Here is a 288358-nt window from a genome sequence, read left to right as displayed (position 1 = left end):
AAGTTTTGCAAGGGCTGCACCAAAAAAGGAGCTAGAGCCCTGATTGGTTTGCATTGTATTTGAACTGCATTTGGGGTCCTCATTGGATCTCCAGCCCTTTTCAGCAGAATTTCAACTTTCAGAGCTGCTGGGAAGTGCTCCATGCTGTAAGTTTTGCAAGGGCTGCACCAAAAAAGGAGCTAGAGCCCTGATTGGTTTGCATTGTATTTGAACTGCATTTGGGGTCCTCATTGGATCTCCATCCCTTTTCAGCAGAATTTAAAACTTTCAGAGCTGCTGGGAAGCGCTCCATGCTGTAAGTTTTGCAAGGGCTGCACCAAAAAAGGAGCTAGAGCCCTGATTGGTTTGCATTGTATTTGAACTGCATTTGGGATCCTCATTGGATCTCCATCGCTTTTCAGCAGAATTTCAACTTTCAGAGCTGCTGGGAAGTGCTCCATGCTGTAAGTTTTGCAAGGGCTGCACCAAAAAAGGAGCTACAGCCCTGATTGGTTTGCATTGTATTTGAACTGCATTTGAGGTCCTCATTGGATCACCATCCCTTTTCAGCAGAATTTCAACTTTCAGAGATGCTGGAAAGTCTTCCATGCTGTAAGTTTTGCAAGGGCTGCACCAAAAAGGAGCTAGAGCCCTGATTGGTTTGCATTGTATTTGAACTGCGTTTGGGGTCCTCATTGGATCTCGATCCCTTTTCAGCAGAATTTCAACTTTCAGAGCTGCTGGGAGGTGCTCCATGCTGTAAGTTTTGCAAGGGCTGCACCAAAAAAGGAGCTAGAGCCCTGATTGGTTTGCATTGTATTTGAACTGCATTTGGGGTCCTCATTGGATCTCCATTGCTTTTCAGCAGAATTTCAATTTTCAGAGCTGCTGGGAAGCGCTCCATGCTGTAAGTTTTGCAAGGGCTGCACAAAAAAAGGAGCTAGAGCCCTGATTGGTTTGCATTGTATTTGAACTGCATTTGGGGTCCTCATTGGATCTCCATCCCTTTTCAGCAGAATTTCAACTTTCAGAGCTGCTGGGAAGTGCTCCATGCTGTAAGTTTTGCAAGGGCTGCACCAAAAAAGGAGCTAGAGCCCTGATTGGTTTGCATTGTATTTGAACTGCATTTGGGGTCCTCATTGGATCTCCATCGCTTTTCAGCAGAATTTCAACTTTCAGAGCTGCTGGGAGGTGCTCCATGCTGTAAGTTTTGCAAGGGCTGCACCAAAAATGGAGCTAGAGCCCTGATTGGTTTGCATTGTATTTGAACTGCATTTGGGGTCCTCATTGGATCTCCATCCCTTTCCAGCAGAATTTAAAACTTTCAGAGCTGCTGGGAAGCGCTCCATGCTGTAAGTTTTGCAAGGGATGCAACAAAAAAGGAGCTAGAGCCCTGATTGGTTTGCATTGTATTTGAACTGCATTTGGGGTCCTCATTGGATCTCCATTTCTTTTCAGCAGAATTTCAACTTTCAGAGCTGCTGGGAAGCGCTCCATGCTGTACGTTTTGCAAGGGCTGCACCAAAAAAGGAGCTAGAGCCCTGATTGGTTTGCATTGTATTTGAACTGTATTTGGGGTCCTCATTGGATCTCCATCCCTTTTCAGCAGAATTTCAACTTTCAGAGCTGCTGGGAAGTGTTCCATGCTGTAAGTTTTGCAAGGGCTGCACCAAAAAGGAGCTAGAGCTCTGATTGGTTTGCATTGTATTTGAACTGCATTTGGGGTCCTCATTGGATCTCCATCCCTTTTCAGCAGAATTTCAACTTTCAGAGCTGCTGGGAAGTGCTCCGTGGTGTAGGTTTTGCAAGGGCTGCACCAAAAAAGGAGATAGAACCCTGATTGATTTGCATTGTACTTGAACTGCATTTGGGGTCCTCATTGGATCTCGATCCCTTTTCAGCAGAATTTCAACTTTCAGATCTGCTGGGAAGCGCTCCATGCTGTAAGTTTTGCAAGGGCTCCACCAAAAAAGGAGCTAGAGCCCTGATTGGTTTGCATTGTATTTGAACTGCATTTGGGGTCCTCATTGGATCTCCATCCCTTTTCAGCAGAATTTCAACTTTCAGAGCTTCTGGGAAGCGCTCCATGCTGTAAGTTTTGCAAGGGCTGCACCAAAAAGGAACTAGAGCCCTGATTGGTTTGCATTGTATTTGAATTGCATTTGGGGTCCTCATTGGATCTCCATCGCTTTTCAGCAGAATTTCAACTTTCTGAGCTGCTGGGAGGCGCTCCATGATGTAAGTTTTGCAAGGGCTGCACCAAAAAAGGAGCTAGAGCCCTGATTGGTTTGCATTGTATTTGAACTGCATTTGGGGTCCTCATTGGATCTCCATCCCTTTTCAGCAGAATTTCAACTTTCAGAGCTGCTGGGAAGCACTCCATGCTGTAAGTTTTGCAAGGGCTGCACCAAAAAAGGAGCTAGAGCCCTGATTGGTTTGCATTGTATTTGAACTGCATTTGGGGTCCTCATTGGATCTCCATTGCTTTTCAGCAGAATTTCAACTTTCAGAGCTGCTGTGAAGTGCTCCGTGGTGTAGGTTTTGAAAGGGCTGCACCAAAAAAGGAGCTAGAGCCCTGATTGGTTTGCATTGTATTTGAACTGTATTTGGGGTCCTCATTGGATCTCCATCCCTTTTCAGCAGAATTTCAAGTTTCAGAGCTGCTGGGAAGCGCTCCATGCTGTACGTTTTGCAAGAGCTGCACCAAAAAAGGAGCTACAGCCCTGATTGGTTTGCATTGTATTTGAACTGCATTTGAGGTCCTCATTGGATCACCATCCCTTTTCAGCAGAATTTCAACTTTCAGAGCTGCTGGGAAGTGCTCCGTGCTGTAAGTTTTGCAAGGGCTGCACCAAAAAGGAGCTAGAGCCCTGATTGGTTTGCATTGTATTTGAACTGCATTTGGGGTCCTCATTGGATCTCGATCCCTTTTCAGCAGAATTTCAACTTTCAGAGCTGCTGGGAGGTGCTCCATGCTGTAAGTTTTGCAAGGGCTGCACCAAAAAAGGAGCTAGAGCCCTGATTGGTTTGCATTGTATTTGAACTGCATTTGGGGTCCTCATTGGATCTCCATCCCTTTTCAGCAGAATTTCAACTTTCAGAGCTTCTGGGAAGCGCTCCATGCTGTAAGTTTTGCAAGGGCTGCACCAAAAAAGGAGCTAGAGCCCTGATTGGTTTGCATTGTATTTGAACTGCATTTGGGGTCCTCATTGGATCTCCATCCCTTTTCAGCAGAATTTCAACTTTCAGAGCTGCTGGGAGGTGCTCCATGCTGTAAGTTTTGCAAGGGCTGCACCAAAAAAGGAGCTAGAGCCCTGATTGGTTTGCATTGTATTTGAACTGCATTTGGGGTCCTCATTGGATCTCCATCCCTTTTCAGCAGAATTTAAAACTTTCAGAGCTGCTGGGAAGCGCTCCATGCTGTAAGTTTTGCAAGGGCTGCACCAAAAAAGGAGCTAGAGCCCTGATTGGTTTGCATTGTATTTGAACTGCATTTGGGGTCCTCATTGGATCTCCATCCCTTTTCAGCAGAATTTCAACTTTCAGAGCTGCTGGGAAGTGCTCCATGCTGTAAGTTTTGCAAGGGCTGCACCAAAAAAGGAGCTAGAGCCCTGATTGGTTTGTATTGTATTTGAACTGCATTTGGGGTCCTCATTGGATCTCCATTTCTTTTCAGCAGAATTTCAACTTTCAGAGCTGCTGGGAAGCGCTCCATGCTGTAAGTTTTGCAAAGGCTGCACCAAAAAAGGAGCTAGAGCCCTGATTGGTTTGCATTGTATTTGAACTGTATTTGGGGTCCTCATTGGATCTCCATCCCTTTTCAGCAGAATTTCAACTTTCAGAGCTGCTGGGAAGTGTTCCATGCTGTAAGTTTTGCAAGGGCTGCACCAAAAAGGAGCTAGAGCTCTGATTGGTTTGCATTGTATTTGAACTGCATTTGGGGTCCTCATTGGATCTCCATCCCTTTTCAGCAGAATTTCAACTTTCAGAGCTGCTGGGAAGTGCTCCGTGGTGTAGGTTTTGCAAGGGCTGCACCAAAAAAGGAGATAGAACCCTGATTGATTTGCATTGTACTTGAACTGCATTTGGGGTCCTCATTGGATCTCGATCCCTTTTCAGCAGAATTTCAACTTTCAGATCTGCTGGGAAGCGCTCCATGCTGTAAGTTTTGCAAGGGCTCCACCAAAAAAGGAGCTAGAGCCCTGATTGGTTTGCATTGTATTTGAACTGCATTTGGGGTCCTCATTGGATCTCCATCCCTTTTCAGCAGAATTTCAACTTTCAGAGCTTCTGGGAAGCGCTCCATGCTGTAAGTTTTGCAAGGGCTGCACCAAAAAGGAGCTAGAGCCCTGATTGGTTTGCATTGTATTTGAATTGCATTTGGGGTCCTCATTGGATCTCCATCGCTTTTCAGCAGAATTTCAACTTTCTGAGCTGCTGGGAGGCGCTCCATGATGTAAGTTTTGCAAGGGCTGCACCAAAAAAGGAGCTAGAGCCCTGATTGGTTTGCATTGTATTTGAACTGCATTTGGGGTCCTCATTGGATCTCCATCCCTTTTCAGCAGAATTTCAACTTTCAGAGCTGCTGGGAAGCACTCCATGCTGTAAGTTTTGCAAGGGCTGCACCAAAAAAGGAGCTAGAGCCCTGATTGGTTTGCATTGTATTTGAACTGCATTTGGGGTCCTCATTGGATCTCCATTGCTTTTCAGCAGAATTTCAACTTTCAGAGCTGCTGTGAAGTGCTCCGTGGTGTAGGTTTTGCAAGGGCTGCACCAAAAAAGGAGCTAGAGCCCTGATTGGTTTGCATTGTATTTGAACTGCATTTGGGGTCCTCATTGGATCTCCATCCCTTTTCAGCAGAATTTCAACTTTCAGAGCTGCTGGAAAGCGCTCCATGCTGTACGTTTTGCAAGAGCTGCACCAAAAAAGGAGCTACAGCCCTGATTGGTTTGCATTGTATTTGAACTGCATTTGAGGTCCTCATTGGATCACCATCCCTTTTCAGCAGAATTTCAACTTTCAGAGATGCTGGAAAGTCTTCCATGCTGTAAGTTTTGCAAGGGCTGCACCAAAAAGGAGCTAGAGCCCTGATTGGTTTGCATTGTATTTGAACTGCATTTGGGGTCCTCATTGGATCTCGATCCCTTTTCAGCAGAATTTCAACTTTCAGAGCTGCTGGGAGGTGCTCCATGCTGTAAGTTTTGCAAGGGCTGCACCAAAAAAGGAGCTAGAGCCCTGATTGGTTTGCATTGTATTTGAACTGCATTTGGGGTCCTCATTGGATCTCCATCCCTTTTCAGCAGAATTTCAACTTTCAGAGCTGCTGGGAGGTGCTCCATGCTGTAAGTTTTGCAAGGGCTGCACCAAAAAAGGAGCTAGAGCCCTGATTGGTTTGCATTGTATTTGAACTGCATTTGGGGTCCTCATTGGATCTCCATCCCTTTTCAGCATCATTTAAAACTTTCAGAGCTGCTGGGAAGCGCTCCATGCTGTAAGTTTTGCAAGGGCTGCACCAAAAAAGGAGCTAGAGCCCTGATTGGTTTGCATTGTATTTGAACTGCATTTGGGGTCCTCATTGGATCTCCATCCCTTTTCAGCAGAATTTCAACTTTCAGAGCTGCTGGGAAGCGCTCCATGCTGTAAGTTTTGCAAGGGCTGCACCAAAAAAGGAGCTAGAGCCCTGATTGGTTTGCATTGTATTTGAACTGCATTTGGGGTCCTCATTGGATCTCCATTGCTTTTCAGCAGAATTTCAACTTTCAGAGCTGCTGGGAAGCGCTCCATGCTGTAAGTTTTGCAAGGGCTGCACCAAAAAGGAGCTAGAGCCCTGATTGGTTTGCATTGTATTTGAACTGCATTTGGGGTCCTCATTGGATCTCCATCCCTTTTCAGCAGAATTTCAACTTTCAGAGCTGCTGGGAAGTGCTCCATGCTGTAAGTTTTGCAAGGGCTCCAACAAAAAAGGAGCTAGAGCCCTGATTGGTTTGCATTGTATTTGAACTGCATTTGGGGTCCTCATTGGATCTCCATCCCTTTTCAGCAGAATTTCAACTTTCAGAGCTTCTGGGAAGCGCTCCATGCTGTAAGTTTTGCAAGGGCTGCACCAAAAAGGAGCTAGAGCCCTGATTGGTTTGCATTGTATTTGAATTGCATTTGGGGTCCTCATTGGATCTCCATTGCTTTTCAGCAGAATTTCAACTTTCAGAGCTGCTGTGAAGTGCTCCGTGGTGTAGGTTTTGCAAGGGCTGCACCAAAAAAGGAGCTAGAGTCCTGATTGGTTTGCATTGTATTTGAACTGCATTTGGGGTCCTCATTGGATCTCCATCCCTTTTCAGCAGAATTTCAACTTTCAGAGCTGCTGGGAAGCGCTCCATGCTGTACGTTTTGCAAGAGCTGCACCAAAAAAGGAGCTACAGCCCTGATTGGTTTGCATTGTATTTGAACTGCATTTGAGGTCCTCATTGGATCACCATCCCTTTTCAGCAGAATTTCAACTTTCAGAGATGCTGGAAAGTCTTCCATGCTGTAAGTTTTGCAAGGGCTGCACCAAAAAGGAGCTAGAGCCCTGATTGGTTTGCATTGTATTTGAACTGCATTTGGGGTCCTCATTGGATCTCGATCCCTTTTCAGCAGAATTTCAACTTTCAGAGCTGCTGGGAGGTGCTCCATGCTGTAAGTTTTGCAAGGGCTGCACCAAAAAAGGAGCTAGAGCCCTGATTGGTTTGCATTGTATTTGAACTGCATTTGGGGTCCTCATTGGATCTCCATCGCTTTTCAGCAGAATTTCAACTTTCAGAGCTGCTGGGAGGTGCTCCATGCTGTAAGTTTTGCAAGGGCTGCACCAAAAAAGGAGCTAGAGCCCTGATTGGTTTGCATTGTATTTGAACTGCATTTGGGGTCCTCATTGGATCTCCATCCCTTTTCAGCAGAATTTAAAACTTTCAGAGCTGCTGGGAAGCGCTCCATGCTGTAAGTTTTGCAAGGGCTGCACCAAAAAAGGAGCTAGAGCCCTGATTGGTTTGTATTGTATTTGAACTGCATTTGGGGTCCTCATTGGATCTCCATCCCTTTTCAGCAGAATTTAAAACTTTCAGAGCTGCTGGGAAGCGCTCCATGCTGTAAGTTTTGCAAGGGCTGCACCAAAAAAGGAGCTAGAGCCCTGATTGGTTTGTATTGTATTTGAACTGTATTTGGGGTCCTCATTGGATCTCCATCCCTTTTCAGCAGAATTTCAACTTTCAGAGCTGCTGGGAAGTGTTCCATGCTGTAAGTTTTGCAAGGGCTGCACCAAAAAGGAGCTAGAGCTCTGATTGGTTTGCATTGTATTTGAACTGCATTTGGGGTCCTCATTGGATCTCCATCCCTTTTCAGCAGAATTTCAACTTTCAGAGCTGCTGGGAAGTGCTCCGTGGTGTAGGTTTTGCAAGGGCTGCACCAAAAAAGGAGATAGAACCCTGATTGATTTGCATTGTACTTGAACTGCATTTGGGGTCCTCATTGGATCTCGATCCCTTTTCAGCAGAATTTCAACTTTCAGATCTGCTGGGAAGCGCTCCATGCTGTAAGTTTTGCAAGGGCTCCAACAAAAAAGGAGCTAGAGCCCTGATTGGTTTGCATTGTATTTGAACTGCATTTGGGGTCCTCATTGGATCTCCATCCCTTTTCAGCAGAATTTCAACTTTCAGAGCTTCTGGGAAGCGCTCCATGCTGTAAGTTTTGCAAGGGCTGCACCAAAAAGGAGCTAGAGCCCTGATTGGTTTGCATTGTATTTGAATTGCATTTGGGGTCCTCATTGGATCTCCATCGCTTTTCAGCAGAATTTCAACTTTCTGAGCTGCTGGGAGGCGCTCCATGATGTAAGTTTTGCAAGGGCTGCACCAAAAAAGGAGCTAGAGCCCTGATTGGTTTGCATTGTATTTGAACTGCATTTGGGGTCCTCATTGGATCTCCATCCCTTTTCAGCAGAATTTCAACTTTCAGAGCTGCTGGGAAGCACTCCATGCTGTAAGTTTTGCAAGGGCTGCACCAAAAAAGGAGCTAGAGCCCTGATTGGTTTGCATTGTATTTGAACTGCATTTGGGGTCCTCATTGGATCTCCATTGCTTTTCAGCAGAATTTCAACTTTCAGAGCTGCTGTGAAGTGCTCCGTGGTGTAGGTTTTGCAAGGGCTGCACCAAAAAAGGAGCTAGAGCCCTGATTGGTTTGCATTGTATTTGAACTGCATTTGGGGTCCTCATTGGATCTCCATCCCTTTTCAGCAGAATTTCAACTTTCAGAGCTGCTGGGAAGCGCTCCATGCTGTACGTTTTGCAAGAGCTGCACCAAAAAAGGAGCTACAGCCCTGATTGGTTTGCATTGTATTTGAACTGCATTTGAGGTCCTCATTGGATCACCATCCCTTTTCAGCAGAATTTCAACTTTCAGAGATGCTGGAAAGTCTTCCATGCTGTAAGTTTTGCAAGGGCTGCACCAAAAAGGAGCTAGAGCCCTGATTGGTTTGCATTGTATTTGAACTGCATTTGGGGTCCTCATTGGATCTCGATCCCTTTTCAGCAGAATTTCAACTTTCAGAGCTGCTGGGAGGTGCTCCATGCTGTAAGTTTTGCAAGGGCTGCACCAAAAAAGGAGCTAGAGCCCTGATTGGTTTGCATTGTATTTGAACTGCATTTGGGGTCCTCATTGGATCTCCATTGCTTTTCAGCAGAATTTCAATTTTCAGAGGTGCTGGGAAGCGCTCCATGCTGTAAGTTTTGCAAGGGCTGCACCAAAAAAGGAGCTAGAGCCCTGATTGGTTTGCATTGTATTTGAACTGCATTTGGGGTCCTCATTGGATCTCCATCGCTTTTCAGCAGAATTTCAACTTTCAGAGCTGCTGGGAGGTGCTCCATGCTGTAAGTTTTGCAAGGGCTGCACCAAAAAAGGAGCTAGAGCCCTGATTGGTTTGCATTGTATTTGAACTGCATTTGGGGTCCTCATTGGATCTCCATCCCTTTTCAGCAGAATTTCAACTTTCAGATCTGCTGGGAAGTGTTCCATGCTGTAAGTTTTGCAAGGGCTGCACCAAAAAGGAGCTAGAGCCCTGATTGGTTTGCATTGTATTTGAACTGCATTTGGGGTCCTCATTGGATCTCCAGCCCTTTTCAGCAGAATTTCAACTTTCAGAGCTGCTGGGAAGCACTCCATGCTGTAAGTTTTGCAAGGGCTGCACCAAAAAAGGAGCTAGAGCCCTGATTGGTTTGCATTGTATTTGAACTGCATTTGGGGTCCTCATTGGATCTCCATCCCTTTTCAGCAGAATTTCAACTTTCAGAGCTGCTGGGAAGCGCTCCATGCTGTACGTTTTGCAAGGGCTGCACCAAAAAAGGAGCTAGAGCCCTGATTGGTTTGCATTGTATTTGAACTGCATTTGGGGTCCTCATTGGATCTCCAGCCCTTTTCAGCAGAATTTCAACTTTCAGAGCTGCTGGGAAGCGCTCCATGCTGTAAGTTTTGCAAAGGCTGCACCAAAAAGGAGCTAGAGCTCTGATTGGTTTGCATTGTATTTGAACTGCATTTGGGGTCCTCATTGGATCTCCATCCCTTTTCAGCAGAATTTCAACTTTCAGAGCTGCTGTGAAGTGCTCCGTGGTGTAGGTTTTGCAAGGGCTGCACCAAAAAAGGAGCTAGAGCCCTGATTGGTTTGCATTGTATTTGAACTGCATTTGGGGTCCTCATTGGATCTCCATCCCTTTTCAGCAGAATTTCAACTTTCAGAGCTGCTGGGAAGCGCTCCATGCTGTACGTTTTGCAAGGGCTGCACCAAAAAAGGAGCTAGAGCCCTGATTGGTTTGCATTGTATTTGAACTGCATTTGGGGTCCTCATTGGATCTCCATTGCTTTTCAGCAGAATTTCAACTTTCAGAGCTGCTGGGAAGCGCTCCATGCTGTAAGTTTTGCAAGGGCTGCACAAAAAAAGGAGCTAGAGCCCTGATTGGTTTGCATTGTATTTGAACTGCATTTGGGGTCCTCATTGGATCTCCATCCCTTTTCAGCAGAATTTCAACTTTCAGAGCTGCTGGGAAGTGCTCCATGCTGTAAGTTTTGCAAGGGCTGCACCAAAAAAGGAGCTAGAGCCCTGATTGGTTTGCATTGTATTTGAACTGCATTTGGGGTCCTCATTGGATCTCCATTTCTTTTCAGCAGAATTTCAACTTTCAGAGCTGCTGGGAAGCGCTCCATGCTGTAAGTTTTGCAAAGGCTGCACCAAAAAAGGAGCTAGAGCCCTGATTGGTTTGTATTGTATTTGAACTGCATTTGGGGTCCTCATTGGATCTCCATTTCTTTTCAGCAGAATTTCAACTTTCAGAGCTGCTGGGAAGCGCTCCATGCTGTAAGTTTTGCTAAGGTTGCACCAAAAAAGGAGCTAGAGCCCTGATTGGTTTGCATTGTATTTGAACTGTATTTGGGGTCCTCATTGGATCTCCATCCCTTTTCAGCAGAATTTCAACTTTCAGAGCTGCTGGGAAGTGTTCCATGCTGTAAGTTTTGCAAGGGCTGCACCAAAAAGGAGCTAGAGCTCTGATTGGTTTGCATTGTATTTGAACTGCATTTGGGGTCCTCATTGGATCTCCATCCCTTTTCAGCAGAATTTCAACTTTCAGATCTGCTGGGAAGTGTTCCATGCTGTAAGTTTTGCAAGGGCTGCACCAAAAAGGAGCTAGAGCCCTGATTGGTTTGCATTGTATTTGAACTGCATTTGGGGTCCTCATTGGATCTCCATCCCTTTTCAGCAGAATTTCAACTTTCAGAGCTGCTGGGAAGTGCTCCATGCTGTACGTTTTGCAAGGGCTGCACCAAAAAAGGAGCTAGAGCCCTGATTGGTTTGCATTGTATTTGAACTGCATTTGGGGTCCTCATTGGATCTCCATCCCTTTTCAGCAGAATTTCAACTTTCAGAGCTGCTGGGAAGTGCTCCATGCTGTAAGTTTTGCAAGGGCTGCACCAAAAAGGAGCTAGAGCCCTGATTGGTTTGCATTGTATTTGAACTGCATTTGGGGTCCTCATTGGATCTCGATCCCTTTTCAGCAGAATTTCAAATTTCAGAGCTGCTGGGAGGTGCTCCATGCTGTACGTTTTGCAAGGGCTGCACCAAAAAAGGAGCTAGAGCCCTGATTGGTTTGCATTGTACTTGAACTGCATTTGGGGTCCTCATTGGATCTCCATCCCTTTTCAGCAGAATTTCAACTTTCAGAGCTGCTGGGAAGCGCTCCATGCTGTAAGTTTTGCAAGGGCTGCACCAAAAAAGGAGCTAGAGCTCTGATTGGTTTGCATTGTATTTGAACTGCATTTGGGGTCCTCATTGGATCTCCATCCCTTTTCAGCAGAATTTCAACTTTCAGAGCTGCTGGGAAGTGCTCCATGCTGTACGTTTTGTAAGGGCTGCACCAAAAAAGGAGCTAGAGCCCTGATTGGTTTGCATTGTATTTGAACTGCATTTGGGGTCCTCACTGGATCTCCATCCCTTTTCAGTAGAATTTCAACTTTCAGAGCTGCTTGGAAGCGCTCCATGCTGTAGGTTTTGCAAGGGCTGCACCAAAAAAGGAGCTAGAGCCCTGATTGGTTTGCATTGTATTTGAACTGCATTTGGGGTCCTCATTGGATCTCCATCCCTTTTCAGCAGAATTTCAACTTTCAGAGCTGCTGGGAAGCGCTCCATGCTGTAAGTTTTGCAAGGGCTGCACCAAAAAAGGAGCTAGAGCCCTGATTGGTTTGCATTGTATTTGAACTGCATTTGGGGTCCTCATTGGATCTCCATCCCTTTTCAGCAGAATTTCAACTTTCAGAGCTGCTGGGAAGTGCTCCATGCTGTAAGTTTTGCAAGGGCTGCACCAAAAAGGAGCTAGAGCCCTGATTGGTTTGCATTGTATTTGAACTGCATTTGGGGTCCTCATTGGATCTCCATCGCTTTTCAGCAGAATTTCAACTTTCAGAGCTGCTGGGAAGCGCTCCATGCTGTAAGTTTTGCAAGGGCTGCACCAAAAAGGAGCTAGAGCCCTGATTGGTTTGCATTGTATTTGAACTGCATTTGGGGTCCTCATTGGATCTCCATTGCTTTTCAGCAGAATTTCAACTTTCAGAGCTGCTGGGAAGTGCTCCACGCTGTAAGTTTTGCATGGGCTGCACCAAAAAGGAGCTAGAGCCCTGATTGGTTTGCATTGTATTTGAACTGCATTTGGGGTCCTCATTGGATCTCCATCCCTTTTCAGCAGAATTTCAACTTTCAGAGCTGCTGGGAAGTGCTCCATGCTGTAAGTTTTGCAAGGGCTGCACCAAAAAGGAGCTAGAGCCCTGATTGGTTTGCATTGTATTTGAACTGCATTTGGGGTCCTCATTGGATCTCCATCGCTTTTCAGCAGAATTTCAAATTTCAGAGCTGCTGGGAGGTGCTCCATGCTGTACGTTTTGCAAGGGCTGCACCAAAAAAGGAGCTAGAGCCCTGATTGGTTTGCATTGTACTTGAACTGCATTTGGGGTCCTCATTGGATCTCCATCCCTTTTCAGCAGAATTTCAACTTTCAGAGCTGCTGGGAAGCGCTCCATGCTGTAAGTTTTGCAAGGGCTGCACCAAAAAAGGAGCTAGAGCTCTGATTGGTTTGCATTGTATTTGAACTGCATTTGGGGTCCTCATTGGATCTCCATCCCTTTTCAGCAGAATTTCAACTTTCAGAGCTGCTGGGAAGTGCTCCATGCTGTACGTTTTGCAAGGGCTGCACCAAAAAAGGAGCTAGAGCCCTGATTGGTTTGCATTGTATTTGAACTGCATTTGGGGTCCTCACTGGATCTCCATCCCTTTTCAGTAGAATTTCAACTTTCAGAGCTGCTTGGAAGCGCTCCATGCTGTAGGTTTTGCAAGGGCTGCACCAAAAAAGGAGCTAGAGCCCTGATTGGTTTGTATTGTATTTGAACTGCATTTGGGGTCCTCATTGGATCTCCATCCCTTTTCAGCAGAATTTCAACTTTCAGAGCTGCTGGGAAGCGCTCCATGCTGTAAGTTTTGCAAGGGCTGCACCAAAAAAGGAGCTAGAGCCCTGATTGGTTTGCATTGTATTTGAACTGCATTTGGGGTCCTCATTGGATCTCCATTGCTTTTCAGCAGAATTTCAACTTTCAGAGCTGCTGGGAAGTGCTCCGTGGTGTAGGTTTTGCAAGGGCTGCACCAAAAAGGAGCTAGAGCCCTGATTGGTTTGCATTGTATTTGAACTGCATTTGGGGTCCTCATTGGATCTCCAGCCCTTTTCAGCAGAATTTCAACTTTCAGAGCTGCTGGGAAGTGCTCCATGCTGTAAGTTTTGCAAGGGCTGCACCAAAAAAGGAGCTAGAGCCCTGATTGGTTTGCATTGTATTTGAACTGCATTTGGGGTCCTCATTGGATCTCCATTGCTTTTCAGCAGAATTTCAATTTTCAGAGCTGCTGGGAAACGCTCCATGCTGTAAGTTTTGCAAGGGCTGCACCAAAAAAGGAGCTAGAGCCCTGATTGGTTTGCATTGTATTTGAACTGCATTTGGGGTCCTCATTGGATCTCCATCGCTTTTCAGCAGAATTTCAACTTTCAGAGCTGCTGGGAGGTGCTCCATGCTGTAAGTTTTGCAAGGGCTGCACCAAAAATGGAGCTAGAGCCCTGATTGGTTTGCATTGTATTTGAACTGCATTTGGGGTCCTCATTGGATCTCCATCCCTTTCCAGCAGAATTTAAAACTTTCAGAGCTGCTGGGAAGCGCTCCATGCTGTAAGTTTTGCAAGGGCTGCACCAAAAAAGGAGCTAGAGCCCTGATTGGTTTGCATTGTATTTGAACTGCATTTGGGGTCCTCATTGGATCTCCATTGCTTTTCAGCAGAATTTCAATTTTCAGAGCTGCTGGGAAGCGCTCCATGCTGTAAGTTTTGCAAGGGCTGCACCAAAAAAGGAGCTAGAGCCCTGATTGGTTTGCATTGTATTTGAACTGCATTTGGGGTCCTCATTGGATGTCCATCGCTTTTCAGCAGAATTTCAACTTTCAGAGCTGCTGGGAGGTGCTCCATGCTGTAAGTTTTGCAAGGGCTGCACCAAAAAAGGAGCTAGAGCCCTGATTGGTTTGCATTGTATTTGAACTGCATTTGGGGTCCTCATTGGATCTCCATCCCTTTTCAGCAGAATTTAAAACTTTCAGAGCTGCTGGGAAGCGCTCCATGCTGTAAGTTTTGCAAGGGCTGCACCAAAAAAGGAGCTAGAGCCCTGATTGGTTTGCATTGTATTTGAACTGCATTTGGGATCCTCATTGGATCTCCATCGCTTTTCAGCAGAATTTCAACTTTCAGAGCTGCTGGGAAGTGCTCCATGCTGTACGTTTTGCAAGGGCTGCACCAAAAAAGGAGCTACAGCCCTGATTGGTTTGCATTGTATTTGAACTGCATTTGAGGTCCTCATTGGATCACCATCCCTTTTCAGCAGAATTTCAACTTTCAGAGATGCTGGAAAGTCTTCCATGCTGTAAGTTTTGCAAGGGCTGCACCAAAAAGGAGCTAGAGCCCTGATTGGTTTGCATTGTATTTGAACTGCGTTTGGGGTCCTCATTGGATCTCGATCCCTTTTCAGCAGAATTTCAACTTTCAGAGCTGCTGGGAGGTGCTCCATGCTGTAAGTTTTGCAAGGGCTGCACCAAAAAAGGAGCTAGAGCCCTGATTGGTTTGCATTGTATTTGAACTGCATTTGGGGTCCTCATTGGATCTCCATTGCTTTTCAGCAGAATTTCAATTTTCAGAGCTGCTGGGAAGCGCTCCATGCTGTAAGTTTTGCAAGGGCTGCACCAAAAAAGGAGCTAGAGCCCTGATTGGTTTGCATTGTATTTGAACTGCATTTGGGGTCCTCATTGGATCTCCAGCCCTTTTCAGCAGAATTTCAACTTTCAGAGCTGCTGGGAAGTGCTCCATGCTGTAAGTTTTGCAAGGGCTGCACCAAAAAAGGAGCTAGAGCCCTGATTGGTTTGCATTGTATTTGAACTGCATTTGGGGTCCTCATTGGATCTCCATCCCTTTTCAGCAGAATTTAAAACTTTCAGAGCTGCTGGGAAGCGCTCCATGCTGTAAGTTTTGCAAGGGCTGCACCAAAAAAGGAGCTAGAGCCCTGATTGGTTTGCATTGTATTTGAACTGCATTTGGGATCCTCATTGGATCTCCATCGCTTTTCAGCAGAATTTCAACTTTCAGAGCTGCTGGGAAGTGCTCCATGCTGTAAGTTTTGCAAGGGCTGCACCAAAAAAGGAGCTACAGCCCTGATTGGTTTGCATTGTATTTGAACTGCATTTGAGGTCCTCATTGGATCACCATCCCTTTTCAGCAGAATTTCAACTTTCAGAGATGCTGGAAAGTCTTCCATGCTGTAAGTTTTGCAAGGGCTGCACCAAAAAGGAGCTAGAGCCCTGATTGGTTTGCATTGTATTTGAACTGCGTTTGGGGTCCTCATTGGATCTCGATCCCTTTTCAGCAGAATTTCAACTTTCAGAGCTGCTGGGAGGTGCTCCATGCTGTAAGTTTTGCAAGGGCTGCACCAAAAAAGGAGCTAGAGCCCTGATTGGTTTGCATTGTATTTGAACTGCATTTGGGGTCCTCATTGGATCTCCATTGCTTTTCAGCAGAATTTCAATTTTCAGAGCTGCTGGGAAGCGCTCCATGCTGTAAGTTTTGCAAGGGCTGCACAAAAAAAGGAGCTAGAGCCCTGATTGGTTTGCATTGTATTTGAACTGCATTTGGGGTCCTCATTGGATCTCCATCCCTTTTCAGCAGAATTTCAACTTTCAGAGCTGCTGGGAAGTGCTCCATGCTGTAAGTTTTGCAAGGGCTGCACCAAAAAAGGAGCTAGAGCCCTGATTGGTTTGCATTGTATTTGAACTGCATTTGGGGTCCTCATTGGATCTCCATCGCTTTTCAGCAGAATTTCAACTTTCAGAGCTGCTGGGAGGTGCTCCATGCTGTAAGTTTTGCAAGGGCTGCACCAAAAATGGAGCTAGAGCCCTGATTGGTTTGCATTGTATTTGAACTGCATTTGGGGTCCTCATTGGATCTCCATCCCTTTCCAGCAGAATTTAAAACTTTCAGAGCTGCTGGGAAGCGCTCCATGCTGTAAGTTTTGCAAGGGCTGCACCAAAAAAGCAGCTAGAGCCCTGATTGGTTTGCATTGTATTTGAACTGCATTTGGGGTCCTCATTGGATCTCCAGCCCTTTTCAGCAGAATTTCAACTTTCAGAGCTGCTGGGAAGTGCTCCATGCTGTAAGTTTTGCAAGGGCTGCACCAAAAAAGGAGCTAGAGCCCTGATTGGTTTGTATTGTATTTGAACTGCATTTGGGGTCCTCATTGGATCTCCATTTCTTTTCAGCAGAATTTCAACTTTCAGAGCTGCTGGGAAGCGCTCCATGCTGTAAGTTTTGCAAGGGCTGCACCAAAAAAGGAGCTAGAGCCCTGATTGGTTTGCATTGTATTTGAACTGTATTTGGGGTCCTCATTGGATCTCCATCCCTTTTCAGCAGAATTTCAACTTTCAGAGCTGCTGGGAAGTGTTCCATGCTGTAAGTTTTGCAAGGGCTGCACCAAAAAGGAGCTAGAGCTCTGATTGGTTTGCATTGTATTTGAACTGCATTTGGGGTCCTCATTGGATCTCCATCCCTTTTCAGCAGAATTTCAACTTTCAGAGCTGCTGGGAAGTGCTCCGTGGTGTAGGTTTTGCAAGGGCTGCACCAAAAAAGGAGATAGAACCCTGATTGATTTGCATTGTACTTGAACTGCATTTGGGGTCCTCATTGGATCTCGATCCCTTTTCAGCAGAATTTCAACTTTCAGATCTGCTGGGAAGCGCTCCATGCTGTAAGTTTTGCAAGGGCTCCACCAAAAAAGGAGCTAGAGCCCTGATTGGTTTGCATTGTATTTGAACTGCATTTGGGGTCCTCATTGGATCTCCATCCCTTTTCAGCAGAATTTCAACTTTCAGAGCTTCTGGGAAGCGCTCCATGCTGTAAGTTTTGCAAGGGCTGCACCAAAAAGGAGCTAGAGCCCTGATTGGTTTGCATTGTATTTGAATTGCATTTGGGGTCCTCATTGGATCTCCATCGCTTTTCAGCAGAATTTCAACTTTCTGAGCTGCTGGGAGGCGCTCCATGATGTAAGTTTTGCAAGGGCTGCACCAAAAAAGGAGCTAGAGCCCTGATTGGTTTGCATTGTATTTGAACTGCATTTGGGGTCCTCATTGGATCTCCATCCCTTTTCAGCAGAATTTCAACTTTCAGAGCTGCTGGGAAGCACTCCATGCTGTAAGTTTTGCAAGGGCTGCACCAAAAAAGGAGCTAGAGCCCTGATTGGTTTGCATTGTATTTGAACTGCATTTGGGGTCCTCATTGGATCTCCATTGCTTTTCAGCAGAATTTCAACTTTCAGAGCTGCTGTGAAGTGCTCCGTGGTGTAGGTTTTGCAAGGGCTGCACCAAAAAAGGAGCTAGAGCCCTGATTGGTTTGCATTGTATTTGAACTGTATTTGGGGTCCTCATTGGATCTCCATCCCTTTTCAGCAGAATTTCAAGTTTCAGAGCTGCTGGGAAGCGCTCCATGCTGTACGTTTTGCAAGAGCTGCACCAAAAAAGGAGCTACAGCCCTGATTGGTTTGCATTGTATTTGAACTGCATTTGAGGTCCTCATTGGATCACCATCCCTTTTCAGCAGAATTTCAACTTTCAGAGCTGCTGGGAAGTGCTCCGTGCTGTAAGTTTTGCAAGGGCTGCACCAAAAAGGAGCTAGAGCCCTGATTGGTTTGCATTGTATTTGAACTGCATTTGGGGTCCTCATTGGATCTCGATCCCTTTTCAGCAGAATTTCAACTTTCAGAGCTGCTGGGAGGTGCTCCATGCTGTAAGTTTTGCAAGGGCTGCACCAAAAAAGGAGCTAGAGCCCTGATTGGTTTGCATTGTATTTGAACTGCATTTGGGGTCCTCATTGGATCTCCATCCCTTTTCAGCAGAATTTCAACTTTCAGAGCTTCTGGGAAGCGCTCCATGCTGTAAGTTTTGCAAGGGCTGCACCAAAAAAGGAGCTAGAGCCCTGATTGGTTTGCATTGTATTTGAACTGCATTTGGGGTCCTCATTGGATCTCCATCCCTTTTCAGCAGAATTTCAACTTTCAGAGCTGCTGGGAGGTGCTCCATGCTGTAAGTTTTGCAAGGGCTGCACCAAAAAAGGAGCTAGAGCCCTGATTGGTTTGCATTGTATTTGAACTGCATTTGGGGTCCTCATTGGATCTCCATCCCTTTTCAGCAGAATTTAAAACTTTCAGAGCTGCTGGGAAGCGCTCCATGCTGTAAGTTTTGCAAGGGCTGCACCAAAAAAGGAGCTAGAGCCCTGATTGGTTTGCATTGTATTTGAACTGCATTTGGGGTCCTCATTGGATCTCCATCCCTTTTCAGCAGAATTTCAACTTTCAGAGCTGCTGGGAAGTGCTCCATGCTGTAAGTTTTGCAAGGGCTGCACCAAAAAAGGAGCTAGAGCCCTGATTGGTTTGTATTGTATTTGAACTGCATTTGGGGTCCTCATTGGATCTCCATTTCTTTTCAGCAGAATTTCAACTTTCAGAGCTGCTGGGAAGCGCTCCATGCTGTAAGTTTTGCAAAGGCTGCACCAAAAAAGGAGCTAGAGCCCTGATTGGTTTGCATTGTATTTGAACTGTATTTGGGGTCCTCATTGGATCTCCATCCCTTTTCAGCAGAATTTCAACTTTCAGAGCTGCTGGGAAGTGTTCCATGCTGTAAGTTTTGCAAGGGCTGCACCAAAAAGGAGCTAGAGCTCTGATTGGTTTGCATTGTATTTGAACTGCATTTGGGGTCCTCATTGGATCTCCATCCCTTTTCAGCAGAATTTCAACTTTCAGAGCTGCTGGGAAGTGCTCCGTGGTGTAGGTTTTGCAAGGGCTGCACCAAAAAAGGAGATAGAACCCTGATTGATTTGCATTGTACTTGAACTGCATTTGGGGTCCTCATTGGATCTCGATCCCTTTTCAGCAGAATTTCAACTTTCAGATCTGCTGGGAAGCGCTCCATGCTGTAAGTTTTGCAAGGGCTCCACCAAAAAAGGAGCTAGAGCCCTGATTGGTTTGCATTGTATTTGAACTGCATTTGGGGTCCTCATTGGATCTCCATCCCTTTTCAGCAGAATTTCAACTTTCAGAGCTTCTGGGAAGCGCTCCATGCTGTAAGTTTTGCAAGGGCTGCACCAAAAAGGAGCTAGAGCCCTGATTGGTTTGCATTGTATTTGAATTGCATTTGGGGTCCTCATTGGATCTCCATCGCTTTTCAGCAGAATTTCAACTTTCTGAGCTGCTGGGAGGCGCTCCATGATGTAAGTTTTGCAAGGGCTGCACCAAAAAAGGAGCTAGAGCCCTGATTGGTTTGCATTGTATTTGAACTGCATTTGGGGTCCTCATTGGATCTCCATCCCTTTTCAGCAGAATTTCAACTTTCAGAGCTGCTGGGAAGCACTCCATGCTGTAAGTTTTGCAAGGGCTGCACCAAAAAAGGAGCTAGAGCCCTGATTGGTTTGCATTGTATTTGAACTGCATTTGGGGTCCTCATTGGATCTCCATTGCTTTTCAGCAGAATTTCAACTTTCAGAGCTGCTGTGAAGTGCTCCGTGGTGTAGGTTTTGCAAGGGCTGCACCAAAAAAGGAGCTAGAGCCCTGATTGGTTTGCATTGTATTTGAACTGCATTTGGGGTCCTCATTGGATCTCCATCCCTTTTCAGCAGAATTTCAACTTTCAGAGCTGCTGGAAAGCGCTCCATGCTGTACGTTTTGCAAGAGCTGCACCAAAAAAGGAGCTACAGCCCTGATTGGTTTGCATTGTATTTGAACTGCATTTGAGGTCCTCATTGGATCACCATCCCTTTTCAGCAGAATTTCAACTTTCAGAGATGCTGGAAAGTCTTCCATGCTGTAAGTTTTGCAAGGGCTGCACCAAAAAGGAGCTAGAGCCCTGATTGGTTTGCATTGTATTTGAACTGCATTTGGGGTCCTCATTGGATCTCGATCCCTTTTCAGCAGAATTTCAACTTTCAGAGCTGCTGGGAGGTGCTCCATGCTGTAAGTTTTGCAAGGGCTGCACCAAAAAAGGAGCTAGAGCCCTGATTGGTTTGCATTGTATTTGAACTGCATTTGGGGTCCTCATTGGATCTCCATCCCTTTTCAGCAGAATTTCAACTTTCAGAGCTGCTGGGAGGTGCTCCATGCTGTAAGTTTTGCAAGGGCTGCACCAAAAAAGGAGCTAGAGCCCTGATTGGTTTGCATTGTATTTGAACTGCATTTGGGGTCCTCATTGGATCTCCATCCCTTTTCAGCATCATTTAAAACTTTCAGAGCTGCTGGGAAGCGCTCCATGCTGTAAGTTTTGCAAGGGCTGCACCAAAAAAGGAGCTAGAGCCCTGATTGGTTTGCATTGTATTTGAACTGCATTTGGGGTCCTCATTGGATCTCCATCCCTTTTCAGCAGAATTTCAACTTTCAGAGCTGCTGGGAAGCGCTCCATGCTGTAAGTTTTGCAAGGGCTGCACCAAAAAAGGAGCTAGAGCCCTGATTGGTTTGCATTGTATTTGAACTGCATTTGGGGTCCTCATTGGATCTCCATTGCTTTTCAGCAGAATTTCAACTTTCAGAGCTGCTGGGAAGCGCTCCATGCTGTAAGTTTTGCAAGGGCTGCACCAAAAAGGAGCTAGAGCCCTGATTGGTTTGCATTGTATTTGAACTGCATTTGGGGTCCTCATTGGATCTCCATCCCTTTTCAGCAGAATTTCAACTTTCAGAGCTGCTGGGAAGTGCTCCATGCTGTAAGTTTTGCAAGGGCTGCACCAAAAAAGGAGATAGAACCCTGATTGATTTGCATTGTACTTGAACTGCATTTGGGGTCCTCATTGGATCTCGATCCCTTTTCAGCAGAATTTCAACTTTCAGATCTGCTGGGAAGCGCTCCATGCTGTAAGTTTTGCAAGGGCTCCAACAAAAAAGGAGCTAGAGCCCTGATTGGTTTGCATTGTATTTGAACTGCATTTGGGGTCCTCATTGGATCTCCATCCCTTTTCAGCAGAATTTCAACTTTCAGAGCTTCTGGGAAGCGCTCCATGCTGTAAGTTTTGCAAGGGCTGCACCAAAAAGGAGCTAGAGCCCTGATTGGTTTGCATTGTATTTGAATTGCATTTGGGGTCCTCATTGGATCTCCATTGCTTTTCAGCAGAATTTCAACTTTCAGAGCTGCTGTGAAGTGCTCCGTGGTGTAGGTTTTGCAAGGGCTGCACCAAAAAAGGAGCTAGAGTCCTGATTGGTTTGCATTGTATTTGAACTGCATTTGGGGTCCTCATTGGATCTCCATCCCTTTTCAGCAGAATTTCAACTTTCAGAGCTGCTGGGAAGCGCTCCATGCTGTACGTTTTGCAAGAGCTGCACCAAAAAAGGAGCTACAGCCCTGATTGGTTTGCATTGTATTTGAACTGCATTTGAGGTCCTCATTGGATCACCATCCCTTTTCAGCAGAATTTCAACTTTCAGAGATGCTGGAAAGTCTTCCATGCTGTAAGTTTTGCAAGGGCTGCACCAAAAAGGAGCTAGAGCCCTGATTGGTTTGCATTGTATTTGAACTGCATTTGGGGTCCTCATTGGATCTCGATCCCTTTTCAGCAGAATTTCAACTTTCAGAGCTGCTGGGAGGTGCTCCATGCTGTAAGTTTTGCAAGGGCTGCACCAAAAAAGGAGCTAGAGCCCTGATTGGTTTGCATTGTATTTGAACTGCATTTGGGGTCCTCATTGGATCTCCATCGCTTTTCAGCAGAATTTCAACTTTCAGAGCTGCTGGGAGGTGCTCCATGCTGTAAGTTTTGCAAGGGCTGCACCAAAAAAGGAGCTAGAGCCCTGATTGGTTTGCATTGTATTTGAACTGCATTTGGGGTCCTCATTGGATCTCCATCCCTTTTCAGCAGAATTTAAAACTTTCAGAGCTGCTGGGAAGCGCTCCATGCTGTAAGTTTTGCAAGGGCTGCACCAAAAAAGGAGCTAGAGCCCTGATTGGTTTGTATTGTATTTGAACTGCATTTGGGGTCCTCATTGGATCTCCATCCCTTTTCAGCAGAATTTAAAACTTTCAGAGCTGCTGGGAAGCGCTCCATGCTGTAAGTTTTGCAAGGGCTGCACCAAAAAAGGAGCTAGAGCCCTGATTGGTTTGTATTGTATTTGAACTGTATTTGGGGTCCTCATTGGATCTCCATCCCTTTTCAGCAGAATTTCAACTTTCAGAGCTGCTGGGAAGTGTTCCATGCTGTAAGTTTTGCAAGGGCTGCACCAAAAAGGAGCTAGAGCTCTGATTGGTTTGCATTGTATTTGAACTGCATTTGGGGTCCTCATTGGATCTCCATCCCTTTTCAGCAGAATTTCAACTTTCAGAGCTGCTGGGAAGTGCTCCGTGGTGTAGGTTTTGCAAGGGCTGCACCAAAAAAGGAGATAGAACCCTGATTGATTTGCATTGTACTTGAACTGCATTTGGGGTCCTCATTGGATCTCGATCCCTTTTCAGCAGAATTTCAACTTTCAGATCTGCTGGGAAGCGCTCCATGCTGTAAGTTTTGCAAGGGCTCCAACAAAAAAGGAGCTAGAGCCCTGATTGGTTTGCATTGTATTTGAACTGCATTTGGGGTCCTCATTGGATCTCCATCCCTTTTCAGCAGAATTTCAACTTTCAGAGCTTCTGGGAAGCGCTCCATGCTGTAAGTTTTGCAAGGGCTGCACCAAAAAGGAGCTAGAGCCCTGATTGGTTTGCATTGTATTTGAATTGCATTTGGGGTCCTCATTGGATCTCCATCGCTTTTCAGCAGAATTTCAACTTTCTGAGCTGCTGGGAGGCGCTCCATGATGTAAGTTTTGCAAGGGCTGCACCAAAAAAGGAGCTAGAGCCCTGATTGGTTTGCATTGTATTTGAACTGCATTTGGGGTCCTCATTGGATCTCCATCCCTTTTCAGCAGAATTTCAACTTTCAGAGCTGCTGGGAAGCACTCCATGCTGTAAGTTTTGCAAGGGCTGCACCAAAAAAGGAGCTAGAGCCCTGATTGGTTTGCATTGTATTTGAACTGCATTTGGGGTCCTCATTGGATCTCCATTGCTTTTCAGCAGAATTTCAACTTTCAGAGCTGCTGTGAAGTGCTCCGTGGTGTAGGTTTTGCAAGGGCTGCACCAAAAAAGGAGCTAGAGCCCTGATTGGTTTGCATTGTATTTGAACTGCATTTGGGGTCCTCATTGGATCTCCATCCCTTTTCAGCAGAATTTCAACTTTCAGAGCTGCTGGGAAGCGCTCCATGCTGTACGTTTTGCAAGAGCTGCACCAAAAAAGGAGCTACAGCCCTGATTGGTTTGCATTGTATTTGAACTGCATTTGAGGTCCTCATTGGATCACCATCCCTTTTCAGCAGAATTTCAACTTTCAGAGATGCTGGAAAGTCTTCCATGCTGTAAGTTTTGCAAGGGCTGCACCAAAAAGGAGCTAGAGCCCTGATTGGTTTGCATTGTATTTGAACTGCATTTGGGGTCCTCATTGGATCTCGATCCCTTTTCAGCAGAATTTCAACTTTCAGAGCTGCTGGGAGGTGCTCCATGCTGTAAGTTTTGCAAGGGCTGCACCAAAAAAGGAGCTAGAGCCCTGATTGGTTTGCATTGTATTTGAACTGCATTTGGGGTCCTCATTGGATCTCCATTGCTTTTCAGCAGAATTTCAATTTTCAGAGGTGCTGGGAAGCGCTCCATGCTGTAAGTTTTGCAAGGGCTGCACCAAAAAAGGAGCTAGAGCCCTGATTGGTTTGCATTGTATTTGAACTGCATTTGGGGTCCTCATTGGATCTCCATCGCTTTTCAGCAGAATTTCAACTTTCAGAGCTGCTGGGAGGTGCTCCATGCTGTAAGTTTTGCAAGGGCTGCACCAAAAAAGGAGCTAGAGCCCTGATTGGTTTGCATTGTATTTGAACTGCATTTGGGGTCCTCATTGGATCTCCATCCCTTTTCAGCAGAATTTCAACTTTCAGATCTGCTGGGAAGTGTTCCATGCTGTAAGTTTTGCAAGGGCTGCACCAAAAAGGAGCTAGAGCCCTGATTGGTTTGCATTGTATTTGAACTGCATTTGGGGTCCTCATTGGATCTCCAGCCCTTTTCAGCAGAATTTCAACTTTCAGAGCTGCTGGGAAGCACTCCATGCTGTAAGTTTTGCAAGGGCTGCACCAAAAAAGGAGCTAGAGCCCTGATTGGTTTGCATTGTATTTGAACTGCATTTGGGGTCCTCATTGGATCTCCATCCCTTTTCAGCAGAATTTCAACTTTCAGAGCTGCTGGGAAGCGCTCCATGCTGTACGTTTTGCAAGGGCTGCACCAAAAAAGGAGCTAGAGCCCTGATTGGTTTGCATTGTATTTGAACTGCATTTGGGGTCCTCATTGGATCTCCAGCCCTTTTCAGCAGAATTTCAACTTTCAGAGCTGCTGGGAAGCGCTCCATGCTGTAAGTTTTGCAAAGGCTGCACCAAAAAGGAGCTAGAGCTCTGATTGGTTTGCATTGTATTTGAACTGCATTTGGGGTCCTCATTGGATCTCCATCCCTTTTCAGCAGAATTTCAACTTTCAGAGCTGCTGTGAAGTGCTCCGTGGTGTAGGTTTTGCAAGGGCTGCACCAAAAAAGGAGCTAGAGCCCTGATTGGTTTGCATTGTATTTGAACTGCATTTGGGGTCCTCATTGGATCTCCATCCCTTTTCAGCAGAATTTCAACTTTCAGAGCTGCTGGGAAGCGCTCCATGCTGTAAGTTTTGCAAAGGCTGCACCAAAAAAGGAGCTAGAGCCCTGATTGGTTTGTATTGTATTTGAACTGCATTTGGGGTCCTCATTGGATCTCCATTTCTTTTCAGCAGAATTTCAACTTTCAGAGCTGCTGGGAAGCGCTCCATGCTGTAAGTTTTGCTAAGGTTGCACCAAAAAAGGAGCTAGAGCCCTGATTGGTTTGCATTGTATTTGAACTGTATTTGGGGTCCTCATTGGATCTCCATCCCTTTTCAGCAGAATTTCAACTTTCAGAGCTGCTGGGAAGTGTTCCATGCTGTAAGTTTTGCAAGGGCTGCACCAAAAAGGAGCTAGAGCTCTGATTGGTTTGCATTGTATTTGAACTGCATTTGGGGTCCTCATTGGATCTCCATCCCTTTTCAGCAGAATTTCAACTTTCAGATCTGCTGGGAAGTGTTCCATGCTGTAAGTTTTGCAAGGGCTGCACCAAAAAGGAGCTAGAGCCCTGATTGGTTTGCATTGTATTTGAACTGCATTTGGGGTCCTCATTGGATCTCCATCCCTTTTCAGCAGAATTTCAACTTTCAGAGCTGCTGGGAAGTGCTCCATGCTGTACGTTTTGCAAGGGCTGCACCAAAAAAGGAGCTAGAGCCCTGATTGGTTTGCATTGTATTTGAACTGCATTTGGGGTCCTCATTGGATCTCCATCCCTTTTCAGCAGAATTTCAACTTTCAGAGCTGCTGGGAAGTGCTCCATGCTGTAAGTTTTGCAAGGGCTGCACCAAAAAGGAGCTAGAGCCCTGATTGGTTTGCATTGTATTTGAACTGCATTTGGGGTCCTCATTGGATCTCCATCGCTTTTCAGCAGAATTTCAAATTTCAGAGCTGCTGGGAGGTGCTCCATGCTGTACGTTTTGCAAGGGCTGCACCAAAAAAGGAGCTAGAGCCCTGATTGGTTTGCATTGTACTTGAACTGCATTTGGGGTCCTCATTGGATCTCCATCCCTTTTCAGCAGAATTTCAACTTTCAGAGCTGCTGGGAAGCGCTCCATGCTGTAAGTTTTGCAAGGGCTGCACCAAAAAAGGAGCTAGAGCTCTGATTGGTTTGCATTGTATTTGAACTGCATTTGGGGTCCTCATTGGATCTCCATCCCTTTTCAGCAGAATTTCAACTTTCAGAGCTGCTGGGAAGTGCTCCATGCTGTACGTTTTGTAAGGGCTGCACCAAAAAAGGAGCTAGAGCCCTGATTGGTTTGCATTGTATTTGAACTGCATTTGGGGTCCTCACTGGATCTCCATCCCTTTTCAGTAGAATTTCAACTTTCAGAGCTGCTTGGAAGCGCTCCATGCTGTAGGTTTTGCAAGGGCTGCACCAAAAAAGGAGCTAGAGCCCTGATTGGTTTGCATTGTATTTGAACTGCATTTGGGGTCCTCATTGGATCTCCATCCCTTTTCAGCAGAATTTCAACTTTCAGAGCTGCTGGGAAGCGCTCCATGCTGTAAGTTTTGCAAGGGCTGCACCAAAAAAGGAGCTAGAGCCCTGATTGGTTTGCATTGTATTTGAACTGCATTTGGGGTCCTCATTGGATCTCCATCCCTTTTCAGCAGAATTTCAACTTTCAGAGCTGCTGGGAAGTGCTCCATGCTGTAAGTTTTGCAAGGGCTGCACCAAAAAGGAGCTAGAGCCCTGATTGGTTTGCATTGTATTTGAACTGCATTTGGGGTCCTCATTGGATCTCCATCGCTTTTCAGCAGAATTTCAACTTTCAGAGCTGCTGGGAAGCGCTCCATGCTGTAAGTTTTGCAAGGGCTGCACCAAAAAGGAGCTAGAGCCCTGATTGGTTTGCATTGTATTTGAACTGCATTTGGGGTCCTCATTGGATCTCCATTGCTTTTCAGCAGAATTTCAACTTTCAGAGCTGCTGGGAAGTGCTCCACGCTGTAAGTTTTGCATGGGCTGCACCAAAAAGGAGCTAGAGCCCTGATTGGTTTGCATTGTATTTGAACTGCATTTGGGGTCCTCATTGGATCTCCATCCCTTTTCAGCAGAATTTCAACTTTCAGAGCTGCTGGGAAGTGCTCCATGCTGTAAGTTTTGCAAGGGCTGCACCAAAAAGGAGCTAGAGCCCTGATTGGTTTGCATTGTATTTGAACTGCATTTGGGGTCCTCATTGGATCTCCATCGCTTTTCAGCAGAATTTCAAATTTCAGAGCTGCTGGGAGGTGCTCCATGCTGTACGTTTTGCAAGGGCTGCACCAAAAAAGGAGCTAGAGCCCTGATTGGTTTGCATTGTACTTGAACTGCATTTGGGGTCCTCATTGGATCTCCATCCCTTTTCAGCAGAATTTCAACTTTCAGAGCTGCTGGGAAGCGCTCCATGCTGTAAGTTTTGCAAGGGCTGCACCAAAAAAGGAGCTAGAGCTCTGATTGGTTTGCATTGTATTTGAACTGCATTTGGGGTCCTCATTGGATCTCCATCCCTTTTCAGCAGAATTTCAACTTTCAGAGCTGCTGGGAAGTGCTCCATGCTGTACGTTTTGCAAGGGCTGCACCAAAAAAGGAGCTAGAGCCCTGATTGGTTTGCATTGTATTTGAACTGCATTTGGGGTCCTCACTGGATCTCCATCCCTTTTCAGTAGAATTTCAACTTTCAGAGCTGCTTGGAAGCGCTCCATGCTGTAGGTTTTGCAAGGGCTGCACCAAAAAAGGAGCTAGAGCCCTGATTGGTTTGCATTGTATTTGAACTGCATTTGGGGTCCTCATTGGATCTCCATCCCTTTTCAGCAGAATTTCAACTTTCAGAGCTGCTGGGAAGCGCTCCATGCTGTAAGTTTTGCAAGGGCTGCACCAAAAAAGGAGCTAGAGCCCTGATTGGTTTGCATTGTATTTGAACTGCATTTGGGGTCCTCATTGGATCTCCATCCCTTTTCAGCAGAATTTCAACTTTCAGAGCTGCTGGGAAGTGCTCCATGCTGTAAGTTTTGCAAGGGCTGCACCAAAAAGGAGCTAGAGCCCTGATTGGTTTGCATTGTATTTGAACTGCATTTGGGGTCCTCATTGGATCTCCATCGCTTTTCAGCAGAATTTCAACTTTCAGAGCTGCTGGGAAGCGCTCCATGCTGTAAGTTTTGCAAGGGCTGCACCAAAAAGGAGCTAGAGCCCTGATTGGTTTGCATTGTATTTGAACTGCATTTGGGGTCCTCATTGGATCTCCATTGCTTTTCAGCAGAATTTCAACTTTCAGAGCTGCTGGGAAGTGCTCCACGCTGTAAGTTTTGCATGGGCTGCACCAAAAAGGAGCTAGAGCCCTGATTGGTTTGCATTGTATTTGAACTGCATTTGGGGTCCTCATTGGATCTCCATCCCTTTTCAGCAGAATTTCAACTTTCAGAGCTGCTGGGAAGTGCTCCATGCTGTAAGTTTTGCAAGGGCTGCACCAAAAAAGGAGCTAGAGCCCTGATTGGTTTGCATTGTATTTCAACTGCATTTGGGGTCCTCATTGGATCTCCATCGCTTTTCAGCAGAATTTCAGCTTTCAGAGCTGCTGGGAAGTGTTCCATGCTGTAAGTTTTGGAAAGGCTGCAGCAAAAAAAGTAGCGGCCCACACTAATTATATAACTAAATATCGAAAACGGCAGCGGTACATTCAGGGCAAGTGCATCTGAGATTCCTTGTGTGTAAGAATGTCTGGCTTAGTTTAGTGCAACACTTATTTTGCAGCTGTCTTTCGCAGTACACTTTTGAAACTTGGAAACTGTCCTATCTGTAAACAAATCACTAGTCTACAAGGAGAGATTATTTATCTAGGGTCTGTAATCTGTGCTCTTCAGGCAGAAATTAGGTGTCCAGTTCAGCCCTTCCACCCTATTGAGCCTCCGTGCTATCAGCCCCCTCTACCACAAAGATCCTGCAGGAGAAGGGCAGTGTGGACAACCGTGGGATCTGGCAGGGTGAGATCTGTGAACCATAAACACAAAGCTTTCGCTGTGTCCCTGCACAACAGATACAGTGCCCTTTCTGACCTTAATAGGGACATTAAGGAGACAGGTAAAGGTATCTGTGATAATAACTCAAATAAGCAGGGGATCATGGTCCAAGATCAAAAACTTGTTTTCGACAGGGAGAAGTGCGAATCTGGTATTACACATCAGTCATGCAAGAACAGAAAGGCATCCAAAAAGAGAAGCCACCTTCTAGTTGGTGATTCAATTATAAGGGATGTAAATTTAGGAAAGGACATAGAGGTTTCGAAAGAGGTCAGGTGTCTTCCAGGTGCTACTGCCAGTAGGAAGAAGAAGCATATTTCTAAAATAATCAAGAATGCCAGCAAGAACTGTGATGTGGAGGCTATTGTACATCTTGGCACTAACGATCTGTCCCAAAAAGATGTACTCTCTGTGCAGAATGATTTCCAGAGCTTGGGGCAGGAACTCAGCAGAATAGACTGTAGGCTTACTTTTTCAGAGGTTTTACCAGTCTATAAAGAGCAAAATGGAAAAGGCCAGCATATAGCAGAATTTAACATGTGGCTAAAGGAGTGGTGTAAAGGAGAAGGCTTTGGTTATATTAGTCACGATGTCTGTAGCTGGTCCAATGAAAAAATGTACAAAAGAGATGGTCTGCATCCATCCAAGAAAGGGACTGAGTTACTTGGCAATAAATTCACACCTTTTCTGGAGGAACATTTAAACTAAACAATGGGGACAGTGAGTTAATTGATACAGACCATCACTGTCCCCGGCAATCTAAGAAAATAGGGGAAGTCAGGCATCACACAAGTTATGTAGCAAGTAAACACAGGGTCAGTCATAAAGGACTCAAATGTCTATACACCAATGCACAGAGTATGAACAGTAAGCAGGGTGAACTAGAAATTCAGGTAAATGAGGGTATTGTTGCTATTATGGAAACATGGTGGGACGAAACCCACAAATGGAACACACAGCTAGAGGGATTTAAAATATTTAAAAGAAACAGACTAAACAAAAGAGGAGGTGGAGTTCCTTTCTATATAAGAAATAACTTTATCTCTACAGAAATAGAGCAATGACGAAAACTGTAAACCTGAATGCATTTGGGTCAATATAAAAGGGGAAAAAATGACATTGCCATAGGTGTATACTATAGGCCGCCCAACCAAGCAGAGGAAATAGATGAACTTTTTGCTAGTCAGCTAACTAAGATATGTAAGAAGCACATCACAATAGTAATGGGGGACTTTAATTACCCTGATATCAACTGGGAGACAAACTCTGCACCAAGTGGAAGATCAAACAGATTCCTGACAAACCTAGCAGACAACTTTCTCTCCCAAAAAGTAGAGAAGGCAACTAGGGGATTAGCCATATTGGATTTAATTCTCACAAACAGAGATGAAATGATAGAAAGTGTCGAAGCCACAGGAACCTTGGGGGGAAGTGATCATGCAATATTGGAATTCAACATTCTGGAAGCACAAGCAATAGAACACAGTCAAACTAGAGTCTTGGACTTTAAAAGAGCTAATTTCAATAAACTGAGAGAGACCTTGGGAAGAATTCCATGGATGAGAATCCTAAAGGGGAAAACAACTCAAGAAGCTTGGGAAATTTTGAAAAGTGAGATAATAAAGGCCCAGTCTAGTACAATACCAACAAAGAAGAAAAATAACAGCTCTCAAAAGAAACCAGCATGGCTGCATAAAGAACTCTCTGATAAAGTGAAAGATAAAAAGGACAAGTATAAGAATTGGAAAGAGGGGCACATAACTAAGTCAGAATATCAGCAAATAGCCCGTGCCTGCAAAGATGAAGTGAGGAAAGCTAAGGCTCAAAATGAACTAAAGCTTGCGACCAAAGTCAAAAATAACAAAAAATGCTTCTTTCAACATATAAAAAACAAGAAAAAAGTTAAGGAAATGATTGGTCCATTAGTGGGGGAAAGTGGCAAGAAGGTGACAAGCAATAGGGAGAAAGCAGAACTATTTAACTTGTTTTTTGCATCTGTCTTTACACAAAGGGAAAAAACAGTCCAACCTACCCAAACCAGTGCCATAAAAAACAGAATAGAAACGCAAGTTAAGATAGGCAAGAAAATGGTAAGTGAGCACCTGTCCAGCCTAGACGAGTTCAAATCACCAGAACCAGATAGATTACACCCCAAGGTTCTCAAGGAACTGGCAGACGTGATCTCAGAACCACTGAACTATATTTTTCAAAGATCCTGGAGCACTGGGGGACTGGAAGAGAGCTGATGTAGTTCCCATCTTCAAACAAGGGAAAAAAATAGATGCAGGAAACTACAGACCTATCAGCCTGACCTCAATACTTGGGAAGATTCTGGAAAAGATAATCAAACAACAAATCAGTGAACACCTTGATGCAAACAACGTCATCACTAAAAGTCAACATGGGTTTGTCAAAAACAGATCATGCCAGACAAACCTTATTGCATTCCTTGACCAAGTGACAAAACTAGTGGACCAGAGGAATGCTATAGATATAATTTACTTGGACTTCAGTAAGGCATTTGATAAAGTAGATCACAACCTACTACTTGATAAGATAGAGAAATGTGGGTTAGATAGCATTACCACCAGATGGATTTGTAGCTGGCTGACAGGCCGTACTCAGCGTGTGGTCCTCAATGGAACCGCATCTACATGGAAGGAAGTGTGTAGTGGGGTGCCCCAGGGCTCTGTTCTGGGCCCAGTGCTCTTCAATATCTTAATTAACAGTTTGGATGAGGGGATAGATGGGGAACTCATCAAATTTGCAGACGACACCAAGCTGGCAGGAATAGCCAATACTCCAGAAGATAGGCTTAAGATACAGAAGGAACTGGACAGACTCGAACACTGGGCACTATCTAACGAAATGAAATTCAATGGTGAAAAAAGCAAGGTTCTACATTTACGCAGGAAAAATCAAATGCATAGGTATAGGTGGTACCTTGCTCAATAGTAGTAACTGTGAGAGGGATCTCGGAGTCTTAGTAGACAATCACTTAAATATGAGCCAGCAGTGTGCTGCAGCTGCCAAAAAAGCCAACACAGTGCTAGGCTGCATTAACAGAGGGATAGAATCAAGATCAAGTGAAGTACTAATACCACTTTACAATGCTTTGGTAAGGCCACACCTGGAATACTGCATCCAGTTTTGGTCACCACGATGTAAAAAAGATGTCGAGACTCTAGAAAGAGTACAGAGAAGAGCAACAAAGATGATTAGGGGGCTGGAGGCTAAAACATATAGGGAACGGTTGCTGGAATTGGGTATGTGTAGTTTAATAAAGAGAAGGGTGAGGGGTGACATGATAGCAGTGTTCCAATATCTCAGGGGCTACCACAAAGAAGAGGGAGTCAAGCTATTCTCCAAAGCACCTGAAAGCAGGACAAGAAGCAATGGATGGAAACTAGTCAAGGAGAGAAGCAACCTAGAACTAAGGAGAAACTTCCTGACAGTTAGAACAATTAACCAGTGGAACAACCTGCCTCCAGAGGTGGTGAATGCTCCAACACTGGAGGTTTTTAAGAAGAGACTGGACAGTCATTTGCCTGAAATGGTATAGGGTTTCCTGCCTAAGCAGGGGGTTGGACTAGATGACCTCCAAGGTCCCTTCCAACTTTTATTATTATTATTATTATTATTATTATTATTATTGTTATTATTATTATTATTATTATTATTATTATTATTATTATTATTATTCTATAGTAGGCAGTTCCTCCTTCTTCCAATATTGCGCTACTAAAAGTCTTGCTGCCGTAATTAAATTCAACATCAATTTAGTATGTATAACAGTACAATCTGTAATAATACCCAACAGAAATATCTGTGGAGAAAACCTTATCTTTTTCTTAAATATCTTGTGCATGTTCCACCAAATTTTATTCCAAAAAGCTTTGACTTTTTTACAAGTCCACCATATATGATAATACGTTGCATCATCACAACCACACCTCTAACATTTAGACTGACAATTCAGATACATACTTGCTAATATTTTAGGATCTAAATGCCATCTATAAAACATTTTATAAAAATTCTCTCTTAAATTTTGAGCCTGTGTAAATTTTACATTTCTAACCCATATCTTTTCCCAGACATCCATTGTTATGACCTCCTGAATATTCTGGGCCCATTTTATCATACAGTCTTTAACAAGTTCCGTTTCTGAGTCTATTTCTATCAATGCATTGTATATCCTTCTTATATGTGCTTGACCTTGATCTCTAATTTGTTTTACCAAATTTTCATCAGTTATCGAAATACAAACTTTCTGATCTTCCTTCCATCTAGCTTGTAACTGCCCATACTGGAACCAAGTTTGTACTATTTTCCCTTCTTTTAAAATATTATATGGCTTCAATTGCCATACATTCCTTTCCATCCTAAGAATTTCTTTATATGTAGTCACATCGTGTTTAAATCCCACATTTATATTTTCTATTGCATGTTTAGGTATTGCCCAAATTGATATTTTATAATTTAACTTATATCGATATTTTTTCCAAACTCGCAACAGAGCATACCTTAATATATGTGTCTTAAAAACAATATCCACCTTCTTGTCATACAATAAATATGCATGCCAACCAAATAACAAATCACAACCCTCAATATTCAATAATCTCCCTTGTGTTAAATTAAACCAGTCACTAATTGATGATAAAGCAGCAGCCTCATATAATTTAAAATTGGGCATTTTAAGACCACCTCTTTCACGTACATCTTGCATTATCTTAAATTTTACGCTTGGTCTTTTCCCTGCCCAAACAAATTTATTAATACCTTTCTGCCATTCCTCCAAGTTTGAATCCTTTTTAAGTATAGGTATCATTTGAAACAAAAATAAAAACTTCGGCAAAACATTCATTTTCACTGCTGCAATTCTTCCCAATAAAGACAGTTGTAATTTTTTCCAACTATCTAACTCTTTTTGTATTTTTAACCATAACAATTCATAATTATTTTTATATAATTTCACATTTGAAACTGAAAGATATACCCCCAAGTATTTAGTCTTTTTAACTATTTCAAATCCAGTTAGTTCTTCTAAAACAACCTTTTGTTCTGTAGTCATATTTTTAGACAATATTGTAGTTTTTTGTGTATTTATCTTAAATCCAGAAACTTTGCCATATAACAATATTATCTCCATCAAATCTACAACTGAGTAGGTTGGTTGACTTAATGTAATAACCAAGTCATCCGCAAACGCTCTCAATCTATAATCTTGACCTCTTATTTTAACTCCCTTAATTTTATTTGAGTCTCTTATCTTAATAATATTTCCAATGTTAAAACAAACAACAAAGGTGACAACGGACACCCCTGTCTTATCCCCTTTTCAGTGTTACATGCTTCTCTCAAACTACCATTAATTATTATTTGAGCTGTTTGCTTCTGATATATTGCCCTAATAGTTTGCAAAAAGTTATCCCCAAACTCCATTTTCTACAGTACCTTAAATAAAAATTGCCAGTCCAATTGATCAAAAGCTTTTTCAGCATCCAAAAAAATCAGCGCTGCAGAGACCTGGTTATTTCTTTCCAAAAATTCCAATAAATCTACAATATGTCTCATATTATTCTTCATTTGTCTACCACTTATAAATCCTGTTTGGTCACTATGAATCATTTGCTGCATTACCTTCATTAATCTATTTGCTAAAATTTTTGCAAATATCTTGTAATCAGTATTTAAAAGCGATATTGGCCTATAATTTTTGGTTTGGGTAAGATCTTGATCTTCCTTCGGAATCAGCGATATAAAAGCTGTTTTCCACGATGGAGGCACTTCTCCGGATTGGATTGTTCTAAATAATTCTTTTAAAGCTTCCACCATTTCTAACTGTAAATCTTTATAATAAACGGCAGTCAAGCCATCTGTTCCTGGTGCTTTCCCCACCTTTGTTTAATTGCTAAAATAATTTCTTCAGCATTTATCAGTTGGTTCATTTCTTCCCTTTGCTCTTGTGTAAGAACAGGGATATTCACTTCTTGTAAATATCTATCTATATCTATACCTTGAATCTTGTCCCTAACATATAACTTAGAAGAGAATTCAACAAAAGCCTTTTAAATAAAATTTTGCTGAAACACTTCCTTCCCTTATGTACTATTCTATCTATGTTATGTGACCTTTGTTTCTTCATTAACAAATAAGCTAACCACCTACCTGGCTTATTAGCATTACAAAAAGTATTATGTTTAACATACCGTAGGTTGGTTGCCACTTGATCTGCCATCAACATATTAAACTGACCTCTTAACAAAGTAATTGCTTCTCTAACCCTCTTATCTGATGGATTCAAAATTAGAGCCTTCTCTTTCCTCTTAATTTCCTCTTCTAACTCTTTTAGCTTATATTCCAATTTACGCCTATATTTATTATTCAGATATATTAACACTCCTCTCATATAAGCTTTACTTGCATCCCAAACCATTTCAATAGAAGTAGCCTTATACATATTTGTATTAAAAAATTCTTCCATCTGTTTTTTACATTCATCCACATTTTCTTGTAATCTAAACAGATTTTCATTCAATCTCCAAGACCTCCTCTCTCCAATCTCTTTTTCCAATTCCAACCATACTGGACTATGATCTGATAAAGTTCTTGGACATATCTTAATCTTCTTGATCCTAGAAAAAAAATCATTAGTAGTTAATACAAAGTCAATCCTGGAAAAGGATTGATGTCTATCAGAAAAAAAGGTAAAATCTTTTTCTTCTAAATTTCTTTCTCTTCAAACATCTCTCAATTCCAAGTCATCTTTCATCTCAAAAAAAGATTTAGGCAATCTAGCATGATTTGGTATGCTTTTGAAAAGACCTTTTTTGTCTTTCTGTGTGTCCAGGACTCCATTCCAATCTCCCATCAAAATACACGATTTATAATCCCATTGAATTATCTTATTATGTAAAAGTTTATAAAATTCTCCTTGCTGTTGATTAGGAGCATATAATCCAACCAAAAGTATTTTCTTGCCTTCTATTAAAAGTTCAATTATAATATATCTTCCTTGTTTATCTATTTCAATTAAATTAGCTGTTAAATTCTTCTTCACATAAATAACTACTCCATTTTTCTTATCTGGAGCAGACGCACTAAACTGTATATCCAATCTAGAATTTATCAAATATTTTTGATCAGCTGCACGAATATGCATTTCTTGTAAAGAAATAGCATCATTTTTAAATTGTTTCAAATACTGAAAAACTTTCTTTCTCTTTTGCAGGGAATTTAATCCATTAACATTCCAGGTTAGAAACTTTGTCGCCATCTTTTGCGACCTGAAGCTTTCGGAGTGCCTCTTGCAGAACCACCTGGACCTGCCTCTTCGGTCTCGCTCCTCCCACAGCTTCACTATAAGTAAATTCTTGAGATATGATTGCAGCTTTCTGTTGTTCTTGTTCTTGTCTAATTGCAGCCCTTGTCATTCTTTGTTCTTTAACCTCTTCTGTCAACGTCTGGGGCTGCTCAACTTCTACAATTAGCTGAGATTCTTTAACCATCTGCAAAGTAACTCCTTCTTCTCCTTGTTTACTCTCCATTTGAGTCTGACGCTCTCCTTCTTCCTTCCTTCCTTTGAATTCTAGAGATGGCGGAGGACCTGCCTTCAATATGTTAGAATAAAAATCTTGTGCCTTCAAAACTGTATTAAGACGATATCTCGTGCCAGCATAATTCACCACCAAGCCTACTGGTATCTCCCATCTAAACTGAAGCTGCCGTTTCTTTAATTCATCTGCCAAAAAAGCAAATTCTTTTCTTTTCCTTAAAATTCTTGGAGGAATCTCTTTCAGAAGTAAAACTTCTTGCTCAGCAACTTTAAATCTATTATTATAAAAGGCTTGGATAATCACATTTCTGATCGATCTCTTTGTAAAATAGATCACCAAGGTAGTTTTCTTTGTCTGGCAATCCAAGAATTAACATGAAATATTTTGTCTATATCCCCCATAATATCTTCCGCTTGATGCTCCAAGATCGGTTCGAGGGCTTGTGCCAATAACTCTTTCAAATTTTCCTTTGGGTCCTCTTTCAATCCTCTAATCCTCAAAGCAAACTCCATATCTCTATATTGTATCATAACTACATCATCATCAATCTTTTCCATCTTATTTTCAGCTTCCAACATTTTAGCATCCAATCTCAAATTATTTTGATTCAGCTCTTCTACATGATCATCCAGGCGCTCAATACAGACTGCAAGCCCCTGAAATGCAGCCAAAATGTCTGCTCTTATTTCAGTATTCTTCTCCTCAATAAGTTCAGCTATTTGCTGGGATTGTATTTTTAAATCATCTTGTAAATCTTTTAATGTTAATGCGGGTGCAGGTGCCACAGGAGGAGGCATCAAAGCCTGTAATGAAGAATGCTGAACTGGTGAAGCACCAACACTTCTAGGAACAGAAGCTTTGGTTGATTTAGAAGCCATCTTAACACCCAGTTAATTTCCGTTGCGCACTTTCACTTTCCACACCGCTTGCAACTTTTTCTTTCAAAGTAAACCAGAGTTAAAGTTCAAATACTTGCTGTTTCAATATTCTCCTGCACAGCTCTGCCTGCATCCAAGTAATCCAAAGTTAATTGTTGATTGCAGGGATGTTTGCAGCGTCCTGCTCCGCTCCAAAGCCTTGGAGCAGAGGAGTCCCTGAGTCCGGAGCAAATTCAGGCTTCGGGAGGGCTCTCACCCTTCAACCCCCAGAATTTAAACTCTGAGGGTCTAGGGGAGCTCTACCCCTACCTGAATGCTCACCCTCCCCTCTTCTCCCAAGGAGAGGGTTTCTGAACCGCAAAACAGCTGATTGTTGCTGTTTTAGCGGTTCCAACGGAAAACAACGGGGCTGACGGCCGAAACGGCCGCCATCGACGGAGCCTTGCCACCCGGAAGTCCTGAGCACTGGGGGTTCTTTAATGATTCACCTTCCCAGGCACCAACCGACTGGAAAGCCGGACGGAGTGGAAGGAGAGGCTCTTTCCAGTAAGGGAAAGTGGCCCCAACTCTCCAGGAGATGCCCAGGGTTTCTGCTTTTTCGTTTCTGCTTCCTTTCTGCAAGCGAGCAGGATCAGCGTGGGGGGAGGGAGTCAGGTGGCCACATTTTTTCCCTCCACGCCGGCATTCTGATTGCTTCAGCTGGTGCACATCAGCAAAACAAACGTGGGCCTCGATTCCCACCTCTGGGAGGGTGCGCACCATCTGGCCGCTTTGCTTTCCCCTCTGTAAAGCCTGGCACCTCTGGAAGAGGACAGGGGGAAAAGTCTCGAGCCCCGGGAGGCAATGTGAGGGCCGTGAGGGGTATTGCAAGCTTGCAGGGGGGGGGAGAGCAAAAGAAGATGGAAGAGAGTGAGGCCACAACAGAGAAAGAGACAGAGAAGGGGGAAAAGAAGGAGGGGGCGGTTGTGAGGTTGGTTCACGGCCACGATGTGAGCACTCTCAAACTGAGGGAGTGGATGGTTCTGTCCCCTTCAGGCTCATGCTTACTTGCGAAGTAAGAAGAGGGGGGGAAGCAACACAGATTCTGCTGGCCCGCACGCAGGAGAAGAAGTCGATCCAGTTGCCGCACAATGAGTCCCTGGGGAGGGCAGGGCCTCACTCTCCGCCTGCGCTCTTCGTGCGACCTCGGTAGGGTTCCTGCAGGCCGCCACCAAGCAGCATGTTTTCTGCAAGCAAGTGAGCTGGGAAGGAGCGGAGCGGTGTGCGGGGGGAGGAAGGCGACCAAGACACTTGCCGCGTACCACCAGCCAGGTGCTCATGTACCACCAGTGGTACGCGTACCACCAGTTGAAAAGTCCTGCTAAACAGGACCAGGGCGGCCACTTTGGGTTTGGCAGGTTCAATAAATTTCCTAAGTTTTTATTTATGATTCTTTCCATCTCCTCCGTCTCTTTAGGGCTCATGGAGTACAGCCTGGGCTTCAGGAGTTTTGCCCCAAGTTTGATTTCTATAGCACAGTCCATGCATCAGTGAGGAGGGAGCTCCTCCACCCGTTCCTCACTGAAAACTTCAGCAAGGTCCCGGTATTCTTCCAGTATTTCTGGTAACCCCTCCTCTTCTCCCACTGATGCTTTCTCTGCTCCTAGGGTTTGTGGGGGGATTTGGAGTTTTAGGTTCGCACAATCCCCCTCTGGGAATTTGAGTTCTGCTGTCCTCCAATTCACCCAGGGGTTCCATCTTTTTAACCATTCCAGCCCTAGGATCATTGGGCATTCCATGCCTGGGGTCACTACAAACGTTATATCTTCCTCATGGTTCCCCAGGGACAGGTGGACTGGTAAGATGGCTAGGGTAGCTGGCATCCCCCGTGCTATGGACCCATCTAAATGGCCAAATGAGATTGGTTGCTTTAGTCTCCTCACCAGAATGTCCAAATTCCCCATTAGCGTTGGGGTAATAAGGCAGCAGGTGCAGCTAGAGTCTATTAATGCTTTCACTTTGACAGCTTCGGGCATGGAGGGAGCTAATATAGTCACTGTCTTGAGGATGTGTGGAATGGATCCACTTATTTATTTATTATTTGGATTTATATACCGCCCATTTCCCAAAGGACTTAGGGCGGTTTACAGGGCAATTAAAACAATACAATATACAAAGTTAAAATAGAATTAAATTAAATAGCCCCGAAAATTAAAAACTAAAAACCCAAACCCTCAGTCCAGGCTGGCAAGCTCGAATAGCCAGGTTTTTAGGTCCCGGCAAAACGGGAGAAGGTCGGGGGCCATCTGGAGTTCCACAGGCAGCTGATTCCAAAGGGCAGGCACACCCACCGAGAATGCCCTCCCCCTGGGGACTGCCAGCCGGCACTCCCTGACCGGCGGCACCCTGAGGAGGCCCTCCCTGTGGGAACGCACAGGACGATGGGAAGTTGATGCTGGCAGCAGGTACTCCCGAAGATGATCCGGACCCATGCCATTAAGGGCTCTATAGGTCATCACCAACATCTTGAATCTCACCTGGAGGGCAACCGGAAGCCAGTGCAGCTCGCGGAGAAGAGGTGTTACATGGGACTATTGGGAAACCGCCATCAAAACTCGCGCGGCCGCATTCTGCACCAGTTGAAGCCTCCGAGTGGTCTTCAAGGGCAGCCCCATGTAGAGAGCATTGCAGTAGTCTATCCGGGAGGTCACGAGCGCATGAGTGACTGTACGTAGGGCGTCTCGGTCCAGGTAGGGCCGCAACTGGTGCACCAGGCGAACCTGGGCAAAAGCCCCCCTGCCCACGGCTCCTATATGAACTTCCAAACTGAGCCGTGAGTCCAGGAGGACGCCCAAATTACAGGCCCTATCTACGGGGGGGGTAACACCTCCCCTCCCATAATTAACGATGGAATAGGCTGGTTAGTCCGAGATGCCGGTATGCACAGCCACTCAGTCTTGGCGGGATTAAGTCAAAGCCTGTTTCTCCCCATCCAGACCTGGACCGCCTCCAGGCAACAGGACATCACGTCGAGGGCATCACTGGGTTGGTTGGGGGTGGAGAGAAAAAGCTGGGTATCATCAGCATACTGATGATACCCCACCCCAAAACCACGAATGATCTCACCCAGCAGCTCAATATAGATGTTGAAGAAGAGGGGAGAGAGGACCGACCCCTGAGGAACTCCACAAATGAGAGACCTTGGGGCCAACCTCTGCCCTCCTGCCAACACCGACTGCAAACGGCCTAGGAGGTAGGAGAACCACTGTAAAACAGTGCCCCCCACTCACAACCCCCTGAGACGCCGCAGCAAGATACCATGGTCGATGGTATCGAAAGCCGCTGAGAGGTCTAATAGGACTAGGACAGAGGAACAACCCCTGTCCCGAGCCCGCCAGAGATCATTCACCAGCGTGACCAATGCCGTCTCTGTGTTGTATCCGGTCCTGAAACCCGATTGGTATGGGTCCAGGTAATCAGTTTCCTCAATGAACAAAGGGAGCTGACGTGCCACCACGCTCTCAACAACCTTCGCTACAAAGCGAAGGTTGGAGACAGGACGGTAGTTGTTCAAAACAGCTGGATCCAGGAGAGGCTTCTTGAGGAGGGGCCTCACCACCGCCTCTTTCAAGGCTGCAGGGAAGCTACCCTACCACAAAGAAGCAGTTATTACTGCATGGATCTAGCCTCGTGTCCCCTCCCGAGCTGCATACACCAGCCAGGAGGGGCACGGGTCCAACACATGGTGGAACTCAGCCTCCCCATGATCCTGTCCACCTCCTCCGGAGTCACAGGATCGAATTCATCCCAGATAATATTTCCAAGATCGCTCGTCTCCCCCCCATCCGACTCTGCCCAGTCAGAGTCCAAACCGGTCCGGATCTGAGAGATTTTATCCGTCAAATGCTGGCTAAACTCCTCGGCCCGCCCTTGCAAGGGCTCCTCCCTCACCTCCTGATTAAGGAGGGAGCGAGTGACCCTAAACAGGGCGGCCGGGCGATTATCTGTGGAAGCGATGAGGACAGCGAAGTAGTTAGACTTCGCCGCCTCCATTGCGGCAAGATAAGACCTCGTTGAGGTTCTTAACCACAATCGGTCAGATTCAGACCGGTTGGATCTCCAACAGCTCTCCAGATGCCGTCTCCGGTGGTTCATCTCCCGGAGCTCCACAGAAAACCATGGAGCCCAACAGGATCTGCACCGGGTCAGGGGTCGCAGGGGTAGAACATGGTTGAGCGCCTCGGTGGCAGCCCTTTCCCAGGCATCCACCAAGGTATCGGCCGGGCTGTGAGGGAGATAGGTATAGGCCCAAGCGCCGTCTGGAACCGTTCCGGATCCATTAGGCGCCTGGGGTGGAACCACCTGGTCAGTTTCGCAGCCCAGCGGCGAGGGGTGGCAAAGCGGAAGACCAACAGCAGGAGATAATGATTGGACCATGACGGGGACAAAAGTTGGCGAACCCCCTCCCAGATCATCAAGCCTCTGTCCAGATAAAAAAACAAGGTCGAGTGTGTGGCCCCCCCATGAGTCGGACCCTGAATTACTTGGGTCAGGTTCATGGCCGTCATGGAGGCCATGAACTCCCGAGCCAACTCTGACGACCCTCCCAGGGAAGGCAAGTTAAAGTCCCCCAGAACTATAAGTCTGGAGAACTCAACCGCCAACCCTGAGAGGGCGTCGAGAAGCTCGGGCAGGGCCGTTGCCACACAGCTGGGTGCCTGGTACGTTAGCAACAGGCCCAACTGAGCCCCAGGGCCGCATCTCAGGAGTAGAGACTCATACCCGACTATCTGTACGACAGTGGCCTCTCGCGGACATAAGGTCTCCCGTAAAACCACCGCCACCCCCCCGCCCCTGCACTGAGCCCAAGGCTGGTGAAGCACACGGAAACCTGGAAGGCAAAGTTCAGTCAGAAGGACACCTCCCTCTGGGCCCAACCAGGTTTCCATAATGCATGCCAGGTCCGCGCATTCCTCCTCGATCAGATCCCGAACGAGGGGAGCCTTATTCACAACGGACCTGGCATTAAAATACACTAGCCTGAGCTCAGGGGCCTGATCCCCCTCACTCCCGGATAAATGGGTCCTAACCGGAGGGTCAGACTGTGCCACCGCTTGGAGACAGCGGGGGCATACTCCCAAATGATGATATGGCCCTCCATATAATCGCCTGCTCCCGTTCCCAATCATCGTGGGGATTTGAAACCCCACCCTGCTGCCAGGAAAACCAAAGGTCCCCAACCCCACCCCCATCCCCCCAGGACCCATCTCAGGCCCGGACTGACAAACGGTTGGTGGAACACCCCCTGATTCCAACCCAACCCTACCATCCACCCCCTCCCTAACCCCTTAAAACAACCAGCTAAAAACATACCAGGGCCTCTTAAAATATTTCCACCAGAGGCCCCTGTCTATGCCCAACCACCTCTCAGGGTCCCAACAATTGGGCCCGTCCTTAAGGGAAACATTGGAAAGGATGGCAGGACGCACCCAGGAGGGGGGGGGCCTCCTGAGGGCGTACAAGTCTGCACTGGAATACCGCAAAAAAGTCATAAAATAATATCCACATGGGGCAGCTATGGGCAGATAGATGGTCAAGAGATTGTCGGAGGGGTTTGCCCTCCAAACTGTCCTCCGAGGTGTCCACTGCCCCTGCAGTTTAGGCCGGAGTCCCCTCCCAGTCCTTGGCAGGGGTTGGGGACTCTACAGCCTCTATCTCCCTCATGGCGGGCTCTTTTGGTTTGGCTGGGGACTTCCCTGATCTCCTGGCTGGTGATGGGTCTGATTTGCGCTGAGGGGCTTTTGAGTGGCATTCTACGGTGTGGTGGCCCTCTCTCCCACATTTGAAACAGCCTATTGACTTCTTAGCTGTAGCCGGTGGTTTTGCTGGCTCACATGTCTACTTGGGAGGTGGGTGGGCCCATGGTTATCCTCGACAGTGCCTCTTCAGTAGGTCTATCTCTGCCTCCTCTGCCAGGACGTACCAGTCATTGAGGTGATGTGGGTCTCCTCGAGGCAGGCAAGCATCATACAGGTCATATTTTAGCCCGTCTTTGAAATGGCTAAGGAGGATGTCTTCCAGCCAGTTCAGCTTGTTGGCAATGGCCCAGAATTCTTGTGTATATTCAGCTACCAGGCATCTGTCCTGCCTCACCATTTTGATTCTCTCACGGGCCTTGCGATCAGCCAGGGGGTACTCGAATCACCTTCTCAAAGAGGACATGAATCGGTTGAAGTCATTGAGCTGTGGGGCATTGGAGTTGTCAAGGAATTTGTTGTGCAGAGGTCTCCTTGTGCTACCAAAGAGTTGCACAGACAAGGAAGGGTACTGAGAGCAACAAGAGTCACACAGTAAGAGTAAAAGCAAAAAGTATTTTACTTTAAGGTGGTGTAAAAACAAAAATGCACAGTCAAAAAATAAACAGTCCAGGTCATAAACAATAGCAACAGTCCAAGGAGTAATCCAAACTACAAAGTCTTCTTACCGGTCCAGAGGTCAATACACAGTTCAGGTTTACAACAGTAGTAAACCAACAGCAGAGCAAAAACAGTAATAGTAGAGATCAGTGAATTCAGAGAGAGAGAGAGAAGCTACGTTACTAGCTTCCTCTTATGGCCATGAGAACACTTACACACCCATTGGCCAATTAACTTCTTAAAGTCATAGCATTATGGTTAATATATTTTCAACCCAACATTGTAGGCTAGCACCATATGCCTAACATTCTCCCCTTTGGGTAGAATAATATATAACTTACAATTTTATGCACATTTTTTCACAATTAGCATTGTGTTTCATAGCAGTTTGTACCTTTGTAAAATGGTGTGCAATATTTACATCAGATGAACAATACTCTAGCTGTATTAATTTATCTTTGATACATTGTCTGACATTTAAATAACGAAGATCAGTATGTTTAGATCTTGTTCTTACTGCAGCATTGTTAGCCATCTTTATTGCAGCTTGATTGTCCTCATACACAATGAATGGATCATTTACATTTAAACCCATATCTAACAATAATTGTTTGTACACTAGCAGTTCTGTACATAACACTGATAGACATGAAAATTCAGCCTCCATTGTAGATAAGCTTATGTGCTTTTGTCTAATAGACTTCCATCCAATTAAAGAATCACCCAACATTACAGCCAACCCTGAGGTAGATTTACGAGTGCTTGTATCAGAGGCAAAACTCGCATCTGCATATGCTGTAAGGATTAACTCACGATTTGGCTCTAAATATAACGAGTAGTGAATAGTTTGTTTCAAATACCTTAATACTCGTTTAGCTGATTGCCAGTGTCTAACAGTTGGATTATTGTTGTACCTAGCCAATTGGTTTACACAGTAAGAAATATCAGGTCTAGTCCAATTACTCAGATACATAAGGCTTCCTATCAAAGATTGGTACATAGTCTTATCAAATACAGGACTCTCAACATTAGTGTCCTTAAAATCCATAGCCATCGGAGTTTTTGCTGGTTTACACATTTCCATATTGTATCTCTTTAATAACTGGGATATTTTACTGGCTTGCGACACCTTAAAACCCCTATTCGTTTTCACAATATCTAACCCCAAATAGTGGCTAATTTCTCCAAGATTTCTAATTGTGAATTTATTTTCCAATCTTGAAATGATGGTTTGTGCTTCTAACTCAGTTTTTGTTATTGTTGCAATATCATCTGTGAATAATAAGAGAAAAGATAATGCTCCGTTGTGTTCTCTTCTAAACAAACAAGGATCAGCATTACTGGCTACAAAACCTAATGCACTTAACTCATTAACTATACATTTATTCCACTCATAGCCTGATTGTTTCAATCCATAGAGGCTTTTCTTTAATTCCCAACAATCATGGTTTCTATCATTGGTCAATCCTGGTGGTATTCTTAAATAAATAGTATGTTGCAATGGAGCATGTAAATATGCAGTTTCAACATCTACATGGGTAACCATATATTGGTTTTTAGCTGCCCATACTAAAGCTGCTCTTAAAGTAGTTGCCCTCAGACTGGGTGCAAACACCTCGTCATAATCCTCAGTAGTTTGGGCAAACCCTTGTGCAACCAAACGTGCCCTAAGGGGTACGGTCCCATCTACACCCTTCTTTATCTTATATATCCATTTGCAACCTATAGCTTGCTCACCAGGTGGCAGTTTTGCTTTCTCATAGACCTTAAGATCCTGCAAAGACTTCAACTCCCTGTTCATTGCAGCTTTCCATGATGCCTGTTCCTTTTCAGGATACATCCTGATCTCATCATAGTTAGAAGGTACTGAACTAACTTGACATATTATACCAGCTTCATAGCGATCACGTGGACGTCTAATGCACGTTGAATGCCAAGGAATTACAGGGTTTTTATTTAGTTATATTTATATACCGCCCTATTCCCTGAGGACTCAGGGCGGTTTACAGGGAATTAAAAATCCAAAATACAAAAATTAAGAACAAATTAAAAAATATTAAATTAACCCTGTAGTCAGTTAAAAAGAACCCCAAATTAAAAATTCCTCCTCAGTCTGGGCCCGAGAGCTGAAAGAGCCAGGTCTTCAGGCCCCGGCGGAATGATCGGAGGTCGGGGGCAGTCCTCAACTCCACCGGCAGCTGGTTCCAGAGGGCAGGCGCTCCCACTGAGAAGGCCCTATCCCTGGGTGTCACCCGCCGGCAATCTCTCACCGGCGGAACCCTGAGCAGAGCCTCCCTGTGGGAGCGCACTGGGCGAAGGGCGTTTGATGCCGGCAGCAGGTGTTCCCTCAAATATCCCGGACCCAGGCCATGTAGGGCTTTATAGGTGATAACCAGCACCTTGAATTTCACCCGGAGGGCAACCGGAAGCCAATGCAGCTCGCGGAGTAGAGGTGTTACATGGGAGTATCGGGAAACCCCCATTACAACTCGCGCGGCCGCATTCTGCACCAGTTGAAGCCTCCGAGTGGTCTTCAAGGGCAGCCCCATGTAGAGAGCGTTACAGTAGTCCAAACGGGAGGTCACAAGCGCATGAGTGACTGTGCGTAGGGCGTCTCGGTCCAGATAGGGACACAACTGGCGCACCAGGCGAACCTGTGCAAAAGCCCCCCTGGTCACGGCTCCTATGTGATCTTCAAAATTGAGCCGTGAATCCAGGAGGACGCCCAAGTTGCGAGCCCTATCAACGGGGGGTAACACCTCACCCCCCATCATTAGAGGTGGAATAACATGGTTAACCCGAGACGCCGATATGCACAGCCACTCGGTCTTGGCGGGATTGAGACGAAGCCTGTTTCTCCCCATCCAGACCTGAACTGCCTCCAGGCACCGGGACATCACGGAGAGGGCATCACTGGGTTGGTTCGGGGTGGAAAGAAAAAGTTGGGTATCATCAGCATACTGGTGATACCCCACCCCAAAACCACGAATGATCTCGCCCAGCGGCTTCATGTAGATGTTGAACAGGAGAGGTGAGAGAACCGACCCCTGAGGAACTCCACAAATGAGAGACCTCGGGGCGGATCTCTGCCCTCCTGTCAACACCGACTGCAAGCGGCCCCGGAGGTAGGAGGAGAACCACCGTAAAACGGTGCCTCCCACTCCCAACCCCCTGAGACGCCGCAGCAGGATACCATGGTCGATGGTATCAAAAGCCGCTGAGAGATCTAATAGGACCAGGACAGAGGAGCAACCCCTGTCCCTAGCCCTCCAGAGATCATTCACCAGTGCGACCAATGCCGTCTCCGTGCTGTGTCCGGGCCTGAAGCCCGATTGGTACGGGTCCAGATAATCAGTTTCCTCCAGGAACAGAGGGAGCTGATGCGCCACCACACTCTCAACAACCTTCGCCAGAAAGCGAAGGTTGGAGACTGGACGATAGTTGTTTAAAACAGCCGGGTCCAAAGCAGGCTTCTTGAGGAGGGGTCTCACCACCGCCTCCTTCAGGGCGGCAGGGAAGACACCCTCCTTCAAAGAAGCAGTTATTACTGCATGGAACCAGCCTCGTGTTCCCTCCCGAGCTGCATAAGCTAGCCAGGAGGGGCACGGATCCAACAAACAGGTGGTGGAGCTCAGTCTCCCCATGATCCTGTCCACATCATCAGGGGAAACAGGGTCGAACTCAGTCCAGATAACATGCTCAAGACCGCCTGATTCCTCCACATCAGACTCTGCCCAGTCAGAGTCCAGGCCGGTCCGGATCCGAGCGATTTTGTCCGCCAGATGATGACTAAACTCCTCGTCTCGTCCCTGCAAGGGATCCTCTCTCACCTCCTGGTTAAGGAGGGAGCGAGTCACCCTAAACAGGGCGGCCGGGCGATTATCTGCGGATGCGACAAGGGCGGCAAAGTAGTTAGACTTCGCCGTCCTTATCGCCGCAAGATAAGACCTTATAAAGGTTCTTAACTGCAATCGGTCGGATTCGGATCGGCTGGATCTCCAACCGCTCTCTAGACCTCGTCTCCGACGCTTCATCTCCCGGAGCTCCACAGAGAACCATGGGGCCCAACGGGATCTGCGCCGAGTCAGAGGTCGCATGGGTACAACGCAGTCGAGTGCCCTGGTGGCAGCCGTTTCCCAGGCCTCCACCAGAGCATCGACTGGGCTGTGGGTAAGGGTGATAGGTATCGGCCCAAGCGCCCTCTGGAACCGGTCCGGGTCCATTAGGCGCCTGGGGCGGAACCACCTGGACGGTTCCGCCGCCCAGCGGCGGGGGATGGCATGACAGAAAACCAGCCTCAGGAGGTAATGATCTGACCATGACAGAGGGGAGATGGATGGAGAACCCCCTCCCAGATCATCCAACCACTGTCCAGACAGGAACACCAGGTCGAGAGTATGATCCCCCTCGTGAGTAGGGCCCTCAATAACCTGGGTCAGGCCCATGGCTGTCATGGAAGCCATGAACTCCCGAGCTAACTCCGACGACCCCCCCAGTGATGGCAGGTTGAAGTCACCCAGGACTATAAGCCTGGGGAACTCCACCGCCAACCCTGAGAGGGTGTCGAGCAGCTCAGGCAGGGCTGTTGCCACACAGCTGGGCGCCAGGTATGTGAGCAACAAGCCCAATTGAACCCGAGGACCACATCTCAAGAGGAGGGATTCACTCCCGGCCATCTGGACAATGGTGGCCTCCCGAGGACACAAGGTCTCCCGAATAACCACTGCCACCCCACCACCCCTGCCCTGAGCCCGTGGCTGGTGCAGCACCCGGAAACCTGGCGGGCATAACTCGGTGAGAGGCACCCCTCCCTCCGAACCCAACCAAGTTTCCGTGATGCACGCTAGATCCGCACATTCCTCCTCGATCAGATCCCGGATGAGGGGAGCTTTGTTAACTACGGATCTAGCGTTAAAATAGACCAACCTGAGCTCAGGGGCCTGATCACCCTCATCCCCGGATAAGAGGGTGCTAACCGGAGGGTCGGAGCGCGCCACCGCTCGGAGATAGCGGGGGCGCGATCCCAGATGTTGATATGGCCCTCCGCGCAAACACCTGCTGCCATTCCCTATCGCCGTGGGGATTTGAAGCCCCACCCCCACATTCCCAGAACCAGCAGCCACCTCCCCAGACCCCGTCCCGTCAGGACCTCTAACAGGACCAGACTGAGTGCCGGTTAAAGATTCCCTCCCTACCCCCCCCTCCCTCCCCCTCCCTAACTTCTTAAAATAACCGGCTAAAAATTTTATCAGGGGCCTCTTAGCATGTCTTAACTCGAGGCCCCTATCTAAGCCCAGCCACCTCTCGGAATCCCAAAGCTTGGGATCGTCATTAAGGGGAGTATGGAAACAGGCGACAGGTCGCGCCCATGAGGCAGGAACTGCCCTAAGGGCATACAAGTCCGCTCCGGAATAATGATAAATCATACTGCGCTGGGATAGTCTTTTAGGGCAGATGTTATGAATATGTCCAAGGATCGCTCAGTGATGGTGTATAGATGGTAAAAAGTCCAGTAGGCATATCTCCTAATCTGCAAAGCCATCTCAGCTCTCACCTGAGATGGAAATCCAAGGGACAGCCTCAGTCGTCCTCTCACTCCGGCTGAGGAGTCCAATCAGGAGCAGAGAGAGAAAGGGAATCCTGAGCCAGGGCCACCCCAACTGGTCTCTCACACCAGTGAGGTGGCCGCTGACCAGTCCAAAACCGTCCTCCCACCACGGTCCGGTCCCAGCCACACTGGACTATCAATAGGAGGGATCTTAACTCCCATCAGGCATGGAGCTAGCCAAATGCCTGCCTGTCAACAGGGAAAGTAAGAACAGGCAGGCCAGGCCTCTGTCGATCCTCGCATCTCCAGCCAGCACCACCAGTCCGGGAGGGGGAAGAACAAAAGCATTCTTTCCCAACGCCCGTCCGCCAGTCCAGGCAATCTTCCAACGGCGGAGAGAGGCAATCCCAGCCGATGTATTAAGTCCGGGAATTCGCCAACATGTCCGCCGAGGCCGATGACCAGGCCCACCGTCTGCAGCCACCATCCGGGAGGAGAAAAAGGCTCCGCGCCGCCAAAAACGGCGCCAGCCAGCTGATGATCGTAAAAAGATCTCTGACCGGTGGGATCGTCGCCGCTGCCCCTCCGACAAGCGGAGGGTATTCACGGCAAGCAAGCAGAAGAGGGAAGGCAGGGCAAGGCATCCCGGACTACTCAGCGTCATAGCGGAGAACAGCAGGTCGGCAGGCAGGCAAATTCTCAAACGCCGCTAGTGCAAATCAGCAAGCCGCTAGTTCGGAGGGGGGGGGGCTCAGCACCACAAAAGCAGCGCCCAGCAGCTGTTTTAAAATCCCCCCAATCCCCAGAGACGCTTCGGCAAGCCGGCAGAAGAAAGAAGCAAGGCAAGGTATCCCGGACTTCACATCGCTGTCGCAGTGCTCAGCGCCATAGCGAAGCTCGGCAGATCGGCAGGCAGGCAGTTCTCTGACTCCTTACCTTCCTCTGATTCATCTATTATTTCCCCTATCTCCTCTTCATCTTTTATATTTACAGGAGATATATTATCATTACTAGTTACGTTATCAGAAGAGTCCTCAAACACTAGAGGATCAGTATTAACAGTTACTTGCTCTAACCTATCCCAACCAACGTGCTCAAGGAATTTTGCACTAGTACTGTAATATACATTAGTTGTGCCCTGTTCCCAGAAACGATAGGATCTGTGGTTAGCTTCGTAACCTACGAAGTATAATTGCCTAGCCCTATGTTGGCCTTTACTCCTGAGTTGTGCAGGAATGTGGACCCAAGCTGGGGTGCCAAACGTGTGCAGGTAATCAAGGTTTGGTCTTCTACCATGCCATATTGTATATGGTATTTTACCAGTAGAAGTATTAACAACTATATTCAGAACATGGTTTGCACATTTTGCTGCCTCCCCCCACAGTCTATCTGTTAAGCCAGAATCTTTTAACATGGTTCTCATCATGGCTTGTAACGTTTGCCCACGTCTCTCAACAAATGCATTATGTTGAGGCCTATAAGGGGCTGAACGTTTATGCTCAATGCCAGCTGATTCAAGCATATCTACAAAGCGCTTGTTTCAGGCCCCGTCCGACGAGTCACCAAAAGAATGAATCCGGAATGGGAGCTGGTTCTCCTAAGCCACGTTTATTAGCCTCATAAACAATTGCTCGAAGACAGACTAAGTCAGCGTTGATTTCACAGCACAATCAACGCTGTTAAGTAACCGGCAAAGCCGACACCCACCACCACACCCTTAATTGCTCCACCACGCCCTCACCCTACTTAACCACCGCCTCCCAAGGTTCCCTCCTTTTGGCTCCCGTCCCACCACCATTGCAGCCGGTAAGCTACCCCCCAGCCCAAACCACCCTCCCTTCACCCAGAGCTCCGCCTATGCTCATCTTTCCCCTCGCCTCCCCAGACCACCGCGAGTTGTGCCCTGAACCCCTCCCCGGCCCACCGGTAGTCTCTGCCACCCCCTGGGCCACCCTGGCGCCCGTTCCTGTTCTGCCGCTCGGGCGCTGGGCAGCCACCGGCCGCTCCGTCGTACGGCCTCTTCCCGGCCTCCTGGTTGGTCCCAGAGGCTGCTGGGCCGTGTCGGCGTCCCCGCCCTTCTCTCCGGTCCCTGGAGACCAGCAGATCGCTCCGTGGCTGCGCTCGGCAGCCGCACTCCTTCCCGGCTTGTCGGCAGCTTCCGGGGGCCGGCAGGCTGGTCCGCGGCCTCCCCAGATGACAGGCGGGCCGCCGCTGCGCTGTTCCCTCAGCTGCTCCTCCCCCCGGACTGTCGGGATGGCGTGGGCGCGGGCGGCCGTTTCCGGAGCCCGGCAGCTCATCGGAGAGGCGAGGAGGCCGGCGAACGTCCCTGGAGGCCGGTAGGTCGCTCCGTAGCGGGCGGGCGGTTGCTGGGGTGCTGGGGGGGCCGTGCACTGTCCCGGCCCTCCGGGAGACCACGGGCGCCGGCGGCAGGTTTCGGGGCCTGGCGGGTTGCTCCGCGGCCCCACTGAATGTCGGGCGTGCCGGGCCCGACAGCTTGTTTGTAAATTCAGTACCATTATCAGTAATTATGCACTGAACCTTTCTCTTTGTTTTTCTCTCCACAAACTTCAGCCAGTTTGCAAATTGTTGGAAAGTATCTGCCTTTGACTTAAGCAGATAACAAAATCCATATCGAGAGTAATGGTCCAATATACTTAAAATATAACATGACCCTCCTAAACTTGGTTTCATGGGTCCAATTAAATCAGCAAACACAACTTCCAAAGGAACAGTTGTTTTGAAGCCGTTTAACCTGTTTGCAGGAGTTGCCTTACTCTTTTCCTGATTACAGGCATTGCAATTCAAATACTTACTACATGGCTTCAGTTTAATTCCTTCTACTAACTCAACTGTTTTACGTAGTGAGTTAAAGTTTACATGCTCTAACCGCCTATGCAATAAATGTATACATTCGTCATGTGGCTTCTTATTCTCACATATTGAGTTAGCTTTAACTGTACTAACCTGGTTACTTGTGAGAACGAATAAACCATTTTTCAAATTAGCAGTTACACAGGTTCCATTCCTCTCAATAGTGCATTGCTCCCCTCTGAATGTTACCACAAACCCAACCTTAACCAATTCCCTTACAGATAACAGGTTGAATCTTAGCTTAGGTATATATAACATAGGTAACTGTTCATCAATGCATGGACAATAGGAATTACCTTCACCAGAGGCCTTCATCCTCCAACCGTTTGCCAGTGAAACATATTGGTTGCTGTTTTTCATATTAATAAACCTCTTTTTCACTTTAGTAATGCATTGTGAAGCCCCACTATCAACAACCCACAATTCATTATTTCTGGATGTTGGTTCACCAGAAACAGCCAAACCAATGCCCTTCTTGGCCTTCCCACTGCTATTCACATTCTGTTTTTTACCCTTTCTACAGAATTTGGCTATATGCCCTCTAGCCCCACAAGAATAACATTTCTTGACGTTGTAAGCAGTGGTAAATTGCTGCTCCTCTCGTGGCTGTGTCTCTCTCAGCTGGTCTCTGTCATGCCTTCTTCTGGACTCTTCAAGCAGTCTCCCAGTAATGTTAGTCAATGTCAGTTCCTCTCTGGTCAGGACTTCCAAAGAAGAAACATACCCATCATAACTCTCATCCAAAGATGACAGAATAATGTAGACCTGATGCAACTCTGAAAAAATCAGCTCCTTTTCATGAAGCTCTTGAAAAGTTGCCTTCATGTAATTTAAATGGGTCAGCATATCTCCATTCTTCTGCAGACAAGCCCTAAACAGCTTACGTGTAAGGTGTATATGTGCACCCACACTGTCTCGAACATAAAGCCTTCGCAAAACGCCCCAACACCTAGCAGCAGACTCCTCACCACGAATATGGACAAGCTGCTGGTCATTCAGTGTTAGCCCAATAATGCAAAGAGCCTTCTCATTGCTACGTTTAAAGTCGTCTAACTTCTTCGCATCCTCTTCGTCATTTGCATCCCAAGCAGTAGTATCTGGTGGGTTATTTACAACAGTCCATAGTCCTTCCTTGCGCAAAAGCAAGCAGCATTTCATGGACCAGGAAACATAGTTTGTCCCATCCAACCGGGTTATCCAGGAGATGCCTGACAACAGTTCTTGTGCCATTTTACACCAAATATAGCTAACACAAACTCAGCTAGGAACACTGTGTGAACTTACTCTCAGTACAGGCCTGGGCCCATAACCAGTGTTAAGGAATTTGTTGTGCAGAGGTCTCCTTGTGCTACCAAAGAGTTGCACAGACAAGGAAGGGTACTGAGAGCAACAAGAGTCACACAGTAAGAGTAAAAGCAAAAAGTATTTTACTTTAAGGTGGTGTAAAAACAAAAATGCACAGTCAAAAAATAAACAGTCCAGGTCATAAACAATAGCAACAGTCCAAGGAGTAATCCAAACTACAAAGTCTTCTTACCGGTCCAGAGGTCAATACACAGTTCAGGTTTACAACAGTAGTAGTTTACAACAGTAGTTTACAACAGCAGAGCAAAAACAGTAATAGTAGAGATCAGTGAATTCAGAGAGAGAGAGAGAAGCTACGTTACTAGCTTCCTCTTATGGCCATGAGAACACTTACACACCCATTGGCCAATTAACTTCTTAAAGTCATAGCATTATGGTTAATATATTTTCAACCCAACATTGTAGGCTAACACCATATGCCTAACAGGAGTCATGCAGGTCACCACCCAGTCTGCAGCAGGTCTGTCCAGGGTGGATTGCACGATATGGATGAGGGCTTTGTTGCTGGGGATGTCCTGTCCATATTCTTCTATGTAACTGAGGACTTGAGTTAGGAAAAACCCCAAACATGGCGGCTCCCCCCTGAATTTCGCTTCCAGCAGCGGGAGTCTTTGAATGGATTGGTGCCGTCGCTGCTGGCGGTATTACCTCCCATCCTGATCCCCATCTGCAGGTCAGCGGGGGGGCTGCTGAGGTGGTAGCTACAGGTTCAGCGGACGTCCCCGGGGCTACAAGTTCTGGATCCCCCCCCACTGTCTCTCCACCTGCAGCTCCAGGCGCTGGTGGAGCTGCGGGGCTCAGGTTTCTCCTCCCTTAGAGAGCTGAGGGGTGTTTTTCATCAGGTCAATAGCTTTCTCTAGGATCCAGTCTGAGTGTGGTGCATAACTCCCGTCCTCTTCGCTAACGTGCAGGGATTTCTCCATCTCTTGCTTCCATTCGGGTTGGTGGCTGCCCCGGCTCAAGGTCACTTTTCTTGATGCCTTTTCCCACTCGCTTTTCCTTCCAACACCCATTGACCACCGAGGTTTGTGGTCGCACATCTCCATCACCTCTTCCCCTGAGGAATATGACGCTTCAGATCGCGATAGCTGGTGGGATCTCGGTCGGGGGAAGGCTCCCTTCCCATAGGGTTTTCTTCCTTCCCTGCCTCTTCGTTCGACATTGTATTTTTTGCAAAGTCCCCTGGTAAAGATCTTCCTTCCAGGTTGACTATTAATGTAGATCCCGTCTAATGTCAAGGCCCACCTCAAACCCTCATCTTAAGAAAGCAGAACTCTTGGAGACAGTTTTTCCAAGCAGGAACTTTTAGTAAGAAATAGGTGATAGCTGGCATAATAGACAGGATCTGTGGGATTCCCTTACAGATTGATATTTTTAAAGTGTCCCCAAGAAAAACCCCACCCCACAGTTCATTCGGTCAGTTCCAGATCAGCCAATCTCCAGGTGGTAAGTCCATCATGGGAAAGGAAAGATAACATCAATCTGGTTCCGTCTGCAGCACAATCATTTCCACAGCTCCTCACACCTCCTTTGGAGAAATAAACCAGATCCCGGAGGGTTGTATCTCTTCCCCCTCCCCTTTTTCTAGTTGCCCGGTAAGGGAGGGAAGTTCAGAGAGAATGCATAGCATAGAAAGCAGTTTGTTACAGTGTAATGGATAGCAGACAGGCGGATAAACAAAAGGGTACATTTATGGAGGAAGTGAAAACAATAAAGTGTCAACGCTGCTAACATAAAATGTTCTTGCTTTTTTATTTTTTTATTAAAGAGTTTTACAAAAAAAATTTTTTACAATACATATCCCCAAAACCCACCCACCCCAAACCAACCCCCTTCCCCCCCACTTCCCAAAGGTGAATACAGGGTTATAGATATAATAATCATAGTCTAAGTAAGATTATCCATTATAAAATTAACCAAATTCATAATGTGCTTTAACTCCCCTTTAACATAGATACATTCAAATTATTAAAAACATAATAATAATAACTTAAACAAAAATATAATCAATACTAATACTAGAATTAATAACAATCTAAAATCTACTCATAAGCTAAATGGAACTTTTTAGTCCCATATTTATTCTGAATATAATCTATCCATCTCCTCCAAACTGAAATATATCTTTCTTGCGAGTGATCCTTCAAATATTTATTTATTTATTTATTTATTAAACTTATATACCGCCCTTCTCCCGTAGGACCCAGGGCGGTTCACAAGGCAATTAAAACATTACAATAGAAAAATTAATAACAATTAAAATAGATTAAATTTTCCTTAATTAAAATCTAAACCCCCTATAACTCTAATTAAAAACCCAATTACAATAAGTTAAAAAATTAAAAAATCCTCAGTCCTGGCCGGAAAGCTCAAAGAGCCAGGTCTTCAGGTCCAGGCAGAACGAACGAAAATCAGGGGCAGTCCTAAGCTCTATGGGTAACTGGTAATAAGCAGAAATCTTAGACATTTCTGCAAGATTCGATACCTTAAGTACCCATTCTTCTATAGTAGGCAAACTATCCTTCTTCCAATATTGTCCCACCAGTAACTGTGCTGCTATCAAATTCAACATCAAATTGATTTCTTTAGTATCACAATCTACAACAATACCCAATAAAAACAATTGTGGAGAAAACTTTATCTTTCTCTTAAAAATCTTTTGAATGTTCCACCAAATTTTAATCCAAAAAGCTTTTATATTTCTACAAGTCCACCACATATGAAAATAAGTAGCATCTAAACTACCACATCTCCAGCATTTAGACTGTAGGTTAGGATACATATTAGACAACTTTTTGGGATCCAAATGCCATCTATAAAACATTTTATAGAAATTTTCTCTTAAATTTTGAGCCTGAGTAAATTTAACATTTCTGACCCAGATTACCTCCCAAGTATCCAATGGAATTGGTTCCTGTATGTTTTGTGCCCACTTTATCATACAATGTTTAACTAATTCCGTCTCCGAGTCCAATTCAATTAAAACATTATATCTCCTCTTTATATGCGCATGATTTAAATCTCTAATTTGTTTTACTAAGTTTTCATCTATAATTGTGATGCCAACCTTCTGATCTAGCTTCCACCTAGCTTTCAGTTGGGTATATTGGAACCAAGAGTAACTTATATTTTCTTGTTTTAACTCATCAAATGATTTGAGTTGCCAATTATTCCCTTCCAATCTAAGTAATTCCTTATAGGAAAACATATCCAAACTCACTCCTAAAGGAAAATAAATAAAGGTTATTCTTTTATAAATTGTATAAAATGTAACACCAATGAATTGTATAAAATGTAACACTAAGATGTGGGGCTATCTACAGTATTTCCTGCTTAGAGAATTCACACATGGTAATCAACAAAGTTCTTTTGAAATGTTAAAAAGGATAGGAACATCTCAAGGTGGTGAGTAAAACAAGATAGTGTAGCGAGGGATGTAAGGAAGTTGCTACAATAAGTCTTTTGGATGTAAAAGTTCAAAGAAGATCTTTTAGAAATGTAAATGACTTCAAAGACTAACTTAAGTTTCTTAGGGGGGCATGTATCGAGAAAAGAAAGTATAAATGCCTAGTTTGAAATTTGCTCAGTGCGCTCTTTGAACCCAATCCAACTTGGGAAGGGTCTAAGAGGCCGCGTTTGCAAACGCTTTCTTTCTTCTTTATTTTCTTTATTATTTTCAATTTTCTTTTCAATAAGTCTTTGCCTTTGTTAACCAGACTTGTCTTCGAGTTGTGAGTATAAGATTTTGGGCTTTTAAATCTCACAATCTTGGCGACCCAATGTGGGGCTTGAAAGAGCCTCTAGGGAGGAGCTGTTCTCAGTAAAGCCCAGGGGTGCGCCTGTTGATTTCAACTGCCTGGAGCTGTCTGAGATCTAGCTTCCCATTGCAGGCTCCGAGCCAAACTAAATTAACAATTCTGGTCTACAAAATCAAAGAATAGGAAAAAGGAAGAGAGTCAACAACTGAGGCCCAGGACCAGGTAACCCAGTGCACTGGCCCAGGTAAGAAACTTTTGCCCCGAAGGAGGGAAGCACGCAATTGTACCTGGGTGGTCAGGAGAGCGATTGTAGGAGGTTTCTGCGATAATGGCTGTGTGAGTGTGATGGGCTGTGTTCTGGGAACACTGGTAAGTCCAAAGTGAGTGCGGACCTGAAAGGTTGCATTTCCTTAACCTGCGAGGGTAAAGGACAGCCTGAAGGGAAGCGAACTGGTGTTGAAAATTTTGAGTGGCCATAAGATCGAGAACCTCAGGGAACCATAATCAGGGAAACTGTCAAAGAAGATGGGCAATTGTTGTAGTTGTTGTTGTAAACCTAAAGAAAAGAAAATTCAGAGAAATAAAAGTAAGTTTTTCTTCTCTCTTTTTCTTTTAATCTAGCTCTTTGGACTATTCAATTCCCTTTGTCAAAGGTGAGGTGAGGAGGGTGCTACTTTTCCTCTCCCCCTTTACACCTGCAAAAGACCCCAGGTTCAAAATTCCTTTTAGTCTTTCCCCACTGTCTTTTGAAGTTGGTTGGGTAAATTGGAGGTAACCATAAATGTTTCCCCCCTTTTTTTAATTAAAAGGGGAGACCTGTTTTGGCCTAAAACCCCAAATTGATATGTGTGTTTTGTTTTGTTATATATATATATTTGGACATTTGGAACATTAAGCTTGGACTTGGAATGGTGAGAAAAATAGGAGATGGTTAAAGGGCCCAATAGAAACCATGTTCGGTTGGAATCACCTCATGATTTTTCTCACCTCTTGTAAGACAAGCCATATGTCTAAATAAATGTTGTTTTAATAGTATCTGTGTATATATGTCTGTCTGTGTTGTTCTGTGTTATTTCCAAGACTTGGAAGAGGGTCAAAATCCTCTCTGATAACACCAAACAAAAAGGCCTTATTTAACAATGTATGGTTTGTCTGGAGAAAGTATGAAATGAAATTTTTGTATGTGAAATTGTTTATGCAAGCAGTCAGAATGGAAGTGAATGAGTTAATTTGCTGATATGTAAATGTGTGTGTTAGCCTTCAAACATCACTCAACCCCACCAGTCCCAGGCTGTGAAAGGAATAGTAAATTGCAGATTTTATTGTTGTAAAAGTAAATGAAAAAACAACAATGAGACAAGTTTCATGGACAATGTGTGAGAGAATTTATGGAAAATGCATGTGAAGGACAGCCAAAAATTTTTAGTGGTGAGATTTTTGTAAAGTTTCTTTTACTCCTGTCTCTTTCTCTTCCCCCCTCCCCTGGAGAGAGAGAGAGAGAGAGAGGGAGAGAGAGAGAGAGAGAGAGAGAGAGAGAGAGAGAAGGGGGGGCTGGTCATTTTAACCATTTTTTTCTGCTTAGAATTCTGGTTTGAGGAAGGGGGGTGGGTGTGAAATGTAATGCCCACTCTTGCAGTTTCAGCTTGTAATTTTTTTTTGGAAAGAGGATACAGTAATTGTTGGACAATTTTTTGGAAATCTTTGAGTTTTAGAAATTACTCTAATTTTTTGTGGAGTTGTTTTTTTTGTTTGTTTTTTGATGTTTTTGTGTCTGTGTGCAGGACACATTGAAGGAAGGTGATATCTGGGAGAATTGGGGGAATTGCAATTCTGTCCTTGTTTGGAACAGGGAAGGAGTTGGGAAGATTTTTTTTTAGGATTGTGAATGGCTATGTTGTTTTGACTAATGATTTGCATGCAAAACTATTAGGGAAAGAGGCAGCCAGTGGCATTTTTGTCTAAAATTGACATTTGGGGAAGTCTTGGTGGTTAGCATTTCTTGTTAAGTGTGGGTAATTTTAAATCAGAAAGCCGAAAGGAGGTATCCACTTGCTCATAGCAAAGTAGTTGGGGAAAAAAACAGAAAAAAAAAACCACAATGAAGGTGGGATAGTAAATGGAAAGAAAATGGAAGTGGAAGCTGGGAGAATTTCCCTCCCTTAATCAGCACTAACCTGTGGATTTGATGCCTTACAACAGGCTCTGAGATTGTTAATAAAGGAAAAGGGGAACATATACACTGACTCCAAATAGGATTATGGAATCTTCAATACTTTTGGAGAAGAGAAATGTAGAGGATTGATTAATAGCTAAGGGAAACAGTTGGCTCATGCAAAAGTTGATAGAAGCTGTGGAAGCAGAAAAGACAGAAATTAGGCCAGATTGGCAGAAGGGCAGTGAATGAATGGATAATAGAAGGGAGAAACAGAAAAGTTGTTTTTAAGTTGGTTTGCACAGATTTGTGAATTGCATGCATTAAAATTGTTGGAAACAAGGGGATTGCCACTAACGGGGTCATCCTAAACGTGTGAATTGTATGCCATAACGCAAGCCTTAAAATGCTGAAGGAACAAGAATGTACTATAGAAATATGGAAAGAGAGAAACATGGGAAGTAGAAGAAAGTGAGAGGTGGATTTTGCATGATGGGAGTCGGATGTTGAAAAGACAGAAAGAAAAAAAATAGCTAGAACACAGAAGCAGAAAAAAAAGAGATAAATGCTGGTGATACTACACAATGAACACTCCTCATAGGATGTGTAATAAATGAAAGACTGGTTTGCTTTATCAGAAACTTCTGAGATTTTTGCCATAAAGAATGTTAATTTCAAATTGTGTTGAAAAAGTGGAGATATCTGTATGATGTTTGTCATTCCATTCTTCGTTCACAAGTTCTCTCATTCCTATAATAGAAACTGTGAAGCAACTATTAAATCGTTTTTGTTAAAAAATATTACAGATTTAAAAAAAGGTGTACGGTTGTATTTATATTTTAGTTAAACAAATGTGATAAATACAAATAAATAAAAAGCTTTACAAAGTTTGGTGTTGAGGCCATTTCAAAATTAGTGCAGGTTCGCATCCCACCAGGCTCAAGGTTGACTCAGCCTTTCATCCTTCCGAGGTAGGTAAAATGAGGACCCAGATTGTTGGGGGCAATTAAGCTGACTTTGTAATAATGCCGCTGGGGTGTGTGTGAAAGCACTAATAAGCAGGCATATACATAGAATGAAGGCTACTGCTAAGCTTGTAAGCCGCCCTGAGTCTTCGGAGAAGGGCGGGATATAAATGGAATATATATATATATATATATATATACATATATATATATATATATATATATATATATATATATATATATATATATATATATATATATATATATATATATATATATACATACATACATACATAGGCCTCAATCAGAAAACTGTCTTTGTCCCTTTCAAATGATGTATGGGACACTTTTGTTACTTTCAAGAATGTCAATGAGAAAGAGTAGAAAATTACTCAATATTTAATCTGGCGTAGGTTTTCTCTTCTATCTCAGTACAGGCCCAGGCTGCCCTACCACCTGTCTCTGGCCATTGTTGTTCCTGGAGAGTGGGTTCAGGTGAAAAGAACTGTCACCTAAAAATACCAGTCCTGAGTGGTCTCAACCATGACAAGTCCTCCTGATTTAAGGAATCAAGGCGTGAGTCCATGGAAAGTACCATCATTCCCTCTCCAGTGACAAACTCTGCAGCTGGACGGCCTGCAAATGAAATTTCAACCTGCCTCGCCTGTTGAACTGTTTCCATCCAAGTACGAGAAAAACCTCAATGGATTGGACTACCCTGAAAATCATGTTCCTGGAACCTGGACTGTGTATTGCAATATTTTTCTTCTGCTACTGTTGTTTCCCTCGTACCTTCTTTGGTAGAAGGAAGGACCATGGGCAAAAGGGAGTTGTGTTTACAACAAGGCTACGTATTCCACTTGCAAAGGGGCAACAGGGTCACTTGTTATGCTCCTGTCAATACAGTGCAGCTTTACCAACAACTTTAAATATGGACATATGGAGGAACATACAAACATTACCTTTTGGGGAAGAATAACACCAGACTTATGGACAGGTGCCAGAAACTTTTTTTTTGATGCATGTAAAGCTATTGACTGTAATCAAGCTAAATGGACTAAGTGTGGAGACAGGCGTACTCATTAAATGCCAAATATGTTTGCACATCCTACCCAACCTGGCATAATCAAAGGTTTCCTGCAACCCGGTGTGCTTCAAGATAACCAGACCAATGGATTTTTCAGTATCATTTGAACTTGCTTTCAATTGAACCAGATACAAATATGGGTTCAAGTTGATCTTCCTGAACTGGAAACCACATTTGAGATTCCTTCAGTATCAAATACATTTTTTATTGATCTGGCCCAAACAATTGTTTCATTTTCAAATGTGAAGTTTGAGAATTTGACTTAAAAAGAAAAGGACTGTCCAACCAAATTGCTTCTCTATTTTGTCATTGTGGCCCTAAACTGTATTATTAGACCCCAGTCCAATATTACATATACGGAATATGTCAAAGAAGTCACTGACAGAAATGTGAAAGCTTGTAATCATGTATATGTATCTTTGTTTATGTGCAAGCAACTTTGTAGGTTCTTTATATTGGGAAATTAGTTATATAAAAGCAAATGTTTCATGCTTTAGGTACAGGTGATTGCTTATATGAAAAGAACATGACTTTAATAACAACAAAAGAGTGGGAAGAAAGAAACAATGTGTCAAAGCTCGTCCTGCAGCAAGCAGGGCAGAATGCCGAACACAGGAACGAGAGACTTCCGATGCGATCTGCAAGCACTTTATTCTTCAAGGCAACAGCCGCAACAAGAAACAAAGCCAGCGTTGGCCGCTATCTGCAGCCAACGCTATTATATACACACTCAAAACCCCCACCCATACTCCACCCAAACACGCCCACGCCCTCCCATTCCCTATAACTGCCCCACCCCACCCCTACAAATCCCTTTGCTCGCCGCCCAACCAGGTAAGCCTCCTCTCGTGCGTTGCCGTCACCGTGCTCCACCCCCTCACCAACTCCCTGCCGTGCCCAACTCCGAAACCCCCTGTGGTCATTTACACCCGAAGCTCCTAGCCACCCAGGCACCGCGGCGGGAAGGAGCTTGTCTCCTAACGAATCCCCCGTAGGTCCCGAACCCCCCCCGGCCGCCGTGAGTGGACCCGAGCCTCCGCCGGTCAGCCGTGCGGAGGCGGACGACCGGGGCGGCGGCGTGGCCTCCCGGGCCCTCCGAGCCGCCGACGCGCCGCCAGTCAAAGTCAGCTGTTGCGCGGTGGAGAAGGAGGACAGCTGAAGCGACGGCGCAGCCTCCCGAACCTTCCGAGCCGCCGCCGCGCCGCCAAGCACAGTCAGCTGTTGTGCGGCGGGGGAGGAGGACGGCTGAAGCGGCGGCGCGACCTCCCGAGCCTCCCAGGCCGCCGACGCGCCGCCAGGCGTTGTCAGCTGGTGTGCGGCGTCGGGCGAGGGCGGCGGAAACGGCGACGCGGCCCCTGGAGTCTCCCAGGCCGCTACAGAGCCGCAGTTCCCCGAGGAGGCAGGCTGGTCCGGCGGGCGGTAGGCGGGGGTCGCCGGGGAGGCGGAGGGACCCCCCCTCGAGTGTCGGGCTCCCGAGGCCCGACATGCTGCCCCCTCTACCAGGGGCCCACCTGGAATGCAAGAAGAGAGAGGTGAGTGCTCCGTTATGTGGCCTGCTGTCCCCCCCTGGATCCCTCTCGGCTTCCCTGGATGTTTTTGGTGGAACGCGCGGAGAAGGCGTGGTGCGCACACATCCCCATCCCGCACCCAGGTGGCCTCCTCCATGGGGTATCCCTTCCAGAGCACTAAGTACTGCACTCGTCCCCTCCGTTTCCGGGAGTCCAGGATCTCCTGTACCTCGTAGTGGTTGCCGTATACAGGCCCAGGGCCGCCCTCCCCCACTGCCACAGAGGCAGTTGTAGCAGGTTTCAGCAGGCTACTGTGGAAGACGGGGTGTATCTTCCCAAGGAGGGGGGGGTAGCCGCAACCTGACGGTGACAGGGTTTACCACTTGTATAACTCGGAATGGGCCGAGATATTTGGGGCCTAACTTTTTGCAGGGCACCTGTAGCCGCAGGTACTTCGTGGAGAGGTACACAAGATCACCTACTTTAGGGAGTGCAAATGGCCGTCCCTTTTTGTCTGCCTGCTCTTTATACGTTTCTGTAACCCGCTCTAACGCCTTCTTTGCCACCCCCACACTTCTTCCAACTGGTGCATCCACTCCCCAGGTGTGCAGGATGCCGGGGCACCCTGTTCACAACCGGCAATGGGGACGAATTCATAACCTGAGACTACTTTAAAGGGGGAGAAGCCAGTGCTGCTATGCACTGCGTTGTTGTAGGCTACTTCCGCAAAGGTCAGCAGATTCGCCCATTCAGACTGCTGATATGAGACGTAGCAACGCAGGTATCGCTCCACCGCCGCGTTTGCACGTTCTGCAGCTCCATTTGTGCTTGGGTGATACGCCGAGCTCAGGCCCTGTGTTGCTCCAATATAACGCACGAAGTCCCTCCAGAACCGGGCCGTGAACTGTACCCCACGGTCGGAGATGATACGTCGTGGCACCCCGTGGAGACGATATATATGTTGGACAAACAGCCAGGCCAGTCGATGGGCTGAAGGCAACCCCTTGCAGGGGATAAAGTGGGCTTGTTTCAAGAACAAGTCTATTACTGTCCACAAAACGTTATATCCCCTGCTTTCCGGTAGCTCGACCACAAAGTCCATGGCAATGTCCTGCCAGGGTCGTATGGGGTCTGCCACCTGTTGCAGAAGACCCGCTGGTTTGTTAGTAGAGGACTTCGTGGTTGCGCAAATGTGGCACCTCCGCACGTAACTTTCAATATCTCGTCTCATGGTCGGCCACCAAAACTGGTGGCGGGCCAGATGCAGGGTCTTCACGAACCCGTAATGACCTGCCTGCCTGGCGTCATGGCATTGATAGAGCGCTTGATCCCGTGCCGCTGCAGGCACATACAGCCTGGCCCCGTGCCAAGCTAAGCCATCCCGCAACGAGAGGGTGTCGGGGTGCGCCTGTGCCCATTCATCAGTCGCCAAAGCCCCCTTACAGGTCCGCAGGAAACCGTCTGTCACAACATTGGCCTTGTGCTCCGTCTCCTCTACCGGGCGGGGCGGTGGTACCAGTGCCTGTACTACCTCCTCTTTCCGACAATCGTACTGTGGTAGCCGAGATAAGGCATCCGCCAGGAAATTTCTACCCCCGGGCACATACTTGAGGCGAAACCGGAAGCGTTGAAAATATTGGGCCCACCGTACGTGTTTCGGAGACAGACGGCGGGGTGTCTGCAGGGCTTCCAAGTTTTTATGGTCCGTCCAAACCTCGAACTCCTGGCTAGCCCCCTCCAGAAGATGTCTCCAAGTCCCCAAGGCCCAGCGGACCGCGAAGGCCTCTTTCTCCCAGATAGCCCAAGCCCTCTCCGCGGTTGTTAGCTTCTTGGAGGCGTAAGCGCAGGGCCGTAATCCTCCCATTGCATGCCGTTGCAGAAGGACAGCTCCAACAGCCACATCGCTTGCGTCAGCCTGTACTACGTAGGGCAGGTCAGGGTTCGGGTGTTGTAGGACGGGCTCCTTAGCAAATTGCGCCTTGAGCGCCTCAAAAGCCCGCTGGCATGTAGTGGTCCACGCAAGCTTCTGCCCTGGCCGCGGCAATGTTGCCAACTGTTTAGTCCGTAGTAGATCCGTGAGCGGCAGGGCAATGGAAGCGAAGTGTGGAATAAATTGTCGATAAAAGTTAGCAAAGCCTAGAAAGCTCTGCAATTGTTTCCGGGTCCGTGGGGCCTGCCACTGTTGGATAGCCTCCACCTTCCCCGGGTCCATCTCCACCCCGTTGGAGGACACCCGATATCCCAAATAGTCCAGCCGGGGCTTGTGAAACTCACATTTAGAGAGCTTCACATATAACTGGGCGTCCCTCAGCTTGGTCAGCACACTCCGGACTAAGGCGACATGCTCCTCCAGCGTTGACGAATATATGAGGATGTCATCAAGATAGACTAGGACCCCCCGGTACAAATGGTCATGCAGGACTTGGTTGATCAACTGCATGAAGACCGCGGGGGCTCCTTGCAGTCCAAACGGCATTACCCTAAACTGAAAGCTCCCCAACGGGCAGTTAAAAGCCGTCTTCCATTCATCACCAGCTTTAATCCGGACACGGTAGTACGCCTCCCTGAGATCTAACTTGGTGAACACCCGGCCCGTAGCCAAATGAGCTAAAAGGTCCTTCACCAAAGGGAGGGGGTACAAGTGCTCTACACATACCGCGTTAATCCCCCGATAATCAACGCACAGTCTTAGGGTCCCGTCTTTCTTCTCCCTGAACAAGACAGGGGCCGCCATCTTAGACCGAGCGGGCTGGATGAACCCCCTCCGCAGGTTCTTGTCTATGTATTGACGAAGCTCCTGCATCTCCCGGGGTGCCATTGCGTACATGCGGGGTTTCGGCAGTTTTGCCCCCGGCTCCAGTTCAATAGCGCAGTCCGTCGGGCGGTGGGGTGGCAAGACATCACACTCCTTCTCATCGAAGACATCTGCGAGATCGCTGTACTCCCGTGGCACCTGTGTCTCAAACTCAGTTCCCACCCCAGTGGCCCCCTCTGGCCCACCAATCCCCTCCGGACCCATGAAGGAATGCTTTGCAGGAGGCTGGGGCCCTGTCCCGAGACGGAGGTGTCGGCATCCCCCCTCCCACCAAACCGTGGGGCCCCACCTGTCCAACCACGTAAGCCCCAGGATAACCGCCTCCGTCATAGACGGCACCACGACAAACCGGAGAGTCTCCCAGTGTGTACCCAATTCCATTCTCACCGGTGCCGTTACATGCGTAATAGGTGCTCCACCCAAAAGGGACCCGTCTACCTGCTGAAATCGGATAGGTTTGGGGAGCCGTTGAAGGGGGATACCGGCCTCCCTTGCCATCACCAGGCTAATGAGGCAGCGCGTGCTGCCTGTATCAACCAAAGCCTTACACTCCCTCCTCTCACCTGTTCGTGGGCTTATCAACACCACAGGCAGCACAAAAGGGCACACCGGAGCGCTTACCATCGGGTCCTCTTCGTACTCGTGATCCTCAGACCCATCGGATGTGTCAGTCCGTCCATCCGCCGGGCCCACTGGACGCACCGGTGTTGATGTTCGGGGTGTCTTGTTGGCCACCTGGTACGCTGTTCTGGAGCGTTCCGCAGCTCTCCTGGGGGTCGGGACCCGCGCCACCGGAGGGTTGGACCCCGGTCGTAGCGGAGGTAACAGGCAGTCCACTGCCCGATGGCCCGGTTGGTCGCAGCGGAAACAGCGGATCGTTGGACGGGGTGCTGGTAGGGGGCCGGGTTGTGTCGCCGCCAGCTCGGGCTTCCGGCTCTCGGTCTTCGGCCCCTCCGGGGCCCTCCAGGCTCCAGGACCCACTACTGGCCTGCCCCGGGTGTCCTGCAACCCAATATCTAGCTCCACCGCCACCCGGAACCAATCCTGAAGCCGTGCAGGAACCCCCCGCACCACACATGCCCGTCGGAGAGCCCCATCCAGACCGGCCCGGAAGTGGTGCACCAACAAGCGCTCGGGCCACGAGCGTAACCTGCCCGCAACACTTCGGAACTCGAGCACATACTCCTCTGCCGGTCGTCCTCGCTGCCTGATGGCTAACACTTCAGCCTCCGCGCGATGTAAGCGGGACACATCTTCGAAGCGGACACGCAGGGCTTCCAAGAACAGCCCCACGTCCCCGAGTTCGCAGGCGTGGTCACTGTAAAGGTCCGCTGCCCAGGTTGCAGCCTCTCCCTGAAGGCACGCGGTGACCGCCACCACCATCGCCCACTGTGATGGATAGGCATGGGCATACCCGTCCAGATGGTTAATCACCTGCCCTAGGAACATGGCCAGGCGGTCGGGATGCCCATCATCGGTCGTGGTGAGCGGTGGGGGTCCCCACACCACACCCGGACCCCAATGTCCAACAGGTGGACGGGTCTGAGCCTGGGACACCCCCACCGATCTGGGTGCCGGACGTCCAGGGCCTCGATCAGGCGTTGGCCAGGCATCACGCCCTCCTTGTGCTCGTGTGGATGGGGCCCGAACGCCACCCTCCCCAGGCACCTTGAACTTTGGGCTGGCCAGTCGGAAACGGGACGTTGCTGGCTGACTGGGAGCCCCCCCAAGAGACCACTGTCCCGTGTCTTCGTCAGGGCCCATGGCCACCCAGGAACCGCCGTCACGTGCCCCGACTTCTCCGAACCTATCGCGCAGCACGTCCATAGTCTGGCTCCCGGGTGCGGTTGAATAACTGTATTCCTCGCCGTCGTCATCAGTCAGCCGTCGCTCCCTCCAACCCAGTGGAGCCCCACTGGGCCGGCCCGTTCGTCCTTGCTCGACCCCTGTGCGCCCCAGGATCGAGCTCAGCCACCACTCCCCCCCCTGGGTCTGGCTACTAGCACCCTGGGACTCCACCGCAGGGTCTGCTGGTGGTACTTCCCGCACTTTAGGCCTCACAGCAGGCTGGACGTCCTCCACGTCCCTCTCCGCAGGGGTTGTCGCCTCCGCCCCGGCCACGCCAGCCTCCTCCGATGCAGTCTCCAAAGCAGCCCCTTGCGAGCCCTCTGCCATGGCGCACAAACCGAACACAGCAGAAAGGCAGTCAGGCCACAATCCTAAGGGGAAAACGCTGGCTTTCTGTCAAAGCTCGTCCTGCAGCAAGCAGGGCAGAATGCCGAACACAGGAACGAGAGACTTCCGATGCGATCTGCAAGCACTTTATTCTTCAAGGCAACAGCCGCAACAAGAAACAAAGCCAGCGTTGGCCGCTATCTGCAGCCAACGCTATTATATACACACTCAAAACCCCCACCCATACTCCACCCAAACACGCCCACGCCCTCCCATTCCCTATAACTGCCCCACCCCACCCCTACAAATCCCTTTGCTCGCCGCCCAACCAGGTAAGCCTCCTCTCGTGCGTTGCCGTCACCGTGCTCCACCCCCTCACCAACTCCCTGCCGTGCCCAACTCCGAAACCCCCTGTGGTCATTTACACCCGAAGCTCCTAGCCACCCAGGCACCGCGGCGGGAAGGAGCTTGTCTCCTAACGAATCCCCCGTAGGTCCTGAACCCCCCCCGGCCGCCGTGAGTGGACCCGAGCCTCCGCCGGTCAGCCGTGCGGAGGCGGACGACCGGGGCGGCGGCGCGGCCTCCCGGGCCCTCCGAACCGCCGACGCGCCGCCAGTCAAAGTCAGCTGTTGCACGGCGGAGAAGGACAGCTGAAGCGACTGCGCAGCCTCCCGAACCTTCCGAGCTGCCGCCGCGCCGCCAAGCACAGTCAGCTGTTGTGCGGCGGGGGAGGAGGACGGCTGAAGCGGCGGCGCGACCTCCCGAGCCGCCGACGCGCCGCCAGGCGTTGTCAGCTGGTGTGCGGCGTCGGGCGAGGGCGGCGGAAACGGCGACGCGGCCCCTGGAGTCTCCCAGGCCGCTACAGAGCCGCAGTTCCCCGAGGAGGCAGGCTGGTCCGGCGGGCGGTAGGCGGGGGTCGCCGGGGAGGCGGAGGGACCCCCCCTCGAGTGTCGGGCTCCCGAGGCCCGACACAATGTTAATAATGAAGGTAGGAAAACAAGGGTTGGAGAAAGAAGATTCAGAATATAATAACTTGCTTCCACAGGAATTTGAAGAAAAATTAGCGAATGATGAATTCCTAAAAGTATAAAAGAATAATTCAGGTAGAAGAGAAAAAGGGTGGAATTAAAGGAAAATAAATAAAGGTTATTCTTTTATAAATTGTATAAAATATAACACCAATGAATTGTATAAAATGTAACACTAAGATGTGGGGCTATCTACAGTATTTCCTGCTTAGAGAATTCACACATGGTAATCAACAAAGTTCTTTTGAAATGTTAAAAAGGATAGGAACATCTCAAGGTGGTGAGTAAAACAAGATAGTGTAGCGAGGGATGTAAGGAAGTTGCTACAATAAATCTTTTGGATGTAAAAGTTCAAAGAAGATCTTTTAGAAATGTAAATGTTAGATGTTTTTGTGCCAGCCATGGCAGTTCCCCAAAAAGGTCATCAGATGGGAGCAAAGAGGCATCTTTGCTCCCACTGGTGGGTCAGGGGTCCCCGGCCCCTGCAACCCCATTGGAGAGAGTTAATTGGTAAGGGAGGGGCTGAAGACCCCCATAAAAACCTCTGCTCAGGGGCTGCTCTCTCCCTGCTGTCTTTGTTCTCTCTTCTGCTTGCTTGCTTGCTGATCCATGAGCTCAATCCAGGCATGGATGCCTCCATGCCAGGGAACTCTATTTACTTTATCGTTAAATAAAGCTTTGAATGATTGCATCCCTGTGTGCTGCCTTTTACTTGGAAGCACATTAATGAACCATCGACCTCGTGAGGCCATCTCACAGTAAATGACTTCAAAGACTAACTTAAGTTTCTTAGGGGGGCATGTATCGAGAAAAGAAAGTATAAATGCCTAGTTTGAAATTTGCTCAGTGCGCTCTTTGAACCCAATCCAACTTGGGAAGGGTCTAAGAGGCCGCGTTTGCAAATGCTTTCTTTCTTCTTTATTTTCTTTATTATTTTCAATTTTCTTTTCAATCAATCTTTGCCTTTGTTAACCAGACTTGTCTTCGAGTTGTGAGTATAAGATTTTGGGCTTTTAAATCTCACACTCCCATAGATATTGTGTGTCCGGGAATTCCCCAAATCGGTATTTTATAATTTAACTTATAATACTTTTATAATTTAACTTATAATAATACTTTTTCCAGACATGCAGCAAGGCATGAGATTTAAAAGCCCTATCCACCTTTTTATCACAAAGCAAATATGCATGCCATCCATATACCAAATCCCAACCCTCAAGGTGAAGTATTCTTTTATTAGTTAAATTAAGCCAATCGCTAACCCATGTCAAGACCATCGCATCATAATACAATTTCAAGTTAGGCGCCTTGAGTCCCCCTCTTTCCCTAGCATCTTGCAGAATCTTAAATTTAACTCTTGGTTTTTTCCCCGCCCAGATAAATTTATTAATACCCTTCTGCCAATCATCAAGGTTGGCATCCTTTTTCAATATAGGTATCATTTGAAACAAAAAAAGAAACTTCGGCAGAACATTCATTTTAACAGCTGCGATTCTTCCCAATAGAGATAATTGTAATTTTTTCCAATTATTTAAATCCTTTTGTATCTTCAACCATAGTGTTTCATAATTATTCTTATATAATTTTGCATTTGAAGCTGCAATATACACTCCCAAATACTTAACCTTTTTTACTATTTCAAAACCTGTTAGTTTAATTAAGATTTCCCTTTCACTCATAGACATATTCTTAGACAATATCTTAGTCTTATTACTATTTACCTTAAACCCTGAAACCTTAACATACTGAGTTTTAATTTCCATCAAATCTATAACCGATTGTATCGGTTGAGATAATGTCACAACCAAGTCTTGTCAAGCAAGAATGTTCTTGCTTGACAAGAGATGAAGAAGCAGCTATTTCATATGTTAAACTTGTGTATTACTTTAAGAGCTAGGATTATTGCTGGGAGGAAGGAGGAAGAAGATTGTACATCAAGGCTGTCTGAAATAAGAGAAGATAAGAACTTGGCGGGTTGTCTAACAGAAGAGAAACTGATTCTTCAAATTAATTGGAGAATGTGATTCATGACAGAAATAGAAAGGTGGAGAATTGTCTTTAATATATTGTGCGAAAGGGAAGGGGATTCAGATTCCAGCTTCCTCTAGCAAGCTTTTGCCGATAGGGCTAATAAAGGACTTTTAAGGCAAACAATGCCTCAGAGTCACTTGAAAAGCTCATCCGTCACAAACTTGACATCAAGCTGGAATCTCTTTGTTGTTGTCCCACCTCCTCTGCCTTTGAAGCCCTTGGGAATGGCAAGGCTGCTTCGAGGCGCCTGGAGTCTTCACTGGGCTTAATCCACTCTGACGACCAGACCAATTCTCCTGGTTGTTTGGGTCTAGCTCCCAGCTGGGAGGATTGCTGAAACTCTTTTCCTGCCAGCTTCTTCACTGGCCCTTCCCCCCTTGGGGTGGCTGCTGGTGCTGAGGAGCTTGCTTCAGGCAATTTTTCTTCTTCCATGATGGGATCTTCCCCAACTCTTTGCCAGACTGTCTCCCAAACTTGGAGACAGCTACGGGAGGTTGGGACCCCCTAGTTAGTTTGTAAAGTTGGAGGATTCCAGCTTGATGTCAAGTTTCTGACGGATGCGACAGAAATACTGATATGTGCACACACACACACACACACACACACACACAGAGAGAGAGAGAGAGAGAGACAGACAGACAGACAGACAGACAGACAGACATGTACATAACAGTTTGGTGTCGTCTGCAAATTTGATGAGTTCCCCATCTATCCCCTTGTCCAAATCGTTGATGAAGATGTTGAAGAGCCCTGGGCCCAGAACAGAGCCCTGGAGCACCCCACTACAAGGAAAGAAGGAAGGAAGGGACAATGGGAGACAGGGAGGGAGGGAAGGAAGGCACCCACCCCTGTCCCACCCCCCCTCCACCAGACACCCACGGATCCCCCCCACGGGCACCCCACAACCTGAGTGATGAGCTGGCCACGCCCCCCCGGCCATTGACTTCACTTGTCAAAAAGTTGCAAAAGGTGATCACATGACCCTGGGGATGCTGCAACAGTCATAAGTGTGAAAAATGGTCATAAGTCACTTTTTTCAGTGCCGTTGTAACTTCGAACAGTCACTAAGTGAATTGTTGTAAGTCGAGGACTACCTGTACTTTTATCATTTTTTTCCTTTTTTGGGGGGGTCAAGTTTTTGACACCTTGCTGGGTGACTGGTGGTACTCAGATATTGCCTTATCCTAAAAGTGGTACAATGGGTGAAAAGGTTGAAAAGCCCTGTCCTACAGTATGGACCAGCAACCAACCTCCTGCCACGTTCTATTTTTTAAAAAAAGGTCTGGCACGCCAAATCCAGGGCTTTTTTTGTCATAGAACGCTCAGAACGGAGTTCCGGCACCTTTTTTGGATGGAACCTTGTAGGGTAGGCAAGGCGGGTTGTATGACGTGTGAGTTCCGGCACCTTTTTCTATTACAAAAAAAGCACTGGCCAAATCTAATTAATTAATCCATAATAAACTGCCACTGTTGAGTGTATTGTCTCACGAATGAAAACTGGAATTTAACATTTCACCGATAATTACAGTTTGGTCTCCGGTCTCTTTTTAACTTCCCCAGTACACAAACCTGAGCGGTCCCTGTGCTTAAACTTCATTTATGATCTCGAGACTACCCCTTCAGCTTCGTTGGTGAATTACAGGGGCATTATAAAGCTAACAATTCAGAACTCGACGAGGGAAAAAACAACCCTTTTCGCCATTAACCTACTAAGCTACGCTAGATGTTATTTTATGAAGCATTTTCCAACAGTCAGGAGTCACTTATTGGTTCGCACCAACCATACCACCCTCTCCGCTTACGATTAGCAAACTAACTCACGCGGCGGCCGTGTGGAAAGACAAGCAGCAGAAATCGAACGCCCCCATTAGACACTCTCCTCCCTGGGACGCACGCGTATTTCCTTTTCTCTGCCGAGGCCCCTCCTTATCCTGCGTTTCCTTTTCCGTTGCAGTCCTAGGAGTATGAGCGAGCTGTTGTTAATATGTTTAATCGCCCGGTGTGGGAGACAGGAGGCACGAGCGTAGACCATTGAGCGCGCGGTCCTTGGAACTCGAAGGAAAGGGGCGCGAGCCACGAAACGCGGAGCCGTCGGCTGGTCGTCTTCAGTGGCTGGGTAGGTGCTTGCTAACTTGCTAAGGAAGGGTTGCGAGACTGAGGTCCAGTTTGGTTTTCTCTGAGGCCGCTAAGCTATCTGAGGCCTATGGGGACAGGTGCGGTTAGGAAGGGAGCAGCTATTGGGGGCGAAGAAAGTGAGTTATCCAGGCCTTCGCCGTCATTCCCGAAGGCCGAACTCCGCGGCGCCGCGAAGGAGGTGTGTCGCTGCGGTTCATATGTGTTCTCTTTCTCACATACACACCCGTCTCGCGTTCCTTCTTTGCTCTTTGCGTTAGATGGGCGAGGCGCTGAAATGCGTATGTGTACCAGACATGGAGAGAGAAGGAATGGGGGTGGTTTTTTTGCATGTAATTGTACATGTACAGGTGAAACTCGAAAAATTAGAATATCGTGCAAAAGTTCATTTATTTCAGTAATGCAACTTAAAAGGGGAAACTAATATATGAGATAGACTCATTACTTGCAAAGCAAGATAGTTCAAGCCGTGATTTGTCATAATTGTGATGATTATGGCTTACAGCTCATGAAAACCCCAAATCCACAATCTCAGAAAATTAGAATATTGTGAAAAGGTGCAATATTCTAGGCTCAAAGTGTCCCACTCTAATCAGCTAATTAAGCCATAACACCTGCAAAGGGTTCCTGAGCCTTTAAATGGTCTCTCAGTCTGGTTCAGTAGGAATCACAATCATGGGGAAGACTGCTGACCTGACAGTTGTGCAGAAAACCATCATTGACACCCTCCATAAGGAGGGAAAGCCTCAAAAGGTAATTGCAAAAGAAGTTGGATGTTCCCCAAGTGCTATATCAAAGCACATTAATAGAAAGTTATGTGGAAGGGAAAAGTGTGGCAGAAAAAGGTGCACAAGCATCAGGGATGACCGCAGCCTGGAGAGGATTGTCAGGAAAAGGCCATTCAAAAGTGTTGGGGACTTTCACAAGGAGTGGACTGAGTCTATCTCATATATTAGTTTCCCCTTTTAAGTTACATTACTGAAATAAATGAACTTTTGCACGATATTCTAATTTTTTAAGTTTCACCTGTATGAGATAGACTCAGCTCATGAAAACCCCAAATCCACAATCTCAGAAAATTAGAATATTACATGCAATCAATAAAACAAGGAGTGTACATACAACAATATCGGACCTCTGAAAAGTATAAGCATGCATATGTACTCAGTACTTGGTTTGGGCCCCTTTTGCAGCAATTACTGCCTCAATGCGGTGTGGCATGGAAGCTATCATCCTGTGTCACTGCTGAGGTGTTATGGAAGACCAGGATGCTTCAATAGCTGCCTTCAGCTCTTCTGCATTGTTCGGTCTCATGTCTCTCATCTTTCTCTTGGCAATGCCCCATAGATTCTCTATGGGCTTCAGGTCAGGCGAGTTTGCTGGCCAATCAAGCACAGTAATCCCACGGTCATTGAACCAGGTTTTGGTGCTTTTGGCAGTGTGGGCAGGTGCCAAGTCCTGCTGGAAAATGAAGTCAGCATCCCCATAAAGCTCGTCTGTGGAAGGAAGCATGAAGTGCTCCAAAATCTCCTGGTAGACGGCTGCGTTGACCCTGGACTTAATGAAGCACAGTGGACCAACACCAGCAGATGACATGGCTCCCCAAATCAACACAGACTGTGGAAACTTCACACTGGACTTCAAGCATCTTGCAGTGTGTGCCTCTCCATTCTTCCTCCAGGCTCTGGGTCCTTGGTTTCCAAATGAGATGCAAAAGTTGCTTTCATCAGAAAAGAGGACTTTGGACCACTGAGCAACAGACCAGGTCTGTTTTTCTTTAACCCAGGTAAGACGCTTCTGACGTTGTTTGTTGTTCAGGAGCGGCTTGACAAGAGGAATACGACATTTGAAGCCCATGTCCAGGATCCGTCTGTGTGTGGTGGCTCTTGATGCACTGACTCCAGCCTCAGTCCACTCCTTGTGAAAGTCCCCAACACTTTTGAATGGCCTTTTCCTGACAATCCTCTCCAGGCTGCAGTCATCCCTGCTGCTTGTGCACCTTTTTCTTCCACACTCTTCCCTTCCACATAACTTTCTATTAACGTGCTTTGATACAGCACTTTGGGAACATCCAACTTCTTTTGCAATTACCTTTTGAGGCTTTCCCTCCTTATGGAGGGTGTCAATGATGGTTTTCTGCACAACTGTCAGGTCAGCAGTCTTCCCCATGATTGTGATTCCTACTGAACCAGACTGAGAGACCATTTAAAGGCTCAGGAACCCTTTGCAGGTGTTATGGCTTAATTAGCTGATTAGAGTGGGACACTTTGAGCCTAGAATATTGCACCTTTTCACAATATTCTAATTTTCTGAGATTCTGGATTTGGGGTTTTCATGAGCTGTAAGCCATAATCATCACAATTATGACAAATCACGGCTTGAACTATCTTGCTTTGCATGTAATGAGTCTTTCTCATATATTAGTTTCCCCTTTTAAGTTGCATTACTGAAATAAATGAACTTTTGCACAATATTCTAATTTTTTGAGTTTCACCTGTATTTCAAGTAGACTCTTACAAAATTCTTTTTTTGTCAATTTCTGTGATTGTGGAATCTTGTCAAATACAGGTAGTCCTTGACTTATTACCACAATTGAGCTCAAAACTTCTGTTGATAAGTGAAACAGTTAAATGAATTTTGCCCAATTTGACGACCTTTCTTTTCAAAGTTGTTAAGTGAATCACTGGAGATAAGTTAGTAACATGGTTGTTAAGTGAATCTGGTTTCCTCATTGACTTTGCTTGTCAGAAGGTCAGAAAATGGCATCACATGACCCCAGGACACTGCAACTGTCATATAAATATGAGTCAGTTGCCAAGTATCTGAATTTTTATTATGTGACCATCAGGATGCTGCAAGAGTCAAAAGTGAAAAATGGTCATAAGTCACTTTTTTCAGTGCCATTGTAACTTCAAATGGTCACCAAATGAACTGTTGTAAGTCAAGGACTACCTGTAACTGTTAGATGTTTTGTGCCAGCCATGGCAGTTCCCCAAAAAGGTCATCAGATGGGAGCAAAGAGGCTTCTTTGCTTCCACTGATGAGCCAAGGGTCTCCGACCCCATTGGCAGAGAGTTTTATGGTCAGGGAGGGACCAAGACCCCCCATAAATACCTCTGCACGAGGGGCTGCTCTTTGTTCTAGTCCTAGCCTCTTAAGATTCTACTCCTAGCTTCTAGTTCTTCGGTTTTAGTTATGTAATGCTAGCTTGCTTTCTTTTATTTTGTTTCTCTCTCACATGCAGGCATGAATGCTTTCATGCCAAGTATTTCTTTCTCTTTGATCTATCATTGAATAAAGCTAATATGATTGCATCTGTTGTGATTCAGGGTCAGCCTGTGGGTCCGGCAGCCGGGTCGGATGACTCGGATGACTCAGACGAGGGGGAGGAGGAGGGTGAACTTGCTGATGATGGCTTGGAGGCTTCGCAGAGCCCCCAGCCAGGCCCCTCTGGCTTGGTGGAGACTCAGCTGCGAGAGGCCGACAGTGCAGATGAAGAGGACCCACAGCTGGCCCTGTTCAAGGACGCCCGACGCAGGAGGCAGACCAGTAGAAGCAAGCAGAGAAAGGCTGTGGGACTCCTCGGAAGGAGGCACAGGGAGGCCACGCCCTGAACTCTAATAAAGGGAGTGTTTGGGGAAGGGCTGGTTGCTGAAAGCAACCGCTCCGTTTGAGGATCAAAGTTCCGGTATCTTGTTTCATGTTTTGATGTTTGTGTAATAAATCTTGGCAGACGCTTTCCAGCCTCAGACGCTCTCCAGCCTCTGCCGTTTGTACAGGGGTTGCCTTTCTGCAAGGCCGGTAGCAGGCTGGTACAGAACAGCATCTCTGCGTGATGCCTTTTACATGGAAGCACCTTAACGATCCATCGTCCTCGTGAGATCATCTCACAAGTTGGTAGCAAGAGCATGGTTTAAGGGAACGCTTCCAAGCCAGCCAACAATATGTCTGGAAGAACTAGCACAAATCCATTTATAACAGATGGCAGGACCTCTCCCATCGTGACCAGGAGTCATCGATCAAAGATGGCGTCCCTGCCTACTTCCAAGCCTTCAGCCCCTGAAGCAATCTCCGCTGCAGGTGAGAGCACAGATGACCTCCATCCCGTCAGAGGATCCAGCAGAGCATCTAGGACCCCTTCGCATGCCTCTCTACCCCTGAACGCCACAGAGGAAAGCATAGAAGGTTTGCAGACTGCCCAAGACTGCTCAGATGCTGCAGAGACGGACCTGGCTGAAGCCAAACATCATGTGAGTAAGATGACTGAACAAGAACGTGAAGAGCTGCTTGTAAAGCTATTTGCAACGAAAAAGAGGAGGACACCAGTGCAGAAAGCCTCTGAACCCCTGGTGAGTCTTTCCCTAGCGACCACGAGGCCTCCAAATATGGCGCCCGCCACCCTTAGTGACCCCGGGACCCCAGGGCTTTTGGCGCGAACCCCCCCGCCCAGCTGTGAGCTACAGCTTCCTGGGGCAAGCGGAAACAAGATGGCTCCGCCCACAGCGCCCACATGGTCTGGCACAGGAAACAAGATGGCGGCCCCCAGTAACCCCACACGGTCTAACAAAGACAAGCCTCAATTAAGCCTGGAAAGCCAGCAATCCCTGGCATCCAGCCGAAATAGCATGCAATCCCTGGCATCCAGCCAAAATAGCATGCAAATTCCTGGGTCCTCCCCACCACAAAGCCTAAAGTCCTATGATGGCAATGAGGTCTGTCCAGCCGAAACTGTTACAACAGCACTTGAGACAGCCATACAAGCCCTGACTGCAGCCCTAGAGGCCAGCAGGACAGCGGCCCTAGCATCGGGAGTGACCAGCCTCCCTCCAAGGGCTCCTACCCTCTCCCCAATGCCCAACTGCCAGGGGGAGTCCAGCCTGGAGCCTCCCAACAATCAACCCCCGCGGCCTCCCACCTTCTCTTCAGGTCTTCAGGACCAGCGATGGGCTTCTCAAGGGAAATCAGGCAATCCTGGAAATCCAGTGCCCAGGGGATCTCAGGAGGAATCATTGCAGCATACAACAAAGAACCAAATGCAAACCGGCAAATCTGGGCTCCGCCCCCCCAATGCCTCACAGGAAGAAGGGAAAATCCTGAACAACGCCCTCCCCCGGATCACATGGTTTCCGGGCACGCCCAGAAGGATTTAATAAATAATCAAGGAAAAATTCCCTCCTCGACCACTAGAGGGATCCCTTTCCCTTTACCTTTTATGTCGATGGACACTTCTGAGATGTATGCTAATGGAGCTGAGAGGGATTTTTTCCCAACAACCAATCTTCCGAGTGACTTTAAAAAGCTGCAACTTGGGGGGGAGAATTACAACAGTTGGAGTAGAGATATACAGGTATATCTCTTAAAGAATGGGACTCTAGAAATGGTTCAGAAACCTCCTTCTCTCCCATGGGGGCCCCGAGAAGAGTGGCGACACCTGCAGGCTTACTCGACTCTGCTCAGTTCGCTGGATAATAACTTGTTCTCTAGCATTCCAGCAGGACTCAAAGCTGGTGAAGTTTGGCAGTTATTATACAATTTATTCAACAGCGATACCATTGGTTCCATCACCAGACATACAACTGAGTTTTATGCAACCAGACTGAGGTTTGGTGCCAGCATGCCTGAACATCTTGCAAAATTAAAGGCACTCAGGGCAGAATTGATGTCCAGAAATTACCCAGTAACTGATGTGAACATGGTCTCGGTCATTATTGCTTCCCTGGACAGGAGTTGGAGTAATTTCATTGTTTCACTCGAAGCGGCCAGGAGGGACGACATAAATCTGTCCTACCTCACAGGGAGACTCATCGAGGAAGATAGAAGGAGACGAGATGCAGGAGAATACGCTAGAGTCACCACTCAGCAAGCCAGAAGGGGGCGCCACAACTCAGAGCAAATTAATGCTCTACTTAAGTGTTTCATCTGTGGCTCTGAGGAGCACCTCAAGAAAGACTGCCCCCATCAACAACAAGCCCCTAAACGTGATCCCAATCAAGTAAGGGGCAAGGGGCAAGGAAGGGGGCGTGGCAGGGGCAAAGGAAATACCAAGGGAAATTTTCTGCATACTTGTTCCCTCACCCCCACAACAAAGGCTGATAGCTCCACTGACTTATGGTTACTGGACTCTGGAGCTTCTTCTCACATTACTAATATGAGTCAAGGTTTTAAAAGGTTAAAGAAAATTAACTCATCTGTCAAAGTGGCAAATGGCGATACTGCCTCAGTTGTTGGGGAGGGGATTGTTTCTGTACCTGGACTTGGAAAAGTTGAAGGTGTTTTACATGCCCCCTCCATTGCCAACAACCTATTAAGCATTATCAAATTATGTGACAATGACAAAGGGGGGAGGTCATGTCACCCGGAACCAGAGGGTCATTGGAAATATTGCTATCATAAATGGCTTACCATATTTTTCTCCTAAGAGCCCACCCACCTCAGAAGGAGCCTCACAGCAAGCAGTTGCACCCAAGCCCCCACAGCCTGCCCCAAGGCTTTCCAAAGGCAGTGTGGGCAAGGAACCTGAATCTCAGCAGGCACCTACAGCACCACTCAAAGCAACTAGAGCCAAGAGGGTGTCAGTGGGGAAGCCGCTCCACGATAAGTGTGCCCACATATTACACAGAAGATTAGGTCATGCGAGCTTCCCTGTAGTTAAAAAGATGGGAGAATTTGCTGAGGGAGTCCAGCTCAAGGATTGCGACATGTTTCTGGACTGTGCCATTTGTAAGAAGACAAAGAGGAAGGCTGCCCCTATCCCAAAGGTGTCATTGCGTAAGGCTCAGTACCCGTACCAACTAGTACATGTTGATCTGGTTGGGCCTTTCACACCATCCCTAGGAAAGAAAAAGTATTTTCTCACTGCCGTTGATTTTTCACGATACGGCCACGTGTATACCCTCACAGAAACATCTGAAGCCTTTGACGCCATAAAGTCACTGTACAACTTTATAGAGACCCAGTATAAGACCAAGATCGCACAATTGCAGAGCGATCGCGGGGCTGAGTTCATGTCCCGAAAGTTCCAGGACTGGGTAAGGCGTAAGGGCATCCGCCATTTTCTTACTGCACCATTCACCCCCGCTCAGAATGGCGTAGCTGAGAAAAGAAATGGAATCCTGCAAACCATGATGCGTAGTCTGATTGCAGACGCTGCAGTCGCAGAATCATACTGGGGGGAGGCAGTCCACTACGCCAATTACACCTTAAATCGCACCTGGAGCAGTGTTGTGAACCAGACCCCATATTTCCTGGTTCACGGTAGGAAACCAAATCTGGGACATTTGCGTGTGTTTGGTTCCTACGCATGGGTGCACATCCCCAAGCAGCTGCGGAAGAAGGGGAGATCTGTTTCCCAGAGACTAAGGTTCTTGGGCTATGCTCCTGGCTCCAAGGCCTATCGTTTCCTGGGAGAAGGGGGCAGGCCTGTGACCTCCCAATCTGCCTCTTTCGAAGAGGACTCCAATTGGACCCAGATCCACTCGAATGATCTGAGCCCATATGCCAACCGACCCAGCAAGGATACACCGACCACAACATCATTTGAGACGACCACATACCCTGCCACCGACGAAAGTGAGGAACAAGACGAAGATGCGTCCAGTCCCATGGAGGAAGACACGCCGTCTTCACCCCCAGCGACGCCTCAGAGACCCACGGAAGAAAAGAGCGGTGATTGGCAGAAGGTAAGGAGGTCAAAGCGGTCCAACAAAGGGATCCCGCCAAAGAGAATTGACATTGGCCACATCGCGTCTGTCAACAGCGTTGTGGTCACCCCAAAATCCTTTTCTGACATCCAGGAGCTGCCCATCGAAGATCAGGAGAAATGGCAGCTCGCGATGGAGAAGGAGATGCAGAGCTTAAAGAAACTCAAAGTCTTCACCCCCCAGCAACCACCAAAGGAGAGGAAAGTCATCGGCACAAGGTGGGTTTACAAAGCCAAACCACTTGCCAATGGCCTCTACCTAAATAAGGCCCATTTGGTAGCCCAGGGTTTCGCTCAGCGCTATATGGAGGACTACGCCGAGACGTACTCTCCAACCGTCCGGGCAGAGAGCGTCAAGGCCGCCCTCGTGAGCAGCCGCTCTGGGAGAAGAAGTCTTCCAATTCGACATCCAGACGGCTTACCTCCACGCCAACTTGGACCGGCAGATCTACGTGAGGGCTCCTCCTGGCTACCAGCAAGAAGGGGGAAATACATGGTTGCTCCACAAAGGGTTATATGGACTCAAGCAGTCAGGGAAATTATGGTATGACTGTCTTAGAGTTTAGAACGAGTTGGTTTCACTGCGTCCCATGCAGATGAATGTGTCTTCACACGCAACTCCAAGGGTACCACAGAACGGGTGTTAGTTTATGTGGACGACCTATTATATGTAGGGCCTGAAAAGGAAGGGTGTGATAAATTTGCCAAGGCCCTGGAAGAAAAGTTTACTCTGAAGTCTTTGGGGCGGGTTGACAAGTACTTGGGTGTGCATATTTTGGCCACTAAGGGGGGGTTCGCTCTATCTCAAAAAGAAAAGATAGAGGAATTACTGGCCAAATGCAAAATGACAGAATCTAATCCTACGCATAGCCCAATGCAAAGCGACTTTTACAACCACACTCATAAGGACGGTCCTGAGTTCACAGATAACACGCTTTACAGATCTGTGATTGGCTCCTTGCTATACATCAGCAATTGGAGCAGACCTGACATAGCTTTAGCTGTGAATCTATTGTCCAGGCACGTGGAACACCCAAAGGAATTCCACTGGACTGCTGTTAAAAGGGTGCTTAGATACCTTAAGGGCACAGCTGATGCTCTCCTTATGCTAGAACCAGAGAAGGGGAAGACGGCCCAGCTCTCCGCTTACTCAGACGCAGACTGGGCTGGCGACACCAAAAGTAGATGGAGCACCTCTGGTTTCCTCATATTGCTAAATGGCTGTCCAATACATTGGCATGTTAGGCAGCAAAAATTTATTTCTTGCTCCACGGCCGAGGCTGAATATGCCAGCCTGTCAGACACGGCCAATGATTTGACTTGGTTCAGTGAGCTGATAACAAGCATCTGGGCATCTCCTCCTCTGCCCATCCAAATTCTAGAGGACAACACGGCCGCAATTGCAATCTCGGGCGCTTATGCAGTAGGATCTAGGTCTCGCCACATAGACATACGCTATAAAAATGTTAGGCAGCTTACCAAAAAGGGTTTCATTCATGTTGAGCACTGTCACACAACTGACCAGATAGCTGATCTGTTCACCAAACCTGTTCCCATTGACCGGCACAACCTTCTGTGTAAGCGTTTGTGTTTGGCCTTCTGAATGTTTTTATGCATGTCCATGACACCTGCTCGCCCCTCACACACATTCACTGGTTCCTGTCATTGGCTGGCAAGAAGGGGAATTGTTAGATGTTTTGTGCCAGCCATGGCAGTTCCCCAAAAAGGTCATCAGATGGGAGCAAAGAGGCTTCTTTGCTTCCACTGATGAGCCAAGGGTCTCAGACCCCATTGGCAGAGTGTTTTATGGTCAGGGAGGGACCAAGACCCCCCATAAATACCTCTGCACGAGGAGCTGCTCTTTGTTCTAGTCCTAGCCTCTTGAGATTCTACTCCTAGCTTCTAGTTCTTCTTCTGTTTTAATTATGTAATGCTAGCTTGCTTTCTTTTATTTTGTTTCTCTCTCACATGCAGGCATGAATGCTTTCATGCCAAGTATTTCTTTTTCTTTGATCTATCATTGAATAAAGCTAATATGATTGCATCTCTGCGTGATGCCTTTTACTTGGAAGCACCTTAACGATCCATCGTCCTCGTGAGATCATCTCACAGTAACTAACACTGAATCAAGTAATTGACCATACCCCAAGAAATTCCAAAAGTTTACCATTTAGAATTGTTCCTGAAAGATATCACTACAAAGGTTTTCTGAAGGTCTTAATCTCCAAAATTTGTACAGGCTGATTGTTACTACTAGAATACATATCTGAATTTCTCTTTGACAGAGAGGATCTCTATTTATGTTATTTTTTCTCTTGATTCTGATAAAGTATATAAAAGACAAAATCAGCAATAGTAAAAAATTGGGGATAAGAAAGAAATCAATCCCATTCAAGGCTGTTTTCAAAAATATCTGCATCCCTTGCCTTCTGGGAAAGGTTTTCCTAAAAAAGGACATTTGAACAGATACCAAAGGTAAAGCCAGGTGTCACAGTTATCCCAACTTGGTCCTTAGGAAAGAAAGACCCTCAACTCCACGGTTGAAGTGAAAGGTTCACTTTTACTAAGTTGAAGTCGTTACAGCATAAGCAAAGCTGGATCTGAATATTCCCGCACAAAGCGTGTGTTTTTCCCACTTCCTTGGCCCCCTCCCCTTGACCAGTCCATCAATGTCCAATCGCATTCATTTTAGGTGTTTGGGGAATGGCTTTGAGGTTTGGCACCTCTTCAGTGTAGTTTCACATTCCACTCTCATGGCCTATCCTCCTTCCCCCTCCCTCCTTCCCCCTCCCCTGCATTTTATGGCAGGATGCCAGTGAAGCAAAGTATGCTGAAGATGGCAGGCCTGACACCAGGTATACTTCCTCAGGAGTACATTCCCATAGTGTTTATGTCCTGTGTATTTTCCATTGTGGAAGATTGTATGCTGAAGGCAAATGTACAGGATAATGCAATTATTAAGCTGTTCAGTTCCCGAATCTTTTAGAAAAATAAGGAACAGTTTGTTGTAGAATTAGAACATAACCATTAGAATTAAAATAAACCCCTTGAAATAAAGCTGAAAGTCTTCACTTTGCTCATATCTTGAGTGTTTCATTTCATATTCAATGTGGTGGTGTACAGAGGCCAAATGCCAAAACACTTATTGTTCCAATATACAGTATATGAACCTGACTGTATATAACACCTTTGAGTATTTGGTACTTATGGTCACAAAGTAAATATCTTTTACTTAGGAAATAATAGTGGATGAATGTGAAACTGCTGTTGGATCTGGATATGGAAATATCAGCACATGGATCTTCTAAAAACATGAAGAAAAGTTGGAACTTGATGATCAAAACATAACTAAGATGTTACCTTTGAAAAGGGCATTGCCAAGGTTAGTAGACCTCAACTTATTCAATATAGATTATATTTCACTGTGAAATTTGTCTTAGTTGTCACAGTGATATGATTTTGTACACAGTTCTAAGAGTGGATCTTCAACTAATGGTGTATCTTCAAATCTATTTTTCTTTTCCTTAAAAATGTACATATAATGACAAAAGATTATGACCTATTACAGGATTAAAGAGAGAAAAGAAGAAAGAGATGGACCAGGTCAAGCTGTTGAGATGAATTTTCCTTACCTGGGATGCTTAATTTGATATACAAGATTAGAAGATGCTGCAGTATTGTTTTAGTTTTTGTTAAGTCTTTGTTTTACTTTAATGATGGTTACTAATATATTTTGGGCATCTTCCTTGCAAAGGCCTTGCCGGTACAGTTTAACTGCATTGCTACTTATAGTCCATCTTGCATTTATTTTTTAAAAACTAATTTGACATAATTGACTAAGCATGATGAGCACTGAAAAAATTGGTGTTAAAATCTGTAGGGAGTTCTGCAGCTGAACCCAAAACATGTCCTCATCAAGCACAGTGTTCCTTATATTTCTGGGAATTTTAAGATCCTCAATTATTGCTGTTGCTTGAAGAGCTTCTTTGTTTTTTAGTAAACTTTCAAAGGAGATCACCACTCCAACCCAACGTGTTTTACTACCGAGCTTCAGTGTCACTATTTTATTCTGTGCATTTTTTCTTCTTGCTTCTTCTTGAAGAGTGCGGTGACAACATGAGTAGCTTTTACATATTTGATAACTTCTTTAGCTCTTCTATAAATCCTTTGAAGTGTGTCCAGTTTCATGAAGTCACTAAGAAGTAAGTTTAGTCCATGAGATGCACATCCTATTGCAGTAATATGTGGATACTTGTCCATTATGATTTCCCATGCAACTTTCATATTACTTGCATTGTCAGTCAGCAAAGCAAATACTTTACCACTCTCAATTTTATCTAAAACTGCACATATTTCACTGCTGATATACTCTGCAGTATGTCTGTTCTCTCCAGTTTCAATGCTTCTATAAAAGACTGGTTGAGGTGTTGTTATCACAAAGTTGATGATTCCTTCTCCCCGAACATTTGTCCGTCCATCTGTAAGTACTGCAAGACATAGTGCTTCACTGATTTTTCCTTGTACAGATTCCATCACGTGTGCTCATAATCGGACTCCAAAAGAGGCTTGTGTTGTGACTCAGGGCCAGCCTGTGGGTCCGACAGCCGGGTCCGATGTATCGGAGGACTCAGATGTGGGGGAGGAGGGAAACGAACCGGCTGATGATGATTTGGAGACTTTGCAGAGTCCTCAGCCGGGAACCTCTTCTCAGCTGTGTGAGCCCGAGAGTGCGGAGGATGATGACCCACAGCTGGCCCTGTTCAAGGACGCCCGACGCAGGAGGCAGACGAGCAGGGACAAACAAAGAAAGGCTATGGGACTCCTCGGGAGGAGGCACAGGGAGACCACGCCCTGAGCTCTCTATAAAAGAAGTGTTTGGGGAGGGGCTGGTTGCTGAAAGCAACTTTTCCGTTTGAGAAGTCAAGCTCTTGTATTCTTGTAACAGTGTAATTAAAACTTGGCAGAAGCCTTTTGGTCTTGGACGCTTTCCAGACTCTTCTTTTGATTAGGGGTGCGAGAAGAGGGCTGGTTCAGAACAGTTTGCTTTCAGCCACCCACCCCTTAATACTACGATGGAGCAGCTTCTTGCCGAGAATGCCCAGCTCAACCAGCAACTCACCTTGCTGGCCACTCAGGTGGCACAACTGCAGGCTCAGGTACATGCTGCCCCCCCACCCAGGAGGAAATGTCAGATAGCTATGCCGGATAAATTTGCTGGTAAACCAGAACTGTTTCCTGCCTTCCTGGGACAATGCCAGCTTTATATCAGCGTGAGAGCAGCTGATTTCCCCACTGACCGAGATAAGGTGGGATTCGTATTGAGCCTTCTGTCGGGAGATGCAGCTCGTTGGGGCACGCCTCTGTTGGCACAGCCTAGCCCTTTGTTGGATAACTTTGGGGGGTTTTGTGACCATATGCGCCTCATGTACGAGGACCCGATTAAGGCGCAGACGGCCACCCGACGCCTGAAAGCTTTGAGACAGGGTCAGCGCCCTCTACAGGCCTATATCAGCGATTTCCGGCTGCTTAGCCAGGATTCCGCCTGGAATGAGGCTGCGCTCGTGGATGCCTTTCAGGATGGCTTGTCAGAGGAGATGTTGGATGAGCTGGCCCGCGTGGACATTCCCTCAGACCTGAATGGGCTGATCCATCTTTGTCTGCGGATCGATGCCCGGCTGCAGCAGCGTAAGAGTCGCCGTGCCACCCCACAGACCCCTGCCGCCCCTGTTGTGCGTGAGCCCCCGGTCCAGAGGGAGGAGCCAATGGAGCTGGGTGCCGCCAGGTCCCGTCTATCGGTGACGGAAATGGACAGACGACGATCGGAGGGGTTGTGTTTTTACTGTGGGGACCCTGGACATTTGGCTGCTTCTTGCCCGAAGAAGCGTCAGCGGGCGTCAGTGACCAAGCCTGCCCCGAGAAAGTCCCCTGCTTTGCTATCGGGAAACGGCCCGAGCCCGATCTAGACGGTGTGAAAGATCGGGCGACCCACAACATCCACACCGAGCGACGTTGTTCCGACGGTGCCTGTGAACCTCCACGGCATTTGATTTTGGAGGCACGACTGATCCTTCCTGGCAAGCCAGAGGGGATTCCGGTCCATGCCTTAATTGACTCTGGGGCTACCACTAACTTTATGGATTCGGCCTTTGTGGCCAAATGGGCTGTTCCCCAGTGTCCAGTGGATCCGCCCATGCTTGTGGAGACCATCGATGGTCGAGTGCTCCTGTCCGGGCCTATCACGGCCGCCACGCAACCCGTGTGTATGGCCATCAGTACCCATGTGGAGGCCATTCAGTTCTACGTCACTTCGGATCTGCACTTCCCCGTGGTCTTGGGACTGGCGTGGCTCCGGGCGCATGATCCACAGATCTATTGGTCTCAGAACTTGGTCACCTTCCCAAGTTTGCAGTGCGTGGACCACACCCGCCATATCTGTGCCGGCCAGGTGGAGGGTTCCCCAGGGGTTTCCTTGCCTCCCGAACTGTCCGACTTTGCTGACGTGTTCAGCGAGTCAGAGGCGGACCAATTACCCCCGCACAGGCCCTACGACTGCTCCATTGACCTAGTCCCTGATGCGCCTCTCCCAGTGGGGCGTTTGTACTCCATGTCGGAGCCCGAGTTGGCTGCATTGCGGGACTTCCTGACGAAGAACTTGGCTCGTGGTTTCATCCGGCCCTCGTCCTCGCCAGTGTCTGCGCCCGTGCTCTTCGTCAAAAAGAAGTCGGGCGAGTTACGGCTTTGCTGTGACTACCGGAAACTCAACGCCATCACGGTGCGTAACCGCTACCTGCTGCCCCTCATCCCCGAGCTCTTGGACCGACTCCGGGAGGCTAAGATCTTCACGAAACTGGACCTGCGTGGAGCTTACAACCTCGTCAGGGTTCGGCCGGGTGATGAGTGGAAGACGGCGTTTGGTACTCGCTATGGACATTTCGAGTACACGGTGATGCCGTTTGGCCTGACCAACGCCCCCGCTGTGTTTCAGCATTTTATGAATGACATCTTTCGGGATCTGTTGGACCAGTTTGTTGTGATTTACCTGGACGACATCCTGATTTACTCCCCGTCGCGTGAAGCGCATCATCAGCATCTCCGTCAGGTCCTGCAGCGCCTCCGGAAACATCGGCTGTTTGCCAAGTTGGAGAAGTGCCAGTTCTACCAGGTGACCATTGATTTCTTGGGTCACCGCATTTCTCCTGAGGGCATCGCCATGGAACCGAGTAAAGTTGAGTCGTTGCAGAGTTGGCAACCCCCGCGTCGCGTGAAGGATATTCAGCGACTTCTTGGATTTGCCAACTACTATCGGACATTCATCCCTGGCTTTGCTGCCTTGACAGCCCCCCTCACCCGGCTCCTGCAGAAGAAGACTCGGTTCCAGTGGAACGCCCCCGAACAACAGGCGTTCCAAGCTTTGAAGGACGCCTTCATGAAGGAGCCCATCTTGAAGCATCCTGACCCGCAACGGCCGTTTGTCGTGGAGGCGGACGCCTCCGACATTGCCATTGGGGCCGTGTTACTCCAGGCAGCGACGCCCAACGGTACCCTTTTCCCTTGCGCGTATCACTCACGGAAATTGAATCCCTCGGAGCGCAACTATACCATCTGGGAGAAGGAGCTGCTGGCCATCAAGGCGGCGTTCGAGGCTTGGAGGCATCATCTGGAGGGGGCGCGGCATCAAATCGAGGTCCGGACGGACCACAAGAATCTGGAAAGCCTGCAGACCGCTCGGAATTTGAACCAACGCCAGATCCGGTGGTCCCTCTTCTTTGCGAGGTTTGACTTCCGGGTGCGGTACATACCAAGCGGGCACAACCAGAGAGCGGATGCTCTGTCCAGGAAGCCCGAGTACACCCGAGTGGAAGACAAGCTTCCGCCCAGGACCGTGATCCCCGTCGAGTCTTTTGCTGCGGTGCGGGAGCCGGTGGATATACGGGCTCGGATCCGGGAGGCGCAGCAGCAGGAGGCGTGGGTGGCTCAGCGGAAGGAAGAGGTGGGGCCAGATTCGCCTTGGTCGGTCACGGATGGACTCCTGTATTATCGTGACCGGCTCTATGTTCCAGGAGGGCCACTCAGGGGACTCGTCCTCAGCCAATGTCATGATAACCCGGCTGCGGGGCATTTTGGCCTGTTCAAGACTCTGAACCTGGTCTCCCGTACATTCTGGTGGCCCCGAGTCCGACACGATGTCCAGTCTTATGTCACCTCCTGCGTCCCATGCAGGCAGGCCAAGTCAGCGACAGGGGCCCCGCCTGGTTTACTGCAGCCTTTGCCAACGCCCAAGAGACCCTGGGGGGCTGTGTCCATGGACTTTCTGACGGATCTACCCCCATCCTCCGGCTTCACGACAGTGTTTGTGGTGGTGGACATGTTGACCAAGATGGCGCACTTCATCCCCTGTCGCGGCTTACCGTCAGCTCGCGCCACTAGTCGCATGTTCATCCAACAGGTGTTCCGGCTGCACGGCCTTCCCGATAGAGTCGTCTCCGATAGGGGGGCCCAGTTTACAGCCCGCTTCTGGCAGGAGTTGATGCGGGCGTTGGACATTAAGGTTTGCCTCTCGTCCGCGCATCATCCTCAGACCGACGGGGGTACCGAGAAGGTCATCGGCATTTTGGAGCAGTATCTGCGCTGCTACGTTAACCTGCAGCAGGACAATTGGGTGGACTATTTGGCCATAGCCGAGTTTGCCTTTAACAACTCGCAGCACACCTCCACGCAGATGACACCGTTCTTGGCCAATGTGGGTTATCACCCTCGGTTTTTCCCCCTTTCTCCCGTGGACTCACCGGAGCCGGCAGCGAACGAATTCATGGCGGAGTTACAGGCGATCCATCGGTTGGTGCGACGGCAGCTGGAGAAGGCCAAGGCCGACTACAAGAGGTTCGCCGATCGGTCGAGAAGGGATACGCCTCCATTATCAGTGGGGGATCGGGTCTGGCTGTCCACCAGAAACCTACCATCCACTCGGCCGGCGAGGAAGCTGGACCACCGTTACCTTGGACCGTTCCCAGTCGAGGCCGTCATCAACCCGGTCGCCTATCGTTTAACTCTGCCACGTTCCCTGCGCGTGCACCCCGTCTTCCATCGGTCCTTGTTGGTCCCCGAACAACCGGCTTGTCCACTTCGCCAAGCGGAACCTCCCCCATCAGGACCTCGTGATGACGACAGCACCCCCGAGTACGAGGTCGCCAGCATCAGGGATTCCCGCTGGCTGAAAGGTCGCTTCCAGTACCTGATCGAGTGGAAAGGGTACGGGCCGGAGGACTTCACATGGGAAGACGCGACCGCCGTTCATGCCCCTGCGTTGGTGACTGCGTTTCACGAACAGTTCCCATCCCGACCGCATCCGGATCGGCAGACCCGGGGGAAGGGCCCTGCGGTGCGGGATAGTGTTGTGACTCAGGGCCAGCCTGTGGGTCCGACAGCCGGGTCCGATGTATCGGAGGACTCAGATGTGGGGGAGGAGGGAAACGAACCGGCTGATGATGATTTGGAGACTTTGCAGAGTCCTCAGCCGGGAACCTCTTCTCAGCTGTGTGAGCCCGAGAGTGCGGAGGATGATGACCCACAGCTGGCCCTGTTCAAGGACGCCCGACGCAGGAGGCAGACGAGCAGGGACAAACAAAGAAAGGCTATGGGACTCCTCGGGAGGAGGCACAGGGAGACCACGCCCTGAGCTCTCTATAAAAGAAGTGTTTGGGGAGGGGCTGGTTGCTGAAAGCAACTTTTCCGTTTGAGAAGTCAAGCTCTTGTATTCTTGTAACAGTGTAATTAAAACTTGGCAGAAGCCTTTTGGTCTTGGACGCTTTCCAGACTCTTCTTTTGATTAGGGGTGCGAGAAGAGGGCTGGTTCAGAACAGCTTGCTCATGGAATGTCTGCTTGGCAAATGGTATGATGGTCGTAATTTAAAAGCTTCCTGCCAATATGCATTTTCAGTTATTAACAATGCTGATCCAGAAGCATATATTGCTCTTCAAAGAGCGTGATCAATTTTCTTCTGATTTTCAGGTGTCATTTTATCTATAAACGAAGGTATTGTGTATTTTTGTGAGGCAGTGGTTTGCAACACTTCCTTACTTGAAGATGCTGCTGGTGAAGAAACACTTTGTGATGATCCAGAAGCAGCAGAAAGAGTGTTTCTGGAATTAGAACTCTGGAAGGAAAAGCTACTTGCACTTTCATTCTGGTCCTCATCATTTAGGGCACCTCTGGCATACAAGGATGTGTTTTGTCATCCTTGTAGCATTTGGAAAAGAATATTTCTTCTCACAATATTTGCAAATTGCAGCTTTGCTGTCAGCAGAAATTGCACTGTGGAAATGCTTCCAAACTCTAGATGTTGGTCTCACCATTTTACTGAGAGGAGGAAAAGAAAAACCAATTTACTGACCAGACTATAGGTAAACATTATGCTTTGATGGTGGAGAACATTAATAGGAATCATTTAAGGATTATAAAAGAGAAACTGATCTGTCAAATTTACCCTCTTACCTGTCAGTTAAGGTTAAGCCCTGATAGGAGGACATTTACTGTGTATGAACAATTACTCAACTGTAGGTGGTCCGAGGTACACAAGCAAACTAAACTGGAGCCTTTTCCCTGCAGTGCCCCCTAGTGGCACAAATGCATATTTCTCTTGTTTTGAGAACTGCATTGAGAAGTACAGTGTTACTTGAATTGTTATTCCAGGATTTGCTTGTCTTCACCTGAGAGAACTTGCAATAATTTAAGACTTTACAAAAAGTCTCAGAAAACTTTCATTAAGGTCTTCATGTTATATAGTTTGAATACCATGTCATAGATAATAATAATAATAATAATAATAATAATAATAATAATAATAATAATAATAATAATAATAATGGGAAGGAAAATGTGATAACTTGACATGGGCATGGCTTAAGATGGGAACCATCAAGAAAGAAACAGAAGGCTTAATACTGGCTGCTCAAGAACAACCACTACAAACTAATGCCATGAAAGCAAAGATACAAAAATCTATTGACAATCCAAATTGCCGACTTTGCAACGACAAAGTTGAAACTGTTTCACATTTAATATGTGAGTGCAGCAAAATCACGCAAACTGATTACAAAGCTATACATGACCGAATTGCTAAACTAATCCACTGGTCATTGTGTAAAAAATACGACTTGCCTGTGTCCGAAAAGTCATGGGAACATAGGGTGGAAAAAGTTGTTGAGAATGAGAGGGTGAAGATCTTGTGGGAATTCCGAATACAGACAGATCGCCATTTGGAACACAACACGCCAGATATCGCAGGCATAGAGAACTGAAGCATACAGTTGATTGATATCGCTGTACCAGGAGGTGCCAGAGTCGAAGAAAAAGAACTGGAAAAAATTACGAAATGACGCGACCTGGCCATCGAAACTGCGCGATTATGGATGAAACGTAACAGTGATAACCATTGTCATTGGGGCACTGGGAACTATGCCCCAAAACTTTACAAAATACAGTACATCAAGAAATTGCAGCTTCCTGCAATAACTCCAGCAAAGCTACAAAAAACTGCGCTACTCGGAACATCTTACATTTTAAGGAGATACCTGGTTGATACCTAGGATGCTGGCAGCAACCCGTGTCAACCATTAGTGCCAGTCAGTTTGAGTGTTCGGTTGACTGAGTTTCATGTTTTATGAATAAAAGCATAATAATAACAATAATAATAATAAGAAGAAGAAAGCACTAGCAAAGGATGACAGTTACAAATACTTAGGCATATTGGAAGCAGATAACATCTTTTTTTTTTATTCCATTTATATCCTGCCCTTCTCCGAAGACTCAGGGCGGCTTACAAGCTCCATCTTGAATGGAGAAGTCAAAGAGTCAACACAAAAGGAATACATCAGGACAGTCTGCAAAATACTAAAATCAAAGCTGGATGCTGGAAATATAATTAAAGCCATTAATACATGGGCAGTCCCAGTGATACGCTACCCAGCTGGAATTATCAACTGGACTTTGGCTGAATTGGAACACCTAGACCGGAAAACGCATAAACTTTTGAATATGCACCACACTGTACATCCATGAAGTGACATCGACAGGTTGTACCTGCCAAGAAGAATAGGGGGCAGAGGGCTACTGCAAATCCACCAAACTGTAGAAGAAGAAAAACGAAGTTTGAATGACTATGTAAATCAAAGTACAGAAAAATTGCTGCAGGCTGTAAAAACAGAGCACTATAAAAATATCAGAAACAAAGGCAGAATATAAGGAAAAATGGCTGGATGACAGATTAAATAGATGGAAAACCAAAGCTTTGCATGGACAGCATTTGAAAAAATATTGAAGGAAAATGTGATAATGGCTTGACATGGGCATGGCTTAAGATGGGAACCATCAAGAAAGAAACAGCTTAATACTGCCTGCTCAAGAACAAGCACTACAGGCTTCCGTTTCCGGATTTTTGGTGCAGCCAGACGCATGAGGGAATCGCTCCTTGTGTCACCTGGATTTCTTCATCGGGGGGGGGGCCTGTAAAGGGGTCAAAAGTCACCCTGGAGGGGCGATGAGCGGGGGAGAGGTCTCTAGTCGGCGGTAGGATGGCGTTGGCCCTCACATCGGCTTGGAGCTACTCTCCGAACTGAAGAAAGGATCGGCCACTCCCATGGCCCATCATTTAGCCGTTTCCTGCCAAAGCCAAAAGCACAACAAAGCACTTGAAAGCACTTGAAAACTGGGTGAGAATTGCCTTCTTGTTTTCCTAACTCTCTACTTTCCCTGTCAAAAGCTTCTTGAATTTGCTTCCCCCTGCGAGGAGAGAGGGAAGGGATTTTTCCCCCCCACCGTCTTTAAGAGCGGCCTTTGTCTACATTGGGAGAGAAAAGAAAAAGCCTTCTACTAAATTATACTGATTTATTGGACTTACTGCCTTTCTACTTTTGGCCCAAACTTCCTATATTTACAGAAATGGACTATTCTACCTATTAGTCTAAAAAAGGGGACAAAAAAGAGAAATAAAAAGATACTGTCTGAAAAGGATTTGAAGTACTCTGGGGATACCTAGTGAATACTATTGGCACACAAGCTTGCTTACATTTTGGACTGACCTTGGCATTAAGATAAAAACCTGAAACAGCTGGAGATGAATTTGGCTTAGACTTGTGCAGGTGGACTCTTACTGATTTTTGTTTGAAAAATAGTCTCCACCAAGGACTATTTATAGTTATTACAAAATGGAGAAGGATCAGCCACAAACCTTGCTTGATTATAACCTCATACTTAAAACAATCTACAGAGTCCCTGAGATTTCTAACTCCAGATTTAATAATTTACATGCCAACCTTAAGTCACAAATTGAAACCCAGACTGCAACTAAAGAATTTATACTTCAGAATATAACAAAATTGGAAAATATTACTATTGAGACAGAGGAATATAAGCAACAACTATCCAAAGAACTGACAACTCTAAAAGTACAAGGAACTATCACTATGGCAAATAACAAGGGCCAACAACAAACTATGGGAAAACGTAATACTCAACTTTTGACTCCATCAAAAGAGCCTATAACTTTAGAAGTATACATAGTGATGCTAACATAGAGGACGTGGAAGATCAACAAAGACAGTTTTCTGAAAGCCTGGATAGCCAAGCATTAATTACAAACTTGGATAAGACTCTTTACGTAAAGCAGATGAACCCAGATGGAAGAGGAATCCAGACCAAACTGAAGATAAAGTTAGATTTAAAAAGTGAGTACTTAGAGAACCATTAAAGGTTATCCTTTTAGTAATCAGTGATCTATCAGGATCTAAAACAGAAAATGTTTATGAGATAGAACTAGAATGTGTTTATGTGTCCAAAAACTTTGCAAAATACATCAAGAAATTGCAGCTTCCTGCAATAACTCCAGCAAAGCTACAAAAAACTGCGCGACTCGGAACATCTTACATTTTAAGGAGATACCTGGTTGATACCTAGGCAGCAACCCGTGTCAACCATTAGTGCCAGTCAATTTGCGTGACTGAGTTTCATGTTTAATGAATAAAAGTTTATTATTATTATTATTATTATTATTATTATTATTATTATTATTATTATTATTATTATTATTTATTAAGTTGGAAGGGACCTTGGAGGTCATTTAGTCCAACCCCCTGCTCAGGCAGGAAACCCTATACCATTTCAGACAAATGGCTGTCCAGTCTCTTCTTAAAAACTTCCAGTGTTGGAGCATTCACCACTTAACTGTCAGGAAGTTTCTCCTTAGTTCTAGGTTGCTTCTCTCCTTGACTAGTTTCCATCTGTTGCTTCTTGTCCTGCCTTCAGTTGCTTTGGAGAATAGCTTGACTCCCTCTTCTTTGTGGCAGCCCAAGATATTGGAACACTGCTATCATGTCACCCCTCGCCCTTCTCTTCATTAAACTACACATACCCAATTCCAGCAACTGTTCCTCATATGTTTTAGCCTCCAGTCCCCCAATCATCTTTGTTGCTCTTCTCTGTACTCTTTCTAGAGTCTCAACATCTTTTTTACATCACGGTGACCAAAACTGGATGCAGTATTACATGTGTGGCCTTACCAAGGCATTGTAAAGTGGTATTAATACTTCATGTGATCTTGATTCTATCATATTGAAGTGATTGTCCACTAGGACTCCAAGATCCCTCTCACAGTAACTACTATTGAGCAAAGTACCACCTATACTATACCTGTGCATTTGGTTTTTCCTGCCTAAATGTAGAACCTTACTTTTTTCACCATTGAATTTCATTTTGTTAGATAGTGCCCAGTGTTCAAGTCCGTGCAGATCCTCCTGTATCTTAAGCCTATCTTCTGGAGTATTGGCTATTCCTGCCAGCTTGGTGTCGTCTACAAATTTGATGAGTTCCCCATCTATCCACTCATCCAAATCGTTGATGAAGATGTTGAACAGCACTGGGCCCAGAACAGTCCTGGGGCACCCCACTACACACTTCCTTCCATGTAGATGCAGTTCCATTGAAGACCACACACTGAGTACGGCCTGTCAGCCAGCTACGAATCCATCTGGTGAAGATGCTGTCTAACCCACATTTTTCTATCTTATCAAGTAGTAGGTTGTGATCTACTTTATCAAATGCCTTACTGAAGTCCAAGTAAATTATATCCACAGCATTCCTCTGGTCCACTAATTTTGTCACTTGGTCAAAGAATGCAATAAGATTTGTTTGGCATGATCTGTTTTTGACAAACCCATGTTGGCTTTTAATAATGACTTTGTTTGCCTCTAGGTGTTCGCTGATTTGTTGTTTGATTATCTTTTCCAGAATCTTCCCAGGTATTGAGGTCAGGCTGATAGGTCTGTAGTTTTCTGGATCTATTTTTTCCCTTTTTTGAAGTTGGGAACTACATCAGCTCTTTTCCAGTCCTCTGGTAGTTCCCAGGTGCTCCAGGATCTTTGAAAAATATAGTTCAGTGGTTCTGAGATCACGTCTGCCAGTTCCTTGAGAACCTTGGGGTGTAATCTATCTGGTTCTGGTGATTTGAACTTGTATAGGCTGGACAGGTGCTCACTTACATTTTTCTTGCCTATCTTAACTTGCGTTTCTATTCTGTTTTTTATGGCACTGGTTTGGGTAGGTTGGACTGTTTTTTCCCTTTGTGTAAAGACAGATGCAAAAAACAAGTTAAATAGTTCTGCTTTCTCCCTGTTGCTTGTCACCTTCTTGCCACTTTCCCCCACTAATGAACCAATCATTTCCTTAACTTTTTTCTTGTTTTTTACCTGTTGAAAGAAAGTTTTTTTTGTTATTTTTGACTTTGGTCACAAGCCTTAGTTCATTTTGAGCCTTAGCTTTTCCTCACTTCATCTTTGCAGGCTCGGGCTATTTGCTGATATTCTGCCTTAGTTATGTGCCCCTCTTTCCACTTTTTACACTTGTCCTTTTTATCTTTCAATTTATCAGAGAGTTCTTTATGTAGCCATGCTGGTTTCTTTTGAGAGCTGTTATTTTTCTTCTTTGTTGGTATTGTGCTAGACTGGGCTTTTATTATCTCAGTTTTCAAAATTTCCCAAGTTTCTTGAGTTGTTTTCCCCTTGAGGATTCTCATCCATGGAATCCTTCCCAAGCTCTCTCTAAGTTTATTGAAATCACTTCTCTTAAAGTCCAAGACTCTAGTTTGACTGTGTTCTATTGCTTGTGCTTCCATAATGTTGAATTCCAGTATTGCATGATCACTTCCCCCAAATGTTCCTGTGGCTTCAACACCTCCTATCATTTCATCTTTGTTAGTGAGAATTAAGTCCAATATGGCTGATCCCCTAGTTCCCTTCTCTACTTTTTGGGAGAGAAAGTTGTCTGCTAGGTTTGTCAGGAATCTGTTTGATCTTCCACTTGGTGCAAAGTTTGTCTCCCAGTTGATATCAGGGGAGTTACAGTTTCCCATTACTTCTGTGATGTGCTTCCTACATACCTTAGTTAGCTGACTAGCAAAAAGTTCATCTATTTCCACTTTTTGGTTGGGCGGCCTATAGTATACACCTATGGCAATGTCATTTCTCCCCCCCCTTTATATGGACTCAAATGCATTCAAGACAGTTTTCATCATTGCTGTGCTCTATTTCTGTAGAGATATAGTTATTTCTTATATAGAGAGCAACTCCACCTCCTCTTTTCTTTGGTCTGTTTCTTTTAAATAATTTAAATCCCTCTAGCTGTGTGTTCCATTTGTGGGTTTCATGCCACCATGTTTCCGTAATGACAACAATATCATATCTGCCCTCATTTACCTGAATTTCTTGTTCACCCTGCTTACTGTTCATACTCTGTGCATTGGTGTATAGACATTTGAGTCCTTTATGACTGACCCTGTGTTTACTTGCTGCATAACTTGTGTGGTGCCTGAGTTCCCCTATTTTCTTAGATTGCCGGGGACAGTGATGTTCTGTATCAATCAACTCACTGTCCCCATTGTTTAGTTTAAATATTCCTCCAGAAAATCTGTGAATTTGTTGCCAAGTAACTCAGTCCCTTTCTTGGATGGATGCAAACCATCTCTTTTGTACATTTTTTCATTGGACCAGCTACAGACATGGTGACTAATATAGCCAAAGCCTTCTCCTTTACACCACTCCTTTAGCCACATATTGAGTTCTGCTATACGCTGGCCTTTTCCATTTTGCTCCTTAGACACTGGTAAAACCTCTGAAAAAGTGAGCCTACAGCCTATTCTGCTGTGTTCCTGCCCCAAGCTCTGGAAATCATTCTGCACAGAGAGTAAGTACATCCTTTTGGGACAGATCATTAGTGCCAAGATGTACAATAGCATCCACATCACAGTCCTTGCTGGCATTGTTGACTATTTTGAAAATACGCTTCTTGTCCCTACTGGCAGTAGCACCTAGAAGACACCTGACCTCTTTTGAAACCTCTGTATCCTTTCCTAAATTTACATCAAAGGCTTTGGGGAAAAATACTTCTTTTTCCCAATTTTTCTTGTTTTTTTCCAGGCCTTCCCACCTCTAGGTGGAAAGAGTGGAGAGGTGGGAACCCAGCTAGTGCTAAGAGCTGAAGCTATAGCACTGTGCAGGATCCTTCTGTCACCTATCCCCTCAGGGTGTCTGGGGGAGTGTATGGGAGTGGCTGGACAGGGATGGCAGAGCTCTTGGCTCTTGGAAGAGGGAGGTTGGTGAGGGAGGGGGATGATCACCTTGGGGTCTGTGGGGCACAACAACGCATTAGAGTGGTGATGGACCTAGGTTGCTACAGAAGCCACAGGGCAGGCCTTCACAGGGGAAGATACCCCTAAAGTGCAGTACTAGTGTTCTGGCCCCCAAGCAGTGGTCATCTCAGAATCTATTCTGGCGTTCGGTGGCCATATTCCCCAAGTCTTTGTCTGTGAGACCCTGTTCCTGAACCTGGGCTTGCAGGATCAGTTGGGAGTGTTGCCACTGTATCAGCCTCCCTGCTGCATAGCAGCTTCCCTGCCTGATCTGCTGGAGGCCATCTCAGGGCTGGTGGTGGAGTTCCCCAGATGTATGGTTCTGGGGGACTTCAACCTGCATTCCCTGGGTTTCAGCTCAGAAGCAGCCCAGGAGTTTGTGGCCACCATGGTGGCCCTGGGCTTATCCCACATCTCGGACCGAATCAGGACAGTGGTCATACACCAGATACGGTTTTCTTGTTGGAGCAATGGCTATATGATCTGGTGGAGGATTTAACATTATCCCCCCTGTCATGGTCACATCACGTCCTGGTGTCCTTGAGATTCTCTTGTGCTGTCCCCCTTTGCAGGGAGGCTGGACCCATTTGTGTGGTCCACCCCAGTAACTGATGGTGCCAAATAGATTCTAGAGGGAACTGGAGAAAATTGCATATGGTGAAAATATTACCGTATATGGAAATAAGCAGAAAGTACAGACTATTGTTATTTTCTTGGATGTTCAGGAGTTCATTTCTATTATGCTTCTTTGTTACTCTCTCCCTATACTCTCCCCATATAAGACTATTCTAATATAAAATAAATAGACAAGTATAGAATTATCTACATCCATTAGAAAGTATGTCAGATATACAGATAATCATTTTGAAATTTCTCTTATCATTTACGAATATTTGGCAATATTTTCAGCAGTTTCATCAGATTTCTTAGTATATGTTTTTAAGTTCAGGAGACAGCAATCATTTTTTGTGGAATTAGCTTTCTTTTCCCCCTTTTTTTCTTTTATTTAAACTGCATAATTTGATTGATGAATTCACTACTTGGAGTGTTAGACAAAGCTTGTCTATGTATCTGGAATATCTAGAGGTGACAGATCTAAATGAATTATTCAACTTTCTTTCAAGAAAATCCTTTTATATTGGGTTCTTTCCTAACCAAAGTTCAATGTTTAAAAAAGCAGAAATGTTTTTCTAAATATATGTTCTATAATAATTTCATTTCTGATCTTTTAGATGCATTTGGCGGTGAAGAAGAGTTGTGCATCTATTTCAGAAAACCTTATATGAAACGACAAGTTTCAGAGTGTCAGCATTACTACTTGGAGAATATGGCAGGTTTTAAACGAGGTTATGATGGAAAAATTGCTGGATTGTATGATTTAGATAAAACCTTAGGCAGAGGGCATTTTGCTGTGGTGAAGCTTGCCCGACATGTATTTACAGGTGAAAAAGTGGCAGTTAAAGTAATTGACAAGACCAAGCTAGATACTCTTGCCACAGGACATCTTTTTCAAGAAGTCAGATGCATGAAACTAGTGCAACATCCTAATGTAGTTCGCCTGTATGAAGTTATTGACACCCAGACCAAACTTTATCTGATCTTAGAACTTGGTGATGGAGGAGATATGTTTGATTACATCATGAAACATGAAGAAGGTCTTAATGAAGATCTGGCAAAGAAGTATTTTGCTCAGATTGTTCATGCTATATCCTATTGCCATAAACTGCATGTCGTTCATAGAGACTTAAAACCCGAAAACGTTGTCTTTTTTGAAAAACCAGGACTTGTGAAATTAACTGATTTTGGATTTAGCAACAAATTTCAGCCTGGAAAAAACCTCACAACAAGTTGTGGCTCTCTTGCATATTCTGCCCCTGAAATTCTACTTGGAGATGAATACGATGCACCTGCAGTAGGTAAGTTAATGGACTATTAAATAACCATAATTGCTATATTTTTGTATTCAAATGAGCTATTCTTGAAAAATCATTCAATAGTCACAATCTTATGCCATCCAAGAACTGCAGTTTCCAGAATTTATACCTAATAGGCAAGACAGAATTCTGAAAGTTGCAATTCTAAGATATCTTGAGGATACCATGTTATGAAAGGGTGGAATTAAATTTTTGAAGCATACATTTTTAAAGGTCTTTGTATACTTTCATTGTACTAATCTAGTGTTAGAGGTAAACAACCAGGTATCCCCCAGAATGTCTACGACAATTGGGCACAGCCATGTCCTGCCCCCCTCCCCCCTGCCCCACCACCTTCACCCTGCCCCCCTCCCCCCTCCCCCCCACCACCTATGACCCACCACAGGCATTTGTCCACTGCTGCCTCTCCACCGGTGCTCCTCTGCTGCCACTATTCCCCTGCCGGTCTTCCAACACTGCCTACTGAGCAATGCACCATGGAACAAATCTCCATGGTCAATTCCCTGCATGGGACGAATAGCAATGCCTGTAGCGTGCTGGAGCAAACTGGGAGAGGAGGAGGTGCAGAGGCGGCAGCCGGTGGGGAGGGGGTGGCATCAGGACCCTCTGCCCCGGGGCACTTGTGGGGAAGTGATGCTGGGATTGGGGCCTCTTGTGATGACTCCCCCGGATGCTTCCCCAGATACCTCTTCAGATGTCAGCTCTGGGGAGGATGAACCAGTTCCTGGCACTTCAGGAGGGAAGTTGGTCAATGGCTCCAGCAGCCATCTGAGAGGGATTTGGCTGAAGCACAGCTGCAGCAGGACAGCCCTGAGGTATCAGATGGGGAAAGCATGCAGCTGCACTCGGTCAGGAATGAGGAAGAGGAACTGCCTTCTGCACCTGATCCCAGAACACAAAGGGCAGAGAAAAGGCAGGAGCAGTGGAGGTCAACCTGATTACTCATGATGAGGCAGCCTCACCCTTCTTGATGGGCTGCACCAGAAGCTGGCTGTTTAGCACAGCAGACAGATGGAGGTGATGTTGGGAGCAATGTGTTCATTTCCTAGCTGTGTGTTTTCTGGTCATTGTGATTCCTGCCTATCTTTGGATTGACACTGTGCCTTGACTTAGATCATCCCTTGTTAACTCTCGACTTTTCTTGCCTCATGAACCCTCTTGTATTGTGGATTTAATTTTGTCTGGTGGGTTTATTTTGTTTGGGAAACTTTCAAGTGCCTTGTGGCCTCATTGGCAATTGCTCTGTGGACTAGCATTGGTCTGCTTGTGGCTGGCCTTAATTGGGACAGTTCTGGGGTTTTGGTGAAGGGAATTGCTGGGGAATATTAATAAACTGACTAAACCATGGTTAACGTGTGTGTGTGTGTGTGAGTGAGCGGGACAGCATACCTCTGTGGATGCTCGGGGTGGCGGCAGGTGGGGAGGGGGCAGTAGCGCGGTGGCGGCATCAGGACCCTTGGCCCAGGTGCCCTTGCAAGGAAGTGGAACTGGGATCAAGGCCTCTGTGGAAGTGTAAGGGGTGGCAGAGTGGGGGCAGCATTGGGACCCTTGGCCCTGGGGCACTTGGAGATGCCCCGCCCAAAGGAACAGGGCAGGGGGTTGAACCTTCTGGCTAGCAAGAGCCAATTTCTTACTTGTAGAGGTGTGACATGGGCAGGTACAGGAAGTACACCACATCCCATGTGGGCAATAGTTACTCTGGGGTCAGAGGGGAGGCGTTTTTCAATGTTGACCTGCTCTTCCTCCCTGGTGGAGATGCTGTAGTAGAGTTGCTGGCTGTGCCGACATGTGCATTACATGTGCCAAAAGAGGAAAAGAATACAGTAAAAAGGCCCAGGGGTTTGCTTGCATTAGTGTGTGAAAGAGTTATTCACAGGGGGAGGAGCCTGTCTGCCCGGGGGCTGCTTGCCTTTGCACCCAGGGCAGCTGTTACCTTGTGCAGAAAGGGTGGGTGGGACAGTGGGGCCCAATCCATGAATCCAGCATCAGCCTCCCAAAGGATTGGTATTCTCAACACAGTGTGCATTCCAAAGGTCATGGAGAGTGCAATCCTTTCCCTCTTCCTTCTCCAACGCCACCAACAGCCCATGGGTTCAGGAATCAGAGACCCAGGGGGCAGCAGCAGCAGGCGGGGAGGGGATGGCAGCGCGGGGGCAGCCCCCTGCGCCTCCATGTAGGCCCCAATCCCGGCATTGCTTCCCCAGAAGTGCGTCTGGGCCAATGCTACCCCCACGCTGCTGCCCACTCCCTGCCTGCAGCCACCACCTCCTGCACCTACACGGAGTCCCTGATCCTGGTGCCAGTTCCCTGCAAGCGCCCCTGGGCTGAGGGTCCCAGTGCTACTCCTGCTCTGTTTCCCCCTCCCCACTTGCTACTGCTGCCACCCACTGGGCCTACATGGAGGCACTGATCCTGGCACCACTTTCCCACAATCACCCCGGGGCCAAGGGTCCTGATGCTGCAAAGTGCTGCCGCCCCCACCCCACCTGTTGCCACCCCTTGCACTTCCACAGAGGCTCTGATCCTGGCACTGCTTCCCCACAAACACCCTGGGGCCGAGGGTCCCACTGCCACCCCTGTGCTGCTGCCCCCTCGCTGCTTGCCACCAGTGCTGCCTCCTGCCCCTCCACGGAGTCCCTGATTATGGTGCCAGTTTCCCACAAGCACCCCTGGGCTAAGTAGAAAGCCAACTTGAGTCTAAAGGGTAACATAAAAAAACTCAAGTTGTCCTTAAAATACCCTGACATTTAGCTAGAGAGAAATATAGTCAAAAATTAAGATACTGAGTAAAACAAAAATTTGTTTGATAACCAACCATAATTAAAATATGTTAGAATACATGAAAGTTCAAGTAAAATATGTAGAACATTTACTTGATAAAAAAGGTTAAGAACATTTAATAAAATCATTTTATCTTTTTAGCAGTTACTTCAGTGAAGCTTGCCAGCCTCCATAATCAAATCGTGTCCAAATCTGTTTAATATTCAGGTGTTTTGCCATTCTTTTGTTTTTTAATTGCTTCTGTTAATTCCATCATTGTTATTTTCTCTTCTAGTAGCTTTTTAAATTTCTCTGATACTTTAGGTATCTCTGTTTTTCCCAAGAATTGTTTTATCCTATCATCTGAAACTATTTGTTGCTTATATAAATTCTCATAATATTCCCAAGCTATTTTTTTCTTTTCTTCATTCTGGTGTTGTAAAGTCCCCTCTGCATCTTCCAGTTGTTTAATCCATCTCTTTTCTTTCTCCTTTTTAATTTTATATATCAACCATCTCCCTGGTTTGTTTGCATGTTGAAAAAAGGTTTGTTTAGCTGCCTTTATTTTCCTTGCCACCTCTTCATTTTCTATTAAGTTCATTTTATGCTTGTTCAACTCCATTAAATTTTTTATCTTTTTGTTTTCTGTATCTTTCTGTAATTCTTTCTCAAGAGTCTTATATTCTTCCTCCAGTTTTTCCCTAATTTGTCTTTTCTGTTTGTTCTTTTTCCCCATATAAGATATAGCAAGTCCTCTCATGTACGCTTTCGCCGTATCCCAGACATTTTGAAGTGAGGTTTTCCTTAAAGAAGAAAGTCATTTCTTTTTCCATATATTGCTGGAAGTCTTTTTCATTCAATACAGTTTGATTTGATGCCCACCTTGTTCTTTAGTTTTGTTCTTTCCGTGTAATTGTGACGGTTGTGGTCCGCCCATGTGCTTGTTTCTATGTTTATATTTTGTGTACTTGTAAATAAGTCTATTGATGTCCATATCATATCTATTCTCGACCAGGACAGGTTGTTAGAATAGAATGTATATTGCTTCTTTTCCGGATATTTTTCTCTCCAAACATCTAGTATATTTAATTTGTCGACCATATTATGAAAAGATTTTGGAAGTGTTCTCCTTAGGGTCTTATTTTTTTTTTGTAGTATTATAATCCAGCCTGGCCTTTACAATAGCATTGAAATCTCCAATCATACATATGCTTTCGAATTCCAATTCCATTATTTTCTGGTGTAATTTTGAATAGAAATTTGCTTGGTTTTCATTTGGGGCGTAAATCGCTACCAATAAAGTTTTTTTTACAATTCATAATTACTTCCACCATTAAAATTCGCCCTTCTTCATCTGAATATAACAATGTAGTTTGTATTGCTTTTTGAATATATAATACCACACCTCTTTTACTCTGATCTGCAAGTGAGGTATATAATTCTCCCAATTTTGGATATTCTAGTAGATTTTTATGTTTCTTAATATGAAGGAATAGGGATGCGGTGGCTCAGTGGGTTAGGACGCTGACCTTGTCGATCAGAAGGTCGGCAGTTTGGCGGGTCGAATCCTGAGTGCCGTGTAGCAGAGTGAGCGCCTGTTACTCGTCCCAACTTCTGCCAACCTACCAGTTCGAAAGCACGTAAAATGCAAGTAGAAAAATAGGGACCACTACGGTGAGAAGGTAACAGCGTTCCGTGCGCCTTTGGCGTCTAGTCATGCCAGCCACATGACCACGGAGACGTCCTCGGACAGGCGCTGGCTCTTCGGCTTTGAAATGGAGATGAGCACTGGCCCCTAGAGCTGGAAACGACTAGCACGCATATGCGGGGGAACCTTTACCTTTAATATGAAGGAAGTGAAGATCTGATGGTAAATCATTTGGACAACTTTGGCCTGCATTAGTTGTTTCAAGCCACATGCTACAGAATATTACTAGTATCTTATATAATTAATTTTATTCTGCAGATAACTTTTCCATGGCATTTTAAAGAAAATTGATGTGAATGTACAAGACAGTCCCATGAAGGTGTTGTTCACAGATCTTTCCTGCAAATACCACTCCCTGCCACCTGGCATCCACATTATATCATAGTAACGCAAGGCCCTTTATGCTGACAAAAATACCTTTGTAGTTAGTCCAATAGATACCTAATAAAAGGATCACATACAGGTGAAACTCGAAAAATTAGAATATCGTGCAAAAGTTCATTTATTTCAGTAATGCAACTTAAAAGGGGAAACTAATATATGAGATAGACTCATTACATGCAAAGCAAGATAGTTCAAGCCGTGATTTGTCATAATTGTGATGATTATGGCTTACAGCTCATGAAAACCCCAAATCCACAATCTCAGAAAATTAGAATATTACATGCAATCAATAAAACAAGGAGTGTACATAGAACAATATCAGACCTCTGAAAAGTATAAGCATGCATATGTACTCAGTACTTGGTTTGGGCCCCTTTTGCAGCAATTACTGCCTCAATGCGGCGTGGCATGGAAGCTATCATCCTGTGTCACTGCTGAGGTGTTATGGAAGACCAGGATGCTTCAATAGCGGCCTTCAGCTCTTCTGCATTGTTCGGTCTCATGTCTCTCATCTTTCTCTTGGCAATGCCCCATAGATTCTCTATGGGCTTCAGGTCAGGCGAGTTTGCTGGCCAATCAAGCACAGTAATCCCACGGTCATTGAACCAGGTTTTGGTGCTTTTGGCAGTGTGGGCAGGTGCCAAGTCCTGCTGGAAAATGAAGTCAGCATCCCCATAAAGCTCATCTGTGGAAGGAAGCATGAAGTGCTCCAAAATCTCCTGGTAGACGGCTGCGTTGACCCTGGACTTAATGAAGCACAGTGGACCAACACCAGCAGATGACATGGCTCCCCAAATCAACACAGACTGTGGAAACTTCACACTGGACTTCAAGCATCTTGCAGTGTGTGCCTCTCCATTCTTCCTCCAGGCTCTGGGTCCTTGGTTTCCAAATGAGATGCAAAAGTTGCTTTCATCAGAAAAGAGGACTTTGGACCACTGAGCAACAGACCAGGTCTGTTTTTCTTTAACCCAGGTAAGACGCTTCTGACGTTGTTTGTTGTTCAGGAGCGGCTTGACAAGAGGAATACGACATTTGAAGCCCATGTCCAGGATCCGTCTGTGTGTGGTGGCTCTTGATGCACTGACTCCAGCCTCAGTCCACTCCTTGTGAAAGTCCCCAACACTTTTGAATGGCCTTTTCCTGACAATCCTCTCCAGGCTGCGGTCATCCCTGCTGCTTGTGCACCTTTTTCTTCCACACTCTTCTCTTCCACATAACTTTCTATTAATGTGCTTTGATACAGCACTTTGGGAACATCCAACTTCTTTTTTTTATTGAAAAGTTTTACAATACATTTTATCTTTAGCAAAACAAAACCCCTCCCAACCCCCTCCCCTCCGCACTACTACAAATCTTCCCAATTAAATTTTCATAATTATCTTAAAATTAAAGCAACATAAAATATTACAACACATAGTTATTTTATAAGGGTGAAAAGTATATCCCCAAATATTTAGCCCTTCTAACAATTTCAATTCCCATAATCCTTATTACATTATTATCTCCTTCAGTTATACAACTAAATCTTCAGGCTTGGCTCATTCGTCTAGAAGCAGCACGCCTCTTCCAATTTCTGGCCTCCTCCAGTGATACTGAAATTTGATCCACTCCTGTAACTTTCTCATCTGTCTGCATTATTCCTTCAGCACCTTGTAGATTCTCTCTGTATCGTTGAGACTCTCTCTCACCTTTCTTCTTTGTAGATTCCAAAAGTGGTATGGGGGCTGCTTTTAAAACATTACTGTAGAAATCACGTGCCTGAATCACCGTAGTAAGACGATGCCTCGTACCTTCATAGGTCACCACCATACCCACTGGTATTTGCCATCTAAACTTGATATCACGTCGTCTCAATTCTTGTGTCAAAAAAGCAAATTCCTTCCTTTTTCTTAAAATTCTTGGAGGGATCTCTTTTAAAATCAAAACTTTTTGCTCAGCAATTACAAATTCAATGTTGTAGGAGGCTTGAATAACTTCATTTCTAATCACTCTCTTTGTAAAATAAACCACCACATCTCTGGGTAATTTCCTTTGTCTTGCAATCCAAGAATTAACACGAAAATTTTTATCTATATTTTCCATTATTTCATCTGCTGGTCGTCCCAGCACCCCTTCTAGAGCCTCAGAAACCATTTTCTTCAAAAAAAATTTAGGATTTTCTTTTAAGCCTCTAATCCTTAAAGCAAACTCCATCTGATAATACTGTGTCGAGGTCAAATCACAATCAATTTTCTCTACCACATTTTCAGTTTCTGTCATTTTTGCTTCCAATCTAATATCATTTTGACTGAGATCTTCCACTCTTTCATCCAAATTCTCAATACATATAGCCATACCTTGCAATGCAGATAAAATGTCTGCTCTCATTTCTGTTAATTTCTCTGTAATCTTTTCGTCCATAACCTTAGCTAGTTTTTCTGTTAACTTCTCCTCCAACTTTTTATCCATTATCTCAGCAAATTGTTGCAATTGCTTTTCCATAGTCTCTTGCAGCACATTCTGCAAATCTTTTACTGTAAGGGCTAATGCAAATACGGGTGCAGGGGACAATAAAGCTTGCAATGAAGACTGCTGCACCAGAGCAGGAACTTTAGAAGATATAGCCGCCATTTTCACCCACTATTGTTTGCTACGCACTTCCACTTACGAGCTCAGCAAAATCCATTGAGTTAAAGATCAAAAGACCATCTTCACCAAAATCTCCTGTATCGCTCTGCCTGCGTCCTCGTTCTCCAAAGTTCTTTCTTGCTAGCAGGGATGGTTGCGAACGCCCTGTTCTGCTCCAAAGATCTCGGAGCAGAGGCGCCTCACAGTCCGGAGCATGCCCAGGCTTCGTGGGGGCTCAATCCTTCAGCTGCCAAAACTTTAAGTTCTGGCGGCCCCGGAGAGCTCTACCCCTACCTGGGCGCTCACCCCCTCCTCTTCTCCCGAGGAGGGGGCTTCCGAGCCGCCGAAACAGCTGATCGGCGCTGTTTTCAGCGGCTCTATGGAGCCGCGGGGCTGACAGCCGAAGAATGGCTGCCTCCGGCGACGCCTTGCCATCCGGAAGTCGGAACATCCAACTTCTTTTGCAATTACCTTTTGAGGCTTTCCCTCCTTATGGAGGGTGTCAATGATGGTTTTCTGCACAACTGTCAGGTCAGCAGTCTTCCCCATGATTGTGATTCCTACTGAACCAGACTGACAGACCATTTGAAGGCTCAGGAACCCTTTGCAGGTGTTTGATTGTTACTACTAGAATACATATCTGAATTTCTCTTTGACAGAGAGGATCTCTATTTATGTTATTTTTTCTCTTGATTCTGATAAAGTATATAAAAGACAAAATCAGCAATAGTAAAAAATTGGGGATAAGAAAGAAATCAATCCCATTCAAGGCTGTTTTCAAAAATATCTGCATCCCTTGCCTTCTGGGAAAGGTTTTCCTAAAAAAGGACATTTGAACAGATACCAAAGGTAAAGCCAGGTGTCACGGTTATCCCAACTTGGTCCTTAGGAAAGAAAGACCCTCAACTCCACGGTTGAAGTGAAAGGTTCACTTTTACTAAGTTGAAGTCGTTACAGCATAAGCAAAGCTGGATCTGAATATTCCCGCACAAAGCGTGTGTTTTTCCCACTTCTTTGGCCCCCTCCCCTTGACCAGTCCATCAATGTCCAATCACATTCATTTTAGGTGTTTGGGGAATGGCTTTGAGGTTTGGCACCTCTTCAGTGTAGTTTCACATTCCACTCTCATGGCCTATCCTCCTTCCCCCTCCCCTGCGTTTTATGGCAGGATGCCAGTGAAGCAAAGTATGCTGAAGATGGCAGGCCTGACACCAGGTATACTTCCTCAGGAGTACATTCCCATAGTGTTTATGTCCTGTGTATTTTCCATTGTGGAAGATTGTATGCTGAAGGCAAATGTACAGGATAATGCAATTATTAAGCTGTTCAGTTCCCGAATCTTTTAGAAAAATAAGGAACAGTTTGTTGTAGAATTAGAACATAACCATTAGAATTAAAATATAAAATGTATAATAATTAGTAGGACTGTCTGTGCAACCTACAGTATGTAGTGATTACTAGAACTGTGCAGTCTTCAGCATCTTTCTGTCAATCTAAGAGAAAGTTCCTGGTGGGGTATGGAAAAGAAGTTAAAGGCTTCCATTTTGTCCCTGATGTATTCAGTTCAGATTTCATATATGTTCTAAAGCTATAGTAATATTTATAATCTAAGTATTTTTAATAGAAAAAACAGTACTCTTCATGCCTCATGTGTTGTTCCAAATGAATTTTAGGATGACACTCTATGCACATATTCATATGGTTATTTTCTATGAGATTTACAGTCAGGTTCTCATATATTGGTACAATGATAAGTGTTTTGGCATTTAGCCTCTGTACACCACCACACGGCTTGAACTATCTTGCTTTGCATGTAATGAGTCTTTCTCATATATTAGTTTCCCCTTTTAAGTTGCATTACTGAAATAAATGAACTTTTGCACGATATTCTAATTTTTCGAGTTTCACCTGTATAATCAATTAGACTATTAAAAAGATTCTGCTCATGGCCACTGACATGAATAAAGATGTATAATTTTTATCACATTTATTTCTGTGGTTTTAGAGATTAGTGACTGAGAAAGTACAATATGCCTCTTTTGTCACGATGCAACTATATTAAAAATACATTGCAGATTTTTTTGCTGATTAACAGTCTTACTAAACCATAACATTTGTTTCAATAAAGAGCAGTTTATTAATTCCTTAAAGATTCAGTGTGAAATGCATTGGTTGGAGTTCTTTTGAAAATGAAACAATTATATTTTTTTAATAATCTGCACAAAATCCACAATGAACTTTGGGGCTCACTGCTTACTAGATTTGTGACAAGCATCAAAAAGGGCAGTCAGTGACAAAGCTTGGTTTCCATAGTAGTGAATTGATGTTATGTAAGGAAGTTACATGTATTCTGCTTGGTTGTCATGGCTCTGACAATCCTGCTGGAACAAACTGCACAATTGGGGTGTTTCAGAAACATTTGAAAATTGCAAATGCTAACCAGCAGCTATGAATCTCCATTGCAATTCCAAGTTATGTACTGTGTTTTCCTTAAGAATTATGTCCTTCCTTAGAATGAAGAATTATGTTTTAAAACCACTGATGTTCCTAATATTTCTGTACTCTCAGATCTGTTGTTTAAAGGTATTTAACAGAATTCTGAATCTGTTTTAGTAAATTTTGATTCCCAATGAATGAATGAACCTTTATTGTCAAAGTACAACCATGTATACATTGAGATTGGCTGAGCCTCCCTTTGTGCCCCCACCCCCAACTCACAGTGACAACAAACCCTCCATCTTATTACACCATGTGATCTAATTGCACAACACACCGGCCTCGCAAGTCAATCATGCATAAAGTTTATAAAATTATTTCCCGTTCAAGAGCCTAACAGCCCATGGATAAAAGCTGTTCTTCAGCCTGTTGGTACGGCTGGCTATACTCCTGTATCTCCTACCCGATGGTAGGAGAGTAAAGAGATACTGACCAGGGTGTGAGTCGTCCCTGAGAATTTTCCTCACTCTTCCAAGGCAGCAAGTCCTGGCGATGACATCCAGTAGTGTCAGGGGACAGCCCACAATGTCTTGTACTGTGCTCACCACCCTCTGTAATACTTTTCTATCCGCGGCTGTCAGACCAGCATACCAAACCACAATACAGTACGAGAGGATGCTCTCTATAGTAGACTGGTAAAAGAGGGTCATTAGCCGTTGTTCTACCCTGTTCTTCCGCACAACCCTGAGGAAGTGAAGTCTCTGTTGGGCCTTTCTGGCCACCTGGGTTGTATTAACTTTCCAGGTAAGATCTTCACAGAGGTAGACTCCCAGAAATTTAAAGGAGGAAACTCTCTCCACACAGCCCCCCCTCGATGTAAAGTGGGGCAGGTTCCTCCTTTTTCCTCTGGAAGTCTAGCACCATCTCTTTCGTCTTGCCGATGTTCAGGTGCAAGTTGTTGTTGCAACACCATATTGATAGTTTTTGTACCTCCCCCCTGTATGCTGTCTCATCCTCACCTGTAATAAGACCCACTACGGTAGTATCATCTGCGAACTTATCGCAGTAGATGGGTCGGATGATACACAATCGTATGTGTACAATGAGTACAGGTAGGGGCTAAGCACGCAGCCCTGTGGCGAGCCGGTGCAAAGCTTCAGGGGGGGGGGAATAAAGCAGACCCGACCCTCACCGTAAGCGGTCCCTGAGAAAGTCTTCAATCGCAGATGGAGGGGGAAAATTTCAAGTCAGTCAGCTTTTCAGTGAGAGTGCTCGGCAAAATGGTGTTGAAAGCCGAGCTGTAATCAACAAAAAGCATCCTGACAGCTTCCAGGTTTCTCAAGATGGCTTGCTATAGAGTGTAGAGCAGTAGCTATGGCATCATTTGTCGACCTGTTCCCCCTGTAGGCAAATTGATGTTTGTCGAAATCCAGTGGGAGGCATGTCCTAAGATGTTGGAGAACCAGTCTTTTGAAGCATTTCATGACTACAGACGTTAATGGAACAGGTCTGTAGTCATTCAGGCACTCAACTGCAGTTTTCTTTGGGACTGGGACAATGGTTGCTGCTTTCAAGCATGATGGTACACATGCCGTTTGCAAGGAGATGTTAAAGTTCCTTGTCAGGACCCCTGCTAATTGGTCGGCACAGTTCTTAACCACTATCCCCAGCACCCCATCTTGGGGAGAACTGTCTTCAGACAAGCTTGATTGAAGTCCCCAGCCATGACAAGAGTGCCCTCTGGGTGAGTTTGCTGCTGCCTGGTGATGATGTCATACATCTGGGAAAGTGCCGTGCTGACATTGGCATCAGGTGGAATGTAAACAGCTGTAATAATTACCACAGTAATTTCTCTAGGCAGATAAAAAGGCCTACATATGACAGTCATCAGTTCCACATCTGGGGAGCTGATGACTGTCATGTGTAGGCTTTTTTATCTGCCTAGAGAAATTACTGTGGTAATTATTACTGTGGTAATTATTCCCGATACTGCTGCAGAGTTTTCATGAAGATATGTTGCCAGATTATTTGCTAATGGGGGCAACCAATATAAAAATGTGAAAAATAGCTAAAATCATGTAATAGTGAAAATTCTTAAAATGAACATTAAACTCTGAGGTGGAGGGATCTTGAGAACATTTTGGGGTTAAAAAAGCTGAATTTCTGGTTTCCTCCCTCACAAAAAATCAGAATAGAGTTGGAAGGGGCATTGGAGGTCTTCTAGTCCAACCTCCTGCTCTAGCAGGAGACCCTATAAAATTTGAGACAAGTGGCTGTCCAGTCTCTTCTTAAAAACATTCAGTGATGAAGCACCCACAACTTCTGAAGGCAAGCTGTTCAACTGGTTAATTGTTTTCACTGTTAGAAACTTTATCCTTGATTAGTTTCCATCCATTGTTTCTTGTCCTGCCCTCTGGTGCTTTTTTGTCTGCTGCCACTCACTGCTGGCTCATACTTAAGTAATTGTTCACTAGGACTCCAAGGTCTTACATCTCTCACAGTTTTCTCACAGACCCAGATTTCGCCTAATATGTACTTGTACCTTTGGTTTTTCCTGCCTGAGTGTAAAACCTTGCTTTTCTCCACATTAAATTTCATTTTGTTGGATAGGGCCCATTGTTCAACTCTGTCAAGATCTTTCTGGATCCTGAGCTTGTATTCTGGGGTGTTGGCTATTCCTGCAAGGTTAGTGTCATATGCAAATTTGATGAGTTCCCCTTCTATTCCCTTATCTAAGTCATTTATGAAGATATTGAAGACTACTGCGCCTAAGACAGAACCTTGTGGTACCTCACTGCTTACTTCCCTCCATGTGGATGTAGTACCGTTAAGAATTACTCATTGAGAACCGTTTGTCAGCCAGTTACAAATCCATCTGGTGGTGAAGCTGTCTATCCCACATTTTTCTAGTTTACTAAGAAGTAGGTTGTGGTCTACTTTGTCAAATGCCTTACTGAAATCTAAGTATACTATGTCCACAGCATTTTGCCGGTCTACTAATTTAGTCACTTTGTCAAAGAATTAATAAGATTGGTTTGGCATGATCTGTTTTTAACAAACCCATGTTGGCTTTTAGTTATAACTTTGTTTCTAGATGTTCGCAGATCTCGTTTTTGATTATCTTTCCCAGTATATCCCAGGTATTGATGTTAGGCTGATTGGTCTGTAGTTTCCTGGGTCTTCTCCCCCCCGCCTTTTTTTTGAATATGGGAACCACAACAGCTCTTTTCTAATCCTCAGGTAGTTCCCCAGTGTTCCAGGATTTTTGAAAGATATGGTACAATGGTTCTGAAATAACATCTGCCAGCTCCTTCAGAAGTCTGGAATGTAATCCATCAGGTCCCAGTGATTTATATTTGTCAAGATCAGATAGGTGTTTTCTAACCATTTTCTTGCTTATTTTAATTTTTATTTCTAATCTGTCTTTTATGAATATGTTTTTGGATAGGTTGGGCTATAGTTTATTTTTGCGTGAAGACTGATGCAAAGAATGAGTTAAGCACCTCTGCTTTCTCTCTACTGCCTGTTACTTTCTTGCCATCTTCTCTCTTTAGTGAACCATCTGTTTCCTTGATTTTTTTCTTGTTATTTTTATGCTGAAAGAAACTTTTTAAAAAATATCTTTGACTTTTGTTGCAAGTCTTTGTTCATTCTGAGCCTTTGTTTTCCTGACTTCATCTTTGCAGATTTGGGTTATATGCTGATATTCTGCCTTACTTATGTGTCCCTCTTTCCATTTTTTGTACTTAGAATAGAATAAAAGAGTTGGAAGGGACCTTGTAGGTCAGTGGTGGCGAACCTTTTAGAGACCGAGTGCCCAAACTGCAACCCAAAACCCACTTATGCATCGCTGGGTGCCGGGAGGGCATGGCCACTGAGTGGGCGTGGCCCCCCAATTGGGCATGGCCACCAAGTGGGCGTGGCTATGGAAGTCATGGCAGCGTGGATGGGCGTGGCCAGGGTAGGCGTGGCTACCTCAATTTTCCTCCTGAGGAAGGATGCCTGTGGGGGCCGGGTAGGGTTGGGGGAGATCCAGGGAGTCTCTGGCAGGTGGGGCAGTGGGCAGGAGGCTCGTCATCTTGTTTTGGGAATGAGCCAATCAGATCATAGTAGGATTCAGTTATTGTTGTCGTATTGAAGCTGAGATGAGGACATTTGTCAGTGTGTTATGTGATCACTATCAAGTTGGCTGTGTTTTTTGTGTTCTTTCATTTAGTGAGCTTGTAAAACGTAATAAAATTAAAGTAATGGTGCAAAGAGTTGACTGGTTGCCCAGAAAGCAATGTAAAATAGTATTATTAAGTGAACAAGGCTACAGTTATAAAGAAATTAAAGGAAAAATTGGTGGAAACTTAACCAAAGGTGGCATTTCTACTGTACACTTTTCCCAAAAGGTTTCCACAATTTTGGCCACTACTGTATGAGGGGGGAATTAAACAAAGAAAGCACAGTGTCTTGGATTTTACAGGTTGTTGGAAAAGTACTCATTCATTTTACCAGATGCTGAAAATAACAAATCTGAAGCAGAACGCCTGTATTAGCAGATGCAACTGATATAAAATCTGTACGAAGAATGGTCAATAAAGCATTCTTGGTTGTCTATTTTATCTTTCCTAATAAGCTGTAACCAACTTCTTCACTTAATTTTGCAAAACCTGTGGGTCCCACGCCATTCCACATACCTGCAAGAAAGCAGCTGCAATCCGAGTACTCTAGCTCAGGGCTTTTCCAGTCGCCTAGCAAGGTGTCAAAAACTTGATGACACCCCCCCTCCCAAAAAAGGAAAAAAAAGTGATAAACTACAGTAGTCCTCAACTTACAACAGTTGACTTAATGACTGTTTGAAGTTACAAAGGCACTGAATAAAGTGGCTTATGACCATTTTTCACTTAAGACTGTTGCAGCATCCCCAGGGTCATGTGCCTCCCTCCTTCTCATTCCCGTCTCCCTCCCTCCCTCCCTCCCTCCCTCCCTCCCTCCCTCCCTTCCTTCCCTCTCCAAAGTGCAAACGCACGTGTCCTCCTCCCCCCGCCCCCATGAGCTTCTGCAAAGCGCAAATGGAGTCCACATCCCACCTGCCTCCTCTGAAGTACAAATGCGCTCGTCCTCCCCCCGCCCCCCACAAGCTTCTGCAGAGCACAAATGGAGGCCACATCCCACCTGCATCCTCTGGTGCAAACATGCGCAGCGTCCCCCCCGCCCCCCGTGAGCTTCTGCAAAGTGCAAATGGAGTCCACATCCCACCTGCCTCCTCCAAAGTACAAACGCGCTCGTCCTCCCCCCGCCCCCCACAAGCTTCTGCAAAGCACAAATGGAGTCCACATCCCACCTGCCTCCTCCGAAGTGCAAATGTGCACGTCCTCCTCCCCCTGCCCCCGCAAGCTTCTGCAAAGTGCAAATGGAGGCCACATCCCACCTGCCTCCTTTGAAGTGCAAACGCGCATGCCCTCCCCCCGCCCCCGTGAGCTTCTGCAAAGTGCAAATGGAGGCCACGTCCCACCTGCCTCCGAAGTGCAAATGCACATGTCCTCCTCTCTCCCGCCCCCTCGCAAGCTTCTGCAAAGCGCAAATGGAGGCCACGTCCTACCTGCCTCCTCCGAAGTGCAAACGGGCATGCCCTCCCCCCACCCCCGTGAGCTTCTGCAAAGTGCAAGTGGAGGCCACGTCCCACCTGCCTCCGAAGTGCAAATGCACATGTCCTCCTCTCTCCCGCCCCCCTCGCAAGCTTCTGCAAAGCGCAAATGGAGGCCACGTCCTACCTGCCTCCTCCGAAGTGCAAACGGGCATGTCCTCCTCACCCCACCCCCCACGAGCTTCTGCAAAGTGCAAATGGAGGCCACGTCCCACCTGCCTGCTCCAAAGTGCAAACACACGCGTCCTCCTCCCCCCGCCCCGCCGCTGCTGCCCACAAGGCCAATTGCACACACGAGCAGGACAGCCACGCAAGGCAGAGGTGCTGCCTGGGGCCAGAGGGGAGGCCGGGCTGATTGCGGGCACCGGCGGTGGCGGCCAAGTAGAGCGGCGTCTTCATCTCAGCCATGCTGTGCAGGGCGGCCAGTGGCGGGCTGCTGTGCAGGAAGGCGCTCGGCCGGGAGGTGCCATCCCTCGGCCCCACCGCCAGCATCCCCAGGTCGGACATCTGAAGCCACGGAGCCTTCTTTGGATGGGGAGAAGCCATCTCCCATGGACCGGTGTCTAGGGACAAAGGGAAGAGCCCCCAAACGGCAGAGATGGCCGGGGACTGGGGGGAGAGATATAGGAATGTGGGGTGGAGGTCAATTGCGGGGAGCCTGTTCTGCTATTGGGGAGGGGAGGCTGAGATGCTGGAGCAGAGAGAGGGCAACTAACCGGAATCAGGAGGCCAGCATTGAAAGGGAAAGTGATATTCCCTGTCCAAGTTTGGGGAAAAAAGAGCGTGCACCCAGCTTCTCCCTTTCTAGGCTGAAGCAGAGGTGTCGAAAGATAAAAGGCCTGCCTGGAGTGAGGAGTTCAAGGAATGTGGGAAGAGCGACACTGGGAGAACTTCGGGAAGGCTCCGTTCAGGAGGAGTGGAGTGTTGAAGCGGAGGGCAAGAGAAGTGAGGTCGGCCTTTTCTGGAGCAGGGACGCCCTGAAAGCGTCTGTTGATTCAGAAGAAGTGAGGATCGGGGCTGGGAGGGGCTTGCTTGGATTGGACGGGGAGCTCTCTGGACAGCCGAACTCAGGGGCTCCCTTTGAAGAAGGGGATCCCTTCTGGTGATCCTGGGGAGAGGCACCGTTCCTGGTAAATCCCCCCCCCAAAAAAAAAGCGGGGGAAAAAAACTTCTCGAAACTTTAACCAGCACCCTCATAGAAGGCGGACAGTGGAGGGGTGGGAAACTTCTGTGGAGGGATCGTAACTTCCAGCCGTCTCTGGGAGGTGCTGCCGGCAGCAACGGGTAGAGGGCAAAGACCTGCCGGCGGGATTAAGGGATGGTGGAAAGAGTGAAGTCCGTCCTGTGGCTTCCTTCTCCAGGACTTGTCTCTGGCTCCTTTCCGGGTGAAGGGCAACTCGGCCAGCCCATTCCCTGGCCGGGTGCTTGGTGAGGGGAGCAAACCGACACCAGGGCCAGGCTCCCGGAGAAGGAAAAGGCATTCACTCGGCACAGGAAGAGTGAGGCGCGCTGCTGGGTGCAGCACGGAAATCAGCCCCGTCAAAGGCTCTGAGCCACAGCCAGCTGAAGGAGGCTCTGCTCTGTTCTGGTTCCCTTTTCTGCGGCTGGAGAGACCCTGGTTGGGCTCTGGGAGACCCTCCTGTGCTTCCTCCGGATGTGATTGCGTGATCCCAAGGGAGAAAGCGTCGCCACCTCTTCCTTCAGCCCGGCCTCAGGCTTTGTGGGTTGCCTGCAGAGAAAATCCTCCCGATCTTCTGCCCTTTTTTCCTTCTTCTTTTCCCCCTCCTTGTTAAACATAGGCCAGGCGGGCTGGACGCTCCCTCTGCGGCTGGTCGGGAAGATCCCAGTTTTCCTTTCCTGGCTTGGCTCGTCGCTTTTCCCGCTCTCTCTCCTTTTTTTTGCTTTTGTTTTGAGTTGCATTGCTCAGCTTTTCCGCCCATTTCCTTTGCAGCTGGCCAGGCTTGTCTTTGCCTCTGCCCTGTATGGCTGTCCCGCTCGTACATGCAATCGGCCTCCACGCCACCGCTGCCGGCGCACACAATCTGCCCAGCCTCCCCTACGCCTGCTTTACGCAACTCCTCCTGGGCCCCTCGCACCCACCATTAACCCGCCACCATGCAGGGTAAGGTTGTCGCCCCTGCCCAGATTCCCTCGCCTCCCCCAAGCGTTTTTTACTAACCTGCTTTCAGCTGCATTCCGTTTCTCTGCTTCTCAGCCTTCGCCACGTGTTTGTGGGATGATCGGTAAAAAAGAAAAAAAAATCCATGAGACTTTTTAAATTCTCGCGAAATCTTGCGAGAAGTTAGAAAGTCTCATGGAACTTTTTTTTTGTCCCACAAACACCTGGCAAAGGCTGAGAAGCGAATGGAGAAACAGAATGCAGCTGAAAGCAGGTTCGTAAAAATATGCTTGGGGGAGGCGAGGGCATCTGGGTGGGAGCGGAGGTGGCAACCTTACCCTGTGCAGCTTCGGCAGGTGTCTGGCAGGGGGAGGGAAGCAACAGGCCCCGCCCCACCCCTCGCATGGAGTGCCCTGCTCCTGCCGCTTCCCCCACCCCCACACGGCACCTTTTTTCCAGCTCCGACACGTCACTTCATCAGCCTCTGTGTAGGACTGAAAATAAAGTTCAATCAAGCATTCCAACTTTGCGAGATCTTTTTTTCCCCCCGCAAGAAGTTGAAATTGATTGAAATGGGGTTTTTTGCACACGGTCGTGGAGGCCAAGGAGTGGGGCGATGGCACGTGTGCCCACAGAGAGGGCTCCGTGTGCCACCTGTGGCATGCATACCATAGGTTCGCCACCACAGTTGTAGATCATCTAGTCCAATCCCCCCCACCCAAGCAGGAGATCATACACCATTTCTGACAGATGGCAGTCCAGTCTCTTCTTGAACGCCTCCAGCAATGAAGCTCCCACAACTTCTGAAGGCAATCTGTTCCATTGGTTGATTGTTCTCACTGTCAGAAAATTTCTCCTTATTTCTAGGTTGAATCTCTCCTTGATCTGTTTCCATCTGTTATTCCTTGTCTGGCCCTCAGGTGCTTTGGAAAATAGGTTGATTCCCCCCCTCTCTGTGACAGCCCCTCAAATATTGGAACACAGCTATCATGTCTCCCCTGATCCTTCTCTTCACTAGACTACCCATGCCCAGTTCCTGTAACCGTTCTTCATATGGTTTAGCCTCCAGTCCCCTAATCATCTTTTTTGCTCTTCTCTGCACGTTTTCCAGAGTCTCAACATATTTTTATAGTGTGACCAAAACTGGTTGCAGTATTCTACATGTGGTCTTACTAAGGCTTTATAGAGTGGTATTAGTACTGCACAGTTGGCTCATATTTAATTGATTGTCCACTAAGACTCCAAGATCCCTCTCACAGTTACTGCTATTAAGCCTCGTTTCACCCAATATATGTGTGTACTTTTGGTTTTCTAGCCTAACTGAAAAACTTTACTTTTCTTTTTTTTTAATTTTTATTAAATTTATTATTTAAAAACATTGGACACAGTACCAGCGGGCTGACAAACCTTTTTGTCTACAATGTTCAAATATATATATATACATGTATATATGTACATCAAAGAAACACTTAGATACACTTAAGTTACAAATCAGTGAAATAACAGAATATTTAAGACAATGAGCTAGTCTGTAAAACCTATTAAAGACCTTTCTTTTTATCCCTCCAAAGATACAATTTGTTCCAAATTCTATAATAGTCTGATTGATCTTTATTCTTTAGTTCCAAAGTTAGTTTGTCCATTTCTGCGCAATCCCAAATTTTCCTAATAACCTCTTTTTCTCCTGGGATCTCATTCTTTTTCCATTTTTGCGCAAATGACATTCTAGCTGCTGTGATAATATGGATCGTTAAATATAGCACATCTTTAGGATATTTCTCTTTCGTAATTCCCAACAAGAAAAGTTCTGGACTAAACTCAATATCTTGTTTCAATATTTCTTTCAGCCAAATCCAAATCATTCTCCAAAATTTTTGTGTTTTGCTGCAAGACCACCACGTATGGAAGTATGTGCCTATCTCTTCAGAGCACTTCCAACATTTGGGAGATGCTGTTGTATACATTTTTGCTAGACGGGCTGGGGGAAGATGCCATCGATAAAACATTTTAAATAAATTTTCTTTATACGATGAGGCCAGTGTTATCCTTTTATTTCTGTCCCAAATTGTTTGCCAAGTACCTAAGTCAATGTTATGTCCTAAATTGTTAGCCCAGATCAACATGGGATCCTTCACTTGCTCTTCAAACAGCTTATATCCCAAAAGCAATTTATATAAATTCCTTATTTGTTTAGAGTCTGGTCCCAATAATATTTTGTCCAATGCTGTTTCAGAGGTATATATCCCCCATTCATTTTTATCCTTCCTAAATCTTGATTGGATTTGTAAGTAGGCGCACCAATCGAGTTTTATACCTTGTAATTCTAGTTCATTCCTAAGTTTCAATTCCCCCTCTTCATTCAGAATATCCTTGTATGAAATTATGTTACCCAAATCAAATAGATTTGGGTAAACAATCGCTTCAAGGGTGGATAGCCAGACCGGTACTTTAGTGTAATTGTGAGATCTAATTTTTTTCCAGATATTAAGTAACGCTTGCCTGATCCAATGTTTTTGAAAATGTGAGAAGAGACCTTGTTTCTCCGTCCATAGGAAAGCATGCCAGCCATATTGCAAATCATGACCCTCTAAAGTTAATAGTCTTCTATTTCTCAAGATTACCCATTCTCTGATCCAACTCAGAGCCGCGGCATGGTAATATAATTCCCAGTCTGGCAATCCAAAACCCCCATTTTCCTTCGTGTCCTGTAAATATTTCAATTTAATTCTTGGTTTTTTCCCCTGCCGAACAAAATTTAATGATAATTTATTCAAATTTCGAAAAAATTTAGAGTCGAGTTGTATTGGGATATTCTGAAACAGAAACAGGATTTTAGGCAGAATATTCATCTTAATGACAGCGATTCTTCCCAATAATGAGAGTTTTAGATTTCCCCATCTTTCCAGATCACCTTTTATTTGATTCACTACATTATCATAATTATCTTTTTTGAGTGAGGTGCATCTAGCCGTAATATTAATCCCTAGATATTTTATTTTCTTGACTATTTCTATATCCATGATTCCAGCCAGATTTTCTTTTTGTTTATTGGTCATATTTTTAACAATCATCTTGGTCTTATTTCTATTTATTCGCAGTCCGGCAACCTCACCATATTTAGATAGTTCTTCCAATAGATTTGGTCCCGTCTGACATGGATCCTCCATAATAAAAAGCAGATCGTCCGCGAAAGCTTGAAGTTTAAAGGTTTCCTTTTTAATGGTTAATCCTTTTATCTTTGGGTCGTTTCTTATAATTCTCGTTAATACTTCAAGTGTCAATATAAACAGCAATGGTGATAAGGGGCAGCCTTGCCGTGTTCCCTTTTGAATTTGAAACTTCCTAGATGCTTCCCCATTAATAATTATTTTTGCTTCCTGGTTGTCATAAATTGCCCTAATTATATTTATAAATTTTTCACCCATATTCATGAAGCTAAGTTGTTGGTGCAAAAAAGACCATTTAACATTATCAAATGCCTTTTGGGCGTCTAAAAAAAGTAATGCCATCTGTTGTCCACTATGTAATTCATAGTACTCCAACGTATCTAATATTATTCTAATGTTGTGCTTAGTGTGTCTCTTAGCGAGAAAACCATTCTGGTCTGCGTGTATGAAATCGTTCAGAAATCGTTTCAATCGTTCCGCTATAATTGATGTAAATATCTTATAGTCCGAATTAAGAAGTGATATGGGTCTATAATTTTGGATTAATGTATGGTCCGTATTATCTTTCGGGATAAGGGTTATGTTTGCCTCCGACCAAGATTTAGGCGTTCTTGCGCCTTCTAATACTGCGTTAAATACCTCCACTAGGGGTTGTGCTAAGATATTTTGTAGTTCTTTATAGATTTCTGACGGGAGACCGTCAGGGCCCGATGCTTTATTGTTCTTTTGTGCATTGATAGCTTTTATCACCTCAGATAGCCGAATTTCCTCGTTTAGCATATTTCTGGTATCTTCTGTGACCTTGGGTAGTTTGGCTTTTTGAAAATATTCCTCCATTTTCTCCACACTTGCCTGGCTATCTTCTTTGTATAAACGCTCATAAAATTCCTGGGCTATGATTTTTTTTTTTCTTCCTGGTGGAATATTCTCCCTTCCTCATCTCGTAGTTCGCGAATCCAGTTTTTCCCCTTTTGTTTTCCCAATTTATATGCGAGCCAACGGCCCGGTTTATTTGCATTTTCAAAAAAAAATTGTTTCGTGTTTCTCAGTTGTTGTGCTAATTTCTCTTTGTCTAAAATATTAAGCTTGTGTTTAATCAGATCCATAGATTGCTTGATATTCTCTTTTTGTGGATCTTGTTGGAGTATAACTTCTAAACTCTTATATTCCCCTTCTAATCTTTCCCGTTGTTGTCTTTTCCCCTTGTTTTTGTATACCATGTATGCCCTCGCTACCCCTCTCATCATTGCCTTGGCTGTATCCCAATTGTTTTGTACTGAGGTGTCTATAGCTTTATTTTCCTTAAAGAAAAAACTTAGGTCTCTCTCCATCTTAGATTTGAATTCGTCTTCTTTTAAAATTGCTCTTTGTAGCGTCCATCTGGGTATTTTTTTGGAACCTTTCCAGTTAAGTTTAATAGGATTGTGATCTGCCCAAGTACCTGTCGCTATATGCACCTCGTCTATTTCAGAACTAATTTCTTTCGTCATCCATACCATGTCTATTCTAGACCATGAGTTATGTCGATTGGAGTAATATGTATATTGTCTAGCCTTACGATTTCTTTCCCTCCAGACATCTTGGATATTTAGGTCATTAGCCAAGTTGAGGAAAGATCTCGGTAGAGTTCTTCTCTTCTTTTTCCTAAGCGTCTTACCCATATAATCCAAATTTATATCTAGGATAGCATTAAAGTCTCCTATTAAACAGATCTCCTCATAATCAATGCTACATATCTTATTGTGAAGTGTTTTAAAAAATTGTTCTTGGTTATGATTTGGGGCATATATCTCTACCATCATGACCTTCCTGTGATTTATTACAACCTCGACTATCAGTATTCTACCCTCTTTATCGTTATAGATTTGTTTTGCTATCAAGTTTGGGTTTATATATAATGCCACTCCTCTCTTTTTCTTGTGTCGGTCTAAGGAAACGAATAGGTTCCCTATTTTTGGTTGTCCTAACAAATATTTTTGTTGTTCCTTTATATGGACTTCTTGTATTGCCACGATATCCAATTGTTGGTGAATAAGCCTATTAAAAATTTTTCGCCTTTTCACTGGCAAATTCAGTCCATTAATATTCACAGACATAATACTACACTCACCTCCCTTCATCTTACTTATTTCTGGTTTTTGTGGATCTCGTGATTCGGGGCTCTCTCTCTTCCTTGTCTCTGGCTCCATGTTTCTCTGTTAACTCTCCAGATTTGTTCCTTCTATCCTCTGTTGCTAAGACCTTCCCATCCATTGCCACTCGTATTGTATCTCTTTCTCTTACCTCCCTTCCATCTTGATCTTCTAAATCTACTTCCTCTTGGCTATGGAAGTGGAGTTTGTAAAAATCTTCTGCCTTCTCTATCGTGTCCAGTCTATGCCTTCTGTCCTGCCACGTAACTAGGATACCCTCTGGGGTTAGCCATCTAAAGTTTACATTTTCCCTAATTAATTTAGATGTTAAGAATTGATAGCCACGTCTCAGATCCCTCATCCTTTTAGGTATCTGTTTAAGGATGGTAATTGGTTGGCCCCGAAATTCTAATGGTTCCTCTCTAGATCTATGCAGAAGCTCATCCCGAATTGATTTTTTAACTAGCCTTACATGTACTTCTTTTGGGAGGTTGTGCCTTCTCGCATAATTAGTTTGAACCCTGTATGTTTCATCAATTTCCGCCAGCATTTCCTCCTTCCCTACACCGAGTGCCTTTGCCATCAGTTCTGCCATCATGACCAACAAATCTTCCCCTCTTTTTTCTTGAACATTTTGAAAGCGTAGATAATAAGCAGCCTTTTCTGCTTCCAGAAAAATGACTGTTGTCTCTAACTCCTTATTAGCCTGAAGAAGTGTTTCATTTAAATCATCTACTCTCTTTTCCTCTTTTTCCATTCTAGCTTCCATATCTTGAAGTCTTTGTTCATTTTTGACTAATTGTTGTTGAATCCCTTCAAATTTATCATCTATCGCTTGGATTTTCCCCTTTAATTCACCAGTGTCGTTTCTTATTTGGCCTATTTCTCTCTTCATCTCCTCATGGTTTTTGGCCATTACCTCGTGTAAGTTTTGCAAAAGGGCATGTAGATCTTTAAAAGAGTTTGAGTTAGATCTTTCCCTTTGCAGCATATCCTCTATAGATTTCTGATTGGAGGGACTTGAGGCCATCCCTTGTCCCTGTGTTGCCGCCTTTTTGCCAGCGCTAGGCTTAGTTGCTCCCGAAATACTTGTCATGTTTTCCCGGTTATAACACGCGTTTTATCAATATGTAATACCCTGAGTCTTATATAAACCTTTTAACTCTATGACAAAAAGTATATAAAACAGTTACCACCAGATACTTATTACCAACTAAGCAATTTATATAATAGAATTCTATAATATATATGTCTGGATATATTCAAAGTCACGTTCTTTTTTTTTTTTTTGCCCCGTTTCCGGCGCAGAAGTTGACACTTTTTCCGTCTTCCTCTACTGTCAAAGACCAGTAGGTGTCCCACTAAACAAACCTCCAATTACTAAATTGCTATGTCAAATGGCCGCCCGTGACAAGTAGAGTAAAATTTCAAAAGTTTCAAAAGTTCAAAAGTTCAAAATTTACCAGGATAGACCAGGATAAACCAAGCTGATCGCTTTCCACGCCCGACAATCCAGAGTTCAGTCTCTAAGGCTCCAAGATCAGACTTTGACCTGTTGTAGTTTATCTCCAGCTAGTATGCAGTCATATAGTCTTCGAATTTCTTTTTCTTGCTGTTTTTGACCAAACGCCTCCCTCGAGACTTCTATCGCCGCTTATTCCCTCTCCGTGAGGCACCCACTTCAAACCAGTACCTCTTTCTCAAGCGCTTCCTATTAGATATTCAGATATACTCTCCGTCAGCTCCGCTCTACCGTTGTCCCGCTGCTTACGTGCTAGCTCCGTCCCTCTGTCAGATCTTCATGTCGGCCATTACTGGCCTCCTTCTCCCCGGTTCGCTCGCATCAGACTTTCTCCGGATCTCCAACACGAACCGCCGCTCATGAAGGTTCTCCGGGCTGCCTGCAACTTCGGATGTCCCTACAGGACCTCCTGAAGCTCCGAAAAGCCCCCGCGAACACTGGGTGAGAGGTTGTGCGTGGAGAGAACTCCGTTCACACAGCCGCCCGCTCTGACAGCTGGCTCCGCCCCAAACTTTACTTTTCTCTACATTGAATTTAATGATAATAATAATGAAGTTGGAAGGGAACTTAGAGGTCATTTAGTCCAACCCCCTGCTCGGGCAGGAAACCCTATACCATTTCAGACAAATGGCTGTCCAGTCTCTTCCAGTGTTGGAGCATTCACCACTTCTGGAGGCAGGTTGTTCCACTGATTAATTGTTCTAACTGTCAGGATGTTTCTCCTTAGTTCTAGTTGCTTCTCTCCTTGATTAGTTTCCATCCATTGCTTCTTGTCCTGCCTTCAGGTGGTTTGGAGAATAGCTTGACTCCCTCTTCCTTGTGGCAGCCCCTGAGATATTGGAACATTGCTATCATGTCCCCCCTCATCCTTCTCTTCATTAAACTAGACATACCCAATTCCAGCAACCGTTCCTCATGTGCTTTAGCCTCCAGACCTCTAATCTTTGTTGCTCTTCTCTGCACTCTTTCTAGTCTCAACATCTTTTTTACATCATGGTGACCCAAACTGGATGCAGTATTACATGTGTGGCCTTACCAAGGCATTGTAAAGTGGTATTAATACTTCACGTGATCTTGATTCTATCCCTCTTTTAATGCAGCCTAACACTGTTGGCTTTTTTGGCAGCTGCAGCACACTGCTGGTGTCAATGCTGCAAACATTGGATGTTTTTGCTTTGACAATATAAGAGGCAGCCTTTTCCTTTAAATTGTTTTGCTCTTAGAATTAGATGATGCTGGGGGGAGGAGGGAAAATGTTTCCCCCGGTTGTTTTTAATAAGATAAGAAATGGTGCGTTACAGAACGGAAGGGAAGCTTTGACCTTCAAACTGATTGGAGAATATGATTTATGACTGCTAATTGGAGGAGGGAATTGTGCCAGATATTAGGTGCTGAAGGGAGGGGAATTCAGATCTTGGCACTTCACCATGTTGTGCCAAAACTTTGTTGTCACAATAAAAGACTTTTTGGGATAAACCATGCCTGAAAGTTCTTTAAAGTGTTTTGTTAGTCAGAACCATGACAGCTGGCTCATATCTAAGTGATTGTCCACTAGGACTCCGAGATCCCTCTCACAGTTACTACTATTGAGCAAGGTACCACCTATACCAGTGGTGGCGAACCTTTTTGAGACCGAGTGCCCAAACTGCAAACCAAACCCCATCAATTTATCTTCGAGTGCTGGATGGACGTGGCCCACTGGGTGAGGGTGGCTGGCATGGGCGTGGCCCACTGGGTGGGCGTGGCCAGCTCAACGTCACTTGTGTCAGGGGCACTTGTTTGGAGCTGGGCAGGACTGGGCTTGAACTGAGGTTCTTGGACAGAGGGGGGATGGGACTGCGGCGAGTGCCGGGTCATGGTCCACTGGAGGAGCCTCACTGATATTAAAGGGTGGGGAAAGACATATTAAAGGGGGTGGGGGAAGACATGATATTAAAGGGTGGGGGAAGACGTGATATTAAAGGGGGTGGGGGAAGATATATTAAAGGGTGGGAGAAGAGATATTAAATGGAGTGGGGAAAGAAATGATATTAAAGGGAGTGGGGGAAGACATTAAAGGGGTGGGTGAAGACATTAAACAGGGTGTGGGGAAGACATGATATTAAAGGTGGGAGAATACATGTTAAAGGGGGTCGGGGAAGACATGATAAAGGGGGTGGGAGAAGAGATTAAATGGGGTGGCAGAAGACATTAAAGCGGGTGGAGGAAGATATATTAAAGTGGGTGGGGGAAGACATGACATTAAAGGGTAGAAGAGATTAAAGGGGGTGTGGGGAAGACATTAAATGGCGTGGGAGAAGAGATTAAAGCAGGTGGGGGAAGACATTAAAGGGGGTGGGTGAAGAGATATTAAAGGGGGTGTGGGGAAGACATTAAATGGGGTGGGAGAAGAGATATTAAAGAGGGTGGGGGAAGACATGATATTAAAGGGGGTGGGGGAAGACATTAAAGGAGGTGGGTGAAGACATATTAAAGGGTGGGAAAAGATATTAAAGGGGGTGGGAGAGAGACATATTAAAGGGGGTGGGAGAAGAGATATTAAAGGGGGTGGGGAAAGACATATTAAAGGGTGGGCAAGACATATTAAAGGGGGTGCGGGAAGACATGATATTAAAGGGGGTGGGAAAAGAGATTAAAGCAGATGAGGAAAGACATTAAAGGGGCTGCATGAAGAGATGATATTAAAGGGGGTGGGAGAAGAGATACTGAAGGGTGTGGGGAACACGTTAAAGAGGGTGGAGGAAGACATGATATTAAAGGGGGTGGGTGAAGACATTAAAGCATGGGAGAAGAGATATTAAGGGGGGGTGAGAGAAAGACATGATACAGTTGCAAGAAAAAGTATGTGAACCCTTTGGGATTATGTGGAGTTTTGCATGAATTGGCCATAAAATGCGCTCTAAACGTCATGTAAGTCACAACAATAGAAAAACAGTCTGCTTAAAATAATACTACACAAACATTGGCTGTTGTCATGTTTTAATTGAACATAAGATGGAAACATTCACAGGGCAGGGTGGAAAAAGTATGTGAACCTTTGGACTTAATAACTGGTTGACCCTCCTTTGGTAGAAATAACCTCAACCAAACGTTTCCTGTAGTTGCAGATCAGACCTGCACAACAATCTGGAGTAATTTTGGACCACTCCTCTGCACAAAACTGTTTCAGTGTAGCAATATTCTTGGGATGTCTGGTGTGAATCACTCTCTTAAGGTCATGCCACAGCATTTCAATCAGGTTGAGGTCAGGACTCTGACTGGGCCACTCCAGCAGGCGTATTCTGTTCTGTTGAAGCCATTGTTTTGTTGAATTACTTGTATGCTTTGGGTCACTGTCCTGTTACATCACCCATCCTCTGCAGAGCTTCAGTTGGCAGACAGATGGTCTTACGTTTTCCTGCAAAATGTCCTGATAAACTCTGGAATTCATTTTCCCATTAATGACAACAATCCGTCCAGCCCCTGAGGCAGCAAAGCAGCCCCAAACCATGATGCTCCCTCCGCCATGTTTTACAGTGGGGATGAGGTTTTGATGTTGGTGTGCTGTGCCTTTTTTTCTCCACACATAGTGTTGTGTGTTTTTCCCAAACAACTCAATTTTGGTTTCATCTGTCCACAGTATATTTTGCCAGTAGTGCTGTGGAACATCCAGGTGCTCTTTTGCAAACTTCAAACGTGCTGCAATATTTTTTTTGGACAGCAATGGCTTCCTCCGTGGTGTCTTCCCATGTACTCCATTCTTGTTTAATGTTTTCCTTATTGTAGATGTGTCAACAAAAATGTTAGCATGTGCCAGAGGTTTCTGTAGGTCTTTAGCTGACACTCTAGGATTCTTCTTTACCTCATTAAGCATTATGCACTGTGCTCTTGCAGTCATTTTTACAGGACGACCACGCCTAGGGAGAGTAGCAACGGTGCTAAACTTTCTCCATTTGTAGACTGTCTTACTGTGGACACATGAACATCAAGGCTTTTGGAGATACTTTTGTAACCCTTTCCAGCTTCATGCAAGTCAACAATTCTTGATCGTAGGTCTTCTGAGAGCCCTTTTCTGCGAGGCATGGTTCACATCAGACAGTGCTTCTTGAGACCAGTAAACCCAAAACAGGTGTGTGTTTTTAAAGGGCAGGACAGCTGTCAGCAACACATCCAATATCATCACACTGGTTGGAGTCAAGGGTGGCTCACTCCTAGCTCCAATTAGCTCTTGGAGAAGTCATTAGGCTAGGGGTTCACATACTTTTTCCACCCTGCACTGTGAATGTTTCAATCTTATGTTCAATTAAAACATGACAACAGCTAATGTTTGTGTAGTATTATCTTAAGCAGACTGTGTTTTTCTATTGTTGTGACTTACATGACGTTTAGAGTGCATTTTATGGCCAATTCATGCAAAACTCCAGTAATCCCAAAGGGTTCACATACTTTTTCTTGCAACTGTATTAAAGGGGGAGGGAGAAGAGATATTAAAGGGGATGGGGGAAGACACAATATTAAAGGGAGTGAGAAAAGTTATTAATGGGGGTGGGGGAAAGACATAATAAATGGGGTAGGAGAAGAGATTAAAGCAGGTGGGGGAAGACATTAAAGGGGGTGGGGGAAGAGAAGATATTAAAGGGGTGTGGGAAAGACATTAAAGGGGGTGGGTGAAGACAAAGGGTGGGAAAAGAGATATTAGAGGAGTTGGGGGAAAGACATGATATTAAAGGGGGTGGGTGAAGACATTAAAGGGGGTGGGTGAAGATATTAAAGGGGGGTTGGGAAAGATATTAAAGGGGTGGGAGAAGAGATATTAAGGGGGGTGGGGGAAAGATGATATTAAAGGGGGTGGGAGAAGAGATATTAAAGGGGGTGGGGGAAAGATGATATTAAAGGGGGTGGGTGAAGACATTAAAGGGTGGGAAAAGAGATATTAAAGGGGGTGGGTGAAGACAAAGGGTGGGAAAAGAGATTAAAGGAGGTGGGGGAAAGATGATATTAAAGGGGGTGGGAGAAGAGATATTAAAGGGGGTGGGGGAAAGATGATATTAAAGGGGGAGGGCGAAGACATTAAAGGGTGGGAAAAGAGATATTAAAGGGGGTGGGAGAAAGACATTAAAGGGTGGGAGAAGACATATTAAGGGGGCTGTGGAAAAGATGATATTAAAGGGGGAGGGCGAAGAGATTAAAGGGGATGGGGAAGACACAATATTAAAGGGGGTGAGGAGATATTAATGGGGCTGGGGGAAAGACAATAAATGGGGTGGGAGAAGAGATTAAAGCGGGTGGGGGAAGACATTAAAGGGGGTGGGGGAAGAGATATTAAGGGGTGGAGGAAAACATGATATTAAAGGGGGTGGTTGAAGACATATTAAAGGGTGGGAGAACAGATATTAAAGGGGGTGGGAGAAGAGCCTTGGTGGAGCAGTGGGCTAATGCCTCCTTAAGTAACACCAGCTGCCTGCAATTAGTGCAGGTTCAAGTCCCACCAGGCTCAAGGTTGACTCAGCCTTCCATCCTTCTGAGGTAGGAAAAATGAGGACCCAGATTTCTGGGGGCAATAAGCTGACTTTTTAATAATGCCTCTTGGGGGGGGGGCGAAAGCCCTAATAAGCAGGCATATACATAGAATGAAGGCTATTGCTAAGCACATTGATTTGTGCTTTAGATTGTAAGCCGCCCTGAGTCTTCGGAGAAGGGCGGGATATAAATAGGATTTAAAAAAAGAGATTCAAGGGAGTGGGGGAAGACATGATATTAAAGGTTGGTGGAATGACAAGATATTAAAGGGTGTGGGGAAAGATATTAAAGTGGGTGGGGGAAGACATGATATTAAAGGGGTTGTGGGAAGACATTAAAGTGGGTGGTAGAAGAGATACTAAAGTTGTGGGGAAGACATGATATTAAAGGGGATGGGAGAAGAGATATTAAATGGAGGAAAACATGATATTAAAGGGTGTGGGTGAAGATATATTAAAGGCGTTGGGTGAAGACATGATATTTAAGCTGATGGAGGAAGACATGATATTAAAGTTGGTGGGGGAAGACATATTAAAGGGTGTGGGGAAGAGATGATATTAAGGGGTGGTAGAAGACATTAAAGGGGTGGGTGAAGACATGATATTAAAGGGGGTGGGGGAAGATATGATATTAAAGGGGGTGGGGGAAGCTATATTAAAAGGGTTGGGTGAAGACATGATATTAAAGGGGGTGGTGGAAAGACATATTAAAGGCGGTGGGTGAAGATATATTAAAGGGGGTTGGGGAAGAGATATTAAAAGAATGGGAGAAGAGATATTAAGGGGGTGGGGGAACACATTAAAGCGGGTGGGAGAAGAGATATTGAAGGGGGTCGGTGAAGACAGCGTGGGAGAAGAGATTAAAGGGGGTGGGGAAAAGACATGATATTAAAGTGGGTGGTGAAGACATATTAAAGGGGGTGTGAGAAGACATGATATTAAAGGGGGTGGGGAAAAACATTAAAGGGTGTGGTGAAGACATTAAACCGGGTGGGGGAAGACATTAAAGGGTTGGAGAAGAGATATTAAAAGGGGTGGGGGAAAGACATTAAAGGGAGTGGGAGAAGATATATTAAAGGGGGTGGGGGAAGACTTGATATTAAAGGGGGTGGGGGAAGATATGATATTAAAGGGGGTGTGGGAAAACATATTAAAGGGGGTGGGTGAATACATGATATTAAAGGGGGGTGGGAGAAGAGATATTAAAGGGGGTGGAGGAAAGACGATATTAAAGGGGTGGGGGAAGATATGATATTAAATAGGGTGGGTGAAGACATATTAAAGGGGTTTTTGGGAAGACATGATATTAGCAGGGCTAGAAGAAGACATATTAAATGGTTTGGGGGAAGAGGTAATATTAAAGGGAGTGGGGGAAGACATGATATTAAAAGGGGTGTGGGGAAGACGTATTAAAGGTGAGAGGAGATATTAAAGCAAGTGGGGGAAAGATGATATTAAGCGGTGGGGGAAGACAAAGGGTTGGGGAAGCTGTTAAAGGGGGTGGGTGAAGAGATGATGTTAAAGGGGCTGGGTGAAAACATGAAATTAAAGGGGGTTGGGGAAGACATTTTAAAGGGGTTGGGTGAAGCCATGGTATTAGGGTGTGGGGAGGAAATGATATTAAAGGGGTGGGAGAAGACATATTAAAGGGAGTGGTGAAAGACATGATATTAAAGTGGGTGGGAGAAGAGATGTTAAAGGGGGTGGGGGAAGGCATGATATTAAAGGGAGTGGGAGAAGAGATATTGGGTTGGGGGAATCCACGATATTAAAGGTGGTGTGTGGAAGACATATTAAAGGGAGTCGGAGAAGTGATATTAAAGCAGGTGGTGGAAAGACATGATATTAAAGGGGGTGGGGGAAGACATGATATTCAAGGGGGTTGGGGAAGACATTAAACGGGTGGGAGAAGAGATGTTAAAGGTGGGGAAGACATGATATTAAAACGGGTGGGAGAAGAGATATTAAAGGTGTGGGGAAAGACATTAAAGGGTGGGAGAAGAGATATTAAAGGGGATGAGGAAAGACATATTAAAGGCGGTGGGTGAAGACATGATATTAAAGGTGGTGGAAAGACATGACTTTAAAGGGGGTGTGGGGAAGACATCTTATTAAAGGGGGTGGGAGAACAGATAATAAAGGTGGGGAAGACAAGATATTAAAGGGTTTGGGGAAAGACATTAAAAGGGGTGGGGGAAGAGATATTAAACGGGGTGGGGGAAGACATATTAAAGGGGGTGTGGGAAGAGATGATATTAAATGGGGTAGGAGAAGAGATGATATTAAAGGGTGGGAGAAGAGATATTAAAGGGGGTGTGGGCAAGACATTAAAGGAGGTGGAGGAAGACCATATTAAAGGGGTTAGTGGAAAGACATTGAAGGGGATGTGGGAAGACATATTAAAAGGCGTTGGCATTAAAGACATTAAAGGGGGTGGGGGAAGACATTAAAGGGGGTGGGGGAAGATATATGAAGGGGTGGGGGAAGACATTAAAGGGAATGGGTGAAGAGATGATATTAAAGGGTGTGGAGAGGACATGATATTAAAGGGAGTGGGAGAACAGATATTAAAGGGGGTGGAAGACGATATTAAAGGGGGTGGGGAAAGACATTAAAGGGGGTGGAGGAAGACATTAAAGGGTGGGTGAATACATATTAAAGGGGGGAGAAGAGATATTAAAGGGGGTGGAGGAATTCACATTAAAGGGTGTGGAAGAAGAGATATTAAAAGGTGGGAGAAGAGATATTAAAGGGGGTGGGGGAAGAGATATTAAAGGGGGTTGGGGAAGACATTTTTTATTTTTTTTTCAAATTTTATTGTTTAAAACATTGGACACGATGTGAACGGACTGACATACCTTCTTGTCTTACATTATTTTTGAGGTTTACATATATATATCCATGCGGCCCCTGACCCGGCGCAGATCCCAGTGGGCTCCATGGTTTTTGTTTTTTGTTTTTATTGAAAAGTTTTACATTTTTAAATACAAAAAACTCCCTCCTCCCCCTCCCCTCTCCCCAACCCTCCCATCCCCCCTCCCCCCTCCCCGACTTCCCAGAGCTGAATACAGGGTATAATAATACAAACATAAACTAAAATATGCTAACAACAAAAATAACACATTAAGTTCTATCGGACTTTAACTCTCCATAGTCATAATATTAATAAAATAACAAATGACTAATCATACATCATAAAAATCCACTACTTATTCAAATGCTAAATGAAACTTTTTAGTCCCATATTTATTCTGAATATATTCAATCCATCTTCTCCATTCCACAATATATCTCTGTTGCGATTGATCTTTCAAATATGCCGAAATCTTTGCCATTTCTGTCAAATTGGAAACTTTCAAAGTCCACTCTTCTATAGTCGGCAATTCCTCCTTCTTCCAGTATTGCGCAACTAAAAGTCTTGCCGCCGTAATTAGATTCAACATCAACTTAGTGTCTATTACAGTAGTATCTGTAATAATACCCAATAAAAACAATTGCGGGGAAAACTTTATCCTTTTCTTAAATATCTTTTGCATATTCCACCAAATTTTAATCCAAAAAGCTTTAACCTTTTTACAAGTCCACCATATATGAAAATATGTTGCATCCTCACAACCACACCTCCAACATTTGGGCTGGCAGTTCGGATACATACTTGCTAATTTTTAAGGTCTAAGTGCCACCTATGAAGCATTTTATAAAAATTCTCTCTTAAGTTTTGGGCCTGTGTAAATTTTACATTTCTAACCCAGATCTTTTCCCAAGTGTCCATTGTTATAACTTCTTGAAAATTCTGGGCCCACTTTATCATGCAATCTTTAACAAGTTCCGTTTCTGAGTCAGTTTCTATCAATGCATTATATATCCTTTTAATATGTGCTTGACCTTGATCTCTAATTTGTTTTACCAAATTTTCATCAGTCATCTAAAAGCCAGCTTTCTGGTCCTCTTTCCATCTTGCCTGTAATTGCCCATACTGAAACCAAGTTTGTACAATCTTTTCTTCTTTTAAAATATTATATGGCTTTAATTGCCATACATTCCTTTCTAGACTTAAAATTTCCTTATATGTAGTCTCATCCTGTTTGAATCCCACATTTATATTTTCTATTGCATGTTTAGGTATTGCCCAAGTTGGTATCTTATAATTTAACTTATGTCTATACTTTTTCCAAACTCGCAACAGAGCATACCTTAAAATATGTATCTTAAACACATTATCCACCTTCTCCATGGTTTTCTGTTGAGCTCCAGGAGATGAAGCGTCAGAGATGGGGCCTAGAGAGCTGTTGGAGATCCAGCCGGTCTGAATCCGACCGATTGCGACTAAGGTCCTCTACGAGGTCTTACCTCGCTGCGATGAGGGTGGCAAAGTCTAATTACTTTGCTGACCTCATCGCGTCCGCAGATAATTGCCCGGCCACCCTGTTCAGGGTGACCCGCTTCCTCCTTAATCAGGAGGTGAGGGAGGAGCCCTTGCAGGGTCGTGCCGAGGAGTTTAGCCAATATCTGTCGGACAAAATCGCTCGGATTTGGGCCGGTCTGGACTCCGACTGGGCAGAGTCTGACGGAGATGACATGAGTGGTCTTGGCTATGTTATCTGGGAAGAGTTTGACCCTGTGACTCCGGAAGATGTGGACAGGATCATGGGGAAGCTGAGCTCCACCACGTGTTTATTGGACCCGTGCCCCTCCTGGCTGGTCTATGCGGCTCGGGAGGGGACACGAGGCTGGCTCCAGGCAGTGATAACTGTTTCTTTGAGTGAGGGTAGCTTTCCTGCTGCCTTGAAGGACGCGGTCGTGAGGCCCCTCCTCAAGAAGCCTGCCCTGGAGCCGGCTATTTTGAATAACTATCATCCGGTCTCCAACCTTCGCTTTCTTGCGAAGGTTGTTGAGAGCGTGGTGGCGCATCAGCTCCCTCTGTTCCTGTTGGAAGCGGATTATCTGGACCCATACCAATCGGGCTTTAGGCCCGGGTACAGAACGGAGACGGCATTGGTTGCGCTGGTGAATGATCTCTGGCGGGCTCGGGACAGGGGTTGTTCCTCTGTCCTAGTCCTATTAGATCTCTCAGCGGCTTTCGATACCATCGACCATGGTATCTTACTGCGGCGCCTCAGGGGGTTGGGAGTGGGGGGCACTGTTCTCCAGTGGTTCTCCTCCTACCTCCTGGGATGTTCGCAGTCGGTGTTGACAGGAGGGCAGAGGTCGGCCACGAGGCCTCTTTTTTGTGGAGTTCCTCAGGGGTTGGTCCTCTCACCTCTCCTGTTCAACATCTATATGAAGCCGCTGGGTGAGATCATTCGTGGTTTTGGAGTGGGGTATCATCAGTACGCCGATGATACCCAGCTTTTCATCTCCACCCCAAACCACCCCATTGATGCCCTCGATGTGATGTCCCGTTGCCTAGAGGCGGTTCGGGTCTGGATGGGGAGGAACAGGCTTCGGCTCAATCCCGACAAGACCGAGTGGTTGTACGTTTCGGCATCTCGGGAAATTCAGTTTATTCCATCTTTAACCATAGGGGGTAAGGTGTTACCCCCCCGTAGATAGGGCTCGCAACTTGGGTGTCCTCCTGGATTCACAGCTCAGTTTGGAAGACCATGTAGGAGCTGTGACCAGGGGGGCTTTTGCCCAGATTCGCCTGGTGCGCCAGTTGCGACCCTATCTGGACTGGGATGCCTTGCGTACAGTCACTCATGCACTCGTGACCTCCCGTTTGGACTACTGCAATGCTCTGTACATGGGGCTGCCCTTGAGGACCACTCAGAGGCTTCAGGTGGTGCAGAATGCGGCCGCGCGAGTTGTGATGGGGGTCTCCTGGTACTCCCATGTAACACCTCTTCTCTGCGAGCTGCATTGGCTTCCAGTTGCCCTCCGGGTGAGATTCAAGGTGCTGGTGATTACCTATAAAGCCCTAAATGGCATGGGTCTGGACTACTTACGGGATCACCTGCTGCCGGCATCATCTTCGCTTCGTCCTGTGCGCTCCCACAGAGAGGGCCTCCTCAGGCCAGAGAGTGTCGGCTTGCGGCCCCCAGGGGGAGAGCATTCTCTGTGGGCGCGCCAGCCCTTTGGAATCAATTACTGGTTGACCTCCGGATGGCTCCCGACCTTCGCTCTTTCCGCCGGGATCTGAAAACCTATTTATTTGAACAGGCCGGCCTGGTTTAAGGGTTTGGGGTATTTTTAATTATTTATTGTTAGGGCTTAATTAATTTAATTTAATTTTAACTTTTGTATGTAAAGCTTTTACTGCCCTGTACACCGCCCTAAGTCCTTCGGGAGAAGAGCGGTATAGAAATTTAATTATAAATAATAAATAAATAAATAAATAAATAAATAAATATACACATAATATACACATCAGTTATATACAATTATACCATATTTAAAGCAATCAACCAATCCATGAACTCAAATGGAGACCTTCCTCTTGTTCCCGCCAAAAGTAGAACTTATTCCAGATTTTATAATAACCTGATTGATCTTTATTCTTGATTTCCAGGGTTAATTTGTCCATTTCTGCGCACGGCCAAATTTTATTTATCACCTCGCTTTCCTCCGGTATTTCACTCCTTTTCCAATTCTGGGCGAACGACGTTCTTGCTTCTGTAATGATATGGATCACCAAATATAACTCTTCTTTGGAGTATTTCTCATCTGTTATGCCCAATAAATAAATTGTGGTCTAAACTCGACTTTGCGTCCTAGTATTTCTTTTAACCAAGTCCAAATCCTTTGCCAATATCTTTGTGTCTTACTACAAGACCACCATACATGAAAATATGTGCCTATTTCTTCAGAGCATTTCCAACAACTAAGAGGTATTGTCTTGTACATTTTAGCTAAACTTGCTGGGGGAGATGCCATTGATAAAACATTTTAAATAAATTTTCTTTATAGGGTGATGCCAGTGTTATCCTTTTATTTCTATCCCAGAGCGTTTGCCATATGTCAAGATCGATGCCATGTCCCAAATTTTTGGCACAGGTCAACATAGGTTCCTTCAAATGTTCCTCAAACATTTTATATCCCAAAAGCAAACTATACAATTTCCTTATTTGTTTGTCATCTGGCCCCAATAATATTTTATCCAAAGCAGTTTCTTGGGTATTTATCCCCCATTCTTTCTTATCTTTCCCGAATCAAGATTGTATCTGTAGATAGGCCCACCAATCTAATTTTATCCCTTGTAGTTCTAATTCGCTTCTAGATTTCAATTCCCCCTCATTATCCATAATATCTTTGTATGTAATGTTATTACCCAAATTAAACAGATTTGGATAAACAATCGCTTCAAGGGTGGACAGCCAGACTAGTACTTTGGTATAGTTTTGGTTTCTAATTTTGATCCAAATATTGAATAATGCTTGTCTAATCCGATGTTTTTGAAAATGTAAAAATAATCCTTGTTTCTCAGTCCATAGAAAAGCTTGCCAACCAAATTGTAAATCATGGCCTTCTAAAGTTAGTAATCTTATGTTCTTCAGAATTATCCATTCTCTAATCCAATTTAACGCTGCGGCATAATAATATATTTCCCAGACTGGCAATCCAAATCCCCTGTTTTCCTTTGCATCCTACAAATATTTCATTTTAATTCTTGGTTTTTTCCCTTGCCAAATAAAATTTATTCAGTTTATTCAGATTTCAAATTTTTTTTTGAATCAAGTTGTATTGGAATATTTTGAAACAGGAACAAGATTTTAGGCAAGACATTCATTTTAATCACCGCAATTCTCCCCAGTAGTGAAAGACTCAAGTTTCCCCATCTTTCCAAATCACCTTTTATTTGTTTCACTATTTTATCGTAATTATCTTCTTTAAGTGAAGTTCATCTAGCCGTGATACCGTAGTTCCCGGCGTATAAGACTACTTTTTAACCCATGAAAATCTTCTCAAACGTCAGGAGTCGTCTTATACGCCGGGTGCTGAAAATTTAGGGACAGGGCTGGCTGGAATACCTGGAGCGGATCTCAAATTTAGTCTGCGCAGGGAAAGCGGGACCAATTGGAGAAGAAGCTGCAGTCTGTGATTTTTTACAGGCTGGGGTCTGGGCGTCTTTTCTTCTAAAGTTGAAGACCAGCTGTAGTATATCCCAACTTGAAAGGCAGGTGGGGAAGCCAGCAGCCAGAGCAGCGGCTTAGCTCTAAGGACACATTTGACTCAGGAACTGGGCGGGCTGGCTGGAAAACCTGGAGCGGATCTCCCATTTGGTCTTTTTTTTAAAAAAAAATCCCATTTGGACTTCCGGTGGCGGCGCGGCGCCGGAGACAGCCTTCCCGGGCTGCCCGCGGCTCAGCTGAGTTGTTTTCACCCGAAACAGCGCCGATTTGCTGTTCGGGTGGATTTGAAGCCCCCTCCTCGGGAGAAGAGGAGGGGGTGAGGCCCCAGGTAGGGGTTGAGTTCTCCGGGGCCGCCTGAGCTTAAAGCTTGGGCGGCTGAAGGATTGAACTCCCCCATAGCCTGGGTTGCTCCCAGCTGTTCAGCGTCTCTGCTCCGGGATTTTTGGAGCAGAGCCAGGCGTTTGCGACCACCCCTACCAGAAGGAAAGACCTTGGAATAAAAAGGAGCAGGCAGAGCAGTACAGGAGGTCAAGGTGAAGAGGACTTTTATTTTTACTCTCTAGCTTAATGGACTTTATAAACTTAAAGTGAAAGTGCGCAACAAGTGAAAGTGAAAAGATGGCGGCTAAACCTCCCTCAAAAACTCTTCGGAGTGCGGGAACTTCCCCGGTGCAACAGACATCGTTGCAAGCTTTGCTTCCTCCTGCTGCATTGACATCGAAGGATTTAGAAGATGCTTTGGAAAAACAATCCCAGGTAATATCAGAAATGCTGGGTGACAAGTTGGCAAAGGTGGAGGAGAAACTGGAGAAATTGGAGGAGAGGATAGAAGAGAAGTTTAGTGCGATGAGGGTAGACATTTTGTCTACAGTGCAACGCGTGGCTGAATGTGTGCAAAGTTTGGACGAAAAAGTGGAGGATCTGAGTCAAAAGAATGCTATATTAGAAGTAAAGGTACTGGAGAATGAAGATTTAAGGGATAGAATGGACGGAGAATTGAGTCTTGTCCAGTATCACCAGATGCAGTATGCTATTAGAATCAGGGGCTTAAAAGAGAATCCTAAAGAAGACCTAAAGCAGCTGATTTCTGAGGCTTTGGAAGAAGTATTGGGTCAGCCAGCATCTGAAATAAAGGGATGCATGGATAAAGTTTTTCGTGTAAACTCATGGATTGCTAGACAGAGAAAGCTACCTAGAGATGTGGTGGTTTATTTTACAAAGAGAGAAACCAATGATGTTATTCAAGCCGCTTATGACACTAAAGTTGTGATTGCTGACCAAGAAGTTTTGGTTTTAAAAGAAATTCCTCCAAAGATTTTAAGAAGGAAAGATTTTGCATTTCTTGTGCAAGAACTTAAGCAACGTGAAATAAAGTTTAGATGGGAGATTCCTGTCGGATTGGTGGTGATGTATGAAGGTAAAAGATACCGTCTGGTTACTGTGACACAGGCGCGTTACTTCTACAATAATGTTTTAAAAGCGACCCCACTATCACTTCTGGAAGCTGCAAAGGGATTTGGAGAAGGGAAATCCCAAGAGGCTGAAGGTGTACAGAAAGAGGAGAATGGTGCTGGAGGGGATCAAATTATAGCCTCGTCGGCTGTTGCTGGAGAGCAGAGGGTGACACGTGCCGCTTTAAAACGAGCAAAACAAATAAAAGAGCAAGACCAACAGAGTTTGTTGAGAGTTTGGAAGAAGTATAGACATAAGTTAGATTGTAAGATACCATTGTGGGCAATCCCAAAACACGCAATAGAAAATATAAATGTTGGTTTTAAACATGATGTGACTACGTATAAGGAGATTTTAAGTCTGGAAAGAAATGTCTGGTGTCTGAAACCGTACAGCCTCTTGCGAGATGAGAAGATTATTCAAACTTGGTTTCAATATATCCAGCTACGGGCCAGGTGGAAAGAAGATCAGAAAACTGGTTTTACAATGACTGATGAAAATCTGATAAAGCAAATTAGAAATCAGGGTCCAGCACATATCAAACGGATATATCTTGCATTGATAGAAATTGACTCAGAAACAGAACTTGTTATAGATTGTATGATAAAATGGGCCCAAAATATCCAAGAAATTATTACAATGGACACGTGGGAAAAGATTTGGGTGAGGAACGTAAAATTTACACAAGCTCAAAATTTAAGAGAGAACTTTTATAAAATGTTTTATAGATGGCATTTAGATCCTAAAAAGCTTGCAAGTATGTATCCGAATTATCAGCCCAAATGCTGGAGGTGCGGTGACGAAGATGCAACATATTTTCACATATGGTGGACTTGTAAAAAGGTTAAGGCTTTTTGGATAAAAATTTCGTGGAATATGCAGAAGATCTTCAAGCAAAAGATAAAGTTTTGTCCGCAATTCTTTTTGCTGGGTATAATTACAGAAGCTACTGTTGTGGACACTAAGTTGATGTTGAATTTAATTACAGCAGCAAGACTTTTAATAGGTCAGTATTGGAAGAAGGAGGAATTGCCGACTATAGAGGAATGGACTTTAAAGGTTTCTGACCTGGCAGAAATGGCAAAGATCTCGGCTTATTTGAAAGATCATTCGCAAGAACGCTATATTATGGAGTGGAAAAAATGGATTGAATATATCCAGAAGAGATATGGGACTAAAAAGTTTCATTTAGCATTTGAATAAGTCTTCCTTTCTATTTTCTTTTTTTTTTCTATATGAAATATTAGTATTGTTTGTAGTTATCTTATATGAGCTAGACAGTGATAGATTTAAGAACTTATTGTTGGTAGCATATGGATGTTTATGATTGTTTTTTGTTTTTATACCCTGTACTTAGCTCTGGGAAGTCGGGGGGGGGAGAGGGGGGAGGGGTAGGGAGGGATAGGTAGGGGAGGGGGAGGGGGGGATTGTTAAAGATAAAATGTATTTTAAAACTTTTCAATAAAAAAAATCCCATTTATATCCTGCCCTTCTCCGAAGACTCAGGGTGGCTTACAATTTAAAGCACAAATTAATGTGCTTAGCAATAGCCTTCATTCTGTGTATATGCCTGTTTATTAGGGCTTTCACCCCCCCCCCCCCCCAAGCAGCATTATTACAAAGTCAGCTTATTGCCCCCAACAATCTGGGTCCTCATTTTACCTACCTTGGAAGGATGGAAAGCTGAGTCAACCTTGAGCCTGGTGGGATGCGAACCTGCACTAATTGCAGGCAGCTTGTGTTACTTAAGGCTCTGCGCAGGGAAAGCTTTAGAGTGAATTAGGAAAAGTGAAAAAGTGAATTAGGAAAATAGGGAATGGTTGCTGGAATCAGGGGCTGCCACAAAGAAGAGGGAGTCAAGCTATTCTCCAAAGCACCTGAAAGCAGGACAAGAAGTAATGGATGGAAACTAATCAAGGAGAGAAGCAACCTAGAACTAAGGAGAAACTTCCTGACAGTTAGAACAATTAACCAGTGGAACAACCTGCCTCCAGAAGTGGTGAATGCTTCAACACTGGAAGTTTTTAAGAAGAGACTGGCCAGCCATTTGTCTGAAATGGTATAGGGTTTCCTGCCTAAGCAGGGGGTTGGACTAGATGACCTCCAAGGTCCCCTCCAACTACTACTACTTCTTCTTCTTCTTCTTCTTCTTCTTCTTCTTCTTCTTCTTCTTCTTCTTCTTCTTCTTCTTCTTCTTCTTCTTCTTCTTCTTCTTCTTATTCTTATTATAGTTTAATCTATTTGCACTGTTTTATGTTTACATGTTTGATGACAAACAGCCTTATGTTTATAAGTGACAGTTTTCCTACTAAGCACCTGCATGTCATAAGCATTTGAATTAAAATTACCATATTAAAATCAAATCTGATGTTTTTTAATTTTTATTTGGTGTGCGTTGGAAGAGGGGTAGTCTTATACGGCGAGTATAGCCAAAACCCTATAATTTAACAGGAAATGTAGGGGGTCGTCTTATACGCCGGAAAATACGGTAGTGATTCCTAAATATTTTATTTTCTTAACTATTTCTATGTCCATAGTTCTAGCCAAATTATCTTTCTGTTTATTAGACATATTTTTAACAATCATCTTGGTTTTGCACCTATTTATTTTCAGCCCAGCGACTTCACCATATTTAACTAATTCTTCCAACAATTTTGGTCCCGAATGTTGTGGGTCCTCCATGATAAAGACCAAATCATCTGCAAATGCTTGAAGTTTGAAAGTTTCCTTTTTAATATCTAATCCTTTTATCTGCGGTTCATTTCTAATTATCCTCGTTAGGACTTCTAATGTCAATATAAACAATAATGGAGATAAGGGACAGCCTTGCCGTGTTCCCTTTTGTATTTGAAATTTCCTAGATGCTTCCCCGTTTATAATTACTTTTGCTTACTGATTAGTATAAATTGCCCTTATTATATTGATAAATTTTTCACCCATAGCCATATATCTAAGTTGTTCATATAAAAACGATCATTTAACATTAGTTTGCCTTTTAGCAAGGAAACCGTTCTGATCCACATGTATAAAGTCATTTAGGAACCTTTTTAGTTGCTCTGCTATGATTGTTGTGAATATCTTGTAGTCAGAATTAAGTAGAGATATAGGTCTGTAATTTTGAATTAATGTATGATCGGCATTATCTTTCGGGATAAGTTGCATTACTGAAATAAATGAACTTTTGCACGATATTCTAATTTTTCGAGTTTCACCTGTATAAGGAACGGTTGCTGGAATTGGGTATGTCTAGTTTAATGAACAGAAGGACTAACGGTGACATGATAGCAGTGTTCCAATATCTCAGGGGTTGCCACAAAGAAGAGGGAGTCACGCTATTCTCCAAAGCACCTGAAGGCAGGACAAGAAGCAATGGATGGAAACTAACGAAGGAGAGAAGCAACCTAGAACTAAGGAGAAATTTCCTGACAGAACAATTAATCAGTGGAATATTCTAATTTTTCGAGTTTCACCTGTAAGATGGTCTGGTACTCCCATCTTTTTAAGAACTTGCCACAGTTTGTTGTGATCCACACAATCAAATGCTTTAGCATAGTCAATGAAGCAGAAGTATATGTTTTTCTGGAACTCCCTTGCTTTCTCCATGATCCAGCATATGTTGGCAATTTGATCTCTAGTTCCTCTGCCTCTTCGAAATCCTGCCTGTACTTCTGGTAGTTCTCGATCCACATACTGCTGGAGTCTAGCTTGTAGGATTTTAAGCATAACTTTACTAGCATGTGAAATGAGTGCAATGGTGCGATAGTTTGAAGATTCTTTGGCACTGCCTTTCTTTGGAATTGGAATGTAAACTGATCTTTTCCAATCCTGTGGCCACTGTTGAGTTTTCCAAATTTGCTGGCAAATTGAGTGTAGCACTTTTACTGCATCGTCTTTTAAGATTTTGAATAGCTCAGCTGGAATACTGTCTCCTCCACTAGCTTTTTTTTTTTTTTTTTTTTTAAAAATTTTATTAAATTTATTATTTAAAAACATTGGACACAGTACCAGCGAGCTGACAAACCTTTTTGTCTACAATGTTTAAATATATATATATATACATGTATATATGTACATCAAAAATACACTTAAATACACTTAGATTACAAATCGGTGAAATACCACAATATTTAAAACAGTGAGCTAGTCTGTAAAACCTAATAGAGACCTTTCTTTTTATCCATCCAAAGATACAATTTGTTCCAAATTCTATAATAGTCTGATTGATCTTTATTCTTTAATTCCAAAGTTAATCTGTCCATTTCAGCGCAATCCCAAATTTTCCTAATAACCTCTTTTTGTCCTGGGATCTCATTCTTTTTCCATTTTTGCGCAAATGATATTCTAGCTGCTGTGATAATATGGATCGTTAAGTATAGCACATCTTTAGGATATTTCTCTTTCGTGATTCCCAACAAGAAAAGTTCTGGACTAAACTCCAGATCTTGTTTCAATATTTCTTTCAGCCAAATCCAAATCATTCTCCAAAATTTTTGTGTTTTACTGCAAGACCACCACGTGTGGAAGTATGTGCCTATCTCTTCAGAACACTTCCAACATTTGGGAGATACTGTTGTGTACATTTTTGCTAAGCGGGCTGGGGGGAGATGCCATCGGTAAAACATTTTAAATAAATTTTCTTTATACGATGAGGCCAGTGTTATCCTTTTATTCCTATCCCAAATTGTTTGCCAAGTATCTAGGTCGATGTTATGTCCTAAATTGTTAGCCCAGATCAACATGGGGTCTTTCACTTGCTCTTCAAACAGCTTATATCCCAAAAGTAATTTATAAAAATTCCTTATTTGTTTAGAGTCCGGTCCCAATAATATTTTGTCCAATGCTGTTTCAGAGGTATATATCCCCCATTCATTTTTATCCTTCCTAAATCTCGATTGGATTTGTAAGTAGGCCCACCAATCGAGTTTTATACCTTGTAATTCTAGTTCATTCCTAAGTTTCAATTCCCCCTCCTCATTCAGAATATCCTTGTATGAGATTATGTTACCCAAATCAAACAGATTTGGGTAAACTATCGCTTCAAGGGTGGATAGCCAGACCGGTATTTTGGTGTAATTGTGAGATCTAATTTTTTTCCAAGTATTGAGTAGCGCTTGCCTGATCCGGTGTCTTTGAAAATGCGAGAAAAGACCTTGTTTCTCCGTCCATAGGAAAGCATGCCAGCCATATTGCAAATCGTGACCCTCTAAAGTTAATAGTCTTCTATTTCTCAAGATTACCCATTCTCTAATCCAGCTCCGGGCCGCGGCGTGGTAATATAATTCCCAGTCTGGCAATCCAAAACCCCCATTTTCCTTCGTGTCTTGTAAATATTTCAATTTAATTCTTGGTTTTTTCCCCTGCCAAATAAAATTTAGTGATAATTTATCCAAATTTCGAAAAAATTTAGAGTCGAGTTGAATTGGGATATTCTGAAACAGAAACAGGATTTTAGGCAGAATATTCATCTTAATGACAGCGATTCTTCCCAATAATGAGAGTTTTAGGTTTCCCCATCTTTCCAGGTCACCTTTTATTTGATTCACTACACTATCATAATTATCCTTTTTGAGTGAAGTGCATCTAGCCGTAATGTTAATCCCTAAATATTTTATTTTCTTGACTATTTCTATATCCGTGATTTCGGCCAGATTACCTTTTTGTTTATTGGTCATATTTTTAACAATCATCTTGGTCTTATTTCTATTTATTCGCAGTCCGGCAACCTCACCATATTTAGATAATTCTTCCAATAGCTTTGGTCCCGTCTGACATGGATCCTCCATAATAAAAACTAGATCGTCCGCGAAAGCTTGCAATTTAAAGGTTTCCTTTTTAATGGTTAATCCTTTTATCTTTGGGTCGTTTCTTATAGTTCTCGTTAATACTTCAAGAGTCAATATAAACAGCAACGGTGATAAGGGGCAGCCTTGCCGTGTTCCCTTTTGAATTTGAAACTTGCTAGATGCTTCCCCATTAATAATTATTTTTGCTTCCTGATTGTCATAAATTGCCCTAATTATATTTATAAATTTTTCACCCATATTCATAAAGCTAAGCTGTTGGCACAAAAAAGACCATTTAACATTGTCAAATGCCTTTTGGGCGTCTAAGAAAAGTAATGCCATCTGTTGTTCGCTATGTAATTCATAGTACTCCAATGTATCTAATATTATTCTAATGTTGTGCTTAGTGTGTCTCTTAGCGAGAAAACCATTTTGATCTGCGTGTATGAAATCATTCAGAAATCGTTTCAATCGTTCCGCTATAATTGATGTAAATATCTTGTAGTCCGAGTTAAGAAGTGATATGGGTCTGTAATTTTGGATTAATGTATGGTCTGTGTTATCTTTCGGAAAAAGGGTTATGTTTGCCTCTAGCCAAGATTTAGGCGTCCTTGCGCCTTCTAATACTGCGTTAAATACCTCCACTAGGGGTTGAGCTAGGATATTTTGTAATTCTTTATAAATCTCTGATGGAAGACCGTCGGGTCCCGATGCTTTATTATTCTTTTGTGCATTAATAGCTTTTATCACCTCAGATAGTCGAATTTCCTCGTTTAACATATTTCTGGTATCTTCTGTGACCTTAGGTAGTTTGGCTCTTTGAAAATATTCCTCCATTTTCTCCACACTTGCCTGGCTATCTTCTTTATATAAACGTTCATAAAATTCCTGGGCTATAATTTTTTTTTTTTCCTCCTGGTGGAATATTCTCCCTTCCTCATCTCGTAGTTCGTGAATCCAGTTTTTCCCCTTTTGTTTTCCCAATTTGTATGCGAGCCACCGGCCCGGTTTATTTGCATTTTCAAAAAAGTTTTGTTTCGTGTTTCTCAATTGTTGTGCCAATTTCTCTTTGTCTAGAATGTTAAGTTTGTGTTTAATCAGATCCATAGATTGCTTGATATTCTCTTTTTGTGGATCTTGTTGGAGTGTAACTTCTAAGCTCTTATATTCCTCTTCTAATCTTTCCCGTTGTTGTCTTTTCCCCTTATTTTTATATACCATATATGCCCTCGCTACCCCTCTCATCACAGCCTTAGCTGTATCCCAATTGTTTTGTACTGAGGTGTCTATAGCTTTATTTTCCTTAAAGAAAAAACTTAGTTCTCTCTCCATCTTAGATTTGAATTCGTCTTCTTTTAAAATTGCTCTTTGAAGCGTCCATCTGGATATTTTTTTGGAACCTTTCCAGATAAGTTTAATAGGATTGTGATCTGCCCAAGTACCTGTCGCTATATGTACCTCATCTATTTCTGAACTAATTTCTTTCGTCATCCACACCATGTCTATTCTAGACCATGAGTTATGTCGGTTGGAGTAATATGTATATTGTCTAGCCTTACGATTTCTTTCCCTCCAGACATCTTGGATATTTAGTTCCTCAGCCAAGTTAAGAAAAGATCTCGGTAGAGTTCTTCTCTTCTTTTTCCTAAGCGTCTTTCCCATATAATCCAAATTTATATCTAGGATAGCATTAAAATCTCCTATTAAACAAATCTCCTCATAATCAATGCTACATATCTTATTGTGAAGTGTTTTGAAAAATTGTTCTTGGTTATGGTTTGGGGCATATATCTCTACCATCATGACCTTCCTGTGATTTATTATAACCTCGACTATCAGTATTCTACCCTCTTTATCGTTATAAATTAGTTTTGCAGTCAATTTTGGGTTTACATATAGTGCCACTCCTCTCTTTTTCTTGTGTCGGTCTAAGGAAACGAATAGGTTCCCTATTCTTGGTTGTACTAACAAATATTTTTGTTGTTCCTTTATATGGACTTCTTGTATTGCCACGATATCCAATTGTTGGTGAATAAGCCTATTAAAAAATTTCCGCCTTTTCACTGGCGAATTCAATCCATTAATATTCACAGACATAATACTACACTCACCTCCCTTCATCTTACTTATTTCTGGTTTTTGTGGATCTCGTGATTCGGGGCTCTCTCTCTTCCTTGTCTCTAGTTCCATGTTTCTCTGTTAACTCACCGGATTTGTTCCTTCTATCCTCTGTAGCTAAGATCTTCCCATCCATTGCCACACGTATTGTATCTCTTTCTCTTACCTCCCTTCCATCTTGATCTTCTAAATCTACTTCCTCTTGGCTATGGAAGTGGCGTTTGTAAAAATCTTCTGCCTTCTCTATCGTGTCCAGTCTATGCCTTCTATCCTGCCACGTAACAAGAATACCCTCTGGAGTTAGCCATCTAAAGTTTACATTTTCTCTTATTAGTTTGGATGTTAAGAATTGATAGCCGCGTCTCAGATCCCTCATCCTTTTAGGTATCTGTTTAAGGATGGTGATTGGTTGGCCCCGAAATTCTAATGGTTCCTCTCTAGATCTATGCAGAAGCTCATCCCGAATTGATTTTTTAACTAACCTTACATGTACTTCTTTTGGGAGGTTGTGCCTTCTCGCATAATTAGTTTGGACCCTGTATGTTTCATCAATTTCCGCCAGCATTTCCTCCTTCCCTACACCGAGTGCCTTTGCCATCAGTTCTGCCATCATGACCAACAGATCTTCCCCTCTTTTTTCTTGAACGTTCTGGAAGCGTAGATAATGAGCAGCCTTTTCTGCTTCCAGAAAAATGACTGTTGTTTCTAATTCCTTATTAGCCTGAAGGAGTGTTTCATTTAAATCATCTACTCTCTTTTCCTCTTTTTCCATTCTAGCTTCCATATCTTGAAGTCTTTGTTCATTTTTGACTAATTGCTGTTGAATCCCTTCAAATTTATCATCTATCGCTTGGATTTTCCCCTTTAATTCACCAGTGTCGTTTCTTATTTGGCCTATTTCTCTCTTCATCTCCTCGTGGTTTTTGGCCATTGCCTCGTGTAGGTTTTGCAAAAGGGCATGTAAATCTTTAAAGGAATTCGAGTTAGATCTTTCCCTTTGCAGCATATCCTCTATAGATTTCTGATTGGAGGGACTTGAGGCCATCCCCTGTCCCTGTGCTGCTGCCTTTTTGCCAGCGCTAGGCTTAGTTGCTCCCGAGATACTTGTCATGTTTCCCCAATTTTAACAGCGTTTTATCAATGTATAATACCCTGAGTCTTATATAAACCTTTTAACTCTATGACAAAAGATATATAAAACAGTTACCACCAGATACTTATTACCAACTAAGCAATTTATATAATAAAATTCTATAGTATGAATATAATCAAAGTCACGTTCTTCTTCTTTCCCCCCCCCCCCCCGTTTCCGGCACAGAAATTGGCACCTTTTCCGTCTTCCTCTGCTGTCAAAGACCAGTAGGTGTCCCACTAAACAAACCTCCAGTTACTAAATTGCTATATCAAATGGCCGCCCGTGACAAGTAGAGTAGAATTTCAAAAGTTTCAAAAGTTCACAAATTCAAAATTTACCAGGATAGACCAGACTAGACCAAGCTGATCGCTTTCCACGCCCGACAATCCAGAGTTCAGTCTCTAAGGCTCCAAAGCTCAGACTTTGACTTGTTGTAGCTTTTTTCCAGCTAGAATACAGTCATATAGTCTTCGGCTTTCTTTCCCTTGCTGTTTTTGCCAAACGCCTCCCTCAAGACTTCTATCGCCGCTTATTCCCTCTCCGTGAGGCTCCCACTTCGAACCAGTACCTCTTTCACAAGCGCTTCCTATTTAATATTCGGATACACTCTCCGTCAGCTCCGCTCTACCGTTGTCCCGCTGCTTACGTGCTAGCTCCGTCCCTCTGTCAGATCTTCATGTCGGCCATTACTGGCCTCCTTCTCCCCGGTTCGCTCGCATCAGACTTTCTCCGGATCTTCAACACGAACTGCCGCTCATGAAGGTTCTCCGGGCTGCCTGCAACTTCGGATGTCCCTACAGGACCTCCTGAAGCTCCGAAAAGCCCCCGCGAACACTGGGTGAGAGGTTGTGCGAGGAGAGAGCTCCGTTCACACAGCCGCCCGCTCTGACAGTTGGCTCCGCCCCCCTCCTCCACTAGCTTTTTTGTTGCTCAGCTTTCCTAAGGCCTATTTCACTTCACATTCTAGGATGTCTGGCTCGGGGTCAGTGACGACCTCATCATGGTTATCAGGGACGTTAAGGTCATTCTTGTATAGTTCTTCTGTGTAATTTTGCCACCTCCTCTTAATCTCTTCTGCCTCTCTTAGGTCCCTGCCATTTTGGTCCTTTATCATGCCCATCTTTGCATTAAACGTGGTCTTGTTTTTACTGACTGTATAGAGCTTCTCCATCTTTGGCTGCAGAGCACATAGTCAATCTGATTTCTGTGCTGACCGTCTGGTGATGTCCATGTGTAGAGCCATCTCTTGGGTTGTTGGAAAAGAGTGTTTGCTATGACCATCGTATTCTCTTGACAAAATTCTATCAGTCTGTGCCCTGCTTCATTTTGTACTCCAAGGCCAAACTTGCCTGTTATTCCGGTTATCTTTTGGCTTCCTACTTTAGCATTCCAATCCCCCATGATGATAAGGACATCATTTTTTGGTGTTAGTTCTATAAGGTGCTGTAGGGCTTCATGGAACCGGTCAATTTCATCCTCTTCAGCACCGGTGGTTGGGGCATAGACTTGGAGTACTGTGATATTGAATGGTTTGCCTTGGATTCGAACTGAGATCATTCTGTCATTTTTGGGATTGTATCCCAGTATTGCTTTTCCTACTCTTTTATTGACTATGAAGGCTACTCCATTTCTTCTGAGGGATTCTTGCCTGCAGTAGTATACCTGATGTTTGTCTGAATTAAATTCACCCATTCCTGTCCATTTTAGTTCGCTGATTCCTAAGATGTCGATGTTCAGTCTTGTCATCTCTTGTTTGACCATGTCCAGCTTTCCTTGATTCATGGATCTTACATTTCAGGTTCCTATGGAGAAAAAATCTTTACAGCATCGGACTTTCCTTTCACCACCAGATACATCCACAGCTGAGCTTCCTTTCGGCTTTGGCCCAGTCGCTTCATTCTTTCTGGCACTACTAGTACTAGCCCTCTGCTCTTCCCCAGTAGCATATTGGACGCCTTCCGACCTGAGGGGATCATCTTCCAGCGTCATATCTTTTTTTCCTTTTGGTACTGTCCATGGGGTTTTCATGGCAAAGATACTGGAGTGGGTTGCCATTTCCTTCTCCAGTGGATCACGTTTTGTCAGAACTCTCTGCTATGACCTGTCCACCTTGGGTGGCCCTGCACGGCATAGCTCATAGCTTCATTGAATTATGCAAGCCCCTTCGCTACGACAAGGCAGTAATCCATGAAGGGGGTCATCTTAATAGTTCACCAATTATTAGAAAAATATCTCTTGTTATATCCTTCCAAATTCTAATACAAATCAATTCTAATAGACATCTTTCCTTTCCCTTAGACACCTAAAAGTTAAATATAAAATCAATTTATATCTGTATCATTACGACAAATATATTCTATATGTCATCTTAATAGTTCATCAATTATTAAAATAATGTCTTATTGCAGATTCTATAATATGGTTCAGAGTTATGTTCTAGTAGCTTAATTTTGTTTTCCCTTAAAAAACTAAAACCTAACTATAAAATCAGTTTATATTTTTTAAAGATTTCCCTTAACCCATTAAAAGAAATTTTTTAAGCTCTATCCTTACAAATCCCAAGAAAGAGACAAGTCTAATTTTTTTAAATCTAACTCTCGCCTTCTTTTTGTGCCAATCAGGCTTCCATATTGGTGCCTTTGGATTCTCAGATGTGTCTCCCTTTCTTCCTACACACATTGTTTGAATCCAGGGAGACCATCCAAATATCAGTTTTGCAAAGAAAGTGTCCCCTTTGTAATAATTGAAGTGTTGCTTTAATAGCTCAATTTTCGATGTTTGGTGTAATATAATTGTCATTAGTTCAGTTTGGTCTTTTTCTTCTTCCGATTCCATCTGGCTTAGGTAAGAAGTAGTAACTGTTTCAAGGTTCTCTGTAAATTGTATTTGTTGTACTTTAGAGTCTCCTATTTTAATGTTAGTTTCCACTTCTCCTGTTTGTTTTTGTATTGTCAATTCATCATTTAAGGTCAAAGTTGTGATTTGGTAGCTTTAAGCTGTCAGATTTATCTTGCAGTTTGGCTTTGATTTACTCAGTCATTGCCAAGATTGTGTCTAGTATCAGTTTGTAGTTAAGTGGTGGAATATATTCCTGCATTTCGTTGATGTTTACAGATAGGTCTTTCATGGAGGCTGTTTTAATAAGAGTCAATGATTGTCCACCTACAGTATTCCAAAAAATTGTTTTCAGTGCCAGGTGTTCCCAATTCTTATCTTTGAGGATAATGTCAAGGACAGCTCTGTTATTCAGTCAGCTCTCACAATAAAAAAAAGTTTACTTGCTATACCAGGTTTCGCCACATGATGTCATCAATAGCATATAGAATAAGATGTAAAGTCTTTTTCCAAATTAATATAAAGCTTTTGTTCAATTAGTCCATTTTTCCCCTTAATTCACAGCTTAAGCAGAAAATAGGGTGGTATAAAAGCTTATTAATAAGTACAAATAAGGTTGCTTAATTTCTTTGCTTAGCCATGTGATTTATTTTAAGGCTTTAAAGTTTATTCGCCAAGTATGCAGTCGCCGGTCTTTCCAAAGAGGGGGAGGAAATTTTCGGAAAAGTCCCACAGGAAAATAGGGGAATAAAAATGGTAAGGTCTCACCCAGATCCTCCAGATTGCTTCGTTGTGCTAGATGGTGCTTTCGGCTTTCGGCAGGGAACGGCTTAATGATCAGCCATCTTAATGGCTGATCTCTTCTTTGGGCCAAAGGAGCTGCTCCAGATTCAAGCGGAGGGCTGCCACCCTTCCGCAATCACAAGGAGGGCCTCCTCACAGTGTTCGCCCCTCCAGGGCAACTTTCCACCCTTTTCAGGGTCCTCCAAGGAAGAAAGATTGGACAGCAGGGAGACAGCTTTTCCTGCACGCCTGCAAGCGCCGCACACGTAAACCGGAAAGTTTCCCAACATTTTCTATGCCCCACACCCCTAGAACACTTTTATTTTTATATATAATTTTATTTATATATATAATTTTTATAGGATTAGGAATAGGTTGGGGTTGGGATTAGGATTTTTTAAAATAACAACAGCATGTTGTCTGGGTTCATGTATTTTTTTAAGAAAAAGATAATTATCATAAACAATATGTTAATTAACTGCTCAGTAGTCTTCTTCTTACTAGTATATATTCAATGTTACATATCACATTCTTTTCTCTCTAACTCGTTTTTCTAGCCATTGATAAAAATTATCCCATGTTCTAAAATACACTGATGTCGTGGTTCCGATAGATGAAACCCATCAAAAGAACTTCGAGGCAAAATTCTTCCTTAAAGAACTTTTATTCAGGAAACAAAGTATCGGCACTACATAGTTGAACACAAAAACTAAATTCCCTTCCCCCTGACACAAAGTAACAAAGTATAATTCCCACCTCCAATAAACTGTCATAAAACACATTCCCCAATTAGCTTCAAGCACGGGCTTTCTCCTCAGCTCTTCAGCCTGCCAAAATGTTATCAGCTCGTCCTTGAGTTCCCACAGCAGCATTATCATTATGGCTTAATGAGCTTACATCCCAACCTGCCCCCCCCCACTGCACCTGAATTCTAAAAGTAAAGAAAAGCATGTTAAAGGAGAAGAGAAAATGGCTGCATTTTCATCAGTTGTCACAGCAGGAACTTCCAATGTTTGCAGCGTTGACAACTGACTCTTCTTTCTCTTTTATCTTTAAAGTCAGTCTATCCATTTTTGCACACTAAAATTTTCTTGATTAATACTTCTTCAGTTGGTAAGTTTTCATTTTTCCAATATTGGGCAAATACAATTCTTGCTTCAGTTACTACATGTAAAATTAAATATATACAGTCTTTCTCATAATTTGATACTATTATTCCTGACAAAAATAATTCTGGGTTAAAATCTATTTGTTTTTTAGTCATTTTCTCCAACCATAAGTGTATTTTTGACCAAAATCTTTTAGCTTTAGGGCATGTCCACCAGATACAGTAATAGGTGCCTGGCTACTTTCAAAACCACTTTATAAGAATGCACTTCTTTTAGAATGGGAAAAAATAAAAGCGAAAATTTATATCAAGATACCTGGATGGCTTTCAACAATGGAAGCATTTGCTTAGCCAAATTTAATTAATTACAACAAAGTTGTGACCTATAAAGTTATTTTGGACAATGAAGGGAAATCGAAAGGCAGACAAGATTTACAAGAACAAGGTATTGATCTAGCATGGTGGCCATATTTGCAAATCCAAACAAGATATGAAAAAGATGTTAAAACAATGGGATTCTATAAAGAACAGACAATTCGATCAGATACTGCTAAAAATGGACAAAAAACTAAAACTATAAATATTTGTTAAGCTTAAAGATGGAAGAGGAACAAGTAAAAGAAACAATGATAACATGGGCAAAGAACTTTGGACATAATATAGAATTAGAAAACTGGCAAAGTTTATGGGAAAGAAATGCTAAATTAACAAAAACGTTGGAATATAAAGAAAACTTATATAAATTGTTTTACAGATGGCATTTAACACCAGTGAGATTAGCGAAAATGTTTAAAAATACTTCAAACAAGTGTTGGAAATGCAGAACACTTCTGATATATTCTCACACCCCTTACAAAAGTTTGAAATAACGGCAATGAATTATGCATATACACTATAATTTTGAAAACCCAAGTTTTCGTACCCCCTGGAATATCATCTCGTACACCCAGGGGGTGCGAGCACTCCTGGTTGGGAACCTCTGTTCTAGACCCTTTACTTTTTCTTCTAGTAGTTCATAAAAATAGATTTGATACATACACTTTGGGTCTTCTGTGGGCATAAGCTCAAACATATGACATATTTTGTAAATCACTATAATGTTACTGTTTCCATGACTTTTTTTCTAAAAATTAAATATTTCCCCTGTTGTGAAGTATCAGTTTACAATAGTTTACAAAAGTCCTTGGCCCTTTATTCTCTGTCTTAAAAACTTCATTACTATCTTCCCTCTTTTGAAGTGTCTGTCTCTCTGTGATTTTTTTTTATTTTTTTCCTCTTAGATCATTAAGAATTTAAAAATTTTGAAAGAATTAAAATAAGTAAACTTTTTTCAATGTTTTAGTTGAAAAAAGAAATTTAAAATTTTAAAAAATCTTAAAAATTGAAAAAGATTTTTTTAAAAAAGTGAAAAAATAAAATTTAAATTGAAAAAGATTTAAAAATTGAAAAAGAATTTAAAATTAAAAAATAGCTTTTTTTAAAAAAATAGATTTTAAAATTTACAAAAGTTCTTGGCCTTTTATTAAGTGATATACACTTCTTTTTACTGGAAATCTCAGGCTGTTTTCTAGGAGATGCTTTGCTCTTAACACTCTACTCCCTGTCTTGAAAGTTTATCCCTTTCCTTCCTGTCCACAAGTGATTTGTACTTTCCTTTTCCTCCCTGTCTTCTTGCTCTTTGGTTGCCTGGCCACTGCCGGGATTTTTAGTTATTATGTTATGTGCTGATCTGGGCATTCTGCTCCACCAAGCTGCTGTGCAGCTGGTCCACCGTGCTGCTCTCAGCCGCTACTGTGGGCATTCCAGTTTGCTGTCATACATAGCTGTGTACTGCCGCTGCTCAGCTGGTCCACCGTGCTGCTCTCAGTCACTGCTCTGGGCACTCAGTTCCTCTACTACTTAACTCTGTACCACTGCTGCTCAGCTGGTCCACAGTGATGCTCACAGCTGCTGGTCTGCTGCCGCCTAGCTCTGTTTCACTACTGCTCAGTGACCTCCATTTGCACCACACCACCTCGGCTCAGCTGACGTGCTAGCTGCCTGTGACAAAATTAGTGGACCAGAGGAATGCTGTGGATATAATTTACTTGGACTTCAGTAAGGCATTTGATAAAGTAGACCACAACCTACTACTTGATAAAATAGAAATATGTGGGTTAGACAGCATCACCACCAGATGGATTTGTAGCTGGCTGACCAACTGCACTCAACATGTAGTCCTCAATGGAACTGCATCTACATAGAGGGAAGTATGCAGTGGGGTACCCCAAGGCTCTGTTCTTAGGCCCAGTACTCTTCAATATCTACCTCAATGATTTGGATGATGGGATAGATGGCAAACTCATCAAATCTGCAGACAACACCAAGCTAGCAGGTATAGACAACACTCCAGAAGATAGGCTTAAGATACAGAAGGATCTTGACAGACTTTAACATTGGGTGCTATCTAACAAAATGAAATTCAATGGTGAAAAAAGTAAGGTTCTACATTTAGTCAAGAAAAACCAAATGCACAGGTATAGTATAGATGGTACCTGGCTCAATAGTAGCAACTGTGAGAGGGATCTTGGAGTCCTAGTGGACAATCACTTAACTATGAGTGAGCAGTGTGCTGCAGCTGCCAAAAAAGCCAGCAGAGTTCTAGGCTGCATTAAAAGAGGGATAGAATCAAGATCATGTGAAGTGTTAATACCACTTTATAATGCCTTGGTAAGGCCACTCTTGGAATACTGCATCCAGTTTTGGTCACCGTGATGTAAAAAACATGTTGAATCTAGAAAGATTGCAGAGAAGAGCAACAAAGATGATTAGGGAACTGGAGGGTAAAACACTGTATAAGGAACGGTTGCTGGAATTGGGTATGTCTAGTTTAATGAAAAGAAGGAGTAACGGTGACATGATAGCAGTGTTCCAATATCTCAGGGGTTGCCACAAAGAAGAGGGAGTCACGCTATTCTCCAAAGCACCTGAAGGCAGGACAAGAAGCAATGGATGGAAACTAACGAAGGAGAGAAGCAACCTAGAACTAAGGAGAAATTTCCTGACAGAACAATTAATCAGTGGAACAACTTGCCTCCAGAATTTGTGAATGTTCTAACACTGGAAGTTTTTAAGAAGAGACTGGACAATCATTTGACTGATATATTATAGGGCAGTGATGGCGAACCTTTTAGACACCGAGTGCCCTCTCTCTCTCTCTCATAGTTTGCTTAAGGACCATGTTGCTTGAACCCATTGCAGTTTGTAAGTGAGTACTACATGTAGTCAATCCGGCATCCTTGTTCCTTGCTGTTTAGAGCCTTGGACATCATAAGAAAAACTTGAACTTGGCTTGGTAGCTGCGTGGCAGTCAGAGCAGTTGCTTTATTATTTGTTTTACTGATAGGGTCACCAAATGAGAAAGACTTAAGGTGGCTTATGTTGAAAACTATAACAAAGTGGAAGACATAAAAATTAAAACAACACTTTCAAGGAAGTACATAAAAATCATTCCAGCCATTATCTGGTTATTTGTGATCCTGTAAATTCTGACTAATTAAAATGTCAGTTCAAATTAATTGTTATAGTAAATGAATATTTACTGTCTTGAAGTTTAAAATTCATTATTTTTACCCAGATATATGGAGCCTGGGAGTTATTCTTTACATGTTAGTATGTGGACAACTACCTTTTCAAGAAGCAAACGATAGTGAAACCTTGACCATGATAATGGATTGTAAATACACAGTACCATCTCGGGTATCCAAAGAATGTAAAAAGTAAGTAAATTATTCTATAGAATGCCTTGAAATTAAAAGCATTATGCCAGCAATAGGCAGTAAGGTGTACTGGTGAAGACTGAGGGAACCCAGTTGATATTTTCATTTCACTACAATGAAAAACACACACAACCCCCCTTTCTTTCAACCTAATCTATTTCCTCAGAATTTCTGAGAGGATAAAATGGGAGAATTGTGTATACTATGTTGAATTCCTTGGAGGAGAGGTAGGATATATATAAAATACATGTTAAAGAATGATATGATTTACTGCAGGGGTGTCAAACTGCCAGCCCACGGGCTGGACACGTCATCCAGAAGCCGTGCCCACCCCATTGCCGGCAATGGCAAAACCATCCCAATACATTGTGCGACGTCATATGATGTCGTGAGTTTGACATGTCTGATTTACTGTATCCACATTCTACAAAATATTCACATTTGTTTTTTGAACATCATTTTGCCTATTTAATAATTATGCATGAATTCTTTACTGGTTTTATTTTCCCTTTGTTTGCATTCACTATTGTATTAATGTCATGACGTCCTCGGTGAAGAAACATGAACACAGCGAAGGTACGGGTGACAAGGTTTATTTCTCCAACACAAGTGAACCGCAAAAAAGTCAGCGTTGACGGCATCCAGCCTCAAGGCTCTTTTATCATGCAGTTACACCCTAACCCCACCCCTTCAGAGCAAACTGGCATCCGCCCACTTCCCCATAAAGACCCCACCCATCACCCACTGCGTGTGTTGCTGTGGCCCCCCCGGCCATCCTTCAGGTAAGTCCCATCCTTCCCCCTCCCCATGCCCCCCTGGCCGTCCTGTTTCTGTAACCGCGTTCCTCCCCCTTGGTCCGTCTGAACGCCCGGCCGAAGAGACAGGCAGCGCAGGCATGGCCACCAACCAGTCTGTGGCTGCCTGCGGTGGGTCAGTCCTTCTGGCTGCTTCTCTATTGTTCTCCACTCGCCCCGGCTCCGGCTGCATCCGAGCACCCACGGGGTGCTCCGTCGTTGGTCTGTCCGCCGACCGGTAGGCGGGCGGCTGGTGCTGTTCCCAGAGGCCAGGCGCAGGCGCAGCCCACGGCTCCGGGTCCGGCTGCCCGGGTACTGAGATTGCATTCTGCGCAGGCGCGCCCACCAGCTGGCTGGTGGGCGCCTGGCGCCGCTCTTGCCGGTTGGATGTGGGCGCGCCCATCAGCTGATCGGCAGGGACCCGGCGCCGCTCCCGTTGGTTGGGTGTGGGTGCGGCCGGCAGCCCCAACGCTGGCTGCTCCGGCACCGCATGGTCGACGGGTCCCGGCGTAGGCATCAGCTGCTGCAGCCTTGGTAAGTCGGCGGGCACCAGCGACGGCTGGGGGCGAGTTGGGGAAAAGGAGCCGTTCGCCGTGCGCACGGCCCTGGAGACGTGGTGTCATCTCTTGGAGGGGGCCGCCCACCCCTTCGAGGTCTGGACGGATCATAAAAACCTGGAGGTCCTCCAGTCGCCAAGAAAGCTGGCGCCCAAACATGTCAGGTGGGCTCTCTACATCCGGCGGTTCAACTTTGTTTTGAAATATGTGCCGGGGGGACGGAATTTTCTTGCCGACGCACTATCACGGCTTCCACAATACAACACCAAATGGGAAGCGGTGGTGCAAGAACATATCCCGCCAGGCGGCTCTACAGTCGTGAACCAGGTGATCTTCAGGGTGGGGGACGATTTGTCCCGTGCCATGGGCGGCTACGGATGCCTGGCTGAAGGAGCACCCCGGCCTTCTCACCATGCGGGATGGCTTGGCCTGGCATGGGGATAGGCTGTATGTACCCCGAGCTCTTTGCTCTACCGTTTTGTACCGATGCCGCGACGCCAAACAGGCCGGCCATTTTGGCTTCCTTAACACCCTGCACCTGGCATGGCGACAATTTTGGTGGCCGTGCATGAAGACGGACGTGGAACAGTACGTCTGGAGTTGTCACGTGTGTGCCACAGCAAAACCCCGTGTTGGGAAGCCGTTGGGACTGTTACAGATGGTATCCGACCCTGAACGGCCGTGGCAAGACATCGCCATGGATTTCGTCGTCGGGTTGCCGGAAAGCAGGGGCTGTAATGTGATCTGGACGGTCATCGATCTCTTCTCTAGGCAAGCACACTTCATCCCCTGTAAAGGACTACCATCTGCCAAACGGTTGGCATGGCTGTTTCTTACGCACGTGTATCGGCTAAACGGGGTTCCCCATCGGATAATCTCGGATCGTGGGGTTCAATTCACGGCACGGTTCTGGCGGGAGTTTCTGCAACATATCGGGTCCACCCAGGGATTGAGCTCTGGCTACTACCCGGGCACCAATGGAGCCGCTGAGAGGGCCAACGCCACGGTGGAAAGGCTCCTCAGAAGCTACGTGTCATACCAACAAACGGACTGGGTAGACCTCGTGTTTGCTGAGGTCGCCCACAACAACGCAGTGCACAGCAGCACGGGTTTGACACCGTATCGGGTGGTGGCGGGGTATGACCTCGTCCCTATCCCTGAGTGCAGTCAGGGACTGACGGTACCTTCTGGGGCCGGGGAGTGGGTACGCCAAATGGAGAGTGTTTGGGCGGTTGCCAGGGAGGCGATGGCAAAAGCCCTGGCAAGGGCAAAGGAGCAGGCAGATAGGAAGCGGGAACCATATGAGACCCCCAAGTCAGGGGATTGGGTATATCTGTCAACTAAGTATCTGCAGTTGCAGATTAATTTAATTTTAATTTAATTTATTAATATTTCTATACCGCCCTTCTCCCGAAGGACTCAGGGCGGTGTACAGGGCAAGAATAAAACACAAAGCTACAAAAATTAAAAAGTAATTAAATACATGCCCATAAAAACAATAAGTACATTAATAAAACCCCAATAAAATGATAGTAAAAACCCCACCAATCCCCCCTCAGGCCAGGCCGGCTTGTTCGAACAAGTATGTTTTCAGATCGCGGCGAAAGGAGCGAAGATCGGGCGCCGTCCGGAGCTCAACTGGTAACTGGTTCCATAGCTCCGGGGCGCCCACAGAGAAAGATCTCCCCCTGGGGGCCACCAATCTACATTCTCTGACCGGTGGCACCCTGAGGAGGCCCTCTCTGTGGGAACGCACAGGGCGGAGGGAAGTTGACACCGGCAGCAGGTGTTCCCTAAGGTACTCCGGACCCCTGCCATGTAGGGCTTTAAACACCATAACTAGTACCTTGAATCTCACCCGGAAGACAACTGGCAACCAATGCAGCTCACGGAGCAGAGGTGTGACATGGGAGTATCGGGAAACTCCCAACACAACTCTCGCGGCTGCATTCTGTGCCAGTTGGAGCTTCCGGGTGGTCCTCAAGGGCAGCCCCATGTAGAGAGCGTTGCAGTAGTCTAGTCGAGAGGTCACGAGGGCGTGAGTGACTGTGCATAGATCATCCCGGCTTAGATAGGGCCGCAACTGGCGCACCAGGCGAACCTGGGCGAAAGCCCCCCTAGTCACAGCTCCTATGTGGTCTTCCAGGGTGAGCCGTGAATCTAGGAGGACTCCCAAGTTGCGAGCCCTATCTACCAAGCAAAATGTTGGGCCCCAAGTTCCTCGGCCCCTTCCAAGTGGTCCGAGTGATCAATCCCGTAACAGTACAACTACGGTTGTCGAAATTCCTGGGGAAGGTCCACCCGGTCTTCCACAGCAGCCTGCTGAGACCTGCCCGGGGGCTGCCAGGGAAGGCGGGTGGAAACGCACCGGGCCCCGTCCACAGAGACCATTATGAAATACAAGCAGTCCTCGATTCACGGGTACGGAGGGGGCGGCTGCAGTACCTTGTGTTGTGGAAGGGATACCCACTAGCGGAGGCCTCATGGGTGGAAAAAGGGGATGTCCGAGCAGCCCATCTGGTCACAGCCTTTCATCGTAAACATCCGAACAAACCTGGGGGTGGCGCCGGGGACTCAGTGGCCTGGGTCCGCGGACGTCCATCTTGTTGTCCTTCCCTTGCAGGTGGGCCTGTGGTAGGGGGAGCCGACTGTCAAGCCCCACCGGCTTGCCAACCGTCCGGGCCTCGCCGTCCCCGTCCTGGCTCTCAACGCCGTTTCCGCCGCTCCCCACACTAGCACAGGGAAGCGATTCCTCCCCCCTCTCACCACCGGCCATCGCCGGTGCCTGCCGACTTACCAAGGCCGCAGCAGCTGATGCCTACGCCGGGACTCGTCGACCACATGGTGCCGGTTCCAGGCGGGGTTGGACGGGGCGCTACGTAGGGCGTGCATGGTGCGCGGTGTTCCCGAGCGACTGCTGGAGTGGTATCGTGTCGCTGTTGAACTCGACGTTGGGCTGCGTGAGTGCAGGGGGAGGCCAGAGGGGGTGGTCGGGCCCCGCAGGATCCCCGATAAGCCGAAGCAGGAGGACCGGAAGACCGTGGCATCAGCGGGCTGCTTCCGGTGTGACCAGCCGGGGCACCGGGTAGCCGATTGCCCACTGCCAGCGCCCCGTGTGGCCACAGCCACCCCTCCTGGACGTGGTGCACCAGTAGGCATTCCGGCCAGGAACGTAGCTTGCGAGCCACTCGCCGGAACTCACCGACGTATTCCGCCGCAGGCCTGCCTTGTTGTCGCAGCCCTACCACCTCTGCCTCAGCCCTGTGGGTACGGGCCACGTCCTCGAACTGCGTACGCAGTGCTTCCAGGAACAGTCCAACGTCAGCCAGCTCCCTGACGTGCTCACCATACAGGTCGGCTGCCCACGCCGCGGCCTCTCCCTGTAGGCTCGCAGTGATGGCTACCACCATGGCCCATTGGAGGCGTAAGCTGTACTGTACTGATGTAAATGATGGATGGTGTGGCTCAGAAACATGGCGAGCTGATCGGGGTGACCATCGTACGTCACCGGCAGGGGCGGAAGGCCCCAGAACATCCCCGACCCCCAGGGCCCCCCCTGGGTCCTGGGGCCCCCCGTACCTGGTGCCTGGTTCTGCCCACTCGTCGGCCTGGTGGGAGCCCCGGCCGTCATTGTCCACCTGGCAGGCTCTGTCTGGTCCAGTGCCCTCGGGGGTCATTGTTCAGACCGGGTGAACCCCGAAGCCGACGGCTGTGATGGCGGCCCACGGAACCTCAGGCTTGCCAAATGGAAGCCGGACCGGCCCGTCTGACCAGGCATCGGCCCCTGCTGCAACCACTGCCGCGTCTCACGGCCCGGGCCCAAAGGCGACCAAGGCGTGTGTTCCTGACACCCAAACTCCCCAAAACGGTCCCGCAACACGTCCAGCGTATAGGCTCCTGGAGCCGTGGAGTAACTCCATTCCTCGCCTTCCTCCTCCGTCAGCCGCCGCTCTCTCCAGGCTGCTGCCGAAACCCCTGAGTGGGACTTTCCATGGGCCAAGTCCAGGTGCTCCAGTGCAGGACTGTACCACCACTCCCCGCTCCGAGGCCGAGGCCCTTCCTCCCTGCCTCCACTGCTGTCGGCCATTGGCGCAACACCCCTGGTCTTAGGCTGCACCACCAGTTGAGGCCCCTCCGCCACAACCGGGTCAGGTGGTGCCGCAGCTGTGGCCCCCACGGGCCCTTCCCCGTCGGCTGCCGAAGCAAGCCTCTGTGGTTCCTCTGCCATGCTGTGAAGCGAAGGTAACAGCAGAAGGAAAACCAGGTCAACGCTGACTTACTGTCACGACGTCCTCGGCGAAGAAACACAAACACAGCGAAGGTACGGGTGACAAGGTTTATTTCTCCAACACAAGCAAACCGCGAAAAAGTCAGCGTTGACGGCATCCAGCCTCAACGTTCTTTTATCATGCAGTTACACCCTAACCCCACCCCTTCAGAGCAAACTGGCATCCGCCCACTTCCCCCTAAAGACCCCACCCATCACCCTGCACACCCACCACCCACTGCGTGCGTTGCTGTGGCCCGCCGGGCCATCCTTCAGGTAAGTCCCGTCCTTCCCCCTCCCCATGCCCCCCTGGCTGTCCTGTTTCTGTAACCGCGTTCCCCCCCTTGGTCCGTCTGAACGCCTGGCTGAAGAGAGGCAGCGCAGGCATGGCCACCAACCAGTCTGCGGCTGCCTGCGGCAGGTCAGTCCTTCCGGCTGCCTCTCTATTGTTCTCCACTCGCCCCGGCTCTGGCTGCATCCGAGCACCCACGGGGTGCTCCGTTGTTGGTGTGTCCGCCGACCAGTAGGCAGGCGGCTGGCGCTGTTCCCAGAGGCTAGGTGCAGGCGCAGCTCGCGGCTCCGGGTCTGGCCACCCGGGTACCGAGATTGCATCCCATGCAGGCGCACCCGCCAGCTGGCTGGCGGGCGCCCGGCACCGCTCTCGCTGTTTGGATGTGGGCGTACCCGTCAGCTGACCGGCGGGGACCCGGCACCGCTCTTGTTGGTTGGGTGTAGGTGCGGCCGGCGGCCCTAACGCCAGCTGCTCCGGCGCCGCGTGGTCGACGAGTCCCGGCGTAGGCATCAGCTGCTGCGGCCTTGATAAGTCGGCGGCCACCAGCGACGGCTGGTGATGAGAGGAGGGAGGAATCGCTTCCCCGTGCTGGTGTGGGGAGCGGCGGAAACAACGTCGAGAGCCAGGATGAGGATGGCGAGGCCCGGATGGTTGGCAAGCCGGTGGGGCTTGACAATTAATTCTGGTTCTGGGAGACATTGCAGTTCAAGATCCTACAGCAGACATGTCAAACACAAGGCCCGGGGGCCAGATCCGGCCCGCAAAGTGGTTTCATGTGGCCCGCAAAGCCATCCTGGCAACAGTGAGGGAACGGCCCCCACTGCGTTGGCACTGGCCCAGAGACCCTCCTTCTGCCAGAGACCCTCAGATCTGTCCCACTCCTGCCCAGGCCCCCATAGGCACCCTTGATGCGAACGATGTAGAGCTGACCATGCCCACCCAGTAGGCCATACACACTCTAGCCACGCCCACCCAGTAGGCCACGCCCACCCAGTCCACACCCACCCGGCCCCCTGAGGGCAACCGTAATGCTGATGCGGCCCTCAATGAAATTGAGTTTGACACCCCTGTCCTACAGTATCATATTAAAATGTGGCTTACAATTAAAACCATAAATATAAAATATTACAAATATTTGGTAGAAAGATAAACAAAAGGCAAGATTGGTACAGTGGGGTCATCTTCCCTGTTAGTCCACCAGCCACCTCTAACATGGAGCACCCCCATCAGGACCCCAAGACAATTGGCAGGACCAGGTTTTAATGCCCTTCTGAAAGTCCAAAAGGGTAGATGCATACCTCACCTTAGGTGGCAAGATATTCCAGAGAGCGGAGGCCACGGCAGAAAAGGCTCTCCTTCTAGACCCTGGGGCCAGCCAAAACTCTTTGACTGATGTGGCCCACAGCATGCCCCTTCTGCCAGATCACGTGGGGCGGGCCAATACCATTGGGGTGAGATGGTTCCTCAGATAACTTGGCCCCATGTCATGAAGGGCTTTAAATGTGATAACCAACACCTTGAATTGGACCTGGAAGTAAAGCAGCAACCAGTGCAGCTTGCATGTATGTTATAAAGATAAATCTGATCAGAACCTATGTGTATGTTGTAGATCTTTCATTTATATAAACCCTCACTTTATGCTGTGATCTTCTGTTTCATGCTACTTCTGTACTTGTGCAAAGCTTTCTAGAAGTATTAAAGGACAAAGCAAAACAGTATTAAACAAAAAATGCTTACGTGCTTTCTATTTTAGTTTACAGCAATGGGTTTCCTGGCGGTCTTCTGTTGAAACCCTTACCAAGTCTGATCCTTTTTGCCTGTCAAAATAAAAGCTAAGGTTAGATAGGTTCTACCATCTGCTGTGACTTACATCCTTTATCTCAAATGAATTTATTTACATATTGATGCACCTGTAAAGTTTCTCATATAGACCTGTGTGGTAATTTTTTTAAAAAAGTGGAGATCTAGTATCTCAGTAAGATAATGTTGAATAGCCAGAATTCTACAAATGAAATAGAGTCAATTACATGTTGGGTGAGAACCATTTGTATAATAGGAGAAAAACAGCTTTGTAGAATATACCCTTATATAATGACGCTAATATATGCTAATATTTTTCTTGCTAGTTTAATTACACGAATGTTGCAAAGAGACCCAAAACAAAGGGCATCTTTAGAAGAAATTGAAAATCATACTTGGCTACAAGGAGTTGATCCATCACCTGCAACAAAATACAATATTCCTTTGGTTTCATATAAAAATCTTTCAGAGGAGGAACACAATAGCATCATACAACGCATGGTTCTTGGAGACATTGCAGATAGAGACACTATTGTGGAGTAGGTAACATTTTATATAGTTTTATAATTCAATATGTAACTGTTCTTATTCTGTTAACGAGTATGATTTGTCTATATAGAACCTTCTTCAATCTGGTGCCCTTTGTAGGTATTTAGATTTCAGGCCCAGAATTAACAGCTATCACAGTCAACAGCCATGTTACTGTATGTGCTAATTATAAATATTGTAGTCGAGAAGATGTAATTGGAAAAGCACATGCAAAAGCATAAGAACATTTGTGGTATCATAATCAGGATATGTACCTAAAATTCTTGTCTGTATGTCCTTAATATTTTTCAGAGAAACTTCTTCATGTCAGGTGTTTATTTGGCAATTTTCTACTTTAAACTGAAGAGCTGTTTATAACAAATAAAGCAATATATTATTTCTTTATAATTTTTTATTTTGATTATTTGATCATTAAAAGCAATTCCATAATAGGACATCTACAGTGAGGGAAAAAATTATTTGATCCCTTGCTGATTTTGTATGCTTGCCCACTGACAAAGAAATGATCAATCTATAATTTTAATGGTAGATTTATTTTAATAGTGAGAGATAGTATAACAACAACAAAAATCCAGAAAAACGCATTTCAAAAAAGTTATCAAAGTTGCCCTGGAGAGGCAACGAGGAGGAAGTGAAGCCTTGGGAGCTTGGAGCTGACGGCGGTCGGCCCAAACAGACGCGAGAAAGGCTGCCAGCAACTGTGCAGACAGCCCAAGTCATAAACAGCCCGAAAGAAACGAAGAATGCAGCATGCCGCTGAACAGCTGATTTTCAGCAACATGTTGAGATCTGGGTGAGACTGCTTTTTATTTCTTTTCCCTATGGATTTACAAATATAACCCCCTGGATTGGACAGTTTCCAAAAGCAAAAGACCCCAGGAAGAAGGGAGTTAAAAGCGGCAAAAAACTTTAAATGGGGGATGAAATTAAGGAATACAAAAAAATATATAGAAAATTATTTGGGAAAATTTCTTTGTTTATTTTTTGTGAGAAAGTATTTTGAAAAGATTTTTAAACCTGGATATAGACATTACAGTTAAATGAGGACACCTAGTGGTGGGAAGAAGACACTACTATAATATAGGGAAAAAAGCTAGAGAGACTGCTGACCTTCAATTAACACCTGTTGTAAACAAAGAGGACTTCGTGTGACTTTACACTAGAAAAAGTTTGGCATAATTACATCTCCTGACTTTGGATATAATTATTAAAGAAACTACTTGGAGATAGAGGACTTTTTATACCTTTGAACTGATTGGAATATCTGGATTGGCCTAAAGTAGTTGGCTTCTTTTATGGCTGGATTATAGCCTAAAGCAGATGGGCTTTTTTTCTTTTCTTTTTTGCTATGGATTTACAAAATCTGACTAATTGAAAAATTGGCACACCAAATCTTATCAAACTCACACAAAAAAAACTTTTTCTGCACCCTCCTCTGGGACATCCAGTCCAGCAAGTCAGGGATCCATTAAAACAATGTTACAATGAGAAAAAACAAACAATTTCCAAAAAGAAATTCAAGCCACATTACAATTAATTCAAGAAACAATAAAGAAGAATCATGAAGAGACAAAAAATAATTTAGATAAAGCTAAATGAGCAAATGCTTGATATAAAGACACAGTTTGATGCTCATCAAAAATGATTGCTGAAAATGAACAAAGAATCCAGAAAATGGAAGATAAATCAGAAGAAACTGATTTTAAAAATGGAGGAAATAATGGAAGAAAATGAAAGGCTAGGACAAGCAAATCAAAGCCTAGAAGGAATGGTCACAGCCTTGGAAATGGAGAAAGCTGTACACTATTTAAGATTCCAGAATATACTTGAAGACAAGGAGGAAGATACAGTGGAAGTGATTAGTAATTTATTGGCTGAGGCCCTGAAAATAGACAGGGCCAAGATGCAATTAGAAATTGATGAGATATTTAGAATGAACTCAAGCTATGCGAGAAGACACAAAGTGCCTAGAGAAGCTCATGTAAGATTTGTAAAGAAAACAATGAGGGATGATCCACTACAATATAAAAAGGTAAAGGTTCCCCCGCACATGCGTGCTAGTCGTTTCCAACTCTAGGGGCCGGTGCTCATCTCCGTTTCAAAGCTGAAGAGCCAGCGCTTGTCCAAGGACATCTCCGTGGTCATGTGGCCGGCATGACTAGACACCAAAGGCACACGGAACGCTGTTACCTTCCCACCGTAGTGGTACCTATTTTTCTACTTGTATTTTTACGTGCTTTCAAACTGCTAGGTTGGCAGAAGCTGGGACGAGTAACAGGCGCTCACTCTGTTACGTGGCACTCGGGATTCAACCCGCCAAACTGCCAACCTTCTGATCGACAAGCTCAGCGTCCTAATCCACTGAACCACCGCGTCCCTTCCACTACAATATAGAAATAGGGAAATTGTGGTGTTGAAACAGATTCCTAAGAGAATAAGGGACACCTGAAAACAATACCATTTTCTGACTACAAAGCTAATTGTAATAGGTGTGAACTTTAGATGGTTAATTCCAGAAGGGATTTTAATTAACTGGAACAACAAAAGATATCAATTGGATTCAACTTGGAAGGCAGCAGACTTCTATGAAAGAAATAGAGCATTTCTTGAAGAAAGAACAAAATACCAACAAGAAGATAGAGAAGTCCAGAAACAGATAGAACAAGCAACAGAGGAAACAACTACACAAATTGAAGAAGAGAAAGAAAAGGCAGACCAGGAGGGTGAGGGAATGGCAAGAGAGCAGAGAACCATGAGATCGACAAGACCTAAATATAAGTAAACAAAATGGAGAAGGAAAATGGATTTTTTCCAGTGAATATAAATGGATTGAATTCCCCAACAAAAAGGAAAAGAATTTTTAAAAGATTGCAGAAATTAAACATGGATATAATTTGTATGCAAGAGACACATAAAAAACAACATTGTAAACTTTTGGAATGTCCAGAAATTGGGAAACTCTACTACGCATCAGCACAACAACAAAAAAAGAGGAGTAGCTGTATATGTTAAAGAGACAATAGACTCTAAAATGATTTATTCATATGAGGAAGGAAGAATCTTAATAGTGGAAATATTTTTAAATCAAAGACAGATACTTCTGGTAGCAATATGTGCACCAAACAATAAGCAAGAAGAATTTTATCAAAAACTTCATTAAAAATAGTGGAAATGAAATATCAAAATATTTGCTTAGTAGGGGATTTTAATGCAATAGTAGATGGGACATTAGATTATAAAAGTAGTAAAACAGGAAAACAAGGAAGAAAGAGAGTGCTTAAGACTTTTTTCAACATGATAGATGAAATTGGTGTACAAGACAAAAATGTGTGAGAGAGAGACAGAGGAAAGGCTTTCTGAGAGAAGCGTGTGTGAGAGACGGAGGAAAGGCTTTCTGGGAGAAGTGCATGAGAGAGACGGAGGAAAGGTTTTTTGGGAGAAGGGTGTGAGAGCGAGCGAGGGGCTTTTGCGAGTGAAGGGTGAAAGAAAAAAGGAAAAATGTGAGGGGGAGAAGGGAAAAAGAAAAGGCATTGATTTCCAACTTTCTCTGTTGCAGTAGAAGGAAGCATTAACATTGAACCTGAACTTTTTACTTTTCCATAATATTATAAATTAGCCATTTCTCTAACAACAAATGAATCTAACTGTAAAACCCAAAATCCCCCCTTTTTTTTAGTCATCAAGTTTTTGACACCTTGCTAAGCACTGGTGGTACTCAAATATTGTCATGTCCAAAAAGTGGTACAATCTCTGAAAAGGTTGAAAAGCCCTGATTTAGTGGATGAAAAAGGCTGTCTATAATTTTAAAATGAGACAATAAACAAGATAATTAAAGAATATTATGAGAAACTTGTTAGAGTTTTACAGCTTTCCAGCGCAAAAATAAGCCCCCAAAATAAGCACACATTCAAAATGAGCAGGAGGCATAGTTTAGAAAAACTTTATAAAATATATATAAACATGATACATACAGTTTTATTCAGCTCTGGGGAACATCAACAAATCTTAATTTGGAGATCAGAAAAAACAACACAGAGAAGACTCAGACACGCCCAGACCTAGGCTGGATCACATGCCTCACACAGCCAATACTGTGTCTTAATCAAAAACAGTTCTCATTGGCTGGTTTGTTGCTATGGCTATTCCAGTTCATAAAATTTCTTACACAGTGACAAAACTGTATGATATGGAAGAAATTTTATGGGAGAAAACAGTTCATTATATGGAAAACACTAACTTACCAAAAATTCCAGAAAATTTTAAAACTGTTAAATGAGAAAATAACAATGAGGGAAGTAACAGAGGCTATAAAAAGACAAAAAAATGATAAAACGCCGGGACCAGATGGGCTGCCGGCAGAGTTTTACAATTGTCTACAACAGGGATGTCAAACTGCCGGCATGTGGGCCGGATGCATCATGCCGAAACCGCACCCACCCCATTGCTGGCAATGGAAAAAAAGTGGTGATACGGCGCGACACGTCACGTGACGTTGTGAGTTTGACACCCCTAATCTACAAGATATACTAAGCTTACCGATGAAAGAGGTCTGTAATGAGCTTTTATTGGAGGCTAAATTGCCAAATACATGGACAGAAGCAAATATTACTCTGATACTGAAAGAGGACTCAGATCTAATACAGATAAAAAATTATAGACCAATATCATTATTAAATGTGGACTATAAAATCTTTACCTCAATAATAGCTGAGAGACTGAAAAGATTTTTGATTGAATTTATTCACCCAGATCAAAATGGATTCTTACCAAAGAGACAAATAAAAAAAACTTAAGAATCATAATGGACGTACTGGAATATTATGAAATGCATCCAGGGAAGCAAATGGCATTAGTATTTTTAGACGCTGAAAAGGCATTTGACGTTTCTTGGCAATTTATGATTCAACAACTAAAAATAATGGATTTTGGACAAAACTTTATAAATATGATTAAGACAATATATTATACACAAACAGCAAAAGTGATTGTAAATGGGGACTATACAGAGAACTTTGATATAAGAAAAGGCACAAGACAAGGATGTCCATTACCCCATTGCTATTTATTTTAAACTTGGAAGTTTTAAATAGAGATATTAGACAAGATTCAGAAATTAAAAGACTGGAAATAAAAGGTGAAAGCTATAAATTGCAAGCATTTGGAGATGATTTGGTATTCATTTTAGAGGAACCTTTAGAGATGATTCCTAAACTATTGGAAAAGATAGAACAGTTTGGAGAGACAGCAGAATTGAAGATAAATAGAGAAAAAATTAAAGTGATAGTTAAAAATCTTACAGATAAGCAAAAACAACGTCAGAAAGAGTAGATTTACAAATAGCTAAAAAGGTTAAATATTTGGGAATATTTGACAACAAGATGCTCAACGATAAGATAACTATGCAAAACTACTAAACCAAATAAAACTTGACCTGGAAAAATGGAAAAATCTGCAATTGTCGATGTTAGGGAGAATTGCTACGATGAAAATGAATATATTACAAAAATACTTTTTTTATTTCAAATGATACCCATAAAACTAGAGACATTTTGCTTGAAGATCTGAATTCCTTAATTTTAAAATTTATTGGGCAAGGAAAGAAAGCTAGAATTAAACTGAAAATGTTACAAGAACCTAAAGGAAATGGAGGTTTTGGTTTGCCAGATTGGGTTCTATATTATCAAGCATCAGTGTTAACATGGATAAAAGAATGGATAACCCTCAGACATAACAGATTGTTATATTTAGAGGGACATGATTTAAAACTTGGTTGGCATGCCTTTTTATGGTATGGGAAAAATAAAATTCATAAATACTTTCAAAACCACTATATTAGAAATGCATTATTGCTAACATGGGAAAAAATAAAATGTAAAATATATTTGGAAATTCCAGGATGGCTTTCAACAATGGAGGCATTTGTACACCCAAATCTAGTTAGCCTTGAGAAAATATGGACATATAAAGATATTCTAAACTCTGAAGGGAAATTAAAACCTAGACAAGAGATGGAAAATCAGGGTATTGATTTATCATGGTGGTCACATTTACAGATGCAAGTGAGATATGATAAAGATGTTAAATTTTATGGATTTTATAAAGAGCAGACTCTGATTGATCAGATATTATTAACCTCTGATGAAAAACCAATTAAGAAAATGTATAATTTTCTGTTAAATTTGAAAATGGAAGATGAACAAGTAAAAGAAACAATGATAACATGGGCAAAGAATTTTGGATATAATATAGATTTAGACTAGGAGAAATGGTAAAGCCTGTGGGAAAGAAATTATAAGTTGACAATGTTAACCTCTTATAAAGAAAACTTATACAAAATGTTTTATAGATGGCACTTGCCACCATCAAGATTAGCAAAAATGTTTAAAAATATGTCAGATAAATTTTGGAATGTAATCACAAACCAGGTACTTATTATCATTTATGGTGGACATGTGTTAAGGCAAAGAAATATTGGACAAAAATACATACTTGGCTAGAAAAGATGCTGGGGAAACATGTAGACTTTAAACCTGAACTTTTTTTATTAGGTATAATGCCAGAAAAGCTTGATAAGCAAAGTATATATCTGATTTTGCATGTGATAACAGCAGCAAGACTTATATTTGCACAATTAATACCATTGGAGGAAGAAATAATTAAAAAAATACTAGATTGTGCAGAAATGGAGAGACTTACTCTGAGATTGAAAGAAAAAGAAGAAAGAATATTTTCAAACTTGGGACTTATTTTACCTATGGTCGGAGAAACGAACTAATTTGTATTAGTGAATGATGAACTCAGACAACATGTTTGTTGAATAAGCACTGTTGAATTGTATTAAAAAATTAATAAAAACTTACATATAAAAAAGCAAATTCTGTGGTCGTTAAGTGAACCAATGGTTTGCTGTGGGCTAATTTTGCTGAAAACTGGAAGTAAATGCTGGTTTTCAGTAAAACCATCACAAAACGCAATCACATGACCACAGGACACTGCAAATGGCCATAAATGAGAGGACTGGCAGCCATGAGAATTGGGTCATAAGTGAAGAGCTAGAATCAGGACATGTTTGCCACTGGTTTACATATTTACAACTGAAAAAAAGATTTAAATTAGACAAAAAGAGCTATGGGTTTGACTATGTTAAAAATGAATTGGAAATCTTATTGTGTGGTAGTGATGAACATATTACTGCTAAGGTCTACAAAACATTGAATTTGGAAAGTGAATATGTAAGCATTGTATGATTCAATGGGCAAGGTTTGGATACAATGTAAAGCTTGAACAATGGGATAATATGTGGAACAAAGGTTTAAAATTTATATTAAACTACAATTTAGAAGAAAATGTTTATAAGATGATGTGCCGTTGGTATTTAACACCAGATAAGTTATCAAAAATGTATAAAGGTATTTCAAATGAATGTTGGAAATGCAATATAAAGAAGGCAGTTTTTATCATTTATGGTGGACATGTGATCAAGCAAAGAAATATTGGAATAGGATTCATATTCTAATACAGAGGTTTTTCAAAGTGAATATAAAGATAAAACCAGAAACTTTTCTCTTGGGTTTTACTGATTAGATAAATCTGTTGTTATAGAAATGACTAGTTTATACTATTATGTAAAAGTAAAAAGTTGAGGTGCGATGTTACTTCTTATTCTCTTGCACCAAAGGGAGTCGTAAGTCAATGCCTTTTCTTTCTTTTTCCCTTCTTCTCTATAGTTTTCTCTTCCCTTTTCCCTCCCCTACTTTTCCTATTATTTGCTTTTGTATTTAATAATAATAATAATAATAATAATAATAATAATAATAATAATAGTTGGAAGGGACCTTGGAGGTCATCTAGTCCAACCCCCTGCTCAGGGAGGAAACCCTATACCATTACAGACAAATGGCTGTCCAGTCTCTTCTTAAAAACTTCCAGTGTTGCAGCATTCACCGCTTCTGGAGGCAGGTTGTTCCACTGGTTAATTGTTCTGTCAGGAAGTTTCTGTCAAGCCTGTGGGCTCGACACTCAAGGCAAAGGGGGAGAAGGCAATTGAGGGAGCACACCCCGCAGACCCTGTGTGCCACAGCCGCTGTACAGCCAGGCCACGCTCTTAGCGCTGGTAAGGCAAGGATGCCGATGGAAGGCTGGGCGGACTCGCAGCCCGGCCCCAGCAACACCGGTGGCAAGCAAGAAGCACCGCAGCTTGGGATCGGGACCGCCACACACCGCACCGCCGAACAGCTGGGCGGTCTCGCAGCCCGGCGCCAGCAACGGCGGTAATGGACAGGGAAGCCTTGTGAGACCGCCGACCAGCTGTTTGCGGAAGCCCCGTGGCAAGCCTGCCAACTAGCTGGCAATGGACAAGGGAGAACCGCAACAAGGCCTCTAAGAAACTGAGAGACACGGTTTTCAGGGGGGGAGAGGGGCCTACCAGCGCTGCAGACACCTCCAATGGAACTCGTCATGACCAGCAGTGGCTGGACAGCCAGCCAGGAGAGACGGAGGTTCCCGCGGTGCAGCTTTAATGGACAGGCACCAGATGTTGGCTTATCATGCTGGGGGTGGAGCTGTGGATGGGGAGTGTATGTAAAGCGCTGGGAGCAGATCACTCCCAGCGCTAACTTTGTGAATCGTTTGTGGATTAAAGCACTTGTTGAATCGTTCCTGTGTTCCAGTCACCTTGTCCTTCTTCTTTCGCGTCTGAGGAGACTAGAGACTGGTAAGGACACTGACAGAAAAGTCAGCGCTGAACCTTTTTGTTACCCTTCCCATTACCCTTGTGTGCTCTCTAGGGAATTGCTGAGGGAACACAGGAGGCAACACCAGTGGCTGAAGGAGGAGAGCCAGCTGAGGCCACCAGGCCAACACCTGTTGCAGAAGGTGGGGAGGCTCAGCCAGTGGTAAGGCCCAAAGTGCGGGAGGCACAGCCTGCAGCTCTGGTGAGTGAGGCCCAGGATGCAGGGGACCCAGGCCCTTCGGGGGAGTGGTGGCACAGTTCTGCGCTTACCAACCTGGATGCCGGCCATGCACACACACCAGGTGCTGCAGGGCCTCTGATGGAGTGGAGGGAGAGGCGTCTTACGGACAAAGACGACGGAGAATGGAGCTACTCCACGGCACCCGGACAACACCTCATGGACATCCTGAGGGATAGGTTCAGTGAGGACGGGTTCCAGGATCCCCCCTTGTGGTCAAGATGGGAAGCAGGCTGAGAGACAGCTTCATGGCCCCGGACAGAGACACAGCCAACCCGGTCAGGCCCACCCCGGTTCTGTCTGGCCAGCCCTATGTTCAGGGTGGCTTCCCAGGTGGGAGGCTCCAAGCAGGGAGTGCCAGCAGAACAATCACGGCCTGTGTGGGAAGGCAGGTCGTTAATGGACCCAGGCGGAGCCCCCACCAGGCAGATGGCAAGGCCACCTGGGACCTCAGTCCAGCGGGTGGTAGGGTCTGGGGACCAATGCTCCTCCCCTATGACTGATACTCTACAGGGAACAGGATTGCCTTTGGGGCCATGGGGTCCAGGGGTGGTTTGGGGTCCGCCAACGATACCAGTGACGTTCAACGGAAACCTGGACCCTTTGGCGATGTTCCTCAGCCAGGTCATAAGCCATCTGGACCGGTACGCCTGCTTCTATCCATCCCAGTGGGCTATGGTGGTAGCGATAATGGCGGGATTGCAGGGTGAAGTGGCGGAATGGGTGGCTGACCTCTACAGTGACCACGCCAGGGAGCTGGCCGATGCTGGTCTGTTCTTGGAGGCTCTGCGGTCCCGGTTTGAGGATGTCTCCTAGGTTCAGCGGACCGAGGCGGAGATCCTGGTGCTGAAGCAGCGAGGCTGGTCTCTGGCAGAGTACATCCAGGACTTCCGGCAGCCGACCGGTAGACTGCAATCCTGGCCAGAATGTCTGTTGGTTCACCAGTTCCGAGCAGGCCTGTGCCGAGATTTGCGCCAGGCATGTGTTTTCCATGGTGTCCCGAGTCGGCTTCAGGATTGGTTTTGTGTGGTGGTAGACTTGGATGCAGGGCTGCAGGAGTTCTGCAAAAAGGGGGAGGACCTGTCAGTACCACGTAGGAGTGTGAAGAAACCGAGGGACGAAGGACGCAGGACCCAGGCTTCGGGTTCAGGTTCCTCTGGGCCTAATCTCAGGCCATCGTTCAAATGTTTCCAGTGCAACCAGACAGGGCATCGGGCAGCGGAGTGTCCTGTCTCCGTTCCACGGGGAACACAACCGTCCCCTGGGAAGGCCGGACCCACACCCAAGAAGGCCCCGGAGAGGTTGAGGGCGGTGCAGCAATCGGAAAGGACCACCCCTCGACAGATGCCTCTGGAGGAGGAGGAGGCAATGGCAGCCACCAGATACCACTTGGTGGTGTACGATAGTGAGGATGATCCAGTGGAAGATCCTATGGTGAGTGAGCTGATACGGCCATTCGTCATCCTTATCATGCTGACGAGTCCACAGACAGGCCATCGGGGGGAATACAGGGCCCAGATTGATTCTGGCTGCACTCGCTGCCTGATTAGTAAGGGCGTGGTGGCTGAGACCAGGATCAGGGTGAGGCAGCTGGCCAACCCTATGAGATTCGAACAGGTGGATGGATCCCTCCTGGGGGGGGGGCGGCTACCCTTATAATGGAGCCCGTCAGGCTAGAGATGGGGGCCCATTGGGAGGTCCTCTGCTTTATTGTGGTTCCTTCCATGACCGAGGCTGTGATCCTAGGACTGGCGTGGTTGGACAAGTGGGGTCCTACGGTTTGGTGGGAAGGGGGTTACCGAAAACTACGGATCGGGATCGGTCCCCGGCCGCCAGACCAGGAAACAGAAAAAGGGGGTGGAGAAGGGAGTAGGGTGGCAAAAGCAAGCTAAGAGAGTGCCAGGGGGAAAACCCCTTCCCAGCTGTGTATGCCAACCTTGCCAAGGTGTTCAAACGAGCAGGAGTGTGACGTCCTGCCTCCCCACTGGCCAACCGACTGCGCGATTGACATCATGCCAGACGTCAAACTGCCCAAACCCCAGATGTACGCAATGACACCCACAGAGATGGAGGAGCTGCGTCGATATATTGACTGGAATCTAGCAAGGGGCTTTATCCAGCCGGCCCAATCGCGGATCACAGCTCCAGTTCTGTTCAAGGAGAAAAAAGACGGCTCCTTGCATTTGTGTGTAGACTTCCGCAGTATAAACGGGGTTTGTGTGGAGAACATGTACACCCTACAGCTAATGAAAGACTTGTTAGCCCATTTGGCGAAGGGAATGGTGTTTACCAAGCTGGACTTACAGGAGGTGTATTACAGAGTCTGTATCAAGTGAGGGGAAGAGTGGAAGACAGCCTTCAACTGCCTGCTTGGTAGCTACCAGTTCAGGGTAATGCCGTTGTCAATGCTGCAAAAATTGCCATGTTTTTGCACTGACAATATAAGAAGCAGCATTTTGCTTTAACTGTTTGGCTTTGAATCACTAAAGTGCGGGACGAATTCAACCCAGATGTTTTGAGAAGATAGCGCGCTTCAGAAGGGAAGTGAAACTTCATGTGTTAAACTAATTGGTGAATGTGATTTATGACATGTAATTAAGGGAGGGAGATTCTGTATGATATGATGTGTTAAGGGGAGGAGAATTCAGATTCTGGCATCCATCCATGAGTGCCGATGCTCCGTTGTCATTATTATAGACTTTTTTGGAATAAACAATCATGCAGTGTTCTTTGATCTGTCTCATTAATCGGAACCATGACATCCGTTTGGGTTGCAGGGGACCCCCATGGTATTTATGCTGCTCATCAACGAGGTGCTGCATGAACACCTTTACCGTGGGATGCTCGTATACCTGGATGACATATTAATCTACACCACCACCATGGAGGAACACATCCAATTGGTGTGACAGGTGGTGCAGAAACTGTTGAAGGCACATCTGTTTGTGAAACTCGCTTAAGTGCGAATTCCACCAAACCTGGCTGGACTATCTGGGCTACCGGATATCGGGGGCAAGGGTGGAAATGGACCCTAACAAAGTCAAGGCTGTACTGGAGTGGCAAGCGCCACGGACCCGCCGTCAACTACAGAGTTTCTTGTGATTTGCCAACTTTTATCAGCAGTTCATCCGTTCGCTTGCAGCAGTGGCTCTACCCTTGACAGACCTGCTCCGCACACGACAGACTGCGATGAAGCCACAGCCCGGTCAACCGCTAGCGTGGACCATGGCATGACATAAGGCCTTTGAGGACCTAAAGGCCCTGTTCGTGAGGGAGCCGGTTTTGCTTCACCCAAACCCTGACATGCCATTTGTAGTACAGGCCGATGCCAGTGACGTCGTTGTGGGGGAGTGTTACTGCAAAAGAATAGCCAGGGGACGTTACAGCCCTGTGCCTATACATCACATAAACTGATGGATACCGAGAGGGCATGGGCCATATGGGAGAAGGAGGCATTTGCCGTACGGTGGGAGCTGTCGACATGGCAACACCTACTACAGGGGGCGAAGGAACCGTTCGAGGTCTGGTCAGACCATAAGATTCTTGAGGTGTTGCAGTCGCTGAGGCGCCTGTCCCCTAAACATATCTGGTGGGCGCAGTATTTCTGTTTCCAGTTCAAGTATGTATCGGGAAAAACTTTCTCGCCAGCACTTTGTTGTGCATGCCCCAATACAATAGTAAGCGGGAGGAGGTGGTACAGGCAATCATGCCCCCCTATTGGCAAGCCACAGCGCGGGCACTAATACATAACCTAGAAATCGACCTGGTCCAGGAGCTCCACAAGGCAGTCCTGGATGACCCCTGGTTACAGGAACATCCAGGCCTACTGACAAGGAGGGATGGCCTAGCATGGAAAGGCAACAAGCTGTACGTCCCACAAGCTCTATGACAAGGGGTTGTATTGCTTGCACGGGGTACCCCGATGGATCATCTCAGATCGGGGGGGGGGGCAGTTCACAGCTCAATTTTGGTGTGAGTTTATCTGGTTCATCGGGTCGTCCCAAGGTCTCAGTTTTACGTATCACCCTAGCACCAATGGGGTAGCAGAATGCGTAAATGCGATGGTGGAGCACTACCTGCGGAGCTACATTTCATACCAGCAGACGGACTGGGTTGACCTACTGCCGTTTGCAGAAGTGGCGTATAACAATACAGTGGTGCACGGCCTAGACTTTGTCCCAATCCCCGCGTATAAACAAGGGGTCCCCTCGCCCTGCCAACTCCGAGATTGGATAATGCACATTGGGGTGTGTGGGGTAACGTAAAGAAGGCCTTGGTAAAAGCCGAGAGCACAAAAGCGCAGGCCGACAAGTGAAGGCCCCAAAAGACTTTTCGGGTGGGCGACCTGGTGTACCTTTCGCATCTGAGGAGACTAGGGACTGGTAAGGACACGGACAGTTTCTCCTTAGTTCTAGGTTGCTTCTCTCCTTGATTCATTTCCATCCGTTGCTTCTTCTCCTGTCTTCAGGTGCTTTGGAGAATAGCTTGACTCCCTCTTCTTTGTGGCAACCCCCGAGATACTGGAATACTGCTATCATGTCACCCCTAGTCCTTCTTTTAATTAAACTAGACATACCCAATTCCAGCAACTGTTCCTTATATCTTTTAGCCTCCAGTTCCCTAATCATCTTTGTTGCTCTTCTCTGTACTCTTTCTAGAGTCTCAACATCTTTTTTACATCGTGGTGACCAAAACTGGATGCAGTATTCCAAGTGTGGCCTTACCAAGGCCTTATAAAGTGGTATTAACACTTCACGTGATCTTGATTCTATGCCTGTTAATGCAGCCTAGCACTCCGTTGGCTTTTTTGGCAGCTGCAGCAAACTGCTGGCTCATATTTACGTGATTGTCCACTAGGACTCCAAGATCCCTCTCACAGTTACTACTATTGAGCAAGGAACCACCTATACTCTACCTGTATGTTTGGTTTTTCTTACCTAAATGTACAGGTGAAACTCGAAAAATTAGAATATCGTGCAAAAGTTCATTTATTTCAGTAATGCAACTTAAAAGGGGAAACTAATATATGAGATAGACTCATTACATGCAAAGCAAGATAGCTCAAGCCGTGATTTGTCATAATTGTGATGATTATGGCGTACAGCTCATGAAAACCCCAAATCCACAATCTCAGAAAATTAGAATATTGTGAAAAGGTGCAATATTCTAGGCTCAAAGTGTCCCACTCTAATCAGCTAATTAAGCCATAACACCTGCAAAGGGTTCCTGAACCTTTAAATGGTCTCTCAGTCTGGTTCAGTAGGAATCACAATCATGGGGAAGACTGCTGACCTGACAGTTGTGCAGAAAACCATCATTGACACCCTCCATAAGGAGGGAAAGCCTCAAAAGGTAATTGCAAAAGAGGTTGGATGTTCCCCAAGTGCTGTATCAAAGCACATTAATAGAAAGTTATGTGGAAGGGAAAAGTGTGGAAGAAAAAGGTGCACAAACATCAGGGATGACCGCAGCTTGGAGAGGATTGTCAGGAAAAGGCCATTCAAAAGTGTTGGGGACTTTCACAAGGAGTGGACTGAGGCTGGAGTCAGTGCATCAAAAGCCACCACACACAGACGGATCCTGGACATGGGCTTCAAATGTCGTATTCCTCTTGTCAAGCCGCTCCTGAACAACAAACAATGTCAGAAGCGTCTTACCTGGGCTAAAGAGAAACACCTGGTCTGTTGCTCAGTGGTCCAAAGTCCTCTTTTCTGATGAGAGCAACTTTTGCATCTCATTTGGAAACCAAGGACCCAGAGTCTGGAGGAAGAATGGAGAGGCACACACTGCAAGATGCTTGAAGTCCAGTGTGAAGTTTCCACAGTCTGTGTTGATTTGGGGAGCCATGTCATCTGCTGGTGTTGGTCCACTGTGCTTCATTACGTCCAGGGTCAACGCAGCCGTCTACCAGGAGATTTTGGAGCACTTGATTGGCCAGCAAACTCACCTGACCTGAACCCCATAGAGAATCTATGGGGCATTGCCAAGAGAAAGATGAGAGACATGAGACCGAACAATGCAGAAGAGCTGAAGGCCGCTATTGAAGCATCCTGGTCTTCCATAACACCTCAGCAGTGCCACAGGCTGATAGCTTCCATGCCATGCCGCATCGAGACAGTAATTGCTGCAAAAGGGGCCCAAACCAAGTACTGAGTACATATGCATGCTTATACTTTTCAGAGGTCCGATATTGTTCTATGTACACTCCTTGTTTTATTGATTGCATGTAATATTCTAATTTTCTGAGATTGTGGATTTGGGGTTTTCATGAGCTCTATGCCATAATCATCACAATTATGACAAATCACGGCTTGAACTATCTTGCTTTGCATGTAATGAGTCTATCTCATATACTAGTTTCCCCTTTTAAGTTGCATTACTGAAATAAATGAACTTTTGCACGATATTCTAATTTTTCGACTTTCACCTGTACTGCTTTCATGCCAATTTAATCAGAGCAGACTTGGAGTTCATTACTACCGGTATGCTTTTCCTAATAAAGTCTGGCATTAGAGATTGCAATGTCTCAGGTGTGTTTGCTTTGTTGGGATCATCAGCAAGAGTTGTGACAATATGCAGTTAGTCCTCAACTTATGACTGGTTGCTTAGCATCCATTCAAAGTTATGCTGGACCTCCCCGGGGCAGATAGATACGACCATATCAAAGTATAAAACAAAAATAAAATACAGAATTTAATTTCAGGGTAAAATAGGTAAAAGAAAATATAGTAATAAAATACATACAGATGATATAAAAAGTCTATACACCCCTGTTAAAATGCCAGGTTTTTGCAGTTGTGCAAGGAAGAGTGCGCAAAGATTCCCAAGGCAAGATGTGCCATGGTGATAGGCTCCTACCCCAAAAGACTGAAAGCTGTCATAAAATCAAAAGGTGCTTCAACAAAGTATTAGTTTAAGGGTGTGCACACTTATGCAACCACATTATTGTACATGTTTTTGTTTTTATTTTCCCCCCTAAAAGATTCCAGTTTGTTTTTCAATTGAATTCTACAGCTTATATGTTACATTAAAGATGGAAAAAATTCTGAAGTGATTTGTCTTGGTCTGATTTTTTTTGCATCTCAAAAACCTGTAATTTTAACAGAGGTGTGTAGTGTCTTTATACCCACTGTATGTGGTAAATACAAGGAATGAACATTCAGATAAACACATCACCTTTACAAGATACCCCAATCTGTTCGATGTAACGGGTTCTTAGCTCAACTGGCTTAACTTAGTAGTTCTACTGACGCTGCATAGATTAGAACCCAGGAAGAAACTGGACAATCTGTGATTCATATCCAAGTGGGCTGTTCTTTCAAGTAGGGATGTTACGTATCTAAGCCTAAGAGGGGCATACTGTATAACTGACAATCAAACAAAACATAAGCAATGTCTTTGATGGCTGGAGCACTGCATATATACACGTCCTGTCATGATATGACAGGTGGTGGAAGGACCCATATTTGGTCATGAAATCCAACAGCTTGGCTCTAGAATAGGCCTTTTATGATATTGTGTCAATCTCATTGACAGGCATTTTTCAAATTGTAAAGTAGCTTTGTTCTTAGCTAACCAACTTGGACGTATAGTCAAGGCTATGGTCTTCCCAGTTGCAATGTATGGCAGTGAAAGTTGGACCATAAAAAAGGCTGAGCGCCAAAGAATTGAGGCCTTTGAATTGTGGTGCTGGAGAAGACTCCTGCGAGTCCCTTGGACTGCAAGGCGATCAAACTGGTCAGTCCTAGAGGAGATCAGCCCTGACTGCTCTTTAGAAGGCCAGATCCTGAAGTTGAAACTCAAATACTTTGGCCACCTAATGAGAAGGAAGGACTCACTGGAGAAGAGCCTATTGCTGGGAAAGATTGAGGGCAATAGAAGAAGGGGATGACAGAGAATGAGGTGGCTGGATGGAGTCACTGAAGCAATAGGCGTGAGCTTAAATGGACTCCAGAAGGAGGTAGAGGACAGGAAGGCCTGGAGGAACGTTGTCCATAATGTTGCGATGGGTCGGACACGACTTCGCAGCTAACAACAACAACCAACTTGGAAGATCTATTTTTTGCTAGTAACTCCATGTCAGTTTGAGCACTGATGTCTAGGACATCATGTCCCTTGCCTGGGAGGCAGTTGAGAGTGACTCTTTTGCTCTAACTCCCCCCTCTTTTCTCCTCTCCCCCATGGTTTTGGAAGGCCCGGGTTACAACCACTGTGGGAGGGTGGTTGAGACTTTACATCTGCTACCTCCTAGAGGTGAGAGCTCTAGGTGGTATTGCCTTCCCCGGTTGTATGTTCCAGGCTGCTCCCCGGTTCTAACCGTCGTGAGAGGGCGGGAATCGACCTGTCCCGGGGTTACCCAGCTCTAGTGGCAGTGGAGCTGGGTTTGCACTCTGGACATTCTCCTTCTATCTTGAGATCCTCCCGTTTCGATCTGGGTCTGCCTTTTTCTGCCGGATTGGTCTAACAACCACCATGCGTCTGACTTATCCGAGCACGGTTTTGTTCGCCCTCGGGGGGCCCCCCATCCTGGGTGCGACCCGCCTCACTCTTTACATTTCCTCTTGATGAAGGGCCCGATTGCTGGGACCCTGAGAGATGGTTGGGCAGGGGCAGGGGCCTCCGATATAAATTTAATAAGAGGCCCCTGATTACCTTTTTAGTCAAATTTTTTGTGGGGTTAGGGAGGGGGGAGGGTCGTGGTTGGCTGGAAATGGGGGGTAATCCACCAACCGTTGTTCAGGCCAGGCCTGGGACAGATCGCGGGGGGGGGAGCCGGGGTCTGCTGCCTCCGGATCTCGGGAGCGGGTCGTGGGACTTCCTATTCCCACGACGTTAGGGAATGGCAGCAGGTGTATGAACAGAGAGCCATATCGATATCCGGGAGGGCATCCCCGCTATCTACAAGCGGTGAGGCGCTCCGACCCTCTGTCTTCACCCCAAGGCCCCGGGAGAGAGGATGTGCAGCCACCTGAGTTCCGGCTGGTTTACTTGACCGCCAGGTCCATCGTTAATAAGGCTCCTCTCGTCCGGGATCTGGTTGAGGGTGAGCATGCGGACCTGGCTTGCATCACGGAGACCTGGTTGGGCCCAGAGGGTGGTATCCCCCTGGTTGATCTTTGCCCACCAGGCTTCCGGGTGCTACACCGGCCTCGGACTCAGGGTAGGGGTGGGGGAGTGGCTGTGGTTATGAGGGAGACCTTATGCCCGCAGGAGGCCACCGTTCTTCAGATAGTCGGGTGTGAATCTCTCTTATTGAGGTGTGGTCCTAGGGCGCAGCTGGGCTTGCTGCTGGTGTACCTTTCGCCTAGTCGCGCAGCAGCAGCCCTGCCTGAGCTTCTCGATATCCTCTCAGGGCTGGTGATTGAGTTCCCCAAACTCATGGTTTTGGGTGACTTCAATCTACCATCCCTGGGAGGATCATCTGAGTTAGCTCGGGAGTTCATGGCTTCCATGACGGCCATGGACCTGATGCAAGTAATTCATGGACCGACTCATGTGGGAGGTCACACCCTGGATTTGGTTTTTCTATCTGGACGGTGGTTAGGTGATCTTGGTGGGGGCTCCCCAATTGTTATGCCCCTGTCATGGACCGATCATCATCTCATGCGGCTGGTCTTCCGTTTTGCCACTCCCCACCGTGGGTGTGTTGAGCCAACTAGATGGTTCCGCCCCAGGCGCTTAATGGACCCTGAGAGGTTCCAGGCAGTGCTGGGGTCCCCACCTGCCTCCTCTGCTCACAGCTCGGCAGATGCCTTAGTGGAAGCCTGGGAAAGGACGGCCACGGAGGCACTTGACCGAGTTGTACCCTTGCGGCCCCTGACCCGGCGCAGATCCCAGTGGGCTCCATGGTTCTCCGCGGAGCTCCGGGAGATGAAGCGTCGGAGACGGGGCCTAGAGAGCGGTTGGAGGTCCAGCCGATCTGAATCCGACCGATTGCGACTAAGAACCCATATTAGGTCTTATCTCGCAGCAATAAGGGTGGCGAGGTCTAATTACTTCGCTACCCTTATCGCGTCCGCAGATAACCGCCTGACCGCCCTGTTTAGGGTGACCCGCTCCCTCCTCAATCAGGAGGTGAGTGAGGAACCCTTGCAGGGGCGTGCCGAGGAGTTTAGTCAACATCTGTTGGATAAAATCGCTCGGATTCGGACCGATTTGGACTCCGACTGGGCAGAGTTGGACGATCAGGACACGGGTGATCTTGTCAATGTGATCTGGGAGGAGTTCGATCCTGTAACTCTGGAGGAAGTAGACAGGATTATGGGGAGGCTGAGCTCCACCACATGTTTATTGGACCCGTGCCCTTCCTGGCTGGTTTATGCAGCCCGGGAGGGGACACGAGGCTGGTTCCAGGCGGTTATATCTGCCTCTTTGAGTGAGGGTAGTTTCCCCACCGCCTTGAAGGAGGCGGTGGTGAGACCTCTCCTCAAGAAGCCTGCCTTGGACCCAGCTGTGTTAAATAACTTTCGTCCGGTCTCCAACCTTCGCTTTCTTGCGAAGGTTGTTGAGAGTGTGGTGGCGCATCAGCTTCCTCTGGTTCTGGATGAAGCGGATTATCTAGACCCATACCAATCGGGCTTCAGGCCCGGGTACAGCACAGAGACGGCATTGGTCACGCTGGTGAATGATCTCTGGAGGGCCCGGGACAGGGGATATTCCTCTGTCCTAGTCCTATTAGACCTCTCAGCGGCTTTCGATACCATCGACCATGGTATCTTGCTGCGGCGTCTCAGGGGATTGGGAGTGGGAGGCACGGTACTTCAGTGGTTCTCCTCCTATCTCCTGGGACGCTCGCAGTCGGTGTTGTCAGGGGGGCAGAGGTCGACCTCGAGGCCTCTCGCTTGTGGAGTCCCTCAGGGGTCGGTCCTCTCGCCTCCTGTTCAACATCTACATGAAACCGCTGGGTGAGATCATTCGTGGTTTTGGAGTTGGGTATCATCACTATGCTGATGATACCCAGCTTTTCATTTCGACCCCAAACCACCCCAGTGATGCCCTCGACGTGATGTCCCGCTGCCTGGAGGCGGTTCAGGTCTGGATGGGGAGAAACAGGCTTCGACTCAACCCTGACAAGACCGAGTGGCTGTGCGTACCGGCATCCCGGGATATTCAGGATATCCCATCTCTCTCTATGGGGGGGGTGAGTTATTACCCCCCGTAGATAAGGCTCGCAACTTGGGAGTCCTCCTAGATTCACAGCTTTCTCTAGAAGACCATATAGTAGCTGTGACTAGGGGGGCCTTCGCCCAGGTTCACCTGGTGTGCCAGTTGCGGCCCTATCTAGACCGGGATGCCTTATGTACGGTCACTCACGCCCTTGTGACCTCGCGTCGGGACTACTGAAACGCTCTCTACATGGGGCTACCCTTGAAGACCACTCGGAGGCTCCAGCTGGTACAGAATGCAGCCGCGAGAGTTGTGTTGGGAGTTTCCCGACACTCCCATTTTACACCTCTGCTCCGTGAGCTGCATTGGCTTCCAGTTGTCTTCCGGGTGAGATTCAAGGTGTTGGTAATGACCTACAAAGCCCTACATGGCATGGGTCCGGAATACCTTGGGGAGCACCTGCGGCCGGCGTCAACTTCCCTCCGCCCAGTACGCTCCCACAGAGAGGGCCTCCTCAGGGTGCCACCGGTCAAAGAATGTTTTTTTTATTTAAAAAGTTTTACAATACATTTTGACTTTAATCCCCCCCTCCCCCACCCCTATCTAACCCTCCCTATCCCTCTCCCCCATTCCCTCCTCCCCCCCCGACTTCCCAGAGCTAAATACAGGGTATAAAATCGAAAAACAGACATAAGCACCCCTATGTTATCAACAATAAACTATTAATTCTATCTCCCTCTAGCTCATATAAAATGAATACAAACAATATTAATATTGCAAATAAAGTAAAAAAGAAAAAGAGGAAAACAGAAAAAGAGCTTTACTCAGAATAGATTTTCTTAATCCCAGTCCTTATTCATATTAATTTCAAAAAAAAGAAAAAAAACTTTCACCTACTATTTACATTCTCCCACCTTTCTCTAATTTCTAAACAAATTCTCAGTTACGCGCCAAAAGCGCCTATCTCTGTTAACCTTAATAATCTCCAACCAAACTAAACTATGATCAAAAATAGTTCTTGCATGTATCACGCCAAATGTCTCGCAGTTCCAAATCATCCTTGAGTTCAAATAAAAAGAGTAAAAAAAAGGTTTAGGCACTCTCTAAGACAACTTGTTGTTAATTAGGAGCTTACGTACCCATTCTTAGTTCAACACATACTTTTAGTCCATAACCCTAATATACTTTTCTAGCAAGCGAATAACATCAATCTTAAATTGTGTTAAATATTAAACAAACTTTCTTTCTCCTCTATGATAAATTTAATCCATTGACATTCTAATTTAAAAATTTAATCAGCAATCTTGACGCCCCAAAGCTTTTGGAGCACGTCTGTCATGACCCCCATAACTTCTTTGGACCACGCCCCTCCCACAGCTTCACTGTAAGTACGCTTTGGAGATTCCATAACTTTCTGCTGGTCTTGCTCTCGTCTCGCTCTTCTTAGGGCGGCACGCGTCATCCTCTGGCCTCCTGCAGCAACCGATGAGACTGTAACTTGATCCCCTCCAACACCATTGTCCTCTGTCGGTCTATCTGCAACATCTTGAAGCTTTCCCTCGCCGTATCCCTTTACAGCTTCCAAAAATGATAGGGGGGTTGCTTTTAACACATTGCTATAAAAATCACGTGCCTTGGCCACAGTAACCAGACGATGTCTTTTACCTTCGTGCGTCACCACCAGTCCAACTGGAATCTCCCATCTAAACTTAATATCACATTTCTTAAGTTCCTGTACTAGAAATGCAAAATCTTTCCTTCTCCTTAAAATCTTCGGAGGAATCTCTTTTAAAACCAAGACTTCTTGCTCAGCCACTACCAATTTAGTATCATAAGCAGCTTGAATGACTTCATCTCTAATTACTCTCTTTGTAAAATAGACCACCACATCTCTGGGTAACTTCCTCTGTCTTGCAATCCATGAATTTACACGAAAAATTTTGTCCATATTTCCCTCAATTTCAGATGCTGGCTGGCCCAATACCCCTTCCAGAGCCTCAGAAATCAGCTGCTTTAAATTTTCTTTACAATTCTCCTTTAAACCCCTGATTCTAATAGCATACTGCATCTGATGATACTGAACAAGGCTCAATTCTCCGTCCATTTTATCCCTTATATTTTCATTTTCTAATACCTTTGCTTCTAATATAGAGTTCTTTTGACTGAGATCCTCCACTTTTACATCCAGCTGTTGCACACATTCAGCTACAGATTCAATCATAGACAACATGTCCACCCTCATTGCTCTAAACTTCTCTTCCATCTTCTCCAGTTTCTCCATTTTCTCCTCCATTTTCTCCTCCAGCTTTTTCAACTTTTCATCCATCATGTCAGACATCAATTGTGAATGCTTTCCAAGAGCATCTTGTAAATCCTTAAGCGTCAATGCCGGAGGAGGTGCAGGAGGAAGCAAAGCTTGCAATGAGGTCTGTTGCACCAGGGAAGACCCCGCACTCCGAAAAGCTTTAGAAGTTTTAGCCGCCATCTTCCCCCACTTTCACTTATTGCGCACTTTCACTTTAAAGCTATAAAATCCATTGAGCTAGAGAGTAAAGATAAGAGTCCACATCACCTTGACCTCCTGTACCGCTCTGCCTGCATCTTGATAATCAAAAGTATTTCCTTTTGGCAGGGGTGGTTGCTAACGCCTGGCTCTGCTCCAAAAATCCCGGAGCAGGGGCGCTGCGCAGCTCGGAGCAACCCAGGCTTCGGGGGGGCTCATCCTTCAGCCACCCAAACTCTCAGCTCAGGCGGCCCCGGAGAGCTCAACCCCTACCTGCGGCCTCACCCCCTCCTCTTCTCCCGAGGAGGGGGCTTCAAATCCATCTAAACAGCTGATCGGCGCTGTTTACGATGGAAAAACACAGCTGCGGAGCGGGCAGCCCAAAAACGGCTGTCTTCGGCGTCGCGTCGCCACCGGAAGTCTGGTCAAAGAATGTTGACTGGTGGCCCCCAGGGGGAGGGCGTTCTCTGTGGGCGCGCCGGATTTATGGAACCACCTTCCGGTCGAGCTCCGGATGGCGCCTGACCTCCGCTCCTTCCGGCGCGATCTCAAAACCTACTTTTTCGAACAAGCTGGCCTGGCCTGATGGGATGGGGTTGGGTTTTATTAATCTGTTTTAACTTACTTTTTAATGTGTTTTAACTTATTCATGGGCATTTTGTTTAATCGTTTTTAATTTTTGTATCTTGTTTTTTAATATGTATTGCCTTGTTCACTGCCCTGAGTCCTTCGGGAGAAGGGCGGTATATAAATAAAATTAATAATAATAATAATAATAATAATAATAATAATAATAATAATAATAATAATAATAATAATAATAATAAATACTGAGTGGAAAACCTATACAGGTAGTCCTCGACTTACTAATGTAATGGAACCTACCCATTCCATTTGTAACTCGAGGATTCGTAGGAGTGAATCTTGTACCTTGAACAAGATCACTCCCGGCTTTTGCCCATGCATTCGCTAATTGAATGTGCGGTTTGTTAAGTATACAAGAGGTATCTCAGGGTGGGGAAGGCCATGGGGGGGCTAGTGATGGAACAGGCCCCCAAGGCCTCCCTGACCCATTAAGATAACTCATGCTTCCCCCTTCCTTCCTGCTGTGCCGGACTCACTTACCTTGCAAAGATCTGTCTCCTCTCTGCTACGGTTTCTTTGCCTTTCAGGGAGAGTCGATGGAGGCTCCTGGGAGTGAAAAGTGTTTGCAGTGCCTGCTCCTCCCCAACTCCTTTCTGCCACCACCAGAACACTTTTCACCCAGAGACCTGATGGAGACTGAAAGCTTTATCATTGTGCAAGTGGGGCACTTGGAAATGGAGTGAATCGCTCTATTTCCAAGCGTCCCATTTGCAAGCAGATGAAGCTTTCAGTCTCTCTCAGTTCTCTGTCCAGGCGAAAAGTGTTTGGGCGCCTATGGGGTGCTTAGAAATGGAGCGAATCACTCCATTCCCAAGTGCCCCATAGGCAGCCAAACACTTTTCGCCCAGAGGGAGACTGGAAGGTTTGTCTGCCTGCAAATTGGGTGCTTGGAAACAGAGGGAGTCGCTCCATTTCCAAGCACCCCATTTGCAAGCAGACAAACCTTCCAGTCTCCATCAGGTCTCTGGGTGAAAAGTGTTTGGGCGCCTATGGGGCGCTTGGGAATGGAGCAATTTAATCTGTTTCCAAGCGCTCCATAGGCACCCAAACACTTTTCGCCCAGATGGAGAACTGATGCAGACTGGAAGCTTTGTCTGCTTGCAAACAGGGTACTTGGAAACTGTGCGAATCACTCTGTTTCTAAGCACTCCATAGGCACCCAAACACTTTTCACCTGGACAGAGAATTGATGGAGACTGGAAGGTTTGTCTGCTTGCAAATGGGGCGCTTGGAAACGGAGAGAATTGCTCTGTTTCCAAGTGCCCCATTTGCAAGCAGATGAAGCTTCCAGTCTCCGTCTGGGCGAAAAGTGTTCCGGTGGTGGTGGAAAGGAGTTTGGGGGGGGGGAGGAGCAGGAGACACGCATCACAAACACTTTTTGTGCTGAGAATGAAAGTTTCTGGGGACCGTGATCTCACAAGAGTTCAGGCACCCATTCTCTGCAAAAGAGGATGGGTGCCTGAACTCGTGTGATATTACGGTGCCCAAGAGCTTCCACAGACTCTCCTCTCCCTCAAAGGCAAAAAAACCGCAGCAGAGAGGAGAGAGATTTTTGCAAGGTAAGTGAGTCTGGCACGGCAAGATGGGAGGGTTAAGCAGTTGTGGGGAGGGGGGGAATAGGGTAAATGTTGCAGAATGATTGTAACTCGGGGATTACCTGTACTGTGAAATAACTTTGGTAAATTGGCTTACCCAGGAATTGGGCTGAGCCATACTTACCTGTTGTGCTAAACACATTTTGGGTAGCCTATCAGAGTCTATTGAATGCCAGTATGTGGAAACTTTGTTAGTTGCCTACAGGTGAAACTCAAAAAATTAGAATATCGTGCAAAAGTTCATTTGTTTCAGTAATGCAACTTAAAAGGGGAAACTAATATATGAGATAGACTCATTACATGCAAAGCAAGATAGTTCAAGCCGTGATTTGTCATAATTGTGATGATTATGGCGTACAGCTCATGAAAACCCCAAATCCACAATCTCAGAAAATTAGAATATTGTGAAAAGGTGCAATATTCTAGGCTCAAAGTGTCCCACTCTAATCAGCTAATTAAGCCATAACACCTGCAAAGAGTTCCTGAGCCTTTAAATGGTCTCTCAGTCTGGTTCAGGAGGAATCACAATCAAGGGGAAGACTGCTGACCTGACAGTTGTGCAGAAAACCATCATTGACACCCTCCATAAGGAGTGAAAGCCTCAAAAGGTAATTGCAAAAGAAGTTGGATGTTCCCCAAGTGCTGTATCGAAGCACATTAATAGAAAGTTATGTGGAAGGGAAAAGTGTGGAAGAAAAAGGTGCACAAGCAGCAAGGATGACTGCAGCCTGGAGAGCATTGTCAGGAAAAGGCCATTCAAAAGTGTTGGGGACTTTCACAGGGAGTGGACTGAGGCTGGAGTCAGTGCATCAAGAGCCACCACACAGAGACGGATCCTGGACATGGGCTTCAAATGTCATATTTCTCTTGTCAAGCCGCTCCTGAACAACAAACAACGTCAGAAGCGTCTTAACTGGGCTAAAGAAAAACAGACCTGGTCCGTTGCTCAGTGGTCCAAAGTCCTCTTTTCTGATGAGAGCAACTTTTGCATCTCATTTGGAAACCAAGGACCCAGAGTCTGGAGGAAGAATGGAGAGGCACATACTGCAAGATGCTTGAAGTCCAGTGTGAAGTTTCCACAGTCTGTGTTGATTTGGGGAGCCATGTCATCTGCTGGTGTTGGTCCACTGTGCTTCATTAAGTCCAGGGTCAACGCAGCCGTCTACCAGGAGATTTTGGAGCACTTCATGCTTCCTTCCGCAGACGAGCTTTATGGGGATGCTGACTTCATTTTCCAGCAGGACTTGGCACCTGCCCACACTGCCAAAAGCACCAAAACCTGGTTCAATGACCGTGGGATTACTGTGCTTGATTGGCCAGCAAATTCGCCTGACCTGAACCCCATAGAGAATCTATGGGGCATTGCCAAGAGAAAGATGAGAGACATGAGACCGAACAATGCAGAAGAGCTGAAGGCCGCTATTGAAGCATCCTGGTCTTCCATAACACCTCAGCAGTGCCATAGGCTGATAGCTTCCATGCCACGCCGCATCGAGGCAGTAATTGCTGCAAAAGGGGCCCAAACCAAGTACTGAGTACATACGCATGCTTATACTTTTCAGAGGTCCGATATTGTTCTATGTACACTCCTTGTTTTATTGATTGCATGTAATATTCTAATTTTCTGAGATTGTGGATTTGGGGTTTTCATGAGCTCTACGCCATAATCATCACAATTATGACAAATCACGGCTTGAACTATCTTGCTTTACATGTAATGAGTCTATCTCATATATTAGTTTCCCCTTTTAACTTGCATTACTGAAATAAATGAATTTTTGCACGATATTCTAATTTTTCGAGTTTCACCTGTATATTCAAAGCATAGCAACTCCCTTCCTCCCCCTGACAGTGCAGGTCACATTACCCAATTAAGCATCAGACAATTATTATGAGAAAGAACCTTCAGTTTCCAAAACAATCTCTACAGCTGCATATACAACCCACATTCCATTCTCCTCCTCCTGTCTGTGTTGGCAAATCAAGGAAAGAAAGAATCTGAAACAGCATGGAGTTTTTTTCCAAACTTGACACATTGTGCGATTATTGAATTTACTGTAATAATGCACTAGTCTTTAGTAATCAAGTGGCCATTTGTCAAGATGTGTAGAGCAGGGCTTTTCAACCTTTCACCGATTGTACCACTTTTAGAATATGGCAATATTCAAGTACCACCAGTCGCCTAGCAAGGTGTCAAAAACTTGACACCCCCCCCAAAAAACCCCCCGGAAAAAAGTGATAAAGTACAGGTAGTCCTATCCTTTAATATCTCTTCCCCCACCCCCTTCAATATCATCTCTTTCCTCCCCTTCAGCAGAACCCAGGCAATGCCTCGCGCAGCTCCAGGTGAATCTCTGCCTGAAAACTCCGTTAGGCCGCCTGACACCCCAATCATCTGGAGCTGCGCGTGCTGATCCTGGGCTCTCCTCAGGACCCTCTACTTTTATGCCCCGGGAGCAGCTTGCCTTTCAAACCTTAGATATCTAACGGAAGGGGAATCCCACTGCAAAGACACATCTCGCAGAGTCTCCGCCAAGCGATGCCTGTGCTCCACTGCTGCGGAAAAAGAAGCGCTGCGTTTCCTGCCAGTGCAGGCAGCCCAGGTTCTGCGAGAGGCCGAGTGGGAACAAAGCAGCCCTCGGTTCTGCGCTGCAGAAAAGCCACAAGTGCCATTGTCTCCTGGGCTCCTGCCCAGCTCGCTTGCGGAAAACAGCAGCGGCGTGGTCGGAGGAGGGGGCCCCAAGGAAGGCGCAGCAGGTTGAGGGGAGGGCGGTGGCAACAGTTCTTTAAACATGACGCTGGCGGTGGTGACGACAGAAAGAAAAAGGGCCGGACGCCCCTGCACCTCCTCATCATGCGTTCAAGGCTGTTGAGGAAAGGGCAGGAATAAAAGCAGAGCAGAGGGAGGAAGGCGGCCGAGACAATCGCCCCGTGCGCGCTTCCTGGAGTTTGCCTTTACACTGCCTCTAAAGCGGCGAGTTAAAAAAAAAACCCGAAAAGATGGGGGGGAGGAGAAAGGCGATCAGTCAGTCAAGAGCCTGGCTGTTTCACACTTTAAGCCCGCGATACAGGCAACACCGTGCGCTTCTCCCAGCCCGGAAGTGGAAACTGGTGGATGGGCAGGCCAGCCATCGCGGAAATGGGGAAGGGTTAAATGCTGTGAAACAGTGGGGGGGAGTGAGTCAGGCGGGCGCATTTCTCCCTCCACACCCACATTCTGTTGGCTTCATCTGGCACGCGTCAGCAAAACAAACGGCCTCAATTCCCACCTGCTGCCGTGGGATGAGTCCTCTGGGAGGGCATGCGCCATTTGGCCACTTTGCTTTCCCCTCTGTAAAGTCGAGCGCCTCAGGAAGAGGAGAGGGGGAAAAGTCTTGAGCCCTGGGAGGCAATGTGAGGGCTGTGAGGGGTATCGCAAGGTCATGGGGGAGGGGAGAGGAAAAGAAGATGGAAGAGAGTGATGCAACAGAGAGAGAGAGAGAAGGGGGAAAAGAAGGAGGGGGCGATTGTGATGTTGGCACTCAGGGCCGTGACACGAGCAGTCTCAAACCCCTTCCTGCCAAGGGAGTGGACGGCTCTGTCCCCTATCAGACTCGCGCTTGCTTGTGAAGTAAGAAGAGGGGGGGGACGGTCAACATGGATCCCACTGGCCCGCATGCACGAGAAGAAGTCAATCCAGTTACTGCATAATGTGTCCCTGGGGAGGGCGGGGCCTTGCTCTGCACTTGCGCTCTTTGCGCGCCCTCCTGCAGGGCACGTTCAGTAGGGTTTTTGCAGGCTGCTGCCAAGCAGCATGTTTTCCACAAGCAAGTGAGCTGGGCAGGAGCCGAGCGGGGGGGAGGAAGGCGACCAAGACACTCGGCCCATACCACCAGCCAGGTGCTTGCATACCACTGGTGGTATGCATACCACGGGTTGAAAACCCCTGGTCCAGAGTACAAATTTCTGTACTGAGGTACTTTTCCACTTTTCTGTTAAGGAACATGATACGTTCTGTTGGTGTTATATCCAGTTTGTGGAAACGATTAATATATGTTTCATTTCTTCAGGGCTCTGGAAACTAACAAATACAATCATATCACTGCTACCTATTTTTTACTAGCAGAGCGGATTTTAAGAGAGAAACAAGAGAAAGAAATACAAACCAGATCAAGTCCAAGCAATATAAAAGCACAATTTAGGTAAGAATTAAGATTCTACAAATTGTACAATTTATTTATTTATTTATTTACAGTTGCAAGAAAAAGTATGTGAACCCTTTGGGATTACGTGGAGTTTTGCATGAATTGGCCATAAAATGCACTCTAAACGTCATGTAAGTCACAACAATAGAAAAACACAGTCTGCTTAAAATAATACTACACAAACATTAGCTTTTGTCATGTTTTAATTGAACATCAGATGGAAACATTCACAGTGCAGGGTGGAAAAAGTATGTGAACCCCTAGCCTAATGACTTCTCCAAGAAATAATTGGAGCCAGGAGTGAGCCAACCTTGACTCCAACCAGTGTGATGATATTGGATGTGTTGCTGACAGCTGTCCTGCCCTTTAAAAACACACACCTGTTTTGGTTTTACTGGTCTCAAGAAGCACTGTCTGATGTGAACCATGCCTCGCAGAAAAGAGATCTCAGAAGACCTACGATCAAGAATTGTTGACTTGCATGAAGCTGGAAAGGGTTACAAAAGTATCTCCAAAAGCCTTGATGTTCATGTGTCCACGGTAAGACAGACTGTCTACAAATGGAGAAACTTTAGCACCGTTGCTACTCTCCCTAGGCGTGGTCGTCCTGTAAAAATGACTGCAAGGGCACAGCGCATAATGCTTAATGAGGTAAAGAAGAATCCTAGAGTGTCAGCTAAAGACCTACAGAAATCTCTGGCACATGCTAACATTTTTGTTGACACATCTACAATAAGGAAAACATTAAACAAGAATGGAGTACATGGGAAGACACCACGAAGGAAGCCATTGCTGTCCAAAAAAAATATTGCAGCACATTTGAAGTTTGCAAAAGAGCACCTGGATGTTCCACAGCACTACTGGCAAAACATACTGTGGACAGATGAAACCAAAATTGAGTTGTTTGGGAAAAACACACAACACTATATGTGGAGAAAAAAAGGCACAGCACACCAACATCAAAACCTCATCCCCACTGTAAAACATGGCGGAGGGAGCATCATGGTTTGGGGCTGCTTTGCTGCCTCAGGGGCTGGACGGATTGTTGTCATTAATGGGAAAATGAATTCCAGAGTTTATCAGGACATTTTGCAGGAAAACGTATGACCATCTGTCCACCAACTGAAGCTCTGCAGAGGATGGGTGATGCAACAGGACAATGACCCAAAGCATACAAGTAATTCAACAAAACAATGGCTTCAACAGAACAGAATATGCCTTCTGGAGTGGCCCAGTCAGAGTCCTGACCTCAACCCGATTGAAATGATGTGGCATGACCTTAAGAGAGTGATTCACACCAGACATCCCAAGAATATTGCTACACTGAAACAGTTTTGTGCAGAGGAGTGGTCCAAAATTATTCCAGATCGTTGTGCAGGTCTGATCTGCAACTACAGGAAACGTTTGGTTGAGGTTATTGCTGCCAAAGGAGGGTCAACCAGTTATTAAGGCCAAAGGTTCACATACTTTTTCCACCCTGCACTGTGAATGTTTCCATCTTATCTTCAATTAAAACATGACAACAGCTAATGTTTGTGTAGTATTATTTTAAGCAGACTGTGTTTTTCTATTGTTGTGACTTACATGACGTTTAGAGCGCATTTTATGGCCAATTCATGCAAAACTCCACGTAATCCCAAAGGGTTCACATACTTTTTTCTTGCAACCGTACATCATTTATTTTTATCCCACCTTTATTATTTGTATCTAAATTCTTTAAGAGGGTTCACAGCCTTTTTATTTTAAATGTACATTTTTAAACTTTTACATTGTAAAACAGATTCAATTATCAGTATAACAAACTTACAGCTTCTGAAAAATAAGCAGTGCATATTTGAAAAGGTGTTGGCTATGGAAAATGGTAAATCTCTTTAGCAGTCTGTGTCCTCATTCAATAATAATACATTGTTTCTCATAGTGAATATACAGGTGAAACTCAAAAAATTAGAATATCGTGCACAAGTTCATTTATTTCAGTAATGCAACTTAAAAGGGGAAACTAATATATGAGATAGACTCATCACATGCAAAGCAAGATAGTTCAAGCTGTGATTTGTCATAATTGTGATGATTATGGCATAGAGCTCATGAAAACCCCAAATCCACAATCTCAGAAAATTAGAATATTACATGCAATCAATAAAACAAGGAGTGTACATAGAACAATATCGGACCTCTGAAAAGTATAAGCATGTACTTGGTATAAGTATAAGTATAAAAGTATAAGCATGTACTCAGTACTTGGTTTGGGCCCCTTTTGCAGCAATTACTGCCTCGATGCGGCATGGCATGGAAGCTATCAGCCTGTGGCACTGCTGAGGTGTTATGGAAGACCAGGATGCTTCAATAGCAGCCTTCAGCTCTTCTGCATTGTTCGGTCTCATGTCTCTCATCTTTCTCTTGGCAATGCCCCATAGATTCTCTATGGCGTTCAGGTCAGGCGAGTTTGCTGGCCAATCAAGCACAGAAATCCCACGGTCATTGAACCAAGTTTTGGTGCTTTTGGCAGTGTGGGCAGGTGCCAGGTCCTGCTCGAAAATGAAATCAGCATCCCCATAAAGCTCGTCTGCGGAAGGAAGCATGAAGTGCTCCAAAATCTCCTGGTAGACGGCTGCGTTGACCCTGGACGTAATGAAGCACAGTGGACCAACACCAGCAGATGACATGGCTCCCCAAATCAACACAGACTGTGGAAACTTCATGTTAAGGAATTTGTTGTGCAGAGGTCTCCTTGTGCTACCAAAGAGTTGCACAGACAAGGAAGGGTACTGAGAGCAGTAAGAGTCACACAGTAAACACAAGAGTACACTGAGTTGTAAAAGCAAAAAGTAGTTTACTTTAAGGTGATGTAAAAATAAAAATGCACAGTCAAAAATAAACAGTCCAGGTCATACACAATAGCAACGGTCCAAGGAGTAATCCAAAATACAAAGTCTTCTTACCGGTCCAGAGGTCAATACACAGTTCAGGTTTATCACAGTAACAGAGCAAAAAGAGTAATAGTAGAGAGCAGTCAATTCAGAGAGAGAAAGAAGCTACGTTACTAGCTCCCTCTTATGGCCATGAGAACACATACACACCCATTGGCCAATTAACATCTTAAAGACATAACATCATGGTTAATATATTTTCAACCCAACATTGTAGGCTAACACCATATGCCTAACTTCACACTGGACTTCAAGCATCTTGCAGTGTGTGCCTCTCCATTCTTCCTCCAGACTCTGGGTCCTTGGTTTCCAAATGAGATGCAAAAGTTGCTCTCATCAGAAAAGAGGACTTTGGACCACTGAGCAACAGACCAGGTCTGTTTTTCTTTAGCCCAGGTAAGACGCTTCTGACGTTGTTTGTTGTTTAGGAGCGGCTTGACAAGAGGAATACGACATTTGAAGCCCATGTCCAGGATCTGTCTGTGTGTGGTGGCTCTTGATGCACTGACTCCAGCCTCAGTCCACTCCTTGTGAAAGTCCCCAACACTTCTGAATGACCTTTTCCTGACAATCCTCTCCAGGCTGCGGTCATCCCTGCTCCTTGTGCACCTTTTTCTTCCACACTTTTCCCTTCCACGTAACTTTCTATTAATGTGCTTTGATACAGCACTTTGGGAACATCCAACTTATTTTGCAATTACCTTTTGAGGCTTTCCCTCCTTATGGAGGGTGTCAATGATGGTTTTCTGCACAATTGTCAGGTCAGCAGTCTTCCTCATGATTGTGATTCCTACTGAACCAGACTGAGAGACCATTTAAAGGCTCAGGAACCCTTTGCAGGTGTTAATGGCTTAATTAGCTGATTAGAGTGGGACACTTTGAGCCTAGAATATTGCACCTTTTCACAATATTCTAATTTTCTGAGATTGTGGATTTGGGGTTTTCATGAGCTGTACGCCATAATCATCACAATTATGACAAATCACGGCTTGAACTATCTTGCTTTGCATGTAATGAGTCTATTTCATATATTAGTTTCCCCTTTAAAGTTGCATTACTGAAATAAATGAACTTTTGCACGATATTCTAATTTTTCGAGTTTCACTTGTAGATCAGATGTGTAGATTTTTAGGTAAAGGGCTCCCGTTCAGTATGCTCAACTGAATGAATTGCAGGATGAGAGATGTTATATGAATTTCAAGGCTAACAAGTGCTGGTGCTGAAATTTATTGATAGAGGCATTAAATTTAAGATGGATGCAAAATAAGAGCGTGTCTTCTAATATTTTTAAAGCAGAACTGTGGTTTTTATTTTGAGATACAGAAAAACAAGACAGTTAAAGATAGTAACACTTAAATCTTATTGCAGCCTTTTTTGAAGAATGCTTGTGTGAAGAAACAGGAGATAGCAAAATAAATAAATAAACTGTCTAAAAATATCAAACTAATTTAAATGTACAAATAGAATAAATGACTGGAAGATATAATTAGGAGAGTCTCTTCAGGAAGACTATTTAAAACTATTATAATAGAGGCAAAAATTAATTTTATATTGCGATATAGAAAGAGCCCAAATGAGTTCAGGAAAATGCCACTGTCTTTAAAACACTGTGTCAAACAGAGCCCTGGTGGCGAAGTGGTTAGAATGCAGTATTGCAGACTAACTCTGCCCAACTGGCTCAAGGTTGACTCAGGCTTCCATCCTTCCAAGGTGGGTAAAATGGGGGGAATATCCTGACATTTTAAACGGCAAAGAGAGTGCTGTAAAGCACTATAAGGTGGTATATAAGTCTAAGTGCTATTGCTATATAAAGCAAGAAATGTTTCTTTAGTAAATAAAAAAATCTAACAAGTCAGATACTACTCCAATTATATGTTTAGATCTAATACTTCATGTTAGCTACATTTTATATATTCAAAGTAGTGACTGGGATGACTGCAGTTGGAATTAAGCAGAGAGAAAGATAACCTTCTCCATACTTATATTTTCCTACAATGTCACTGTTCTCAAAATTGATGTTTGTTTTTAAGGTAATTTTTAAAGGTTTAAAGTGCTTTTGGAGAGTGTGATTTTAATAGGGAAGATTAGGAATGGGGAGATGCCGAGTCTGAGGATAGGATTAAAACTTATGTGTATTTTTAGAGTGCAAATCTGCATGCACTTGGAAATATGTTGACCTGACCAGGCATAAACTTCTGAAATATAGGCATAAACTTCTGAAATATAGGCATAAGATTGGTTGACTGGAGACATATTTCTTAAAAACCCAAATTTAAAATTAGCAGTAAGACAATCAATGCAAACAAGTCTAAACTATCTACTTTTAGGTATTTAAGTAGCTCTGAAGCAATAAATCTGCCACAGTTGTAATAAATATCAAAACATGACAAGGGCAGAGGAGGTAAAATGTTAATAAAACAAATGTTGTTTCCACACCTAAAGTTTGAACTGGAAATCTACTAATCATAAAAATTAACTGATACCTGGTGTCTCATTCTCAACCTAGTTCCAAATTGATCTGATTCCTCACTGATGAAAAATATTCAAATGGCACTGTGGGGTACCTGTGATTTCCATGAAAGCCAATACAATTATTTTTCTTTCACCTATTTTTTTTATGTGGTTCTCACTACTTTTCCTTTGGGAAAGTGAACAGTTGGCTCTCTCTTCAATTTTCCTGCCTACAGGCTGGGATGTCAGTCACCTGTCCCACTTGCACGTAGGAAGGCTCTAGCAGTTCTTTTGAGAGCCACAGGATGGGAATCAATGCTGGCTAGTACCATGTTTCCCTGAAAATAAGACCCACCCAGAAAATAAGCCCTAGCCTGATTTTTTAGGGTGTGCCTAATATAAGCCCTACCCCAAATTTGCCTCAAATTGTCTCTTCATTTTCAGAAGAGACTTGGCAATGCCCTGAAAAGATTTAAGAAACTGAAGTTTATAGTCCAGCCAGCCAGAATTAATTGTTCAATTGTTTGTACCCAAGCTAACAAGTAAAAATATGACTAATTTTAAAATGCATGTTGATTATTTCTCACTTTTTTAATATTACTGGCAGCAGTAATATACTATATTAAAAATGAGAAACAGTTATCAAGGAGTAGAGGGTTTGCTAGTTTTGCTTTTTAGTTTTAACCAAATTTGCATTTTCCTGTTTCCCCCATTTTATTGTTATTCTAGGCAATCATGGCCAACAAAAAATGATGTTCCTCAAGATTTAGATGATGACTTTACAGCTTCTCCTTTGACCCATGGAGCTGTTGCTCAGTCTCCTGCTCGTAGTGCTGAAAATGTTCTTAATGGACACAGAAGTAAGGCACTTAATGATTCAGCCAACAAAGAGGATATTCCTGAATTAGTTGGACCAACACTTTCAGTTGTTCCCTCAGTGAATTTAAAACCTACAACTAGTCGGAAGTGCTTGTTTAAAGTACAAGAAGATGAAGAGGAGGATGGTGAAGATAAAAAAACTGTTTCCCTCTCAAATCAAGTTGTTCTGCGTCATAAACCTTCTGTTACAAGTCGTCTTACTTCCCGGAAAAGTGCCCCAGTCCTTAATCAGATTTTTGAAGAAGGGGAATCTGATGATGAATTTGATACGGATGAGAATTTGCCTCCAAAACTTAGTCGGCTAAAAATGAATATTGCTTCACCCAGCACTGTGCATAAACATTACCACAGAAGGAAAAGTCAGGGTCGTGGATCTAGTTGCAGTAGCTCAGAAACAAGTGATGATGACTCAGAAAGCAGGCGATGTCTAGATAAAGATAGTGGATTTACTTACTCCTGGCATAGAAGAGATAGTAGCGAAGGTCCTCCTGGCAATCAGGGAGATGGAAGTGGACAAGGCAAACCAAGCAATGGAAATGGAGGGGTTGGCAAAACAAGTCCTGGTGATAATCATAAAGAGGATGGAAGTCCTTCCAGTAGCTCTAGTGGAAGCATGAATAACAATTCAGGTTCCACTCACAGATGTGCAGGATCTGGTAATTCTGTACAGTTGTCATCAAGAAGTGCGGGTGATGTGGTTGAAAGCTTCAAATTGATGAGCATTTGTTTAGGTTCTCAGATTCACAGTAGCACTAAGTACATAACTGACCCCCAAAACACCATTTCATTTTCCAGTGTTAAGGTGCAAGAGAAATCAATATGGAAAATGTGCATAAGTTCTAGGAGTATAAATCCTGTTTCATCTTTGGGCAGCATAAAATTGTTTTCTGACCAAATGTCAGATGCAGCAAATGAGTTAGAACAAATAAAGAACAAGAACTTGAAAAACAATGTGCTACAACTACCTCTATGTGAAAAAACAATATCTGTGAATATTCAGCGAGACCCAAAGGAGGGACTGTTACGTACATTGGGTCAGACAACTTGCTGTCATGTTGTTTGACAATAATCAAATTTAACCCATTCTACTTGACATCACTAATCTTCCTGTTCAGAGCTGTGAATATTTTATTTCACTGAACCTTTTGTTGACTTTGTTTTAATATTTTAACATAGGCTTTAAGCAGTAATTTATGACATATTTAGTTTTGCTTCTTATGACAATGCGTAATACTGTGCATGCAGCTAGCCAGTAATTTATTTTGTTCCAAACAAACCAAGATTTGTGTAAATTTTTCCTTTCTAATTTTACTATAAAAATCTGGATTATAGTAAGGCTTGTGTCCAAATCCAGTACAAATTAAGCATTTAGCAGTTCACATTCTGCACTTAAATTAGAAACAGAGCTTTTGTTTCTTTGTAAGACGTCAAATCTTATTCAGATGTTCTGTATTACTTAAAATATGTGAGATGTGACATAGTTCTCAGTGATTGCAACAGAACCAAAGCAATAATATTTTGATGCTGAAATCTCTTCTGGACCTTTCAGAATGTCAAGGCTTGTACAAAGCAAAAGTGCACTGAAAAGTTTTCTTGAACTCTTGATTTTTAATCCCAGATCTTTGTTTTAAATAATAAGCATAAGTGATGGTTGAAATGAAGATCTTGATTTGATATAGACAAGATTTTAAAAAAATTAAGGCAGCTTTCCCCATTATTAAATGCAGACAATCTTTAAAGAATTATCTAACAAAGGAACACTGTAATTTGAGTTTTTTTCCCCATCCAAGGGAAAGCATTCATTACTGACATATATAATCAGTTATAAAGTATTGTGCAAAATATTTAAAATGGACCGATTTGTGGTAGCTGAGGTGTATTCAGGTAAATCAATTCATATACAATAACAGTTGACAAAAATATTGAAAGAACAAAAGTTTTTTCTTCCAAATCTACTTTCCACTGTGCCCTTTAATATTTTCAATATTAAACAGAATGCCAATTAAGGATGTAATAAAGTACTTTGAGCATGCAGGTAAATGAGGCAAGATAGATAATTGTCACTTTTGTATAGTGTTAAGTATATCAAAAGTGCTTCAGAATACCTAACTACATACAGTCATTTCAGCTAGACATTTCTAGTAAAGGAGAGTAGAAGCAGTTGCTGGAATTTGAATAAAAGAAAAGTCTGTTCAGATTATCAGAGAGGCAAATTGGAATACTTTAATATGGTATATCCCAAGTCCTCTCCATGGATCTCAAAATGCACCATGGGATAACTTACTGGAAAACAAACTATTTTAATTACACATTTAGTTTTGGATGTGACATTTAATTTGCTTTAATAATTCTCCAAATTAAGTCAATATCACAAGTTGACATGGAGCATTTTTCTTCTATTCAATGTATTTGCTTTTTAAAAAACCCTTGCTATTGAAATGCCAACAAATAAATATGTTGGCACTTTTCCTGTTAAAAAATACTTTTGACCAGATGAATTAACTTTTCTGAAGATGTTGTTAGTTGCGAAGTCATGTCCGACCCATTGCAACCCCATGGACAACATTCCTCCAGGCCTTCCTGTCATCTTTCATATGAAAAATCACTTCTCATTTTAAAGCTAGCAACAAAATCTGGACGACAGATTTAAATAATGTAATATAGCTTAAGGTAATGTAACTTACACTGCACTGTACACCTTTATAGGTAGTTCTTGACGTACAAACGGTCCCATAGTGACCATTAAAAGTTCTGACAGAGATACCTGGGGGTACTTATGACCTGGATTTGAAGTTCCAACAGTCACTTCTTCCCATGGTCACATGACTGCATTTCATGTGCTTGGCATCCAGGCCACATTTATAGCAATTTGCAACAGCCCGCGATCAAGTGACCCTGTTTTGCAATGTTTTTGCCCAAGCTCTGCATTTACTTCTGGTTTTTGGCCAAACTCCACCCACAGTGAAACACTGATTCACATAATGACCACCGCATGTGTTCACTTAATGACTACAGCAAAAAAGATCATAAACTCAGCTCAGCCATCTGACTGACCTGCTTTGTGACCATCATGAGTTACAACCATCATGGACAGGCTACTGTGTCCGACCCATCGTGACCCCATGGACAATGTTCCTCCAGGCCTTCCTGTCCTCTACCTCCTTCTGGAGTCCATTTAAGCTCACGCCTACTGCTTCAGTGACTCCATCCAGCCACCTCATTCTCTGTCGTCCCCTTCTTCTATTGCCCTCAATCTTTCCCAGCATTAGGCTCTTCTCCAGTGAGTCCTTCTCATTAGGTGGCCAAAGTATTTGAGTTTCAACTTCAGGATCTGGCCTTCTAAAGAGCAGTCAGGGTTGATTTACTCTAGGACTGACCGGTTTGATTGCCTTGCAGTCCAAGGGACTCGCAGGAGTCTTCTCCAGCACCATAGTTCAAAGGCCTCAATTCTTTGGTGCTCAGCCTTTCTTATGGTCCAACTTTCACAGCCATACATTGCAACTGGGAAGACCATAGCCTTGACTATACGCACTTTTGTTGGCAGGGTGATGTCTCTGCTTTTTCTGAAGATGTATAGTGAGGGGAAAAAGTATTTGATCCCCTGCTGATTTTGTATGTTTGCCCACTGACAAAGAAATGATCAGTCCATAATTTTAATGGTAGGTTTAACAGTGAGACAGAATAACAACAAAAAAATCCAGAAAAACGCATTTCAAAAAAGTTACCAACTGATTTGCATTTTAATGAGTGAAATAAGTATTTGACCCCTTTGCAAAATGTGACTTAGGACTTGGTGGCAAAATCCTTGTTGGCAATCACAGAGGTCAGACGTTTCTTGTAGTTGGCCACCAGGTTTGCACACATCTCAGGAGGGATTTTGTCGCACTCCTCTTTGCAGATCTTCTCCAAGTCATTAAGGTTTCAAGGCTGACATTTGGCAGCTCAAACCTTCAGCTTGCTCCACAGATTTTCTATGGGATTAAGGTCTGGAGACTGGCTAGGCCACTCCAGGGCCTTAATGTGCTGCTTCTTGAGCCACTCCTTTGTTGCCTTGACTGTGTGTTTTGGGTCATTGCCATGCTGGAAAGCCCATCCACGGCCCATTTTCAGTGCTCTGGCTGAGGGAAGGAGGTTCTCACCCAAGTTTTGATGGTACATGGCCCTGTCCATTGTCCCTTTGATGCAGTGAAGTTGTCCTGTCCCCTTAGCAGAAAAACACCCCCAAAGCATAATGTTTCCACCTCCATGTTTGATGGTGGGGTTGGTGTTCTTGGGGTCACAGGCAGCATTCCTCCTCCTCCTAACACGGTGAGTTGAGTTGATGCCAAAAAGCTTGATTTTGGTCTCATCTGACCACAACACTTTCACCCAGTTCTCCTCTGAATCATTCAGATGTTCATTGGCCTGTACATGTGCTTTCTTGAGCAGGAGGACCTTGCGGGTGCTGCAGAATTTCAGTCCTTCACGGCATAGTGTGTTACCAATTGTTTTCTTGGTGACTATGGTCTCAGATGCCTTGAGATCATTGACAAGATCCTCTCATGTAGTTTTGGGCTGATTCCTCACCATTCTCATGATCATTGAAACTCCATGAGGTGAGATCTTGCATGGAGCCCCAGACTGAGGGAGATTGACAGTTATTTTGTGTTTCTTCCATTTGCGAATAATCGCACCAACTGTTATCACCTTCTCTGCAAGCTGCTTGGCAATAGTCTTGTAGCCCATTCCAGCCTTGTGTAGGTCTACAATCTTGTCCCTGACATCCTTGGACAGCTCTTTGGTCTTGGCCATGGTGGAGAGTTTGGAATTTGATTGATTACTTCTGTGGACAGGTGTCTTTTATACAGGTAACAAGCTGAGATTAGGAGCATTCCCTTTTAGAGAGTGCTCCTAATCTCAGCTTGTTACCTGTATAAAATAACACCTGGGAGCCAGAAATCTTGCTGATTGATAGGGGATCAAATACTTATTTCACTCATTAAAATGTAAATCGATTTATAACTTTTTTGAAATGCGTTTTTATGATTTTTGTTGTTGTTATGTCTCACTGTTAAACCTACCATTAAAATTATGGACTGATCATTTATTTGTCACTGGGCAAATGTACAAAATCAGCAGGGGATCAAATACTTTTTCCCTCACTCTATGTTATCTAGAATAACATAAAAGAGCCTTGGTGGAGCAGTGGGCTAATGCCTCCTTAAGTAGCACCAGCTGCCTGCAATTAGTGCAGGTTCGCATCCCACCAGGCTCAAGGTTGACTCAGCCTTCCATCCTTCCGAGGTAGGTAAAATGAGGACCCAGATTGTTGGGGGCAATTAAGCTGACTTTGTAATAATGCCGCTTGCGGGGGTGTGTGAAAGCCCTAATAAGCAGGCATACATAAGAATGAAGGCTACTGCTAAGCTTGTAAGCCGCCCTGAGTCTTCGGAGAAGGGCGGGATATAAATGGAATTAAAATTAAAAATAAAAAAATAAAATATCTGGAATAAAATATTCCCAATTTGGGGGAAAACAAGAATGTTACTTTGTCATGCTCTGTACACTGGTCTTCAAAGCAATGCTGGTAAGAACTGAGAGTATTATGTAACAGCATCCCAGACAGTTATTGTCAGAGTTTACATAGCTTAGTAGTATTGTGATGCTAGCAAAATAGTCAAATAAAATGTATTTCATTTACATTATAGATTGTGGAGCGCCAAAGAATTGTTACATTGGATTACGATTGTATGCTTCCTTTTTTTAGTATGGTAAATCTGTCTGAAGGTATAGTCTAAAGCATTTTACTAGGAAGCCACTTGAGTTCATTATGTCTTATTTCCAAGTAAATATGTATTCATCTATAATTCTAAATCATGCAGTATATTTTAATATTTATCCTAGTTCAGGGTTTATAAATTTTATTTCCCAAGTGTGGCAAGGCATAAATGAAATATTTCACTTTTGTTTTTCAAACTTTTGTTACAATTTAGTTTAAAACTGCTTAGATACTTTACCAGTGTGAAATAAGTACTCTCTGTATGATTGTGTGTGTATACACATGCACAAAGCTGGAAGAACTGATGTATGGGTGAAGTCATAGAACATGGTTGCTTGAAATTTTCTTTAGCAGGGATCTTATAAAGCAGAGTTCCCTAACCTTTCCGGCTTTGCGCACCGGTGGGGAGGGGAGGGAGATAGGAGATGGTTCTGCAGTGGGGATGTGCATGCACGCTTGCCTGCCACTTCCGCCACCCACTTCCAAAGGGCTTAAGGCCTAGTAGTGGTCCGCGGGTTGGGGACCCCTGTTATAAAGGGTCAGAAATATGGACTGTTTATACATTAGTGGCCAAAATTGTGGAAACCTTTTGGGAAAAGTACAGTAGAAATGCCACCTTTGGTTACGTTTCCACCAATTTTTCCTCTAATTTCTTTATAACTGTAGCCTTGTTCACTTAATAATACTATTTTACATTGCTTTCTGGGCAACCAGTCAACTCTTTGCACCATTACTTTAATTTTATTACGTTTTACAAGCTCACTAAATGAAAGAACACAAAAAACCACAACCAACTTGATAGCGATCACATATCACACTGACAAATGTCCTCCTCTCAGATTCAATACATGATATCAACAACTGAATCCTACTGTGATCTGATTGGCTCATTGCCAAAACAAGATGACACCTGATTGGCTCTCTAAGCACTCATGCTCATTGGCTACAATCAGATGAAGGAAAGCTACCTGATATCAACCTAAGCAAGTTCTGTTTCCTTTTTCTGGTTATTTGGCTACAACTTTTCATAGAATACAGTACAGATAATTGAACAAACTTTGTTGCATTACATTCTTGATTAAATTATCTTTCCATTGATATATAATTTTATGGTACTCCCAAAAAAAGTGGTGTTATTAGCCATCAAACCTCAAAAATACACTTTTCCCAAAACCTCAAAAATACACTTTTCCCAAAAGATTTCCACAATTTTGGCCACTACTGTAGATATCAGTGATGTAAAAAGTAGAAATTTTATAAAAAGGGCATTGGCAATAAATTTTGCAGCTTTTATTTTCAAGTTGCTGTAAATATTCTTATCATACATTATGTACAGCCTAGGAATGGCATCTTTTTGACCAATCACAAGAGTTGTTTCTTCTGTTTTTCTATACAGCTCTGTGTCTATGTATATATAGGTGAAACTTGAAAAATTAGAATATCGTGCAAAAATTCATTTATTTCAGTAATGCAACTTTAAAGGGGAAACTAATATATGAGATAGACTCATTACATGCAAAGCAAGATAGTTCAAGCCGTGATAATAATTGTCATAATTGTGATGATTATGGCGTACAGCTCATGAAAACCCCAAATCCACAATCTCAGAAAATTAGAATATTGTGAAAAGGTGCACTATTCTAGGCTCAAAGTGTCCCACCTGCAAAGGGTTCCTGAGCCTTTAAATGGTCTCTCAGTCTGGTTCAGTAGGAATCACAATCATGGGGAAGACTGCTGACCTGACAGTTGTGCAGAAAACCATCATTGACACCCTCCATAAGGAGGGAAAGCCTCAAAAGGTAATTGCAAAAGAAGTTGGATGTTCCCCAAGTGCTGTATCAAAGCACATTAATAGAAAGTTATGTGGAAGGGAAAAGTGTGGAAGAAAAAGGTGCACAAGCAGCAGGGATGACCGCAGCCTGGAGAGGATTGTCAGGAAAAGGCCATTCAAAAGTGTTGGGGACTTTCACAGGGAGTGGACTGAGGCTGGAGTCAGTGCATCAAGAGCCAACACACACAGACGGATCCTGGACATGGGCTTCAAATGTCGTATTCCTCTTGTCAAGCCGCTCCTGAACAACAAACAACGTCAGAAGCGTCTTACCTGGGCTAAATAAAAACAGACCTGGTCTGTTGCTCAGTGGTCCAAAGTCCTCTTTTCTGATGAGAGCAACTTTTGCATCTCATTTGGAAACCAAGGACCCAGAGTCTGGAGGAAGAATGGAGAGGCACACACTGCAAGATGCTTGAAGTCCAGTGTGAAGTTTCCACAGTCTGTGTTGATTTGGGGAGCCATGTCATCTGCTGGTGTTGGTCCACTGTGCTTCATTAAGTCCAGGGTCAATGCAGCCATCTACCCGGAGATTTTTGAGCACTTCATGCTTCCTTCTGCAGACGAGCTTTATGGGGATGCTGATTTCATTTTCAAGCAGGACCTGGCACCTGCCCACACTGCCAAAAGCACCAAAACCTGGTTCATTGATGGTGGGATTACTGTGCTTGATTGGCCAGCAAACTCGCCTGACAATTATGACAAATCATGGCTTGAACTATCTTGCTTTGCATGTAATGAGTCTATCTCATATTTTAGTTTCCCCTTTTAAGTTGCATTACTGAAATAAATGAACTTTTGCACGATATTCTAATTTTTCGAGTTTAACCTGTAGTAATCACTTTAGATCAGCAGTGTTGACCATTATGCTGTATAGCTGTAAAATAGCCTTTAGTTATGTATGGTTGTGTGAACTACTACAGATGTTAGCTTGAATGTTGTCTTTTATTCATTTGTTCACAAGTGAATAACTATGCATGTATTGTATGTTGTATTATGTTCTGTTAAAGAGGGAGAGAATAACTACTACATTAAAATATATTGGACCAAACAATTGTAGAACAAGTAACAGTTTCCTGTACCCCTTAAATTTGTCTTTACAAATTGCTTAAAGTTACTGTAGCACATAAATATTGTGAAAAGCAACTTTAGTCTTATATTTTTCTCTATGAATATATAATGTACCTCTAGCAGTTTATCTGTATTTAAGATTAAACAATCTTGACACAGAATTAATTTTGCAAGTAGCAGTTAAATTAGGCAGAACTGTATGGAGGAAAGCTAAGCATTTTAAGAGAGGGTACAGAAATATCAGTTGATCTTTGTCAATTTCTTCCAGCAATGTTTAGCGTTCTTCACTATGTAACTATTCATGGTGTGTGACAAAAATCCAATTAATAAAAATGGTCTTTTGATTGGTGCAAAAAAGACTTCCATGTCAATTTTTTTTTTTATTGAAAAGTTTTAAAATACAATTTTCCTTTGAAAAACCCCCCTTCCCCCTCCCTCCTCCCCTCCCTACCTCCCCCCTATCTCCCCCCCCTCCCCCTCTCCCTCCTCCCTCCCCTGCCCCCCCCTCTACTTCCCCTCCTCCCCCCCTCCCCCCCCCCGACTTCCCAGAGCAAAATACAAGGTATATATCTAAAAAGCAATCATAAACAATCATATACTAACAATTATAAACTCTAAAATCCATCACTCTCTAGCTTATATAGAGTAAACCAATCCTTAACAATACTAAATATGTATAAAGAACTAAAATAAAAGAAAACTAGCATCATTCCCATCTATGTTCTTCCACAATTCACTATTACCTAAACATATTCTCACTTACACATCACAAGCACCTATCCCTATTAACCTCTCTAGCCAAAATAGGCTATAATAGATAGTTCTTACACAAATTAACCCACATTAACCCACAAAACTTTCTTCCTCTTCCTCTGTAATTAATTGTCCATTAATTCCAAATTGAAAATTCTGTTACCATACATAGCATCCCAAAACTCTTAAAAACACAACTACCACTTGACTATAAGTATATTGTGGAAGTTCCATAGATTTCTACTAGTCTTATTTTTTAATCTTTTTTGAGCGTTTTAAGGCAGCACGCGTCACCCTCTGTTTCCTAGGATCATCCAAAAGAGTTGCAGCTTGATCTCCTCCTGTACCCTTCTCGTCTATCTGTCCATCTTCATCCTCTTGATGTTCTCCTTCTCCAGATCCCTCTGCAGCTTCCAGAAGTGTTGATGGGGTTGCTTTTAAAACATTGTTGTAAAAATCATGCGCTTGCTTCACAGTACCCAAACAGTACCTTTTGCCATCATACATGAAGCTCAACCCAGCTGGGATCTCCCATCTGAACCTTATATCTCTTTGCTTGAGCTCTTGCACAAGAAATATAAAGTCCTTCCTTCTCTTTAAAATCTTTGGAGGAATTTCTTTTAGAACCAAAACTTCTTGACCAGCAATCACAACTTTAGTATCATAGGCAGCTTGTATAACTTCATCTCTAATTTCCCTTTTTACAAAATAAACCACCACATCTCTAGGCAACTTTCTCTGCTTAGCAATCCACGAATTCACACGAAACACTTTGTCCATGCCTTGTTTTATTTCAGATGCTGGATGGTTCAATACCCCCTCAAAAGCCTCAGAAACCAGCTGCTTTAAATCTTCCTTAATATTCTCTTTTAGGCCTCTAATTCTAACAGCAAACTGCATCTGGTAAAATTGAGCCAAACTCTGTTCGCTATCCATTTTGTCTTTTAAATCTTCAATTTCCAATACTTTTGCTTCTAATATAGCATTCTTTTGAGTCAAGTCTTCCACTTGATCATCCAGCACCTCCACACATTTAGCTACTTTATGCACTGAGGACAAAATGTCTACCTTCATCTCTCTAAGTTTCTGCTCCATCCTTTCTTCCATTCTCTGCTCCAATTTCTCCAATTTCTCCTCCATCTGTGCAAATTTAACACCCATTGACTCCAAAATTAACTGGGTATGTTTTTCAAGATCCTTCAATGTCAATACATCAGGAGAATGCAACGCCTGCAGTAATGATTGTTGTTGCACCGGAGAATTTCCAGCACTCCGAAAAGTTCTAGGGGGAGGTTTAGCCGCCATCTTTTACTTACAATTGTGACGCACTTTCACTTTAAGTTTTAAGCAAAGTCCATCAAGCTTGAGAGTAAAATAAAATAATCCTCTTCATCTCTTCATCTTTCCCTCTTGTACTGCTCTGCCTGCTCTTTTCCTTTCATAGTCTCTCCTTCAAGCAGGGATGGTCGCAGACGCCTGGCTCTGCTCCATAAAGTCCGGAGCAGAGACGCTAGCCAGCTGGGAGCAGCCCAGGCTACGGGGGAGTTCAATCCTTCAGCCGCCCAAGCTCCAAGCTCAGGCGGCCCCGGAGAACTCGACCCCTACCAGGGAGCTCACCCCCTCCTCTTCTCCCGAGGAGGGGGCTTCAAATTCGCCCGAACAGCTGATCGGCGCTGTTTCGGGCGAAAAATCACACAGCTGAGCCGCGGGCAGCCCGGGAAGGCTGTCTCCGGCGCCGCGGAGCCACCGGAAGTCCGCTTCCATGTCAATTTTATATGCTCACTACTGTGGCTTCTGTTTCAGCACTTAAAAGCTGACATATTGTCACAGATGTAATAGAAAACTATGATTATATTTAACTATTAGTGAGTGATTGTCTATGTATTTATATTCTGCCTACTGCACATGTGAAGTATTAAACTCCCCTTTCCCTCAGGTGCATATGTGTCCTAGGTACCTTTATCCATTATGAAGGTAAGAGTTTTTAGGAGTGTTGCACTCTTTAAACAACATTGTATTTTGAGATTTGTTCTTGTTTTTAATAGAACTAAAATACAAAGTAAAGTGTGTTTGGGGGGGGGTTGTTTTGTTCTGTTCAAGATGCTGCATGTCTTTAAAAATACACAATAGCCCGTTTTTACTAATTTAATTTAATTTAATTTAATAACATTTATATACCGCCCTTCTCCCTGAGGACTCAGGGCGGTTCACAGGGCAGAATAAAATAACCAATACAAACATTAAAAACAGATTAAACAATTGCCCTAGTTAAAAACAATATAATACAACGCTAAAAACCCCCAGAACAATTAAAAAACAAAAAATAAAACAACCCCAACACTCCCCCTCAGGCTAGGCCGGCTTGTACAAACAAAAATGTCTTGAGATCGCGGCGAAAGGAGCGAAGATCGGGCGCCATCCGGAGCTCTACCGGTAGCTGATTCCACAGCTCCGGAGCGCCCACAGAGAAGGATCTCCCCCTGGGGGCCACCAATCGACACTCTCTGATCGGTGGCACCCTGAGGAGGCCCTCTCTGTGGGAACGCACAGGGCGCAGGGAGCTTGACAAATAACAAACCATATCCAAAGCCCAAATGATAGGACTTTTACTCAGGGCTTTTTTTTCTAAAAAAAAAAAAAAAAGGTGCCAGAACTCTCATCTTGTTATTTATTTATATAATTTTATTTATATATTTATTTATATAATTAAACAATTATATATTCAATTCTTAACATGCATTTAATTTATTGTATTTAAGGCAAATGTTCATAGATAATTCCAAACTTTTGTCCAATTCTCGTCTGGCAAATGTTCTCGACTCCTTTCCTTGCTCTTAGTATCTATGGCCAAATGTCATTGTCTGAGTAACCACAGATCAACGTACTTTGAAGGATTGAAAAGTCTCGGAGGTGGTCCGACAAATTTGATGAACAAAAGTGCTGAAATTGTCTTAGTCTTTAACGAAGCTCTTGTTGAGGTGGCAATTAGATTCATCTGTGAAAATCCACATTCACATTCACTTGAAATAGGAATGGTATTCAGAGTCCGTATCAAATGCAACAGTTTTTCTGGGTATGTCTTTTCGAGAATGTATTCACGGAATCCACAAATCATTTCTCTTTCATTTAGTTGCAGTCTGATTGATAAGTTTCTAATTTCCACTTCTCCAAATGTCAGTTGAGTATTAACATCTTCAGGCCAATGTTTTTGATCAAGTACGCGAGACCAATATGCCAACTCATCGTCTTTGCTATCAAGTAATCTTTTTTCAATTGACTCTCTCAATTTTGTATAAAATATACTTGGGTCAATGGGAGGATCCTTTCTTGAATCTCTTTTGTGAAGTAAAACTCCACGAAAGCGAAGATCACTTACAGCAGCAACAGCACATTTATAATAGGGCCCAAAGTTCTGTCTTCTTTCTTTAAAAACTTGTACCAGTATTTTTATTTTCTTATTTGCCTTATACAAGTTGATGTTGCGGTCCTGTAGATCCAAACTTAAATCTGACAATTCTTGGAGAGCATCACACATCAATCCTAGGTCCAATAAAAATTCTGTAGATGTTATTTTTCTTTTCAAGCCATCATAAGTGCATTTATCATTTTTATCTCTTGTAGGATCATGCATTACTTGTTCAAAATGATACACAAGGGATTCAAAATTATTCCATACAGCCAAAACTGAGGTCAACTGTTGCTTCCTATCTGTGCCAGAATAGGTTATCTCATTGTTAATCCATTCTTTGGAAAGTTTCATACCCATTTTTGACTCAACACCAAGAGTTCCAACTTTTTTACAAGGCGTACAGCCAAGTTTCATGTTACAAGCATAGAGCCAGTCATTCTTCAAGCAAAAATCTTTTTTTTGCTCATAGGTCCAGTAGTCTGGCCAGTCATTTGCGGTTTGGCTCTGCTTATCAAGATCAGATATATTAACAGGCATTGTCATTTCTGTGTGTTCTGTCGTGCCTGTTGATATTCTGGCCTTTTTGTTAGCAGGACAGGTTGTTGAAAAGTAATTGGTGTTTTTTTTTCATGTTTTAATTTGGTGTCACACTTTTACACTAAAAATAAAAAAAGTAAAAAAAATCAGTTCTACAATTATAGTTTCTTTTAAAGTTTCCTAGTTTTTTTAGTAGCGAACATTGACGTTGAGGGAATGCATGGAAGTTGACATTAATTTCTTTTACACTTAACAAGTTATATTTCCAGTGCCTCTGTCAGGGGTTCCATTGGTTCTTTAAAATATAATCTTAAATGGCTTGCCATTGTGATAGAAGATTGCTACCACTGCTCCAGGGTTTGGCTAACTTAAATATGCATAGCATAATTAGATTTATTATTGCTGCAAAACTATGGATTACTGATTCACATTTGCCATGGATTGTCTTCTGTCCATGGGAGGGAAGCTTGGTAGATTCTAAATTTCATAATTTTAGTTATTCCTTTGTGGCAAGGTATATATGAGAACAAGCTGCAAAGGTCTTTAAAAACATGTTTCTCACATATTTATATTTTTGAATCATAAATATTACATCTTTTTTCTTTACAATGATCCAAACCAATGCTTTAGAAATATAATTTCTTTTTAGCTACAGTAAACAAGCAAATTACACTAAAGCTAAATTTAACATTTTCAGAATTAGTATTCTTTCAGTCACAATCTTATTCCTGATTTGGCTGATTTTAAAATGTGATTTAAAATCATAAGCACATAAAAAGATAACAGCAGAAACAGCTGCAAATTAACTCAACAGTTCTATGCTTAGCAACATTTCCATTTAATCAAAGTCCTTGCTGTTTCCAAATCTATTTCAGGGTTTACTTTCTATATACACAAACAATGGGAAATGAGTTTCTGGGCTGGTTCAAATTTTTTACACATTCCAAAAATTTCAGGTAATGTATCTGTTCCATATATAAATATAAAAGCATGATAGGCTCTGTATTTGTACGATGGCCGATTATCTCAGTGTGCAGAAACGTGGATAACTACAAACAGAAGTTGCAACCCCTCTCCTTTTCACTGCATGGGAGTTCAGACCTGCGATGAACTGGGCTGATAGATCTAGAATCTCATATAATTATTTAGTGACAGCAGTCTATTTTATAACTCTGTAATAATATCAGACACAGGTATGTGATATGCTGTCCAATTCAAAGATTAGTTGTGGATTCAAAGAAATAAGAAATACTGTCAGACTATCTATATGGATTCTTTACTGACCCAGATCTGTGTATTTGCATAGTGTGTTTTATCAGTAACTCTGATCACAAGGAAGGAGATGCATGATTCTGCCTCCTGGCCAAGGATTTAATTTATGAAAAGTGAGCATCTGTAAACTCTAGTCTGGCTCTTAAGGCTCCACTCCATGTGGCTTGGATTTCTGTGTTAGATGGCTGCATTTCAGACACCATTCAATAATCTGATTGATACAGGCCATAAAATTAGAAACTGAACACTCCAGAAGGTAGAGGTCAACCAGTAATTTATTGTGATCTAATGTGCTGGGCAGCAGCTCTTTGTGGTCAAGTAGCAGGCTGTGTGAGGAAAGGAAGGGTGGGACGATGGAAAGGGATCAACCTGCACTGCTGAGCAAGGCAAGAACTACCGTATTTTTCGGACCATAAGATGCACCCAGTTTTTAGAGAAGGAAACAAGAAAAAAAATATTCTGAACCAAATAGTACCAGTATACTAAAACAGGGCTTTTCAACCTTTTCATCCATTGCACCACTTTTAGGACAAGGCAATGTCCAAGTACCACCAGTCGCCCAGTGACTGTTCAGTTACGACGGCACTGAAAAAAGTGACTTATGACCATTTTTCACACTTATGACCGTTGCAGCATCCCCAGGGTCATGTGATTTACATTCGGATGCTTTGCAATCGATTCATATTTATGATGGTCACATTGTTCCAGGGTCATGTGATTGCCTTTTGCAACCTTCTGACAAGCAAAGTTAGTGGGGAAACCAGATTCACTTAACAATCATGTTACTAATTTAATTTCTCTCTCTCCCCTTCTCTTTCTCTCCATCTCTCCCCCTCCATCTTTCTTTCTCTCTCCTCTCTCTCTCTCCCTATTTTTCTCTTTCCCTCTATTTCTCCCTCTTTCTCTCTCCATTTCCCTCCCTTTCTTTCTCCTTCTCTCTCTCTCCCTTTCTCTCCCTATTTTTCTTTCCCTCTATTTCTCCTTTTCTCTCTCTCCCTCTATTTCCCTCCCTCTTTCTCCTTGTCTCTCTCTCTTTCTTTCTCTCCCTCTCTTTCCCTCTCCCTCTTTCTCTCCCTCTATTTCTCTCCCTTTCTTTCTCCTTCTCTCTCTCTCCCTCTTTCTCTCCCTATTTCTTTCTCCTCTCTCTCCCTCTCTTTCTCTCTCTTTCTCTCTCTCTATTTCTCTCCCTCCCTCTCCCATTGTCCTTTCTTTCCTTCCTTTCTTTCTTCCTTCCCTCCCTCTTTGTCCTTCCCTCTCTACGTTAGAGCAGTACCCGTGGAGGCGGCCCTGCGGCCCGGCTTTCTCTTGCAGAAAGCAAGCTGAAATGGAGCAAGGGAGATTGCCAGGAACGCGAATCAGCCGATCTCGCGCTGCTGCAATCTCCCTCTCTCGGTTTCAGCTTCCCTTGCTACAAGAGAAAGCAGGCTGAAACGAAGCGAGGGAGATTGCAGCAGTGCAAGCGAGATCAGCCGATTTGCGTTCCTGGCAATCTCCCTCGCTACGTTTCAGCCTGCTTTCTCTTGTAGCAAGGGAAGCTGAAATCGAGCGAGGGAGATTGCAGGAGCGCGAGATCGGCGTTTCTCAGCATGTGCCGATTCGTGCTCCTGGCAATCTCAACACAGCTTGTTAAAAAGGGGTTTTTTCCCAAAAAAAGGTGCCGGAACGCCGTTCTGAGCGTTCTATGAGAAAAAAAGCCCTGCTTTTACTTATTATGGGATTATGTAATAGACACAGAGGTGTGGAAGAGTCCATATAAACTAAATTATTGGATGAAATACATCTGGTAAAGCAATTATTGATATCACAGCTGAAATTTGAAGTGTGGTTTGTAAATATTGATTGTAGTTTTAAAAAGTGTAAGGAAAAGAAATTGTTAGCATTTTAAAATGTCTGTACTTCTTCAGATTTGGTCAGGTCATAAATTATGTTATTTTGTATGGTGTAACAGAATACAGCATTAATGCATAAAATTCGCAAAACAGCATATAAAATGTGTATCAAAACATAAAACACCAGAACAGTGAATTATTTTAAAAATGCACAATATGAATGATGAATAAAATTGTGAATAAAATTAAATTATGTATGAGCAGTTACTAGACTGGCTAAGCCTATGGCCGGATATCTTCTAGACCAGGGGTGTCAAAGTGCTGGCCCACAGGCCAGATGCGTCATGGTGAAACCACACCAACCCCATTGCCAGCAATGGAAAAAAAGTCGAGATACGTCACGTGATATTGTGAGTTTGACACCCCTGTTCTAGACCATTAAGCCATTGGACAACAGTGCCCTCAAGATGATCTAGTTATTGCAGGGATCCAGGGAACCTGAGGGGGCATTCCATTGCAATATGATGTAAAGTTTGTGGGGAGTTTGCACAGTCACAGTTGGTATTATCAACCAGCCCCCATTTGAAGTTCCAATATTGGCACCTGCCATGGTTTTGGATCCAGTTGAGCACTGTCCAGTTTTTCCTTGGAAGATCAAAGCTGGAGGGGCATTGTACTGGATCAGACACTAAATTAAACAGTTGTGGGTTAGAAGTTGCCCATTCCTGGTACCATGCTGTCTCAATATCAAAGTCTTCTCTGACTAATTGCTGTCCAAGTTTCCATGGTTCCGAGATTTGAGTCTGAGAAATTGATCATGACAGTCCTTGTGTATAGGTAATAATTGGTTTGCCTTAACAGTTTTGCCACTCCCCTTTTAAGGCTAATAGTCTTCTAAGGCAGGGCTTTTCAATCTTTTCAGAGATTGTACCACTTTTAGGACATGACAATATTTTTTTTATTGAAAAGTTTTACAGTACATTTTATCTTTAACAATCCCCCTCCCCCCACCCCTACCTAACCCTCCCTGTCCCTCCCCCCCATTTCCCCCTCCCCCCCGACTTCCCAGAGCTAAGTACAAGGTATAAAAACAAAGAACAATCATAAACATCCATATACTAACAACAATAAACTATTAAATCTATCGCTCTCTAGCTCATATAAGATAACTACAAGCAATATTGATATTACATATAAAAAGAAAAAAAGAAAAAGAAAAAAGAAAGGAAGACTTATTCAAATGCTAAATGAAACTTTTTAGTCCCATATTTGTTCTGGATATAATCAATCCATTTTTTCCACTCCATAATATAACGTTCTTGCGAATGATCTTTCAAGTAAGCCGAGATCTTTGCCATTTCCGCCAGGTCAGAAACCTTTAAAGTCCATTCTTCTATAGTCGGCAATTCCTCCTTCTTCCAATATTGACCTATTAAAAGTCTTGCTGCTGTAATTAAATTCAACATCAACTTAGTGTCCACAACAGTAGCATCTGTAATAATGCCCAACAAAAACAATTGCGGACAAAACTTTATCCTTTGCTTGAAGATCTTCTGCATATTCCACCAAATTTTTATCAAAAAAGCCTTAACCTTTTTGCAGGTCCACCATATATGAAAATATGTTGCATCTTCGCCACCACACCTCCAACATTTTGGCTGATAGTTCGGATACATACTTGCAAGCTTTTTAGGATCTAAATGCCATCTATAAAACATTTTATAAAAGTTCTCTCTTAAGTTTTGGGCTTGTGTGAATTTTACGTTCCTCACCCATATCTTTTCCCACGTGTCCATTGTAATAACTTCTTGGATATTCTGGGCCCATTTTATCATACAATCTTTAACAAGTTCTGTTTCTGAGTCAATTTCTATCAATGCAAGATATATCCGTTTAATATGTGCTGGACCCTGATTTCTAATTTGCTTTATCAAATTTTCGTCAGTCATTGCAAAACCAATTTTCTGATCTTCTTTCCACCTGGCCCATAACTGAGTATATTGAAACCAAGTTTGAACAATCTTCTCATCTCGCAAGAGGTTGTACGGCTTTAAACACCAAACATTTCCTTCCAAGCTTAAAATCTCCTTATACGTAGTCACATCATGTTTGAAGCCAACATTTATGTTTTCTATTGCGTGTTTTGGAATTGTCCACAACGGCATCTTTTAATCTAGCTTATGTCTGTACTTCTTCCAAACTCTCAACAATGCCTGTCTTAAAATATGCACTTTAAACACATTATCTACCTTCTTATCATACAACAAATATGCATGCCAGCCAAATAACAAGTCATGGCCCTCAAGATTTAATAATCTCTCTTGTGTCAAATTAATCCAATCACTTATTCCTGATAACGCAGCAGCTTCATAATATAATTTAAGATTAGGCATTTTAAGACCACCTCTTTCACGAGTATCCTGCATAATCTTAAGTTTAACTCGTGGCCTTTTCCCTGCCCAAACAAATTTATTGATACCCCGTTGCCATTCTTCCAAATTAGAGTCTTTTTTAAGGACCGGTATCATTTGAAATAAAAATAAAAATTTAGGCAGGACATTCATTTTCACTGCTGCAATTCTTCCCAGCAAAGACAATTGCAATTTTTCCCAGCTCTCCAATTCTTTTTGAATTTTTCCCCATAACCTTTCATAGTTATTTTTATATAACTTTGTATTAGAGGGTGACAAAAACACCCCCAAATATTTGACCCTTTTAGCAATCTCAAATCCAGTTAATCCTTCTAAAAGGGCCTTTTCTGATACCGTCATATTTTTGGCCAAAATTTTAGTTTTTTGTGCATTAACTTTAAATCCAGAAACCTTCCCATATTGCATTATTATCTCCATCAGGTCCACAACAGAATTTTCTGGCTGGGTCACCGTAAAACCAGGTCATCTGCGAACGCTCTCAGTCTATAATCCTGATCTCTAATTTGTATACCCTTAATTCTTTCCGAATTCCGTATTTTTACCAATAATATCTCCAATGTTAAGACAAATAATAAAGGTGATAACGGACACCCTTGTCTTGTGCCCTTCTCAATATTACATACTTTAGTCAAACTATTGTTAACTATTATTCGGGCAGTTTGTTTTTGATATAATGCCCTAATTGTTTGCAAAAATTTATCCCCGAAATTCATTTTATCTAAAACTTTCATCAAAAATTGCCAATTCAATTGATCAAAAGCTTTTTCAGCATCTAGAAAAATTAGCGCCGCAGGGATCTGGTTGTTCCTTTCCAAAAACTCCACCACATCAACTATATGCCTCACATTATTTTTCATTTGTCTACCACTAATAAACCCAGTTTGATCCCCATGAATCACCTGTTGCAGGACCCTCATCAATCTGTTAGCTAACACCTTGGCAAATATCTTGTAATCTGTATTTAAAAGTGATATCGGTCTATAGTTTTTTACTTGAGTAGCATCTTGATCTTCCTTCGGAATCAAAGAAATAAAAGCAGTTCTCCAAGACGGAGGCACCTTTCCCCCTCTCTGAATTGTCTGGAACAGTTCCTTTAACGGCTTTATCAGCTCCAATTGTAAATTTTTGTAGTAAGCCGCAGTCAAGCCATCCGTGCCTGGCGCTTTATCCACCTTCAGTTCCTTAATTGCTATAAGAATTTCTTCTTCTGTTATCAATTGACTAATCTCCTCCTTTTGTGCTTGCGTAAGAACCGGGATGCTAGCATTCTTCAAATATACATCAATATCTTTTTCATTAATCTTCTCCTTAGCATATAATTTAGAATAAAAATCCACAAAGGCTTCCTTAATAAGATCCTGTTGAAACACAACTTTTCCCTTATATTCAATTTTATCTATATTAGAAGCCCTTTGCTTTTTCCTTAATCTGTAAGCTAGCCATCTACCTGGCTTATTAGCATTGCAAAAAGTATTATGCCTAGCAAACCGTAAATTGGTTGCCACTTGATCAGCCATCAACTTATCAAATTGTCCTCTTAATAGGTTAATAACCTGCTTAATCTTCACATCCAATGGGTTCAAAATTAGGGCCTTTTCTTTCTCCCTAATTTCATTCTCCAGTTCTTTCCTTCTAACTTCCAAGGTACGTCTGTATTTATTATTCATATATATCAACACCCCTCTCATGTAGGCCTTGCTAGCATCCCAAACCATGTCCATAGAGGTATCCTTATTCATATTAATTTCAAAAAAATCCTTCATCTGCTGTTTACATTCTTCCACATTTCTTTGATTTCTAAACAAATTCTCATTTACGCGCCAAGAGCGCCTATCCCTATTGTCCTTATTGATCTCTAACCAAACTGGGCTATGGTCAGAAATAGTTCTTGCACAGATCTTTACCTTCTTAATCCTAGAAAAAAAGTCATTAGTCAGCAAAATAAAATCAATCCTGGAAAAAGATTGGTGTCTATCAGAAAAAAAAGTATAATCCTTTTCATGTAGATGTGTATCACGCCAAATATCTCGCAGTTCCAAATCGTCCTTCATTTCAAAAAAAGATTTAGGCAATCTAGCATGGCTCGGAACACGCTTAAAAGAACCAGCTTTGTCCATCTGTACGTCTAAAACACCATTCCAGTCTCCCATAAAAATAAAAGATTTATAATCCAATTGGGTAACCTTTGTGTGAAGTAAGTTAAAAAAGTCAGCTTGTTGTTGGTTAGGAGCATACAGTCCAACTAGAAGCGTTTTTTTACCTTCTAACAGCAAATCTATCATGACATATCTTCCTTGCTTATCTACTTCAATTAGTTCCGCTGTTAGAGTACTTTTAACGTAGACAACCACTCCATTTTTCTTGTTGGTCGCAGAAGCAACAAATTGCGTACCCAACCTTAAGTTCGATAAGTACTTTTGGTCCATAACCCTAATATGCGTTTCTTGCAAACAGATAACATCAGTCTTAAATTGTTTTAAATATTGAAAAACTTTCTTTCTCTTCTGTGGTGAGTTTAATCCATTAACATTCCAAGTTAGAAATTTAGTTGCCATGCTTGGCGTCCCGAAGCTTTTGGAGCACATCTGCAATGGCCCCTGTAGTTTCCTTGGGCCGCGCCCCTCCCACAGCTTCACTGTAAGTACGCTTTGGAAGTTCCATAACTTTCTGCTGGTCTTGCTCTTGCTCTTGTCTCGCTCGTCTTAAGGCGGCACGCGTCATCCTCTGCTCTCCAGCAGCAGCTGATGAAACTGTAACTTGATCCCCTCCAGCACCATTCTCCTCTGTCTGTCTACCTTCAGCATCTTGAGGCTTTCCCTCTCCGAATCCCTTTGCAGCTTCCAGAAGTGATAGAGGGGTTGCTTTTAACACATTGCTGAAAAAATCACGTGCCTGAGTCACGGTAACCAGACGATGTCTTTTACCTTCATGCATCACCACCATTCCGACTGGAATCTCCCATCTAAACTTGATATCACATTTCTTAAGTTCCTGTGCAAGGAATGCAAAATCTTTCCTTCTCCTTAAAATCTTTGGAGGAATCTCTTTTAAAACCAGGACTTCTTGCTCAGCAACCACAAATTTAGTATCGTAAGCAGCTTGAATAACTTCATCTCTAGTTGCTCTCTTTGTAAAATAGACCACCACATCTCTAGGTAACTTCCTCTGCCTTGCAATCCATGAATTTACACGAAAGATTTTATCCATACTTCCCTCTATTTCAGATGCTGGCTGGCCCCGTACTGCTTCCAAAGCCTCAGAGATCAGCTGCTTTAAGTCTTCTTTAGGATTCTCTTTTAAGCCCCTGATTCTAATAGCATACTGCATCTGATGGTACTGGACAAGGCTCAATTCTCCGTCCATTTTGTCCCTTATATTTTCATTCTCTAGTACCTTTACTTCTAATATAGAGTTCTTTTGACTAAGATCCTCCACTTTTTCATCCAAACGTTGCACACATTCAGCCACACTTTCAATTGTAGACAAAATGTCTACCCTCATTGCACTAAACTTCTCTTCCATCTTCTCCTCCAATTTCTCCATTTTCTCCTCCAGCTTTGCCTCCAGCTTTTCCATCTTATCATCCATCATATCTGACATTACTTGCGATTGCTTTGCAAAGGCAACTTGTAAGTCCTTAAGCGTCAATGCCAGAGGAGGTGCAGGAGGAAGCAAAGCTTGCAACGAAGTCTGTTGCACCGGGGAAGTTCCCGCACTCCGAAGAACTTTAGAAGTTTTAGCCACCATCTTTCCCCACTTTCACTTGTTGCGTACTTTCACTTTAAAGCTATAAAATCCATTGAGCTAGAGAGTAAAGATAAAAGTCCACTTCACCTTGACCTCCTGTACCGCTCTAACTGCACCTTAATACTCGAGAATCTTTCCTTCTGGCAGGGGTGGTTGCTAACGCCTGGCTCTGCTCCAAAAATCACGGAGCAGAGACACTGCGCGGCTCGGAGCTAACCCAGGCTTCGGGGGGGCTCAATCCTTCAGCCGCCCAAACTTTCAGCTCAGGCGGCCCCGGAGAGCTCAACCCCTACCTGGGGCCTCACCCCCTCCTCTTCTCCCAAGGAGGGGGCTTCAAATCCACCTAAACAGCTGATTGGCGCTGTTTTCGATGGAATAAACACAGGTGCGGAGCGGACAGCCCGGAGACGGCTGTCTTCGGCGCTGCGTCGCCACCGGAAGTCCTTTATTTATTTATTTTTATTTTTATTCCATTTATATCCCGCCCTTCTCCAAAGACTCAAGGCGGCTTACAAGCTTAGCAGTAGCCTTCATTCTATGTATATGCCTGCTTATTAGGGCTTTCACACACACCCCAGCGGCATTATTACAAAGTCAGCTTAATTGCCCCCAACAATCTGGGTCCTCATTTTACTTACCTCGGAAGGATGGAAGGCTGAGTCAACCTTGAGCCTGGTGGGATGCGAACCTGCACTAATTGCAGGCAGCTGGTGTTACTTAAGGAGGCATTAGCCCACTGCTCCACCAAGGCCAGTGCCACCAGTGCTTAGCAAGGTGTCAAAAACTTGATGACTAAAAAAAGGGGGAGGATTTTGGATTTTACTGTTAGGTTCATTTGTTGTTAGAGAAATGGCTAGTTTATAATATTATGGAAAAGTAAAAAGTTCAGGTTCAATGTTAATGCTTCCTGCTACTGCAACAGAGAAAGTAGGAAGTCAATGCCTTTTCTTTTTCCCTTCTCCCCCTCACTTTTTTCCTTTTTTCGTTCACCCTTCACTTGAAAAAGCCCCTCGCTCGCTCTCACATACTTCTCCCAGAAAGCCTTTCCTCCGTCTCTCTCACACATTCTCCCAGAAAGCCTTTCTTCCATCTCTCCGACACACTTCTCCCAGAAAGCGTTTCTTCTGTCTCTCTCACACATTCTCCCAGAAAGCCTTTCCTTTGTCTCTCTCATACACTTCTCACAAAAAGCCTTTCCTCCATCTCTCCCACACACTTCTCCCAGAAAGTCTTTCCTCCGTCTCTCTCACACATTCTCCCAGAAAGTCTTTCCTCCGTCTCTCTCACACATTCTCCCAGAAAGTCTTTCCTCCGTCTCTCTCACACATTCTCCCAGAAAGCCTTTCCTCTGTCTCTCACACATTCTCCCAGAAAGCCTTTCCTCCGTCTCTCTCATACACTTCTCCCAGAAAGCTGGGCTCCAGCTGATCAGCACTTCTGGAGGGCTCAGGAGAAGCGCCAGGATCAGCGCTGGCCTCCAGCTGATCAGTGCTTTTAGCGAGCTCAGCAAAAGTTCTGATCAGCTGTAGCTGCACGGGCCAATCCTGGGCTCCTGCCCAGCTCACTCACTTGCCCTTCCCCCAAAAACTGGCCGCTTGCTCGCCCTTCCTCCAAAAACAGGCCTCTCGCTCTGTCTCTCCTCACTGCTTTGGTAAGAAAACCCTCTTCTCGCTCTACCCCTTTTATACTTCTCTCCACCCTCCTCCTCCTTTTCTCTGGGTGTGCTGGAAGCTCCAATTACCATGTTGCCATGTGCGCTGATCCTGGCAAGCTTCTGCCAAGCTCTGCAGCTCCAGCTGATCTCCAGGTCTGTGCGGTGCCGCTTTAGCTGGTTCTCTCCTCCGCTAAACTTGGCTAGGGCTTGTGTACTACCAGCCAGGTCCTAAAGTACCACTGGTGGTACACGTACCACCGGTTGAAAAGCCCTGTTCTAAGGTGTGGAGGTGGTATGTTAGATAGTACCAATAGCCATTCAGAAGGTGTTGATTTAATAGTTCCTGATATTAGCCACATAGTATGATTAAGCTGGGTGTCCACTTCTTTTGTGTGAATGCTATTTAACCATACAGGGCTGCAATACTCAGCTGCCAAATATACCAAAGCAAGTGCTGATGACCTAAGAGCTGTAGCACTCATTTTCCAGCTGGTGCCAGAAAGTTTATGTAGAATATTGTTACTGGTTTTTATTTTATCCATGGTTTTTCTTAAGTGTTCCCTATAGATTAAGGAGAGATCAAGGGTCAATCCTAAATACTTGGGATTACAATTAAACTTTAGCTGGTTACTAAATTCCACTTCTGGTGTATAGTTAGCTTGTCTGTTGTTCAAATGAAAACAGGCAATTGGTTTTGTTAAACGTTGGGTTTTAGCCTTCAGATTTCAAAAAACTTATCCATTTCCTTTAAATCATTTTCAAGGTATTTCAGAGGTATTAAAGTCTTCAGATTGTTTTATCAGCACAATGTCATCAGCATATATAAACTTTCTTGCAGCAGTGCCTGGTAGAAAGGGAGGCAGGCACTGCTACATGTGTGTGCACAAATGGGCCATGCATGAGTGCATGCGCATTTTCAAATGGCTGTGTGGGTGCGAGTGCTGCAAATGGGTCGGCGCTAGCACTGGCGGAATGCTATGGGCAGCACTAGTGCCAATGGGATGCTTTGGGGCAGGCGGTGCTAGTGCCAGCGTGATGCTTGGAGTGGAGCTAGTGCCTGTGGGATGCCTGGGGTGGACCTAGTGCCGGCGGGATGCTCGGGGGCAGGGTGGTGCTAGCGCTGGCAGCCCACAGTTTGGGGACCCCTGATTTAACCTATACTTCTGACTAATTTGGCCATCTATCAGGCATGTCAAACTCGCAACATCACGTGACGTCGCACAATGTATCACGACTTTTTCCCCATTGCCAGCAATGGGGTGGGCGTGGTTTCAGTATGATGCATCCGGGCCGCTGGCCAGCAGTTTGACATGCCTGACCTAGATGTACTTCAGTATATTTGTTTGAAAGCATATTCTTGAGTATAATAGCTGTTTTCTTACTAGGCACAGTACATAAGAATTTTAGAATCATCCCTTCTCTCCACACTGTACCATAGGCCGATGATAAGTCAATGAACACAGCAACAAATTTTTTTTCTCTTGCTGAAATCCATTTTCTTTCAAAATCCGGTCTTTCTATGGCCATGGGATTTGTTACTCATTTCGGGTTCTGCCATTCTCCTGGGGGGGGATGCTTGGAGTGCTGATGTGTATTTCCTTTGCTTTGTTCCTTGCTCTATCCTCTTTGATGGTTCTCTATCGGGGTGAGAATGGAATGTGCCTCCAGCCATCTGCTTTATCTCCGGCTGAGGAAGAAACGGCGCCGAGACCTAACAGCCTTGGAAGCGACACTTTAATCCGTTCCCACAATGCTTTCACAGCTGTGGATTGGCCCATTTGAACCGTATGGACGGACAGTTGGGGTGGGGTTAGTTTGGACTCTTTTGACTATTTGAGTCACGTGGGAAACCCTCAGATCCTACCTTCTAATCCTGCTGTCAACACCTCCCAATACAAGTTTCTTTTGAAATGATGCTTTTTCAAGAGTTCTGCTTCCTTGGGAGGACTGATTGAGGCAGGTCCTTACATTAGGCACATCCTCAGTGACAACGGATGGGTGAGAGATGACCATGGACCTGGAGGGAGCGGCAGCTCATTGGATGGTGACCCTACATAACACCGACGCTTCTGAACTTTGAAACTTCAACAAATTCATGGCTGCCCTGAGGAGAAGGTTTGAGGACCCCTTGGCCGATCGGAAGGCTAGAGAATGCATAAAAACAGTGAAGCAAGTTCATCGCCCAGTGGCTGAGTATATGGAGGAGTTTAGAGACCTGGCGTGCCAACTTAACTGGCCAGAGGATGTCCTAGTGGGCCATTTCAAAGATGGGCTGAATGATGACCTGTACCACCCATGTATCGCTAGGGGAGATCCAGACCACCTCCATGACTGGTGTATTCTAGCCAAGGAAGCCGAGATCAACCAAGCCTGAAGGCAGCAGCACCTGGGGTGAACCTGGAGATGCTCCTCCTCAGGGGGAAAAACTGGAGGCAACAACCCCCCCCCTCTACAGCACCACACTCAATAGCTTGCTTCAAGTGCAGTAAGGAGGGGCACTGGGCTGCAGAATGCCATTCAAAGACTCCCATGTGAAAACCCAACTGAGCCAGTGGAAGGAAGCCTGATAAGACCTTGCAACGACCCAGGGAGACCGCCATGAAGAGCGCTGGCTCAGGCTGGAAAATCGCCCGACTCTCCCGAGAGCAACTCTGAAGATGAACCCCTAGTAAGTGGACCCATCACAGCCCTCATCAGAACCATAGAACTATTGAGTTCAGGGATACTGAGAAAGATAACCCTGAAGGTCCTAGTGGACTTGGGTTGCACCCGTTGCCAAATAAGCCCAACCTTTTTGGGGAACCTAGGAATCCTGGTGAAGAGGTTGAAGAAACCAATTTCATTCGGCCAATTAGATGGGTCCATCACAGGGGGGATCCCAGCCACCCTTGCCACCCAGCCAATCCATCTTATGATGGGGGATCACACAGAGATGTTGACTTTTATAGTAACCCCTGGCATGGAGTGGCCCCTAATATGGAGAATGACGTGGTTGAGGAAATGGAACCCAAGGGTGGACTGGAGAACCGGAGAGTTGAGATTCCCAAAGGAATCTCCCAGTGTGGGGTGGAAACCACAAGACCAAGACAAAAGGAACCCCGGAGGTGGTAGTAGTGGCAAAAGATTGGGGGTTGGAAACTGTGCCCGAGGAATACCAGGATTTAGCTGAGGTGTTCAGTGAAGAGCAGTCCGATGAGCTACCCCCCCATCGGCCCACTGACTGCACCATTTAGATCCTACCAGGCAACAAGTTACCTAAGCCTAAAATGTACTCGATGACCCCTTGGGAGCTAGGGGAATTGCAGAAATTCATAGAGAAAAAATTGGCATGAGGTTTCAGCCAGTGAGACCAAAAACGGCTCCAGTTTTATTCCAAGAAAAAAAAGACAGATCTCTTCGCCACTGTGTAGACTACAAGTCTTTAAATGCAGTGAGCGAAAACAATATTTATCCCCTGCCTCTGATGGATATGTTGGTCCACCTAGCAAAAGGGAAAATATTCTCAAAATTGGACCTACGGGAAGCATATTACCGGGTTAGGATTAAGGAAGGGGACGAATGGAAGATGGCATTTAACTGCCCCATGGGGTGCTTCCAATTTAGGGTGCTCCCATTTGGACTGCAAGGAGTGCCGGCAGCGTTCATGCAACTGATCAATGAGGTCCTCCAGTAGCACCTCTACAAGGGGGTTCTTGTATATTTGGATGACATCTTAATTTTCACCAAAACAAGGGAGGAGCACGTAAAATTGATCAATAGTAAATAGTAAATAGTAGTAAATAGTAAATAGTAGTAAATAGTAAATAAATTGTGGGCCACCCAACTCTACACCAAACTGTCAAAGTGTGAGTTCCATAAGGAGAAGATTGACTATTTGGGATATTGTATATCCCAAAATGGGATAGAGATGGACCCAGAAAAAGGGCAGTGCTAGAATGGGCACCGCCACGCACGAGGTGATTGCAATGTTTCCTGGGGTTCGCTAATTTGTACCGTCAGTTCATGCCTTCTTTTGCTCAGATCACGCTCCCCATTACCAATTTGCTAAAAACAAAAGGGGAGGGTAAACCAAAACCTAGCCAACCATTGAAATGGACTATGAAATGTCAAGCCGCATTCGAGAAGTTAAAAAGACTTTTCTCAGCTGAGCTGGTCCCAAAGCACCCAGACACAGAGAAACCCTTTGTCATGCAGGCATACGCCAGCGATGTAGCAGTAGGCATGGTACTGCTCCAAGAAAACCAAGAGGGCCAGTTACAACCCTATGCTTACACATTCAGAAAACTCACTAAGACAGAACAAAGGTGGGTAGTGTGGGAGAAGGAAGCCTATGCAGTGCGCTGGGCCCTCCTCACATGGAGGCACTTCCTGGAAGGGAGTAAAATCCCCTTCCAGGTGTGGACTGACCACAAAAACCTTGAAGCCTTAAAAACCCCAGAAAACTGTCACTGAAACAGGCAAGGTGGTCTCAACATTTCCACTGATTTAACTTCACTATCAAATACCTGCCTGGGGGGAAGAATTTTTTAGCCAATGCTTTGTCAAGGTTGCCACATTATAATAGTACCAAAACAGAAGTGGTGGACCCCCTCATGCCATCCAAACAATTAGCAGCCCCAGTAACCACATGGTTGCAAGCAAAGAAGTCAAAACCCCTGGATAGCGAAGCAGGAGTGGAATTCAGGCATGCTTTGGCAATGGATGAGTGGTTCCTGAGTCATAAAAACCTCTGCTCAATGGATGATGGACTACCATGGGTAGGGGGGAAGCTATATGTGCCTAAAGCCCAAAGACTGAAATTTATGCAGCTATGTCACGACTCAAAGGCGGCTGGACATTTTGGGTTTGTAAAAACACTTCACCTTGTGAAAAGACAGTTTTGGTGGCCATCCATAAAGAAAGACATTGAAAGCTATGTGGCTAGCTGCCCCATTTGTGCAGTGGCAAAGCGAAGACAGGGTAGAACACCAGAGCTATTGCAGGCAGTAGCAAGCTTATCAGCACCTTGGCAAGAGATTTCTATGGATTTTATTGTAGAGTTACCGGAGAGTGCAGGGAACACAGTCATTTGGGTGGTGACATACCTATTCTCCAAACAGGTGCACTTCATTCCGTGCACCAAGATTCCCATGGCCAAGGCTCTAGCAAAGATGTTTCTACAACATATCTACTGACTGCATGGGGCTCCACAACAAATAATTTCAGACGGGGGTGCAATTCACTTTAGAGTTCTGGAGAGCCTTTTTGGACCTTCTGGGGACCTCCCAGGGCTTGTCATCTAGTCATCATCCACAAACGAATGGTGGGACAGAACGTTCAAACTCAGTATTGGAAAATACTTAAGATGCTTTATTAATTATCAACAAGACAATTTGACTGACCTACTTCCTTTTGCGGAAGTGGCTTAACAATAATGCTGTTCACTCCAGCACGGGTTACACCCCATTCCAGGTTGCAGTGGGACAAAGCTTCAACCCAATGCCCGAATTAACCCACCATCCCCTCCCTGAAGGAGTGGATCACAAAACTTCAAAATGAATGGCCAATAGTGAGAAAAGCATTAGACGAGGCTAGGGAAGCATATAAAGCACAGGCAGATAAGAAGTGGGTAGAACCTTAGCCGTTCAAAGTGGGGGAGAAAGTATACTTGTCCACAAAGTATTTAAAATCTTTGCAGTCGTCAAATTAGGCCCAAAATTTGTGGAACAATTCCCCATAAAAAGGGTCATCAACCCAGTAACCGTAGAATTAGAACTCCCAAAAATGTTAAGACAGGTTCACCCTGTATTTCATTGCAGCCTGTTAAAATGTGAACTGAGCTCACCTCTAAGGCCAGCTGCAGTTCCTCCTCCCCACCTATTATGGTGGAAGGAGAACAGCATTTTGAGATCAAAGAGATCCTAGATTCCAGGAAACACCATGGGTCCACACAATATTTATTTTTTTTATTTATTTAGATTTATATACCGCCCTTTCCCGAAGGACTCAGGGCGGTTTACAGGATATTTAAAAGAAAATTAATACAAAAGTTAAAAACAAATTTAAAAAGATTAAATAAAACCCTGAGAAAAATAAAAACCCAGTTAAAATTAAAAATTAAAAAATTCTCAGCTGGGCCAGAGAGCTCGAAGAGCCAGGTCTTCAGGTCCCGGCGGAATGAACGGAGGTCGGGGGCAGTCCTAAGCTCCGCGGGCAGCTGGTTCCAAAGGGCAGGCGCGCCCACTGAGAAGGCCCTACCCCTGTGTGTTACCCGCCGGCAATCTTTAACTGGTGGCACCCTGAGAAGACCCTCCCTGTGGGAGCACACTGGACGAAGGGAGCTTGATGCTGGCAGCAGGTGTTCCCTCAAATATCCCGGACCCTCGCCATTTAGGGCTTTATAGGTCATCACCAGCACCTTGAATCTCACCCGAAGGGCAACCGGAAGCCAATGCAGCTAGTAGAGGTGTTACATGGGAGTATCGGGAGGCCCCCATCACGACTCGCGCCTCCGGGTGGTCCTCAAGGGCAGCCCCATGTACAGAGCGTTGCAGTAGTCTAAACGGGAGATCACGAGCGCATGAGTGACTGTGCGTAGGGCATCTCGGTCCAGGTAGGGTCGCAACTGGTGCACCAGGCGAACCTGGGCAAAAGCCCCCGTGGTCACGGCTCCTATGTGATCTTCAAAATTGAGCCGCGAATCCAGGAGGACGTCCAAGTTGCGAGCCCTATCAACGGGGGGGTAACACCTCACCCCCCATTGTTAGAGATGGAATAGTCTGGTTGACCCGAGATGACGGTATGCACAGCCACTCAGTCTTGGCAGGATTGAGACGAAGCCTGTTTCTCCCCATCCAGACCCTGACCGCTTCCAGGCAACGGGACATCACGGCGAGGGCATTGCTGGGTTGGTTTGGGGTGGAGAAAAAAAGTTGGGTATCATCAGCGTACTGATGATACCCCACCCCGAAACCACGAATGATCTCGCCCAGCGGCTTCATATAGATGTTGAACAGGAGGGGCGAGAGAACCGACCCCTGAGGAACTCCACAAACGAGAGGCCTCGGGGCGGACCTAATACAATACCTAATAGCTTGGAAAGATCTTCCCTCTTCTCAGAATGAGTGGGTTCATAAACGACATGTCAGAGCTCCTAGGTTGCTAAAAAAAAGTTTCACTCCCAGTACCCTAATAAACTTTACTAAAGTATTTGTACTTTTCTCTCACTATTGTTATTTTCTTTCTCTCCAGGTGGATCATTTATTTAAAGGGGGCGGCATGTCAGAACCTGGTCTTTCTATGGGCATGGGATTTCTTACTCTTTTTGGGTTCTGCCATTCTCCTGGTGGGGGAGGGGGATGCTTGGGGTACTGATGTGTATTTCCTGTGCTTTGTTCCTTGCTCTATCCTCTTTGATGTTTCTCTATCGGGGTGAGTGTTAATAGGAAACAAAATTAGAATGTGCAGAATGCCTTATACAAGGCTTGCAATGCACAAAGGAAAGTGTACTGGGACCTTTAAGAAGCAAACAGTAAAAGGCAAACTAACTTGAGTTGTATCATAACAATATTTTTACTCAGACAATATAAAACAAAACAAATAAAACACAATTACATATAGTCCAGTTTTCAATCCAAGGTCAGTAATGAAGAATCACCATTGAATAACAGTTCAGGAGTAAACAAAGTCAAAGTCAAAAATCCTTACCAGTTAAAAGTCAAATATCAATACACACAGTAACAAGTCAGTCAGAGAAAAAACACTAGAGAGAGAGCTAAAGTCTAACATCTGAAATTCATTTATGCTGAATAGAATTAGTCACACCCTTAGGCCATTTCTCTTCTTAAAGGTACACAATCATATTATATGTATTTCACCCAAACCAGGTTAGGACTCTAATTTCTAACAATAAGAATGGAATGTGCCTCTGGCCATCTGCCTTATCTCTGGCTGCAGAAGAAATGGCACAGAGACCTAAACAGCCTTGGAAGTGGTGCCTTATCAATCCGTTCCCATGACACTTTCACAGCTGCGGATTGGCCCGTTTGAACTGTCTGGACAGACAGTTGGGGTGGGGTTAGTTTGGACTCTTGACTATTTGATTTGCATGGGAAACCCTCAGATCCTGACTTCTATTCTTGCTGTCAACACGTCCCACTAAAAGTTCCTTTTGAAATGGTGCTGTTTCAAGAGTTCTTCCTTGGGATGACTGATTGAGGCAGGTCCTTACATTTTCTATATGGGAGGTTAGTGCCAATACCTGATTACAGAAGCTTCTTTTTGATCTAAATCGAGCCTGTTCTATAGGTGTATGTTCCTTGGCTAGGGGTTTAATGCTGTTTAAGATGAGTCTCTCCAGTAATTTGTAAGAAATGCTTAAGAGCACTATAGGTCTAAAATCTTCTGCAGATTTCCTCTCTTTACCAGGTTTCAGGATGGCTACAATTTTTGTTCTTTTTTAAAATAATATTTTATTTAATTTTCCCATTTTACAATTATTTAAAAAGCAACGTGATGACTGGGTTAATCAATAGTTCAATAGCATACATAAATCTTTAGTATAAACCTCATGTTACAACATCAGATATTTCCTCTCTTTTTCCCTTAATATCTACTGTCTCATATTAAGCTAATACAGTTATTATTATCAACTAAATAAAAACATCTTTGTTACAATTACCAATAGTGTTTAGTGTCAAGCCCCTGGGCTCGACAATCAAGTGTGGGGGGGGGAAAATCCTGGTCCGGCAGCTGCTCGTGCCACCGCCGGACACCTGGGAGTGCTGGATCCTTCTCCCTGCCACCACCGAACTGCTGAGGGCTCTGGCGGCCCGCTCACATCACCAATAGACATCTGGGAGTGCCGGAACCGCCTCCCTGCCACTGCCAACCAGCTGAGTGTCTCCGTGGCTTGTTTGCATCACTGCCAGACAGCTGGGAGAGCCGGCATTGTCTCCCCGCACCCGCCAACCAGCTGCTCTCTCCACCCGAGCTACCGTATGGTGGTGGACCTGGACGCAGGGCTGCGTGAGTTCAGGAACAAGGGGGAGGAACTGGCCATGTCCTGTAGAAGCGTAGAGAAGTCGAGGGATGAAGGACGCAGGACCCCAGTTCCCGGTACTGGCTCCTCTGGGCTTCCTTCCTGGCCATCGTTTAGGTGTTTCTGGTGTGACTGGCCTGGCCATCAAGCAGCAGAATGCCCCCTTCCCATTCCACGGGGACCCCCGCCAACCCCAGGGAAGAGCGGGTCCACACCTAAACCTAGGAAGGGCCCGGAGAGATCAAGGATGGCTCAACAAACAGAGGGGGTCACCCCCTGGCAGAGAACCCAAGAGAAGGAAGAGTCACCAACGGTCGGGGGGAGTACAAGGCCTTGATTGATTCTGGCTGCACCCGCTGCCTGAACAGTAAGGCCGTGGTGGCCGAAGCCGGAATCGGCATGAAACCACTGGCTACCCCTATTAGGTTTGAACAGGTGGATGGGTCCCTTCTGGGGGGGGCTCCAGTTACCCATGTGACGGAACCTGTCCAGTTAGAGTTGGGGGATCATTGGGAGGTCCTCCAATTTGTCATTGTTCCTTCCATGACCGAGGCCGTGATATTAGGGCTGGCATGGTTGGATAAATGGGGTGCTACCATTTGGTGGGAAGGGGGTTATCAGAAGTTACGGATTGGGATCGGTCCCCAGACACCAAACCAGGAAAAAGAAAAGGATGGTGGAACAGAGAGTGGGGTGGCAAACGGGAGAGTTGGGAGAGTGCAGAGAGTAAGGGTTCCTATCCAGCCATGTATACGGACCTTGCTGAAGTGTTCAGTGAACAAGAGTGCAATGTCCTACCTCCTCACTGGCCAACCAACTGTGCCATTGACATCATGCCTGGCCCCAAGCTGCCCAAACCTTGTATGTACGCTATGATGCCCCGGGAAATGGAGGAACTGCGTAGATACATAGACCAGAACCTGGCAAGGGTCTTTATTCAGCCAGCTCATTCCCGGATAGCGGCTCCTGTTCTCTTCAGAGAAAAGAAAGATGGCTCGTTGAGGTTATGTGTTGACTTCCGTGGCATCAACGGGGTCTGTGTGGAGAACCTGTATCTCTTGCCTCTTATGAAAGATCTGTTGGCCCACGTAGCAAAAGGAAAAGTATTCACCAGGCTGGATTTACGGGAGGCGTATTACAGGGTCTGCATAAGGAAAGGGGATGAATGGAAGACGGCTTTCAACTGTCCACTTGGTAGTTACCAATTTAAGGTGATGCCATTTGGGTTGCAGGGGGCCCCCGCGGTATTCATGCAACTCATCAAGTGCTGCATCAGCATTTGTACCGCGGGGTGATTGTTTATCTGGACGATATCCTCATATACACTGATACCCTGGAAGAACATGTGCGACTGGTGAGACAGGTGCTGGACACATTATTGAAGGCATGCCTGTTCATCAAACTCGCCAAGTGCAATTTCCACCAGACCCAACTGGACTACCTTGGCTATAGGATATCAGGGGCAGGAGTGGAAATGGACCCTAACAAGGTCAAGCCCCTCGAACCCGTCGGCAACTGCCGAGCTTCCTGGGATTTGCCAATTTCTACAGGCAATTCATCCCCTCATTCACGGCAGTGGCCTTGCCCCTGATGGACCTACTCCCCACAAGACACACCGTGACAAAGCCACGGCCTGGTCAGCCACTAGCATGGACCATGGCATGCCAAAAGGCTTTCAAGGATCTGAAGGGCTTGTTTGCAAGGGACCCGGTCTTGCTGCACCCAAATCCCGATATGCCCTTCGTGGTACAAGCCGATGCCAGTGACGTTGCAGTGGGAGTGGTTTTACTGCAAAAGAACAGTCAGGGATCATTGCAGCAATGCACGTATACGTCTCGAAAACTGACAGAGACCGAGTGTTCTGTTCCCCCTCCCGAGGTACAGACAGGCAGACAAGCAGGCACGACTAGCAAGGGTTAATTGCTCTGGCTGAAGTAATTTGCCATCCGATAAAGCCTTGGCAGCAAAATACAAGCAGTCTGCCAAAATAAACTCATTACCTCAAGCATCCGCTGAAATGAGATAACGTCCAAACTAACAGTCCAGAAATACAGAGATACAGAAACGTTGTCAAGAAGCCAGACCAGGGTTTCACACAGGTAGAAAATCCGACAGAGTTCCAAAGACGTGACCAGAAGTTGTTTGAATTATTGTTCGTCATAAAGTCCTGAGAGCAGCCACACCCCCTTTTGTACCTTGTGGGGTGTGGCTCAGTGACTCAGCTAATCCTTGGCCCTCCTACTCTTCTTACGCTGCTGTAAATGCTTGGCTCTGCGTCGTTCTTGGAGATCCTGCCATGATTCATCTTCGTCACTCCCCATCTGCTGCAGCTGCTCGGGCTCATTCCCAGCCTGGCTAATTACAGGCTGCTCCTGTCAGCCTTCAGATGGAGACGGAAGCCTTGCCAGAAAGGAGGGCCCTGGAGAGGGAGACCTTGCCAGAAGGGAGGGTCCCGGAGAGGGAGGCCTTGCCAGTTTCTCCTCATCATCCTTAGAGTCCTCTTCCTCGGGTAGGACAGGCTTGGGGGTCGGGGCCACAACACCAGGAGGGCCTGGGCTATTTGGGAGAAGGAGGCGTTTGCAGTGCGGTGGGCATTGTCCACATGGCGACATCTGTTGGAGGGGGCAGTGGTACCGTTTGAGGAATGGATGGACCACAAGAACCTCAAGGTGCTGCAATCGCCTAGGCACCTTTCTCCCAAACATATCCGCTGGGTGCAGTATTTCCAACGTTTCCGCTTCTGGCTGTGGTATCTACCAGGGGGGAGGAATTTCCTCACCAATGCCCTCTCGCGGATGACGCAATATGACAGCAAGCGGAAGGAGGTAGTACAAGCAATCATGCCCCCTTACCGGCAAGCAGCAGCACGAGCAGTGCCCCACAACCTGGCTGTTGTCATGCTCCAAGAGCTACACAAGGCAGTTTGGGACGACCCCTGGGTATAGGAACACCCAGACCTCTTGACACGAAGGGAGAGCCTGGCAGGGAAAGGTGATAGGCTGTATTTAATGCACTGGGAGCAAACCACTCCCTGTGCTAACTTTGTTTGCGATTCAGCATCTGTTTGTTCCTGATTCTTGGTTACCTGTATTTCCCTGTGTTGGAGGAGGCCAGGGACCGTTACGGACATTACATTTAGCTTATACATATCTTAATCGCGTTTGCATTCAATCCTTATATACCAGTGGTGGCAAACCTTTTTGAGACCGAGTACCCAAACAGCAACCCAAACCCCACTAATTTATCGTCTGATGCTGGATGGGCATGGCCCACTGAGTGGACATGGCTGGCATGGGCGTGGCCTACTGGGTGGGCATGGCCAGCTCAACGTCACTTGGTCACTTGCATCAGGGGCACTTGTTCAGAGCTGAGCAGGACTGGGGCAGATCTTGTTCTGAACCAGCCACTACCGGCCTTGTAATAAAGCAAACCCCTGTTCAAGCAGTAGAGACTGGAGAGCGTCTGAGGTTGCGAAGCGTTTGCCAAGTTTTATTCACAAGCAAAACAACAGAACAAGAAACACAGGAACTTGAATCCTCAAGCGGAAGGGTTGCTTTCAGCAACCAGCCCCTCCCCAAACACTCCTTTTATTTAGAGTTCAGGGCGTGGTCTCCCTGTGCCTCCTCCCGAGGAGTCCCACAGCCTTTCTTTGTTTGTTCCTGCTCGACTGCCTCCTGCGTCGGGCGTCCTTGAACAGGGCCAGCTGTGGGTCATCATCCTCCGCACTATCGGGCTCACGCAGCTGAGAAGAGGTCCCCGGCTGAGGGCTCTGCGAAGCCTCCAAGCCATCATCAGCCGGTTTGTTTTCCACACCCTCCTCCTCCCCCTCATCTGAGTCATCCGATACATCTGAACCGGCTGCCGGACCCCCCGGCTGGCCCTGAGTCATAACACTATCCCGCACCGCAGGGCCCTTCCCCCGGGGCTGCCGATCCGGATGCGGTCGGGATGGGAACTGTTCGTGAAACGCAGTCACCAACGCAGGGGCATGAACGGCGGTCGCGTCTTCCCATGTGAAGTCCTCCGGCCCGTACCCTTTCCACTCGATCAGGTACTGGAAGCGACCTTTCAGCCAGCGGGAATCCCTGATGCTGGCGACCTCGTACTCGGGGGTGCTGCCGCCATCACGAGGTCCTGATGGGGGAGGTTCCGCTTGGCGAAGTGGACAAGCCGGTTGTTCGTGGACCAACAAGGACCGATGGAAGACGGGGTGCACGCGCAGGGAACGTGGCAGAGTTAAACGATAGGCGACCGGGTTGATGACGGCCTCAACTGGGAACGGTCCAAGGTAACGGTGGTCCAGCTTCCTCGCCGGCCGAGTGGATGGTAGGTTCCTGGTGGACAGCCAGACCCGATCCCCCACCGATAGTGGAGGCGTATCCCTTCTCGACCGATCGGCGAACCTCTTGTAGTCGGCCTTGGCCTTCTCCAGCTGCCGTCGCACCAACCGATGGATCGCCTGTAACTCCGCCATGAATTCGTTCGCTGCCGGCTCCGGTGAGTCCACGGGAGAAAGGGGGAAAAACCGGGGGTGATAACCCACGTTGGCCAAGAACGGTGTCATCTGCGTGGAGGTGTGCTGCGAGTTGTTAAAGGCAAACTCGGCTATGGCCAAATAGTCCACCCAATTGTCCTGCTGCAGGTTAACGTAGCAGCGCAGATACTGCTCTAAGATGCCGATGACCTTCTCGGTACCCCCGTCGGTCTGAGGATGATGCGCGGACGAGAGGCAAACCTTAATGTCCAACGCCCGCATCAACTCCTGCCAGAAGCGGGCTGTAAACTGGACCCCCCTATCGGAGACGACTCTATCGGGAAGGCCATGCAGCCGGAACACCTGTTGGATGAACATGCGACTAGTGGCGCGAGCTGACGGTAAGCCGCGACAGGGGATGAAGTGCGCCATCTTGGTCAGCATGTCCACCACCACAAACACTGTCGTGAAGCCGGAGGATGGGGGTAGATCCGTCAGAAAGTCCATGGACACAGCCCCCCAGGGTCTCTTGGGTGTTGGCAACGGCTGCAGTAAACCAGGCGGGGCCCCTGTCGCTGACTTGGCCTGCCTGCATGGAATGCAGGAGGTGACATAAGACTGGACGTCGTGTCGGACTCGGGGCCACCAGAAGGTACGGGAGACCAGGTTCAGAGTCTTGAACAGGCCAAAATGCCCCGCAGCCGGGTTATCATGACACTGGCTGAGGACGAGTCCCCTGAGTGGCCCTCCCGGAACATAGAGCCGGTCACGATAATACAAGAGTCCATCCGTGACCGACCAAGGCGAATCTGGCCCCTCCTCTTCCTTCCGCTGAGCCACCCACGCCTCCTGCTGCTGCGCCTCCCGGATCCGAGCCCGTATATCCACCGGCTCCCGCACCGCAGCAAAAGACTCGACGGGGATCACTGTCCTGGGCGGAAGCTTGTCTTCCACTCGGGTGTACTCGGGCTTCCTGGACAGAGCATCCACTCTCTGGTTGTGCCCGCTTGGTATGTACCGCACCCGGAAGTCAATCCTCGCAAAGAAGAGGGACCACCGGATCTGGCGTTGGTTCAAATTCCGAGCGGTCTGCAGGCTTTCCAGATTCTTGTGGTCCGTCCGGACCTCAATTTGATGCCGCGCCCCCTCCAGATGATGCCTCCAAGCCTCGAACGCCGCCGTGATGGCCAGCAGCTCCTTCTCCCAGATGGTATAGTTGCGCTCCGAGGGATTCAATTTCCGAGAGTGATACGCGCAAGGGAAAAGGGTACCGCTGGGCGGCGCTGCCTGGAGTAACACGGCCCCAATGGCAATGTCGGAGGCGTCCGCCTCCACGACAAACGGCCGTTGCGGGTCAGGATGCTTCAAGATGGGCTCCTTCATGAAGGCGTCCTTCAAAGCTTGGAACGCCTGTTGTTCGGGGGCGTTCCACTGGAACCGAGTCTTCTTCTGCAGGAGCCGGGTGAGGGGGGCTGTCAAGGCAGCAAAGCCAGGGATGAATGTCCGATAGTAGTTGGCAAATCTAAGAAGTCGCTGAACGTCCTTCACGGGACGCGGGGGTTGCCAACTCTGCAACGACTCAACTTTACTCGGCTCCATGGCGATGCCCTCAGGAGAAATGCGGTGACCCAGGAAATCGATGGTCACCTGGTAGAACTGGCACTTCTCCAACTTGGCAAACAGCCGATGTTTCCGGAGGCGCTGCAGGACCTGACGGAGATGCTGATGATGCGCTTCACGCGACGGGGAGTAAATCAGGATGTCGTCCAGGTAAATCACGACAAACTGGTCCAACAGATCCCGAAAGATGTCGTTCATAAAATGCTGAAACACAGCGGGGGCGTTGGTCAGGCCAAACGGCATCACCGTATACTCGAAATGTCCATAGCGAGTACCAAACGCCGTCTTCCACTCATCACCCGGCCGAACCCTGACGAGGTTGTAAGCTCCACGCAGGTCCAGTTTCGTGAAGATCTTAGCCTCCCGGAGTCGGTCCAAGAGCTCGGGGATGAGGGGCAGCGGGTAGCGGTTACGCACCGTGATGGCGTTGAGTTTCCGGTAGTCACAGCAAAGCCGTAACTCGCCCGACTTCTTTTTGACGAAGAGCACAGGCGCAGACACTGGCGAGGACGAGGGCCGGATGAAACCACGAGCCAAATTCTTTGTCAGGAAGTCCCGCAATGCAGCCAACTCGGGCTCCGACATGGAGTACAAACGCCCCACTGGGAGAGGCGCATCAGGGACTAGATCAATGGAGCAGTCGTAGGGCCTGTGCGGGGGTAATTGGTCCGCCTCTGACTCACTGAACACGTCAGCAAAGTCGGACAGTTCGGGAGGCAAGGAAACCCCTGGGGAACCCTCCACCTGGCCGGCACAGATATGGCGGGTGTGGTCCACGCACTGCAAACTTGGGAAGGTAACCAAGTTCTGAGACCAATAGATCTGTGGATCATGCGCCCGGAGCCACGCCAGTCCCAAGACCACGGGGAAGTGCAAATCCGAAGTGATGTAGAACTGGATGGCCTCCACATGGGAACTGATGGCCATACAGACTGGTTGCGTGGCGGCCGTAATAGGCCCGGACAGGAGCACTCGACCATCGATGGTCTCCACTAGCATGGGCGGATCCACCGGACACTGGGGAACAGCCCATTTGGCCACGAAGGCCGAGTCCATAAAGTTAGTGGTAGCCCCACAGTCAATTAAGGCATGGACCGGAATCCCCTCTGGCTTGCCAGGAAGGATCAGACGTGCCTCCAAAATCAAATGCCGTGGAGGTTCACAGGCACCGTCGGAATGGCGTCGCTCGGCGTGGTCGTTGTGGGTCGCCCGATCTATCACACCGTCTAGATCGGGCTCGGGCCGTTTCCCGACAGCAAAGCAGGGGACTTTCTCGGGGCAGGCTTGGTCACTGACGCCCCCTGACGCTTCTTCGGGCAAGAAGCGGCCAAATGTCCATGGTCCCCACAGTAAAAACACAACCCCCCCGATCGTCGTCTGTCCATTTCCGTCACCGATAGACGGGACCTGGCGGCACCCAGCTCCATTGGCTCCTCCCTCTGGACTGGGGGCACACGCTCAACAGGAGCGGCAGGGGTCTGTGGGGTGGCACGGCGACTCTTTCGCTGCTGCAGCCGGGCATCGATCCGCAGACAAAGATGGATCAGCCCATTCAGGTCTGAGGGAATGTCCACGCGGGCCAGCTCATCCAACATCTCCTCTGACAAGCCATCCTGGAAGGCATCCACGAGCGCAGCCTCATTCCAGGCGGAATCCTGGCTAAGCAGCCAGAAATCGCTGATATAGGCCTGTAGGGGGCGCTGACCCTGCCTCAAAGCTTTCAGACGTCGGGTGGCAGTCTGCGCCTTAATCGGGTCCTCGTACATGAGGCGCATATGGTCACAAAACCCCCCAAAGTTATCCAACAAAGGGCTAGGCTGTGCCAGCAGAGGCGTGCCCCAACGAGCTGCATCCCCCGACAGAAGGCTCAACACGAATCCCACCTTATCTCGGTCAGTGGGGAAATCAGCTGCTCTCACGCTGATAAAAAGCTGGCATTGTCCCAGGAAGGCAGGAAACAGTTCTGGATTGCCAGCAAATTTATCCGGCATAGCTATCTGACATTTCCTCCTGGGTGGGGGTGCAGCATGTACCTGACCTTGCAGTTGAGCCACCTGAGCTGCCAGCAAAGTGCGTTGCTGGGTGAGCTGAGCATTCTCGGCAAGAAGCTGCTCCATCGTAGTAGTAAGGGGTGGGAGGCTGAAAGCAAACTGTTCTGAACCAGCCACTACCGGCCTTGTAATAAAGCAAACCCCTGTTCAAGCAGTAGAGACTGGAGAGCGTCTGAGGTTGCAAAGCGTTTGCCAAGTTTTATTCACAAGCAAAACAACAGAACAAGAAACACAGGAACTTGAATCCTCAAGCGGAAGGGTTGCTTTCAGCAACCAGCCCCTCCCCAAACACTCCTTTTATTTAGAGTTCAGGGCGTGGTCTCCCTGTGCCTCCTCCCGAGGAGTCCCACAGCCTTTCTTTGTTTGTTCCTGCTCGACTGCCTCCTGCGTCGGGCGTCCTTGAACAGGGCCAGCTGTGGGTCATCATCCTCCGCACTATCGGGCTCACGCAGCTGAGAAGAGGTCCCCGGCTGAGGGCTCTGCGAAGCCTCCAAGCCATCATCAGCCGGTTCGTCTTCCACACCCTCCTCCTCCCCCTCATCTGAGTCATCCGATACATCTGAACCGGCTGCCGGACCCCCCGGCTGGCCCTGAGTCATAACAGATCTGAGGGTCTCCAGCGGAGTGGGGATGGGACCGGGGCGAGTGCCAGGTCATGGTCCACTGGAGGACCCTCACTGATATTAAAAGGGGTGGGAGAAGACATGATATTGAAGGGGGTGGGGGAGAGATATTAAAGGGGTAGGGGAAGACGTGATATTAAAGTTGGTGGGGGAAGACATATTAAAGGGAGTGGGGTAAGACATGATATTAAAGCGGGTGGGGGAAAGACATGATATTAAAGGGGGTGGGGGAAGAGATATTAAAGGGGGTGGGGGAAGAGATATTAAAGGGGGTGGGGGAAGACATTAAAAGAGGTGGACGAAGACATGATATTAAAGGGGGTGGGGAAAGACATTAAAGGGGGTGGGTGAAGATATATTAAAGGGGGTGTGGGGAAGACATAATATTAAAGCGAGTGGGAGAGGAGATATTAAAGGGGTTGGGAGAAGACATGATATTAAAGGGGGTGGGGGAAGAGATATTACGGGGTGGGGAAACACATGATAGTAAAGGGGGTGGGGGAAGACATTTTAAAGGGTGTGGGGAAGACATGATATTAAAGAGAGTGGGAGAGAAGAGATATTAAAGGGGTTGGGGAGGACTTATTAAAGGGTGGGAGAAGAGATATTAAAGGGGGTGGGGGAAAGACATGATATTAAAGTGGGTGGGGAAGAGATATTAAAGGGGATGGGTGAAGACATGATATTAAAGGTGGTGTGGGGAAGACATATTAAAGGAGGTGGGAGAAAAGATATTAAAGGGGTGGGGGAAGACATATTAAACAGGGTGGAGGAAGACTTGATATTAAAGTTGGTGGGGGAAGACATATTAAAGCGTGTGGGTGAAGATATCATATTAAAGGGGGTGTGGGGAAGACATGATATTAAAGTGGGTGGGAGAAGACATATTAAAGGGTGGGGGAAGACATGCTACTAAAGGGGGTGGGAGAAGAGATATTAAAGGGAGTGCGGGAAGACATGATATTAAAGGGGGTGGGAGAAGAGATATTAAAGGGCTAAGAGAAGAGATAGTAAAGGGGGTGGGGAAAGACATTAAAAGGGGTAGGAGAAGAGATATTAAAAGGGGTGGGGGAAGACATAATATTAAAGGGAGTGGGGGAAGACATATTAAAGGGGGTGGGAGAAGAAATATTAAAGGCTTTGGGGAAGAGATATTAAAGCGGCTGGGAGAAGAGATATTAAAGGGGATGGGGGAAGAGATTTATTTATTTATTTATTTATTTATTTATTTATTTATTTATTTATTCATTCATTCAATTTATATACCGCCCTTCTCCCGTAGGACTCAGCGTGGTTCACAAGGTATTTTAAAAAACAGATACAACAATTACAAAAATCTTAAAATCAATTAAAAGAATTATATAAACCTTGCAATAAAACCCCAGTTAAAAACAGTTAAAATCCCATTTAATATGCTCAGACCAGGGCAGAGAGCTCAAAGAGCCAGGTCTTCAGGTCCCGGCGGAATTAACAAAGGTCAGGGGCAGTCCTAAGCTCTACAGGCAGCTGATTCCAAAGGGCAGGCACACCCACAGAGAAGGCCCTCCCCCTGGGTATTGTCCGCCGGCAATCTTTTACTGGCGGTACCCTGAGAAGACCCTCCCTTTGGGAGCGCACAGGACGAAGCGAAGATGATGCCGGCAGCAGGTGATCCCTCAGATATCCCGGACCCAAGCCATTTAGGGCTTTATAGGTCATCACCAGCACCTTGAATCTCACCCGGAGGGCAACCGGAAGCCAATGCAGTTCGCGGAGCAGAGGTGTTACATGGGAGTATCGGGAAACCCCCATCACTACCCGCGCGGCTGCATTCTGCACCAGCTGAAGCCTCTGGGTGGTCCCCAAGGGCAGCCCCATGTAGAGAGCATGGCAGTAGTCCAATCGGGAGGTCACGAATGCATGAGTGACTGTGCGCAGGGCATCTTGGTCCAGGTAGGGCCGCAACTGGCGCACCAGGCGAACCTGGGCAAAGGCCCCCCTGGTCACGGCTCCTATATGGTCTTCAAAACTGAGCCATGAGTCCAGGAGGATGCCCAGGTTGCGAGCCCTATTGACGGGGGGTAACACCTCACCCCCCATCATTAAAGGTGGAATAGACTGGTTAGTCCGAGATGCCAGTATGCACAGCCACTCAGTCTTGGCAGGATTGAGACGAATCCTGTTTCTCCCCATCCAGACCTGGACCGCCTCCAGGCAACGGGACATCATGGCGAGGGCATCACTGGGTTGGTTCGGGGTGGAAAGAAAAAGTTGGGTATCATCAGCGTACTGATGATACCCCACCCCGAAACCACAAATGATCTCGCCCAGCGGCTTCATATAGATTTTGAACAGGAGTGGAGAGAGAACCGACCCCTGAGGGACTGAACAAACGAGAGGCCTCGGGGCAGACCTCTGCCCTCCCGTCAACACCGATTGCGAACGGCCCAGGAGATAGGAGGAGAATCACTGCAAAGCAGTGCCTCCCACTCCCAACCCCCTGAGACGCCGCAATAGGATACCATGGTCGATGGTATCAAAAGCCACGGAGAGATCTAATAGGACTAGGACAGAGGAGCAACCCCTGTCCTGAGCCCGCCAGAGATCATTCACCAGTGCGACCAATGCCGTCTCCGTGCTGTACCCGGGCCTGAAACCCGATTGGTATGGGTCCAGATAATCAGTTTCCTCCAGGAACAGAGGAAGCTGATGCGCCACCACGCTCTCCACAACCTTCGCCAGAAAGCGAAGGTTGGAGACAGGATGATAGTTGTTTAAAATTGCTGGGTCCAGGGCAGGCTTCTTGAGAAGGAGCCTCACCACCGCCTCCTTCAAAGTGGCGGGAAAGACACCCTCACTCAAAGAGGCAGATATTACTGCCTGGAAGCAGCTTCATGTCTCCTCCCGAGCCGCATAAATCAACCAAGAGGGACACGGGTCCAATAAACATGTGGTGGAACTCAGCCTCCCCATAATCCTGTCCACATCATCAGGGGAAACAGGATTGAACTCAGTCCAGATAACATGCTCAAGACCGTCCGATTCCTCCACATCCGACTCTGCCCAGTTAGAGTCCAAACCAGCCCGGATCTGAGCAATTTTGTCCATCAGATGATAACTAAACTCCTCAGCCCGCCCCTGCAAGGGCTCCTCTCTCACCTCCTGATTAAGGAGGGAGTGAGATGATATTAAAGGGGGTGGGAGAAGAGATATTAAAGGGGGTGGGGGAAGAAATGATATCAAAGGGGGTGGGGGAAGACATTAAAGGAGGTGGAGGAAGACATGATATTAAAGGGGGTGGGGAAAGACATATTAAAGGGGGTGGGTGAAGACATATTAAAGGGTGGGAGAAGAGATTAAAGGGGGTGGGAGAGACATAATATTAAAGGGGCTGTGGGGAAGACATTAAAGGGAGTGGGAGAAGAGATATTAAAGGGGTTGGGAGAAGACATGATATTAAAGGGCATGGGGGAAAGACATGATATTAAAGAGTGTGGGAGAAGAGGTATTAAAGGGGTGGGGGAAGACATATTAAAGGGGGTGGGAGAAGAGATATTAAAGGGGGTGGGGGAAGACATATTAAAGGGGGTGGGAGAAGAGATATTAAAGGGGGTGGGGGAAGGGATATTAAAGGGGGTGGGGAAAGACATGATATTAAAGGGGGTGGGGGAAGACATGATATTAAAGGGGGTGTGGGGAAGACATATTAAAGGAGGTGGGAGAAAAGATCATATTAAAGGAGGTGTGGGGAAGACATGATATTAAAGTGGGTGGGAGAAGAGATATTAAAGTGGGTGGGGGAAGACATGCTACTAATGGGGGTAGGAGAAGAGATTTTAAAGGGGGTGGGGAAAGACATGATATTAAAGGGGGTGTGGGGAAGACATATTAAAGGTGAAGGGGAAGTAGTGTGTGTGAGACAGAGAGAGAGGTCCTGTTTTTGTAAGTTTGCTTACTTTGCATTGCTTTCCTTTCCCCACACTTTTGCTTCCCTGCTGGCTCAATCTCTCTTTCTGCCGCTTCTGTTGCCCAGATGTATGGCTGCAGAGCAATTTCACTTCCCTTCCCCATGGCCAACCTGGGCAGCAGAAGCATTTTTGAAGCCTCTGGAGCTCGCCTCCATGGCTGTGGGGCAATTTTACGATCCTCCAGTGGCCTGATCCAGGTGTCGGAGGCCTGAAAAATGCTTCTGCTGCCCAAATTGGCCATGGGGGGGAGCGAAATCACTCTGCAGCCCTAGATCTGGACAGTAGAAGCATTTTGCAGGCCTCCGACGTCCGTATTGGGCCGCTGGAGCATCATAAAATCGCACCCACAGCCATGGATGTGAGCTCCAGAGGCTTCAAAAATGCTTCTGCCGCCCAGATCTAGGGCTGCAAAGCAATTTCACTCCCTCCCCATGGCCAATTTGGAGGGACACGAGTGGCCGGTACGCACCCGAAAGCGGCCCTTTGCCACAACGCACCTGGCAGCCGTTCTCCTATGGAGGGAGGTGAGTGGCACGAGGCCAAACAGCCACACCAGGCCAAACCAGACATTTACCGTGACGCGCAAGGCAGCTGTTTGCCTCCAGTGAGAGGCAAACAGCTGCCTCGTGGCAAATGTTTGGTTTCGGCACTGTGTGGTTGTTTGCCTCCCGGTGGAGGGAAAGAGCTAGCAAATGCGACGGATCTTTGCCTCCGGCCAGAGACAAAAAACAAGCAAATGGCGTGGATCTTTGCCTCCTCTTGGCCCCAGCCTTGGCCTTTTGGGAGAGCAGAACCCCGTTCCACCCCCGTAGCCCAAGTGGCCAGCTCGATTTGACCGGAAGCGAGGTGGTCACAGCCGGCCTTTGACTACTGGCGGCCCACAGTGTGGTGAGTAGCAGCCTGCCATGGCAGGGGGAGGGAAGATTGGCACCCCATCAGTTCCTCGAGCCCTGGCGGAGCCATCGCAAGGATTGACCTGCCGCTACCACTGTTCCCTGCCTGAAATGGTATAGGGTTTCCTGCCTGAGCCGGGGGTTGGGCTAGATGACCTCCAAGGTCCCTTCCAACTTATTATTATTATGTACAGATTCTCCTGCCGCTGCTGCCATTTCCCTCCATATGGATTGTCTTACTGCTGCCGTTTCCGCCCCCCACATGGATCACCCAGCTGCTGCTTGGAAAAGGCCTCTGCCCCATGGATCTAGGGCTGCACAGTAATTTTGCGCCTCCCCCATGGCCAATCCAGGCGGAAGAGGCCTTTTTGAAGCTTCTGGATCTCGCATCCATGGCTGTGGAGCAATTTTGTGGAACCTCAGCGGCCTGGATCGGCAGTGGGGAGGGTGCAAAATTGTTGTGCAGCCCTAGATCCATAGGGCAGAGGTCTTTTACAGGCCTCTGGAGCCTGGATCGGGCCGCTGGCGCACCGCACAATTGCCCCGCGGCTATGGATGCGAGCTCCAGAGGCTTCAAAAAGGCCTCTGCCACCCTGATCGCCTGTGGGGGGTGGCGCGAAATCACTCCCGAGGCTTAGCTGGACTCGTGCTGCAGCTGCCTCTACCATCCAGCCCGGATCCACCCAGCTCTTGCAGCTGCTCCCTGACTCTCAGTGCAGAAAGAGAGCAAGAGCACAGGAGCACATGGAGAGGGGGCGGGGCATCCTGGCCCCACCTCCCTCTTGGGTGATGGCTCCCCGTGCCACCTGTGGCACACATGCCATAGGTTCACCACCTTTTGTGGCCCCGAACCCCAAGCCTGTCGAGTGGAAGGGGTAAGGACCTGAGGACTTCTCCTGGGTAGATGCTTCCACAGTCCACGCCCCTGACCTTGTGCGGGTTTTCCACGAACAATTTCCATCTCGACCGCATCCCAACCATCAGACCCGGGGGAAGGGCCCTGCGGTGGGGAATAGTGTTGTGGCCCCGACCCCCGAGCCTGTCCTACCCAAGGAAGAGGACTCTGAGGATGATGGGGAAGAACTGGCAAGGCCTCCCTCTCCGGGACCCTCCCCTTTGGCAAGGCCTCCTTCTCTGGGGACCTCCTCTCTGGCAAGGCCTCCGTCTCCATCTGAAGGCCGACAGGAGCAGCCTGGGAGTAGCCAGGCTAGGAGCCAGGTTGGGACGGAGCTTGAGCAGCTGCAGCAGTCACAGTCTAGTGAAGATGACTCATGGCTAGACCCCTGAGAAAGACGCAGGGCCAAGCGTTTACAGCAGCGTAGGAAGAGTAGGAGGGCCAGGGATTAGCTGAGTCATTGAGCCACACCCCACTAGGTACAAAAGGGGGTGTGGCTGCTCTCAGAACTTTGTGACGAACAATAGTTTAAACAACTTCTGGTCACATCTTTGGAACTCTGCTTCTTGTTTGAAACCCTGGTCTGAATTCTTGGCAACGCTTCTGTACATCTGCTTCTGAACTGTTTGTTTGGACGTTATCTCATTCCAGCGGACGCTTGAGGTAACGAGCCTATTTTACTGCCAAGGCCTTATCTGAAGGCAATTAACTACAGCCTGTAGAATTAACTCTTGCTAGTCGTGCCTGCTTGTCTGTTTGTTTGTACTCTGGAGGGGGGAACAGAACTTGTTCATCACCCCAAACAGGCCATCTTTTAACCAAGATGGACCAACAACAGTAGCAGCAGCAGCAGCAGCAGCTGCAGGCTGACAATCAACCCCTGCAACAGCAATTGGCACAATTAACTGCACAACTCGCCTTGCTGAATGCTCCTGCAGTTCCCCTCCCTCGTCAGAAATGCCCGGTAGCGGTGCTGGATAAGTTTTCTGGACAGCCTGAGATGTTCCCAACCTTCATGGGACAGTGCCAATTGTTTATGGCCATGAGGCCAGAGGATTTCCCTGATGACTGGGTTAGAGTGGGGTTTGTGATTAGCCTTCTTTCTGGCTCTGCCGCTCGATGGGCCACACCGTTGTTAACCCAGAAAAGCCCCTTGTTAACTGATTACCAGGGCTTCTGGCAACACATGAGGCTCATGTATGAGGACCCCATCCTCACCCAGACTCGGGTCTTTTTGTCTGACCGACTGGGGTGGATCCAGGTGCATGCACTGGTGGATTCGGGGGCCACGACCAATTTTATGGATCAGGCCTTTGCGGCCCATTTTGGTGTTCCTTTGACTCCGGTGGACCCTCCATTGAGGGTAGAGACCATTGATGGGCGGGAGCTTGTATCGGGCCCCATTAAATCTGCCACCCAACCTTTGCGCCTAGCCATTGGGGAACATGAGGAAGTGATTCAGTTTTATATCACAGCAGACCTCCATTTCCCTTTGGTCCTGGGTATGGCTTGGCTTCGAACCCACGATCCTCAGGTGGCGTGGTCGCAGAACACCATCGCTTTTCCAAGCCTGCAGTACGTAGACCATGTCCGCCACACCTGTGCCGGCCAGGAAGTCTCCGCCCCTGCCATCTCCTTGCCTCCTCACCTGGCGGACTACGTGGATGTGTTCAGCAAGAAGGCGGCGGACTGTTTGCCCCCACACCAGTCCTACGATTACCCCGTGGACCTTCTGCCCAACGTGCTGCTGCCAGTGGGACGCCTGTACCCCATGTCGGAGCCCGAGTTGGCTGCTTTGCGGGACTTTGGGGACAATAACCTGGCCAGGGGGTTCATTCGGTCTTCGTCATCCCCTCTCTCGGCCCCAGTCCTCTTGGTCAAGAAGAAGATGGGGGATCTATGGTTGTGTTGTGATTACCGCCGACTGAACGCCATCATGGTGCAGAATCGGTACCCCCTGCTGCTCATCCCGGAACTGATGGAGAGGCTGTGTGAGGCAACTATCTTCACCAAGCTCGATCTCTGAGGGGCCTACAACCTGGTACAGATGCGAAAGGGGGATGAATGGAAGATGGCGTTTGGCACCCGATACGGTCATTTTGAATATACCATTATGCCGTTCAGGCTGACCAACACCCCCGCAGTCTTCCAACACCTGATGAACGATGTTTTCTGGGACATGTTGGGCAGGTTCGTGGTGGTCTACCTGGACGATATTCTGATATACTCCCGGTCCAGGAAAAGCCATCTGCAGCATGTCCGCCTCGTCTTGCAGCACCTTCAGGAGCATCAACTCTATGCGAAGCTGGAGAAATGCCTCTTCTTCCAGAATTCCATAGAGTTCCTTGGCCACATCATCTCTCCCGAAGGCATCACCATGGACTCGCGCAAGGTGGAGGCCTTGTGTAGTTGGGAACCCCCTCATCGAGTGAAAGATATCCAGCGCCTTCTGGGGTTTGCCAACTATTACCGTACCTTCATCCCGAGCTTTGCTACACTGACAGTTCCACTAACACAGCTCCTTCAGAAGAAGGTCCCATTCCAGTGGGGTCCCCCGCAGCAACAGGTGTTCGAGGCCCTTAAGAAGGCCTTCATCACGGAACCCATCCTGAGGCACCCTGACCCGAACCGTCCCTTCGTCGTGGAGATGGACGCATCCAATGTGGCTCTTGGGGCAGCGTTATTGCAGGTCCCAGTGGATGGCGGCACTCTTTTTCCCTGCGCTTACTATTTGCGAAAAGTCAATCCTTCCGAGCGCAACTATACCATCTGGGAAAAAGAGTTGCTGGCTATCAAGGCCACGTTCGAGGCTTGACGGCATCATCTCGAGGGGGCCCGACACCAGGTGGAGGTCCGGACGGACCATCGGAACCTAGAATACCTGAAGACGGCCAGGAAGTTGAACCAGCGGCAGATCCGGTGGTCTTTGTTTTTTGCCCAGTTCAACTTTCATGTGACCTACATCCCCAGCGATCACAACCAGAGGGAAGATGCCCTGTCCCGCAAGCCAGAGTACCTCTGCACCAATAACCCACTGTCCCCACGGACGGTGCTGCCCGCAGAATCCTTGGCCACAGTCCATGAGCCGGTGGACCTGCGGGCTCAGGTGCATGAGGCACAGCGTCTGGACGACTGGTCACAACAGAGGAAGGCTGAGGTTGGTCCCGCGTCCCCGTGGACTTTGGAGGAGGGTTTGCTGAAACATCGGGGGCGACTATACATACCTACAGGGCCACTCCGAACCCTTGTGATGACACAGTGTCATGACAACCCTGCGGCGGGGCACTTTGGGTTTTTCAAGACCCTCAATTTGGTGACGCGGACCTTTTGGTGGCCTCGGGTACGGCACAACGTACATGTGTACGTGACGTCCTGCGTGCTGTGCCAACATGCAAAGGCCCCCACGGGTGCATCTCCTGGCCTCCTCCAACCCCTGCCAATGCCAGAGAGACCATGGGGAGCAATCTCCATAGACTTCTTAACAGACCTTCCGCCATCCTCAGGGTTTACCACCATCCTAGTGGTGGTCGATATGTTAACTAAAATGGCGCATTTTATTCTGTGCCGGGGGCTGCCAACGGCCCGTACGACTGCCCGGTTGTTCCTGCAGCACGTTTTCCATCTCCACGGCTTGCCAGACAGGGTAGTGTCGAAACGCGGTGTGCAATTCACGGCACAATTTTGGAAAAGCCTGATGGCCGCGTTGGAGGTGCAGGTGTGTTTGTCGTCGGCACACCATCCAGAGACCGATGGGGGGGATGGAGAAGGTAATCGGCATCCTGGAGCAGTACCTGCGCTGTTTCGTGAACCAGCAGCAGGACAACTGGGCCAATTACCTCTCCCTAGCGGAATTTGCCTTCAACAACTCCCAACACACCTCCACCCAGACCACCCCGTTCTATGCCAACATGGGGTACCATCCGCGGCTCTTCCCTCTGGCTCCCTCAGATTCTCTGGTTCCCAAGACCCAGGACTTCCTGTCGGAGTTGCAGGCAGTCCAACAATTGGTATGGCGACAATTGATCCGGGCCAAGGAGCACTATAAATGGTTCACTGACCACTCCCGACGGGCAACGCCACCGCTGGCGGTCGGAGATCAAGTGTGGTTATCCATGAAGCATCTCCCGACCGACCAACCGGTAAAGAAACTGGACCATCGATACATCGGCCCGTTCCCAATCGAAGCAGTCATCAACCCTGTGGCCTACTGGTTGACCCTGCCACGCTCCATGCAGATCCACCCGGTCTTTCACCGATCCCTGCTGGTCCCCGAAGCCCCCTCGTGTTCCCTTCGATGACCGACGGCTCCTGCCCCACTGACTACACTCGACAACAACGGTTCAGCATAGTACGAGGTGGCCAGTATCCGGGATGCCTGCTGGCTAAAGGGGTGCTTCCAATATCTGGTCGAGTGGAAGGGGTAAGGACCTGAGGACTTCTCCTGGGTAGATGCTTCCACAGTCCACGCCCCTGACCTTGTGCGGGTTTTCCACGAACAATTTCCATCTCGACCGCATCCCGACCGTCAGACCCGGGGGAAGGGCCCTGCGGTGGGGAATAGTGTTGTGGCCCCGAGCCCCGAGCCTGTCCTACCCAAGGAAGAGGACTCTGAGGATGATGGGGAAGAACTGGCAAGGCCTCCCTCTCCGGGACCCTCCCCTCTGGCAAGGCCTCCTTCTCTGGGGCCCTCCTCTCTGGCAAGGCCTCCGTCTCCATCTGAAGGCTGACAGAAGCAGCCTGGGAGTAGCCAGGCTAGGAGCCAGGTTGGGACGGAGCTTGAGCAGCTGCAGCAGATACAGTCTAGTGAAAATGACTCATGGCTAGACCCCTGAGAAAGACGCAGGGCCAAGCGTTTACAGCAGCGTAGGAAGAGTAGGAGGGCCAGGGATTAGCTGAGTCATTGAGCCACACCCCACTAGGTACAAAAGGGGGTGTGGCTGCTCTCAGAACTTTGTGACAAACAATAGTTTAAACAACTTCTGGTCACATCTTCGGAACTCTGCTTCTTGTTTGAAACCCTGGTCTGAATTCTTGGCAATGCTTCTGTACATCTGCTTCTGAACTGTTTGTTTGGACGTTATCTCATTCCAGCGGACGCTTGAGGTAACGAGCCTATTTTACTGCCAAGGCCTTATCTGAAGGCAGTTAACTACAGCCTGTAGAATTAACTCTTGCTAGTCATGCCTGCTTGTCTGTTTGTTTGTACTCCGGAGGGGGGAACAGAACACCACCCCTGTTATATACGATCAATGTCCTGTTATTGCTTTTTTCCCTCAAGCTTTAATTTCCCATTAATATTCAAATTAACATTTGTTATTTATGATTTCCAAGTGTTTTATATTTAGGTGACCAAAATTTCCCTTATCTCAACTTCTTCTTTTTCCCCTTTTCATAACGAAGTGTAATATTCTAAGTACACATCTTATCTATTTGATTATAGTCTTGTTCTGTTTTCTAAAAGTTATCTATTTTCCCCTTTATTAAACCATCTAATTAATAATACCGTATCCCCTCTAATAAGTCAAAACCATTATATGTGTTATCTGGGTTAACCAATAATTCAGTAATATACATAAATATCTCATATTAGGCAAAGAAAGTTCTTATTTTCAACTAAGTAAAAACATTCTTGTTACATTTATCAATACTATACATAAACTTTAATTTCCCATCAATATTCAAAGAGAAAAAAACAACATACTGTTATTTATGATTTCCAAATATTTTATGTTAGGTGATCAAAATTTCCCTTATCTCAACTTCTCCCTTTTTCCCTTTTCATACCAAAGCCTAATAGTCTTCTTTCACATCTTAGCTATTCAATTATAATGTTACTTTGTTTTCTAAAAGTTACCTATTTTCCACCATATTCAACCCTCTAATTAGTAATATAGTATCTCCTCTAATAAATCAAAGCCATTATTTTCTTCAGCATTACTCTGGCTTTCTTCCTTTGCCAGCTAAACTTCCATGTCAGTGCCTTTGAATCATCAAATAGTTCTCCCTCTATTATTATATATATTATTTGGAATAAAAAAGACCATTTGATTGAAGTTGTTTTGGAAAAATGAGCCCATTTGTATTCATTAGATCGCCTCTCTATTACTCCAATTTCCCACAATTGTCCTGATAGGTTTAACTTCCATTCAGTCTGTTCTTCTTCCTTTTGCTCAATTTTCTTCTGTTTTTTGTAAAAAGTCTTTTCCAGTTTCAATGTTGTCACTCCCTTTTCTGATTTTTCCGTTCGTTGGGTCTGTTGATCAATTGGGTTCTCTATCTTGGTGTTTAGTTGTTCCATTTTTCCTGTTATTTCCTGCATTGTTAGTTTTTTGGTTGTAGTCAAGATCTGAGTTTGTATATTTAAGCTGGCATCTTGTTCCTTTATGTTGCTTCTTATTTCGTCACAACCTGAAAGGATGGTTTCATGTATTGATTTCAACATGGCAAGGATTTTTTCCTGGCCTTCATCCATATTCTCTTAATAGTATGTTAAGTTGCAGACTTTAGAATCAAACGTTAAAAATAGTTTTTTGTCTTTTGGGACATCTATTTCATGTGTTATAGGTGGTCTTTATAGTAGAAGTTGTTTGTCAAGTAAAAGTTTATAGTCCAAGGTGTTCCATCATCTCATATAACAACATATGCTTTTCATGTAAAGAAATAGAAAAGCAATTCCCCAAGTATAGCTCTGAGAGTCAGTAAAAGTTTACATTTGTAGTTCCAGAAGGCTAGATAATGCTGCCTAGAAGTTCCTTCTTTGCAGCTGGGTATTTCACAGGTGGTAGCTGTCAAGATCAAAGAAATTTCATCTAAAGTCTGGGCTTCAAGCCAAGTCTCTTTTAAGCAATAACAAATTATAGTACCATACTTCACCACAAGATGTCACCGACACCGCTTTAATCTTTTTAATTCCAAAATTTATATGGTGGTTTTTCAAGTCTTATTTTTTTAAAAAAATAAAAACAAATGTCTCCAATGAGAAAAGGAATACTTTTAGTCCCCAAGTTTCAAAAGAATATACATCCAATTAGATTAAAATTGTTCTTATAGTTGCTCTGTTTCCCCTGGGTAGTTAGTTGCCGCTTTTCTTAGAGGGTGGGTTAAAACTTCCCTCTCTCCTCACAGGGGGAAAAATACTTTGGGCAGCTTTTACAGGAAAAAAATACTTAAAATCTTAAAGAGAGGATCAGGTCTCAACCAGTTTCATCTGCCTTGCTTTAAAGTTGCTTGGTGGTGATTTTGACTTTGGCTGTCAGCAGCTTAGTGACGAGCCATATTGATAGGCTGGTCTTTCCCCCGCCAGTTTGGAGGACTTCCCTGGATCAAACGGAAGGGCTGCTGCCCTCCTGCGATCAAACGGGGGTCCTCCTGGAAAGGGTCATTTCCAGGCTCCTCCAGCGGAACAAATTCAGACGCGGAAGACAGAGCTCACCTTCCTGCGTCCGTGGCGCCATGATGGCAAACCAGAAGTCACAATTTTTGTTCTTTTGAGTATTGTTGGCAGTCTCTCTGTTTGTTGGATATCATTATAAAATTGTGTGAGCCACAATTTTATATGGCCCGCAGTGCTTCAGGAACTCAGACTATACTCCATCTAGGCCAGCCGCTTTCCCTGATTTTATCATTTTCAATGCTTCATCAATTTCTGATGCAGAAAATTCTTCTGAGATGTTGTTTTTAGGCATTAGTTCATTGACTTTGGCTTTTTTTCTTCCTTTTGATTTCACTAGTTATCTATTTATTCCTGATGTTTTCCTTGTAAGATTTAAAATTATAATTGCAATATCATTAGGACTCATTTTGCCAATGTTTCGGATTTGTTTCATGGAGCTATCTCCCAGTTTTGTAAGCAGGGACCAAGCCTTTTTGCTGGCATGCTGAAAACTCATTTGGTCCCTCAGAGCGTACCACTTTTCTTTCTTGGCGGAGTCGGGACACTGGAAGAGTTCATCAGCAACTTCAGTCTCATGACTTTCCACATATTGTTTGTATAACTCTGTGCATTCTTGGCTCCAGCCTGGGATGTATGCTTTTCTGTAGCCCCTTGGGATGTGCTTCTTAGCTACAGAAAATAGCAATCCAACAAATCAATTGTAGTTTTTCTATGTTAGGGTGAATCCATTGTATGTTGTGGTTGAGTTCAGCAGCAAATGCTTTCCATTTGGCGTTTTGAAAATTCCAGGGTTAGGGGTCAATTTTACAGTTAGGATCTGCACTCCAACATTTAACAGCACAGTTCTGTGCTAACTTGGAGGGAAATCTGGGAGTATTCTTTTGTTACAGTGTAATGGTCTGTTGTGCGTATCCGTGGAGACAAAACATAAATCAGGATTATAGTCCTTACTTCATCTGCGGAACCGACCACATAGTTCCGCCCCAGGCGCCTAATGGATCTGGAACGGTTCCAGACGGCGCTTGGGTCTATACCTACCCCCCTCACTCACAGCCCGGCTGACGCCTTGGTGGATGCCCGGGAAAGGGCTGCCACCGAGGCGCTCGACCGTGTTGTACCCTTGCGACCCCTGACCCGGCGCAGATCCCGGTGGGCTCCATGGTTTTCTGTGGAGCTCCGGGAGATGAAGCGTAGGAGACGGGGTCTAGAGAGCTGTTGGAGGTCCAGCCGATCCGAATCTGACCGATTGCAGTTAAGAATCTTTATAAGGTCTTATCTTGTGGCAATGAGGACGGCGAAGGCTAATTACTTTGCTGCCCTCATCGCGTCCGCAGATAATTGCCCGGCCGCCCTGTTTAGGGTGACTCACTCCCTTCTTTTTTTTTTATTGAAAAGTTTTACAATACATTTTATCTTTAACAATCCCCCCCTCCCTCCGCCCATCCCTTCCTAACCCTCCCTAACCCTCCCCCCCTTCCCCACTCCCCCCTCCCTGACTTCCCAGAGCTAAATACAAGGTATAAAAGCAAAAAACAATCATAAACAACCATATGCTAACAACAATAAACTATTAAGTCTATCGCACTCTAGCTCATATGAAATGACTACAAGCAATACTAATATCACATAAAAAAAAGAAAAAAAACTTATTCAAATGCTAAGTGAAACTTTTTAGTCCCATATTTGTTCTGGATATAATCAATCCACTTTTTCCACTCCATAATATAACGTTGTTGCGAATGATCTTTCAAATAAGCCGAAATCTTTGCCATTTCCGCTAGGTCAGAAACTTTTAGAGTCCATTCTTCTATAGTCGGCAGTTCCTCCTTCTTCCAATATTGACCTACTAAAAGTCTTGCTGCTGTAATTAAGTTCATGTTGTGACTCAGGGCCAGCCTGTGGGTCCGACAGCCGGGTCCGATGTATCGGAGGACTCAGATGAGGGGGAGGAGGGAGACGAACCGGCTGATGATGGTTTGGAGGCTTTGCAGAGTCCTCAGCCGGGGACCTCTTCTCAGCTGCGTGAGCCCGAGAGTGCGGAGGATGATGACCCACAGCTGGCCCTGTTCAAGGACGCCCGACGCAGGAGGCAGTCGAGCAGGAACAAACAAAGAAAGGCTATGGGACTCCTCGGGAGGAGGCACAGGGAGACCACGCCCTGAGCTCTCTATAAAAGGAGTGTTTGGGGAGGGGCTGGTTGCTGAAAGCAACTTTTCCGCTTGAGAAGACAAGCTCTAGTGTTTTTGTTAACTGCGTAATTAAATCTTGGCAGAAGCCTTTTAGCCTTGGACGCTCTCCAGTCTCTTCTTTTGAATAGGGGTTTGCTAGAAGAGGGCTGGTTCAGAACAGTTCAGCATCAACTTGGTGTCCACAACACTCCCTTCTTAACCAGGAGGTGAGGGAGGATCCCTTACAGGGATGGGCCGAGGAGTTTAGTCATCATTTGACAGACAAAATCGCTCAGATCCGGGCCGGTTTGGACTCTGACTGGGCAGAGTCTGACGTGGAGGAATTGGACAGTCTTGAGCATGTTATCTGGACTGAGTTCGATCCTGTTTCCCCTGAAACAGGATGAGGAAGAGGCTGAGCTCCACCACCTGTTTGTTGGACCCGTGCCCCTCCTGGCTGGTTTATGCGGCCCGGGAGGAGACACGAGGCTGGTTCCAGGCAGTAATAACTGCTTCCTTGAAGGAGGGTATCTTCCCCGCCACCTTGAAGGAGGCGGTGGTGAGACCCCTCCTCAAGAAGCCTGGCCTGGACCCGGCTGTTTTAAATAACTATCGTCCGGTCTCCAACCTTCACTTTTTGGTGAAGGTTGTTGAGAGTGTGGTGGCGCATCAGCTTCCTCTGTTCCTGGAGGAAACTGATTATCTGGACCCATACCAATCGGGTTTCAGGCCCGGGTACAGCACGGAGATGGCATTGGTTGCACTGGTGAATGATCTCTGGTGGGCTCGGGACAGGGGTTGTTCCTCTGTCCTAGTCCTATTAGATCTCTCAGTGGCTTTTGATACCATCGACCATGGTATCCTACTGCGGCGTCTCAGGGGGTTGGGAGTGGGAGGCACCATTCTACGGTGGTTCTCCTCCTATCTCCTGGGCTGCTCGCAGTCGGTGTTGACAGGAGGGCAGAGATCCGCCCCGAGGCCTCTCATTTGTAGAGTCCCTCAGAGGTCGATTCTCTCTCCCCTCCTGTTCAACATCTATATGAAGCTGCTGGGTGAGATCATTCAGGGTTTCGGGGTGGGGTATCATCAGTATGCTGATGATACCCAACTTTTTTTCTCCACCCCGAACCAACCCAGTGATGCCCTCGCCGTGATGTCCCGTTGCCTGGAGGCGGTCCGGGTCTGGATGGGGAGAAACAGGCTTCGTCTCAATCCTGCCAAGACTGAGTGGCTGTGCATACCGACATCTCGGGTTAACCAGACTATTCCATCTTTAATGATGGGGGGTGAGGTGTTACCCCCCGTTGATAGGGCTCGCAACTTGGGCGTCCTCCTGGACTCACGGCTCAATTTTGAAGATCACGTAGGAGCCGTGACCAGCGGGGCTTTTGCCCAGGTTCGCCTGGTGCGCCAGTTGCGACCCTACCTGGACCGAGATGCTCTACGCACAGTCACTCATGCACTCGTGACCTCCTGTTTAGACTACTGCAACGCTCTCTACATGGGGCTGCCCTTGAGGACCACTCAGAGGCTTCAGCTGGTGCAGAATGTAGCCGCGCGAGTTGTGATGGGGGTTTCCCGACACTCCCATGTAACACCTCTACTCTGCGAACTGCATTGGCTTCCGGTTGCCCTCCGGGTGAGATTCAAGGTGCTGGTGATGACCTATAAAGCCCTAAATGGCTTGGGTCTGGGATATCTGAGGGAACACCTGCTGCCGGCATCAAGTTCCTGTTCTGTACCAGCCTGCTACTGGCCTTGCAGAAAGGCAACCCCTGTACAAACGGCAGAGGCTGGAAAGCGTCTGAGGCTGGAAAACGTCTGCCAAGTTTAATACACAAACAAACAACAGAACAAGAAACAAGATACCGGAACTTTGATCCTCAAACGGAGCGGTTGCTTTCAGCAACCAGCCCATCCCCAAACACTCCCTTTATTAGAGTTCAGGGCGTGGCCTCCCTGTGCCTCCTTCTGAGGAGTCCCACAGCCTTTCTCTGCTTGCTCCTGCTTGACTGCCTCCTACGTCGGGCGTCCTTGAACAGGGCCAGCTGTGGGTCATCATCATCTGCACTGTCGGGCTCGTGCAGCTGAGTCTCCACCAAGTAAGAGGGGCCTGGCTGGGGGCTCTGCGAAGCCTCCAAGCCATCATCAGCAAGTTCGTCTTCAACACCCTCCTCCTCCCCCTCGTCTGAGTCATCCGAGTCATCCGACCCGGCTGCCGGACCCACAGGCTGACCCTGAATCACAACACTATCCCGCACCGCAGGGCCCTTCCCCCGGGGCTGCCGATCCGGATGCGGTCGGGATGGGAATTGTTCGTGAAAAGCAGTCACCAACGCAGGGGCATGAACGGCGGTCGCGTCTTCCCAGGTGAAGTCCTCCGGCCCGTACCCTTTCCACTCGATCAGGTACTGGAAACGACCTTTCAGCCAACGGGAATCCCTGATGCTGGCGACCTCGTACTCGGGGGTGCTGCCTCCATCACGAGGTCCTGATGGGGGAGGTTCCGCTTGGCGGAGTGGACAAGCCGGTTGCTCGGGGACCAACAGAGACCGATGGAAGACGGGGTGCACGCGCAGGGAACGTGGCAGAGTTAAGCGATAGGCGACCGGATTGATGATAGCCTCGACTGGGAACGGTCCTAAATATCGGTGATCTAACTTCCTCACCGGCCGTGTGGACGGTAAGTTCCTGGTGGACAGCCAGACCCGATCCCCCACCGATAGTGGAGGCGTATCCCATCTTGACCTATCAGCAAACCTTTTGTAATCGGCCTTGGCCTTCTCCAATTGCCGTCGCACCAATCGATGGATCGCCTGTAACTCTGCCATGAAGTCGTTCGCTGCCGGCTCCGGTGAGTCCACGGGAGAAAGGGGGAAAAACCGGGGGTGATAACCCACATTGGCCAAGAACGGTGTCATCTGCGTGGAGGTGTGCTGCGAGTTGTTAAAGGCAAACTCAGCTATGGCCAGATAGTCCACCCAATTGTTCTGCTGCAGGTTGACGTAGCAGCGCAGATACTGTTCCAGGATACCGATGACCTTCTCGGTTCCCCCGTCAGTCTGAGGATGATGCGCGGACGAGAGGCAAACCTTGATATCCAACGCATGCATCAACTCCTGCCAGAAGCGGGCTGTAAACTGGGCCCCCCTATCGGAGACGACTCTATCGGGGAGGCCGTGCAGCCGAAACACCTGTTGAATAAACATACGACTAGTGGCGCGAGCTGACGGTAAGCCGCGACAGGGGATGAAGTGCGCCATCTTGGTCAGCATGTCCACCACCACAAACACTGTCGTGAAACCAGAGGATGGGGGTAAATCCGTCAGAAAGTCCATGGACACAGCCCCCCAGGGTCTCTTGGGTGTTGGCAAAGGCTGCAGTAATCCAGGCGGGGCCCCTGTCGCTGACTTGGCCTGCCTGCATGGGATGCAGGAGGTGACATAAGACTGGACGTCGTGTCGGACTCGGGGCCACCAGAAGGTACGGGAAACCAGGTTCAGAGTCTTGAACAGGCCAAAATGCCCCGCTGCCGGGTTATCATGACACTGGCTGAGGACGAGTCCCCTGAGTGGCCCTCCCGGAACATAGAGCCGGTCACGATAATACAAGAGTCCATCCGTGACCGTCCAGGGCGAATCTGGCCCCATCTCCTCCTTCCGCTGAGCCACCCACGCCTCCTGCTGCTGTGCCTCCCGGATCCGAGCCCGTATATCAACCGGCTCCCGTACCGCAGCAAAAGACTTGACAGGGATCACTGTCCTGGGCAGAAGCTTGTCTTCCACTCGGGTATATTCGGGCTTCCTGGACAGAGCATCCGCTCTTTGATTGTGCCCGCTTGGTATGTACCGAACCCGGAAGTCAAACCTCGTAAAGAAAAGAGACCACCGGATCTGGCGTTGGTTCAAATTCCGAGCGGTCTGCAGGCTTTCCAGATTCTTATGGTCCGTCCGGACCTCGATTTGATGCCGCGCCCCCTCCAAATGATGCCTCCAGGCCTCGAACGCCGCTTTGATGGCCAGCAGCTCCTTCTCCCAGATGGTATAGTTGCGCTCCGAAGGGTTCAGCTTTCGGGAATGATACGCGCAAGGGAAAAGGGTACCGCTGGGCGTCGTTGCCTGGAGTAACACTGCCCCAATGGCAATGTCGGAGGCGTCCGCCTCCACGACAAACGGCCGTTGCGGGTCAGGATGCTTCAAGATGGGCTCCTTCATGAAGGCGTCCTTCAAAGCTTGGAACGCCTGTTGTTCGGGGGCGTTCCACTGGAACCGAGTCTTCTTCTGCAGGAGCCGGGTGAGGGGGGCTGTCAAGGCAGCAAAGCCAGGGATGAATGTCCGATAGTAGTTGGCAAATCCAAGAAGTCGCTGAACGTCCTTCACGCGACGCGGGGGTTGCCAACTCTGCAACGACTCAACCTTACTCGGCTCCATGGCGATGCCCTCAGGAGAAATGCGGTGACCCAGGAAATCGATGGTCACCTGGTAGAACTGGCACTTCTCCAACTTGGCAAACAGCCGATGTTCTCGGAGTCGCTGCAGGACCTGACGGAGATGCTGATGATGCACTTCACGGGACGGGGAGTAGATCAGGATGTCGTCCAGGTAGACCACGACAAACTGGTCCAACAAATCCCGAAAGATGTCGTTCATAAAATGCTGAAACACAGCGGGGGCGTTGGTCAGGCCAAACGGCATCACCGTGTACTCGAAATGTCCATAGCGAGTACCAAACACCGTCTTCCACTCATCACCCGGCCGAACCCTGACGAGGTTGTAAGCTCCACGCAGGTCCAGTTTCGTGAAGATCTTAGCCTCCCGGAGTCGGTCCAAGAGCTCGGGGATGAGGGGCAGCGGGTAACGGTTGCGCACCGTGATGCCGTTGAGTTTCCGGTAATCGCAGCAAAGCCGTAATTCGCCCGACTTCTTTTTGACGAAGAGCACGGGTGCAGACACTGGCGAGGACGAGGGCCGGATGAAACCGCGAGCCAAATTCTTCTCCAGGAAGTCCCGCAATGCAGCCAACTCGGGCTCCGACATGGAGTACAAACGCCCCACTGGGAGAGGCGCATCAGGGACTAAATCAATGGAGCAGTCATAGGGCCTGTGCGGGGGTAATTGATCCGCCTCTGACTCGCTGAACACATCAGCAAAGTCGGACAGTTTGGGAGGCAAAGAAACCCCTGGGGAACCCTCCACCTGGCCGGCACAGATATGGCGGGAGTGGTCCACGCACTGCAAGCTTGGGAAGGTGACCAAGTTCTGTGACCAATAGATCTGTGGGTCATGCGCCCGGAGCCACGCCAGTCCCAAGACCACGGGGAAGTGCAGATCTGAAGTGATGTAGAACTGGATGGCCTCCACATGGGAACTGATGGCCATACATACTGGTTGCGTGGCGGCCGTAATAGGCCCAGACAGGAGCACTCGACCATCGATAGTCTCCACTAACATGGGCGGATCCACCGGACACTGGGGAACAGCCCATTTGGCCACAAAGGCTGAATCCATAAAGTTTGTGGTGGCCCCAGAGTCAATTAAGGCATGGACTGGAATCCCCTCTGGCTTGCCAGGAAGGATCAGACGTGCCTCCAAAATCAAATGCCGTGGAGGTTCACAGGCACCATCGGAACGGCGTCGCTCGGTGTTGTTGTGGGACGCCCGATCTATCACACCGTCTAGATCGGGCTCGGGGCGTTTCCCGACAGCAAATTAGGGGACTTTCTCGGGGCAGGCTTGGTCACTGATGCCCGCTGACGCTTCTTTGGGCAAGAAGCAGCCAAATGTCCAGGGTCCCCACAGTAAAAACACAACCCCCCGATCGTCGTCTGTTCATTTCCGTCACCGATAGACGAGACCTGGCAGCACCCAGCTCCATTGGCTCCTCCCTTTGGACTGGGGGCTCACGCACAACAGGGGCGGCAGGGGTCTGTGGGGTGGCACGGCGACTCTTTCGCTGCTGCAACCGGGCATCGATCCGCAGGCAAAGATGGATCAGCCCATTCAGGTCTGAGGGAATGTCCACATGGGCCAGCTCATCCAACATCTCCTCCGACAATCCATCCTGGAAGGCATCCACGAGCGCAGCCTCATTCCAGGCGGAATCCTGGCTAAGCAGCCGGAAATCGCTGATATAGCCCTGTAGGGGGCATTGACCCTGCCTCAGAGCTTTCAGGCGTCGGGTGGCAGTCTGCGTCTTAATTGGGTCCTCGTATATTAGACGCATATGGTCACAAAACCCCACAAAGTTGTCCAACAATGGGCTAGGTTGAGCCAGCAGAGGCGTGCCCCAACGAGCTGCATCCCCCGAAAGAAGGCTTAACACAAAGCCCACCTTATCCCGGTCAGTGGGGAAATCAGCTGCTCTCACGCTGATAAAGAGCTGGCATTGTCCCAGGAAAGCAGGAAACAGTTCTGGAGTACCTGTAAACTTATCCGGCATTGCTACCTGGCATTTTCTCCTGGGTGGGGGTGCAGCATGAACCTGTGCTTGCAGTTGAGCCACCTGAGCTGCCAGCAAAGTGAGTTGCTGAGTGAGCTGAGCATTCTCGGCACGTAGCTGCTCCATAATAGTTGTAAGGGGTGGGTGGCTGAAAACAAACTGTTCTGTACCAGCCTGCTACCGGCCTTGCAGAAAGGCAACCCCTGTACAAACGGCAGAGGCTGGAAAGCGTCTGAGGCTGGAAAACGTCTGCCAAGTTTAATACACAAACAAACAACAGAACAAGAAACAAGATACCGGAACTTTGATCCTCAAACGGAGCGGTTGCTTTCAGCAACCAGCCCATCCCCAAACACTCCCTTTATTAGAGTTCAGGGCGTGGCCTCCCTGTGCCTCCTTCCGAGGAGTCCCACAGCCTTTCTCTGCTTGCTCCTGCTTGACTGCCTCCTGCGTCGGGCGTCCTTGAACAGGGCCAGCTGTGGGTCATCATCATCTGCACTGTCGGGCTCGTGCAGCTGAGTCTCCACCAAGTAAGAGGGGCCTGGCTGGGGGCTCTGCGAAGCCTCCAAGCCATCATCAGCAAGTTCGTCTTCAACACCCTCCTCCTCCCCCTCGTCTGAGTCATCCGAGTCATCCGACCCGGCTGCCGGACCCACAGGCTGACCCTGAATCACAACAGTTCCGTTCGTCCAGTGCGCTCCCACAGGGAGGGCCTTCTCAGGGTGCCACTGGTTAAAGATTGCCGGCGGGTAACACCCAGGGGGAGGGCCTTCTCTGTGGGTGTGCCTGCCCTCTGGAACCAGCTGCCCGCGGACCTTAGGACCACCCCCGACCTTCGTTCATTTCGCCGGGACCTGAAGACCTGACTCTTCGAGCTTTCCAGCCCAGGCTGAGAGTTTTTAATTGGGGTTTTTTATATTTTTTTTCAGGGATTAAATTTAATCTTTTTAATTGCTTTTAATTTTTGTATCAATGTTTTAAGTACCCTGTAAACTGCCCTGAGTCATTCGGGAAAGGGCGGTATATAAATTCAATAAAATAAATAAAAATAAATAAAATCTGACTGAATGGAATGTACCCTTGTCCATAGCATCATGGGCCAAGAAGACATTTTCAGTGTTTGCCCACTATGCTATCATTTCACCATCTTCATTAGTGTCGCTGTATCCCCATAATGTGTTTCAGCTATTAAAATTGTCCATGATTACTGTGGGATGCTATATATTATACAGCACACTGTCATCCTTTGGTTGTGCAGGTAGTTTATATGAGTTGACAGTGTTGGAAATTTTTATTCATGTGACAAATACATTTGCTTTGGTATGAGTTTTCACATTTTGTACTTCATCTATGTTGTTTTTTATGCAGGTAGCTGGGTCGTACAGTACATTGTATGGTAAGTAGCCACAGCCAGAGAATATCCTGGAAGTTTGCATTTGTTTTTAAGCTGGATTTCATCAACACAATGAGTTTCTTGTAGTAGAACAACATCCACTGAGTAATCATTCATAAGCCTAAGTAAATAGCTTTAGCCCTGCTCATACCTTCCACATTAAGTTGTACAATTTTCAGGACATCTCCTATGTCCTTTGTCAGTTGGTTCTGAAAAGAGCCGTTGTGTCAAGCATCAAAGAAACATTCTGATTCAGCCATTGCTGTTTCTTAGCTTGCCTACAGATGCAGGGGGAGGGGGATGCTTGGAGCACTCAGCACACCTGTAAACGGTTTAGCCTGGGAACCAAGGTCATTGGAGAACCGTTTGGCTGGGAATTGAAGATTTTTCTCATAACAATTGTCTGACACTTAATTGGGGAATGTGACCTGCATTGTCAAGGGGGGGGGAGGTTCTATACTTTTAATTTACTGTTCTGGCACCAATTTAACTAGAGCTCATTTTCTATTCATCAGTGCCAATATGCCGTACTCAATTTAAGTTTTGCATTAGAGATTTAAATGTCTCAGCTGTGCTTGCTTTGTTGGGATCATCAGTTGGAACCATGACACTAAACCAGCTCTCCTTTAAACTCACTTCCAACTAAGGGGTTCTGAGCCTCTATGCCCCATCTAGCTAACTCCAGAGGGGTAGTGAAGACTCAGGAGAATATGCCGGAGACAGAAAAGCCAGCCAAAGCTGGGTCAGGGTCAGTGAGCAGCACCCCGACTGGAACCAAGAGCAACTCCAGAACCCAGCAGGCTTCGATGCATCCTAAGATGAAGTCAGAAAGCGTGGAGCTGCTGGTGACACTGGAATGCACAGGAGCAATGGCAGCCTTCAGCCAACTGAATTTTGAGTGGTGGTGAGAAGGAATGTGGAAAGCCGCTGAGGCCAAATTCCCACTATCCTACCCGTGGTTCAAGTACACCTGGGAGCCGAAGTGGTGGGACAGGAGAGCCTCGGAGTGGGGAGGACCAGTGGAGTGGAGGCAATTACTGACATGCAGCAGTCTATTGGTTGAGCAGCTGAGGGAGAGGTTCAACGGCTTGGAGGTGCAGGGAGGAGACCTGATCCGAAGGCTGGACCTACCCCCTATTTGGGATCTGGTTAACTGCTGGTGCTGGTGCCAACCCTTTCTCCTCGACCCTGGCCAAGAGCAGTGGCAGCCACAACAGGGAGGGCAGTCAATCTCCAGCCAGCTGTTTCTCCCCAGCCTGGCCCTAGTCCGGGACCTGGAGCTCCTACTCAAACAGCCACTGCCCTGCTGCCCAGGGCAGCCACCCAGCCGCCGCCATGGCAAATGTATGGAGCCCAACCATGGATGTTCCCTTATGGGATGGGATGGCCACCAGGGTACTGGGGCACACCAAGACCTCCGCCTCTCCTTCCAATCAAGGCCACCTTTGATGGCAACCTGGAGAAGTTGGCGTTCTTCCTGAATCAAGTCTGGTCGCAACTGGACTGACATGGGGGAGTGTATGCTGACGACGAGTGTATGATGCCATCGTGGCCAACCTCGAAGGGGAAGTGGTGAAATGAGTGACAGCTCTCCATGATGAAGGAGCCCCCGAGCTGGGGGATCCTGATGCATTTTTGCGAGAGCTCAAAGCTCGATTTGGTGATACCACACAGACCCGACGTGCAGAGGCTTAGGTTTGCAACATAAGGCAAGGAAGCAGGCCCATTGCATAGTACATCAGAGAATTCAGGAGACTCACGGGGAGACTGAGACATTGGCCGGAGCAACTCCTGACCCACTACTTCAGAGATGGCTTGAACTGCGGGTTGTACCACACGTGCTTGCCTAGAGGAATGCCAGACCAACTCAATGACTGCTACCACATTGACGAATGTGGAGTTGGACCTGATGGAGTACAAGTGGTGTGGGAGATTCGAGGCCCATCTGAGGGGCCAGGAGAAGCGCATGCTGGGTAGGAATCAATCGGCGCCATCTCCTGCCCCGGCCTAAACCCTGAGACGCGCTCCCATCTTGTGCTTCCACTGTGGTCAGGGAGACCACCGAGCCACAGTGTGCCCCACTCTGACACCCAGGGCAGTGCCGGCAGCCCTGCCTCCTCCAAAACCCAAAAAGCCACCAAGCAAAGTGAAAGAAAAGCTGTATGTGGCTCGCCAGATCGTTGAGGTCTCCGCCCCTGAAAGTGAAGGGGAGGAAACTCCAGCCAAAGAAATCTTAAAGATGAACCTCTACGAGAGTGAAAATAAGGGAGAAGACGACCCAATGGTGAGTGGACCCATCAGCCCCCTTGCAGCCCAATTGGACCTAGTAGTGCCCTGTTCAGGGGCAAGAGAGGTGGTAAAGGTGCCTAATCAGCCTGCCAATGGTGCAGAAACTAGGTTTGCGAGTGATGAAGCTAAGGCAGCCCATGAAATTTGAGCAGCTCCCTGGTGGTGGTGGGCGGGGGTCTGGCTGCCTCCTACTTGACTGAACTGGTGCACCTGAGGCAAAGGGACCACCAAGAGACTATTTGGTTAGTGGTCGCCCCAAAAATGGCCAAGGTGGTAATTTTAGGATTGCCCTAGCTAGCTAAGTGGAGCCCCAATGTCCATTGGAAAAAACCCGCAAAATGAGTAGTAATGAAAAGGAGGAGTACCAACCTCCTGGAGGAGCAGAAGGGCAGGTCCATGCAAGAGAGAAAGGAAAAGGGAAACCTCAAACACAGCAAGGCTGTGTCAGAGCAGGGGGAGGAGCAGCAGACTGTACCAAGAGAATACTGAGACTTCATGGAGATGTTCAGTGAGAAAGAGTGTGACGTGCTACCCCCTCACCGCCCCACAGACTCTGTCATCGAGATTCTGCCCTGAGCGAAACTTCCAAAGCCAAAAATGTATACCATGACTCCAAGGGAGATGAAGATGCTGAGGGACTACATTGATAAGAATTTGGCTAGGGGGTTTATCTGAGCAGCAAAATCACAAGTGGCAACCCCTGTACTATTCAAAGAGAAGAAAGATGGGTCACTGAGATTGTGTGTTGATTTTCATGGAATTAACTGAGTGTGCATGGAAAATGTACCCACTCCCCCTTATGAAAGACATGTTAGGACACTTAGCCAAGGAGAAAGTCTTCACAAAGTTAGACCTGAGGGAGGCATACTATCGAGTGAGAATCAAGGAAGGTGACAAGTGAAAAACTGCCTTCAACTGCTCCCTAGGGAGCCATCAATTTAAGGTGATGCCTTTCGGGCTACAGGGGGCCCCAGGCATATTAATAATAATAATAATAATAATAATAATAATAATAATAATAATAATAATAATAATAATAATAATAATAATAATAATAATAATAATTTAATTTGTATACCGCCCTTCTCCCGAAGGACTCAGGGCGGTGAACAGGGCAATACATAATAAAAAACAGGATACAAAAATTAAAAAGTGATTAAACAACTATGCCCGTAATAATTAATACATATTAAAAGTTAAAACTAATTTATAAAAAACCCAACCCCATCCCATCAGACCAGGCCAGCTTGTTCAAAAAAGAAGGTTTTGAGATCGCGCCGGAAGGAGCAAAGGTCGGGGGCCATCCAGAGCTCGACCGGCAAGCGGGTCCATAGGTCTGGTGCGCCCACAGAGAACGCTCTCCCCCTGGGGGCCACCAATCGGCATTCTTTGATCGGAGGCACCCTGAGGAGGCCCTCTCTGTGGGAGTGCACTGGACGGAGGGAAGTTGACGCCGGCCGCAGGTGTTGCCTTAGGTAATTTAGGTAATAAACAAGGTGCTGCATAAACATCACTAAAAAGGGTTTTTGGTGTATCTGGATGACATCCTCATCTACTCTGAAACAATGGACGAACATGTGAAACTTGTGCAACAGGTGCTGAAAAAACCTTTGGACGCTAAGCTATATGCCAAACTCAAAATGCGAGTTTCACAAGACCAGCCTGGATTACCTGAGCTACAGATTGTCATGCGAGGGGGTGGAGATGGACCCAGAAAAACTGAATTATTGGAATGGCAAGCTCCTTGGACCCGCAAGCAGCTACAGAGCTTCTTGGGATTCACAAACTTTTACAGGCAATTCATCCCTTCCTTCACCAAGATCACCCTGCCTATCACAGGATTATTGAAGACTGGAGGAGGGGTAGAGAAGCCCCAGCCAAACCAGCCCTTGAACTGGACGATGGAGTGCCAAGCTGCATTTGAAAAATTTAAATGGCCGAGAAAGAAATTTGGAAGAAAAAGATTTTACCTTTTTTTCTGATAGACATCAATCTTTTTCCAGGATTGACTTTGTATTAACTACTAATGATTTTTTTTCTAGGATCAAGAAGATTAAGATATGTCCAAGATCTTTATCAGATCATAGTCCAGTATGGTTGGAATTGGAAAAAGAGAGTGGAGAGAGGAGGTCTTGGAGACTGAATGAAAATCTGTTTAGATATCAAGAAAATGTGGATGAATGTAAAAAACAGATGGAAGAATTTTTTAATACAAATATGTATAAGGGTACTTCGATTGAAATGGTTTGGGATGCAAGTAAAGCTTATATGAGAGGAGTGTTAATATATCTGAATAAAAAATATAGGCGTAAATTGGAATATAAGCTAAAAGAGTTAGAAGAGGAAATTAAGAGGAAAGAGAAGGCTCTAATTTTGAATCCATCAGATAAGAGGGTTAGAGAAGCAATTACTTTGTTAAGAGGTCAGTTTAATATGTTGATGGCAGATCAAGTGGCAACCAACCTACGGTATGTTAAACATAATACTTTTTGTAATGCTAATAAGCCGGGTAGGTGGTTAGCTTATTTGTTAAGGAAGAAACAAAGGTCACATAACATAGATAGAATAGTACATAAGGGAAAGGAAGTGTTTCAGCAAAATTTTATTAAAAAGGCTTTTGTTGAATTCTCTTCTAAGTTATATGTTAGGGACAAGATTCAAGGTATAGATATACAGTAGATAGATATTTACAAGAAGTGAATATTCCTGTTCTTACACAAGAGCAAAGGGAAGGGATGAATCAACTGATAAATGCTGAAGAAATTATTTTAGCAATTAAAAAATTAAAGGTGGGGAAAGCACCAGGAACAGATGGTTTGACTGCCGTCTATTATAAAGATTTACAGTTAGAAATGGTGGAACCTTTAAAAGAATTATTTAGAACAATTCAGTCTGGAGGAGAAGTGCCTCCATCGTGTAAAACAGCTTTTATATCGCTGATTCCGAAGGAAGATCAAGATCTTACCCAAACTAAAAATTATAGGCCAATATCGCTCTTAAATACTGATTACAAGATATTTGCAAAAATTTTAGCAAATAGATTAATGAAGGTAATGCAGCAAATGATTCATAAGTGATCAAACAGGATTTATAAGTGGTAGACAAATGAAAAATAATATGAGACATATTGTAGATTTATTGGAATTTTTGGAAAGAAATAACCAGGTCTCTGCAGCGCTGATTTTTTTGGATGCTGAAAAAGCTTTTGATCAATTGGATTGGCAATTGTTATTTAAAGTACTGGAGAAAATGAAGTTTGGGGATAATTTTTTGCAGTCTATTAGGGCAATATATCAGAAGCAAACAGCTCAAATAATAATTAATGGTAGTTTGACAGAAGCATGTAGCATTGAAAAGGGGACAAGACAGGGATGTCCGTTGTCACCTTTGTTGTTTGTTTTAACATTGGAAATATTATTGATTAAGATAAGAGATTCAAATAAAATTAAGGGAATCAAAATAAGAGGTCAACATTATAGATTGAGAGCGTTTGCGGATGACTTGGTTATTACATTAAGTCAACCGACTTATTTAGTTGTAGATTTGATGGAGATAATATTGTTATATGGAAAAGTTTCTGGATATCAGCTTATGTTTTGGAGATGACCACCTGATTGCCAAAGTATATAAAATGTTACTTAAGATGAATCTGAAAGATGAATATTTTAAAGATTGTGTGGTAAAATGAGTGAAAAATTTTGGGTATAACATAACATTAGATAAATGGGAGAATGTATGGAGCAGTGGCTTAAAATTTACTTTGAAATACAGTTTGAAAGAATTTTTTTATAAAATGATGTATCATTGGTATTTGACCCCAGACAGGCTAATAAAAATGTATAGAGTGAAAAGTGTAATCAAAATCCAGGTACATTTTATCATACAGTATGTGGTAGTCTTGTAAACATGTTAATTCAAACTGGATAAGCACAATAATGATAATGCAGAAAATATTTAATACACAAATATTAATGAAACCTGAAGCTTTTCTTTTGGGTATTATGGGCATACCAATCAAAAAACAGTTTGGGACACTATTTCTTTGCATGGTATCCGCTACGAGGATTGTATATGCTAAGCATTGGAAAGAAAAAGAGATGCCAACTGTTGAAGAGTGGATTTTAAATTTGACTGAATCAGCAGAGATGGCAAAACTAACTGCCTTGATTAGAGACAATGGATTAGACAACTTTATAAGAGATTGGAAGCTATTTGTGGACTTTTTACATGTTAAACACAATGACTGATGGTTAACAGAGGGATTTGAAGATTAGTGTAAAGTTTGGGCTAACCTGTTGACATTTTTTTTCATTTACATATATATTGTGATTAGACATTGGGTCAATTTGATTATTAGATAGATTTCCACATCTGAAATATTTAATATACCATTTTTGTTAAATATGGATTGGAAAGCTTATAACTATTTGTAGACCCATTACGTAAGGGGAGGAGAACCTATTAATTTTTATTTATTTATTTTTCAGCATCCAGCTGGGGTGGATTCTTTATGTTTAACATTAAACCTATTTGACATTTGAGATTTTTTCCCCCTTTTTTGTACACAAGATTTTTCCCCCACAGTTGTTGAGTGAATCATTGCAGTTGTTAAGTGAATCTGGCTTCCCCATTGACTTTGTCAGAAAGTCATGAAAGATGATCACATGACCCCAGTACACTGCAACTGTAATCAATATGAGCCAATTACCAAGCATCTGAATTTGGAATTTTGACTACGGGGTTACTGCAATGGTTGTAAGTGTGAAAAACAGTTGTAAGTTACTTTCTTCAGTGCCATTGTAACTTCAAATGGTCACTAAATGAATGGTTGTAAGTTGAGGATTAATTGTATTACAATCCTAGATCTGGATGCTGCAGGTGGCAATCTGGCAATAAAAAATTGCATGGATCCCATTTATAGGGGCACCCTTGATAAACATACCTAAGATAATGTACTCCAGTTAAACTTTCTGTCTATAACTGAGCTTAGTAATGGAATAAATGTGTTGAATGCTGAAAGTCCTAGGTCCATTCCTAGAATTTCCAGGTAGGACTGGAAGAACTCTTGACTAAAACTAGAAAGCCAGATCTGGTCTGACTAATATGTTGTGCTAAATCCTGCTTTGTTTTAACCTGTGTTATTAAATAAACCACAATTATAGTAGCTTGGCCCACATATGCTTTGTTATGTGTTTTTTGTACTTCCTTAGAATGTTAAAATGCTGAAACATGCTAAGCAAACAAGTATGAAGCTAGATAGCTAAGCCCTTGCAGTTTTCTTGGCAAGATTTCAAAAGTAGAGTGACTGGCCCAAAGTCACCCAGCTGGCTTCTTGCCTAAGACAGGACTAGAACCCATGATCCCCTGCTTTCCAGTGAGATTGCTGTACTTGTTTGGCTTAGCATGCTTGCTGTAGTGGTTAAAGTACCAGGCTAGAAACCAGGTGACTGTGAGTTCTAGTCCTGCCTTAGACACAAAGCCAACTGGATGACTTTGGGCCAGTCACCCTCCCTCAGTCCTAGGAAGAGGTTAATGGCAAATCACTTCCGATAAATAAATAAGTAAAAGCAAATCATGTCTTAAAAACCTTGCCAAAATACTTACAGGGACTTGTTCAGGTAGTCTCTGAGAATTGGACATGATTGAACAGAAAGGGAAAAAAGTAAGTGTTGGTTAGCAATTGAAAAGCTCTCTATGCTGTGGCATTGGGTTATATCAGGCACTGCCTTGCCAAGCTTGAATCTGCTTTTCTAATAAAACATCTCATGAAAGTGTATTGAGAGTCTGCACTTCATGTGAGGTCAGGAGTATACGTACTAGGTGGCAGGCCTTCTCTGTTGCAGTTCTTGTATTTTGGAACTCCTTGGCCCCGGAAGTTTGTGCAGCTCCCTCCCTCTTAGAATTTTGTGAAGCTGTCAAAGCAGCACTATTTCACCATGCTTTTAACTAGATCTGAATGTTTATGACAGCCACCTAAGGTTGTTAATATTAAGAGTGTTCTTTGTTTCAGTTTTCTAATTCTTTACTCTTACATGCTGCTCAGAGTCTGTGGATTGAGGCAGGATACAAATAGTGTAAAAAATCCTATAATTTGATAATACTTAATCTGCCTTTACAAATCTAATACCGTGTTTCCCTGAAAATAAGACTGGATCTTATATTTTTTTCTCCAAAAGACACATTAGGGCTTATTTTCGTGTAAACACTGTATAAGGGTGATCAGCCCAACTGGGCGCCTCACCCTCGGGCACATGCATAAGAGGTGACAAGCGCACAGGGGATGACAGTGTCTGGCAGTCGCCGCAACCTGACAGCCCGTTGGGGCAGCACAGATAAGTCCAAGGACAGAGGCGGGGGGGGGGAGGCAGGCAATCTGGATGTGCTGTGCAGCCACCTGGCTTGCGGGAGATTTGTGCAGCAGCACCACCAGCAGGCAGAGGCACGGGGGAGGCAGGTGATCCCAATGCGCCATGTGGCCACCTGCCCCGGCACAGCCATGAGCAAGCCAAGAGATGAGATGGAGTGGGTGGCATGTCAGGATCACCTGCCTCCCCCCCCATGCCTCTGCCTCCACCTGCTGCCAGGGGAGCCTCCCATGAGCCAGGTGGCTGTGCAGCATGTCCAGATTGCCTGCCTTCCCCCTCCCCCCGCCTCTGCCTCCACGTTTAGACTTACCTGTGCTGTGCCAAGGGGACAGTGGGTTGTGGCTGCTTCTGGACACCATTGACCACTGGGCACTCTCCGCCTCCTGTGCTGGCCACCCCCACCCCCCAGTCTTATTTTTGGGGTAGGGCTTATATTAGGAGCACGCTAAAAAATCAGGCTAGGGCTTATTTTCTGGGTGGGTCTTATTCTTAGGGAAACACGGTATTTATCTACCTAATACTAGTGTCACGTTTCCGACCTAAGGGCTTTTCAAGTGACACTGAGGCATTGTTTACTTTAAAAGTCCTTTATTAGCCTAATACACCGGCAAATGCTTGCTCGAAGGAAGCTGGAATCTGAAATCTCCACCCCTTGCACAATATAATTAAACAGAATTCTCCACCTTTCTAATTTTGTCATTAATCATATTCTCCAAATAATTTAAAGAATCAGCTTCCCTTCCCTTAGAAGAACCGCCAAAGTCTTATCTTCTTTAGAGAGACAAATGGCCTTGAAAGTGCATTCTTACTCTTCCCTCCTCCCAACTTTAAACTAAAGCAATACACAAGTCTTAAAGCAATACACAAGTATAACATATGAAATAGCTACTTCTTCATCTCTTGTCAAGCAATAACATTCGATGTTAGCAGCGTTGACATCCAGCCCCCCTTAGAAAAAGGACAGATCCTGTAATGTAAGCAAAACACAAGTAAGGAATTGGCTTTTGGTTTGTTGGGGTGTTTCTCATAAAACCTTTTGATAAGTCTGTCAGCTTTCACATCAGTCGATTTCACCCAAGTGGCTTCAGACAATGGGTGTTCTGTACCAGCCTGCTACCGGCCCTGCAGAAAAGGCAGGGACAACCCCTTTACAAACGGCAAGAAGCTGGAATTACGCCTGCCAAATTTATAGCTACAAAAACAAACAAGACACGAACCAAGAAACAGGAGCTTTAAGAAACACGAACTATCCAAGCAGTTGTCTTCAGCAAACCAGCCCTCCCCACACATTCCCCTTATATAGAGTTCAGGGCGTGGCTTCTCTCTGCCTCCTTCCGAGAAGCCCCATTGCCTTCCTCTGTTTACTCCTAATTGACTGCCTCCTGCGTCGGGCGTCCTTGAACAGAGCCAGCTGTGGGTCATCTTCATCCACGCTGTCAGGCTCACACAGCTGGGTCTCCGTGGTGACCAAGTGGGAGGGGCCTGGCTGAGGGCTCTCATCAGCAAGATCTTCAACCCCCTCAGCAAGGTCTTCAACACCCCCCTCCTCCTCCTCTGAGTCGTCCGACCCAACTGCCGAACCCACAGGCTGACCCTGAATCACAACACTGGGTATCCCTTCCACTGTACTAGGTATTGCAATTTTCCCTTAAAGATTCTAGAGTCAAGAATATGTTTCACTTCATAATTTAAGTTTAAGTTTAAGTTTTATTTGATTTCTATACCGCCCTTCTCCCTAGGGACTCAATAATGGGTTTGACCTGCTACCATGAGGGGTCCAGGTGCTTTCTTAGGGGGAGGTCTTAAATAGGAGGTTCGAAAACGTTTCAGCAAGCTACAATGGAACACCAGGTGAATTTTCCTCAAAAGTCTGGGTAGTTTGCTGCTCGATGTCCCTGCTGTCCACATCGAAAGCACTTGATTGGCGGACCTGTAGGTGGTTTAGGTCTTTCAGAAGTAGCAGTCGTTGGGAATTTTTGGGGGGTGGTAGCCATCTGGATCCTGGTTTTGGCACAGCTTCAGATGGGGGAGGCTTTTTATAGCAGGCGAGCTGGACATCTAATTTCACCGCTGCCTGGTACCGTTCATGCAGCTGGTCTGGTACAGCTCGGTAGATACATGCCTGAGAAAGGTGGTCATCTAACCCTTCTCTAAAGAGATGAATCATTGATTGCTCAGGCCATGTCTCTATCCGACCTGCCATCTTTCAAAACTCCCACACGTACTCTAGGGCAGGCTGGCCAGCTTGCTTTATCTTATGGATTTGTTCTTCTGCTTTGGGGGCAATGGATGGGTCCTCAAATCTTTCCCTCAGCCCCAGGAGGAAAAGTTGGGGGTTCTCCAATTCAGGGGCCTGCTCGTTATATAAATTGTTGAACCATTCAGATGCTTCTCCATTTAGGTTGGATGCAATCACATCGACCATCGCACCTGGGTCCAGGTAAGAGTGACCCCAACGATTCAAGTGAGAGTGTACTTGGTTGAGGAAAAAAATCAGTTTCTCTGGGTCCCCATCGAAGGTTCTTCTGAAGGGTGGGCTCATCATTGCTTGCTGGGGCCCCCACTGCTGCTGGCCCCACCCTAGTTGTTGGTTCAACGGCTGCTGGGGCCCCCATTGGTGCTGTCCCCCCCTTGGTTGTTGGATCAACTGTTGCTGGGGGCCCTACTGCTGCTGGCCCCCTCCTGGTTGTTGATTCACCAGCTGCCAGGGCCCCCACTGCTGTTGTTGTGTCTCCAGTGGCTGCTGGCCTCAATCTGGTTGCTGATTTAATGGCTGCCATGCCCCCCCCTGCTGCTGGCCCCTATGTTCCTGCTGTACATTCAGGGTTTGCACATCTGGGTCCTGCTGATGCCACCCTTGCTGTTGTCCTCCCACCAGCTCCTGATCTCCAGGCTTCTGCACCACCCCCAGCTGTTGCAAGGCTTCTATTAGCTGGGGCAAGCTCAGAGGTTGTTGGCCTTTCACTTGTGGGGGGTCCCCAAACTCCCATTTCTTCAAAGGCCCCAGGCTGGGGTCCTCTGTCTCTATGGATCTGGAGGGCTTGGCAGGGGACTCCTGGGTCTGGCAAGCAGTCTGAAATGCAGACAGGATTTTCCACTCACCCGAGTATTCAGTCTCAGCTGGCCTGGCTGCTCCGAGGCTCCTGGAGTCTCTGCTGGGCTTAATCCACTCTCCTGGTTGTTTGGGTCCAGCTCCCAGCTGCGAGGAATGCTGAAACTCTTTCCTTGCCAGCTTTTTAGCTGGTCCTTCCCCGACTGAGTTGGCCGCTGGTGCCGGGGAGCTGGCTTCAGGCAATTTTACTCCTTCCATTATGGGATCTTCCCCAACTCTTTGCCAGACTGCCTCTAAAGCTTGGAGACAATGACGGGAAGTCAGGACTCCCTAATTAGTTGAAAAAGTAGTGCAGATTCCAGCTTGATGTCAAGTTTCCAACTGTTCTGTTCCAGCCTACTACCAGCCCTGCAGAAATGTCAGGGACAACCCCTTTTCAAAAGTCAATAGGCTGAAAGTATGCCAGCCAAATTTATTTACACAAAGGAAACAAAACAGATCCAAAACAGAGCAAAACAAAATACTAACCACGACTAAATCAGAAGCTGTTCAAACGGTTGCCTTCAGCAACCAGCACCTCCCACACATTCTCCTTTTAAACACAGTTTCAAGGCGTGGCTTCTCTTTGCCTCCTCCCGAGGTGCCTCATTGCCTTCATTTGTTTACTCCTGCTTGTCTGCCTCCTGCTTCGGGCGTCCTTGAACAAAGCCAGCTGTGAATCGTCTTTGTCCAAGCTGTCAGGCTCACACAGCTGGTTCTGAGGAGGAACCAGATGGGAGGGGCCTGGCTGAGAGCTCTGCGATGCCTCAGAACTTTCCTCTGCAGGCTTTCCAATCCCCTCCTCCTCCTCCTCCTCCTCCTCCTCCTCCTCCTCCTCCTCCTCCTCCTCAGAACTGTCCGGTTCAGCTGCCGAACCCACAGGCTAACACTGAATCACAACACCGACGTGTGGGCTTTTCAAGTGACTCTGAGGCATTGTTTACCTTAAAAGTCCTTTATTAGCCTAATACATCAGCAAATGCTTGCTCGAAGGAAGCTGGAATCTGAAATTTCCGCCCCTTGCACAATATATTAAACACAATTCTCCACCTTTCTAATTCTGTCATTAATCATATTCTCCAATTAATTTAAAGAATCAGTTTCCCTTCCCTTATAAGAAGCGCCAAATCTTATCTTCTTTAGAGAGTCACGTGGCCTTGAAAGTGCATTCCTACTCTTCCCTTCCCCCCACCTTTTTAAGCTAAAACAATACACAAGTCTTAAAGCAATACACAAGTTTAACATATGAAATAGCTACTCCTTCATCTCTTGTCAAGCAATAACATTCGATGTTAGCAGCATTGACATCCGGCCCCCCTTAGAAAGAGGACATATCCTGTAACATAAACAAAACACAAGTTAGGAATTGGCTTTTGGTTTGTTGGGGTGTTTCTCATAAAACCTTTTGATAAGTCTGTCAGCTTTCACATCAGTAGATTTCACCCAAGTGGCTTCAGACAATGGGTATCCCTTCCACTGTACTAGGTATTTCAATTTTCCCTTAAAGATTCTAGAGTCCAGAATACATTTCACTTCATAATAGGTTTGACCTGCTACCACGAGGGGTCCAGGTGCTTTCTTAGGGGGAGGTCTTAAAGTGGAGGTTCGAAAAGTTTACAGCAAGCTACAATGGAACACCGGGTGAACTTTCCCCAAAAGTCTGGGTAGTTTCAATTTCACTGTGAACTGCACCCCTCTGTCCAAAATTATTCGCTTAGGGGCACCATGTAGTCGATAGATATTTTTTAGGAACAACTTAGTCAGGCATTGAGCTGATGGAAGTCCTTTGCAGGTGATAAAGTGAGCCTGTTTTGAAAATAGGTCTATCACAGTCCAAATGACACTATTTATGAAATAGCTACTCCTTCATCTCTTGTCAAGCAATAACATTCGATGTTAGCAGCGTTGACACCTGCCTTTCGAGAAGGAGTGGCTGTCAAGCCCCGGGCTCGACAATCAACCAAGGGGGGTGATCCGCACAGCAACCCGGCTACCTGGCCTGCCAGCTGCTCATTGCTCTGCCGATCAGCTCAGAGGCTGAGACTCCAGATTTGAGCCGTCGACCAGCTGGAAGTCGCGGCGGGGGGCCCTGATGCTGCCAAACAGCTGGGAGCATCAGCAACCTTCTCTCAGGGCTGCCAGTCAGCTGGCAGCCCGGGGCTTGACAGCCACTCCTGCTCAAAAGCACCGGCTGTCATGGTTCCGATGAATAAGACAAATCAAACAAATTGCAGGCATATTATTTATCTAAAAAGTCTTAGCAATGAAACAAAACATCGGCACTCATGGAGGGGTGCCAGAATCTGAAATCTCCTCCCCTCAAACCATCGTCACACACACACAATCCCCGCCCTTATCTACACGTCATAAATCACATTATCCAATTAGTTTCACATATGAGGTCTCTCCTCCCATTCTGTATGTGGGCTTCTTATCTTCTCAAAATAGACGTTAGAAAAATTCCCTCCCTTCAAGATTCAAAGTGTAGCAGTTTAAACAAAAGGCTGTCTCTTACATTGTCAGTGCAAAAACATGTCAATGTTTGCAGCATTGACATCCGCCCCCCCCTTACAAAAAGAACAGATCTTTCTTTCAAAGGGGGGTTCTGAACCCCCACCGCTGTCTCTGGTAAGAGAGATAAGCTGGCAAAGATTCAGGGAAGAATCCTCAAGATGGAAAGAGAAGGCCTGATTGCTGGTGAAACTTCTGAAGAGGAAATAATAAATAGTTTTCTGTGGGAAGATGAATTTGAGCCGATCTCCAAACTTCAGCAGATAATCTCATCGTCAAGGTGGAACCACTCCAGTAGAGAATACGTGAGGCCAGAGGCCCCAGAAACAGAATGGGGAGGAGATGTCAGCTCTTCAACCACTGAGAATCTAGGTGAGTGGAAAATCCTGTCTGCAGATCAAACTGCCTGCCAGACGCAGGAGTCCCCTGCCAAGCCCTCCAGACCCATAGAGACAGAGGACCCCAGCCTGGGGCCTCTGCAGCAATGGGAGGTTGGGAAGCCCCCACAAGTGAAAGGCCAACAACCTCTGAGCTTGCCCCACCTAATAGAAGCCTTGCAAAAGCTGGGGGTGTGCAGAAGCCTGGAGATCAGGAGCTGGTGGGAGGACACCAGCATGGGTGGCAGCAGCAGGAACCAAACGTGCAACCCCTGAACGTACAGCAGGACCAGTGGGGCCAGCAGCAACTGGAGACACAACAACAGCAGTGGGGGCCCCAGCAACCATTTAACCAACAACCAGGGTGGGGCCAGCAGCAATGGGGGGCCCCAGCAACCATGTAACCAACAACCAAGTTGGGGCCAGCAGCAGTGGGGACCCTGGCAACCAATGATGAACCCACCCTTCAGAGCAAACTTCAATGGGGACCCAGAGAAACTGATTTTCTTCCTCAAACACGTACGCTCTCATTTGAATAGTTGAATGGTTGAATGGTTGAACAATTTATATAACGAGCAAGCCCCTGACTTGGAGGACCCCCTCCTTTTCCTCCTAGGGCTGAGGGAAAGATTTGAGGACCTATCCGTCGCCCTCAGAGCGGAAGAGCAAATCCATAAGATAAAGCAAGCTGGCCGGTCGGATAGAGAGAGCAATCCATAATTCATCTTTTTAGAGAAGGATTAGATGACTACCTTTCTTTGGCATGTATCTACTGAGCTGTGCTTGACCAACTGCATGAATGGTACCAGGCAGCGGTGAAATTAGATGTTCAGCTCGCCCGCCAGAAGAACCCTCTCCTACCTGAACCTGAGCCAAGGTCAGAACAACCTGAATGGCACTCACCCCCATGAAGATCTCCAACTTCTGTGAGGGCTGAAAGACCTAAGCCACCTGTAGACCTGGCAATTAAGTGTTTACGATGCAGACAGCAGGGACATCGAGCAGCGTAATGCCCAGTCCCCTTCACCCAACAGCAGAACAGACCAGGACCAGCAGTGAGAAAGAAATTCCCTCCCTTCAAGATTCAAAGTGAAGCAGTTTAAACAAAAGGCTGTCTCTTACATTGTCAGTGCAAAAACATGTCAATGTTTGCAGCATTGACACCAGCGCTCCCAGCTGACTGGCGGCCCTGAGAGAAGGTTGCTGATGCTCTCGGCTGTTCAGCAGCATCAGGGCCGCCCGCCAGAACTTCCAGCTGGCTGGCGGCGTCGGATCCGGAGTCCCAGCCTCCCAGATGATCAGCAGTGCTCTCCTCTGGTCAGCAGCTCAAATCCAGAGTCTCAGCCTCCCAGCTGATCAGCACAGCAATGAGCAGCTGGCAGGCCAGGTAGCCGGGTTGCTGCGTGGATTCCAACCCACACCTGGTTGATTTTCCAGCCCGGGGCTTGATAGCGGCCTTGCCCTAATTGCCCTTGGTCAGCGCCATGAGCAGCCGCTGCCACCCGCCTTGCTTTTTGCAAGCCCCATTATGCCGCCGGTGCTGGCTTCCAGCAGTGGGAGGCTCTGGGAGGAGCTTTGGCACATCTTCCCTGCGCTGCACTCTGTCTGCGGGGGCCACCCTGGGAAAGGTGGAAGCGCAGCTGTGGTCCAGTACGGTCAACCGCTCCGAGCCCTGTCTGGCCTTGTCCCTCTGTTCCCCAAGAGCAGCTGGTTGTGATTTGCTGCCATGCGCTTCCACGAGTGCGCCTCAGCCCCGGATCTCCCCCCACCCGGGACTCCGGCCATGTCTGCAGAAGGCAGCGGGGTGAAGTGCGCTTTGGCGTGTCTTCCATCCCTCCCGTGTAAAGGGCGCCTTCCTGCCCCGCGGTCCACAGCAGCATTGCTGGTGCGCATGGATCAACTGTGAGCAAATGCAAGGTGTTTCTGTTGCTGGAATAAAGCTTATTAAATGAGGTGGCAACCTCTGAGTATCGTTGATAGATCTTCCCCAACTTTCCTCCGGTGCTTCATAAAGAGTTAAGTGGGCATCAGGTTTTTTGGTAAAAATGGATACGGAAGGAAGGAAGGAAGGAAGGAAGGAAGGAAGGAAGGAAGGAAGGAAGGAAGGAAGGAAGGAAGGAAGGAAGGAAGGAAGAATGGGAGGGAGGGAGGGAGGGAGGGAGGGAGAGAAATAGAGAGAGGGAGAGAAAGAGAGGGAGAGAAAGAGAGAAAGAGAGAGAGGCAGAGGGAGAAAGAGAGGGAAAGAGAGAGAAGGAGAGAGAAAGAAAGGGAGGGAGAGAGAAAAAGAGAAAGAGAGGGAGAGAAAGAGAAAGAGAGAGAAAGAGAGAGAGGGAGAGAGAGAAGGAGAGAGAAAGAAAGAGGGAGAGAGAGAGAGAAATAGAGAGAGGGAGAGAGAGAAAGAGGGAGAGAGAAATAGAGGGAGAGAAAGAGGGAGAGAGGGAGGGAGAGAGAGATAAAGAGGGAGAGAGAGGAGGAGAGAGAAAGAAAGGGAGGGAGAGAGAGAGAGAAATAGAGAGAGGGAGAGAGAGAAAGAGGGAGAGAGAAATAGAGGGAGAGAAAGAGGGAGAGAGAGATGGAGAGAGAAATAGAGGGAGAGAAAGAGGGAGAGAGGGAGGTAGAGAGAGATAAAGAGGGAGAGAGAGGAGGAGAGAGAAAGAAAGGGAGGGAGAGAGAGAAATAGAGAGGGAGAGAGAGAAATAGAGAGGGGGAGAGAGAGAGGGAGAGAAAGAGAGGGAGAGAGAGAGAGAGATTAAATTAGTAACGTGGTGGTTAAGTGAATCTGGTTTCCCCACTAACTTTGCTTGTCAGAAGGTTGCAAAAGGCGATCACATGACCCTGGAACAATGTGACCATCATAAATATGAATCGAGGAGTTTCCGCTGACGTCAGCTGAAGAGACTCGGGGAATTATTTCTCTCCCACCCGGGTCCGAATTCTACCAGCTGGTGGGTCCAAATGGACTGAATGCCACCCTGTAGAGGTGGCCCCAAACGGGTGAATGTCTGAGGACTGCGGCTAGGCGGCAGCCAGACCGCCTGTCCCAACAGAGCCCCTGGAACTCGCAGGAAGAAAGGCGGACCGCATCTTGCGTTCCCCATTAACAGCTGTTTGGCAGAGACAGAGAACGGCAATTGAAAGAGCAATCAGCTGATCTGGGTGAGAAATTTCCTTTTACTCTCCCTACAAGCCAAGATCTTTAGTGGAGAGCACTTTTCCAGCCCTTGAAAGCGAAGCCCTTACTATCAGGGAGGGGGGTGGAATTTTTTCCTTTCATTCCCTCCCCTCCCGAATTACAAGCGGTGGATTAAGCTTCTGGCTAAGTGAAAACTTCATTTCATTACAAGGCTGTCTGTCGCACAAAAGTTTGGGAAGCTTTTGTTTTTATAGAACTGGGCATTTTGCTGAAAGCCATTTATAACTTCTATTTTTCCTTTATTTTCCCTTTTTTATTTCTATTTTTACTTATGTTTTCCAAACCTTTTAAAATTGAAAGATATGTATATGTATACACACACACACACACACACACATATATAAATTGTTTGTCTTCTCTCCCGACAAAAAGGGTGGGAATGGATTGTTGTTGTTGTTAGTTGCGGAGTCATGTCCAACCCATCGCGACCCCATGGACAACGTTCCTCCAGGCCTTCCTGTCCTATACCATCTTTTGGAGTCCATTTAGGCTCACGCCTACTGCTTCAGTGACTCCATCCAGCCACCTCATTCTCTGTCATCCCCTTCTTCTCTTGTCCTCAACCTTTCCCAGCATTAGGCTCTTCTCCAGTGAGTCCTTTCTTCTCATAAGGTGGCCAAAGTATTTGAGTTTCAACTTCAGGATCTGACCTTCTAAGGAGCAGTCAGGGTTGATCTCCTCTAGGACTGACCGGTTTGATTGCCTTGCAGTCCCAGCGACTCGCAGGAGTCTTCTCCAGCACCATAGTTCAAAGGCCTCAATTCTTTGGCACTCAGCCTTTCTTATGGTCCAACTTTCACAGCCATACATTGCAACTGGGAAGAACATAGCCTTGACTATACGCACTTTTGTTGGCAGGGTGATGTCTCTGCTTTTTAGTGTGCTGTCTAGATTTGCCATGGCTTGCCTCCCCAGGAGCAAGCGTCTTTTAATTTCTTCACTGCAGTCCCCATCTGCGGTGATCTTGGAGCCCAGGAAAATAAAATCTGTCACTACCTCCATTTCTTCCCCATCTATTTGCCAGGAATTGAGAGGGCCAGATACCATGATCTTGGTTTTCTTAATGTTAAGTTTCAATCCAACTTTTGCACTCTCCTTCTTCACCTGCAACAAGAGGCTCTTTAGTTCTTCTTCACTTTCTGCCATTAGAGTGGTATCATCTGCATATCTTAGGTTGTTAATATTTCTCCTGGCAATCTTAATTCCAACTTTTGATTCATCTAGCCCTGCCTTTCTCATGATGTGCTCTGCATATAAGTTAAATAGGCAGGGTGACAGTATACAGCCTTGCCGGACTCCTTTCCCAATTTTGAACCAATCAGTGGTTCCGTGTCCAGTTCTCACTGTTGCTTCTTGACCCGCATATAGGTTTCTCAAGAGACAAATAAGATGGTCTGGTACTCCCATCTCTTTAAGAACTTGCCACAGTTTGTTGTGATCCACACAATCAAAGGCTTTAGCATAGTCAATGAAGCAGAAGTAGATGTTTTTCTGGAACTCCCTAGCTTTCTCCATGATCCAGCGTATGTTGGCAATTTGATCTCTAGTTCCTCTGCCTCTTCGAAATCCTGCCTGTACTTCTGGTAGTTCTTGATCCACATACTGCTGGAGTCTAGCTTGTAGGATTTTAAGCATAACTTTACTAGCATGTGAAATGAGTGCAATGGTGCGATAGTTTGAACATTCTTTGGCACTGCCTTTCCTTGGAATTGGAATGTAAACTGATCTTTTCTAATCCTGTGGCCACTGTTGAGTTTTCCAAATTTATTTTATTTTATTTATTTTATTTATTTATTTAATTAAATTTTTATACCGCCCTATTCCCGAAGAACTCAGGGTGGTTTACAGGGCAGCATAAAATACAATATAAAAATAGTATAAATTTCTTAAAATGCCCAACTTTAAATTATATTATGAAGCTGCTGCGTTGTCAGCGATAAGTGACTGGATTAATTTAACACAAGGGAGATTATTAAATCTTGAAGGCCACGACTTGTTATTTGGTTGGCATGCATATTTATTGTTGTTTTATCTTTGGTCTTTTAATTTTATCTCGGGGTTTTTTAGAATTGTACCTCTATTGTTTTTAATTAGGGCAATTGTTTAATCTCCTTTTAATGTTTGTATTTGCTATTTTATTCTGCCCTGTGAACCGCCCTGAGTCCTCAGGGAGAAGGGCGGTATATAAATGTTATTAAATTAAATTAAATTAAATTAAATTGTATGATAAGAAGGTAGATAATGTGTTTAAGGTACATATTTTAAGACAGGCATTGCTGAGAGTTTGGAAAAAGTACAGACATAAGCTAAACTACAAGATACCTTTATGGGCAATACCGAAACATGCAATAGAAAACATAAATGTTGGGTTCAAACATGATGTGACTACATACAAGGAAATCTTAAGTTTGGAGAGGAATGTATGGTGTTTGAAGCCGTACAATTTTTTACGAAATGAGAAGATTGTTCAAACTTGGTTTCAATATGGTCAATTACGGGCCAAGTGGAAAGAAGACCAGAAAATTGGCTTCTCAATGACTGATGAAAATCTGGTAAAGCAAATTAGAAATCAGGGTCCAGCACATATCAAACGGATATATCTTGCATTGATAGAAATTGACTCAGAAACAGAACTTGTTAAAGATTGTATGATAAAGTGGGCTCAGAATATTCAAGAAGTTATTACAATGGCCACTTGGGAAAAGATCTGGGTGAGGAATGTAAAATTTACGCAAGCTCAAAATTTAAGAGAGAACTTTTATAAAATGTTTTATAGGTGGCATTTACATCCTAAAAAATTAGCAAGTATGTATCCGAACTACCAGCCTAAATGTTGGAGGTGTGGTGGTGAAGATGCAACGTATTTTCATATATGGTGGACCTGTAAAAAGGTTAAAGCATTTTGGATTAAAATCTGGTGGAATATGCAGAAGATATTTAAGAAAAGGATAAAGTTTTGTCCGCAATTGTTTTTACTGGGCATTATTACTGATATTACTGTTGTGGACACTAAGTTGATGTTGAATTTAATTAAGGCAGCAAGACTTTTAGTAGGTCAATATTGGAAGAAGGAGGAACTGCCGACTATAGAAGAATGGACTCTAAAAGTTTCTGACCTGGCGGAAATGGCAAAGATTTCGGCTTATTTGAAAGACCATTCGCAACAACGTTATATTGTGGAGTGGAAAAAGTAGATTGATTACATCCAGAACAAATATGGGACTAAAAAGTTTCATTTAGCATTTGTATAAGTTGTGATGTGATATTAGTATTGCTTGTAGTCATTTTACATGAGCTAGAGTGCGATAGACTTAATAGTTTATTGTTGTTAACATATGGTTGTTTATGATTGTTTTTACCTTTATACCTTGTATTTAGCTCTGGGAAGTCGGGGAGGGGGGAGGGGGAAGGGGAGGGGGAGGGTTAGGGAGGGTTAGGAAGGTTTGGGTGGGGGGAGGGGGGGAGGGATTGTTAAAGATAAAATGTATTGAAAAACTTTTCAATAAAAAAATAGTATAAATTAAAATAGATTAAATTACTTAAGCCCAACAATTAAAACAATATTAAAAGCTAAAACCCCTTCAGTCTAGGCCTGATAGATCAAAAAACCAGGTTTTCAGGTCCCGGCGAAATGAATGCAGATCGGGGGCGGTCCGAAGTTCCACCGGTAAATCATTCCAAAGGGCAGGCGTGCCCACAGAGAATGCCCTCCCCCTGGGGATCACCCACCGGCACTCCTTAACCGCCGGCACTCTGAGAAGGCCCTCCCTGTGGGAGCGCACAGGACGATGGGAAGTTGATGCCGGCAGCAGGTGTTCCCTTAGATAATCCGGACCCAAGCCATTTAGAGCTTTATAGGTCATTACCAGCACCTTGAATCTCACCCGGAGGGCAACCGGAAGCCAATGCAGCTCACGGAGAAGAGGTGTTACACGGGAGTATCGGGAAACTCGCATAACAACTCACGCGGCTGCATTCTGCACCAGTTGAAGCCTCCGCGTGGTCCTCAAGGGCAGCCCCATGTAGAGAGCGTTGCAGTAGTCTAGCCGGGAGGTCACGAACGCATGGGTGACTGTGTGTAGGGCATCTCGGTCCAGATAGGGCCGCAACTGGCGCACCAGACGAAGCTGGGCAAAAGCCCCCCTGGTCACGGCTCCTATATGGTCTTCGAAATTGAGCCGTGAATCCAAGAGGACGCCCAAGTTGTGAACCCTATCGACAGGGGGTAACACCTCACCCCCCATCATTAGTGATGGAACAACCTGGTTAACCCGAGATGCCGGTATGCACAGCCACTCAGTCTTGGCAGGATTGAAACGAAGCCTGTTTCTCCCCATCCAAACCCGGACCGCCTCCAGGCAATGGGACATCACGTCGAGTGCATCACTGGGTTGGTTCGGGGTGGAAAGAAAAA

General features: G+C 45.6%; 1 protein-coding gene across 1 annotated transcript; it reads left to right on the top strand.

Moving 5' to 3' along the window:
- Window positions 1-99774: 99774 nt before the first annotated feature.
- Window positions 99775-201974, top strand: LOC310648255 (SNF-related serine/threonine-protein kinase-like; the record flags this gene model as incomplete). Its single annotated transcript, XM_083376001.1, has 5 exons — window positions 99775-100363; window positions 157249-157390; window positions 165427-165639; window positions 194517-194648; window positions 200762-201974. 5 exons carry the CDS (start codon window positions 99775-99777, stop codon window positions 201972-201974), a joined length of 2289 nt encoding a protein of 762 aa, XP_083232127.1.
- Between the last annotated feature and the right edge of the window lie 86384 nt (window positions 201975-288358).

This window comes from Vipera ursinii (assembly GCF_947247035.1).
Source record: "Vipera ursinii genome assembly, chromosome: W".
Classification (NCBI taxonomy): domain Eukaryota; kingdom Metazoa; phylum Chordata; class Lepidosauria; order Squamata; family Viperidae; genus Vipera; species Vipera ursinii.
The sequence above is the reverse complement of the archived record's forward strand: the minus strand, read 5'-3'. Positions and strand labels throughout refer to the sequence as shown.